The 264,027-nt window shown below is 42.0% G+C and overlaps 4 protein-coding genes across 8 annotated transcripts; 3 read left to right on the top strand and 1 right to left on the bottom strand.

Moving 5' to 3' along the window:
• Positions 1-26,146: 26,146 nt before the first annotated feature.
• Positions 26,147-220,029, top strand: LRP8 (LDL receptor related protein 8; the record flags this gene model as incomplete). Its single annotated transcript, XM_082311520.1, has 19 exons — positions 26,147-26,216; positions 27,041-27,160; positions 144,002-144,124; positions 176,250-176,378; positions 193,730-194,092; positions 200,593-200,715; positions 201,068-201,190; positions 204,123-204,242; positions 204,372-204,497; positions 206,206-206,377; positions 209,153-209,380; positions 209,951-210,069; positions 211,581-211,720; positions 214,184-214,325; positions 214,767-214,919; positions 215,590-215,820; positions 217,876-217,944; positions 218,166-218,338; positions 219,991-220,029. The coding sequence occupies 19 exons, from the start codon at positions 26,147-26,149 to the stop codon at positions 220,027-220,029; spliced, it is 2,763 nt and encodes a 920-aa protein (XP_082167646.1).
• Positions 220,030-242,221: 22,192 nt separating this feature from the next.
• On the top strand, positions 242,222-244,132 carry MAGOH (mago homolog, exon junction complex subunit). Of its 3 annotated transcripts, none has more exons than XM_082312117.1 (5): positions 242,222-242,352; positions 242,500-242,558; positions 242,774-242,884; positions 243,189-243,271; positions 243,870-244,132. In XM_082312117.1, the coding sequence occupies exons 1-5, from the start codon at positions 242,265-242,267 to the stop codon at positions 243,967-243,969; spliced, it is 441 nt and encodes a 146-aa protein (XP_082168243.1). In that variant the 5' UTR covers positions 242,222-242,264; the 3' UTR covers positions 243,970-244,132. The 3 variants fall into 3 exon arrangements, with proteins under 3 accessions (XP_082168243.1, XP_082168244.1, XP_082168242.1); XM_082312118.1 differs by lacking the exon at positions 243,870-244,132 and adding an exon at positions 243,371-243,846; XM_082312116.1 differs by lacking the exon at positions 243,870-244,132 and adding an exon at positions 243,376-243,846.
• Positions 244,133-245,087: 955 nt separating this feature from the next.
• On the top strand, positions 245,088-252,479 carry CZIB (CXXC motif containing zinc binding protein). Of its 2 annotated transcripts, none has more exons than XM_082314703.1 (8): positions 245,088-245,340; positions 245,432-245,515; positions 246,129-246,185; positions 246,959-247,040; positions 247,537-247,568; positions 248,018-248,095; positions 250,920-250,985; positions 251,813-252,479. In XM_082314703.1, the coding sequence occupies exons 1-8, from the start codon at positions 245,335-245,337 to the stop codon at positions 251,888-251,890; spliced, it is 483 nt and encodes a 160-aa protein (XP_082170829.1). In that variant the 5' UTR covers positions 245,088-245,334; the 3' UTR covers positions 251,891-252,479. The 2 variants fall into 2 exon arrangements, with proteins under 2 accessions (XP_082170829.1, XP_082170830.1); XM_082314704.1 differs by lacking the exon at positions 251,813-252,479 and adding an exon at positions 251,100-251,438.
• Positions 252,480-253,908: 1,429 nt separating this feature from the next.
• CPT2 (carnitine palmitoyltransferase 2) lies at positions 253,909-262,894 on the bottom strand (the record flags this gene model as incomplete). Of its 2 annotated transcripts, XM_082313210.1 has the most annotated exons (5): positions 253,909-254,891; positions 255,822-257,126; positions 261,506-261,612; positions 261,726-261,806; positions 262,764-262,894. In XM_082313210.1, 5 exons carry the CDS (start codon positions 262,892-262,894, stop codon positions 254,560-254,562), a joined length of 1,956 nt encoding a protein of 651 aa, XP_082169336.1. In that variant the 3' UTR covers positions 253,909-254,559. The 2 variants fall into 2 exon arrangements, with proteins under 2 accessions (XP_082169336.1, XP_082169337.1); XM_082313211.1 differs by lacking the exon at positions 261,506-261,612 and having other exon boundaries at positions 262,764-262,787.
• Between the last annotated feature and the right edge of the window lie 1,133 nt (positions 262,895-264,027).

Genomic DNA, 264,027 nt, shown 5'->3' on the forward strand with positions numbered 1-264,027 from the left:
GCAGCTGCTTCTGTGGCTGGCTACAGCAAGACTGCTGTGGCCCCACTGCAGCAGCATGTGGTGCTGAGCTGAGGGAAGTGTGGCAAACCGAACCTTACTGCCCTTTACTTAAGCCAAAAAAGGAACATGTATAATTTTTATATATGTTTGATAAATAACCTGTGCCGTACGACATGTGGTGGTGGGCATGATCCAACCAGTCCTGTGTGCAACTCAGCAGTCATTTCCAGCTCCCTCCTCCCTCATTTGGACTGAAGGAATTTTTTGTATTTTAGTTTTCCTTGGGAGAAAACTCCTTCAGAACTGAAATCTTGGAATATACTGTTTTGCAATCAATACAAATGTGCTTATCAGTAGCTTTGGGCTTGAGAGGCACACAGACTGCGGCAGTACCTATCTATTGACTCTAATATATTAGCTGACTAAAGTACTTTCCAAGAAAATAGCAGCGGCAGTTTGACCTCTAAGTAATGCTGCACTTCCATGTGTCCTGTGAACTAGGCATCTTCATTCCTGTTGCTCAGAGATGCAGATGCTGGAGCATGCAAAAGCAGGGAGATGAGAATTTCACCCTGCTGGTTCAGCTATCAACATTTTCCCTTGTCTCTCCAGCCCCATCTCAGCCTGATATACATCTTCAGCGTAACTGATAAACAGAATTGGAAATCGTTGAAAATAACAGGGTTGTTAAAGTAGGAAAGCCTTTTCCTGTTTAGTTGAGGTGTAAGAACTGCAGCCCTTGCTTCCTGAAGAGCTTTTATCTGGGGAAAGCCACAGTGGCAATAAATTCTAGTCTGAGCTTCAGTCTAAAGGTGGCTAGAATGCCAAATCTCCTGCAAAAGGTGGTCATGGGGCCAGCTGCTCTGAATGACCCCAGACTGCTTCTGGTTGAGGGATAGAAGCAAAAAAAACATCAGGAATATTTTTGGTTTGTTCTTTGAGGTTCAGATAATGGTTCCCTGTGGTTCTTTGGGCCTGAATTGTATTTGAAGCTATTTATTTTCTAGGAATCTGTGTAGCAAACAGTGACCTGTATTATTATTGCATCATAAAAGCTATCAATTGACAGTGGGGCTATAACGTGGGTCCTACCATACTGATAGTTGGTGGCTAGGTTAAGCATCAGTGACACTTTAAAGCAATCCTTAGCTTTCAAAAAGCTTGGATGTCCATGGGATTTAAACTTTTAATGAAGATAGAAGGGAATGGCAGAACCATTTAAACAAACTGGATAATAACATAAAGGTGAATTGAGCAGGGTAAGGATGTCAGGCCATGGCACTGGATGAAACAGTGGCATTAAAACCTTTCAGTTCTTATACTGGCAAATATAACTGACCTCTTGGTTCTGTATCTTAGAAGCTGGGGTCCTTCTAGTGCTGCTATATTAATTTTCTGGAATGAATATAGAGGTCTTTTTCTGAGCATAAAGAATCTTTCTTTTGAAGCCCTTCCTTGCCTGGGGGAGAAGGGCATTTGTTTATGCTTATGAAGCCAGATTTTACCCTGCGCACTACAGAAGAAGTCCCACTGAAATCAATTAAAGAATATATGTCATAAGTGACCATTCAGTATGAGTAAGGATGGCAAAATCTGGTCTTTAGATAAACCACATGAGGAGAAAAATCTGTCTTAATACTTTATTTTTATAAATCCTGAAGAAAACACAAGACAGATTGGTACAAACATGTTAGAGAAATTGAGGTGAGCAGGATTTCTTCTAAATAGCCTGATAGCTGGGTTGCACCCTACAAGATTAATCTGGCAATGAATACAGAAATAAACTAATTAGCAGCATTTTCTGTGAGAAACTAATATCCTGCTGTATTTGCCCAAAGTACTGGGAACCAAAGAAAAAAGAGACAGATGAAAGGATGGAGAATAAAGGCCTTTAAAGGAAAAGACAAAAGGAAAAAAAAAAACATTTCTGCTCTGAACAGATTCCGAATGGATGATTGACATAAAGGATCCTGGTATTGTCTCCCATCTTCTGTTACGGCTGTCTTATGACTTGAACTGAGGAAATCTTAATTTTCTTGACTGGTGTAAAAGGAAAAGCATCTTGAATTCCCTGGCCTGATGCCCTACTGAAGCATCAATTCATATGCCATTTCAGAATGGGCCTGGCTAACAAGTGCTTCTGTTTGAATCCTGAAAAGCTTTCAAGGATATGCAGTGGCTGTTGCCTGGCAAACAGAGAGGAGCTGTCTGTTGAAACCCATAGGTGGTGTGCATCTGAAGAGCTGGACCAACTGAAAATCATACCTGCTCTACTTAGATGTATGAAGAGATCAGCAGGTTGGTGTGGAAGGACGGAATACTAAGACAGAATTCATGTAGTGTATGTAATTATGGTTAGTAACAGCAAGACTGACAAAGGGATGTGTTAATTTCTCAGGTAACAGCTAAAGCCAGAAAAATGTAACTAATTTATTTCTGATTTAAATTTCTTAAAAATTACTGCTGTGATTATTGTACATCTGGATGACTTTTAAACAAAAGTACATATTTGTAATTAAAATTATTATATTTAAAAGAACAGCTGTTCTTTTAAGAATATTCAAATAAAACTAGAAAACGCACATGCCACACTAGGAAGAGAAACAAAGGAGATAAGAAGAAGAAGAAGAAGAAGAAGAAGAAGGAGAAAGAGAAGGAGAAGGAGAAGGAGAAGGATCATAGAATCATTAAGGTTGGAAAAGACCCTTAAGATCATCAAGTCCAACTGTTAACCTGTCACTGCTAAGTCCACCACTAAACCATGTCCTCAAGCACCATGTCTACCTGTCTTTTTAACACCTCCAGGGATGGAGACTGAGCCACTTCCCTGGGCAGCCTGTTCCAATGCCTGATTACCCTTTCGGTGAAAAAGTTTTTCCTAATATCCAACCTAAACCTCCCCTGGCGCAGCTTGAGGCCGTTTGCTCTCATCCTATCGCTTGTTACTAGGGAGAAGAGACCAACCCCCACCTCACTACAACCTCCTTTCAGGTAGTTGTAGAGAGCAAGAAGGTCTCCCCTCAGCATCCTCTGCTCCAGACTAAACCACCCCAGTTCCCCCAGCCGCTCCTCATAAGACTTGTGCTCCAGACCCTTCACCAGCTTCGTTGCTCTTCTTTGGACGCGCTCCAGCACCTCAATGTCCTTCTTGTAGTGAGGGGCCCAAAACTGAACACAGTACTCGAGGTGCGGCCTCACCAGTGCTGAGTCCAGGGGCACTGTCACCTCCCTGGTCCTGCTGGCCACACTATTCCTGATACAAGCCAGGATGCCATTGGCCCTCTTGGCCACCTGGGCACACTGCTGGCTCATGTTCAGGCGGCTGTCAACCAACACCCCCAGGTCCTTTTCCGCCAGGCAGCTCTCCAGCCACTCCTCCCCCAGCCTGTAGCGTTGCATGGGGTTGTTGTGACCCAAGTGCAGGACTCAGCACTTGGCCTTGTTGAACCTCATACAGTTGGCCCCGGCCCATCGGTCCAGCCTGTCCAGGTCCCTCTGTAAGGCCTTCCTATCCTCCAGCAGATCAACACTTCCACCCAACTTGGTGTCATCTGCAAACTTACTGAGGGTGCACTCGATCCCCTCATCCAGATCATCAATGAAGATGTTGAACAGGACCGGCCCCAACACTGAGCCCTGGGGAACACCACTCGTGACCGGCCACCAACTGGATTTGGCTCCATTCACCACCTCTCTCTGGGCTCGGCCGTCCAGCCGGTTTTTAACCCAGCACAGAGTGCACTTATCCAAGCCGTGAGCAGCCAGCTTCTCCAGGAGAATGCTGTGGGAGACAGTGTCAAAGGCCTTACTAAAGTCCAAGTAGACAACATCCACAGCCTTCCCCTCATCCACTAAGCGGGTCACCTTGTCATACAAGGAGACCAGGTGAGTGAAGCAGGACCTCCCTTTCATAAACCCATGCTGGCTGGGCCTGACCCCCTGGTTGTCCCACACGTGCCGCGTACTGGCACTCAAGATGATCTGCTCCATGACCTTCCCTGGCACTGAGGTAAGGAGAAGGAGAAGGAGAAGGAGAAGGAGAAGGAGAAGGAGAAGGAGAAAGAAGGAGAAGGAGAAGGAGAAGGAGAAGGAGAAGGAGAAGGAGAAGAAGGAGAAGGAGAAGGAGAAGGAGAAGGAGAAGGAGAAGGAGAAGGAGAAGAAGAAGAAGAAGAAGAAGAAGATATAGGCTAAATGTAATGAACTGCTAGTAATGCTTTGTTCTAATGACAATGCCTTTCATATTCAAAGGATCTTTTTTCCAAGAATTTTGAAGTATTTCAAATTAATCAAGGGCAACCTTAAAACCGTGCAGTTTTCTGTGATGCTACATGCAGCCTTCCGTGCCTCCCATGTTGAAGCCATCTCTGGTTGCTCACTGATGATTCCCTCAGATTTTATTAACTGGACCATGGCAGAGAACAATTCTCTAGCTGCTTTCCTGTATATGCCACTTGAAAACTTCAGGCTGCTCTCAGCTCCTGCAACCACACTGGTAGATGACCGGGGCAAGGAAGCTAGTAGTTCTGAATGGAAAAATGAGTTCTCCCCTTTATTCAGGGAAGTGGTGGGGAGGAAAGGGAGGAGGAGAGGGAGGAGAAGGGATAAATTTCCAATTTACTGGACTCACAGATGCAGTAATTTCTTTGTAGTTTGTCAGCTTTTCTGAGATGTCTTTCTATAAATTCATAGGAAATAGACTGCAGCAGTTATTTGCATGATTGATAACAGTGCATACTTCATCCAGTTTTAAACTCTACAACCTTATGTCCTGAGTAGTTTTTCCATATCACTTTTCATAGGACAGATAAAAATTATCTTGAAGTCTCCTTTGTGTGTTTTATTAGCATTATTAATATATTTTGTTTTCAGTTCAGTCCCATTAAAGTCAGAACTTCAAGCATATTCACTTCTGAATATCTCATCAGAGAGCACTGTATATTTATAAGCCCTGCTAAGAGCTTGCCAGTCATACAGCCTCATGCTTTTCCTTCTTCAGAATAATTTCATTTTTCAGTTTATCAATAGCTCTGACAGTAGAAGCAATGGGTGCTCTATTCTGGACTGTTTGCTTTTACATTATTGCTCCTTAATGTGTTATGCGGTAGTTTCATCTTTCTATCTCCTCCATTCCTTTGCTTATGGCATCACTGTAAATTTATGTTCTATAACCTCCTGTCTTGTACAAGTCTGGATAAAACATGAGCAATAAAAGGCCCATTCTCTCCTCTTCAGGGGGACATGCAGGCAAACTGTAGTGGTTATTAGTACAGAGGACAAAAAGAGATTTTAAATCTAAGTAGCTGGGTGAAAAGAATGGATACTTCATTATTCCATAAGGTAATTTGCGTGATAGTCACATTGCTTTATCATCCCACTCCTTTATCACTTCTATTAATAATCATGTTTATTTTCTATTAAATTGTTCCTGGAACTTAAATCCCTGGAGCCATAAATTGTGCTGAAATATGTTGAGATTGTGTACTTGTTTATGCAATTTTTCTAAAGCCAAATTGGATAACAATGGCTGAAAGTGATGCTCAGGGTTTAATTCCATTGAATACTTTATCAAAAACCTGAAATAATAGTAATTAAATGGTGCAAGCAACTGATTAATGCTTTGTGAAGCTGCACATGTAGTCTGCCCTATTGCTGCTGTTTTCAAACAAAGGGCTATGACAGTCACTCTATGCTTCATTGACTTGTGTGAAAAAAATAAAACTTGTTGTACAGCAAGGCCACTTGCATGGTCATTTCACTGCCGACATCTTGATACAAACCCCTTAGGGGTCTAACAGAGATCAGTTTATCAGTACAGTAATAACCTCATTAAGTGCCAGGGAAATCATAAAGCATTAATGCTATAATGCGTTCGGATTTTGGTCATTATTATGTTAGGAAAATGTTATTAATAATACTTTATGCCTGTTTATAGGAATTCTTATGAGCAATTTGAAATACTAAATGGCAGGTGGGCTGGTCATGCTCTCTTTAGCCAGTGAGCTTTTGGATGAAAAGACAGGGACTCTTAACTTCCACTCTCCTATTACTGTAGACCTCCTGTGCAGCAGGGGACTAGTGACCCGAGCCAGGGCAGCGGCACTGACACTGCCTTACCTCACAAGTCTCTTCATACACATATTGAGCATTCCTATCTGTCCAAGACAATATTAAGAACTTCAGCTTTAGTCCTTTAAATATAACTGTTAAAGACACCCATAGCTGAACAGTATTGTCTTGTGATTCACGCATAGCTAAATTCCGCCACAGGAAAGGTGACTCATCCAAGTTTTCATAGATAAGGTCCTCCTCAATTTCCATAATTGTTTTAATTCCCTCTAAAGCACTGTGACAGGTGAGCTAAGTCTAATGCCAGGTATCTTAGCTGCAAGTATGAGGGGCAGCTGTGTGCTTACATCCCCTCAGGAGTTGTTATAGCTGGTATTGCTACCTATGGCTTTAGTTAACATCTGATGACAGCTGGCACCTAGGGAAATGGTGATCAGTATCAGTTTCTTCAACTCTTCAGGAAAATAGCATATTATTTTATGGGCAGTGGCTCTTTTCGCAATGTTCCTGAGTGACGGTGATTTGTTCCTAAAAGGCACTGGAATATGTTGCTAATTCTATGGAAGGTACTTTCTGGAGATTAACAATGTCATGTCATTTTACTAATGAAACTATAAAGCACACCAAAGGCATTTCCAACTCTCCTCTGTGGTATAACATTAGGAAATGTTAGAACCATGGGTACTGGCATACTAAACTTTACCTGGACTCCTGACACCCAACAAGGCTTTGTGTTTTAAGTCACACAAATGCATATGATACTCGGAGGTTTAAAGTTAGATGCTCAGGTACCCAGGATCTAGTCACATCATCAAAGATGCTTTTTAGGACAGAATGTAAATTCTGCTCTTTAATCTGCTTTTGGCTTTTATTTTGTTCATTTGTTTCTTGTTTCCTTTCCTTTTTTTTTTTTTTAATAAAGTGGCTTGGTGTGCAAGGAGGAGAGAAGCAGACTCTTCTCAGTGGTCCCCACTGACAGGGAAAGAGACAATGAGCACAAACTGAAACGTGGGAAATTCCCTATGAATATCAGAACTTTTTTTATTATTAATTGGTTGAACACTGGAACAAGTTACCCAGAGAGGTCTGGATGTCTCCATCCTTTGAGATACTCAGAACCTGACTGAACACAGTGCAGGGCAACCTGCTTTAGCTGACTCTGCTCTGAGCAGGGAGTTGGATTAGATGATCTCCAGAGGTTCCTTCCCATGTCAACTATTCTCAGATTCCTCAGGGAACGAAAATTTGGTGCAGATTATGTAATGTTGTGGAAAGAAGGAAATATTAAATACAGCCATGGGAATACACAACAGAAGATAGACTCTACAAAAGGTATAGCAAAGAGAATTTACACACTTATTACCACAGCTGATGTATGTTAGCTACTGGAGAGAATGTAGAGCTTACTATCACCTCTGAGATGAAGGCCAGGATGGGAGCTAATACTCAAGTCAGTGCTTAATTAACCAAGGAAAAAATATCAATAGAGGTGCATCTGAATGTCACAGATAATATGGAAATACAGTTTCTAATTTAATGCAGTAAAGTCTCTAGACATGCCTACCGCACATAAATGAGATCTAGGCCATTATTAAATAGAAAGGATGATAAAGCAGGGAAAGAAAGGCTAATCTAAACCAGCTTTCTGCAACTTTATCAGAGATGTACTGATAGGGATCATCTGTGTTTCTGAACAACCATACATTTCATAAATAATTGTTTTGATTCATTGGCCATTCAGACTTTTGGTTACAAGTCAGTGCTCCACCATGGTTCAAACAAATAAACAAATCTACCATTGTTTTTTAACCTGAAGCCATTGGATTGGTAATATAGTGTTGCTTGCAGAGTAGGAGAATCTTTTTCAGAGCTGCAGCAAGGCTTGCCTGCCAAACCTCAGCTAGAGAGGGTGCCCAGACCCTGCCTGGTATCTGCAGTATCTGAGACAAAACAATCCCTCGCCTTTTCACTGCAGATCCTGTGCTGCTCCATTCCTGAGAGTGGTGCTGGCATACGGATTTGGTCATATGCATTTACTTTGTGTTACTGGAGCATCTGGAAGTAATGTACCTGGAAGCAGAGAAAGGTGTTTTCTCTGCCATGGTATTGGGAAATCCAATGTGGCAGATAGATAGCTGACATTGTCATCCGCAAGAGTACCTGCTAACTGTTGAATCATTCAAACTGAGCTAAATCTTGATGTGTGCAATACAGAGCTTTGTCGCCTTGAACCGAAATAACTCCAATAAATTGTGTACTGCTGTTTCTTAGTAGGTCTGTAACAGCAGGTTATTTCGAAGTCAGATATGCTTCAGTGGCATGGATTTACACTGAATTTCTGGGATGTCAACACTACAGTCTGAAAGGAAATGGTTCTAAAGTAATATCCAAGATGTTATGTTTTCCTTTTCTCCTGCTGCCTAAATAATCTATCCTACTTTAGTTGTGTCCTTATTTTCCTGCACTTGAGCTCTAAGATTTGCATAGCAGCCACAATGCTTTCTGCACAGCATATCAAATGGGTTGTGTAGTCCATAGCAACATCATCAGTTTCAGTTCTTGCTATAAGCCTCCTGCGTTCACCCAACTTCATCCTTCACTGTGAGTTTTGGGGACTTTTATGACAACAAAACAGTAAATCTTCTTTGATTTGATAAATCTCTCTGTAAGCATGTGTTCTGTTCATGAATGGTACTGGGTAGTCCTGGAAACTGTACATCCTTTCCTTATCAAACAAAGATAGTGTGGACAGTGATGATGGATATTCTTCTCAACCTCTTGCACAGTGGTCCAGAGCCTTCCAAAAATAATGTTAATACCAACTATAGTTTCTACAGTTTGGGTACTTTTCTAGTGGGAACATCCAATCCCGCCATACAAGGCCTTGCTATTATTTAACACCGCATAAATTAACAGTTGTCCTTAAAAGTAAACCCACTGGTGGTAGTAATTATAATGGTCTAGAGAAAACCTGTAGACCAGGAATCCCCTAAAGTACTGTTTCTCAGAAGCCTGCGTCAGAAAAGGATCGCACAGGATGTAGTCTTTTCCCAAGCATCTGCTGCTGACCACTGCTGGCAGGAGGATACTGTGCTATGCGGATTCTTGCCTGGCCCAGTGCAGAAGTGATGTCCTCAAATCAGCTGCCTGCTGAGGGTAACTTCTTGTTTCAAGTGATCTAAATTAATTTGAGACAGCAATTTAATTTTTAAATGCTTCTTGCTCCATGACTGTAACACATAGTTGTCTGTTTGTGTTAATGATGACTGTATTCAGTTAGGTCAAAACAGTAAAAAGAGTAGCAAAAGGAAATACCCATGGAGAGTGCAGGAAGTGTGGAAAAAATCAATATTTGTCAGCGAGAAAGCACCAGTATTATAGAAAAAAATGTGATTTTTCAGACCCACTAATAAGAAATACAATAACACAGAGAAGATTTTGCTCTCTTTTGTGAAAAGAGAGGAAATATATAGATGGCTGAATCCATTCAGTTAGGAGACTAAGTAAGGATCATTGAGTACCTCTGTCTTTCACAGCATGTAATTGATTTTAAACTAATTCTACACCTAGAGAAACTAATCCTTGTGTGAAAAAAATAATTGGATTTTTCCATTAGTTCCTATTTGAACAAGGAGGTCAACATCTGTGCAACCAAATATTGTCCCAGGGAAGCATATACTGTAATATCACTCTGGACAGGTATGTTAGTCTCTGCAGTGTTTTGAATAAGGAGTCTGATTGTGCACCTCCACTGAAATCATTACAATTTTGTAGTGAGCTCAGTCCAAACAAAATCACAGGCACATTGCACGCATCCTAGGAGAAGCATGAGCAGCAGTTTAAGGATGCCCAGACCCAGACGTTGCTTTTTACGCTGCAGTACTTCAAATTCCCTTGTCTGAAGATGTTGCAAAGGTTTCTCTTGGCCACAATGGGCTCTGTGTTGTCCAGTCACTGGTTCTGTTTGCCCTCACTCTCCAGGCAGAGCACCGTGAGCAGGCTTTCTGGCTCTCATGTTGTCCTCTGCACACCCACTCCTCTGATCTTGAGCCACAACGCCAACCTGCCTAATAAGGTGCCCTGCTGTGTGCTCCCTTTTTGTGCTTCATGCCAGCTACCGGCCAGGAATACTGCATCACTGCACGTAATGTTTCCATTAATATAAGTGTGATTTCCTGGTGGTCCGTATCCCTTTATCTTGTGCTCATATGCACAACAGCCTCTATCTGTGCTGTGCAGAAGGATGCATCCAGAAGTCATTTTCCCTCTCCTGTAATATGAAAGGTATTTCTGAGAGAGTAACTAGTGAAGTGATGAGAATCCTCCAGGCTTTGAAGTCTAAGCTTTGCTGGTGTGATTAGTTTAAATGACTCATTTGCCATATAGGGAAGTGGTATTGATCAGTTTAGGTTTCTTCACCCCCCTGTTCTGTTTTGAAATTTGATATCTCCCAACAAGTGCTATTTGGAGCAAGCTCAAAGCTGCTGCTGTGTTTCCCAACAGAAGCCCTCCAATATATGGGCAAAGAGGAAATTATCTGGCATTTCTGAGCTGGTTCTTTTGGTTGCCCATGCGCTACTTTACAATGAAGGTGTTTGAGAAGATGGTGGTGGGTGTATAACACAAGCTTAGTTGGAATCTTTCCTCTCCAGAAGCCTAGGGCACTTCTCAAGATACATGTTTCTGACTCACAGAGTTAGACAATTGCAAATGCTTACATGAGCAGATGCAAGCTGTCTATGCACGCAGCTGGACCTTTTCTGTAACAGTTATTCAGCTCCTCAGACAGTCTCCCACAATAAGGATTTATCTTGGTGTCTGTTAGCTCAGTCTCATCTCCTCCTCATTAAAATGAGCTCTCAGCCAGCATAACCAAGACACATCTGCCATTTATGCGGTTCCCTGTGGCTGGATATTAAGATGGACTGTATGACGAGAAAACTCACTTATGCTGAAGACTGACTTGATTTATGAACATGCAAAACAATCAACCCTAGAACTCATCATAAAAAACATTTTAGTCTCTCAAACCCTCTTGTTACCCAACTACTCTTTTCTTGCTTTCAGCCCAGGAACAGAGCGGACAGTAGGATCCAGAGATAGCCGTAAGCTATAGAGGCATTGAGGGACCAGCATATTTCCGTCATCATTTAAAGTCTGTTGGGAGTGTTACTTTTATGTGTTTGAATCTTCCTGTGGATAGTCATCTGCATGCTGACAGCCCAACAGCCACGTGGATTGGGTCCAATAAGGCTTGCCAGAGCATCACTGTTGAAACCTATGACTCTGTGCAGTGAGCATGGTCTGCTCTAGCTGAGCAGGGTTTAATCATGGGATACTTTAAATCAGGCTGGGCACTCATCCTCCCTCTTCTTCTTACAGCCCAACAACTGCAAAAGCAAGCTGTCTGACTGAGAGTCTGAGGAGATAACAGCTGGGTCTATGGTGTGTGCATAAAAAGAGCACAGACTTTACATACATATATATAGAAAACCTATGACAAAGGAGTGTTAAAATGACAAACTTAAGTTCAGAGAAGTTGAGCTTTCCTATGTTTCCTATGCAACCTTAATTTACCTATTTTACACACTTTAATTTTGTTAATCTGTAATTATGGGATTGCACACTTTTTTTTTTTTTTTTTTTTTTTTGCTTGGGACCTTTGCTTGATTTAAAAATTAACACAATTAAGTGTGCTCCGGAGATAAAGCAATAGTCTGTAGTGAATGAGCACCAAAGCCTTTCATGTGGCAGAAAGTGAAGGGCACATAGCCAGTAATGCCAGGATCTGCAGAAGGAAAAATGATGGTTTTGTAATGGCTTTCTCTTGTGGCAAGTGAATAGCAGAGAAATGCGCCACAGAACTCTTATCTAATTCTGAGCATCCTTCTTGCATCAAATGAAACTTTGCAAGGCTGTTTTCTACTTGTGAGCTTGTCTTTTTCTGTGGTACACAGCTAAGATCCCAGGTTGTAAACTGGGTAACTGTTGAGCAATCACAGTTCCAGCTGAAGCCACTGGAATCTGAATCTTGAATATATGAAGTACTGTGTAATAGTCTGAAAACACAAGTTTTAGACAGCTTATGTTAAGTACAGAAGTTTAGCTGATATTTCTTACTCAGTTCATGTTCCATAAAAATGGCAAAAACTGTAACCTTAACATCCCAGAAAGTTTATAAAAATGAATGCATTGACATCTGAAGCATTCATACTATTCTGATAAGCACCACAGAAAAGCCTATGAAGAAATGAATAATTCTGTTTTCAAAGCAGAATCTGAATAGTGTGCAATAAATAATGCCTGGTGAGAGTGAATAATGAAGGGAAAATAAACTATTGAAAGCTACAGATTAGTTGAACGTTGTTCATTCTGCGCACTGAATGAGGTAAGGGTCTTATGGAAAAGAGCGTATGTGACAGTGTCATTTACAGCGCTATCATGGTGCCTGTGCATGAAGCACATGAATTACTGTTTCACAGGCAACCACAACATTTTATGTGCTTGCTTACCAGCTTTATAATGTAAGCATAGCATAGTTTCTGTGTGCAATAAATAAGTTACATGGTTTTTAACTCATTTGAAGTCCCTACTTCAAGATCTGAAGGCTCTGAAGCCTTTTAAATTAAATGGTACTAGGTTTATTCTATTCTTTCATGTGGGGGAACAATATATTCTCCCTGCTTTAGTTCTCTGAAATATGTGAACTATTTTGTCTGAAACTAAGAAAGAAAATAAAAGAGTCAGCCTGGTGCAGGTATCTCACATAATGGATTTTATTAATATTATAAGTGAAAACAGAATTTGATCATGGAAAGTACTGGGCAGGGGCTAAGACATCCATCGGTGACTTCAGTGTTTCCTGTTGTACCACTGTTATTTAGGAACATGGTGGTAGTTCATGCACCTCATAACAGTACTGACTGGAGATGCCAGACTAGTCTTTTCCTTGGCGGAGTCACCAGTCTTGTTTATATTTATGTCCTATGCTGCTGTTACTCACAGAAAGAAAAATATGTGTAATTATCCACCTTCAAGGATAGAGGGGAAGTTTGGTCAGCCTCCAGGTGGTGAGGCTGAATCGCCTGGTTTCATAAGTGGGTGTTGTAAACAAATACTGGTTAACACTGATGATAGGATTTTAAGGAGACTCTACACAGAAGACAGCAATGCAGTATATAGAGATCTGAGCTAGATGGAAGTGAATTGTGAGGTGTTCAGGTTGCTCACAAGGTTGTTGTGAGATGGATTAATATCAAGTTCACTGCCGCCTAGATAAATATTAGTGCTGATGAAACAGGAAGATGTCAGAAGATGGTGGTCAGTCTGACTTCCCATATGGCAAAAGACAGAGAATTTGGGATTTGCTGAAAGCCATGAACAGCCTCAGGGTCATTAAGTAACAAGCTCCTCTGCCCACAGCAATAGTTAATGAAAGGCTACCATTCAACTTAAATTTTACTTGTCAGCCTTTTTTAGGGGTACTCTTCAGTTTTTCTCCACCAACAAATTCCCATTCTGCTGTGCAGGACTCGGACACTGGCTTATTTCAAGATAAATTCTCTTAAGTACTGGTATCTTTTTCATCTGAATCTTTGTGCACTTGGTTGGAAAAAAAAAAAGCAAACCACCATGTTACACTACGTTCATTGCTTACTCTTGTATTTAATCACAGGAACGCTGTCTTGCCTTTTGAGTTTCCTTTGAAGATGGATGAATTCCCAGAGATGTCTAAAGCAAACGAGGGGGCTTTAACTTAACACAAGAACAATGACAATTTAAAAATTTTATAGGGGCGCCAACCATGCCAGTTTAATTTTTGATAAGGGATGATACTATATTTCTGCATTTTTAATAAAGAGACTGACAAAAGAGTCGTTTAAGCTACATAGAGAGACAAACTTTTACAGCAGGACTTTAAGCAATTCAAATGTTAATGGTAAAGATACCAGGACATTCTGTCTTAAAAGACTGTCATGAAATGCTCACTAATGTTGCTGCATAAAAGTCAAAAGATTACTTTTGATTTGCAGACACATTATACAATACTTTAGATTCTTAAAAATGATTTGGAAATCATTTTGATATTGTGAAAAACTGACGTAATAAAATCCATGAAAATACCACCCCACACTGCAAGTAAAACCAGAGAGAGCTTAACTCTATTGGATTTCTGTTTGTTAAGGGAAGACTTTGATTTTATATTACCAGAATTTTTTATGTGTTTCAGAAAGATAAGTAATTTCAGGTTACTAAACTGTTAAGAATATAATGTACAAGAAAGGATTACTGCTGCCATTGGTACAAATTTCATTTCCAAGTGCGTATGTGTTATGATCAATAGATCGTAACACAAGCATATAAGGCACAGTAATTTTTTTTTTTTATTTGCACAGTCTAGCATTACAGATTATCCTTGTGTAAGAAGAGTGATGTTTATCCATGAAACATTTATACTGTGAGCACCACTGCAAGACACATGAGTGGACACTTTTGCTCAAGGTGAGATTTGTGGACTTTGGCTATTTTTGGGGGGAGTTGAGTCGTGAATTGAGACCTATCATCATCCATGCATCAGATATGCTAGATGGGTTGAATGGTAAATAGAGGGACTCAGTTGATCGAGAACAGCGCTTTTGATAGGGCTTCAGTGCATGCAGGGCCCTACTACCTGGTACATTCCCTGATTGCAAGGCAATGCCATGGCCTATGTACCAACTATGTCTTCTCTGCAGCGGATCACAGAGCAGCCTGACCATCTGCATCCTGCATATGTGACCACAGATGGGGAGAGAGAGGTCACAGTGCAGAGCTGTACATGTATTTGATGTGAGCCTCACTGTGGGGAGTGTGCAACAGGAGAGAACTACATTGCTCTCAGCTCTGTGAGTAAGATGTAGAATAGAATAGAATAGAATAGAATAGAATAGAATAGAACAGAACAGAACAGAACAGAACAGAATATTTTAGTTGGAAGGGACCTGATCATCTAGTCCAACTCTCTACTTGTACAAGGCTGTCGGTTGCTTTTCGTGGGCCTGTTCAGCCCTGTCTCATTTTCCTTCCCTCTCTAAAATGGGTCCTGCATAAATTTTCCTGGCCTGGCAAATTTTTGAGAGGCCAGTAATGCTGTTAGACCCTAGATGAACATGAATAATAGCCTGTTTGCACAGCTGATAACTGAGCTGTAAAAACGAATCTGCTCCCAGATGAAACTTGACATGCAAAATTTAAGCTTGGGGAGCAATTCTTTGTACGTATTCTGGAAAAAAAAATGGCTTGGACTGCTTAATTTTTATTCAGCCTTCAAATAAAAACTCTACAGGAGGGTCAGCAGAGAAAGCTTCTGTGTTTTGACATAGCACTCGAAATTAGCTTTAAACATAAAATACAGCAAATGTTTAATCTGTAATAAAGTTGAATCTGCTCATTTTGGAGAAGAACAATGGCCGAGGGTCGAAGCTTTGGGTTCTGCAGTTGCCAGATGGGATCATTTCCAAAAGGGAATTTGGATGGTAATCAGTGTCCGCTGGGATCCATGCCCACTGCTCCGAGTCCGCGTGCCACAAAGGAGAGATTAGGGGCAGAATGAGAATGTGCAGGGCTGGCACGAATCAAAGGGACTCCCTGTAAAACCTATTACATCTGCTCTCTAAAAAATGCATAGAGAAACTGACAGTCAGGAAAATGCAGTTTTGATTGTGCTTTGATGGCTGGGAAGCTAAAATTGTGTGGGTGGGTGGCTAAGTGTAACTCCATGTCCATGCCAGCTTTATTTGACTGAGACAGCCAGAGTCAGGCCAGTTTTCATTGTCTTTTCAGGACTTTCAGAGCAGCAGGATAAATAAAGGAATGAAATGGGGAAATGAATTTATAGACTTTGGTTGTCAAATGATTAACAAAAGGCCCAAACCTTAGTGTTTTGTTCTATTGATTTTGTTTTGGCAAGGCAAAGATAAGATTGCAAGCCTGCCTTTGTGAATGGCTGGGTGATTTGCTGAATTGAAGTTTCACTTTCGGACTGAAAGCAGGTGTTACTCTACACTGAATTATGAGCTACAAACGCTATGTCATGTTTTTGGGACCCACAGAGTTGGCTAGTATTAAATCAAACCAGACCCCAAACATTTGGGTAGGAATATCTGAATTTCCCCAATGTCTGCTTTGTAATGGTAAGAGAAACAATCCATTTTCCAAATCAAGTTTCAGGTGACATACAAGGACTTGTCATGATCTTTGGGAGCCCATGTTAGTCCTTGGGGCCTGTGCCACCTCTAAGCGTGGCCATAGTTTGGGTCCTAGCCCTCTAAACCAGACGAAGAACATGAGCTGCTTTAACCTGATCTGGGCACAGGATGTATCATTTTCCAGGGCAAGGGAACACCTGTGCAGGGCTGTGAGGTTGGCTGCAGCCCTTCAGTGCTCTCCTCCAGCACTTTGTGTTGGCCTGGTGTTGCCCTTCTGTCCTCCTAGGGATCATGGGCCTCCTTAGCAAGTACCAAGACCAGCCTTTGACGACTAGTGGACTACAAATATCTGGCAATCCTACCGTGTGGGACAGGTTATATTGAAATAGAAAAGTTATTTAAAACAATAGTAACTCTTGAGATTAGCTTGGACATGTTTAAGCTTTCTAAAGAGTGAATGAAAGGGAGACGGAGTCTTTCTGAGACAATAGCAGGAGTGTCATGAGTGAAAATTAAAGTGCTTTAACCAAATGCTGTGGGAAGTGCTTGTGAAAGTTCAAACTGTGTGAGTCTGACAAGATCTGTGCAGACATACAAATGCATAAATACTGTGCTTTATCAGAGCCATAGGAGAACCCAGGGCTGAAGCACAGGGGAGCAGCAAATCAAGGACCAGCTGAATAAATAGGAGCTGCTTTAGGTTGGTTTAGACTACAAGTATCTATCTGCTTATATTCTTTGAGGCTTGATCCATCTTGGTTAGAACTTGACATCTGTGGAACTGAGAGACACTTTTGCTTTTGAAGGAAGAATTGGGGATGGGGAAATATTTTGAAGGGTGTACTAGTAAGGATAGAAGAGCTGTTTTGTGCTTCTGTGTCTCCAGGACATGTTATTCTGAAGTGCATCTATCACTTGATGCTTTATGTGATATGACAAAATGCCACAGGGATTGATCCATCAACTGCTGTTGTTGCAACATGGTATAATAGGCAGGAAATCTGAAAGGACATGTTTTCTGAAACTATTTAAAAGAACTGTAGCTCTGGGAGTGCACATACACATGTCTATCACTCATATAAGCATGGATTCTACACATGGCGTCAGCTCTGTCCTAACATTTGTGAGAAAAGGTTTCTCAGCTTCAAAGGAACAAGTTTTTCACAACTCAGTTACATTGATAACTCTTCTCAAACGTATGGACAAATGTAATCAAAGCTGCATTTGTGTGTCTCTCATGTATCTCTAATGAAGCTGTGCATAGAGACACCCAGAAGAATTTTATTCTTGACTAAGCAAAATATCATGCAAAGTGAAGAGATATTTGAACATCAGGCCTCCATTTGCAAGATGATAATTGGATTCTTTTTCTCTCCTGGAAAAAAGATCTCCCAGTGTCTCCTTTATCTTCCCCTCCCCCCATTTCTATTTTGAGGGGATTTTAAAAAAATAGTTTGATTTTTGTCCACTTTGAAAAACAAATAATTCCACTCTGACCAAGCTCAAATGTTTTGGTTATGCACAAGACTCCATTCATTGTCTTGTTATTTAGGAACTGAAAGTGAGGAGATGGCAATATCTAATGGGATAGCATTAAAGACAAGCTAGCAAATCAAAAGAGAAAGCAAGAAAAAAAACATTCAGATTCCAACCTTGAAAAATATGCTGTTAATGAGATCTCATTTTAAAAAGGAAAACAAATTTTGAGTTCATATTCCTTCATATAGAAAGACAGCTTTGTCTAGCAGCTATAAGAATTTACAAATTAGACAACTTAGACTCTGCCCACTGCTTAGCATGAAGGCAAAGATTCAGCACTAGCTTGAAAGCAAGATGGGTTTTAAAGTGTTCTGCTGTCATACAAAATCCATACAAACATAATGAGAAACATTCCATGCAGACATCATCCTAAATTCCCATTTGGGTATTATTTTCTCATTGATGTTGTAATTAATGCTAAAATAATTTGTCTGTGAGCCTTCAAGATGCTTAGAGCTTTCCAGAGGGCTGCTAGGAGCTGAGGGAATTTTGCACCTCACAGAACCAGACCTTGTCTCTGCTTCCACCATCCACGCACAATACACCACTTCTTTGCAGCACTGGGGCCTAAACAAATAAGGTGTGGGGGAAAAATGGAGCGAGTGTCTAGCTTGCAGAATTTTTAAAAGAGCAAAAAAAATATCCAGGCTTGGTGCTGCTACTAGGTTTCACTGCTTGTGCCTAAGCCCTTTGGGAGCCACAGAGCAAACAGCAGCCTGTGGTACTAATCTGCTGCTTTACAGCATTGGTATATGGTCACTGTAGAGTTACACGAGACACTGTCAACTTCAGTTTTGCTCCAATTCATGATTCCTTTGTTAGTAGTAATAGGATAAATAGTTTGAAGTGAAACATCTTGAAAAAATCCCACTGTACTTGTTACTAACTATGGCCTCAAGTCTGCATTTCTGTTAGCTTTCACGGTGATTAGTCACTGTATGACAGCAAAGAGCAGATCAGTCTATAGCAGTGCTCCTCTAGCATGCAAAAGATCTTGCCAGACACCTAATCCTCACTTTTTTTCTTCTCGGTCCCTTCATTCTTATGCTCATTAAAATTAATGGGAAGGGTCCCTATTGTGACTCTAGGTTTGGTTGCATTCAAAGATCCATTGTCTAGGGATACTGCTACGGCAGGGTGTTCAGCCTTGGGATAGGAACGAAGGGCAGAAGCCTTTGGTGTTAACTCCTCTCTAGCTGAATAAAAAAATTCACCAATGGACTGCAAAACATCTCTTATCTTCCCCCTACTCCCTTGACAGAGCTGCTATAGAGAGGCAGGAGCGAGAGCATGAAGTGGAAGATGGATTTGAAGCCATACTGGAAAAGTACTGTGAGTAACTCTCCAGGAAGCCACATTCCCAGGGAGCTGCTCTTCCCAGCTACTTTGGGAACCTTACATGGCCAGAGTACTGCTGAATGGCACTGGGTAATATTTCAGTTGATTTGCTAAGGAAAACCAGGAAGGAGGTGGTAGTCAAAGTGGACAAACTTGGGTTTGCAGTTATATATATATATATATATATATATGTGAAAGTTTGAGAGAGTGGTTGTAAGTCAGAATTGCTCTGAGGACAAGAATCCATGAGTGTGAGATACGGACTGATATCTATGCCTGTGTATATGCAGTTAGTGAATGTGTGATGCAGGGTGCTATACATTTAAGTGGAAGCTTTGGTCACTAAATGTTGCAGTCTCATACCTGGACAATAAGTACCACTGAGATTTTGTTTGGCCAGCAGTGTGGCAGTGTTACATCATACTGCTACTTATGCTTGAATAAAGGAGAACTGACTGACAGTTTTAGGACAAGGAAGAGTTATGGCTATAGAAGTGAGAGATTCTGGCTTGTAGGAGAGACAATTCTTGGATGATAAACTGATGGGGTTTGTAGTTTGATTTAAATCTGATTGTGTCATGTCCTCCTTTCTTTACTAGGCCATGAGCTAACTAAAAATAAGGATGTCATTAGAAGACTCTGAGTGTGCTAAGGGGCTAAAATTGACCTTTTAGGCATGAAACAAGCAAAAGGAAAGTCCCAGTGGCTGTGAAAGGTCCCTAGAATGAGAAAGGGGAAGATGGATCCAACAGACAAAGTAGTGCAGAGCATGGATTTAAATAAGAAATATGAAAAGGGGAACAGCAAACAGCTGACTTAGGGGATTGGAGTCCTCTGGAAAGAAGCTGAAGTTGAAAGAGAATAGAATTAAGCTAAGAAACAAAAGAGATTATAGAAGATATCGAACAAAGCATTTTAAAACAATAAAAGTTGCAAAAATAAGAGCATAAAAAAGGATCAATGTATGGTCCATTTAGTCAGATTCAAATAAAAATATGAATTGGAAAAAAACCCTAAAGAATTCAAGTACTAACTTGGTTTCACACATGCAAAAGAGGATTTGTGCAAATGAAAAGTATTATCTCCTGTCATTAGAAGTGCGCTTACAAAGAGACAGACAGGGATGGCCACAATGAGGTAATGGGGCTGGAGAGTAAAATGTTAGTGGACACCAATGCTACAGTAACAGTGGTCAGATGCCTGAATTAGGGGAAATTCCTATAGCCACATGGACAAGAGTGGAAGAATTTAAGGAAGTTAGCAGGGGAAAACTTTTAATTGAGAACTCTTAGAAATCATTCTAGGGAAAACTATGAAAAGAGAGGAAGTAGAAGAAACTTTGCTCTGAGAAGGACTTGGGGGAGTTAGTTGATGAGAAACTAAACATGACCCGTCAACGTGCACTTGCAGCCCAGAAAGCCAACTGTATCCTGGGCTGCATCCAAAGAAGCACAGCCAGCAGGTCGAAGGAGGTGATTCTCCCCCTCTACTCTGCTCTCGTGAGACCCCACCTGGAGTACTGTGTTCAGCTCTGGGGCCCCCAGCATAAAAAGGACATGGACCAGCTGGATTGAGTCCAGAGGAGGGCCATGAAGATGATCAGAGGGCTGAAGCATCTCTCCTGTGTGGACAGGCTGAGAGAGTTGGGGTTGTTCAGCCTGGAGAAGAGAAGGCTCTGGGGAGACCTTACAGCAGCCTTCCAGTACCCGAAAGGGGCCTACAAGAAAGCTGGTGATGGACTTTTTACAAGGGAGCATAGTGATAGGACAAGGGGTAATGGCTTTAAACTGAAAGAGGGTAGATTTAGATTAGATATAAGGAAGAAATTCTTTACCATGAGGGTGGTGAGGGACTGGAGCATGTTGCCCAGAGAAGTTGTGGATGCCTCATCCCTGGAAGTGTTCAACGCCAGGTTGGATGGGGCTTTGAGCAACCTGGTCTAGTGGAAGGTGTCTCTGCCCATGGCAGGGGGGGTTGGAACCAGATGACCTTTAAGGTCCCTTCCAACCCAAACCATTCTTATGATTCTATGAAACTTTTCTATGCAGTTTAAAATGGGCAGATTTTGAAGAAATTAATCAAAAGCAAAAGACTAAGGTATCTTAACAGATAAAAACAGTAAGCAGAACATTTTAAAACAGAGTATTAAACAAAGTGCAAGCAAACGTAGGTTTAGTAATCCCAAAAGTAGGAAGGAAGCTTGTAAAAAGCATTAGTAATTTTGAGCACAGGAGGTTAAAAAACAGGAGCTATGTCAGAGTCTTAGGGACAAGTCCTGATCAGAAGTGAACCTGTATTTATACTCCACTGGGTTGGTGGCTTGTTTTATGCCTCACATAGTAGAAGCAGCAGAAAATGAATTTTAGTTTTAAATGTAATATACAATACTATGTATAGCTGAAAACTCACAGTAGTTTTGGCAAGAGAATTTCATTTAAAAATGTAAATAATATTGCAGGTACTAACATATTATTTGGCAGTTTAAGAGATGTAGCTGCTAGTGCACTGGTTCAACTAACTTTAATTACAAGGTTTAATTTAAATATCTGTTTGCAAAACATATTACATTAGCATATCTAAAAGCCATGAGGGGATTGAAGGAATTAGATTTGTCTAGTTGAAAGACAAGCCTGAAAAAGGAAAAAGTCAGCCTAATGGACAGGGGATATTTTCAAAGGTTATTATACATATAGAGGAGGACAGGTTTTTAAACGTCCATTTGAAAGGAAAAAAAAAAGATTGTAGAAGGACATTAATTTGGGGGGGGGGGAGGGAGAATGAGGCGGGGAGGCATGTCATAGCTTAAGAAACTTGGTCTCCACGGCTTGAAGAGTTTCAGCAGATAGACTGGAGACTTCCCAGTGGAAGTATATGTACACTAGCCCTGTTCTTTCTCTGCCCTGACAGTCTGTCTTTTTTTTTTTTACACTTAGCGAAGATATTATTGACAAAAAAATGAAGAACCTTCCATTCTTCGATACTTGAGAGAGCTCTCTTTGGCTGGGGCTGTCTCTCTGACAGTGGTGACAGGGCAGGGGAGGTCCATGGCTTGTTGACATTCTTGATTGTGAATGGCAGTAAATAAGCCAGACTAAGTCTGATACTGCTCTAACTTGGCACCATCATGCCCAGGTTATCGGTGTTAAACTAGATGGAATCTGTTGCCCATTTCTAATCGGTGTGGATGGTGGTGGTCACCTCATCTTGCACAGCTAGTCTGTGGCCTCTTGAGCTGCAATGTGGTGAACACTAAAATGCTCCTGTGTATTGTACATCAGGTGGAAGTGCTTGTAGCATGTTGCTCAGGATGGACTTTTGGTCTGAACCTGCATAGTATTGTGCAAAACAAGGGAAAGTGTACGTACAGTGGACAAAAGCTGGAAACACCAGATGAACTTGCATTAAAATAAGTTCGGTGCATCGCTTTTTACATGCTTCTAAATGGCTTTTCCAATTAAAATAAAATCTGTGGTTGGGAGGGTGTGTATATGCACACCTGTGTGAGTAAACAACAAAAGAATCTGGTATACTAATATAAGCCTGCAGAAAATCCAGTGTGCAGAAAAACAGTTATTCATCATGACACTGAAGAAACTTCTCTGATGTATAAGCTGTAGCTATCATGAGATACCTATGGATCTAAGTGACCAACTGTTGCAAAATGTATGGAAAAAGATCTGAGTTCTGTGTTAGGAAAAAAAATTAATCTATCTATAAAAATCAGTTTGTGAAATAGATCAAAGAAATGGTGTGGATGATGAAAGACACAGAACTAGTTGATGGGAAGCTCCATCTGGATGGAGCTCTATAGAAATAGCATTTCACTGTTTTGATGTACCTCCTTGCACTGTTAGTGGCAGGCTGATTTGTGCTAGTTTGTGCTGTTTAATGTGCAGCGGTGTGTGACCAGAAGTGGAGGCAAATTAGCAAATTACACATACAGCAGGTCATTGAACTGTCCCTTCCTTCACAGCACTTTGAGGTGGTCTGAGAGCCTCCAGCTCTCATCTTCTTTGTGCCCTGGGGCTGCCCCATTGCTGGTCGGTCTGCCCGAATCTTTAGGATGACTTCGAATGTTTAGTTAGCAGATAGAGGTAGAACATACCAGTCACACAGATGGAAAGAAAAAGGAGTTGACACAGCAGCCTGAGCCTAATTCCTAATAAAAACTATACATAACAGCCAGCAGAGAAACAGTCTGCTACAGCAGGAGCCCTGTATTAGCTTGAGAAATGTTGAATAAAGCTGAGTCACCCTTTTGCTACAGATCAACCAAAAATAAGGAACATGTAGTTCAACTCTGTGCTGGACTTCTAAAAATCATTAGGATGGCACTGTGTTCCTAAGCTTACTTACGTTACTTTTAAGCTGAAATAATTCCATGCATGGCAAGAGCACACATTCTGTGCTATACACCTGGAGCCAGTAAGGACCAAGCAGGGGCAGAGCAACGTGAAGCAGAGGTACTTCACACAACATGTAGAGCTGGGGAACTCCTTGCTTCAGGATGTGATGCCTGCTAAAGCTTTTACTTAGGCTACGTTTGAAAAGGAACCGATATTCATGAAAAATTATTCAGGACTATTTGAATACAAAGACACTACCACTGTCTCAGGAAGTCCTCAAGCCACTAATGGCTGGAAGATAGGAAACTCTTCTGGGCATGCATTGCTGTGTGCTGGCTTTGGTCTTACATTGGCTCTCAGGCATCTGCTATCAGCTGCAGTGTGGCTCAGAATGAGCTCGAGAGACCCTTGGTCTCACCTACCATAACCAGTCTTGAGATTAGGAGACAGACTGGTTTGTGTGTGTCAAATCTATAAGCAAAATCAGTTGCCAACTAGCAAATGCAGTATATTAGAATGTGTTTTGTATACGATGGTTACTAAATGTTGCATATTAGCTGTTGGAGACTTAGTGTTTAGCCAAATATGCCTGTGCTGTTGCTTTACAGATTTCCATACAGTCTGGATAAAAGAAGTGCGAGTTCCTGTTCCAGTTTCTGACTCAAGAGGTGAGCTCCTGGAAGAGACGCACCTTGGGAGGTAAATTAACAGTCTTAATTAACTATTGGAACATAATGGATAAAACTAGATTTAATTTCTCTTACATACCAAATGGTTTCCCTTGCCCAATTTACTCCCCCTTTAGCACCTCTAGTTTCCTTCTTGCCTCTGCAATTCCTTGGAGACACATATGTCCACAAGATGGTACTAGGCTACAAGTAGCCCCTACAATGGCTGGTCAGTGAAGGCTGTTGAAATTGCTGTTGGTCAGGTGTCAGCAGAGCAATTTACTCAAAAAAAACCTTATTGTTCATTTCTGTGAGAGCCATTCAGGCCAAAATACCTGTTCGTTTTTTTTTAATAAAACAAAATTCTGATAGGAATCATAGCAAATCATTGCTGTGACTGATGCTCTGCACACTCGCACCTGTTTCATACCAGATAGCTTCATTATTGCCTTTGGAGCCACTTCCAATTTAAACTAGTTTAGGAAAGAGAAGAATGAGGCCAGGAATTATAGTAGCTTTATGAATCTGTGTTTTGGCACATTTTAAAAAAGAGAAATTTGATTTAATGTATTATAAATACCTCATTTGCTTTAAGCAATTATTGTAATCTATCACATTGATCCAGCCAACGCAAACATGCGCTACATTTTGCATGCTAAAAAATTGTTCAAAAAGGCTTGAATTAACCCTCTATAAGCTGCTAGTGAAATAGCTCAATGATCAGCTCTTCTCCTCTTCACATGGTTCAAACACATTAGTGACACTACAGAGTAATGACTCGCAAAATTTTTGTTAAAGGCACGGGTGCGTTTGTAAATGGAGGACCAGTTCTGAAGTCAATGGCATTTCAGGATTTGAAACTGAAAAGTTTTATCACATCAGTTTATGTAAAATTACTGCTTTTTTTTTTAAATAACACTCCACATATAATCATGTTTATCCTGTTGTGATGTTAGATTCAAGTTACTCCTGAAAAATACCTTTTCATAATAAGATTACTGAAATAACTCTTAATCCTGAGTGTATGAACAACGTTGCAGTGTTAATTAAAACAGCGAACCGCTTTCTCATCAGCACTACCTAAATGGACCGATGAACACGGCCCCGATAGCTTGTAAAACATTTCCCTTGTAGTTACTGACCGAACCGCAGGTGCTTAGGCAGCAGCAAGGGCGAGCCCTGCCTCCTTTAGCGTGCTTCCTACTCGCTGCCCTAACCGAACACGGTGAAGCGGAGATGACCACATCAGCATGGTCAGAATGAAATCCCTCAGGGGGAGATCTGAGGTAACGAGGAGCGCACACAACTTGTGACGCAAGGCCATTTAAATGAGTCCACGCGTTTACTGTAACTGGGCCCACCGAGGGAGGCCCATGACCGGAGGGCCCGACCCTGCGGGCGCGGCGGGGCGCGGCGCAGGCCGGCCTGTCCCACCGAGAGCTCCCGGGCTACGGCAGCGGGGCCCGGGCCCGCCCCGCTCCCCCGGCGCCCAGTCGCTGCCGTCTGCCAGCAGGTGCCGTCACCTCCCGCAGCCGTGGCGGGACCTCGCCACTCGCGAAGCGGCAGCAGGTGAGCCCGGCCGCTGCCAGCCCGGCCCGCGGCGCCGCGAAGGCCACCGGCCACCGCAGACAGGCCCGGAAACGCGTGCCGGAGCGCGGCGCGTGCCATCTGCGGGGCCTTCGGTGGCCGTCGCTGCACGGCCGCGCCGAGGGGGGTGTCCCGCAGGTGTCCCTCCGGGGGCGGCCCCCTCGGGGCTCGTCCCGGCGGCGGCGCCAGGCGGGGGGGGAGCGGGGGCCGCTCTCTCCGGGGGCAGCGGCAGGCGGCGGCCGGGGCCGTGCCGCGCGGCGGCGCGCGGGGCCCGCCCAGCGGGGCGCGTCACGGCGCGGCGGCGGCGCGCGGCGGGGCGGGGGCGGCGCCGGCCGCAGTCGGCACGGGGCAGCGAGCGGCGCGCCGGCTGCGCGCACCCTGCACACGGCGCGCTGCCACGGAGGGAGCGAGCACCATGTGCCGGCCAGCGCTCGCCCGCCTGCTGCTCCTCCAGCTGCTGCTGCTGAAGCTGCACCTCGGCAAAGGTGGGTCCGGCGCGGCCCGGCGTGCGGCAAGTGCGCGCCTCGCTCGCCTCGGCGCTCCCGGGGAGGAGGCGAGCGTCCTGCCTGCCCGGGCACCCGGGGGCGTGCGGCCGCGGGCAGCCGGTCGCCGCGGTGCCCCGCGCGAGGGCCGGGCACACTCGGGGGTTGCGACCTGCGGGGGCCGGGCACGCTCTTTAGCGGGCGAATGCAACCCGGCCGCTGGTGACAGGAGCTGCCACCTTTAATCCCTTTCTGAGGAGATTTGTGCCTCATGAAAGCAGGGCTGCACCGTGTCTGCAAAGCAGATTTGCTCCGTACCCCTCCCTTCCCCCCCGCCGCCCTCAACTTCAGTTGGGTCAGTTCCCTTTTCCTGGGACGGCGCCGGTGCCGGTGCCTGTTACCCTCCGTGCCCCCGGGTATCTGTGCGTTTTGCCCCGGTAACGGACGCGCAGGAGGTCCCAGCATCGGTGTGCTTTATAATTTTTCTTTGTCTTTCGCATTTGGGGTTTAAGCATCTTCTGTTCCCAGGCTCCTTTCCCCCCGCCTTTAAAACAATGCGGGGAAGCACGGGAATGGTCCCTTTTATCCCTGCACAAAGCAACTTCGGGATCCCCGCCGCCCTCCCGCGGAGGCGCATCTCCCCCAGCCCGCACGGAGCCCCTCAGCTCTGCCCTGGCGAGCCCAGCCCCAGCCCCCACCCTCGGCCGGCGGCTCCCGGCGCCCTGCCCGGCCTGTGCGCGGCCCGGGCCGGGCGGAGAGGCGGCCCCGGGATGCCCCCGCCGGGGGAGCGCGCCCCGCTGACCCAGGCGCGGCCCCGTGTCTCGCAGGCGCCGTCAAAGAGTGCGAGGCGGACCAGTTCCAGTGCCGAAACGAGCGATGCATCCCCGCCATCTGGAAATGCGACGAGGACGACGACTGCTCGGATAACAGCGACGAGGCGGATTGCCGTGAGTGTCCGTCCCCGGGCACGGCGGGGCGGGAGCCGGGGACGGGGGCCTCCCCGCGCCCAGCCTGCAAGGGCGCGCTTCCCAGCTGCGCTGCGCCTCTTTTTTATGAATGAATGAATGAAGTCGCGCCGTCCGCGGCTCCGGCGCCGATTGGCTGCCGAGAGCAGCAGATCCGTGACGCGGCGGCCGGGCCCGCCGCGGGCTGCGCTCCGCGCCGTGGGGTACAGGCTCCTCGCTGCCGGCCGCGGCCGGGCTGAGTCGGCCGGGGGCGTCCGGAGGGTGATGCGGAACCGCGAGTCTGGCGGAAGCGCTCACCTGGCGGCTCCCTGCCCTCTCCCTGCCCTCTCCCTGCCTGCCGTCAGGTTCCGCCCTCGCCTCCAGCAACGTTTCTGCTCAGAGCGTCTCAAGGGAACGGCGCAGTTTCTGTGCTCAGGGGAGCTGAGAGAGATGTTTCACCCCGGGGGAGTCTGTGCTTAGGGCCAGTGACAGGTGCTCATGTGAAATGCTGCCTACTTCTAAGCGTCCTATAAGGAGTGGGATTGGTGTGAGTTTTGTCTTTAAATATAAGTTTGCAATCATGGTGAGGAGAAGGGAGATGAGCAATTAGCACTGCTTGGCAAGTGTCAGCCACATAACACTGACTGATTGCCTGGTAGTGTAAGGGAAGAGAGAGCAAGGAGATCTATATTTTGAATCCTGAGAAGACGACAGTCTTGCTTTCTCCTGTGGTGTGGCCCTGGTGCATGTGAGTGGCACGCAGTAAACTTTGGGTAGTTTGTAGGGTTGTGCTATTATTACCTCTCTGTTATTTTGCTTAGAGCTTCTGACAGCCTAGGAGAATTTGTCTCAACCATAGAGTGTCAGAAGCATCTGTAAAAGAAATTATGGAGCCTAAGTCTGGAAGAGAAGTATCTTTAATTTGGAGTTTTAAGTTGCAAACGTTGTAGCAAGTACCACGTCTCTTGAATTATCTCTGTAGGATAATAGACATCAAATGTGCATCAGGTTATAATTCACTGAATGAACTCTTGAAAGTTCATAGACCCGGGGATGTATCAAGAAAAGAAGAGTCACTGATTATGTGATTTTCAGTGTGCAACTATCTTGTTAACAGCTTCACCGGTAAATCTATGTCAGGTGATACTCAGAGCGAAGTCTAAGTAGACTAGTTTAAGGAGAGCAGGGATTCCCAAACTCTTGTTCATGGGAAACATTTTGATGTTATAACATGAAACATAACATTTATTTCTGGAGCTTTTGTATTCAGAGTACTTGATAGGCTTTATATATGCCTAAGTTTATGGTCTGGGGAGTTAGCAGCATTACTACTTGATAGGCTTTATATATGCCTAAGTTTATGGTCTGGGGAGTTAGCAGCATTACTAAATTCAGATATAGAAATGGTTTATGCAGGAATTATATTGGCACCGATTAGAGGCAACTTAGATTTGGAATGTTTCAAATTACAAAAGACTCAGGGAAGCCATGGCTGACTGAGAACTAGCTTGGACTCGTGTGTAGTCATAACTGGGCAAGTTTTCTCAGAAGTGTACGAGTTTCCAGAGAGGGACACTAACCTGTGGAAGCACTGGCAATCTCTGAGCAGGCTGATAATGATATTCTTGAAGCCTTCTATTTAAAAGTCCCTCTGTGCACTGTTGTACAAAGGCTTGGTGAGCTGCAGGTGACTTACGGGCTGCGCTTTGGGAACTGCTGTTTCAGAGGTGGGGATTGTGGCTGGAGTAGCATCTTGAAGAACAGATTCTACACCCTGCACTCCACATTGAAGAGTAGGTTGGTGGCCTACCAGGGTTTTGACAGTTGTTGGGTTTGGGGGTGGTAAAAATATGATGGCTAGATTGTGGTAGAATGGTGGCTTTTGAGATGTTAGGAAAAAAAATTTGGATGTGGAGACATCAGGAAGAGTTCTTTGCTTTAATCTGAACTTGGCATTTATTATTGATTGGGGAGCATACCACAGAAATTACTCATGGACTGTCATTTTAGTTCATATATACATAGTGACTTTGCAGTTGCTTCTCCAAGCAGTCTGAAAGACATTTAAATTGCATTTTTCACACACATTTTTCTCACTTATATTGTTCTGAACACTGTTTTCTTTAAAAAATGCATACTGCTTTTCAGCATATGTAATGTTTAGAGTTATACTCACTGGGTGAAAGAATATGTTCCATGTGTTTTTGCTTCTAGATATCACCTCTGTTATCACTGCTGTAATAAACAGATAGTTATTTAAAAACTATTTTATGAACATATGTGATGGAAGAAACTGTTCCAGAAAACTCAGCATGCTGGAGCGGTGATGGAGAGGGAAAAGAATATGCAGGTAGCCTGCTGGTAATGAGTACTGATACGGACCCTAATAACCCCTGTAATTACTTGCTGATGCTTTTTTCCAGAGTTGATAACATATTTGTAATAGCTCATTGCTGCTTGTATATATCCTCCCTTGTTGAAGAGACAGGATGGTCTTCATCTGTGTTAAGAACTGGTTTATGAAACAAGCTTGTCCTTGTGGTAGACTATCTATATACACTGGAAGATTTTGTAACTAAGAGTATCTTAAGTAGTTCTGGAAGGAGATAATTTTTCTGGCAGTACTCCATGTGCTTCCTACTAGAAGCCATCTTTGCCTAAGAGTGACACTGTTGGGGTTTTTTGGCTTTTTTTCACCCCTCCTCTAGAGCTTTGCTGGTATAACATTGCCTTTTTTAAAGGAGTTTTAGACTCTAAGGAGAACGTCTCAGTAATCATCCCCTATCGTCTCCTTGGAATTTGCTTTCTGTTCACTAGTTCTTTTTTGTTGTGGTTAGTACATGGTAGTTCAAGTTATCTGCCATAGGATAGATGTGTGAGTTAATATGGCAAACATAGGAACAGAAGTATGAAAAAGTAATGATCTCCACTCTTACACAAACCAGATTACTCAGTACTGGTTTGTAAGGTGTTCTAAGTTTATCCTAGGCTGCTCAATAACTTTCTTCTTATATATCCTAGGGCCAGATTCTTTCTTGGTGTGTGGTAGTTGACTTTAGAGGTTCTACTTGCGAGAAATGAATGAAATGAAAGGAATCCAGTTCAGTTTTCTTCTTTAAGAAAAAAAAAAGGGGGGAAAAAAAGCTGTTTAACACATGTTCCTAACTTTAACTGATGTTGCTGTTGAAGGCAGAATTTATGAGCTCTCTGGCTACATGGTTCATTTGTGATAGCAGGCAGTAGAGACTAGGTGCATGTTAGAGAAATGGGATTTGTTGCTCACACTATTTGGATTATCGTGCACTGGTTGTTTTTGGAAGATACTCACTGCAATACAGACTGGACTGTGTATATCACTTTGGTTCAATTTAAATTATCTTTACAATTTTAGCATACTCCAAGAAGCATCTTTAGAGTTGAAACTTCATCCTCTTTGGTCTTCCTCATTTGAGCAAGTATCAGTTCTGCATATGGTGCGTATTTCCTATCACATCTTTCAACGTTATCAAGTCCTTTTAGTAATGTTGATGATTTAAAACAGTCAAAGGGCCACCAGAAAAAATAGATGACTCTCGCAGTATGAAGACAAAGTGCAGAGGATTTAGGGAAGAGCAGGAAAACAGGGGTTGCAGAAAGTGCCTCGCCTGTTGGGGAAAGGTAAAAAAGGAACCAAATACATGTAGGTAGCAACTAAGTATGAATATAGTTACTGCCTTACAAAAATTAAAAGGAAACAAATCCTGGTAGCAAAAGAACTGTAGCAAAGGAGACTACCAGGAAGAAAGGAGACGGTGCTCATTTGTGTATAGGCATGTGGCTTGTGAAGCATTAACAAGAGAGAAGGAGCGAGATACTGACTGTGTGCATGGTGGAAATACGTAAAGCTGTATACAGGTTGCTTAAATACGAAGATGCCTTTTTCCTGTCATGTTTTCAGAAAGTTATAGCATTTTATGGGAAAGAAAAGAAAAAGGGAGTAGAGGAGTTCCTTAAAATGTTCCCGTGTATCTACTAAAAGGAAACTAAAGTCCCAAGAGAAAAATAGTGACAGTTACAGTGTTTGGACTGCTGGGGAAATCAAGTCTTAAGCTCTGGAATTAGAAATCTTGGGTAGCTATTACAGAGTTTAAATCTGTATAAAACTATTGACTCTGCTCTATGCAAAATTATTTGCTTGAGCTCAATCCAGTCTGCATAGGCCTCACAAGACAAAAAGCCAGTTGCAATTTACAACTTGCATTGTCATGATCTGCACTATATGTGATCCACAATGAGGACAAGGCTCCAGAGCAGTTTTGAACATGATTTTTTAGATGCATTTTACTCCTTCCCTGTACAAGCAAGTGATGCTTTTTCCTCTCAGGAAACTCTGGACAGTCGAGACTGAATTTTATAACCTATTTCAGAGTATGTTTGTAGATACACAGTCACCGAGACTTTTCCTTAACGGTATAGCAGCAACATTGTAAAACACTAAAGCTATTTTTAAGTGGGAAAAATGTCCATTTTCTGAAGCACAGTGTTTTGGCAAAGGATCACTCCTTGCTGAGATACTCAGAATGTGGGATACTGGGTTTTGTTCTATGTCTCCCTCAGGACAGGTGGATGCTGCAGGGCCAGGTCGGCCTCGGTCCCTGCAAGCTGTGTGCCCAGGGTGCCTGCTGCTGTGTGACACGTTGCCCAGAATGGAAAATCCTAGAGAGCTGCTTTGATGGGGGAGTGGCTCTTGGAGACTTTTTGCCCAGTTTTGCAAGTTTCTTCTTGCTTGCTGCTGCAGCCAGCAGAAAACAAGGAAGAACTTGCGAATTGCAGCCAGACACATCTTAGTTTGATGGTTGTGTTTGATAGGATTTTATTTTTCTGCTCCACATAGGGTTCACATTATCTTAACTCAGACTTGAGAGTGGGTAAAAGAGACTGGAAGACCTCTGCTTAAATGTTTTGCTGTTGATTAATCCTTAAATGTGGCAAAGAGTATAGCTGCAATAAGCAAGCAGTAGCTTAATCAGTTTCCTAAAATGAAACACAAGCTGCAAGGCCACTTTGCCTTTGTAATGCCTGCCTGCAGGGGGACGCAGACAAATGCAGAATTACTGTTTCTCTTTTAAAGCTCCATTTTCCATCTTTGTATTGAGAACCTTTCTGTGGTGTTGCTTTCTGGTGAGTACTGTTCATAGGGATATTTTATAGTGGATAGGATTGAGGCTGCCCCAGGTATGAGATGCAGTCTGAAGGTAGTTACTGTTTTGAAGACTGTTCCTACATGTCCAGAATTCAGGGTAAACACATAGCACCAGCAAATTTGCCCCTCTCTCAGCCTTTACCCTGCCTTGGGGCCACAGTATATGACCGTATAGCTGAGACACGCTTCCCTTGCTATCTGGAGTAAGAAAGACTCCTCCTGCTGGCTTTGTGCATAGAGAATCTGCAGAGAGTTTGACTCCTGCTGCCTATGCGGAAGCCCAGGAGGCAGCCTGATATTCTCCTTGCTTTTCAGTTCAAATTTCACTAGAGCTGGAATTTGGGAATAAAAATATATCAAAAGCCTATTTGAGAACTAAAATCTGGATCCTGTGAAGAGTTAAATATGGCCTGAGTGGCTTTGAAATGCAGGGGTGTAATGGTGTGCCATGCTTGCAGGTTTGGGGACATGACAAAGTGAGACAGCAGGCAGGAACAATTGCCACATATATTCTATGACTTTTTTTGTCCTCTGTTATCTGTTGCTCCAATTTTTCTTCATGTTCAATGTTGGGACAGTGTTCTTGGTGCTGAGTAATAGCTGTATGTTACTCTTGGAGATGCCTGTGTGTCTTCGCTGTGTGCACATCACCACATGGAGCGTTTTTGGTTTCCTTGACATATGCATGGTCGTATGCTCTTGATTACGTCAGTGATAGTTTAACTGAGTTGCATGGCCAGCTTGCATACTTATCCCCAAACTGGAAGCACTGGGAAGAGTGGTGCAGAGACGCAGGGCTCGTTTGCTTGCCTGTGTGCCTGTTACCTGCCTGTCCTGGTCTGTACTGTGTTGATATGCAAGCTAGGCTCAAAACCAGTTTACTGATCTCTTGTGTTCCACAGTGAATGTTGTTATTAGCTTGTCTTCCTTTTTTCATTATATTCTTGTTGTCTGTTCTGAGAAAACTAACTTGTGTATTTTTGGGGTTTTGGTTATCTTCCCTATTCTGCATCCTTTATGTAGAAAATCAAGCATTAAGTACATGTGGGAAACATGCCCTTTTCCATTTTCCCATTGCCTGGCAGATTCACTTGAGGAGTGTTATTATCTCTAGATAACAAACTGCTTTCCAGGAGGTAATGTTTTTCTATCACTCCTGCTCCTGGTCTGGGAAAGAAAGAGAGAGAGAATGCGAATAGGACTACTGAAAAGACAGAAGAGGGAACTCGGGTGCAATGGGATAGCCACTGGGGGCATTACGGCTACAGAGGGAAAAGAACTTGATTTTGTGGAGTGCTGCTGTGCTATAGCAAGAAAGCACATGGGTTGCTCTAGATACAGTCACAGGAACAAGCTGTGATCTGAAAAGCTTTCCTGAGGTCAAGGAGAATGGGAAGATTGAAAATAATGATTAAGTTCAAGAAGGAAATGATGAAAGTGCAGTCAAAACTGACAGTCACTTGGTTTGTTTATCAAGGAACTCAGAGCTCTCATTTCAGAGGATATAAAAATATTCTGCATTTTGAGCCAAGGTGAGCAAGCTTCATCCAGAGCATTTCAATGTATAAAAAGAAAAAAAAAAAAAAGTCAATATGTAGACCAGTTCTTTTTGTCTGCAGTGGTATAAACCCAGGATTAGCACAGGTTTGAGGTGTGATTTCTTACTGGTTGATGTTAGAGTGGAAGATACTTAGGATAATTTAATACTAATCAGAAAATGTTTAGAGATGAATTCAAACGAACAAATCACAATTATGAGACTGGAGGAACCAAGTGTAATGTGTTGGTGAACACATTTATCTGACACACCTAGACTAAGAGATTGCCAGCACTAGAAATAATGAGTTTTCTTGACTCCATTGTCCACCTAAAGGGCCATTAAACATTCTGTAAGGCCTGAAAATGTCTGACAATTATTGATTCTCCTAGCTGCTTCTAATAGAGCAGACACACAGCTTTTGTTTCTGCTAGCTTTTTTTAATGACACCAGCTTTTTTAATTCCCTGGCAAATTTACCATGTCTTTGGTGTGCCTCAGAGACTGTGATGTTGTATTAGAGATGCATTTGTGGTAGATTTGATTTGGTGTGAAGTTCTCCTGGTCCTTGCACTGTTGCTTCTCTGATGGCTTTTTCCTCTCTACAACTTTTCCATTTACTTGTAGCTTTTCCCTGGTAATTCCAAAGATGTTCCCAAAGCATGTTACTGCTCAGCTCTGCTTTTCTGTGTCATTACATGCCTTATAAAATGCCATAAGACGTCAATTTTTCTTTCTTTGCTTTGCCCGAGAAAACAAATTGGTAAGCTGAGTTTGAGTGATGGGGATGAAGATTTGTGTTGCTGCTTGTTTTCTTATGCAGTGGCATGTCCTAGGTAGAAAAGCAGACTGCCTGCTCCAGCGTGCTCTGCTTCCAGTGCAGACAGCTGGTTCTAGCCAAAGGGAAGCCTGTGCTATTTTATGGTGCGTGTGTGGGAAGTGTTGAAAATGCCGAGTGTAGTTTTTCTAACTCTCTATTTCCTGTTAAAATTATTAATATTTAGATAGCCACAAGAGAAGGGGGTAAAAGGCCCTGTCATAAAATTAATGCAGATTTTCTGCTCTGTGAAAAATTCTGGCAGAAATACAAGAGATAACAAACTGATTAGTCTTTAAAAGTTATAATAATGCTGTAAGTTAGTTGAAAAATAAAACTAAACCCATCCAAACTGAAATATTTTCAAAAGCCAGATTTTAACCTGGGGGAAACCAGAAGATTTTTAAAGCGGGGATGTGAGCTTCATCTCTGATGGTCTCTCAGGGTGAGTACACTCTGTGTCTTGCCCTAATAATGATGCCCTGATAGATGGTGGTTCTGTTCCTGGTAAGGACTGTGACTTTTTCCCCAGAGCTGAGGCTGATCTGGCAGCCCTATGCCTTGCTCCTCATGAAGAGGTGAATAAACAGTGTTACAGCTCTTCTGCAGGTGGGAGCCGGCCCTGAGTGGCTCACAGTTGTACAAGTAGTCAGCAGCAGAGCCAAGAACAGAAATGAGGTCTCCTACCTACCAGTCCAGTGCTCATTACGCACAACCGTATTGCTTACTGCAGAGGTACCTGTCAGACTAGTAGAAGTGTTTCAATTTTCTCTCCAGGTTTCCTGGCTTTTTTTAGTCTAAGCTAAGGCCTGGCAGTCAGTTTAACCTGACAGCTAATGCCAGCAGCAAGTGTTAGAAACTAGGAGAGAAAAGGATTTATAGTTGGCTTAGAGTAAGGCTAGTAGCCTTTGGGCTGCAGTCATGTAAAATGAGCTTTATTGCCCCCCCCCCCCTTTTTTTTAGATGTTCTGTTTCTGGTACATCAATATTATTTTTGCATTATTAATATTTTTCACATCCTTGAGAGCATGTGTGGCACTGTACCAGGACCAGAGCAGTCAGGGACTCAGTTTCCATGGCAGCAGGAGCACAGTCCTGTACTTGCAGAACGAGAAGGGCTCTTTCTGGCAACTGCTCTCTGTGCTGTGATTACTTTTTCTTTTTAAAGATAGATATATAATTTAATATGTAATTCATTAGTGCTGCAGAATCTTGTCCATCCTGGGTGAGAATTTTGCCTGCTGTAAGTTTCTTTATCTCTTCTGGCGTTCTGGCTTGGTTTCTGTAGCTTCTGTGGGTGTGATTTCTTTTACTTGCAAAACACTGAAAGAGCAGAAAAAGAGTGTGTTTAAAATCCATTGAAATAGATGGGAATTTCCTCTAGATTTTGGTTAAATTTGAAATGTTACGCTGTTGTAGACTTCTCTCCCTTTCCAAGTAGCCTATAACATAGTTTTATCAATTAAAAAAAATTAATTGTTGAAGGAGCTAGTGTGTACAACTGACAGTAAACTCTGAACTGTACTTTTTTCCTCATTTAGATAACTGCTCTGATTCCAGGTTTTAACTTTGTTTTGTATTTTAACTGGCCTTGTTTCATACTTTTTTCATGCTTCCTTCCTAGAGACGTAATGTGTAGTATGATGTACATTGAGGTGACATTTTTCTTCATTTCAAAGGGTGAATTAAAATTTTCTTTTGATCCCAAGTCTTTGTTCAGCTGTGCATTATGCGGTAGAAGTTTCTGTCCATCTCTGCTTTCCATGTATAAAGTTAATGCGATTAATTTCTTTGGTGGCTTTTCAGGCTTTTTCTATTTTTGTTGATCTAGATGAGTAAGGTTGTAGGTATCTTTCCAAATGTGTTGCATGGGTCTCCTACGATACCAGCTGCTTGGCTTGCTGATTTAGCAGTGATTGTATATCAGTAAATCTTGCTGGATTTGCTGGACCTGTTCCGTCCAGATATGATGCCACTCTGTGTGATCCAGGGGGTAGTTCAGAGCATAAAAATCAGCAATAGCAGGAGTAGTGAGTATACTTGCACTGAGAATAAGAATTTCAGATGTAAACTTACAACTGTTCCTGTAGGCTTCTCATCCTGAATCACAATTGCATCTATGCAACTACTTGCAAACAGAGAGAAATGCCCCATTTTTTTGATAACAAATGTCAGTGTTGACTAATGTAGGCCAAGAAATACACCTCCTGTCTCTGTAACTGAGTGGTTCTATTCTTGTTAGTGTAGTTGTGTTATGCTGATTACACATTTTTCGTCCAGTGGCTGGTTAGCAGTTCAGCTTTCTATAAATCTTCACCACACGAGTGGACTAAATATTATCTTATGGATGTGAAAACTGATGCTTAGAGAAGTTATCCTTTGCCCAAGGCTGTAGAGTGATTCAGCAACTCATTGTGGACATTAGTGACTCATGAAGAATGTTCCCAATTTCTTGTTTTCTGGTTCATTATCTCATTTTTTTACACAGATAATCATGTTCCTTGGATGAAATGACTGCTCAAGGGCTTAGCCTTTGCCTTTGTCATCTACAGTTTGCAAAATATTAAGAAAAATCCTAGTGTTGAGATAACTCCCTGTTTCAAAATGTTAGTGTTGCATCAAGTGCAAGAAATATTTCAAATAGATCACTTCTTGTACTTAGTATTAAAGACACACAGAATACAGGCATTTGAGGGGGAACATGGTATTTGTTTTTCTTTTCAAAATGGACTTACTTATTTTTGTACATTTTAACATATCCTAAAGAAAAATAGAGCACAGCCTGTGTACGGTCAGTCATCACTGCAGCCACCTCTTCAGCTGGCCAAAAGTCCGGCTTTTGAGACCGCACACAACAGGTTTTTTCATTGCTAAAGAGGCTCTTTCCATTTCATGTGGGGACACTGTCTCTCCAGTCCTCCTTTACCTCCGTGGCCGCATCTTGCTGTTCTCTGAGCACTAACTGTTGAAGTAATTTATCACTGGTGCGCCCTTGCCTCAGTAAATTATTTGTACCATATCCTTGACTGGCAAGAACCAAGATGACTGGGGAAGCTTAATTTGCTATTATATATTTTATTGCTGCCTCTTTTCCTTCTTCCTTTCCTGTGTAAAACAATAAAGATAAAATTCAGATTGCACAACTCTTAAGTTTGCGCAACAATATTCATTTCTGCTAGCTTGATAAGTAGGGCTGTGTCCTTACCTTGGTGGCAATAACAGGTAGCATTTAAATTAGCTGGGTACTACTGGGTGATCCCGTTGGGCTTGTTATACAATTTAGAAGGGGTAACCTGTATGGGCACAGTTCTTTGGTGGATGATAAACAATGAGTTTCAAAGGGAAGCTCTGGAACAATCTCTGCCAGGATCACATTGGTGTATTGAAATTGCATATGTCGTGGTTTAACCCCAGCCAGCAACTAAGCACCACGCAGCCGCTCGCTCACTCCCCCCCAGTGGGATGGGGAGAGAATCGGAAGGGTAAAAGGGAGGAAACTCGTGGGTTGAGATAAGAACAGTTTAATAATTGAAGTAAAATAAATTAGAACAGTTAAATAGGCAAAGCAAAAACCATGCACGCAAACAAAACAAAACAAGGAATTCATTCACTACTTCCCATCGGCAGGCAGGTGTTCAGCCATCTCCAGGAAAGCAGGGCTCCATCACGCGTAATGGTTACTTGGGAGGACAAACACCATCATACCCAATGTCCCCCCCTTCCTTCTTCTTCCCCCGGCTTATATACTGAGCATGATGTCATATGGTATGGAATAGCCCTTGGGCCAGTCTGGGCCAGCACTCCCCCTGGCTGTGCCCCCTCCCAGCTTCTTGTGCACCCGGCAGAGCAGGGGAAGCTGAAAAGTCCTTGACCAGTGTGAGCGCCACTTAGCACCTATTCAGAGACAGCTTAGCACTACTTAGCAAGAACCAAAGCATCAGTGTATCATCGACATTGTTCTCATCCTAAACCCAAAACACAGCCCCATACCAGCTACCAAGACGAAAATTAACTCTATCCCAGCTGAAACCAGGACAGCATACTTCAAGGAATTGCTCTTTGCTGGGTGATTTCTGTTCCCCTTTACACAAAAGCTCTTTAACACAGAATTTTGTCCTATTTTTCTATAAAATAATGTGTTATGTATGTTTGCCCAAGGTGCCAGTGCATGTTTATCCCTGAAGTTAAATAAGGATTAAGGAGCTGCGTTGACAGGTGCTGAAAAGAATCGCATCCGTCCAGTTCTTGACTGGAGGGACTCTGATCATGGCATGGCACTTCAAAGAGTGTGAGTGCAGAGCAGGGGAGAAATCCTGGGGCCTGCGGTATAAATCCAGGCACCCCCTTCTAGAGCAAAAAGATAAATAACGTAGTTAATTTTTCTTCATGATTGTGGATAAGCATGTGCCTGAACAATGTGGAGTCTTTCCCAGGCTTGCATGCAGCATCTCATTGCCTTGCTAGAATCCTTTTCCTTCAAGTCCTTCCACATGAATTTAGCCGTTAATTCTCATGGCCCTGTTTCACAGAGTGCCTGTCCTCAACAGCAATGCACAAAGCCTTTGTTAACACCTTTTCTCGCTCAGGCATTGAAGGAGACTCTGCAAAGCTTGGCTGAGAGCAGCAGGCATTTCTCCACATTTCATTATGCACACAATCATGTGAATGCTGCCAGCCTTATTTTGTGCAAATACTTGTTAGAAAGGTTTAATAGCTCCTGCACAAATGCTGTACTTCAGCTGGCTAGAAGCTGCTGAGTTCACCCTGCCAGGATCTCTTTAGTTCATTTACATTATTTTTAAACTTTGAGACTGAAATCCAGGTTGAGGCTGTTAGGGTGATAGTGCTGGAGAGACCAGAGCTGACGTGGAGCTTCACACCTGCCCCCTGTTGACTCCAATTCAGTTCAGGGCAGTTGTGCACCAAATTGTTGGGCATACTGTGAAGCGTATTGGCAAAGGATAACCCAGAAGATGCATGTTCACGGAACAAAAGCCATCACCTGTCACTGAGCAGTTCTGATCCTCCAGCTTTCAAGGTCAGGACTGAGATACTCAGCACCATGGGAAATGTTGTATTCCTGCAGCAAGAGTCAGATGTGTGCTGGGGCTTACAGGGTCCTCGGCTTACAGGGCTGTTGCCCTGGCAGCTTCATCTCTGCCTGCTCAGCACACTGTAGGAGCGTTTCAAGAAAACTTGAAACCAGAATATCCTTTTAAGAGACTGTTTTCTTTCCTTCCTTCTCCATGCAAGCTGGATAGCTGTCAGTGGGTTGTCCATAATAGTAAAGGTTGAGCAGTGATCTTTGTTACTAACAGGTTCCTTTTCTGTACTGTGTTGTACAGGCTTCATTATCATATCACAGGGTTAATTTTAGAGTGCAAAAAAGATGCTTCTCTGCCAGTGAAAACCACAGAGGGGGAGGAAGGCAGCCAAGTATAGGACCTAATTTGCCCCCTTCCCACAAGAATTTTTTTTTTTTCTTTCTGTGGGGGAGTGTGAGTTTGAATGTGGCATTAGAAACATATTCAATGACTGGTTTAGGGCAGAATCTTGCTGTATCGGTTTTGAATAGGGTTTTCTCCCTGCTAGTTGTTTTTACTGAAGTCTTGTGGGATTAGGTTTCTTGAGGGAAAGAACAAACCTGATGAGACCTAGAACAACAAACCGAAATTCCCTAAAGCTTTTCTTTAAAAATTATGACCATTTTTTGTGACTGTGGTACACCTGAAAGCTGGTGTCATTTCTCCTTGAGCTGGTTGGGGGTGAATTTCCTGTAGATGAAGCTTTTTGATGCATCAGCTTGACCTTTAACAGAGAAAAAGGGCATGTGTAAATGTCATTTTTCTACAGTAATCAGTTGGGATTATCTGTTACTGTGTTGGGGGTTTTTTTCTCTTCTTTTATAACAACAGAGATTTTTACAACACTTTGACATATAAGAATGATGCAGGTTTCACTGTCTTACATTGGATACATTCTTGTCAATAGATGGGAAGGAGAAGATTCATACCTCTTAGTGCTGTGTGTGTGACAGAGAGAGAATTATATTTCTCATTGGATATGAATTGGAAGATGGAGGATCTCATTTCATTCTGAAGTGTTAGAAATCAAAATATCAAACAATGAGTATCTTGGGATTTGGGGAAGATATTTGCTATGTGTTCTGCTCTAATTAATTGTGGCGTTTGGTGGGGTTTCCTTATTACTTTAATCTATGGACAGCACCATTCCCTGATGTTGAAATTTGAAGAAAGAAAACATCTTGTCTGCGTGATGGCTCAGCCTGGTCTTGCTGCTGCAGAAGCCTCTGAGGAAATGCTGATCTGTTGTTTCAGATTGCTGACTAACAACTTGGCCCTGTAGCTTCGTAGCACAGGCCTGACCTTCTCCCTGCTGGTGTAGCTCTGTTGAGACTGACGTCTCTTAGCTGGAAAAACTGCTGCTGTGGGCCCAGAAAGGCTGAAGAGAGATGGGTTTGTGTGGTCCGTGAGGTTCTACTGAGAGAAGAGCTGTGGTCAGCCTCGCTGCGCCTGCGGAGCTGTACCCATGTAGCCATGCTGGCAGGGGCTCCTCCAGTGTACACAGGGCCACCGTCTCCTGTCCAGGCAGAGTTTCACCTTGGGTACGTTATACTTCCTGAGGTGAGCCTTGTGAAATAACGGTGAGGGGAGCAATGTTGTCAGGGGAATACGCTGGATAAAACATCACATTTTTAAGTGATGTTTCAAGGGATCTTTTGTCCTCCACAGTTATAAACAGTCACAGCTGACAGTGAAGAACCTTTCCAAACTCAATAGTCAATGGTTTCAGTCCTGTTTTGTTCACAAAAATGTTTTCTGCAGCAGTTTTCACTAGGGTATTACCTTGTTTTCTTTTAGCCTCCAGAAGTGCATGGACCACCATTGTGGATCTACAAAAAAATCAAGGTCCAATCCTGGTCCATGATGCGTGCTTTGTGATGGTACAGATTGAAGTGGTTTCTGCAGTACTGCAGACAGGAATAGTGGTGTGCAGGAAGAACAGCAGGCTTGCTGAGGAGATACCATGTTTGACGAGTACTCCTTGATCACAGTCAAGTTGTCAGTTCCCACCTAGTTACATGCAGAGTAGACTTGATGAGCAGGGCAGCGATTTCTGGGCTTGGACCACTGTTTTATTCCAAGTGAGGATTAACTCCTCTGTAATTCTGTCTTGGAAAAGAAAGTATAGTTTCGTTCCATTCTTGATCTCATGCATCCCTCAGCTACATCGTTGTGTGAGGACTTGCCATGAAAATAGAAGCCATCCGTATTTTATTGACTGTTCATTCAGTTTGTATCCAGTACTTCTTTTGCCTGTGTTCTCCAGTGTCCTGCTGAAGGAAAGATCTATCACAGGCATATTTTAGTTTGTGATGTCCCTAGTTGAAGAATGATCTTGCTTCCAGTTTGGAGATTGTAAAATTGCCCCCTCACTTGCTGGTAGGCTGCTTAGTCTGCATTTACAGCTCTGCTCTTTTGTGGAAGGGGCCAAGCTCACTCCAGCAGATGGTCTGTTATTCCTACAGCTAAAGCAGGTTCTTTGTGTGCTAAACTTCAGGTCTCTCTGCTTTTTGGAGCAGAAAGACCCAGAGTTCTCAGTGTGGTATGGGTGTAGTGCGTAGGTCTGAACTTTAACACAGGAAGGCTAAAAGAGCAGGAAATCACAAGAATTGGCGTAATATTCAAATTGTATTGAGAGCCGGTTTATGGCAGCAAAATCCTTACAGTTGCTTTGACTTGCCAGTGCCTCTGGTATTCACCCTGCCCTAGACAATGAACATCGCAGCAGCTAAGGTTTCTCCAGGCTTGGCCCACAGTTTGCAGCCTTATCTATCACAGCAGGGATGGACCCGAGGGAAATGAGCAGCATTTCTCAGTCCCACAAAGTGGTGGGCAGGCTTTGCTCCTGCCCCCACTTGGGTTGAGTATCTCCAGTTGAAGCTCCTTGTCCTGCCTGACAATCTTGTATCCTGGCCTGAATATGGCTTGGAAAGCCTCAATATTATTGCTTTAATCCACTTACTTATGAAAAAACTTTAAGTTCATGTTCTGTTTTAGATATTGTGCAATATATTCAACTGACAAAAAAAAAAAAAACACAACCCTGAACCGTTTGGAGAGGCAGTTTCTTCTGCTAAGCTGCAGGCTATTAGATTGCACAGCAGAACTCTTGGTGAGTTCAAAGCAAGTTTATTGTTGCTGTGTGAGTATTTAGTGAGTCACTGTAAACCTCTCTAATTCTGTTACGTCAGTATTGTAACTTACATCCTGCTTTTTCAGTACCCATTCCTCAGCTAATATTAATAGGATTTTCCTGTAAAATATAGATACTAAAACACTTCCAGAGTATTAGATTTTTAGTTTGACTGCAGAAAATGGCCAGGAAGAATTACCAAATGTGAGTAGGCACTGTACATTTCTATCCATGATGTGCACTTGTTTATAAGTGTATGAACTTGATGGAGATTTGTTTTGACGAGTTTTTGCCAGGTTGGACTTTTGTTCAAACAGCATTATGTCTGAATAAGTGAGTCAAATAAACTGCCTTTGCATTTTCCAGCATGCTGTCTCTCCTCTGGATGAAGGGCAGGTAACTGTGGTTCAGTCCTGCCAGAGGTATTGTATTACAGTTTTTCTAGGAAGGTGGCTATAGAGTAAAATTGTACTGTTCTTGCAAGGATCCTTGCTCATGAAGGCTTCATGCAGCCTCTCCGGGGTCAGCATTCAGGGTTATGTTCTGGGGGAACATGCAGCTGAGAGCCAGGCCTGCTGAAGGGTGATTTGGGTGCTTTGGACAGTTATGTCTGCAGTTCTCCACTGGAAAGATGCCTCCCTGTGCAGAGAGCTTGTAATGTAAGCTTGCCTGATTGGGCTCAGACACTGAAAGATAAGGGAAATCTAAAGAAAAACAAAATTTCACCAGGGCTGAGAATGAAACCCCTGTGCAAGGTCTCATGAGCCAGCCAGAAACTCAGCCATGCCTGAACTTTGTGGGTTTAATAAATGGAGCTTGTGTGATGCCTGTTGAGAAAATATGTCCAATGTGGAGAACCCATAAAGGGCAGAAAGAGGATGTGATGGGAAAGGCAGGCTGAAAGCTTGACAAAACATGTCCCTGTTTCAACAGGCTCTGTGGCAGGCTCTCCCCTCCTCACCAAAGAAACTGTGTAAACTTAACCTCAAATGTCATCAGAGGAAGTCCTCATCTGGAAATAAAGAGCTGTTTGTGCTCAGGCCTGTTTGTTCCTTAGCTTCAGATTACTGACAGTAATTGGGATGGTGTGTTCACATAGACCTTACCAGTTCTTTGGGAGTGGATAACTCCCTTCTAGCATCAGATGATGCTAGTTTGATCCCAGCTGTCATGCTGTAAAGGTGAGTGGCTTTCCCCATCTCATGACCAAGTCTGATGGGATGACAGCACAGTTACTGAAACTTGCCAAGCAGCAGATACACAACAGGAAAACAGGAGACCTTTGCATTGATTTATTGTTGCTATTTCCTGTGGAACTGGCTTTGCGTACCGAAAACTGTCGCTGTCAATGCAGAGAACTGGAAGGGCGCAGCTGCATGTCAGTAAGGTGTTTTTCTGCTGCAATAAGTAGCAGTAGGAAAATAAAAATGCCTACCTCACCCGTTTGACTATTAGTGGGGCAGATAGGCCCCAAGAGTAATATTTAGGTTATTCAGGAAATGCTCTATTTTTTAAAATGAAAACAAGAAGTCTCACTGTAGCCATCAAGAGTACTTAGCTGTATTAAAATGTGGGCTATTTATTCAGGCAGGGGCAGGGACTTGGTATAAAATACCTTTTTATTTTATATTGGTGCCTTTCTAAGTTTGTATTGACAAGCCCCTTCAGCTCTCATTTTCCCAATTTACCTACTTGTGAGATGGGGAACTGGTTCGTCTTTATTTCTGTAAAATAGTGCAGTTGATATATGCTCAAAAGAGTGGAATAGGAGCTTGGTATTGCTATTTAGTTAAATGTGTGTGCTTGCAAACAAAATCAGCAAATTGGCATTTGGTCAAGAGAAGCAGCTTTCAAGTTTAGGGGGACGGACTTCTGAATCCAGTAAGAATATTGAATGCAACCCAGATGGCATCCTGGAGGGAAGTTTTGTGGCATCAATTAGCTCATAGGTGACCATGCTTCTAGCCAACTGTGAGTTATTTGGCAGCTTGCCACTTGACTGTTAGTGAAAATTCAAGAGCAATGATGAGATGAAATAGAGTTCCTGATAGACAAAGAGAAATATGTCTTCACTTGAGAAAAGAGATTTGTGGATTCTGTTTCTTAAATGATTTAAGCTGTCTGTTCTTGTACAGCCACATATCTTAGCCTCATTTATATACATTTCTTTGCCACATTTGTATAAATAAACCCATTTAAAACTTCTCTCAAATTTCACATGTAATTTGTTCTCAGGAAGGAATCTGCAAATAAAAGGGTTACCAATGGACCAGTGCCCTTGTAGCTATTAGAAGGTGAGCTTAATTTAACATTTCCTTCTGGAAATTATGTTCTTATCTAGATTTTAGGACTTGGGTATTTCTACTGCAGGTTAAGGCTAAATGAAGTTGTGCTCTGGACTCAAAAGGAGCTGCCAAATCCCTGAAAAACCGGCTGCTTTGTAGTACATTGTAGTACCACAGTTTCATGTCATCCCGCTGAGAACTGAGTCTGAAGAGCAGTAAGAGTGAACACCCATTATGGGACAGCTGTGGGAATGTGACTTATCCGATATTAGAATGAACTGGGATCAGTTTCTGTTGACTTACAGAGGGTGCATCAGCTTACAGAAATATTTCTGCATGGCTTTCCTCTTTTTTTTAAAATCCATTTTAAAGGGACTTAAAATCATCTCTATGTCTGAAGTGCTAGCATTTCAAATGGCTTTTGCATCAGTGCGGTGAGGGATAATTAGGTTTGTAGAGCAGATGTTCTGGAAGCCTGCACTGCAGTATGCCTGGCTGTTTCTGGCTACAAAGATTTACTCCTGGGTGTACTTGATTTCTTTTTATGTAGGAGAACGGCAAATTCCCAAACAGTCTTTTGTATCCAGTAAGGACTTCAAGATCTCATACCAGATTTAATCAGTAAATGTTTCACCAAGCGCTTTAGAAAGGAACAGTTTTGCTTCCAACAATTTATTTCAGCTGCTTAGTACTGAGTTTTTACTCTGCACTGAAATGCGTTGTGGCTTTTTCAAAATGAGCAGAAGTGTTTGCAAAGAAGTAGCGATGGTGAGATTTTTCACTCCGTTCTCCTGAGGCATAACAATTAAAACAAAAAAGAAAAGCCCCAGGGAAAGTAGAATTATACCATTATCCCAGAATTGCATTCTGTTGTGTACTACCTTGTGCTATGCTGCCGGTTGGAGGAAGAAATGGGATTTTGTAAATAGCCAGATAGGAACAAGGATATGAATTGTGAACATGAATGTATGCTAAGAGTGACCTAGGACTAGCTTTATAAAATACAAGATGTTCTTCATGGCACTTTTTGGTCTGGAGATGTGGTTTTGCTCAGTTTATCACATCACACAAGGCTGCATGCTCCTCCCAGTGTAGCTGTTATGAAAAAGGCAGTGTTTTGCTTTTGAAAAGCATTAAGTGCAAAAAACTACTACATGGAGGTAGCCTTTTTTTATCAAAAAGTTACACCTGACTTTTTACTGAACAGATAATATTATATGCAGATGTGCTTTTCCTCATCATTTTGTCAGGTATGCCTGTCTTTCGTAGACAAAGGCTTAGGCAGCTGATCTTCTGCCTTTCAAAGGCCACCAATTCCAGAGGGGACAGGTCTCTCTCAAAAATGACTTTGCTAGGTCATTCCTACTGGCATTAGTCCAGTACAGCACACACGTTTGTTTATACAACTTCAAGAAGATGTGGTGTGAGAAACAATAATAGCTTCAAGGAAGGACCTGGAGACACAACACTAAAAAAATAAAAGCTTTCCAAGCTTAACAGGAGAGCATGTATGGGGAAAAAATGCTACACGTTCAAAGCAATACAGTGGGAACTATTTTGGGGCGTCTGCTTTCAACTGAGAATCAGAAATGGACACTAGTTTCTTGTTTCCATCTTACTGCTACTGAGTTGGGGTCAGTTACATTGCAATTCTGAGCAAACTCATCTCTAGTTTGAAATAATGGAAATTGCAGGGATTCTTTGATCTAGTTCTTGTGTTTTCTAGTGACTACTGAAGAAACTAACACGGGCATGCACTCTCAGGCATTTTACAGGTAAAGCCAAAGCATAAAGTTATTTTTAGATCTGATTTTTTAAAATGCTTTCTGAAAGAGCTTTCTCTCTCTGCTTTGCATAAGAATGAACCTGGCAATCAGATCTTTATGTAAATAAAACTTGCAGTTCGTTCAATCAATATTTTGTTCTTTTCTTGGCACATATAGAATAAAATCACAGAAAAGTAGTTAATTTTCACAATTGATGCTAATCTTGTAACAGCAGTCACAATTTGAAGAGTCACCTGAAATCTAAGTCTCTGCAAAATCCTGGTCAGAGAATTTTTTTCTTTCTCCAGAAGTCACATTGTCACGGCACTCTTCTGTTCTGAGGATTTTAATTTTCATATCACTTTTGGCAGAATCACGTTTGAGAGCTGCACGTTTCTCCTCCTTAAATACTGCAATAATTAGGAAGACATCTGACAACTGAGTCATCTGAGTGACTTTCCTCTCATCCTCAATACAGGATGAATCCTCCTCGTGCCTGATGCAGAGGAAGGTTCAATTCCTTCCTCTCAATTACTTCCAGTAGTTTATGCAGTGATCTATCAGCTGCTGCGAGAGAGAGAGGAAACAATAAATATGGCAGAGGGTTGCTATGCATATACAATTTCTGTTGCTGGCAAAGTTCAAAGTCTGTTTCAATTTTCCCTTGATTCTTTCCAAAGAATCCCTCCAGAATGTTCTAATATCTTGTCGAGGCTGTGCTCCAAGGATGCTGGATGAACTGTCAAAAACCAAAGTGCTACAGTGCTTCCCGTATGCAACAGCAGCTGCTGCAAGGAGGAGAGGGAACAGCGCACTGTTCCCTTCTGCTAGCAACAGCAGGAAGATCTTGTAAGGGGCACTGTAATATTTTAGTACCTGCTGGGACAGTTTATTTTCTTTTTATCTCTGAGGCAGAAAAGTCTTACCAAGCTGTAAGGCATTTACAATTTGGAAACTCACCTGATGATCATCAGCACTGAGAGCTGAACTTTAAATCTGATGCAGCCAAAGGTGTCCGAGACTAACACAGTGATTTTGAAGGCATTGGTATGTTTCCAGATAGAAGATCGTTAATCATCAGAGTAGACAAGACCTTGATTTAACCTCTGGGCCCTCTATGGTATCTGCTGTTGCGTTGGTGTGTTATTGGTCAGCATAAGAAGTCCAATTTAATCCTCAGTCAGAATTTGAACTTATGTGGCTTTCACATTTTGAAGTCAGCACTGCTACTCCTGTGGGATCAGCTGGTGTGGAGCTGTGAGGACATTAGTTTTTCCGTTAACATGTGGCAAATGCTTGTGCTCTTCTTTCTCTCTCCCCAAGGTTTTTGGCATGGTACTGCATTCCTATCAAGTCATTGCCCTTAGGCTCATGACTTTCCTATACTCATGGGACATTTTAAATTTAGTTTTTCCATTTCATCATGGTGGGTGCTACTTGGTGGTTTTGTTGAATGCCTGATCTGTTGTTTTGTTGTTTTTTTTTTTAAATCCTTTTCATATTTTGTAGAAATGACAAAGGGAGGACTTGCCTCTTACCCTCTGGGCTAGTGGTGACCTGGCAACCTAGCAGGCTTACACACCTGCCAGGAATTCAGGTCAAGTGGCCCAGTGTGATTTGTGCTGGTAGTCCCAGGTGTAGACAGACCAGAAAAGATAACATATGTCCTGAAGAAGTACAGCTGTGTTCTTGTTCTCTGCTTAATTCTTTTGTGTAGCATTGTCTGGCTTTTGTACCATCTTCACCTCTACGTCTGCAAACAGAGTGGTGACAAAATCTTGTCTACAGACTTGCTTTGGCAACACCAAAACCAGAGGAAAAATGTGGTTTGTTTTCTTTGCCTTTAAAATCCTCCTGCAGAAAGGGTGCAAGCATGGTGGTGGAACTTAGGAAATAAACAGCTGTTGGGTGAATTCAGATTCTGACCTCTTCCCTCCCAAATAGGAATAATATTTTTTGGTCTTACGTTGACTTGAGATGAAGCAGGGTTTTAAGTGCGAAATATTTCACAGGCAGTTACCGAACCAGAGCTATCCAGCTATCCCTTTTGGGTGTTTTCTTAAGTCTTCAGTAGCATCCCCATCTTTCCAGTCCAAGTCATATCACTCACAGCAAAGTTGCTTTTAGGGTTTCTAATGGCTTTCTCTTCAATTTGATTCTGTATTTTTGCAATAAATTGTACAAACCTTTGGTCTAGTGCTTCATCTGATTACCCCCCGTTCAGTGTTTTTCTGAGATGAGTACCTGAAAAGCACAACCAATCCATGACGCTAATGCCACTAATGACAGCTAATGAGTGTTTTTTTTAAAGCATACTTACAAGCAAATCCAAACCCAGCCTAGAAATGTTTCAGGCTACTGCTTGTTTTTTATTGCTTTTTATATTTTTATTAAGTTTTAAAATTTAATGTTTCAGAGTTTGTCCATAGACAATTGTCGGCTTTTCTTTAGGTCTCTGAGCACCCTGGCCCTGGCTGGAACCATAAAGTCTTTATGTCACACATCAACACAGAGTGAATCTTTTCCATTTCACAAGATTAAAAAAGAAATTGTCTGTTTGAGTTTCTGCTCTCATTGTAGGTTTGAAATTCAGTCCTGAATCTTCCATACTCAGTTTATAAGTCTGTCCCTGTTTTTGCTTGGTTTGTTTGGTTTGGTCATATATTCTGTTAGCTCATAGTTGTCAAGATCAGTGAGATTAGAGTTTTTCTTAATCAGGAGGCATTTATCAAAGAAAATTGCAGTTAGAGATATAGAACAAGACCTTCCATAAGCACTCAGCTTAACAAAATCTGAGCCACATACTTTTGTCCTATGTGTCTTACCTGAATTTTCACCTTCCTAGCCCCCAGCAATCAGCCTGATTTCTGCATCCTGCTCTCAAGAGAGCAGAAAAAGCCAGGTACTCTGTGTGAAGCTATGGATACTCTGATTGGGCTGTCAGTGCATCGCTGGCTGCCACCAAACAGGATGTGTGCACAGGCTGAGATTTGCTTTCCTTCAGTGAGCATGCTAATTCAGAGCTTTCTCACACAGGTCATCATTTTCTGAATCTTAATTTAAAGTTTCTATAAAATAATACTCTGTGAGACCTATACTGTGTTTTCAGACTTTATTGAAATTAATCAGCTGGTTTGATTAGTGGATATTAACAAGAATTGTAACAGACAGAAAAACAGCATGATCACATAATCATTGTGTCTTTAAGATGCCAGTCTGCAAACAGACTAGGCTTCTACTTAACTAGAGTTCCAGCTTTGTCTCTGCCAGTACCAGGGGTAACTTAGAGATACATAACACAGACATCTAGTGGCTGAATACCATACTGCGAATAGAGGTGCCACTGGCAGATCCTGGCTCCGTGTGGATGCCATACAGGAAAGATACTTCCAAAATATGAGACCTATCAATGCTCACAGCTCTAGAATAATGAAAAATTGGATCTGCTTCATAGGTGCAGTTGGTTGCGCTCCGCAGAGTGGGAATCAATGCAGAAATCCCCTGTAATACCCATGAAGCTGGTAGATTGCCAATGGGAGCAGATTTATTGCTTACATTGCTGGTCTTTGTTACAGAGAAGCAGACGGGTAAGTTCAGGGCTTAAGGTTGCTGTAAGAAATACAGTTCAGATTCAGAGGGAGGCGATCAGTTTTTGGCATGGGATATTAATTGGTTTACATGGTGCTGCAGATGCCCCTTTATTTTTTATCTTTCTGCAAAAAAGACATTTTTCTTCCTCTGATTTGATTTCATATTCTATTTTCATAATAGATATCTTTAATGTACATTTGGATGAAATTTTGCTTATCCCTGAAGTGCCCTTGTTCCATATTGGCTCAAGGGACACTTGTCAGACTGCTGTGAGGTGATCCAGACTTGACTTTGTTCAAGTTTGGGTAGAGCAGCTTTTAGGCAGTTTCTGGCCTTAATCCTGGAACATTTGCCTCGAGGCTCAGACTTGGTGTCCGTGATGCCTCTCTGGCAGTGGAGGCTTTGCCCCGGCCATGAAATTGGTACCATTTCATTGGTACCAAGTCTCAGGCTTGTGACTGTTCCCTTGAACTACCTTGTTCCACTGTAAAGATCGAATTTATTTTCTTTTCTTTGATTCTGTTAATCTGGATTTCCTCACGGCAATCTGATTTCTTCAGCTGTTTTTCTTTCTCTTTACTGTGCAAAAGAGTCAACATCTGGTCTCCCCTGTGTTCAGTTTGGTGTGTGCTTGCTAGAGGCCTTGCTAGCCTACCTTGATTGTGAAGACTGGCTTCCACAGCCCTGCGTGCCTTCAGAAGTGCAGCCTTAGATAATGGGGCCACAGTGTTGGCTATGATGCGTAAGCTGTAGGTAGAGAGGATCTCCATGTTTTATATTTTTTTGGTCCTGATTGTGTAAATTGCCGAACACTTTCATGTTGGGCTGATGGATCTCTTAATTTCAAATGACTAAACTCCAGCCCTTGGGCACAAGCCCTTGCATTTTAATCTGTTTTAGCTGTTTAGTTTGGACTGGAACAGTTGTGTGATATCTTGTAGCAGGAATTAAAGCTGCAAATGGTAATTCCAAGGATGAGACTGACTGAAGAGTCAAGTGTATTCTTGGAGTTTTTTGTTATTGACCTGCAGATTCAGTCTGATGTTCAAGAAATATTAGAGGTTGGTATTTATTAGAAGTGTTTATTTATGTGCCTTCCTTTTTTTTTTTTTGTTGTTAATTTAAGTAGGTAAGGTAGTCGACAATTACTGCAGAAAATGATAGAAGGCTGTAGTGTGATGACAGTGATGAAAAATGCACTTTGGTATGTGAATAATGGTGTCATAGGAGAGACATGCAAGGTAACCTTTACACTAGTGGAGCTTCTTTCCAAGGAAGTACTTTGAGACTAGTACTGAAAATTCAAATTTTTGATAAAGGAGATTTAGATTAGATGTCTAAAGGGTGGTAACAGTGAAGCTGTGGTATGAGCTATTTAGGGGGTATGTCTGTCACTGGAAATTTTTAAGAACAAACAAACTTCTGTCAGAAGTGATTCAGGGCATTTGATCCTGCCTTGGGACAAGAGTTCGAGGTGGAGGACATTTCAAGATGCCTTCTGCCCTCCTTCATGTATTTCCCTTTGCTGGGAAGGGAGGTGTGGCTGCCTAATTTTCCTGCTGTTTCCTCTTTGTGCCCAAATTCAGAGGGGATGAATTGTTTTGCTCTTGGTTGAGCAATTGTTCATATAAAAAAAGCAGTCACAAAACTGGTCATCTCAGTGTGGGAAGGAGATGCTCTCCTAAAATAATGAGAGTTGTTATTCTTTGGAGAGTGCAGGTTATTCTGTGACAGCTGCCTAATAAGCTTGCTTACTTATCGTAAGTGCAACTCTTCTTCACATGCTGCAATTACTCTGTTTTCATGAGTTTTGCAATTGTCAGATCCACACACAGAAAAACACACCAAATCTTAGAGATCCATAAAATACACATTGTTTTCAATTGACATTTATTGCTGCTGTATTTCAGTTAAAAAAAACAATTAAATAGTACAATAAATATGGGATATTTTTCTCTTCCCAAGGTTCAGAGATCCCAGCTGTGAGAACATAATCATAGAATCATACAATGGTTTGGCTTGGAAGGAACCTTTAAATATCATCTAGTCCAACCCCTCTGCTGTGGGGAGACGCATCTTCCACTAGACCAGGTTGCTCAAAGCCCCATCCAACCTAACCTTGAACACTTCCAGGGATGAGGCATCCGTAACTTCTCTGGGCAACCTGTTCCAGTGTCTCACCACCCTCATAGTAAATAATTTCTTCCTTATACCTAATCTAAATTTACCCTCTTCTAGTTTAAAACCATTACCCATTGTCCTATCACTACAGGCCCTGATAAAAAGTCTCTCTCCATCTTTCTTATAATCCCCTTTATATATTGAAAGGCCACAATAAAGTCTCTCAGGAGCCTTCTGTTCTCCAGGAATCTGCAGGATGAGTCTGTGTCTCCTGCAGAAAAAGCGATTCAGGGGTATGGGGTGTTTTGATAGATTCTGTGATATGGATGTGTTAGGAATACCTACTCAGCAAGGCAAAGGAGAGAAAAATGCAAGGATGGTAAAATTTCAGTAGTCTCAGAAAATAAGCATGCATGGGACTCTGATTTCACTGCTGGAGCAGTAAGAATGTAAAAGTCCAGTCTGCTCGTTGAACAGAAAATCTAGTTGTATTTGAATCTGAGATGGAGGCCCTGGCAATTAAAGGCTGTAGGTCCTAATTTAGTTTTGAAAAAAGGCCAGATTGGTAGTGGTGTTCGATAGCTTGGGTCCAGGCTGTGCCTGCCTGCTGCTAGGCTCCATCTAAGGGGGCTGTTAACTCCATGCTGGGATTTTCTGGTGTCTGTCAGTGCTGAAATGTGTTCATTAAAGGAGATGGTGCTGGTGTCAGACGTCCACATGCAGGGTTGTCACAGTCTGGTTATTCTGCAAAGATTAGTTCTTTTATTGACTTTTTGCTGAAGATTGGCATGCATTTCCTAAAGAAAATCTGGACACCCAGCCCTAAAAATAGCCAAAGACAACTGGCTTCTGAGGAGTTTGCAGCCAGTCTGTGGCCTTAGAGGAAACAAATCTGTTCATGAGCTTCTGGTGAGCCAATCCAATATGTGACTCTGTCCAGTCTTTTACTTGTTCTCTTAGCCCGAAGCTTCAACTAGTTCACAAAATCACCCAAAGTGCAACATCTCTCATAAACTCGGGTAGGATTTAGGAGGTCAGTGTGGCACTGTACCCTTGTGCTGGATATGGCTGCTCCAGGTAAATCCCACAGTGGGATCTAGGATATGCAACCTGTAGTACCCCATGGCTTGGACTGAGCTGTCAGCCCAGTCCAGCAGAGCTTCAACTGCTTGTGTTCACGAAATGGCGATGTGTCCATGTAATCAATGAGAAAAATCAACAGGACTCAGCATGTGTACACAAGTGGATAAGACTGATGGTTGTATAACTCACTGTCCTGTTACAGGTCTGCATACCAGGGAAAGGTAATAAGTAGCAGTATGTACAGTGAAACATAGAGCTGTAAATCATTTGCACTGTTTGTATCTACTAGCTTTTGGAAGAAGTGGGACTTCAACTGAGTGGGAACGGCTGTGATGGCAGAACTTTCAGTGAATTGAGGCAAGGTGTTTGTGCTTTGCTGCTTTTCCAAAATCTGTCCTTGGCTTCAGCTGCATTTTTATGTGACATTGGACAAATCACTTAACCTCTCTGGGCATTATTGCTTAAAATGGAAATGTCAATATTCTTGCCAACCTTTGTGAGCTATCACTGAATTAATGGATAAAAATTGCCATATAAAGTGTAAGCATCATTTACGATGTATTTTTATCTTGTTTACTTGCAAAACAGCTGGGCTACCTGGAAGTGTCACAACTGCCAAAAGTGTAAGAGGGTACCTACCATGTTTGCCTCAGTCAAGATAGCCACAAAACTAAGATTACCTATAAATTTTTGAGATTGGTTTAGAAACATATTTTAAATAGGTTTTATTTAGTGTTTGATGTAGTGCAGAACTTTTCTGTAATGGACTCTCTGAGCTCCATGCTTTCAAAAATTGTTTAGGAAGATGACAGCATAGACCCTGACAACCATAACCGTTACGAGCAAACCTGGGTAGGCAGAGGAAGAGAAAATACATTGTTGTACTTCCAGATAACCCATCTTCTGCTTTATTTGCTTAATTCCTTGGATCTTTGTCTTTAGCCTCTGATTTTTGAGCAAACTCTTCCTGTGCATTTTCATTATAATTACAATATTTAGAATTACAGTAAGTATAATGCCTAACTACTTTTTAGCTGCCTTTACTGACTAAAAGAGCCTTAATATGAAAAGTGGCAAATTGTCGCAAAGAAAGGAAAAGTGTTTTAAAGGAAAGGTAATTCAGATTACTCCGCATAGGAGGAGCAGCATACACATGGACAGGTACTGAAGATCAGTTGATGTGCTAGCATTTCCCTGTGATAAGGTGTTTCTTCCTCCTCACTTCCAACATGCAAATTTAAGACAATGTTTAGATTTAGATCTGTAAGAATTGGGGGGAGAGGGCGGGAGTCATCTTGGATCCTGTTCAGGATGACATCTTTCTTTATGCATACGTGTGCTTAGAATCAGCAGTCCACACTGAACCCTGTCCATCGGACTTGCTTGTTTCTGAGGGTGCCCCGTACCCTGTTTTTCTGGTATGTAACTCTGTCCTCTTGCTTTGCTGTTGTGGAATCATCGCCCGGTCCTCCTGCTTACAGCTGCGCTGCTTCCATCCCTGAGCTGATGTTCAGCCCTTGGACACTTCTTGGAAGTGGTAAGTTTTGCTGCCAGGTTGTTTCATGTCTACAGAATTTGTACTGAAATGGTTGTTTGCTGTGCTGTTCAGACACATCCTCCCATATCAGACAGTCACTATTTCAGAGTGACTTGAAAATCTTGCAGCACTGTTCTGGGGCACAGTTACACTGGAAAAATGCATGGCCTGCGATTCTCAGCTGTTCTCAGCCAAAACAGCCCATGGAAATAAGGAGCCAGTGGGGGAGAATAGCATGAGTCCGGGCAACACATCTGAGAAATCTGGCTCGTACGGTACCACTTGGCAGTTCTGCATGGGACCAGGGCACCATGATGTTGGGCACTTCACAAACGCGTAGCAAAGACCTGGCTCTGAGGTTTTTAATTCTCTGCTAGATGCAGATAGCTGAGAAGTGAGAAGCAGCATGAAGATACAGTGTCTTGTAATAGTAGGGTACAATAAGGACAGAACAAATGTCTTTGAGTCTCAGTCCGTCTTCTTGTCTGCATGACCCTTTGCTATTTCTTCTTCAAGCCTCTTGGATGTACTGATAGAACCGTGTTTTCTCACTGCTGGAAGAACTTAGTGTGGCAAATGTGACGCAAGCTGTGATTGGCAACGACTGTCTGAGATTGTCCCTCAACAGCTTGTTGAGGTTTGCCTAGGACTCAGATAAGAACAACAGGGAAGAGTTGGCAGGAAAGAATCAGTAGCCGGCAGTGTCGTCTTAAGCCAAGCACTGTCATCGCAAAACCTTTGCGCTAAGCTAGGAGGAAGATGTTGGGGTGTTCATTTTGATTCCTTAAGCCACAATGGCTCTCTGCTTTTGTTAGCAGGCTTTCCTGTTATCCCATAATCCCTTCAGACACTTGAATTTGTCTGCTTTTCTGCCTAGATGGTAGGGGGTGTTGGGAGGCTTCTTGTTTCAGAGACAGTTGTGGTCTTTGAATGCAACTTTTTACCCTAATGTGACAAAAAGGAGGCACAAAGCCAGAAATAGCATGCTGTGCTGTTTATTGCTTGATTTATTTGTGGCCATGTCTGTCACACAGATGCCAACATGTTTTATCTTCATTTACAATAGCCCAAAATGTTTCACCTGGACTGATACACAGTCCTAGGCCAGACAGGGAGGTTCCGCAGGGAGATTTTTCTTAGCATGTAGCTTGTTGCCGTGATTTTTTTTTTTTTAACCCCTACTTCCCTCTCCAACCTTAAGTTTGCTTGTAAAGCTGTGCATGTTTTCAGTGCACAGTTCGGATAATTAAAAATAGCTGCTTGCGGTGCTTGGCTTCTGTGCAGTCTTTTATCAATAGTGCCTCTGAGAATACCTTGTGTTTGGATGAATGGTTTTAAATAGAGTGGTGAGAACTGCATGGAAGACAAATCAAACAGGCCTCTTTCACAGGAATCTTTTTTGCTTTCCAATGCCTAGAAATGATTTTAAAACTGAAAACAGAACATACCAGTATTTGAAATTTAATGTATCCTCGTTAATCTTGTTTCCTAATTTTTTTTTTCCCCCTTACTGGTGGAGAAGTTGTGCTCACAGAAATTAGTCATCAGTGGGTCATTCTAGGAGTGGTGCAGGACATGCAGGACCTGTCACAGTGAGTCTGCCACAGGGGCCCATCCTCATTATTCTGTGCTGTGAAGAACCCAGTATGGTGGGTTTAAAGGGATGGTGCCAGAAGCCAGTTAGTTTTCTATCAGTGAAAGTTGCTACCTAATCTCCTTCAGTGATTATCTTAGGCTCTGAAACTGAAGACATTATATCCCATTAAAACTAGAATTCCCATTAAAAAAAAATATGAATGTACTTACGGTCAAAATAATAATCTAATTTCTTTTCTCCCTTTTCACAGAAACCTCCTCCTTCCTCTCACCCCAAATCTTGGGGATATGTGGTCATGATTTCGGCTGGAAATCCATATGATGTTTAAAATCTTTCAGTGATTTATTTGTGGCTCTTCAGCTTCATAGTCTGCCATGATCCATCCATTGTAAGAGCCCTCAGAGTTCCTAATTTCCTTTTTTTTTTTTTTTTTGGTGGCATTTACTTTATTAAAATACTTTCCCATGCTTTCTCTTCTTCATCTCTTCCCTACATTAAACAGCAGTTAAACTTTTTACTCAGAAGTAAAGAACAGTGCTAAGTGTGTGTGTGCCTTTGTATGACAGGTAATTAAGTTATGTGTTACTGCAATATCGATTTTTCATCATTGACAGACTTGGTAAAGTCTGAGCCGTTGATATTTTGAGTCCTGGAGTTATAGATGGGTCACATGATAGGTTTGATACAGTCCTAAGTCATCATGAGAATGCTTTAATTTTACCTCCAGTGAATTTCTGATGCTGACTTTGCTGACTTACACTTTGAGGGAGAAAAGTAATGTATGTGGACTGAAGAGTGTTTGTAGAGTACCTGTGAAAGCATTGCTAGGAAAGCATGAAAGGGAAAAAAATAATGACGCCATAGTGTCTTGGTGACATATTTGCTCCATTTTTCTTCCTTGTCCTCTATTTTGTAGTTGTACTACAGAGAAGTGAAATGAGAATTTGGTTATGGGTGAACAGCTGCAGAAATAAATTCTCAGGGAGGGCAAAGTGTTCGTGTGTGTACAAATACATGTGAGAATGTGGACCAGCCTATCTCCGAAAGTTTGCTTCCTAGAGAAAAGCTCACTGAAGTATATACATACTTACTGATGGTAGGGCTTCCTTTTAGAAATACCAGTTTCCCATTATTGCTTACATTCAAGGCCAAACAGTAGAGTTTCAGGTTGCCTCTGCATTGACTCTTATTCTTGTGTTAATTAGCAGATAGCCGTCAGTCTGGTGTGTATGTGGTTTTCAGTGTCTGTCTTTCTGGCTTCACTGTTTATCTTGAATTTAAATAGGAATTCAATATATAATCAAGACCTAAAACCTGCTAAGTGCTGACATAGCAGCAATGCCCAGCTCTTCTCCTGATCTGAACAGCAGCGTGTAAGAAGCTAAATGAATATTAATGCATTCCTGTCGACTAGCAGCTTGGTTTACTTGTCTCTTTCATCTTCTGCAATGAAGTATGAGCTTTCTGGCTGGGTCATTAATAAAACAGCTAGTGGGTGATTTATTTCACCCAAAGTACTAGTTGGCCATTGTGTCTCCAATGTCAGCAGTGAATGGCTTTTCTGCTGTTGTCATGGTCTCCCCCTTAGTAATCACAAGGATTCAGGAGAATGCAAAGGACTAGTATTGTGGGGAACTTGTTTACCACACGTCTTGCTCCTGTTGTTCTCATTGTGCAGTTTTCAACTGAACGTGAATCCTCTTTTCCTGGGAGACACCAAGACCTCCTAGGCCTCTCGGTAAGAATGCAGGGACCTTGTCACATCCCCCATGGTTCAGGGCAGATTATATTTTTTTTTTTTCCAGACTGCTGAAGATAGATGGTGTCTGTCCTTCTTCCTGGTCTGGTAGCTGTCTTACCAACCATCTCTGCATGTGTGATGTCTTCATGGCTCCTTTGTTTGGGCTGCCATGGAAAAAAGTGCTGATTACCTGTCAGTCTTAGGAAAATATATTATTTAGAGTAACAAGGTTGCTCTATAGTCTCATTTAACCGTAAACCAAACAATTTTGATGCAGTGAACAGAAGAACTTGATCACCTACTCTGAGTGAATATAAGATCTATTAAGGAGAGGGATCTTCCTCTACAGAGTGTCAGAAATGGGCTTAAGTTAATTGTTCCGGATTTGGACCACTGTTCAGTTCAGCTGGCAGACTTCAGTTAGGAGAAGAATTTGGTTCAAAGCTAAATAGTTCAGCAGTGAATTATGATGTGGCAAAAAGTGTCCTGGCATATCTCAACACATAAACTTTGGAAACAGATCTGAAGACTGTAACGTATGTATGGCTTAGAACAGCAGATTTTATTAGAAAAATGAATGGGCTCTCTTCCCCTGGTAATTTTGGTATATAATAATCTCTACCACTTGTTTGCAGCCATTAAAAAAATCTGGAACAAGTCCTGGTTCTAGGGCATTCATTCCCTCTCCTACGGTTTTAGTGGAAGCTGCACATTCATATGCTGGTGACTGCTGAACTAGCCAAAACAGTTGTGCAAATCCTTACTCATGGATACACTCTTGGAAGCAGGTGATTACAGGTCTAAAGAGGCAAGTATATACTCTCAAAGGTATCTGTACAATGTGCATTTCTATGTATGCAGATGATTTTTTCTGTTTTCTCCTTTTTCTTTCTCCTCTCCTGATTTTTTTTTTTCCCCCAAGCACATTTTTGGCATCTGCTGTCAAAAAAATTGCCCCTTCATTAAGACACCAACTTTAAAAGACACTGAAAAGCTCAAATAATCATTTCAGCTGGCATAACCAATTACAGATATTTCCGGACAGCAAAATGACAACCTTAGTGAAGCTTGGACAATTGCTACATAGATGTTAATCAAGAGGGACACAGGCAGATTCCTGAATTATTAAAAATGCAATAATGTTTCTGAAGCCTTGATATGCCCTGATGAACCATGCTTAGGGAACAGCACTATGCCCATCCTAAGTTCTCTTATCTGCTACAGCAGAGTAAGAACTGAGCAGCCTCCTCTCATTGCCTTTCATCAGTTGGAACATCTTTTCAGCTTTGAATTTCCGAGGCTGTTTCATTGCTTGTGCTGCCATTCCCCCTCCCACCCTTCTGCTTTGTTTGCTTGACAAGAAGAAAAGGCAGAAAGTGAAGCACGCAGCCACATTTTCATAAGCCTAGACAAACTATTTCTTTCTTTTTCTTTCTACCCCAGACAGGGTGCTTATAATTAGTCATCCCTGCTGTGGTTGAAGTGGAGTTTTTAGAAGAAAGCTTTGATGGTTTCTTACCAGCAAGAGTGAAAAATAAAATGAATGCAGTTCATCATTGATTTGAGTCATACTTGTTAGCCTCATAATCCAGGCAAATAATTTTCTTCAGCCATGTTTGTTAGAAATACTGGAGCAGAGACCTAGTGGTACTTTTCCTGTCATGCTGAGATCACACAGTGCTGGTAGCATTTGGTGTCTTGAAGCTGAATGCAGAATTAAAAGCTTAAAAAAGCAGGCTATTAAAGTGGCACTAAGAAAACTCGTTACGCTGCTTAATGGTTGGGTGGGATAATCTGAGCGTCTGCTTTTAATTAAAAGTGGACCCACGTTGCAGAATGCAGGCCTGGGTTGAGAGAGAGTTTTGTGTGTGTATTTTAAGTCCTCCTGAAACTGGCAGTATTGAGCTCTTGGGTTTTGGCCAATGAGCAGTTTTAGTGTTTAAACAGAGAAGAAAGAGAACTGGTGAAATCAAACTTAGAGGAAATTTTACTTCCTACTAGGGAAGTCTACAGTGTAAATGGTATTGCAGACTCTTCCTGGTAAGAATTTTAAAGCAACTGTTTGGTGGTAAGATGTGAAATACATGATTATTAGACTAAAAGGTTACGCGATCAAGAGAAGTTATTTCTGTCACTGTTCTTAATACTTGCTGTGTCATTATCCTGTCTTGTAAGGAGCTAAGATGTGATCTAGCCTTCTCTAACCCTGCAAAGCTTATTCTCTCATGCTTTTTTAGTAGAAAAGGGAAGAAAAAATATACTGAAAAATATATACATAGACCCTGGCTATGAAAGTCATGTGTGGGAGCAGCTAAAGGGACAAGTCCTTGTAAGTAATGCACAAAATTTCCCTTTGATTTCATTTAGACAGTTGGGTGTACAAAGCTTGTTGGTGTACAAAGTTGAGTGTACAAAGCTGAGCTCCAAATACAGCTCAGATGTAGTGTGAATTCAGGACTTGTTTGCACATTGCAGCAACGACTAGCATATTATAACGTAATCTATTTGTGCAAAAATTGGGCCCTCACTGCTATTTTTGCCATGCAATAGATTCTTAGAACTATTGATTCCCATTTAATAGACGTAATATGAACACCATTTCATTAAATCTGTCTTATTTCTCCTTTTTTGGTAACCAGAGATAAGTTTGGTTATTTCCTGCTGTAAACATGAAATTGCATTTCTAAGTTCTATTTAATTATTCTGGAAAACCAGTTCTTTCTGGAAACTTATGCCACTGTTGAACTGAGAAATCGTTCAGAATTGCTTGGTCATTCTGGGGGGAGGAACAAGGATATAAAAAAGCATTTGACTTGCTTAAGCAGTAGAGATTCAAAATTTGGAAAGGTAACCAGTGCTATGCCCAGCATTACTTAGTTTTTATTGAAGTAACTGAAATTCTCTTTTAAAGTCAGTCCACTACACAACAGATTTAGCACTTAACTGAGTTTTAATTGACCCTTTTATTATTATAATGATGGGAATAATGCTCTGGTAAAAGTATTTTCCAGTTGCTGATTTTGGTAATAAAAAACAGCCTTAGATTGCAAAACACAGAGAAACTCAGTTTCATGGAAATATGCCGCCCTTCCATTTTAGAGATAACACGGTCTTCTTTTAACCTTGGATTGCACTCCCTAACTTGTTTCCTGTCTTTTCTTCATTATGTTGGCTCCTTGCCTTGAAGAGGAGATGGCTTTTTAATACAGCCACTAAATTCCACCAACTCAGAATCTTTCAATCCAATTACTATGGTAGATTAGTTCTTGACTCTCTCCCTCTCCAACTATAGCACTTGTGAATCAAGTGTTTGTTTTTCATTGCAAGCTTTTTGCTAGAATCAAAAGATTTTCTTTTTTTCTTATGACTTAGCTTGCATTGTTAGTACGGCTCTCAAATGTTAATGATAACGGTTTTACATAAAGCATCAGCTAGGCACTGGCTGCTGTGCTTTCTAAGATAAAGCTTGTTGTAAAGTTGTGCTTGGAAACAAAGCAAAGGTTCACATCCTGGAGCTGTGAACATGGCTGGAAGAGGGGTAATCCTAGCTGGTGTTTAGTGCTGTCCAAGAGAACAACCTCTCCACTTCCCCTACAGGAATAGTAGTATTAGTAGAGTACAAGATTTTGTAGCATATTCACCAGTTTGAGGACAAAGCATAGAATGAGAAACATAACAATTGTTAACCTTAGGTGTAATCTAGGGAATATGCCATAAATTCTGAGGAAAATAATCTTCTTGTCTGGAAAGGATAACAATCCTTTATTTTAGAAATGCCAGTTTAAAATAGTTGAGCTTGGGCTGACATAGCTCATTGATGAGAAAAAGATACTTCTTAGAAATTACCGTGGGATTTGTTTTTGAATTCTAACCTCTCAGTGTATTCCACTGAGTGCCTCTGGCACAGGGTGCGGAAGTTGGGTTTGACTTACAGCACTTGTTCAGGCTCTGGGAAGGGAGCGTTTAGACTTTATGTTACACTGATCCTCAAGTGGTGCCAGAGCCTGGCTGGCTCCTGGCATACCTTTAGGTGAGGGCTGCTCTGCTCTGTGCCATCTAGAAAAGTCAGTCTGCTGGCCAGAAATCACTGTAGTGCTATCTAATGTCATCCTCGCACATCTGTGGTGTACTTGGTCTTCTCCTTTCCTTCCTCAGCTGATCCCCTGCTCCTGATGGGACTCCACAGCCATTGCCATAGTACACATCAGCCCCAAAATTATTGAGCTGTGCTTGGGCATGACCAGTTTCGAGATGCAATACTTACTTTCTGTGACTCCTTCCAGTTTAATCTGTAAAGTTTGGCAGAGAAAACTGTCGCTGTAAAAAAATGTTTACCTACCTAGATATATCTTTTAGTGCAGAACATGGTTTGTGTTTAAGGGGACAGATTTTTGCCTCCAAAGTACCTTGCTTTATGCTAGCTTCCAAACGGGAACTTGATTTCTAAGCCAGTTTCTGCTGCAGTTTATACTGAAAAGTCTCAGAAGTAGCTGGGGCTGGATGCACTGCGAATACATTAAAGCAAATCCTGTATTTGTGCTCTATTCCCTGGTATAGGAATTGAGCATCTGTTTTGACTGGCAAGTGTCCCTCAGCTGTATTCACGCTTATAACATGGGAGTTTGCGGACAAAAGGGATGCATACAGACAGGATCTCTTGTACATTCAGAAATGTGCAAAGGTGTTTACTGCTGGTAACAGAAAGAAATGAACAAAATATGCTAAAAGATACAGAATAAATTCCAGGTATGATGGCATTTTTAGCATAAGCAATATATCAAATTTATGGCCTGCTGATGATAAGATGAAAGTTTTGAACACCTCTTTTGTTATGTAAGTTTTAATGAGGATTAAATACTAAATGAAAGGTAAGTAATTTGAATGCAGGCAAAACAGAGCTGGGGTGGTTACCTGGTAGTGCTACACGCAGTTAATGTAATTTAGCCAAGGATGTTGAGACAGTTTATAGATACCCCTACTTAAACTTTACCTCTCCACCCCTGTGAAGTTGTGTGATTCATCATTTATAGGCAGATGATTCCCATCTGGGTACGCAGGTATCTATTGCTGTGCTTCTGCAGGTGGCCTGCTACAATGAAAGCTATCAGAGAGGACTTGGGTTCAGAGTAATGGGCTGTTGTGTGCACTGAGGGCAGCCAGTAACCGCTCGATGTCTCCAAGGCCTCACACAACAGCAGTGCTTATCAGCGCTGCTGAACTACTAGAGACTTCATGTTCTTCAAAGTGGAGTTCTGAAATACATCATGGATTCTGCAGTGGATTACACCATTAAAAAATGTAATGGGAATAAACACTCTTAATCCTTCAAACCAGTAATATGTGTTTGAATCACTAAGCATCAAATAAATATTAAAAACGTCTAGAAGCATATTTGCAAAAATTGTATAAAGTTGATGCTTATGTTGTAAATGTACTGCAGTAGTTTCAGGAAAATATTTTAAAGTGAAGAACTAATTTAAAACTAAAGTTTAAAAAAAGATTGTATTTAACAAAATAAATCTTAAACTTTGAATATAACAAAATGCAAATTTGAAGGAACTCAACAATGTTATTCCAAGACCTTATGTATAATTTAATTTCCAGTCTTTACACACATTGAATGGATGTAGTATAGTCAGAGTTTTATACACTTGTAGTATTCACTGTTTTTAAGGGGTATGCTGCTGCTTTGTTGGATGAACTAAAGCACACTTTCTGTTAGCTCACTTCTTACAAGCAACCAGCCCAAGCAGGCCTCCCTGAGTTTCCTCTGAGGCAGATTACAACTTTGTACTGTCTTTTACTCCATGTCGGCATCACAGCTTCAGAAAAATGTGATTTTTTTTTTTGTAGTCTTTTTTTTTTTTTTTAATGCAACAAGGCATGATTCATTTTTATAGGGAGGCAAGCTTTATGTATACACTCAATTAATATAGCTCATGGGAAGACCAAGCCCCTTCAAATTTTACAGTGAAACGTGTCATCTGTATACCGTCTTGCCTTGCAAGGAAAAAATATTCCAACCATCTCACCTTTACTTCAGACTTTTTGTTTTATTTATGGTGTGGATTGAATTCCCATTTAAGCTTTCTGTGTTCCACTATTTTACTAAAATTAAAAGGTTGTATCACACACTTCAAATACTGATATCAAACTCTGTTCTCCTTTTAGAAGGGAGAAGACTATCCATATATGTATACATACACGTGCACATACACATACACTAATTACCTAATCAGTCTGTTTTGAGAGTGATTTTGAATATGTGCTTTTCATTGTTTTGCTTTCATTTAGTTTGTGTTTTCTTCTGGATATTAATCTTTACTGTTATTTTCATTATTTCGATGTTCCCAAGAGCAGTTATAGAGAGAATGGCAACACCACACTGATAATTGAATTCTTTTTAAAAAGAACTGTGAAAAGAAAGACGAACAAATGAATGTTTGCTTATTAAGTGTGTTTTGCAGATTTTTCCAGCTTTTTAAGACCAGTTCAGCTCCATCAGTTTCTCCTGAATCCAAGAATTTTGATGTACCGCTTGTTTGTATTATACTACTTAATCTTGTTGCTTGATGCTTAAAATATTAAGAGGGAGCTGATACAGTAAGGCTCTCAACATTACTCACATGGAATATTGAACAGTTGTTGACAGCAAAGAAAACATTGCACAGTTTTCCCAGTTTTACTTAAGACCATGAATGGAAGTGTGTTTTAAAATAATGCGAAGCAAAGGCCAATATATGTTGGAGAGAAATCTCTTTAGATAAGACTTTATTACACGCTTTGTGGTAAAGAGAAGATGGAGGGTCTGCAAAATCTCTGAACGAGTGTCTCACCTGGTTCTGTGTCATGCTCAGATTTCTTTACCTTAGGGCATAAGCTGTCAATGCATCATGCAGAGAGAACGTGTTCTCATTTGAAAACATCTAGGAAAGAAAAACTTCTGTGGATGCATCACTATGCAGTTGCCTTTATAATTTATGCATCTCTCTTACTTCATTTCAAGCTGCCTTCAGTTCTGGTGGTGGTGCAGAGCTGAATCCCATTTTGCTCCTCCCGTCTTGTTTGAGGCTCCGCTTTCAGCATGCGGTGATGGGGTGACCTAGATTCCCAGGGGTGTCTTGTGAATGCAGTGTTGATGCACTGCTTTCAAAGTCCTTGGTTAGCAAGTCTTATCCCAGCTAGCCGATGTTATTTTCTTTCCTGCTCATCAGTTCCTGACAGGTGCATCTACCAGTAGTGGTATAATATAGTTAGCGTTAACTAGCAGCATGTGTGCCTGAATATTTGTATGAATACAAATGGAAATAACAGTTGGATGAAGGGGCAGACAGGTGTGTTTAATAAAATAAATCAGTGGGAGGGGGTGGAGAGTGAGGGGAAAAAAGCCCACAGGCATAGGAAGCTCATGGTGGAGCCTGAGAAGCCACGAAGCCAGGTAAGCTGGAGAGGGTTGGAAAAGCTTTTCCCTGGTTATGAGCAAAAGGAAAAGGGAGTGGGAACAGATGGCTCTAAATTGTATAGCCCCCTGATGCTCTGTGCCTTTCTGGGATCAAACTGTGATTGACTTCTTATTTGAAGGTGGAACTGAGGCTTCTACAATTGATATATAGAAAATCAGATCCTTAAAAGGCAAACCTGCAATTTTGGTAACTCCTGAAAAGGAGAAGGAGCTTGTGGGTGTACATCTTTGTTGCAAGAGAGTGGGGTGTGAACAGTCATCAGCCTTTTCTGATGGGTCATCATGTTTAAAAAAACACCAGTCTGTTCATCTTGGATAGTCTTAGTTTGTTGTGCTCTTCTCTTTTGTTCTTTCTTTTTAGCACCAATAAAAGCAAAGTAGGTTGAGGGATTGTTTTCAGCAGCTTTTTCAGGTTAGACACTGTATCTAGGGTTCTTCTTCCAGGAGTCTTTAGTGCTGCCTGTAGGCTCAGTATGTTTAAAGTTTGTTGTTGTTGTTGGGTTGGATTTTTTTGTTTTGTTTGTAAAAATACTTGAATCCTACAACACAGACATGTAATGATGTTACTCATTAACACAGCAGACTAAGGTTATAGCTTACCAGAGGAACGCCATGTGAATGGGGCACTGCAGGGATCCCCAGTGAATCCTGAGATCTCAAAACAGTTTTTGGTTTTTCTTTTCTGTGAAGCAAATTACTGCTTTTAGGAAAGCCCACCCTGAATCATGAGAGGGTGAAGGTGCCTCCCAGTCTGTATCTGGCAAGCAACTAGCAGAGCTAGAAGAATAACTTGTATGAAATCTCTAGTGGCTGAGATCCTGGGAGGAAAGTCCTTTCTTGGACTCTCACACAGTGACAGCGTATCCTATGGTCTGTCTCTTCTGTATGCTGCTTATTTCTGTTAACCGAAAGGACAGCTTTTAGCAACTAGATGGCTTCCTGGCTGTCCATTAGGCAGAAGAACTTTTGCTTAAGTTCCAGGAACATACTGTATGATGCATTGGTCTCTGTAGACACTGCAAAACATGCTCCTGTTTTAAAAAGCTTTTAATATGGGAAGCTACTAGGAAAAATGGATAGCTTGTAGTAAGAGTCTGGAATCCTACTAGATTTTTATACTGCTTCTCAAATATTTTTGCATATTCGGAAGAATGGCTTTTTGGTTTCAGGCTTCCCCCCAGTCTCGGACATACACCCATTCATTTTACTATATGAATTTAGAGGCTGTGTAGGTCTTAGGAGCAGTGTCCATTACTTTAGGATCTCATTGCCTTTTATAAGTGAGTGCTTCAAAACATGCCAGTAACTACTGAATTTGGCTTCAAAAGAATTATTAAAAGGTCCCTGATTTTATTTTTTTATTTATTTTATTTCACTCCATTTTTTTATCATATCTTCTCTGGCCAGACCTTCATACCTACATTGTATATCCCATGCTCCTCTGAAATGTGTTTAATTCAATCGAGTCATTTTTGGTCCGTACTGCCGAGACTATAGTCAAGCCAAGAGTTTTTGTTTGTTGAGGAAAAACAAGCCATGGAGTTTCAAACCCTGCTGGTTTAAATGTACTTGGCTGAAAGGCATGAAAGCCTTATTCCTATGCAAGCAGCCGTGTGTTTGCAGCTGCACAGAAATGTGGGTGTGCAAGTTATGAACTCTCAGGCTGTAAGACTATCCCGTATCTTCAGCCCATGCTAGGATAAGTTGGCATAACTAAACTGTAATGTTGCTTTAGGATGGGCAGAGTTTTATAGTCTGTGTTGCAGACTATGTTTATAGTCTGTTTGCAGGATTGCTGGTCCCTATGAGGTATCCTTTCCCTTGGCTGTCTTACTCTGTTGACCCTTCAGGGAGGGTAAACATACATCTGTCATGATAATTAGAGCCATGAGAAATACTGAGGGAATTTCATGTCCTTGTTCACTACCTCCTGCTTCTGGAGATAGCAGCAGCAGCTTTCTGGGCATCCCTAGGATGCAACTGTTTTGGCTGAGCCTAGTTGATGGGAATGGGATAATGAGAAGAGCAGTTTTGGAAGAGCAGCGTGAGAGGACATAAAGTGCAGCTTGGTGAAAAGTTAAGAGGACACCTTGGTTTCAGTTTGTGGAGTCCATCACATTGGATTGGTGACAGATGGAGTGAATAGAAGTTGGCTGTGTCAGAAGACTGTTTTGGCAACCAGAAAGAAATCTGAAGAGACAGACACAGCAAGACAAGAGCTGGGGAAAGGGCAGAGGATGTTTCATGTTGGAGAGGAGGGGATGGGTAGAGCACTATGGTGTCTGCAGCTTTAGTTATGCATCTTGATGTTCCACCTTCTTATGAAGTTCCTTGAGAATTAGAAAAATTGCCTTTGTGGCACTGTGCATTTGGTACTCTTGACCAAAATGTGAAAAAACACTGGGAAATATCAAGTTAGCTGTTAAAGGCCAAAGGGAGCCTGCTTGCTGTTACTTTTCTGGGACTGAGTTATTGTTTGTTGTCAGATTGCAGCCCAGCCTTAGGATTTACTGGAAGGAGTTTATTCCAGGAAAATTCAAACAAGTGAAGGCAGTAGCAGTGACAGTGTGAAACACCTGATGAGTTTGGATTGCCCAGTGTAGCATGTCTCAAGCTGTGGCCTACAGAGAGCTGTCTGGTACTGAACTGTAAGAGCAAAGGAGAAGCTGTCGTGGCAGCTGGACAAAAAAAGCTACAGAACATTGCAAGTCTGTTGTGGGGAAACCCAGCAGTAGTTCCTCTGTTCTGAATGCCTAATGCTTTTCAACTCAATTTAAAGGATTCCCATGGTTTGTGGGAAGGGTGCTAATGACCTTTCCCTCTTCCTCTGTTTGTGGCAGGCATGTGAAATCTAACAGGAAGAAAGCCTGCAGACCAAGAAAGTTCAACTATAAAATTCTTTTCAGGTTTTGTTGAGATAAAAATTATATTTTTCCTTTTGTCGGGTTGTTTTGTAAGATCAGCAGGATGTTTCTAAAATGCTGGCCTATGTTACTGCCAAAGGAACAAAAACATATGCAAGAATGTCTGTGTGCTTGTGAATACTGCTTGCAATTACATGTTCTTCTATTCTGGGATTGTGTTCTTCAATTATATGATGTGTCTTGATCTGCCCCGTAAAATTTCTGTGTTCACTGGTGAATGTGTTGGACACATAAGAAGGCAGAACTAAGATTGTACAACTCTTGTGTGCTTGATGCTGCAACATAACTATTTTTTTTTTAAAAATATATTGTCTAGATAATGCAGTGTGTGCTATTTATGGCAACACAAATATTTCAAGATTATGCCTGGAGCAATGAGAGCGGGAAGAATTGTAAGAACTCACAGATTGTAGTATGCAAAGGTAGAAGATACAGTCATATCTGTTACACTTAGGGGAAGTCTCAGCACAGAGAGCTGAAAATTATAGGGACAACATAGGGGTGTACCCTGATATCCCTTGAAATTGGCACTTGAAAGCAGTCATGTGCAAAAGGTGAAGGTTACTGCATCCTTGCCAGGAAAGACAAAATGGCAAACTCCTTACTGCCACTGACAGATCTGGAAGATGCTGGTGGATTATGAGGAAGCCTGTGGTCAGGGGTAAGTAACAGGTACAGGTGCTTTATCTTCTAGGTCAGTTCAGTTTTACATGAATTAATAATTAACATCAAGCAACTGTGTCTGTCAATGATGAGGATCTATCACGTACCTTCATTGGTCTAAGAGAAAGCTGTACATGGTTCATTTTTGGAGAACAGTTTGTCTTTCACTGCTGTTCTCTGGCTGGACAGGAGAAGTTCTGTTCTCTCCCTTGGCGTGAAACCTGCATGAAGAAAGCAGAAGGATATGAAGGTGTGAATAGGAATCTTTTTCTCCATCCTCCTCTGCAGGCTTGAGGCAGGGTAAAAGTTACAGCTGGGTAGAAGAAAATGCTGTTGGTTTCCATACTACTGAGTCTTTGGTATGTAGTGTTGAATACTATAAAAATAAACTTGAATAAATATATGCTCTTCTAACTGTCAAAAATCGCAAAAACACGCGCTGGGTTTGATGAGAAGTTGTCTAGGCATTGTAAATATATTCCAAAGAAACTGGGTTTGACAGACAGAGGAGGACATGCAAGCTGCACGATTTCAGCATTTTTGAAATCTCGTTTTCATTTCTGGACTCTCAGTCGTCTTTTGTGTGCACATGCACAAATACCCATGAAGGCAGTGTTCCCATTGCAAACTAGTTTCCAACTTAGATGCTTTAGAAATCTAAAATGTGCTGTTTGCATTTCAAACAATATCAGATGTACTGTAGCATTGGGGGCACACTAAGCAACAATATGCCCAGAGGGATATCTGTTGACTGCTGGCTCTAGAAGAGGCAAGTTTTTGAGGTAACCCAGAGTTAGTCCAGCTAAGGGGCAGGTTGTGGTTTTTTTTAAAAAAAAAAAAAAAAAAAAAAAAATCTATTGCAGTCATTCTTCTGGAATAAGTATTTTGGGAGAGCTGTTCTGGTAAACTCCCAAGTGCAGATTACTTCTGACTATCTTATTTTCCTTCTCCATTGATTGCCTCAGGCTCCTGCTAACAATTGCCCATCCCCTGCATATGGAAGGGCAGTTGAGGGCGGGGGAGGAGGACAGTGCACAGATTTGGTAGGTATTGTAGCCAGCCTGCCTGGCTGCTGTGCCCTGCAGCCTCCCCGCCATGCAGCTCTGCAGAAGGATGGGGAGGGGACTCCACTGGGAAGCTCCATGGGGCACAAGCGGTGCTTTGGTATCCAATTCAGAGGATTAATACCGCTTGCTGTTCCTTGGACACTGCAGCCAGTTGGCCTAGTGTTCATATTCAGTTTGCCCACTTCTTGAGTGCACTTACTTGTGTAAATCTGCTCAAGCGTTTAAGTCTGAAAGAGCAAACAAACAGGGAAATGAACAGACGGCTCTGCTGGCTCTGGAGGGGTCGCATGCTTCTCTTTCCTTGTTTCCATGAATGTGGCCCCTTGCAGTACATACAATGCCGTCTGTCAGCTCTCCTTTCCCAGATGAGGGCTTTGCTGTGAAGTGTAAAGCGCCGTCTGTGCACCCAGCATCTTTGCTCCTTTAGAAATACTCGTTGGAAACTGGACACATACTCATTCCTCTTCCTCAACACTCAGTTCCTCTGCTGCTGCCTATGTGTGCCGTAGTGCCAGGGGCAGGATGGATGAGTGAGCCCTTGGGGGTCTGCCAGGAGGAGCTGCCCCAGTGCATGGTAAGGTTGCCTGTAAACACACACACAGAGAAGCATACACATGGGAAGAGATTGTGTGCTTTATACAAAATGGCATGTGGGGTTATACTGAGGGAGGACGGAGGCCTTTGGCCGTGCATATTCAAACACCGTGGCTTGTCTCATAACTGACGGACCTACTTATTAAGTAGCGTGGTGAGGATTGGCCTGCTTCACGTGCTGGCCATACCACAGAGCTATTAATCATATCAGGTTCATACCGTCTAATAGGTTTTCTCTCACAAAAGTGCCAGTGCTGTTTTATTGTAGGTTATGGCTTGGTTTGATACATGCATACGCTTACTGCTGAAGAAATCTGACCATGTTTGAGATTCTTGAGATTATTTTTCCATTCTTTATTACTTCTGTTAAATTGCTGTGGTTTTGTTAATCCTTTGCTGGTCACCCAGTGAATCTCAATTGTTTTGGATGCTTTGGTCTCCCAGGTTATTGCAGGGGTTCTTAGAAACACCCTTCTTTTGCGGAGATCCTGTGCTAGATTTTAGCATATGCAATATTGCACCTTCTGTGTTTTGGCACGGTGCTTTCTGTATATTACCCTACATGCTTTGTTGTTTCTATCCTCTTAACCTTCATACTTTTCATTGCACTGAATACCTAGCTCCCAATTTGAGTAAGTTAGATAAAGCAAAGTTTCTGACCAAATTCAGGTTAGAGTTTCAGGCTGGATTTCTCATGGGTGATTTAATTTTGCCTATTTTAAATTTCCATGCCACCACCTCACACATGACATTTATTCTGGTCTCTAACTCTTCTATGGTAATGTCTCTACTGGTTTTAAAGGCTGCTGCAGTCCATCCTTGAGTATCTGGTGTTATAAAGGTTAAAGGACTGACTTAGTGCAGAATTGGTCCTGACAGTATATGCTCAATTGAAGGAGAACTGTAATTCTGTCATGGAAATTTTGTGTTCTTGTTGTCAAACAAAGGAATGTCATCAGGCAAAAAGGGAAAAATATCTAAGATCTGCCACATATTTTAATAGCAATTTGTAATTAAGCCTGTTTTACTCAGTTTAGTGCTATATAATGTATTTTGGGCATTTGGTGACAATCTCCCAAGAAGAAGAAGGTTATTGTTCTTTGGTGCCAGCCAGATGTGCTAGGGACCCCAGGCAATGGTGTAAGAGAAGAAATCGGGCAGGTTCTGGACACTTCTGTATCTAGGGTCTGCTTCCTCTGTCTGTGCTGGTCCTGTAAGTATCTCGTTTGGTGTGCCATCCGTTTCAACATATGCTTCCCTAAGCTGGCTGGGTTCACTGAAAATCCAATGCTTTGTTGGGAAGCCAGTTCTCCAGGCTTTTTGCAGTGAATTACACTTCAAAAGTTGATGGATTTTGCTTTTTTAATTGAGCTGTGATATTAGTTTTTTCAGTGGAAGGTTTGTACAAAAGTGACTCTTGAACTTCTCTGCTTGCGTCCCCACTTTCTGTTGCGAACTCTTCTACTGCAGTTGAATTTCGTCCGACTTGTGATCCCACCTGGGATTCTTGCCCCTGTTTGGGGACCTACTTGCCTAGACACTCATAAAAGTGTATTGCTTTCTGCAGGCTCCAGCAGGAGCTGCTGCTGCTCAAATCCTGAAAGGCATTCTTTTGGTGATACTTATTCTTGCTTTAGGTGCAGAACGTTGGGCCAAAATCATTCCTGGTATATCTGCATCAAAAGCAGGGACTTATTTGCTACACTGCTGCTGATTTTAGTGTTATTACAGAGTGTTTGGCTTTAGTTTAAAATGTCAACCCTAATCAAACACACATGTTCCCTGTTGATTAAGGTTTCCTACAAGAGGAGTTTGTTTATAAATAATATTTGCAATTCCTATTGAAGTCCGGTGTGAACTCTAGTGAAGATACCACACCACTGATTCTCTTTACCTCCCCTTTCACCAAACAAAGATGTTTTCTATGGTTTTTTAAAAGTACTGTCAGACTCATCCCTCCATCCAGGCAATGTGCCCTGCTGCTTTGCATTCATCCAGGTTTCTATCCATTGCTATTAAACAGATGTTTAAAATGTTACAGAACTCACCAGCCTGCCTTTTGCACAGTTCATTTATGATTATTTATGTGCCTCCTGGTGATGACCTGCTGCAAGACTGGAGAGGAAGGGAGGCGGGTGAATTGCATGAGACCTAAGGTCACCTCCCAGATGGAAGGTCACTAGCACAGTAAGAGCATTGAAAGAGTCTTACTGGTGGGAGCTGCTGGAGAACCCTGCTAGTGTGAAGGCTTGTCTGCAGTTCTCTCTGTGAAGGGGAAGACTGTCCCTTGAGGCAGACTGACCCCAAGGACAGAGGCCTGTCCTGTGAAGATTCACCATGGGTGAGATGCCTCATCCAGGCAGAGGCATGTGTTGTGGGACACCAGGGAACCTTGTCACAGAAGCTTTAATGGGACAGAATAGGAGGAGAAAGAAGGTGGAAGACTTCAGGAACTACCAGTGTGGTGATGGTTCTGTGCTACAAGAAGTATTCTTCTTAAGCCCTTGTAGCTCTCCAGGGATAACCAGAGCGCAGGGTCCTGGGACAGAGAGACTGATGGTTCATTCCAGTCTGACCCTTTATCTCTTCTTGGTTGTCATTGCTGTGTGAAGTCCGGTGACTGATTGTACTTGTAATACCTCCTGTTCCAGATCAGGGAATTCCCTTGTGCTAATACACTGCTTGACTCACAAGTCATGTTCTCTTTTTCTCTGTTTCAGAGTAGAATTTTACATCCCCATTAAACGGGTTGCCAAATCCAAACTTTGAGTAAACTGAAGCTGGCTTTCTTTGGCTAAATTTTGCCATCGGTCTTGGCTTGCAGTATCCTAATTCCAGACTAGGCACTGGGCTCAGTGTGCCGCAGAAGTGCCCTAGATTGCCTCTCCTGCTCGTCTTTGAGATATCTGGACCTACATCATTGCTTAACTGGCCCTGAACTGTGTCTTTGGGAGATCTGCCAAGGCCCCCTGTAGAGAGATCTCTGTACCCCTTCTTTGACATTTAAGCAGATCTCTTGATCACGTGTATGGATCTTGGATCTTACTTGTGTTGAAAAGTCCATGTCCTTTTGAGTTGGGATGCTTTGGACAAAAGTAAAAAGATGGCAGCATTAAGGCAGCTCATTTCATTTGCATTTCATCCTGCCTCAAATTCAGGCTTCTTTCCATCAGAGGAAGACTGATTCATTACCCTAGTGCAACTCTCTGCACCTTTGTCCACCTCTTACTTTTTTTTTTTTTTTTCCTAGGCTGCTCTGAAACAGTAATCAAATGTGTGATCCTCCAGTAGCAAGCCTGCACTCTTGGATCCTTTTTAGTTCTAGTCAGGGTGGGTGGGAAGCGAGATGCAGAGCCAATTCCTGGGAGCCCTTAGGAAAAAAACTATTGTGCCTTGTAAAAACGAGTGATTTTACTTATTGCAATTGAGGAGTCAATTAGCTGGCTAATTAAAGCAATTTCTCATTACATAATTGAATTCTGGTTCATCACCATTTCTACTCTGCAAGACTGCCCCAGAGAGCAGAGCCATTTCCGAGTGCTCTGTATCACAAACAGAAGAACTAGTCATTCTCTCAGCATTCAGATGTTGCACAGAGCTACTCATGAGTCTGGGAAAGGGAGAGATGGTTGGGTGAAAACTCCCTTGATTGCTTGTGGAAATAAACAAAGGGATGTCATCCAGATGGTTAAGGAAAAGGCAGTTTTCCCAGACATGTTTCTAGTGCCAAAGATAAATGAAGAAAGGAGGTGACAAATACTGGAGACCCAGCTGTTAGCACAGAAAACATGAAGTTTATGATGCCCAGGGTTGTGGGACTCAAGGTTACACTCTATAATAGGCAGAATGTCTCAAGCTCAAAGCATTATGCTGGGTTTGGACATGCCAATGCTCATCAAATATACTCTTAAATTGGCTGAGAGGAAAGAGAGCTTTTAAATTCTGGCAGCTTCCTCCTGTACAGAAAGATAGACTGAAGATGAGTTATTTTTTAATGAAAGATGAATTAGAAAAGTGTCGATGTACTGAAATGTTGTATAGTAATGGAAGGTATATGGAAAAAATTAAAAGAATTTGAAATACTTTAAAATCTACAATATGAGATTTTAGTGGGCATCGTTAAAACCAAGCATGGTGTCAAGCCATGCCGTCTGAAGGAGAAGAGAAGGGAAGACCAGGTTAATGACATTTGTTGCTGGTAAGCCGTGATGTGACAATGAGGGATTGTGGCAGAGGTATTTTTGAAGTTAGGATGTAAGTACTTCAAAGCCCAGAAGAAATGGCAGCTGATGTGGACTTTGAAGACTGAATGAGACACAATTAAAAGAGCTGCATTTTAATGTGTTCAGCTTCCCTCAGTAGCGTGATAACCAGTGACTCTGAATGTCCCGATCATGTTGTACCTTGGAGATAGGACTCAGGTGGAGCAGAAACCACTTCTCACTGAAGGAGGAAACTAGTTAAAATTAGTGAATGTTGTGGATTTAGTTAGAATTCAGGTATTTTAACTGATGTCTCATTAGTGAACACAAAGTGCTTGAGAGAAAATTACCCTGTGATTTTTTTTTTTTTGTTGTTGTTTTTTTGGGGTTGTTTTGTTTGTTTTAAACATTCTTTTCAGACTACAGACCTGGGCTCCTGCCTGTGTGCGAGACACTGATGAGGTACCTTGTTCCCTGAGCCCCAGTTCCTCATTCAGAAACTGAATGCGTTGCCTCTATGTCACAGGAGTGCTTTGGGGCACAGGTGCTAGTGTTTGTGAATCCCTTGTACCTTGTTGATAATGACCTCTAATAAAAATAACTAGGCTTCTAAAACTCAATGGGGAATTATTTCATGCTTAAAACAGAAAAGATACTATATTTTGAGAACTGCAAAATTTACTGGATAGGGAAGAGTGAGAGCAGAAGGGGGGGGGGGAATTGGGGCCTATTAGTAATATTCAGCATCTCCAGAGTATGATGAAGAGAGAAAGGAGAAGGGGGTAATGATGCCTTTGCACAGTGGAGTATTTGTTTCCTGTACTTGGATTTTCAGTCAAAGTACAGAATGGAAGAAAGGGAAGCAATAGAGGCAGATTGCAATATGAAAGCTGGGGGAAGGAAGAGGAAGGTTAGGAGGAATAGGAAATGCCTGTGTTAACGTATGTTGTGAGGAGGGAAGGAGTGGGTATAGTGCTGTGAAAGACTACTCCATAAGTGGGGAAAGATTGTTGATGACCAAGTTCTATTTAATAAATATATTGCCAAGAAGAAAAAGAACAGAAGTTGGGAAATAAAATCTATGAGAACAGCATACTTTAAAAATATTCAGACAGAAGCTGGAGCATTGTAGGGGCTGCCTAGTACTGGTGGAAATAGATCACCTGTAGAAACAAATCTTTTGTGGGCTCAGTTTAGATGGACTTTGCTGTGGGTTGAGTGTGATGGGGTTTGGTTTTGTTTTGTGAGTTGGGGTTTTTTTGTTTGTTTGTTTTCCCTGTGGCTGGAGTATGGTAGGAAGAGAAAATCCAGGCAGCTTTTTTTTTTTTTTTTTTTTTCTTTTCTTTTAAATACATAATATTTCACTTCTGACTACCAGTGCTTGGTATCATGACCCTGGTGCAGCTCAGTTCCCACCCTTGACCAGCAGCATCAGCCTCCATATTTTCCTTATATCGTGGGTGAAATGGACATTCCTGATTTTGCGCAGTCTGACAGATGCTGGTTATTACAGTGGCAGTCTTTTCTTCTCTTGATCAAGTTATTAGTGTTGTCATGAAGCACTCAACATCTTTCAGCCCTTAGGGAAGAGGAGCCCAGTTTGGAACGGAAACCTGTGCATCCTGACAGTGCACATTGAAGCACTGTGGAGTTAAAATGTACTCATGTTTGTTGTCCCTTAGGAAGCACTCTAATTCCCAGGCTGGCACTTCTGACATAACTCAATTATGGAATCATAAAGAAACAATTGACATAGGCCAGGGAACTTCAAAGCAATGAGTACAGTCATAATAGGCTCTAGCTTGATAAATAAACCATGCTGATACAGTCTGTTCTTAAATTTTTTTTTTTTCTTCTGTCTTAGATCAAAGCTTCTTCCTTGAACTGCAGCCTGGCAACTCTCCCTAAACCCTTTCCTTCCCCCACATCCCCTGCTGATCTCGTGGTACAAGCATCATGGTTTCTTTGCAAGGTGTACTCCATCTCCTAATTAATTGGATCCTGATACACACTTGCATGCGAAGTAGTTCTTAGGGAATGATTCTTGGCCAGCATCTGTTTTTTTGATTGAATTAACACACGTAGCCTGGCTTCTTAGGTAATGAGGATGACTTTTACGTTGGTCATAACAGTTACATCCATGTTGTGTGCTCTTTTAGTTGCCTGCGTTGCAGCTTTGTACCCACATAGTGGGGTTTTGTTCCCAACAAGACCAGGACATGGCGAGGTGGTGGCTGAGATGCATTGATGCGTCTCACCTTCACTGAGCCCAAGAGTCTCTCATCCTCCGTTACCAGACTGAAAACATTATGGGACCATCTGAATGTCCTGTGGATCAGTGGCAAACCTTGTGATAAGCTGCTCTGGGTTCAACACCCTATTTTTGTGCTGCCCTTTTTCTTTGGGTGTTGTCTGTGTTAATAGCAAGCTGACCACAGGAAGGTATGGAGGGGAGCAGGTGCCTACCATGCTGCCTCTGCCTGCACTCTGCGGCCTTTGCAGGGAACACATGGTATGTAAAAATGTCCAGTTTAAAATACAGTGAGTCATATGTCTGAATTTGTAGTTCCAACTTAATTTGTGAAGTGTGAACCCAATCAGTGAATATATTGCTAACGGCTTTTTCCCATTCATCCCCAGCAGTGGCACAAGACTGGCTCCAAGGAAAAGGTGCCTTTTGTGTCTGTGTCGCAGCGCCGAATCTGGCACTGCCTCTGGGATGGCGAGGGGGCAAAGGGGAGAGGGGAAAGCAGCAGGCACAAGCAGGCTCCTGCTGTGAACATTTAAATTCTGACATGTCAGGAGCTGGGAAATTGTGTGATAGACAGTTTTCCTGTGACCTGGATCCTGAGAGCTTAAGGAGGTCTGAAACTTTTTTTTAACAAGTTGATGTATTATTAACAAGCCTACTGTGTATGTGTGTGTATGAGGGTGGCAGGTTTTTGCATGAGAAGATCTGAGAAATCCCACGTAACGCCCAGGTGTCGATGCACAAGACCACATAGTACTTTGCTGCCTCCTGTCCAGAGGAGGAAGTTGCCAGAATTTTCTAAGAAACCAAACAAAAACCCCATCGTAGCTCCAAGCAGGGAAGGAGAAGCCACTGATGATGTTAGCTTTCTAACACCTGCGTTTACAATGAATCCTGTCAGTGAGGGTAAATAAATCCCTAGTTTTGGATTAACAAAAATAGCCTAATCTACGAGGAGCTGATCTTTTCAAATGTACCAAGAGCTGCCTGGCCTGCCACAAGAGACCTGTGTCAAAATAGTGCAGAGCCTGTGCCTGGGTCTTTGGCCCAAAATTGCTTGATAAATATTTTAGTGTTTTGCACATCTTATTGCCAAAAATTCAGAGTCTAAAACAGTCTTCCAGGGAAAGGGATTTTTATGCATGCTCATGTTTGATTCAAGCACTTGTTCTTACTGTGTGTGGTGCAAAAAGGCAAGCTTTAAAATCAATTCTCTACTCCATTAGCATCCTCAAAGGATGTCTCTGGTCACATCAGAGGCAATCTGCTCTCTCTGTCTTCATTGTTATTTGCTTTGTTTAAAACTTCATCGTCTATGAAATCATCTGTCACCCTCTGCAGAGACCTGTCAGGGCACTGTCTGTGTATCTGCCTCTGCCTAGGAATAACAAAGAAGTTTCTCAGTTGCAGGCTGCCTGTCTGCCTCCCCCTCAACTGGGGGAGAATTGGTTTGCTGAATTTTCGTGGCCCATTTGGTCCTTGGCCTCTTTGCTCGTGCTGCTGTTAAGGATGCCAGTTAATGTTAATCTGAAGGTATATGTTCTCTATTAGATCCTGCAGTATGCCATCAGGTAGTCTCTCATGGGTCACCAAGCAGCTGTCAAGCAATAATGTTTATTGCATTTTTACTTCATATCCTTTTACTTCATGATTGATCACTGTGGCTTATATAAAACTAATAAAATTGACAAAATTTTAAACTATTTTGAAAGCCAGTAAGTGAAATGTGAGCATAAGAGCAGAGAGTTTCTAGCCAGCAGCTTTTGTACAGTTGTTGAGAATACAGAGGAAGGAGAGACAGTGAAATTAAGTGCAAATAAGGGTGTGTTTTGTTTAGATTTCAAATGGGAACCTTGGAAATTTTCCTTGTCACGTAAGGATGTGATGTCCAGTAGCACGCTTTTAATTCGTGTATTTTACCTTGTCCTTAATGATGCTGTATTTTCTGTCTGCCCTTGCACACTCGCCTCTGGGTAGGAACAGCTCTCAGGATGATATTTGACAGCCTAGGGAACAGTAAGATACAGTGTCATGTTTATGCTGATCCTCATGGGGTTTATATTTGTTTAACCAGTGAGCTGGACAATTTGGACCCGGTGCTAGTTAATTGCTCCCGTATCATAAGTAACATTACCTTATTCATCCTACAATACTTTTGATTATACTAAGTTCCTTGTACTAAGAAACTGGATAAAGTGAAAGCAGGATTAGCGTGGTCGACAACGGATCTCTGCTGCGGCAGTGATGGCCTCTTGGAGCACACCAGGGCTCACTAGCAAATCTCTGCAGCATGTGCCTGGCCGTAAGTGGGGGTATGGCCCTGACAGAGCCCATGGAGCCTGCCGTGCTTAAAATGAAGTGCTCTGTTGGACTTGATCCACAGGCCTCATTTTGATTGTTTACAATTGAGTAAATCGGGCCTGTCCCCATGGAAGTTAATGGGATCAGTCCTGGTGTGACAGCAGAGTGAAACCTTGCATGCTTGAATCTTGCATGCTTAATATAGTCCAATTTTTTTTTTTCTGTTTCGGGTCCTTTACTCTTTCTCACATGTCTTGCTTCACGAATGCATTCCTTTAAATGCATCATGGATCAAAACTGTAAAATACCATCTGTCAGCATGGGTGAAATCTGTAATCCCTGTGCTGTTCAGGTAACCAGCAAATTGACATTCATTTATTTGGAAGTGGGGCACTTAGCCATGCTACTAATGTTATGGATTTGTTCTCCCCCCCCCCCCCCCCCCCCGATTATTACTTACATAATGTATGGACTAATAGTTGCTGTCTGGTTTACATGTAAGTTGCTTTCTAGAAGCCATGTGTAGGCAGGGAGCTCAAGATGACATAATGTAGGATTAAGTAATTGTAATATTATGTTGCAGTGCAAAAAAGGGGGGTGATTGCAGTATGTAAATGATGCTATCCAGTTAAACTGCATCCAGGCAGAACAGGCAGGAGTGGTACAGGGTACAGATGGATGGGTCCTCCTTGACTCGTGTTCTTTGCAACTAAAATTCTTCCTGCTGTCCCTTGGATAGGTTTGGGAGGGCAGAGCTTTCCTAGTGATGCCACTGTAAATTGAGGCTGAATTTATCCCAGTGTCGCTGAGCTCTGAGCCTGGCTCATTGTACTGCTCTTTATTAGTGCCTTGTGATTGTGCCTAACTTAGTTTGGTATCCCCCATCAGTAAATTTTGCTAATATTTCACAAATTTAAAATGTTTTGACTCTATTTTCTCCCTAGTCAGTACCAGGTTTTTAGATCAATGGTTTGTAGATGTAAATAAGCATCCGAGATCTTGTTGTTGGCTTGCTTTGTTTGTTTTAATTCTGCTTTGGAACTGTTTGTACCTAAACTCCCTGTGACTCAGTGGGGGGTCTCGCTGCCTTCCCTCAGAAATGCACGTTTGCTGAACTCGGCTGGAAAAGATTTTTGTTAGTGGAGAGTGGAAAGGTGAAGAGAGGTGCTGGAAAAATTCAGTTAACACTTCACTGCAGTGCTTATAGCCCAGCTATTAGCATGTCTTAGGAATGTGAAAATGAGTGTGGAGTATAAACAACACAATTTTGTAATATCTAGGATAAAGCAAAAAGAAGCAAAAAAACATAAAATGTGGGCAGGTAAGTTACAACCTAAAATCACTTCCCTTACAGATACCCAGAAGTTCCTAATAAACACAACAAAGAATGGTTTTTCCTCAAGAAATACTTTATTTATTTAGCTAGAGAAACCCTTAAAGAATGGTGCTATGACTTGTTTTTTCCATAAGGGCTGCAAGTTTCTGCTATGAGAACTAGGAAAACTCAAGCCCAAGCCTCAATACAAATCTGCAAAAAAAAATACAGGAGCAGAGACACAGGTGTGCCTTGTCTCTACAAGTGTCTGCAGGCTCTCCCCGTGCTCCAGGACAGTCTCCTGTCATTGTGTGCCATGAGGTAATATGTTCGCTATCAAACTAAAGCGGTTGGAGTGGCAGAGCCTTTGGGCTCATTATCCTTTGCGGACAATGCAGTGTGACAGTGAAAGGGCTGATGAAATCTAATGCTGTCTTTTCAGTTAAAAGGCAGTGTGATGATTACAGCCATTCATTTCCTGACGGCAGCTGAGTAGCAGGGATTAACGAGAGCGAGGCAACTGTACTACATCTAATGACCAAAGGTTGTACTGCAGTGTGGAGCCGACTTACCTCCTGAGTCAGCCGGACCAGCTCCGGCCTGAGCCCACAGGGTTTGTGGTGGCCAATGTGTTGCTGTGATCGGTTGAGGCCTGACATGAATTCAAAGGAAAAATAGTTAATGTATGCAGAAAGCAATTAGGTTAACAGTGCAGGATGATGTGTAAATGAATGTGTGTGTGGTCAGTGTAATTGTTTAGTCAGGCTGGGTACTGCCTTGTGAGCTTCTACGCATGGGGGAGTGGTGAAGTTTCCCTGAGCCTTTGCTTGTGGTGTTCTGCAACCCACAAAGGAGCGTTGCACTTGTATGGTTTGTGGCTACTGTTTCTTATGTGGAAGTGCCTTTTGTCTTTTCTTGGGAACCAGAAGGGTTAGTTATAAACATTAGTGGCCATTAGAATTCTGAAGACCAGCTGAAGGTCTGCAGGAGAGTCTAGCCCTTGGTGCCGAGGTTGTGCTGACGTGGGTGGGGGCATGCTTAATAAGGTGCATCTGGAGGCAAGATTGAATTTTTTTTCTGCATTTGGTTGCAGACATGTACCTGTGCTACTGGAGGCCATTGTTGGAGAGGGTAGATAAATTATATCAGCCTAAGTCATGTTCTTTCCTCAGTGCAGATTTTCCTATGCATTGATTAATCTCCTTTAGAATGTATTGCCAAACTGCAAATGGCACTGTCTATAGAAGTGATTAGAACTGGACACTGCACTGGAAACAGGTATATGAAGCTTTAGTTAGCTAAGATCCTGAGGTACGGCTTCTCAGGCTTACTGTTGAGCATCCTCTGCTGAGGCCCAGTGGGTATTCCCTGGGATCTGGCGTTGTCACTGGTTCTTTGCAAGATAGTTACAGGCAGTGTCTCTTACATTTAGAGCGATTCAGTCTTTGGTGATTTTTAAGGATAATTATGCAGTCCAGTGGAGAAGCATATTAACTCCCCATCCAGCCCTACCAGGGTGTCTTCTGATGAGCCAGTCCTGACATCTCCAAACAGCTGAGCATTTGCCTAACTCCTGTAGTCACCTGGTTCTGCCATGCTGTCAGTCAAGGGGGTGCCAATTGCTGAAATAAGCGCTGTCCATCTAATTAGTATGTGTAGCAGCAGCAGGTTTTAATTATATGGTTAAATACACAGAAATATAGGATTGTCATATGGGATCAGTCTGTTGGCCCTTTGTGGCTGACATCCTGCCTCCAGCAGTAGCCAGTGCTGGATATATTAGTGCATAACATATTTCTTTTTACCCTCAGAGTAATATGCACAGGCCGTTACAGAAAAATTCCCTCTCTTGCTTTGTTGAAGCCAGTTTGCATCCAGAAGAGGAATTTCTCCTCTGTGAACCCTTTCGCTCTGCTGTGGTTCAGGCTAACCCAGGGACTTTATATTTTCTAGGCAAAGTATGTAAGATGAATGAGCTCTTTTATTTTTTCCCTGGCTTTAAGAGGAGACTTGGTCTCTGCAGAATTTCCTGAAGTTTGTGGTTTCTCCAGATCTTTCAGTGCTTTCTTGTGCCTAGTGGAAATTCATCCCATAGGTGACCTAGTGGTGAGCTTCCAGAGTATTTATACTCCTGTTACTCTTTCCTTTTCACCTTTTTTTGTGAATATTTCTCATGCAAATGAATCTTGCAACTTTTGTTAATAATTTTAGGTTGGTTTAGGTTGTTAGGTTTTTTCTTTATTATTTTCACTTTCTATTTAATTAGGCATTGACTGCTGGCAGCTAATTATACAGTTCTGATTTAGAGATGCACAAAATGGTAAACTAAAATTGTATTTTGGTTCACATGGGATGTGCTGTGTGGTCTCTCTGTTTGAGCAGGTGAGTATGAAAAGGATGAAGAGAGCAAAGCATTCTTCCTGGTGGCAGAATCCATACAGGGGATGCTCCCCTATGTGGATGGTGTGTGGTGGGGAGAGTTGCTGTTCCTTTAGCATTGTGAATATTGTACTGTTCCTGTTGTACAGGAAGAAAGATGTGAAGCAGCTGTTGCCATGTGATGTTGGAGGATCCCAGCCCACTGAATTTTGATTTTCTCCAAGTCTGTCTCCTGCCGTATGGAACGCTTGCTCATTCAGCGATATTGGTGTTAGCAATAATGGTAAACTCCCTCACTGAGAGTCAAAAGGTCTCAAAATTTCATTCACAGAGGTCACTGAGCGTGTGAATACCAGTCTGCATAACAAATTTTAATCTGTGGCCATCTGGGAGCCTCAGACCGGGGCTCTGTGGCATTAGAATGAGTCATCAGCTGAGCCCGGGCAACCTTTGGTACAGATGCAGCTCTTGTCAGCAAAGGAGTATTGCTTCTGCGATGGTTTCTGATACTTCTCCACGAGAAATCAGTGACACTCGCAAAAGCTACAGTCTTATGCGAGTTTAAGTGGCACAAGGGTTCTTCCAGAATACAAATATTATCATAAAGCCCCCGTGGCCCTGGCAGTTTGTGTTTCTCAAGTTATAGACCAATAACACGTTTGTCTTGAAGTGGGGGGGGGGGTGTGTCGTACACCAGCGGTTGAAATGCAGATTATAAAAAGGGCCACTGAAGGTCTCTGGAAACTGTGAGATGTTGTTGCTCCTTTGGATACTTGCACACAAATTTCAGCAGGGTACAGGAAGATTCCTGGGAAACTGGGTTCCTGCAAGACGTAAATTCCAGTTGCTCAGTGAACGTGTATCACAGTATGTCATAATCTGGGCTGAAAAAGTGTGGGTGTTGTCTTATTTTTCATTGTGAATGCTGATAAAGGATTTAGCGATCCCACTGGACTGAGAGATAAGCCTAACAGGAATTTTTCTGATTACTTGTTACTCTTTTGACACTTAACTAAATTGGAAGGGGGAGGGTGGAAAGACATGGCTCTACTGATTTTAGATTTGATTGGTTTAGATGTGGTTGTGGTGGTTCATTTCCCCTAATTTGGGAGATGTTGTTTAGGACTTGAGGTAATGGATATTCTCCATGTGTGAAATACACTGGAGGCTAGTTGATTTATGGGCAAATTAAATGTTACATTTTCACAAGTAGAAAAAATTGCCTTCAGAAGTTCCTGTCCTCCCAGGTTCCCACCTACTGTGCTAACCCCGCACCTTGGTCCGGAGCACCCTCCCTTGGGCTGCTGCAGTTACTCTGGGGCAGTGTTATAACTGGATCATCATAATGCCTGTGTGTTTTGGGGTTGTGTGTGGTGTGTTTTGTTTTCTTTTTTTTTTTCTTTTTAAAGAAACAGCACTGGAGAAAATGTAATAATGCAAGACCGTACCCTTTGCTGCATGAGTTTATGTGTGATCTCTGATAACAGTATTTGGAGGACTGTATGTTGTGTAAATGAAGTGATCATCCAATACTGCAAAGAACATCTTGATTTAATAGGTTAAGACAAGTGGAGAGGTAGTATTTAGGAGTCATAGTTTGCGGTCTGAGAATAAAGGAGTACAAGCATTTGTTATATTGATACATTTCTTTCTTCCCAGGGATAGTGACTTTTCCTAGTGGTGCATGCTGTGCATATAGGTATTGTCTATCTAGTTATCTTGCTGGATATTTACAGAAGCTCAAGAAATACACAGCTGCCTGTATAAGTTCGAGGTTTTATATGCAGGCTGCGTACAGCTCTCCTCGCATGCCCTCACAGGAAGGGAATGATGAGATTGAGAGTGTAATGAAGGTAGCTGGATACTCTATTCTTATTCACAGCATTTTGCAGCTGTAACTCACAAAAGGTGTAGGAACTGTTTACCTCTCAATTTATTCTTTCTTTTCTCGTAGATTGTTTAACAAAGACATACATTCCCCTTCCCTTCTGTAGGGTTTGGCTTGGAGACTGTGTATCACTGCCACAGGAGCTGTATTGCCATAAAATGGATCTAGCAGAAGCCCTGGTTGTAATGAACACTTCAAAACTTCCCTTTTTAAAACCCTGCTTTCAGTTGTCCCAGTTTAGCTATCTAGACCCAAATATACACTTCATCTGCCTCAGACAGGTTTTGTTGTTAAAGCAAACAATGAGCTATTTATCGGAGAGACTTAAGGAAAGTAGTCTTGCTTATGTGGTGTGTTTGGTCTTCACTGAAGAACTTGAGTCATTAAGGGCTTGAAATCTGTCATGGCTTTGCCTTTGTGTTGAGGATGTGCTTTTAATAGCCCCATTAAAATTTGGCTGGGCCTGAACCTTTGTGCAAATCTCTGTAGATGCATGTTTAGCTTCCATCCTGGAATTGTAATTTTTCTGTCTGATTTCTTTCTTTTCTTTCCAAAACCTGAGAATAATCTTCAAGGATTTCTATTAAAAGAACATTGAAGGCATAGACAAGCACTTAAAAATTAGATATTGTCAGAATTGACAATAGGAGCTGGTTTTTGCAACCTCGAATACTATTTTAATCTAACTCTTTATCTGTGCATTAAGTATCTTACATGTGATCTGAACCTGGAGACCAAGTTCCACAATTTCTGCCTCCTTAAAAGGAATTGTACTTTGCTAGAATAAAGTATGACACATGATTTAGGGGGAAAAATAGATTTTTTTTTTTTTTTTTTTTTTTGTGACATTTACTTTAAAAACTGCACTGTAAAAAGAAATGTACCTCTAGCTTGTGGTAGCACATGTTGGGAACAAGCAAGCAGCTTATGCTTCTGGCCTGGTAACGAGATGAGCTCAGAGTCCAAAATCTTGTGAGTGGATCCAAGTTGTAAAGAAACTTCAGCAATTCAGTAAACGTCTCTGCTTTTTAAATAATAGATGATGTTATTTAAAACCTCAAGTAGAGAACACATTGAACATCACCTTCATATAATATTGACTGACTTCTTTTGGAGAAGCGCTGAGACAGCTATTCATAAGATTTTCTGCAGCATCTTCTAGAGGGTATCGTTTACTACCGACAGAAGCGATTGTTTGCTGTACCTCCCATTGTAAGTGTAGGGACTGCCACAAATCTTGAAGCAAAATAAGACAGAGCAGCACAGCAGATGTTATTGCCCATTGATTCACAGGTAGTACAAGCCTGATTCTGTTATTAACGCTTTTTTTTTTTCTTGCAGTGTGATTACTCTGATTCCACGGTAACTTTTTATATGACTGTAGTTGAGAAGAAAATTAGGCCCCCTGTGTTTACTGATGAAATAATGATTCCAGAATACAGCTTTTTAGTTCTCTGCGGTATCCCCACAGTTATCCATATTCCAATTGTTTAGGAATTCCCATTGCTTTAGCACGTGTTTCTGTGCATCCCCTGTTGTTGTCGTACTAGGGGACTGGACCGCACCAAAATCCACTTCACGGTTGCATCGGCCTCAGGAGCTGCTGAACGTGTCTGTCACACGATGAAGATTTCTCATCTGTGCTCATATTAAAAGAGCAACTCTAGCTGTGCATGATGCATGCTTAAATGTCAAATCTGGCTGCCAGCAGCAATGGGCTTTGTCTTTTTTTAGTTCTAATGTCAGTAACAGGTTAATTTGTATATCTTATCTACTATTACTATTTTGTTCCACACTATATTTAATTTCCACATGGGATACTAGAAGTAATAAATCTTGCTAGGAGAAGCATTTCCACGGCAGGAGAGCTGAAGCAGTAAGATGGACTCAGACTACAGAGGCATTTTTGTAGCACTTAGATTGTCTAGAAATTCTGCTGTGTTCCGAAGTAGCAAGGGAGAAATTTCCTTCAGCAAACGATGCCTGGTAACAGAACTTGATTTTTAAGGTGGATTGTGTTTGTGTTCTGTGGCATGCTTGGTCAGATGATTTGGATTTGGGTTTGGGAAAGCAGCTTAAGTGCTGACTTGAATTGTGAGTCACGGATCACATGTCTGTGGGGCTGGTGTGCGTCTGAGCCGCTGCAAGTGCGTGGTATGGGAAGGATTCGGGTGAACTTGAGGAGGGGAGAATGCAGTTTATGCAAGTGGAAGTGAGCATCTCTGTCAGTGCAGGAACAGCCAAGGAAATGTTGACAGGAACAGAGTAAATACAGGTTGTGTAACCCAAATTTAGTATTATCAAATATAACGCTTTGGAAGGTGAGGAGAAGAGAAGGGGTTGAGATTTTTGCATGTCCCCATCGAGCAGGATTGTAGAGGGCTAGAGAGCTGGGGTGGAGCAATAAGAAAGACAGGGATGTGGGGTGAAATTGGATCACTGTGATTTGCAGGAAGGTAGAGGGCTATGTTGTGGACATCGAGGGGCTTTGTGAAAGAGCAGAAAGAAAAAAAAACTTGAAAAGGAATGGTAATCTCTTGAACACTGAGTTTAATCTGAAACCAGCCTTCCAGACTTTGAGGCTCACTTTTTATGATCCCTTGGCTTTAGACTGAATATAACTAATCCTCTTTGCCTCAGAGAAACCGCCAGGTTTTGTATTGTGTCATGGAAAGCTGGCCCCTGTGCCCACTGCAGAGTCCCAGCATTATTTGGGCTGTAATGTCTAATCAGTCAGCTTATTAGCTGGATGCTTCGGAGGGTCTCCTGCGATGTTATGTCTCCCTTACACTGTCCTGCAGGTTTCTCTGCTGGTCCTTGCTTTTGCTGCTTTGCACTCTCTTTTGGGAGGCTGGAAAGAAAAGGGAGAGTGATTTTTCTTGCTTGGCTCTTGAGACAGCATTATCCTGTTTTATTACCTTTGTTTGTTATATGGAGAATAAAGCAGGTGATTCCTGCTTTCCTTTCCTTGCCTCTTGGAGCAGAGGACAGCTGGACTTGCCTTTCCTCAGTAGCTGGGCTTTGAAATGTGCACCTTTCACACTACTTTAAGTGATTTGATGACAACAAATCCCAGGTACCACAATGAAGGATGTGAGCATCCCTCCTCAAAGCAGAGACTGATGTGGCTGCATTGCAGTTCCTGTTGCTGTTTTAGGTGCCCTCCAGACTTCATGAAATCATGTTATGGGAGTGTTTATAAGGTAGAAATTGTCAGCTTGCTGTGAAGTTTTACTGAAAGTGGAAATAACAGGGTAAAAATGTATTATTAATACTGAGATTCCTGATTACAAATGGAAACCATTTGACAGATTTCAAGTGTGCTATGACTTTCAGGTAGAGGAAAAGAGCAGAAAACTGCCAGGGAGGGAAATGGGGGGAGACATACGAATCAAGGAGACATCAGAGGTTGTGGTGGTTACTGTGAGACAGAATTAAAGACGTGCTCTTTGCTTCGGGTGACAATGTGGAAGATTTGTGTTAATGTATTAACAGGCTCTTGTGCCACGGGCAGTGACACCTTCTTCCTCCCAACTGCCCCCCTTCCTGCCAAGGAAGTGGCAGCAAAATGCACCCAGCAGCCTGACCCCACTGAAGGGGATGCAGCAGATCTGCAGGCGAGTGAGATGGAAGGGCAGCACTGCAACATACGCACTGGGAGAAGAGGATGTGAGCTTACTAAAGATAATAGCAGGCCTCCATATAAAGAACAAATCAAGACTGTGCCATAAAGTGTTGGTTGCCTCCCCAGCACCCTCCATTTGGGAATCCGTCCTTTGGTGATGCCCATGAGATATATAAATGACTAGCTATTACCAATGCTGTGTGCAGAAAGGAGGGCGGTGGTTTTAACCAGGGAGGTGAATACAGTCATTGTCCCATAGAACCAGCAGCAAGTACCCACCACCCAAGCTAGTAAAGCCCTGCCTCATAGATCTATCTTTCTCTTTCATTGTTGTGGCAACTCTTTACCCTTTTCATGTCTTTAAGACTCCACTAAAAGTGCAAAGATCCCAGTGAAGGCTTATTGCTGTGTTCCTGGTAAGTGAAAGTTTATTGCTGTGTTCCTGGTGTGCTAATGGCTCTTGTGAGGTCCCCTTCACCCAGTTCACATGCTCTGGTCTTAGCTTTTGCTTTAATGTGGATCAAGGTTGTGTGGTTGTTTTTGCTGTAAATTTTGACCTGATAATATCCAATATGAATGGAAGACCAACCTCTTGGATGGATGAGTTGAGTTTTCATTGTAACATTTGAGTTGGCACTAGTGAATGCTGAGTATCCTTAGAAACTGAGAGCTGGATTTCTCTTTCGTTGGGGTATCGCTGTTGTTTTCAGTGGAGCTTGTTCTTGATTTACCCTGCAGCAAGTGAGAACGGCCCCCAGCCTGGGAAAGCAAGCTGAGCGAAAACTACAGCAAGAGAAAGAAACCCTGAGAGAAAAATGCTAATTATATATTTTGACCTTGTTGCATTAGAGATGGCATCACCCACATTAGCCACTATTCATGATCGTTCCCCAGGGCCTGAATTGCTTCTGGACAAGGAGAGAAGTCTGGGGCTTTTATTGTGGCTGCCTAGTTAAGTTACAGAATGAAATATATACCATGTAATGCTTTTGAACAAATTCAGTGGTTCTTAGCTGCTTTTGCTTGCCATTTGTCTTCTGTAGCAGTAAGTAACTTCTGTAGCAGACAAAAATTACCAGACCAAAATAAAATCCTGGGCAGAGGATGGGAGTGAGCTGCCCAAAGAGGGCAGGGGTGGAGCACAGCGTCCTCTTTGTGGAGGAAGAGGGAAGTTGGTCAGTAAATTCACAAAGAAACTTGTTCTACTCATTTGCTTTAAATGTTGGCAGGTGGCTTGGTTGTCTGTGTGCATGACTGGGAGCCAGAACTTGTGTTGTAATGTTGTCCTGCTCAGTGATCCTTTTTAAAAATGTTCTTGAGTCCCAAGCTCTTACTCCTTGGTACCTCATACAAGGCAAGATCTCTCCCAAATGAGAGTGGATAACAGATCGAATTCAATCTGCTTGTGCTCTAAGGGTAGGAAGGGAGTAGGCAGAGGCAAGTGGGAAAAGAGGCACTCTGAAGAAAGGCAAGAACAAGTTGTTTTCTGTAAACCTTCTTAGATTAAATCAGTGCTGTATTCGAGAGGTGTAGAACAACTTAGGGCCTAGACGTGAACACGACTGGCATCCTCTGATTGACTCAATATACGCTACAGCTTCCCTTCTTGGGAGAAGTGGTCTGTCTACTATGAATCTGGTTAGAATTAGGTTCAGTGTGTCACAAGGTGTGTTCAGCTGCCTAACCTCGTTTTCCTGAAAAAACAAGACTTGCATACACTCGCTCTTGGCATATAGGTATCTGGCTTCTTTTATTTGTAGACTGTTTTTAATGGCATTTGAATGCAGGATGGAGGTCTCAAAGCTGTAAGGAAGTAGGCCTTCTGCCTCCATCTTTTGAGTTTCTTGGTTTTTTTAGGGGTTGGAGAATGGGTCTTATGTATCTGTATAAGACATGACAGAATCTGCACAGAGGAGTCCTGTTCTGGTCTCAAAAAATGCTTCATTCATCTCTTGAAAATCTTGTACACCAAATCTATCGAAAACTGAGCTTCAAGAAGTGCAGGAAACGAATTTGCTTTCCACGACTGAAACGAAAGTTCTTGTTCCTGAGCAATGATCCATGTCCCAGTAGTGAGCAGTCAGCTTTATTCCAGTCAGACACCAGCTTATTTTGCAGTAAGGAATGACAAGATTCACTGTGGTGGTCAGTCCTACAGCTCTGCTTCCACAAATTTCAAACTGAATGAGCAAAACAGGTAGTAACACACAGGATGGGATGCTGGGCTTCCTTCTTTGGGATTGCCCATTTTGAGCTTCCCAGACTTTGGAAAAGAACCACATATGCAATATAAGTTTTAATTTAAAGTAAAACTGTAGCTGTATGGATTAGATTTGCCTTTATCTTCTAGGTGTTACCCTTCCCTGTGAGAAGCCTGTTTAATTTTCATGTGTTAAGCGCGTATTGTCTATCTTGGCATCACTGGTGCCATGGTCTGGTCTTTTGTAAAGGTCCTGATGCTGTCTTTCCTGTGTGTAGAACAAGCTGCCTCACAGAGTGTGCCCTCATCTAATTTGTCATCAGCTCATCTTATTTTTCTAAAACTATATTTTATATTGTGCTGTTTTCAAACCTGGACAAAGCACAGACACAGTCTAAGCTAATGCCTCATTTTTATTTATTTAAGTCCCATGCTGCCAACTTGACCCATTTTTTCCATTCTACCGACTGTTCAGATCTCTCAGATTAATTAGTCAAGGAAGGCACAGCTGATCCTGGAGCGAAATCCATACCCACACATTCTGTCTCTCTGTGATCCAACCGTCTTGGTTTTTTCCCCATTCTGGGATGTAGGCTGTCAGTATTACACTGTGCTGTAATAGACCTGACTAGCCATTATCATTAGCAGTGGGTACCAGCTTAAAAACCCAGTCATCAAAGAACAAAAATGCTGGCAGCTAAATTGAGAAATCCAGCCAGGAGGAAAACAACCCAGAGCATCAGCCAGACGGCTGCTACTCCCTGTACAGAAGAGGAGGACCATGCAAGACAAGTCAGCTAAATGTTGTCTGACATTTAAAAACAACTGTTCTGTTGTAGTTGAGAATGTTGTTAAGAAACCCTAGCCCAATGCAAATTGCTGTCAGCATGCCTCAAAATGACCACAAACAGGCTGAATCCCCCTTTCCTCTGTGTGTCTGCGTGTGTGCCATGTCCCTTATTTATTAGAGCTTTAGGATGTCTTTAAGCTTGCTTTCTCAAACCTTGGCAAATCCTGTTACACCTGAGAGCCATTGTGCTTGCCATTTGTGTTCACATACTACTGAATTTAGTTTTTTCTCTTCCCCCCCCCCCCCCTTTTTTTTTTTAAATTCAAAAATGTTATTAACTAGAGCATTAAATGCTTGGCCTCCAGCAGGGCCTCTCCATATGTTTACAACAAATGTTTCCTCCATAGAGGGAGGATGTATGTGTGTAAGAGAGCATGCAGATATAATGGGGCAGCTCCCCGATCCAGTCTCGCTGGGAGGCGAAACTCGGGCACTTGAAAATGCTTATCAGTTCAAGTAATTCAGACGGAAACAGATTGTAACATTTCCCAATGCACCTTTCACCCCTGGCAAGGAGAGGACTGTAAGCACGACAACCAGATTTTTCTCCCTTGTGATGCGTGAAGATTGGCCTATCTCCTGGGGGAGTGCAGACCGTTATTTGGTGTGGCAGAAACTGCTTTATCAGGCAGGTCAGACTTCAAAGCCAGTTGGACTGACTTGTCCCTCTCCACTCTTCTTTCAGTCCAAGTTCTGTGCATAAAACATGTTTCTTTACCAAGCCACAACATGCTCCCCCTTGTCAGCAGCTGGGAGGATGTAGAGCATCTGCCTGCGGTGTTCCTGAACACCTTTCTTTGCTGCTGGCTGGGCAGCATGGAGGGCTCTGAGGTTACATGGCTGCTGCTAGCCCTGAGCTGCAGCGTTCCCAGAAAATATCCCTTTCGTGTAGGAGGCAGGGTTAGAGAAGCTGTTGAACGTGACTCTTGTGATGCAATTCCCATGGTTACCAGTTGGAACTGGGCATCACTGTGTTGTTCCCTAGTGTCAGTACTTTGTAGCTTAACTGTTCAGGTAATAGCAAAGGCAGAGTTAATTGCAGCTGTTTTGAACTGAAAATAGCAAATAATATTCATCAGTCATATCCCCCTCTTGGCTTGTAAATAATTCATAAGCTGACCCTTATTTTATACAAATGTGTGGTGTTCACAATAATGTACTTTGAGGGACGTATTTTTATTTAGTGTATGCTCATCAGCTCCTTCACCTTCACAATTTGTTCTACTGTGGCTGTTGCCCAACGGTGAAGGTCTTGTTTCTGCTTCCTGCTTAGCAATTGAAATTTAAATGGGGAGAATCAAATAGAGTTACAAATAATATGCTTTGGTACACATTTTCATGAGGAATAATTGTTTGAACTAAAAGCTTTCAGGATTCATTAACTACTGGGCATTTGTGGAAGTGCTATCAGAGCATTTATGAATAATGGAACATGAGTGACTATTGCATAGTGAACTCTGCCCTTTTAGATTATGCAAATATTTGTGACACAATTGTATATATTGTATCAGTTCCTCACTATTGCAAGGAGAGGAGTGGAAGCAAGAAAATCTGTTTTTCCTCATTAGTTGGTTTATAAGTAGTTGTAAAACCACAGAAAACAGCTGTTAAAATTGAATGTGAGATGTTAAAAGTAATTTTTTTTTTTTTTTTTTAAATTGGGAGAACCACACTTCCTCTGACTTTACAGACTGGTATAGCTTAGATCTGTGGTGTCTAACTTCAAGGTGGGGGAATAAAATCTGCAGCCTGTGCTATAGACCATACGTAGGACACTTCAGTTGAAACTGTTTGTTAGCAAAGTTGGAAGTGATGGAAAGTCCAGACCATAATACACAGGCTGCATGTGATGAAACATCAAGGTTTTATCAACATACCTTTGGGAAAGCTACAATAGTTAATACATTAGCCATAAGTTATGTAGGCCATTTCAAACAAGTTCAAGTAAAAATAACTCTATACTGTAAGATACCCACTTGTGTTCACAAGTTTTTATATATGTTACAGAGAAACTGCCTTAATGTTCCAAACACATTGAAAGATGAGGAAAAATGTAACCCAAAGCTAGCAGAGCTTCAAACATGCCTTTGGCTGTATTTCTGTTTACCTGGGCACTATTGATACCTATAGGTAGTTTTATGTCATCTTTCCCCAGAAATTCTTCAGGGTTACCTGGTTAGTAGTTTACAAAGGCTGACTGGTCTCTATTCTGGAGCCATGTGGCCTGGTTCTGCCAAAAAACCCATACCTGGTGCATAGGCAAATGTTCTGGAGGGATTCAAGTAGTTTGAAGCTGAAAGAGGAGCAGTGGAGCAGTTTAGAGGTGGTAGAGAGATAGACGTTTTGCTTGTGTCCAACCTAAAGACATGCTCGCTGTAGTCTTTGTAAGTAGGCAGAAGTAACGTAATACCGATAGTGATTCCAAGCCTTTCCCCGCTGAAAATAGCAAATGGCAAATATTCAGTGGAAGCAAAAATGGGCCAGTTCTTTGGAAACTTGTGGTCTTTAAGGGTAATTTGGAAAGTGTAACTAAGCTAATTGCATCATCTCTTGAATTACTGTCAGATGTTAACAAGTAAATATTTTCTTTATATTAACAGCATCGTATATTTGTTTTCCCAAAATGGTCTTGGCCCCCTCTCCCTCAGCATGTCACTCTTGCTGTGTTGCTCCCTTTGTATTGGCCTGCAAGTATCTTAAGAGATTTCATTTAATTCAGGATGCAGTGCTTTTTGAGCCTGATTCACTCAGTTGGTTTTATGGTTTATGGTCTGCTGCGGGGGGCTTTCTGTCTTCTGCCCAGCCTAGCATAACACCAGCTCTCTTGCTTCTGCATTTCTAAACATCATCGAGTTACATTATCAAGCAGAGCAGCACTGCTTGATAATATTTGATGGAAAGTACTGCAGTTAACAACTGTTGTGTGCAATGCCCATGGAGATGCGTTTTCACCTATTTATTTTCTAGCTTATGTTTCCTGGGCATTTTGATGCAATAGACAGTGACTTTTGCTTGATTAGGCTAGCCGGTCATCGCTTTGTGTAATCAGGGCCTGGGCTGAACAGTTGGTTAGTTTATTTTCCAGTGATCATTTCATGACTACTTTGATAGCTACCTTGTCACATCTCAGTATTTAATGGCTTATGATGCACGTGAAATTTTGTAATAACTTCAATATTTTCATAATATCAATTTGCAGTAACTAGATAACTATTCATTTTCACTTTATGGCTTTAATAATTGTTCTAGAAGGTTAATACCAGTTGTCTGGCAGCACTAGTGGTGCGTTAGTGTCTGTTTCTCATTGAAGCGCATGTCCTTCTGTCTCGGGGGGCCTGTCCTTGCCCTGAGTCAGGGCGTGAGCTGCCTACAGAGGAAGCACATGTGGAAATAAAAATCTTTCTTGAACATTTATTCTTATGTTTTAAAATGGATTTGGGCACAGGTGAGAGCAGAGCTATCACCTGTGTGATTGCCTGGGATTTGCTCTTTGCTTCGTGGACAGGTAATTCCCCTTTTTCTTGTTCCTTTCATCTCTTCAAAAATCCGAACTTCATTTAACAGCTTATTGCTGCAGAAATGGCAGTGGACTCTGCAACACTGTTCTGAGATTTATTAGCTCCTAAAATGATGTTATACTTCCAGTCTGAATTTACCTTCAACCTAAAGTCACTGGAGCACAGTAGACTTGCCTGCTAGGCTAAATGAACCTTCTAATACCCTGTTTTTGTTTGCCAGGTAGGTGCTCCTAGTCAGTAATCAAATTGCTCTTCAGATCTGCTTTGATAAGCTACAAAAACTGTCATTTCTGTAAAGCTCATAGCCCACTAAGAAAAACAACTGGTTAATTTGACAGGATCTTGTTTTATAAACTTGTGTTGATTGTCTTAAAATTAAAGACGAATGTAATTCACTTCCTTAGATTAGCTAGAACTGATATCGGGTTGACAGGTCGATAAGCACTCATTCATTGTATTTAAATTCTGACATAACTTTCTTTGAGTCTCCTGGAATGACATGAGCATTCTAAGATTTAGTGAAAATAAACAGTATTTCTTATTGCCTCCCCTTAGCCAGCTCTTTTAAACTCTTGAGTGTAGGTTACCTGCCTTAAAATCTCTGAATTTAATAACTGCTGTTTAACAGCCTTGTGTTACTTGTTAAAATTGAAATATTTTGTTATCTTCTGCTGTGGAATGGAAACTATTTTTGAGCACTTTCTACATTATTACTGTCACTTTTAGCATATTTTAAAATGTCTTTAGTCTCTAATTCTGCTGCCTGGAGAATTATTCTTTTATCATCTTGTTTGAATGTTGCTTTCAAGAGTTCCTGCCCTGTATTTATTGCTATCAATTTGCTTTTTGGTTTTCCTCTCTTCTGTATAGGTTGGGGTTTTTCTTTAAAAATTTAGTCTGCATTTTTATTGACGATGGAATGAACATCAGATAAAATGTTCTAGCCTTTAAGTGTGAGGCAAAGATTTCTGTTCATCTTTTGGTTTCTGAGTAGTTTCCAAGCAAAGTGCAGTGTGTATTCTGAAGCAAGTTAATACGCATTTACTGACTTACCTGGCACAGGGCTAAGGAGCACTTTATTATCAAAAACATGCTGAGGATGGCATATGTGTCCAAGGGATGTTAATAACTATTTCATTACTATTAATTTTTCCAGTGAAGTGATTTAGTAACGGACCTTTACCACAAAGATAATTTTGCTGCTAAATTATATCTGAATTACATGTGCACTTCCACTCTGTACACAGCCTATTAGCACTTCTGTTGAAAACAGATAAAGTTGGAACACATTTTGTAAAGGAAAGCACATTAGAGAATAGAAATTAGTTTAGTTCTGCTTGTGATTGGGGGGGGGAACCCACCAACCTCTTGAATATTTTATGTGTTTCATTTTCATTATCTGACTGTATGCGTCTTCCCCCTCCCCACATCACCTGAACTATAGGGCTGTTGCTGGTTCATCTCTTCTTCGTGGGAAGGTTTCTTTGTGTAATCCATGGGTTATTGATTAAGAGCTTTCAGTGCATTACTGATGGGGCAACATCGCTGAATACTTAGCAACAAGCTTTTACTCTCAAGTGTTTTTAATGAAACAGAAGTTTTCTGTTGCTATCTAATAGGTTTAAATACTATTAAAAAGAAATGCCCTCCATTTCAGTTAATCAGATTTTTTTTTTTTTGCTACCCATGATAACATAAGCTTGCTAGTTCTGACATGTTCAGAGGGAGATGAGACCTGAATGTTTAATTTTAAAAAGAAAGGCAGAAAAAAATGTGTTCTGTGCAAGATCTTCCTTTGCAGTTCATAAAACCAAGAAGGAGAAAAAGGGTGTAGTAATAAATTTTCTTACTTTTATAGTTCATTTTAAAGCAGAATACATGAAAAATACTTGCAAATTTACACACTGTAATGCAATCATATTTTCAAAACAGTATAGTTTTGCTTCAAAATTTATTACAGGTTTGGTTTTGTTTTTTTTTTAAGATCTATAGCAAGAATATTGTTTGCCGAACACTAGGTTTTTTAAACTACTTCCCTAAAGAGCAGCTTGGTAACTCTCCAAGGATTACCATACTGCTGAATTCAGACAAAAAAAAATAGAAAGCCCAGAAATTTATTTGCAACCCAGGCAGTAAGAGAAGAATGAATCCCAAGTGATTGTGGGAACTGCTGACACTGTATTGCCTGGAAACAACATGTTGTTTGGTGCATTTTGGGATTCGGCTGTTGTGCGACACCGAGAGCCTCTTGGGTTTGAGGGTAGAGTGAGAGTCCCTTAGCATCTTTGGTGGGCAGGGGGGCACAGCCATCTCAGCCAGGCAAGGGGTGCCCAGGAGGCATCTGCAGCAAAAGCTGAAATTGTCTCTGCCTTGCATGATTAATAGCTCAAGTCTCACAGGTCGTAATTTTTTAAAATTACACATAGTTGGTAGTAGTTTTATAGCAAGGACTTCTGACACTTCCAATTTATATGACGAGCTTTCCTGTGTTTTAACACTTGCCAAACTGTGACCTTTTAGTCTGACCTTTTCTGTGTGCAGCTGATGTGTTTTTCAAGCATTTTGTCATTTATTTATTACATATACATTTTGGGCTAAAATGAGTTAGTCTGTTGGGAGAGCACTATAAAATGTCGCAAAGGAATTGCTAGGTTTGCAATCAGTGGAGAGGCTGGATAATATTTACTGAAGATTGAATAACCAGTTAGAATTAAAGTGGTGAAGAGAAATATTCAGTAACTCTGTGCTCTGTAAATGGGGCACAGGTGGTAGGGAAAGAAAATAGCCCAGGAATGTATAAGTCTGTGTTATACTGTAAATACACAAGGGAGCTCAATTAAGGTTGTTCAGGAACTCTTGCTTGACAGTTTGCTTTGAATGTGTGATTTTTTATAAACTTAATGCTCTTTTAGAACAGTAGTTTCTAAACCACTGTGTGTTTTCTAAAGAAATGTATAATATACTTGCTTCAGGGGGAACCTGCAAGCAAGAATTGTGAGATACATTCAGCTCACATGAAGACTGCTCTCGCAAGATGCTGATCTTGCTAATGGAGAAGTCTGAGTTGTGCTGGCAGCCAGTATGTCCAAAGCCAACACTGATGTATGTAGGTCTGTGGCTGTTGGGAGAGGACCTGTTGTGTGCTCCTTGATCGTACCTGGTTCCTGCTGAGCAGAGAAATCTCAACACTGAATTCATTCAGGCAGGTCGTTGTCCTTACAAGCCTGTGTTTTGTAGGCAGTATTGGGAGTGGTAAGTTGATTTGAAAGGGACTTGCTGTGTAGACCTTTGGTGGTAACAGCAATCAGGTGGTTATTGCAGTCCAGCCACTGCTGTTTCTACTGCTGTTCCATCCAGGTGATGTTTAAAAACCTTGTGTGGATGAAAGATGGTCTGGATCGTCCCTACCTGCACAAAGACAGCAGTTTAAGGCACTCTTAATGTCGCAGCTTTGGCAAGACGTGGCTGGGCAGAGCCCAGAGGATCCGTACGTATGGCAGTTGGCTCCAGCTCCCCGGTAGGAGTGTCTCCAGACAGCGAACAAGGACTCTGGCTGGTTTGTTTTCCAAGGCTCTGCAGTGGCAGGTATGTTGGGCTATGTCTGTGATAGTTGCAACTGTGTGGGTTGTTTTAAAGGCGACCCTGTCCTCCCTTTATGGGTTTCTTTCACCTGTTAGCTGGAAAGGGTAGTGAGAGGTGATACCCTTCAAATTGTTAATAACACATGTTCTGTTATCGTAGAATAATATAGAATACAAAAAAAGTATTGCACCACCAAGTATTGTGCTATTGTGTCTTTTGGACACAGGATTAGTGAATTGTCCAGACTTCTGACTTTTGTACTCAGTCCCTGAGGTCACATAGGTCTTGGCCATGAAGGGGAAGTACATACGCATGCTTACGTTTATACATGTGTGTTTTGGAAAAGTAGGTGGTTGCTTCCCTTAACTATAGTAGAGTTTTTCTCCTCTCATATTCCTGTAGAGAAAAGTAATTTGCTTGTGATCCAGTCATGTGCAATGTAGTCTTTCAAATGGTTGATTTCTTTAGTCTTACTTCTGTTTGTTTTTTAAACTGGCGTTTTGAAACTGGGTGCCAGTTGGCATTCTGCATAGGGGAACAGAATCATCTGCTTTGTCAATATTTTACCCTGATGTATCTTGTTCAGTGTAAGTTGAAATTAATTGCCTTTTTCTTTCCTCCACAAAACCAATTACAATTCTGTCATCTATTTAGGATTAATACTACTAAATGTATCCTTTTTCCAGATAAATATTCTACTTAGTACGCAGGTACACTAGGCTTATGCATAGGCAGAAGTTACATCAATTTCAATTAAATCCCTCTAGCCAATTGTTATAGAATTTTGTGTTTATGTCCTTAATTTTAGTTAAACGTGGCTCATATCGATGGAGTTTAAATAATTTCCTGACTGAACATAATTAAAATACTGCAAAATCAAGAATACAAATGTCCAGTCGAGTGGGTTTTTTCCCTCCTCAGCTTTATACTGAGATATTGATACTAGATTCATTTAAACTTTTTAAATGTGTTAAGACAGTGAAAGAGTGAGAACCTTTGGTGAAACTGAAGATGATGGGGATGGGGGGAGGAGGGATCAGGAATCTACTTATGAAAAGAAATGTGCTCCTACCTGGGTTTTGAATACCAGGTACTATTTGAATACTTCAGGTATTTCGAGTGGACTGACTTTACTGATGGTGGGAAGGACAGGTTGACTATACTTTCTCCCCCTTACCCACCATCCCAACTTTGTGCTCGGTTATATTTTAGGGTAAAATTTTGGGAGGAATGGGGTGATAAGAAAGTAAAGCTAAGTAATGGCCGTTGAAACCAGACACGGATTTCAAATGTTGCTCAAGTCTGAGGATGCCTGGCTCTTCTTAATAATATGAGATATATATGCAAGTCCCAGGATCTATCACTTCCAGAGTTATCACAACTTGTCAGAACTGCCACTAATTATCGTCCTCTTGTACCACTGCCTGCTGTACTGTCTCACCCCAGGACCTCTTCTGGCCCTGAGAGACACATGGAGCGCTAAGCAGGAATTTGTCCTGATTATGCAGTATTGATTCATGCAAGCAGGTAAAAAGGAAAATGCTGAAGGCTTTTGCAAGGACTCACGTCTGTCAAACTGTGTGGGGTTCTGGGATTCATTCTGTTTTCATTTTGACTGAGTTTAACTCCTTGATAGGTTACCTTTTTGTTTCGAGTTCACTAAGTACAAGATTTAGCCCTCAGCCCTGAGTGCTCTCCATTCAAGTGGAGTGTGGTTTTTAGAAGGCTGTGATGTGAACTCCCCAGTAATTGGTCTCGGTTACCAATATGGAAGATTCCACCCCAGCCCCTCATGCTATGGAATGTCAACCCTGCAGATTTTCCTTTTGTTTTTAGTGTGGTAAAGTTTACGTGAAAATAGCCATACATAAATTAGCCATCTGCTCCTGAAGTGATAAAAAGTGGTCTAAATACTGCTGTGGAAAAAAAAAAGTATTCTCTAATCTGCGTATACATTGGAGAATACTTATGTTTGGCTTAGGAAAGCACTCAGCATGAACTCTATCCTACCCAAATACTCCAAGAGCTGGTTTTACGCTGAACCATTCATGTGGCAAATTAAAAAGTCTGGTGGACGGATGATATGGTTCTGAGAACTCAATAAAACTTATTACCTACGAGACTGATCTTTCTATTCCAGTGACACATGTGCTGGTAGTTTTGCAACAGCAGGAATAATTAAGAAAAAAAAATACAGTTTTAGTATTTTGAGGCTTCATTTTCATGGAGCAAAAGAACTAATTTCTGCCTCAGTATATGCAGGATTAAGTGGAAATCTTGCCTCCACTGCCTTCCCAAAAAGATGAGAGCTTCCTAATGGAAGTCATACTTGTTAAGCTAAAATGGTGATGGAGGTGTGAATGTATTAAGGTAACATCTTGAGAGGGCTGAAGTAAACAGGAGTGATTTGACTTGCATCATCAGGGATATGAATTTATCTGTTGGATCTGGAAAACAGCCTCATTTCATTTAGATGTAATGGCAGCTGAGAAACACACAGTTGGTCTTCCCTGTGAATTAGCTGATCTTATAAAAATTCTCTATAAGGTGATTTAAAAACAGAGCAAGTGCTATCATGCATCTTTTGTCTGTGAACTGGTTGGTGTTTGCTAGTGATTCTCCAGGATAGGAAACAATAAAGAAAACCTTCAAATCCCAGAAGCCAAAGTAAGGCAGATCCCTGTATATGAGTTGTTTTGAACATTGAGGTAAGTATTATGAGCAGCAACATAGTAAATTGCAATTATTCTTTAAGAGCACTTGTCTGCCTCTTCTGCCAACCAGTCTTCCATGTGGCCCAGAGGTACCAGTGAGAGCTGAAGAGGTGATGCTCTTTCTCTTCCTTCTTGAGGGGTGTATTTGGAAGTTCAGTCTGGAATGGGAGCACTGACTTAAGCACTAAAAACAAACTAGGGTGCCTGCTTGGTCAGCCACTGTCTGAGCAGTAAGAAGTGTCTGTAAGGTTGGTAACTGAAACCACTACATGTCTTTCTATGCTTTTTTCACAGGTGTATGTCAGATAACTCCTTGAAGTTGAACTTGTAGGCTGTCTGTAGTGGAAACCTGCAGAGGCCAGCTGGCAGCCTTACAAATACTATAAGCATCCTCCTGTTTCTGGGATAGTATCAAATCATTTTAGCTCCATCTTTTTGTAAGGGGGGTGGGGGGGTGGGGGCAGGACAGATCATCAGTGCTCTGAACCAAAAATCTTATTGGATAGTCCTATGATTGTGTATGGGAATTACAGTATACTTTTAGATCCTAGAAAAAAAGCTATTTTTTGTCACATTAATATAGGTTTAGGCCTATGCTGGAGCATATGCTTCTGCACAAGTCAATTTAAAACAATTGCCATTATTCGGTATAGGCCTTAAAATCAGTAGGTAATACAAACTCTAGGCAGAATTCTTTTTATTTCCATTTTCACATGCGGCAGTCTTGAGTATGCCAAGAGAAATTCTCATTATACGTTACTTCTCTTTCAGCATTTTGATACCGGCAGCATGACTGTGTGTGTCCTTGATCATCTTTTTCTTCCCTCTGAGCCAAGTAACTTCAAGAAACGTTTTGAGCTAATGATGACCATGCAGTAATAGTGACTCTGCTCTCAATTATACATGTGAAGTCACAAAGTGGACTGTAACAAGTATTGTGGGATGTCCCTTTTGTTTTGTTCCCTTAGCTTTCTCCCCTCATTTGCTTATATGGTTTTTGGAAGGATGCATTTCCTTCATTTGACTAGCAGGGAGGGCCTTCATTGCCGAGTGCAGTTCTTTTTATAGTCAATTCTGCTCTTCAACAGAATTTGCAGATAGAATAATTGCCGTGCACGTGGCACCAACTTCCTTTGTCACTGCCCTGACAGGTTGCTTTTTGGTTGACTTGCCTTTGAAGTTCTGAGTTCTCATTTCTAAGAAATTTGTTGTGGTTTTTGGCATTATTTCTTGTATGTTTACGAAGCTTTCCATTCATATTCACTTCTTGTCACCGCCTTTGCACTGGCGGTTACGAGAGAGATTTGGAGTATTATAAATAATAAAACAGAACGAGACAGATCTATTCCTTGTTCAGTTCAGCAAAGCTCTTGGGAAGCAGCATTCTTATTAATTCTCATCTTTCTGCCCGTGACACGAGAGGGGGGATGGACATGAATGGTTAAGGGGATGGCATTGTTGTGTTTTCCTCGGTTTTGTCTCAGTGTGTGTTTGTGTTGGGCAGAGATTGGCGTGAGTTTCCAGCTCTTACACAGGTTCATTGTGGAAGCAGTTCATGTCTGTTAGTTGTGAACAGATGGTAATGCATTATTTTTGGCATGGGGAGGGAAAAGGAGAGCTCACATTGCATATGAATAGATATCTCTGGGGATTGTCCTACCAAAATGAGCTTGCAAAAGTAAAAGCAGAATGAAGCTTACCTGGGGTTTCATGCCTCACTTGCATGGGACTTCAGTCAATCCTGGCTTTATCTGTTGCCTCCGGAAGTTCTTTGAACTCATGGTGCATGCAAACATAGTAGTGCTGATGAGCATGTTTATTTTAGCTAGTCAAAAAGATATTACTTGCAATTTTGGAGTAGTATTAGAAATGGGCCACCGAGTTGGGTGAGAGACATAAGTACTAGCTTGGCTATAGTAACATAATTTGTCATTTGGGTTTTTATTATTAGTGTGGTTGGGACCATGTTCTATTTGCTGTCATGTTACTGCAGAACAAAAAGACCATTTCTGAAGCCCACACATGGGGAAGCATAAGGAGATGCTACTGTGCTGAGTTCAGTGTAATAACTGCTAGAAAGAACACATTACAAACTTACCTGTATTTAGTTTTTCTTAAGTGATGTAGCAAGCGGCATCTTCAGGGAAGTATTTGAAAGCAGTAATATGATTCCTTGTGATCATAGCAGCTCCTGTGAAACATTAGTAACCATGTGAGGGAAGGCAAAAAAAAAAGACTGCTTTGAAAATAGGCTGGAGAAAAGGTGAAAGTTTTTTGTCCCTTGCTGCAATATGAGAGGAGTGTGAGTTCATCGGTGGAGGGATGCACAGAGAGGGCTGATGTGCCAAAATGCTGGTCAGTTTTTCTTGTCGTTTGTACCAGTCCGTGGCTGGAGGTGGATAGACAAAAAGGAAGTCTGCATCTATTCAAGAACAGAGAAGAGGATCCTGCAATGACTGGGACTGATGAGACTCCAGACAAGACCTGTACCTGTCTGGGCAGAGAGGAGCCCAGGGTGGGCAAGGTGCTGTTAGCATGGGGAAAAATAGAAAAAGGTATCAGTTGAAAAATGAGGCATGGACTACATGTGAGTAGTATAATGTAAGGGTATTTGCTGACTGACTGAGAAATGAGGTTGCAGGGAGTTTGGAGTAAAGATCAGTGGTTTGTTTTAGACATATAGACTCTATGGTGAAAACCCAAACATCTGCAAGGAGCAACCGAGAAGTAAGCTGATTCTTCAGCACAGGAAGCTTTGCGATTCCTCCATCCCCACACATGTGCCTGCCTTGCTCCATTTCCCATCCTATTCACTCACTGTTCAGCATTCGGTCTAGCTCTCAGGCTGCATGAGAAGGACTGTAATACAGCTGCCTAATTACCTCCAAAATAAACTGCACAAAGCTCTATAGCAGCGAGCAAACCTAGGGAGTGAAAGAACAAGACCAGGGGATTTGGGCTTGTTGAGCATTTAGGATGAGTGCTCAAAGGGACACTTAGGAGGTGAGTGCAGTCAGCAGATGGGAGGAAAATCGGAGGAGGTGGGGAACTTCAAGAGATAATATGTCCTGGGTGAGATGTGGCACTGTGGGTTCATGCCATCCAAAATGGGACTCTGAGTACAAGGTACTGAATTCTGCTGATATCTGTGTGAGCTGGTTTTGGCTGGGGTAGAGTTAGTTTTCTTCATAACAGCTAGTATGGGGGCTATGTTTTGGATTTGTGCTGAAAACTGTTGATAATACAGGGATGTTTTTGTTACTGCTGAGCAGTGCTTACACAGAGTCAAGGCCTTTTCTGCTTCTCACACCACCCCACTCCACCAGTGAGTAGGCTGAGGGTGCACAAGAAATTGGGAGGGGATGCAGCTGGGACGAGGGAGTGATCGTCCCCCTGCACTTGGCACTGGTGAGGCTGCACCTCGAATACTGTGTTCAGTTTTGGGCCCCTCACTACATGAAGGATGTTGAGGTGCTGGAGAGTGTCCAAAGGGCAATGAAGCTGGTGAAAGGTCTAGAGCACAAGTCTTATGAGGAGCAGCTGAGGGAACTGGGGTTGTTTTAGCCTGGAGAAAAGGAGGCTGAGGGGAGACTTTATTGTTCTCTACAACTACCTGAAAGGAGGCTGTAGCAAGGTGGGGGTCAGTCTCTTCTCCCAAGTAACAAGGACAAGAGTAAATGGCCTCAAGTTGCACCAGGGGAGGTTTAGATTGGGTATTAGGAACAATTTCTTCACCGAAAGGGTTGTCAAGCATTGGAGCAGGCTGCCCAGGGAAGTGGTTGAGTCCCCATCCCTGGAGGTATTTGAAAGACAGGTAGACATGGCGCTTAGGGACATGGTTTAGTGGTGGACTTGGCAGTGCTAGGTTAACAGTTGGACTTGATAATCTTAAGGGTCTTTTCCAACCTAAACGACTGTATGATATTCCATACCATATGACATCATGCTCAGTATATAAAGCTGGGGGAGGAAGAAGGAAGGGGGGGACATGCAGAGTGATGGTGTTTGTCTTCCCAAGTAACCGTTATGCGTGATGGAGCCCTGCTTTCCTGGAGATGGCTGAACACCTGCCTGCTGATGGGAAGTAGCAAATGAATTGTTGTGCTTGAATGCGCAGCTTTTGCATTACCTATTAAACGGCCTTTATCTCAATCCACAAGTTTTATCACTTTTACCCTTCCAATTCTCTCCCCCATCCCACCAGGGTGGACTGAGCAAGCGGCTGTGTGGGGCTTAGTTGCCAGCTGGGGTTAAACCACGACACTGTGGAAGCAAAATATGAACTAAGACAGAAAGCCAAGTGTTAGAAAAATTTGTTTTCTTTGTGTTTAATAACTTGCATTTGGCTTCAAATGCCAATCATTTAAGCTCCCAACAGCATTCTCTCAGATTGAGGAATTAAGGATTCATAGGGGAAGTGGAAAGCTCTTTGTATTCTCATGGAGAGTCCAGTCCCAGCATTCAGGCCTGAGTGATTGCTCTCCAGCACAAAGCCTTGGAGATTCTGAGATGCGTGTGGTGCCTGGTTCCCTGTAGTTTCTTAGTTGTCTGGCTTCTAGTTTGTTTAAATAAAACTTGACTTGCAGCATGAGAAAATTGATTCTTGGATGCATTTTTAATGAGCTCTTCTACGGTTGGTGGGACCCAGAGGTAGTTCAGTGTCTTCTGCTCAGTGCTGCTAATCCTTGTCAGAGGTGAATATTTGACAACACTTAGTGATTTTAAAAAACATTGAAACACTGATTATATCTTTTAATTTTAATTCTGTTTTATAGTGGTAGGTTGGGTTTGTTTTGAGTCCCTGCCACTTTGGCTTTGTGCTGCGCATTCCTTCACAGAGCTGATGTGATAGCAAATGTTTTCAGGTCAGATCAGACTAATTAAATGCTAAGACACAATTGTACGTGAGTGTCTGAGAAGGTCAGCTCTGAGGCTTGCCTTTAGCCTTTTCCTGAGAGTGTAATTATATCGTATCTCACTCTTCGGGCTAAAGGGTGCTGCTCTGTTACCAAGCCTGGTCAAGTTAATCATGCTGCTCTGAGCAGACATGTAAACAAGGGTTGTACTGTGTGTAAAGATTTGGCTCTTCTTGTGAAGACCACTTAAATATAACAGCACTTAGTACGTGCAGATGTCTATATTAGCTTTTGACACAAGTGTGCTATTGCCTTTTAATTCTCTCGGTCTTAATGTTACTGGATCATTGTAAGGTGTCGGTACGCAGAGATGGTAAAAAGTGATGCCTTTGTATTTTTATTACAGTGTGAGTAATAAAAAGCTATAAACCAATAACTTTTGTTTTCAGTTGTTTTTATAAATTACAAAAATTGCGCACTCTAAAAACAATCAAACTTACAGCGCTGTAAGTTTACAGTGATGAGCGCTAGGCACATGTTTTAACCCTTTGATGCATGCACCTTGCAGTTTAGTTTGGGTCTAAGTGACTTAGAAGTTGAAATAGAGATTTAATTTTTGCTAGATTTCTTTGTAGCAGGTATAACTTGATTTGATCTTAAAGGTAGAGGGGTGGGGGGGAGAGTTCATTTGGAACCACAGGCAAAAATTTTTGCACCAAAAAGACTCATTTGGGATCAAACTGGAGGGCTAGCAGCTGGGGAGGGGGCTGGGGTCGGGAGCTCCAATATCCCCCTGAAAGCTTTCAGTGACAGAGCCTATCCCGAAGCAGGGAAGTCCACACAGGCTGTTCTGGAGGCAGGCAAGGCCCACATGGGCAGCATGCCCTTTTCCCACACCAGGGACGACTGTACTAGATGACCTCTAAAGGTCCCTTCCAACTGAAACCATTCTATGATTTTTATAATATTGGAGGAACTGAGAGAAAAGTTCCCTTTGGTTTCAGAATGTCTTAACTTATGAAGACTGGCTGGCAGTCAGATGGGCTGAAAACCACTGAGCTTTCTAACCTACCATTTAAAGTACTTCTGCACATCCAAATGGGCTTATCTTTAATTACTGGCTGTTGCTTATGGCAAGCTTGTTTCTTCCCTCCCTTCTAAGTAGCGCACAATCAAGAGGGAGGGACTGCATGGTGATAGTTCCCAGTGATTTTAGTGCTCTGTGAGAAATCTGGAAATCTCTGGGATGCTGCAGTGTGCACACTGCGCCTTACATCTCCTTAAAGTTTAAGGGCTCTGTGCCTGCTAATGTGCAGGGTGGATTTACACTGACATATACTGCTTTCTGAAAACACTTAAAGTTTCAAAGCAGTATCACTTCCATGCAGATTTTGTTCACCTATTTTTGGGTCTGTATTTGGCCCAGGTCTGAATTTTGTACAAAATTTGCCTGATACTTTGCCTGTGGTTCATACAGTGTAACTCTCATAATTGTAAGCCAACACAGATGGTTGTCATTACTTCCAGGGGCCACCATATCTAAACTCATCAAAGAGTGGAATGATAAAGCTGGTTCTTGATTTTTGGATCCTAAAGATTGACAGGAGTAATGACTGCATCCAGACCCCCTGTGACAGCAGAGAGCTGCATGGCATTGAAAAATTCTCCTGGATGGATGTGCCTATGACTTTGTGCTTGCATCAGCAGAATTGGGCGCTATTATTTGTTTCGGTAGCAAAAAAAGACATTGAGGTCTTTGTTGTGAAGACCTTGGATTCTAGGAATGCAAAGCAAATGAAATGAAGAAGATAAAAATGATGCAAATATAAACTCATGTGATGGGAATTGGCCTTAAGTGGATCAAAACCCCTTTTTATTCACATGAAAATACAGAGACTAGTCACTGAGAGCATTTGTCATGACTGATGCCATATTTATTTCAGAAGGCGATATGACTTATTGTCATGAGTGCCTCAAGCAAGTATCTGTTGTTGCTGAGTTCGGCTTCAGTGTCAGTAGTTTGCTGATCACGACAAAAACTTGTTTGGAGCAGCCTATACCAGGCTTCTCGTCTGTGCCATGATAGAGCTGGGGCTTTCGGAGAGATCTGAATGGAAGTACTATACGAGGCAGTGACTCAAGGGAGGCTTTCTGGGAATGGGGAAACAACAGAAAATAGTACCCAAGATCCTTGGACTTTTTGGCAGATTGGAGCAGACGAGAGATCAGGAGACTCCAGTAAACAGTCTGATAGGCGAGCATTAAAGGAAGGACAGGAAACTTTTGGTGCAAAAACACAGTGAAAGGATGACGTGGTCAGCAGGACTCGTGTGGAGGCATTGGTGCCTGCATTCAGCGTGGATCAGAGGTGATGGCAGTGTTGGGGGGGCAGAGAGAAGGACGCTGTGCATCACTTGGGGTGAAGTACAACATGACCTGGTGCATTCACTCTAGAGAAAACCTTCCCAAGGAACCAGGAGGTTTTATATTGCCCACAGGGTGATGGCAGTTTCAGCTGCCATCCAGAGGAAATCCCTTGGCAATTACCTCTCCAAAACTGTAAGAAGCAGTTTTGTGTACCTTGCCTGCATGTAGACCAGCTGTGGCTGTGCTGCGGCTTGCAGGGTGGTTTGTTGACCCTGTAGGGATGACTCTGTAGGAGACGTTAAGGAAAAAAGACATGAAGGAATAGTTGTGCTTGGGGTTTGCAGGAAACTTTAAGTTTTTATTGGTCAGAAGTGGCCAACTATATTGCAGAGGTGACTTTCTGAAGGCAGGTGGAGAAACACTGGTCAGTTAGTAGTGGCTGCCCTGGAGCAGATGCAATTCTGTTCTCAGTGATGGTGTCAGCTACAGGTACAAGGATGTGAGGCAACATTTTGCAAAAATCTCTACAGTACATCACTTGGCAGGTTCATGTGCTTCCTCTGAGCAGTTTTGCTCTCACTGAGCGCAGACTGTCAGTTCCAGCTATTATTTTAATGCTGTGCAAATAGTCTGTATTTCAAAGTGGGTTTTAGATTTTTAACAACAGTTCTTTCTGCAAGAGCTGATATTTCTCAGTGTTCTCACAGCGTCCAAAATGTCAAGCCGCTTGGGAAATAGCAAGCCTAATGTACAGTGGTCAGTGCTAATTAAACTGAATATTTCCTCTTGTGGCAGAATGTTGAAAATTCTTTGCTTTTGTTTAACTTGCTTTGTGATTTCCATGCTCTAATTGCCCCCCCCCGTTGCTTAATGTATGCCATAACCAGAATACTTGTTTCTCTGTGTAGAAAACATACTATTTCTGGGGGAGAAATGCAGAACTTGTAACCAAAGTGCTTGCCTCTCCTTAATTATATTTGGTTTTTATTTTAACTATTGTCTCTGCTGATAATTGTCGGGGTCTCAACACTTGCTGCTTAAATAGTGAAGTTTTTTCAGTGGTGTTGGAGAGGGTTGCTTAACACAAACAGAAAAGTAATTCTTTGTAATCCAGTGTTAGCTTTGGAGTCAGTTTGTGCTTGTGGAACTGGCAGACTGACTTAACAGCTTTCTGTTGCTTCTTTTTGGTGTTTTGGCAAAGAATGTGTCTCTGGCACACTGGGCACCCCGTCCTTCCTGTACAGGAGGCTGATCTTCCTGAGAAATAGACCTTTTTCTATTCTTCTCTACAGCTGCTCTCAGCCTGACTTGCTCTTAAACTTGTGGAGACTCTTTCAAAGACCCAGTCACATTATTCAGAGCCAGTGGCGTGGGGGGTAAAGTCATCCTGGGCAGCTGTGAGAGGTAGCCACCTCCATGTCCCTCTGCTTGGGAGTGCTGCTGCTTTTCCACGCCTGGGATTCCCATAAGGGTCTGGGGGACCTACAGGTTTCCTTGTTACCCCATAAGGATGCAAGTACTAGAGCCTAGCCATGTTTGTCTCTCCCTTTGGGGACTTGGAGGATTCAAGGACACAAGTGTGTCCCTGGTATTGCGCATCTGTGTGTCAGTGCTGTGGGATGCTTGCTAGTGTGTGTATACCTACACTGCAACAAACGTGAACTAAAACATTGGCTTAAATGTCAGCGAAGGAGCCCCAAGCACCCACAGTGAATTTTAGTACATTAAGACAGCTGCTGTATCTGATAGCTGGAGCTATATATATGATGGGTAATTTTCACAAGGATCTTTGAATGTTTTTCAACATTTTATGTAGCCCCAAGCAGCCTTTACTGAAGTTGTTTCTTCACCCAACTTTATTTCAAACAAGAGGATGAGTCCTTTTAGGGTGATGGTGGCCAGCACTCATTGGAAACTCCTGCCCTGTTACAGTCTAGGATCATCTTCTGGGCCTTTACATTTTGGTCCTGAGAGGTCTTGTAATATAAGCTGGCCCTGAAGAGAGGGGGCAACAGTGAGGGCAGATGGCTGGTGTAAAGCCTGCCCATCAAAGTGTGAAGGTTGGCAGAAAAGGCACTGAAATAGGAAGCTAGAGAGTGTGTTCATGGAGATCAGGTAGAAGTAATGAAGCTCTTCTAGGATCACAGTGAAACAAGGCAAAGTTACGCTGGCTAAACAGGCTGTTGCTCATCTGATGAGCAGACATGGCATCTCCATGCTAATTCAGCCCATCCAGCCAGGTAGAGAAATGTTCTGGCATAAAATGCAATCATAAGAGCCTGTATCTCAGCTCGTGAGACTGCAGTGTCTCGGCAGTTATCAATATTATTGTTCTTTATTTCTGTCCTTTCAAACCTCTAGAAGGCATGACTGTTAATTTATAGGCTCTCTCTCCCATTTGGTTATGTCTGATGTGTAAACATGTATGTATTTGGAGCAGAAAGGAAAGGGGGAAAGTCCAGGAGGAAAAATGATCCTGAGTTTTGAAATTGGGAAGTTCAGTCTCATGGAGGATGTCTGACCTTCAGCAGCGAGCTCTGTCGTGACCCAGCACAAACAGCAACGGCCTTGTGATGGCTTCTTTAGTACTTTTTGAATTCATCCTCAAAACTCTTGAATCTATGATTGCTAAATGAAAATTTTCTGGGCCCTTTATGCACGTCACTTAATCTCCATCTGTTTCAGTTCAAAAGTATGGAAATCCATTCCAAATACACAAATGGTATGGGGGCCTACAAAATCTTTTTAGGGAAAGGGATATATTTGAGTGTGGAAGCTTAACTGCTCTTTTAAGTCCCTGAATAGCTAGAAAATTTGTCACTGCCACTTTGAGTTGGAAGAGAACAATCTATTTTCTGAGGTTCAGCAAATCCAGAAGATGGGCAGTCTTCCTTCTCTTTATCAGGAAAATGACGCGATATTATTCTAAACAAGATGAGCACTGCAAGCAAAGCATAATCAGGATCCCAGTGAAAGCCAGAGACTAAAATCCTTTTACCTCTCAGGATCTCCTTTATCATCGTATCTTTGCACAGTGCTTATGCCTTTATGCTGAAAGACAGCAAGGAGGAAAACCTCTCTGGTCCGGGACTGAGAGTCTGCAGGCAGCACCACCCTGGTTAGTAGATGTTTCTGTCCTCACGCCTTTCCATCTCACTGTTTTGTATATGACCCTTTGACATTTGCATATGGCAGGAGTCAGAGAAAAGATGGTGAAGGATTTAGCCTGAAGGAAAATAGACTCTGATAAGAAAATGAGACTTTCAACTTGGGATATGTGCATGCAGTCTGAGGGGGGGAGACTGGCTGGCTGTAGTTATTATTCACTGTGGATGTGCATGACACAGAAGTGATGGTTCCTGTCTCGTGGCAGTGACAATGTAGATGGTCCCAGAAAGACTGGGAGATCCCTGGCATAGGAAAGAGCTTGCATAGCAGCAAACTATTCTGTGTGAAAATGGAGCATTTGAGACAGTAAACAGCATAATTCCCATTGCAGTTTGCAGCTGTCATTTCCTAGAAAGTAGGATTTTTTTTTTTTTTTCCCCTCTCCTGCTTCCTTCATAGGATGAGAAGATATCCTGGGTGTTAGACTTGTGCAGATAAAGACTCAGTGCCTCCATACTTCCAGTTTCCAATTGTTTTCTTTCAGGTATTCAGAAAGCATCCCTGCTAGTGTTACTCTGTCAAGGTCCCTTGAGGCTTGCTGAAGTCTCAGGAACAATTTTCTGGGCTCTGAATCAGTAGTGTAGTTCTCTATCTTTTGTTCTTCAGCACTTCCTTCCTAGATTCTATGATTTAGACTTTATTTTAACATTTTCTGCAAGAAAGACTCCATGACATTGCTAGGGTTCACTTAGGTGCAAAATGACACTATATATTAGAGGAAAGAATTGGGAACAGGATTAAAACTAAGAAGAGCTGGCATGTTTGCATTACTTGATCTTTTGTTTTAGTGCTGCCCAGACAAACAGAAGTATCTCCAGTGGCTATGTCTCAGCAAAGAACAAAGTCAAGAAATGGTGGGTCGTGGGGTTTTTTGAGTCTTTCTTTCTGATGTACACACACGCACATGGGATCTAGGAACCTAATAGATTTGTTGATGATTAATAACTGTTAATTTTTATGGAGGAAGCCCCCAAGGGAACTGTCATGAAGAATTAGAACCTCATAGTTCGGGTTGTCGTGCAGGCATGTGATAAGGGTGTTCTTTGTCCCAGAGCTGTGACTGTGCTGGGGTGGAACAGGATGAACAGGGACTGAATGACTCAGGCAAGTGGGGGTGTTGGGGGGCTGGAACAGAAGAGAACAGAGAATGAGAGGTTCACATTAAAACCAAATTCTCTCCTAATCCCTGTGTTTCTATATTGGTATTACAGAGGGCTTGAAAGATAATGCAGACATGGCTAATTTTGAGCCTTTCCATGTAAAGGAGGCAGCAAGGGAGATGAACCCAATGGCTGTTATCCTTGCTTTGAATCCCCAGCTCGATTGTTCCTTCTTATAACCTGTAATGACTTTTCCTTCTAAGATCAGCTCTTCCTCTTCACTTCCAGATTCAGCAATGCGGCTGTTTTTTGAAGCCTTTATGTGCTGCTGTACTGTGCTAATGCAAGGTTTTTCCTCCTCCATAATATCCCTATTACATAATATCACCATCCATCAAAGTGGTGGTGAAAGGAAGCAGAACTGTATTATGTTTCCATGTTTGGTGCAGAAACCTAGTTTAACTTAAATAGATTTAGCCAATATATTTTTTCTTTAAATTGTGTATTACTAGTCAACTTACACAAATATATATACACCAGTCAACCTTATACAAATAATCATTAAAGCAAAACCACAGGATAAACTCTTTGTGTAAGTAAAGAATAGAAAGTATTCCAAACACTTAATAAATTAACCTGTTCAAGGAATAATTTCCAGAACCTTATAGCATATTAGGAAAATCTTTGAAGTGAATAATAGCACTGCGTATTTGAGAATATGTATTTTCCTTGCATCAGGGCTGCATGCCTGATGGGATTTCTTGACATGGATATGAACACAGGACTGCTATAAGGGAGCATAGCTCAGCTTAGATTTGCAGAACTGCACCTGCCACAGTGGATTTGATCCATTACATCTCCACAAATGTGCTTTTCACTTTGTTTCTCACCCAAACCTTTCTTGTGAGTGATATTCAGGGCTCCACCGGGTACCTTGTAATTGTACTAGAAGCATATCTAGTTCTCAAAAGCATTTTTTTTTTAGTGCTGGAAGGGACCCTGGCATCTAGGCTGAAGTTCACTTATATTTGCTTGCTCTTCTGTTCTAAAGAGGAAAGGATTTTTCTTGATATTTCCCTTTCTCTACCAGCCCAAACAGCACTCTCTGGATTAGGGGAGACTCCACAGCAGCAGAAGAGGAGGAATCCCCTCTTCCCTGAGAGAAGAGCTGTGACTTATGTTCTCCTTGCTTCTGAATAGTTTTAGGGATAAAAGAACTGGATCCTAAAATTACAGTATATGCCTAGAGATTTTCTATAGCTCCACTGCACTTTGAGAGTGAGTTAAATCCTTGTTCTGATGCTTGGTACCTTGTCCTAGCCTTAGATGCAGCACTGCCTTGATTGTGCAGGAAAGGTCAAACTGGAGGAGATATTTGGAAGGGGGAAGAATTTGAGCCTTTGTTTCTACTGTCTCCTTTCTCACATATTTCATTTAAACATGAAAAATAGGTTCGTTTTTGCTTTACAGGTCTTCCTGCAAAGCTGTGAGTCCATGAACAAGCTCAAGCACTTTGGCAAATATTTCAGTGAATCTCTCTCAAACTCGAGACAGAGCACGACACCCAGGAACTGGCAGGGAGAGGTGACCAGGCTGGTTATGCATGAAATACGCAGGTAGCTGCCTGTACTTTAGATAGCCGGGAACAGGTGCATTAAAAGAAGCTCTCAAAGTAACACAGTCAAAGTCAGAGGTGGAAATGGCTGTTGTAGTAGAGGAAAAATGCTCGGGGGGGGGAAGGGAAGATCATTAGGGGCAAGAAGACTACTGAAGGAGAATTAACACCCTGTGAGATGTGAGAGCAAGTCAGGTTACTGGGTATGAAGTGGGCTTCTCTGATAAACTTGCCCTGGTGTGACTTCTACCATTGCTGAGCTGTAGGCAGTTTTACAAATATACCTGGTAACAGCACATACAATACACATGCTCATTTTTATAAGCTGGCAAAGTTCACATGCTGCTTTTGTGTGAATGGTGTTGGTTGGTGATTGTATTGGAAGCTTTTATGATGACTGTTTTAAAGCTTGTACAATAATAAACACAAATCCTGCAGTGCTGTATGTTTTAAAATCCCTGTTCTCAAACTGATATGATGTTAAAGGACTGAATCCTTAGCAGCAGTGAATGTAAACAGCTGTGTTGATTTCCGTAAAGCTATGCTGGTTCACGTCAACTAGGGTTGTGGCCTGAAACACTTAGGTATGTTTAGCACAGTGCATTCATCCAAAAATATGATGATGATTCTCTTTGCAGTGCCAAGAAAATTGTCCCACAAGCAGTGGAGCGCACTCAGTACATCATGCCAGTTTGGTCAAGGCTGAATAGCAAATGACAAGCCCCAGAACTGGGTAAATGCCTCTGTAATTTGTCTTCTGACATTGTACTGCTTGCAGCTCTGCCAAGGAAATGGAAAAATGTAGAGAGCGCCCTGAGCAGCCCGTCACAACACAATGAATCCAGTTTCCAAAACTATTGTAACTGGGATGCTGCTCTCCTCACACATGCCAGCAGCTACAACAAATAAAACAAAAGCAACCCCCCTCTTTGAAAGAAAGAAAGAGGAAAAAAAAAAAATCACATTATGTCATATTTTGTGACGGTAGCATAAACTTGGCAGTTTGTGCAGCAGGATTGGGTCAGTGTGTAGAAACAACAGGCAAGCATAGATCCATGTAGCCTCCTTGCTTCAGGCCCCAGCTGTCATATGCCTATGACCAGCAAGAAGTCAAGAAAGCATATAAGATGTTCCTTTTGGTCTTGTTCTGCAACATGTGCTTTATTGTGGCAATACATACTGATGCAGCTTTGATGAAGTGGAACCCGCTTAAGGAGCAAGAATTGCTCATGCTGCAGACAGAAAATCTGTACTGACACCAGTTGGTGAGGTTCTGACTTCACAGGAAAGGTCTGCTACATTATTAACTTAAGTATGAAGTGAGGGGAACTGAGCAATATTCAAACTTTTCTTGAAGCTTAGGACCCTCAGAGTTTTGATGCAATACAGTTGCCTGCTTTGGGTTGTGTTATGGACACGTAGGATCACTCCAGGGATCCCCTAAATCTCCAGGGTGCTTTGGAGAGACAATGCAGCTTTCTGATCCTGCCAATGTTTAATGTCCAGAATCCTTTCCTGTTGTGCCATGTTTCCTCTTCTCTTTTTTTTTTTTTGTAGACATGTTATTAAATACAATACTTCTGATTCATATAAAGTAGATTTTTCTCCAGATAAATACATTCTTCAAACAGGACTCAATGGCAGAAATTTCCTGTACAAAAATAAACCACATCTCTCTGTTGAAGCTGTCCTAGTGACAAAACATAGCCCTTTTCATCTTCAAAGCACTGTGCAAACTTTAAATAATGGAGTTTTAATTTTTATTTTTTTTAATCAGGGCTGTGAAGTGTGTATTAATGTTCCAGATGAAAGATAGGAAACCAAGAAGAGAGGTGAAATGATTCAGTTAAAGTTGTTGGGATCAGAGCCAGCTTAGAGTGGAGACTCTCTGGGCTGCCTGGACCTAGAACATGAGATTCCTGGTTGTCCACACTTCTGCCAGTCTGAGATCTAGATGTAATAAAACTTAGTGAAGTCAGTGGAGATTCACTAGGAAAAAGTTTGTTTAGTTTTATTCGTGTGCTGAGGTGCTGTATCATTGAGCAAATAGTCTTAATTATTCAAGGGTAGGTAATAAAATGAAGCTTTCTACCTATTAGACAGAAGGTAAAACACAGAAGCTTCCTGTGTGCTTCATGCTACAACGTGAGACAATCTGCACGCTCACCCTGACAGACGCAGAATTTCATTGTGGTTTATTTGTTATAGATTCTTGCGGCTGTGTGTTAAACTCAACTGCTCATTGCCATGTACAATATCATAAAGCTCTTGGTGCCTATGTACAAGTGTGTGCTATATGTGCTATGGGCAAGGGAGTAGGGGAGAGAGGTGAGTGGCTCCAAACTTGAGCTAACATGCATCAATAAGGCGAGATCATGGAGGGGTCTGATCTTTTCTGTGAAACACGTTTATTTGCTTGATTTCATTAGGGAATGATTTTTTATTGCTTTGATGTGAGATGTTGTGCTGTCTTTCTCTACAGTAAAGATATGAATGTAGCCTTGGTGCTACATTAATGATCAATTTACGGATTTACAAGTACAGACCAGTGAACATGATATATTGTGTGTGTACAAGAATTCGTAATTTATATTAGTACTTAGTAGAATATGAAAGTCTAAACATCACTCATTTCTGCTAACAGCAGCCATTGCTGGCGATGTGTCCGTCACACTTACTCAGAATATCCTGTGAGTTAGAGGGAGCAGTTCAGTTCAATGAATGTCTTAAAAGTGGAGAACGTTCTTAGGAGTGGAATTAAACCTGTTTGGCTCTGCCATTGGTATTGACTGTAGGAAGTGTTTCCAGGACAATGACATCTCAAGTAATGTTAAGAAATAAAGTGTATTTGGAGTTTTCAGGCTTTGGAGAAACCTCAGCCTGCACCCTTAGGAGTGGATGTGTGATATTGAAGTGTGGTGAGTTTATGATGTCCTGACGGCTGTTAGGGTGACTCAGCGTGTTGTGATGATAAGGTCTATTTATTCCATGATGATAAAGTCTATTTATTCCAAGCACAGTAACATATGCAGCATTGCAACTTAACAGTTTTATTTATTTCATGATTCATTCTTGCATATGTTACAAGGCAAATGAGAAGGAAATATAACATTAGGATAAGATCGGGGATATCTGAAGTGAGAGGTTTTTAGTCCAAAATACTATGCAGATGCCAGGTAACTATGAAAGTATTGGAACCAAATGAAAAAAATGTTGGTTTGTATAAGCGACTGTTGTTTATATACAGGTCACCAAAGGAGCACATTATGGAAATAGGCAATAAATTAAGATGAACTGAAACCAGGAGATGGGTTGAAAGGGTGAGCATACTAGAATAATTCAAGCACAACCCAGTTGAAAGGTCAGATTACTGAGTGGTAGCTACTGTTCCCATGAGATTAGGATAGAGGAAGGCAGACCAGATGCTTCCCAATTCCTCATTGTTGTCAGAAAGACTTTTCCTACTGAGGAGCAGGATTCCTATCTGCAATTTCAAATGGATGAGAGGGTGGTCAAAATGCAGCTCGTGGTCTGAAACCAGCTTCAGATATTACTTGTTTTCATAAAGCGCTGCCTACAGCTACAGCTGGGCTTGGTGGTCCTTGCCCTCGGTGCTGTACTAGTGTACGTCCATTGACGGGAGCGAGGGAGGCGGAAGCACTAACCTCCGGTCTCCCCAAATTCCCTAGATTTCCAGTGTAATCTGATTTCTTTTGTGCTCAAATACCTGCTGCCATTAGCAGTAGGCTGAGGCTTCTGGCAGCTCTTTTAGCAAATAAGTTTTAAAAATGTAACGTGTCACTTGGGTTCATTTGTATTGTTAAAAATCGGGCCGTTCACTGCCTTTGGTGCTGCAGAAGGATGGCCTGCTAGCATGGCTCATAAGACCCCAGCAAAGTTTCTAATGCGGTGTCATGAAGTCTGAATATTCCTACATGCGCAGTCCTGACTTGTTTTGTGTGCGGCTCTTTGAGTGAGTTTTGAAAACTCGGAGGAGCACAGTTTTCCATTCTTCAGAGAGTGATGTTGCCGAAGTGTTTAGGAGGGTGTTCCAAGGTGTGGGAGCCACAGGGTAGCTGGGAGGTTCTCTGCATATCGTATGTGCAGCCTTTGGTCATAAGGTTGCGCTTCTTGTCCACTGATCTTTGAATAAGTAAGCAGTAACAGGCACTTGGGCGTTATGAACAGTGACCATGCACATGTTTATCGGCTCATAAATAAATTGTGTCTGCTGGAAAACAAGGTGATATAACCACGTAAGTAATACTTCTGAGTTTAAGGATGCTTGGAAAGGTGTATTTCTGCTAGACAGGTGACGTAGCAGTTGGAAGAGTTGCGTACTTTCCAAATAGCTGAGGGTGGATAGTTAAGGTCATAACACCTGTGTATGTGTATGAGTATGCGTATGTGTGTGTGTGCAAGCACACGCATGCTAGAAGATTGATTTCCAACAAGAAGGTAAAAACTCTTCAGGATGTTTTCTGCTAATGAGTTGTTCCCCTTTTAGGGTGTAGACAGTGCTGTCACACAAAATGGTGCCCAATGTTGATGCTAAAGTTTGTAGCATTTTGTACCTGTTCGCAGCTGTATAATGCTGTTTGGGTAAGACACTGCCTGAAAAGTTGGTTGTTTGGGGTTTTTTTTTTTTGGTTAAACTCAATATCTGATTTGTCATGCTGCTTTCTGCTGTGTTTTGAATTAAATCTTTCAAACTAATCAGGAATGAACTAGTTACTAATCTTCAAAAGGAGTCTTAAAAAAAAAAAAAAAAAAAGGCTTTAGGAAATACTGTTAAAACATTGTTTGTGTGTCTGTTCTTCTCATCCTTTCCCCTGGGCAAAAATCAATATTCCTTTGTACTGGCAAAAGAGTGTAAAGCTATGTCAGGTGTTGGCTCTCCAATATATACAGCTGGAGGAGGAAAGAGAACTGACAATTTGGGATCAATCATTTCTCAGAGTTTCAGATGGATGCTGTATTATTCCATCTCCATAGACTGTTGGTGCTTTGGCCTCTCATAAATAGATTAGAAGCAGCTGATTTTTTTTGTGCAGGTAGATTGATTTCTTGCTTGCTACTTACAATTCATATGGGAAGATTCCTAGAGCATCTTAATACTTTTGGATATATTCAAATGAGAGATTCCGATGTTAGTTGTATAATGCACACAAATTTAAATGAAAATGGTTATTTTAGAGCTAAATTAGAAATATTAAGACATTACCGTATTTAGCATCTTTCTCTTCTGTGCTTGACTTTGAATTGTTGTCCTTGACACGGAATATATAATAATTCCCTAGCTAGCATGCCCTTGCTGCCCATCCCTGTGGGAGGGCCTGGAGCAAGTGAGTGATTCCAAAAAGGTTTTAATAATGTATGAATAGCATTAAAGTAAATGCAGGTAAAGTTTTGACCTTTTGAATCTAAAATTACAGATGCACACATTCTGGAAGAGGGGTTGTGATTTATAGGTGCCCTGGAGGCAGGTAGGGAGCATTATCACTGTTTTGAATGTGATGTTATGAATGCTTTTGATTTATTATCTTGTCATAATATAGACTGCAAAACACTACAGTGTGGGAATGGCATCTTGCCCTGCTTCTGTCCAGCACCATACAGCATTTGGTTGGGACATGACAGCTGCTGAGTTTGGCTGTAGCTGTTGGCAGAGTGGTCAGCTTGGAGACATCTGGGATGTAGCTGCTCCAGAGGAGGTTTGTCCCTGCAGAGAGCAGATTTTGTAACCAGCAGGTTACATCTGAGTCCTGGCAAGGAAAGGTGTGGGGAGAACGTGGAGACTGGCTTGAGTCCCTTTGTTTTCCACCTCTCCCAGCTTATTTTGGAGCTGGCAACACATTGCTCCAGAAGAGTGGAGGTTGTGGGCTCGTGTGTGTGTGCTCACGTGCTTGTTCCACCTTGTGTTGGGATTTCTTCCTGGGGACACCTGGGGTCATAAGAAGGATGGAAACCATGGGGCAATGCAGCCACAGAATGGGGGTTCGGCCAAATGCGATGCACCTCAGGTGTCATTGATTTAGGACTTTGCTGTGTTCCTTGCAAAGTTAGAGGGAGGTTTTCATTTTTTGTTTCTTTTTCACTTTCATTGTTATAAAATATTTTATTGATTTATAAAAGAAGATCACAAAAATGTAGACTAATAATAAAAGGACTAAGCTACAAACTAAAGCTTCACCCTGGCAGCCTCTTTGCTGCATGAATAAAAAAAAGATTTTGCAGTGTGGGAAGTTTTACAGTAAAATTGCACTGAGAAACAGCAGTGAAAACAAGTAATAAAAACCGACATAAACATGCAGTTTTAAGAATTAATTCAAATAAAGCAGAAAACAATACATACTTTTCAAGGTGGTGATTGGGAAGGGGATGGAAGTATCACTGCAGGCTGTATATTTTCCACAATTTTATGTTTACATAAATCAAATTTAAGTAGTCTTTTACTGCTGACTATGGAAAAATATTTCAAATTGTAATTTTGTTGCTTGTGTTTGTTCTGAATGTTTTTATTAGTTTTTACATAACATTGAATCTCTAAGGACAGGCCTGAAGCTGAAATAATTGCAGATTTTCTATTGCTCTGCTATTTAAAAACTTGTCAACCATTCTGGTCTCAAAGCAGAAAAGCTGGTCCAGAGAAAACTGGACTGTGACTGCAAGGGCAACAGCAGGTGTCTATGGCTTTCCACTTTCCTTCTTGCTTTGCTGCAGCTAAAACACAGAAGACCAGATTTTGTTCTCCATTTGAGTTTATGTAAATTTAGATTAACCTATTAGGAGAGCTCTTCCAGGCTATGTTTGGAAGCACAGCATGACTTGGGGAAGCAGGAGGTTTTTGTCTTCTGACTTGGATTTTGATCAGTAAGGATTTCTTGAGAGGATGTAATTTTGAACAGTGTCCTCGAAGCAGCCAGTAGCCATTATCAGTTATGTTTTATGTATTAGTGACTGGTCTTCCTTGGATGACTTGTGGAGAGGATGATGAGGGTTTGATGTCAATCCTGAGCCTGAGTTTGAATTGAGTTAGCAAAGGACTTTTCACAGAAAACTGGCATGAGCCTGAAGCAACTGTTTATAAATTTGTCTCCAAAATAACTTTGCACCCTTGTACATAGGGCATCTGGCTTTAGGGGAGAGTCAAATTTAGTCTTCAGGAGACTGCCAGCAAACCAGTAAATCTTTGCTGTGCAGGACAGGTCACTATTAGTCCTTAATCTGGATTTGGGTACTTCTGTGTGTTGCAGCCTTAGACCTGTGGCTGGTCCTTGCTCACTATGGAGCAGCCTTGCAGGGACCATGAGAGGCTGCTGTCCTGCATATGCAAGGAGCACAACCCCTGTGGGTGCAGGACCCAGAGGCTGTGATTCTTACAGCCTGAGAGTCCTACAGTGTTTCCAGGCATTATGTGCATTTACCAAGTTTACCCCTTGATAAACAGCCATTCCACTGTTAGCAAACCTTGACTTAGTTGCTTCCATGGGGGGGGGGGGGGGGGGGGGGAATCAGTGTGAGGCAGCTCCATTACATAATGAAGGTTACCTGGAGACACAGATACTCTGAAAGTCCCCTCTGTTCTTTTTCTATTCCCAGGGACAATCAGCTTATTTTCATTTTAACAGCTTACTATCAGTTCTGACCCGTTTAAAATTCACCTGCCAATTGAATTGTATGACAGGACCTAGCTGACCCAGGAACAAAGTGAAAAGTTTGTATCTTCATAATGAACTGCCACAGACCAAGAGCCGAGAAGAAAAAAGGAAAAGAATGGAGCCAGATCTATGAGAAAGAAAACTTTTTTTCACAAGGCAGGGAATAAGAAGCTTTCTTACTAAAATATTGTAAGTGTTTTTGCTTTGCTATCTGTTGGCAGGTTCACATCCTTGAGTCGTTTATTCTTTCATCAGAAAGGAAGTTTGAGTTGGTGTATGTTCATGCATAGGCCCCTTCCCTTCTCTAATAATTATTCCACCAACCCACTCCTCCCTTCCACCTCTCTCCCAACAAAGAGCCGAAGGCAGAGGAGGGAGGATCGGTCAGTCTGTGCTGCCTGCTTCTGGTGGACATGTGAATGACTGTCCATCAGAAGGGAAGTGCCAGCTGGCCAGTGGCTGTGGTTTCAAGGAGCAGGACTGTTAAACATATGGCCATTTGGAGAAATTTCTGCCTTCTAAATTTTCCAGCTGCATTTGGTCCATATTTGATCTTAGTTGCGGTCTGGGTTTTTTGTTAGCTTTTTGAGGGGAGGGATATGTGGTTGTTTTTAGACATCTGTCCTCATTAATAATTCATTTCATGATAAATTGCCACATGCATGTCCAGAGATAACTGTTAGGTGATTGCCTGACCTGGGATTGAGCTGCTATTGACTTGGCAATGGATTTAACTACATATTTATTATTTTGCTTATTTTTTTGCCCATAACAGCTGAAGAAATGTGTGAGAAGTGAAGAGCATCAAAGCCAGTATGCAGTTATTTTCCTCCCATGCAGATGGACCTTTCCCTGTGTTCCTTTCCAGTTCCCTTTCCTTCCCCAGGGGCATCTAGTGGAGAAACGTGCACATAGACTGAAAACTGAGAAGTCACCCACTGATTAATGATATTGGGATTGGACTTCCCAGTGCTGAGTACTGTAGGACAGACTCATTAGAACAAAATTATTTCTAACAATAGTAGCTTGTGGTTCTTGACTTTAGGCTTTCTGAGGGATTTGTTTTTATTTATTCCCATCTTCTGCTTTTGGGAAGACAAGCACTTGGTAATGGAGAGATGAGATGAACCACATCACGCAGCTTCTCCTTAACAGCTGTTCCTTTTAGCTGTCGCATAGTGGGGGATCGTGAAGATCTTTTTATGCCCTTTTTATTTTTATTTTCAGAACGAAGGTTTTAATTGATTCTGTTAAGTCTCGCCTTTATTTGTCAGTTTGCAGGAAACCCTTGGTGCTTTTTTACATCAATTCCAATTGGTACTAAAGTTAGTCACGTTCTTGCTACTGGCTTAAGAGCAGGGCCACGTTCATTTATTACACCATGTCATAGCCCTGTTCAACTCCCAGCGAGTTAGAAGTGTCTTTGGTTTGTGTATGTGAAGGAACAGCATCTTCTTCCCATGGTGCGAAGCAGGATCTCTAGGAAAAATCCTTACCTCTTCCCCCTCAAAACAATCGGAGGGGGCTGCGGCCTTCGGGGAATGGCTGGTGAGCAGGGAAGTAAAGGCTGAGCATAGTGCTCTTTCATCTTCCCACTTAGCTTTCATTATTGTGGTTTTTAAGGCCTGACAGAAATGAGGGACTCCATTGTTTTCATGTACTGACTTGCAGAGGGAGCGTGCAACAGAGGTACCTCCTACCTCCGTCGTGCCTCCAGTCTGAGAATGAAGGACTCGGCACCATAGAGAGAAGAGGTGATTCTTCTGGTTAGGCATCTTCCACATCCATGTATTGCACACCACTGAGCGTTTAATTACTGTGTTCCTGTGACTTCAGTGTCAGCTGCCAGCACACGCTTGACTGCCTGGAATATGATGAGTACTCTGAAAGCAGATTTTATTTTATTCTGACATTCAAGACAATGCTGAAACTATTTTTGTTTGTTTGTTTGTTTGTTTTTTGAGTGCTTCAGTAACTATGAAGGATTCTAGCTAATTATTAAAGGGCAGCATGTTTTCTCCTTAGAACTACAGAGACTTCAGATTTTATGGTCTGAGGCTGTTGAACAGGCAAGTGCAAAAGTGCACAGAACCTCAAACTGTAAATGCCTGTAATTGAGTGAAGGAGCTAAGAAAAACTCGAGGAAACCACAGGTTGTGAATTCAGTAATAATAAACTGCAAGTCTTTAGCAGTTGTTTCTGCATATATGATGGTTGAAGGGATAGCATAGGTAGGGCTATATTTAAGTCCTGCTGTGGTTTTACTGAAGTTGGAGTTGCAGTGGATGTGCATCAGGCTTGAGGAGTCTGGTGGGAATTACTGTTCATCAAACTGTCTTTTCTCTTCTGAGTTGGTCACTGTTCAGTGCTATTGAGCTCCCCTGCTCTTGCCCGCTCATAGCGGCCACTCTAGCAGTAAAGCATTTCTGAATGCAGGTTGATCCTTGGAGTGGTTTCAAGCTGCTTTTCCCATATTCTAGGTGGCCAGAAGGTTTCAGGGAGAGTCTCACTTCACTTGGCTGGCCGGGAACCGCAGCAGGGCACTCAGCTGCATCTGGTTGGGAGTTATGAGCCTTCCATTTAGACTCAGTTCTGCTGTAAAATGTAGTGTCTCATGAAATCAGGCATAAGTGAGATGATCAATGCAAGTGTGAGACATGGCCAGACTGTATTGCTTGGGCTCAAACTTACAACTTGGTTTGAAATGGGAAGGGAGGGAGAAGGAGCAGACAAGTTGTTCATGAGTTTGAAAGACTGAGGGAAGTTCTGAGGTTTATAACCTCAGTGAGCTGCCAGATTGAGTCAAAGATGAAAAAATGGTGAAAGTTATTGGCGGGTTTTGAATATCCCACTGATCTAGATACTGGGCTCCTTGAAAGCCCTGTACGTGGCTCTGGTAGGGATTGTCTACTCAATGGGGAGCTTCTGACAGTGATGAATAGTTGGGAGTGATCTTTTGGGAAATCAGAGTTCTGTATCTCCAGGTTTTTTTATTATTTTTAATTATAATGTTGCCATCAATGAATGGGTGATTGCTCAGCAAATTTGGCCTGAAAGCTCTATTCACCTCTCCTAGCTGTGGTGACCACATGAGATAAGCCACAGACTGAAGTAGCTGCAGGATTTGCAGAGGCAGGCCTGCATGGCACAGCCGGTTCAGCACATTGTCATTAGAACTGATGACTGTCATACTCTGTACTCCTCTTCCCCAGTTGCACTTAACGTCCAAGTAATATTGGGCTTATGTAGCCCCTCATGTAGCCCAGCATGGCTGTTAGATCCCATTTTTGTCTTCTCTTGAGTTGTCACTAAAAATGTAGATTTCCATCAGATCCCCTGTTACTGTCATGATGACCACTGCCTGCTGGCACCACTGCTCTTCCTGGCTCTTCACACAAGCAGCAAAGGCTCTAGAGTTTACAGAATTTGGGGAAATATAGTCTGCTTCTTTTACTGTCAAGTTGAGCGTCAAATGAGTTGGATTTTAACAGAAAACTGATTTTTCAGTCTCTGTGACATCTCTTTGACCCAAAACATCAGAGGTTTTCTGATGACTGTGTGCCATGCCCCCTTGCAGTCCTCTCTGATTAGCATACTTCGGCATTTTTAGGCCAGCCAGCAATATATGTGGTAGGCTCTACAAAATATTTTTCTGAATGTTCATATACTATAAAACATGAGGGTTTTTTAATGCACAGACATGAAGAGAGTTCTCTTGATTTTTGAAATAAACTCTTCTGGGATTTAATCAGTTGCTCCCAGCTGGGCAAGGAAAGGCCTAATAACAAGAGGTCGTATCCCATGTCTTCTATGGAATGATAAACGTCTCAAGTGATTGTAGCTGCACAGAGGGTCCCACCAGGCAAACTGTCATATTCTTAACAGAGGCTCCTGCCTGGTCATACGGACTGTCCGACAGTAATTTAACCTGCCATGAGAATGAGAGTTTTTACTTAAAAGCTGCACTTTATTAATCTGGTAGAAAGGACTTCCCCTTAGCAAAAGGAAAGGTGGAATAAGAGCAGTCAGACTCACATTGCCTTGCTTTTGGGTCTCTACAGTTGAGCTGCTTGCACTTGATACTTTAATCAGTAAATCCTCTTGTAGCCAAGCACTTGATAAAGTGTCACTGTAAGAAGAAAAATAAAGGCGTGTGAACACTTCAACACCCAAGCAGCTATGTGAGCTGTGGACAGCAGGACTTCTGAGCTGGCTTTCATTTGTGTGTGGGATCTGCAAAGCTGCTCTGGGGTCTAGACCTCCTGTCAGGAATATTTCAAGAGTCTTACTGGAGGAATATGGAGCCTAATAATAAACCTTATTTATTCCATATATCTAACATAACAAGTAACAACTTAAATGGCTGTTGATGCTCTGGTAGCCGAGTGGTTTATTTCACTTATCTTTCTACCTTTCTCATGCTTATTGCCCCGCTGTTTGCTATTGAGGGATCCAGTTTAGGATGCGCCCACCAAAATGCAGGGCTTCGGGTTTTTTGTTGTTGTGGGGTTGGTTTTGTTTTGGTTTGTTTGGTGGTCTTGGGTGGTTTTTTTTTTTGGTGGTTTTGTTTTGTTACAGTCTGTGTGAAGAAGGGACAGCAGGGTGAGGAAGGAGTTTGGCCAGAACTCTCTTGGCTCTTGCCGGTCATGAGAAGCTTCAGGTGAAGTTACCTCCTCATGGAAGCCTAAAATTGAGGGCACCACCAGTCTCCTGAAAATCTGGCTCTAACTCTTCTGGTTGTAAAATGTTTGGAACTTTCCAGTGAAAAATGTTCTGACAAGGTAAAAAAAATTACTGTATGTTACTCAGCTTTAATGAGGAGTGCAGCTTTCAGTGTTTCCCATCCCTTCCTCGTTCTCAGATTTCAGTCTCTGAGTTTGTCATGCATCTTAAAATTCTTAGTTATGTTGTCTAAGTCCTTACAGTTACACTTGCTGAAGCTATTTACTGACTTAATTTTTCAGGCCGATAATGTAACTACTGCTCTGCTTGGTTTATCAGCATTTTTGCAGAACAGTTTGTGCATCCAGAGCATTTCTTTAACGCTCTGAGTTTTAAGATTGCCTCGCACATCAGTGCCAAAGGCAAAAGAAGGTGTCTTGTCCTTTTTTTCCTTCTTCCTTTTTTTGCAGTTGTCGGAAATAAAACAATTGAAATGCATGGCTCCAGGGTTGTTTATAATCGGGCATCTCTTGGCACCCAAAGCTGCCTGGCTTTCTTACATGTAAAGTTTTGCCCCAACATCAGGACTTATTTATAGCTGATATCTGGGACAAGAAGAAGTCAAAGAAAAAGTGATGTTTCCTAGGGAATGAGAAGCCCTCGCCTGGCACTCATGAATTACAAGGCTGAACTTTTTTATGTGTGTGTCTCCTCCTCCTTTTGCGCTCTTTTGTTGCTGCCTCCAGTAACATTTTTCCTGACTATAGTACCATTGACTCCTGTGATAGTTTAATTGTTTCTGCTGTTTACACAGTTGTCATTTAAATTGTTGTGATTTAAATTTGCATGCGGAGTTGGTAAGTGCTGGAGTTTACCGTGGTACCCCAAAGGTAATTTGTATTCTGGTTGCTGGGGTTGTCTTGGTAACACTTAGGTGACTGGAAACCATTTGCAGAGGGGAAGTTTAATTCTGATATTGCTCACCGGTCCCTATTCTGGTGGTGACAGGTTGGACGGTGTTTAGTAGTTATGAAACCTTTTAAACTTTACCTTGTAGGTATGGTCTTCATATAGGGTCTTACTTGTGCTGCTTTTCAGAGAAGAGTTTGGAGGAACATATGACAATGGTTCCTCTGCTTGTTCCTTAATTTCTGACATGCTGAATTTGCGGATGCTGTCCTTCCTGCTGGAGGCAGAATTCTCACCCGTGAATCTCACTCTTTTGGTTCTGATGCCACTTTTTAATTTCTAGAGGGTACCGATTAGCTGGGGGCTACAGATCATTTGCTATACTACAGTGGTAGCCACGCAGTGTTGCCAGTATATGTGATATAACAGACTTAAAAGATAACTTTAAAAAAAAAACCAAACCCTGTTGAATTAAAATTGTACATGTAGGTTAATGTTCTTAGTGTACGTTAATGCTGGGGACCCAGAAAATTAGTGAAGTACTGTAAGTTTAGGACTCCATACTCAAATGGCTAGGCTTTTACAAACTCGTCTTTTGAACAGTCTAAAAAGATATTGCTGACTTTCTTGCTAAAAAGCGTCTGGCATTTCATTCTGGCTGCCCTGGATAGAAAGTATTGATACTTTATCACCTACAGGGACCCAGTACAGAATGGTCAATGCTGGAAAAGAGAGAAAACATAATAAAACAGTCATCTCGGAGACATTTTTGTGGTCACTTGATCTCCTATAAATCCATTCATAGTTGTTTTTCTGAAAATCACAGTGACAAAAGACTTCATCAGGAGCCAAATATTGGTACAAACTCCTGTGTTTCTGGGCTGGTAGTGAAAAATACCTCTTCTGTAGTACATTAAAATCTGGGCTTAAATAATGTCAGTGCACTATTGCAATACATCTTGGTGAAAGAGGCTTTTAGAGCTAATCTGAATTGGAGTAGCTACAGTGACTTCAGAGCAGATAAGCCATTTCTCACACCAGCTGAGGGCATGGTGCGGGCAGGTTGGGTATGTGGAATTACAGACTGAAATCTGCAGAACTCCTTCTGCATCGTGCAAGAAATGCTTTCTCTGCTTTTTGCTTTCTTTCCTATTGTGAACGAACCACAGGAGAATAAGGCCAAAATCCACTTTTTGTATTGCTGGAAGAAAGCTATTAGGCTTTGATAGTGGCTTATTTTCAGAGTTTTCTCCTTTTTGTGTCTCATTAAAGATGGTTTCCATAGGTTTTACATAGGTAAGTCACTGGCCTCATGAAAAAAAACTGAGAAACGCATAGAAGAAAAAAAAGTAATCATCATTGGGAGGATTATGTATGTGGATATCTTGGGCTTGTAGTACTTGATCTTTCAGCAGTGTTCATGTGGGAGTCCTTAAGCAGCAAAAAGTTCACGGTTCCGTAGAACTTTATTTTCTCTTTATTCTCATAAAAAGCTTTTGGAAATCGGTTCAAAGACACAGTAGACTTTGTTATGCTTGTCAGTCATACCTTCTAATGTATGTTTTAAAATGCTTTTTTCTTACAAAGTCAAGGGAATTGCTGATGAGCGTGACTACTTAATAATGGAGTAAAAAAAGAAAAACTCTTTCTGAAAGTAGAGAAGATCTGTCTGCAGCTGATGCTGCTTTATGAGTAACATGGGGATTCCTTATTAAGTAAATTAAACTATACATCCTCCGGGTTTGCTTTTGGCTGTGAATCACCTCATTACTGATGTTTTGCCACAAAGCACTAACGGATGGACTGCTGCATAGGACCGAAGGCAGGATGCTCCATCCATTTGGGCTCGTTCCATTTGGTTGGAAGGGGCTTGGTTTTCTAAACCAGGGGAAAACTCTATTCATCAACATCTTGCACAAAGGGGGAGGGTTGTTTGTGTTTAGAGGCAGCAGGCAAATTGGTTTCTCTTTGTCTTGGCTTTCCTGCGCTATTGCCTTGCAACTCCTCCATCTCCAGCGAGAGACTCGCAGTTCCTTTGTTGCCTCCTGCTCATTTCCATGGCAGCCGATCGTGCCGTGGCAGGCCCAGGCCGAACGGCACCGCGTGGACAAGCCGCGGGGAAGGAAAAGGCTGAGTGTGGGAGCAGAGGAGAGCAAGAACAAGAATGGAGCCTGTCGCTAGGACTGACTGTACATAATTGCATAAATTCCATCAAGTGCATCCCATGGTTTCAAGCCCCTGGAAGCTGTAAATAACGTGTTTTAATTAATGGGTTGCCAGGAGCTTTAAAGGAAATGGATTGGACCGAGGGCTGTAGAATTCGGCAGCTGCAGTGACTGGAGCGTACGTGCAGTTTGAGTAACTGCTGGTTGTTCATTTTATTTTAATTAAATGACTTGCAGAGCTGAAAGCTCCTGCCATCCTCACCTGGGTACCATTGAAATCCATGAGGTACAGAGCTGGAGAATTGGGCAGAACTGGTTGACAGTAACAGCAGAGGAGACTTTGTCTGAAGGCTGTGTGTAGGGCTGTTACTTCAAAGTCATACGAATCATAGCATTTCCTGTATTGTATTTTTTTTGTGCAATCCTTGTGGTTTGGGTTTTACGTTTTCTGCGCATCCACTGCAATTGGTGGTGAACAAGAAGCCTTTCATTCCTGTCCTGTGTTAGCCGACCTTTAGGGCTGCCAGGTGAGAAGCATCAGAGGAGCAGTTACTCTCTGCAAATCTATAAAGTACTTTGGAGTGATGTGTCCTGTAGCTGTGCTGTACGGGTGGTAAGTTGGTACTTCATTTGGCTGCAGAAATGAGCAAAATGAGTAGTGTAAGGGACACAGAAGCTGTGTTCTTTTTAATGCCTTTCCCTGTCAGCATCTCCCAGCACAACCAGAGTTAGAGACTGTTTGTCTCTCTTTGCCTCAGTTTCCCTCCGTGTGCAGTGAGGTTAATGGTGCTACCCTGTGGCATGGGGATGTGGTGGAGAGGAGGTGTCTGAAAGATGGGAGCTGTGACAGTAGAGGTGGGAGTACATGGGTACCTCAGACAGGTAGATAAAAGGGTAATGTTCATCCCTGGTGTGGTCCAGCTTATCAACAATCTGCCTGCTGCTCCCCTATGACCTCAGTTCACAGCAACTCGAGAGTAAGGGGAAATGCGCCCACTAAAAATGTTGACATGGTTCCACCATCTGCTTCTACTGTATTAACTTTCCTGACTAATTGGATGTGTGATGCTGTGCCACGTGGTAGCTTTGTTCTTTACATAAAAAGACAAAGCCTTTTTGTGGTTCCTATGGACCTTTGAACCACACTTGCCACTGAAGGCCCTGTCAGTGTGATACAGTAGCTGCTGATGTCTTCTTGCCTTGATGATTAGAGAGCTCAGAGTAAGTAAGCTTGGTCATACTTGTTAATAGGTTAAAGGGTATTGTTGCATGCATCATAATTTCTATGTTGTGTCTATTCATTTCCTATCCCCAGGGTACTAGTATTTAATATTGCAATGCACAAAAGCATTTGACAACACACGATGATGGGTGAAGAGGTCTGTGCTTGAATGGAGGAACTGCATGACGATGCCTAACTCTCAACCTGACCGCTTCTCTTAATGTAATGCAAGAGCCCATCCGCTCGTGCTTCCTGGCAGAATATTAATAGACGTTTGTTTGGCACTGTTCCGCCGTAACAGACTTGGATCAGAGGATGAACCTGCTGTTCAGTCTGAAACGATGCTGGCTTTGGAGATGTTTTTGAACATGCTTTTGTGTGCGATCCCTTACAATTCCCAGAGCTCTGATTCAGTGGTCGTAAAAAGAGAGATTCCTGGCAAATTAGTCATTGGATGCAATTCATGTCGTCTTTACAGAGCAGCTAACAGAGCTGTAGAAAAGATATCTTCACAGGTACATACATAAGGACATCTGTGGCACTGGTCTGTCTAAAGATCGTTAAGAACCAGGGTCTAAATTTTTTTAGCATTTTGAATGTTCCTGATGTGTTGCTACCTGGTTAATTCAATTCAGGTTCCTATACCATACATATTGGTATGACATAATAATGCTTTTCAATAGTGTATATAATGGCACAGGGCTCTTCTGTCTGTATTTTTTTTCTTCTGTGGCATACTGATTATTTCTTTCCATTTATCATTTCTATTTTTGGTGTCTGAGGCAGTTAAAGAATTCAGGACAAGGAATGCGTGGTCAAAAAGGGGAACTTTTTTTCTAATAATCCTAGAAATAAATTTTTACTCCAAAAAAATGCCACAATTTTGCTAAAAAACAAAGCAAATGGAAAAAGAGGATAAAGCTGAAAACACTGGATTAAGTCATTAGAAAAATCCCCACTCCTTTAATTGCTATTGACTCTTCATTCTTCCAAGACACTGCAATGAGCATTTTAATCATTGTATTTTAGCCTCCCATAAACCATGGCATATGGGTTTTTTTAACCATATAGAGCATTTCTTGCATTTTTCACCCTGCAACTTATTGATTAAATTAGGAATAGGAGACAAAGAGCAAACATTGATCCAATATTAAGCAACTGGACTGCATACAGAAGTGACATTAAATGTGGTGTTGCTTCTAATTAAAAAATAATGCAGCAGAACCAAGCAAAGTAGCAGCTTCATTTCCCCTGCTGTTAGCTGCAAACCAGAATGCTCAGGTGTGTTACTACACATGTAATGCCCCAGTCAGAAGCATAAACCCAAATTCCTTTCCCTACTGGCCACCCGCATGGATTTGTGCCCAGAACCAGCAATACTTTCTCAGTCATCCCAGATCTGTTACGCCTCTCTTGTCCCCTCTCCCTGTTTCCTACCAACAGAAGACATCCTTTTGCCGCTGAGAAGATTGAGTCTTCAATCCTCTTTTAGTCAGGCACTGGAACAGGCTGCCCAGGGAAGTGGTTGAGTCTCCATCCCTGGAGGTATTTAAAAGACAGGTAGATGTGGGGCTTGAGGACATGGTTTAGTGGTGGACTTGGCAGTGATAGGTTGACGGTTGGACTCGGTGATCTTAAGGGTCTTTTCCAACCTTAATGATTCTATGATTCAAGTATGTGATTTAGGTCATTGATCCTGACTCCTGAAGAGCTTTTGCTTTTTTCCTTTTTTTTCTTTTATTTGGGTTGTTAGGGATGGTGAGTTTTGCATGGAGTTCTGCTGAGTTCCCGGTGTGTCGTTAGATTTGGGTAATTTATATTACAGGTCAGAGATACCTGGGCTGTTAGCAACTAACACATTTTTGGGAACGTATAATGCTTGTTCATAGGAATGTCCTGTGTGTTTTACCGCGCTTGCAGGTGTAAATACCAGGTTACTGTTTTTCCACACAGTTGTAGTAACAGTATGCAGCCTGGACCCATGCCAAGTTCTGCAAAACAGGGCTTAAATGGTATATATTTCTCTTCTGGCTGTTCTAAGGCTGAGTTGTAGAGGAAGTGACTTTGCCTGCAATTTTTGGGGCTCCCAGTGTGTAATCACACTGCTCTGCTTTTGGTGGTAAAGGTGACTGGTGAAATTGCTGCTGCTTCCTGGCAGATGTTTTATGCTCTCGTAACCCATGTCAACTGAGTGACCTGGGCTGCAAAACGCATACACAGTTGTGCAAGAGCAGACTCTAGCAGTGAAGCGGCAAACGGGCAGCCAGGGGTTGAGGATTGCCAGAAATGCCTCACGCTGATTTTAACCCCAGTGACGGTGTATATCACAGAGCTGCAGCCAGAGCATGACAGGAGCTTCATCGTAACTGGGTATGTACAGAGTTTGGGACTCCTGGATTTACCTCCTGCAGGCCAACAAGATTTTTAGCAAACTTGACATGAAATTCTGCTGAAGATGCCATGTTTTGCTTTGGTGTGCTTTAACCTCATGGTATGTATACTAAATTCAGGCAATGAGAACTTAATGTTGTGTCCAAGCTGTGAAAGGCAACTTCAGCAACATGGTGTCTCCCCTATAAACTCCAGTGTTGTAATGTTTCGATGCCACAGCATAACCCAGGCAAGAAATAGCAGCCTTCAGGCTTTGGGGATGTTCTTTGCCATCCTCTCCGCTGGTCTTGAAGATTTTGTCACCACCACCTATGAAAAAGGAATAATCCTTAAAAACGTCAAATACAGCAGAAATTTCAACTATGTAAGAAGGCCCTCCTTTTCCTGATATCCCTTCTCAGTATCACGTAGTGAAAGGATCTGCATTCATGTGTCCTTAGTCTCTTTCTCATTTTCTGAATAACTGAAGGCAAATTCAGCCTGAAAGTATGGCTGTTCCGTTTCCCTGGTGCCTATCTGATGAGCTATAGGCATGTTTGTAGGTGGGAACCAAAATCGCTCCGTGAACAATTTCTTTTATTAATGAATTGCTTCATTAACAAGTTCTGCTTTTCTGCCTTAATATATTTGCTAGCAGAAATGGCCTTCAGTATGTTTTGTCCTCAGGAAGCCTGGCTTTTTTCAACAGGGGGTCGATTGTTTAACCTCTCTGTGGAGAGTGATAGCCACTAATAATTTGGGAATATCAAGAGTTTTCAAGCCCCAGGGACTGCAGCATAGTATCAGCCTGGCTGAAGAGTCCGATGTTTGTGATCCACTCCCAAGTTGCCGAGTCTAGGGAGTTTTTCACTGTTTTCACGTTTCTGTCCAGGAACAGTTTCATATCTCTGTGACCATCCTGTTGAACAGCAGTATTTGTAGGTGCTTCCTTGAGGCATGTAACTCTGACTTAGGCGAGCGTTATAAAACCTCTATGGAAAGCAGACATCACGCAGGGTGTCATAAAAACATCTGCGTCCAGTTTTGCACAGAGACCACTGAGGACAATAGTTATTCATGGGCTTTGGTGATGTTTCATCAGGGTAGAACATGGCCCCTAGTGTTTAATTCCCAGAAACAGAAAGACAGAATAATGTCAAGTGCCTCCTGAGGAATTTGCAGATGTCCTTCATTGTGAAATAACATACATGTAGGTGCCACCCAAGAGCTTGTGTCTTGCAACAATGTCTTGCTGCTTGTTAAAAGAAAGCAAAACAAAACCCAGAGCAGACAAACAAAGCTGGCAATTCTGTCAGCAAAAATCAGTGTAGATGAGCTTTAGTCAAAGAAATGTTTAGAAACAAACTGGAAACTCAGAACATAATAAATCCTTTGAAGAGGTTGTGACTGCAGCAATATGGAGTTCTGGAAACATGTTCAACTTCCACCACAGAGTGATGGCTGCTCTTTTCCATAAAGAGGAAATCTTGACTTGGGCTTAAGATACCACACAAGCAGATGGGGCTGAAAGATGTGGGTCATATCCTTGGCTATGCCACAGCTTTGTTGCATGACTTTTGGTATGTCATTTAATGTCTCTGTGTCCATGTACCTGTAACTGAGGACATGCGTTACTTGTACATTTCAAGTTCTCAGGTCTCTTAAGTAAGAGGAGCAAGCTTTCTGATAATCCTTTTGTACATTGCTACCTTGCATAATCTTTGTTGTAATAAAAATTGCATTTTCTGAAACCTGCCCTTGTCTGTACACCTGCCAGCCTCATTGTTGCTGTTGCTGCTGTATGAGGATGGGCGTCAATGAGATTTTGTCGATGGGCATGTTTTGACACTGAATGGCAGGTATTTTTTCACACCTGCCAACTTGCCACATTGCTGCGAGGTTGATCGGTAGCATCCAGAGGTGACTGCAGGCTGGACAGGGTTGTCAGCCTATTTCTGAGCAAAGCTGGGAGTGTATTTAAGATGCTGGTAGGAAAATCTGTCCCTTCCTCCCCCTTCCTCTGCAGAAGGACATGATTTTCCAATTTACAAGTAGGATGGGGGGGGACGTTGGTTGGTTTTCTTGTGGGTTTGTTGTTTGTTTTTTTTTAAACTACAGAGACTTAAACACTGAGGTGATGTGGGTTCCTGGAGAATAGCAATGAGAAAATTTTCACAAAACCTGGTTTTGTACAGCTTAAAAGATCACTGATGCTTTACAAGTGGACCTTGAAAAAACTGAGAAAGCTGAAGGAAAAATGAAGGGAGCAGATGTTGGAGGGAGCCTTGCCCGAAGGAGTGTGGAGCACGTTCCTCTGAAGCAAGGCAGCGCTTGAGCTCTCTGCCCGGGCTGTTCCCATCTGCGAAGCTCCCCAAGCAAGACAAAGCCCTAGAGCTCTGCCAAAGCCTTCAAACTCCAAAGGAGACCTTGTCTTGAATTACCCAAGCAGTATGTTTTACAGACCTCTAATGCCCTTGAAGGAGCACGCCAGTCCAAGTGGTCATTTTGGCCTTTAATTCTCTTCTGGGATTCCTGCTTTTCCTACTGGTAAAGCATGGTTTGTAGGGACAAATGCTGCATTCGTTAGACCAACTTGTATATTTGGCAAAAAACAGACCACCTTTTGAGTGTACAGCTCCTTCTTGAAGTCTGAAATGGCAGCAGCAACCTGAGGACAGGTTGGGGAAAAATTTTGTTCCATTTTGCCTTGATTACATGAGTAAATTTAGCGATGAAGACGTATTTGTTAGTTGAAGTCACTTGAATTTCATACATGAGAACAAAATGCTATTTCAGCATTCTATGTTTTTCCACAGCTTTGCATAGCTTGCAATTAGGTGCTGCCATTTTCCTCATGTTAAAGTCAGTGTTAAACATGAAAATGTATTTAAATAATTCTAAATAGGAGGCTTACACATATTACCATTTAAAATGCACAGAGGTACTAATGAAAAATCACAGGTGACATCTCTTTTCCTCCTTTTAATTTAATTGATTTGATTTGATTGATCAGAGGGGCTAGTTTAGGCTCAGCAGCTGCATGTTTTGGTTACTATAATAGCAGCTTCAAGCAGTCACAAATCCTCTGACTAGGCTTCTGTCAATCGGGTGTTGTTTTCTGGGGCTGGTTCAGAGGATCTTGGGGAGAAGTTTCTTTAAAATGTATTTCTGGTGGAATATCAAAGGGACTGCGGTCTGTGTGTGAGCACTGGCCATTTGAGGTGATCTGATTAATCTTGCTTTATAAATGTAATTGCCTGCTGAGATGGCAGCATCAAAAAAAGTGGCCAGATTCAGAGAGTGGTTAAATATTCCCTTTCATTACTTCAAGGTGTCCTTAGTTGTTTGAAAATTAGAAGAACTCAACAGTCCACATCCACTAGGATTTCCTGACATTTCAACTCTCAGATCTTATCTGTTGCCATTTTGTAGCTGCAAAACAACATGTTCTTGGGATTTCCTATGCCAAGGATTTGGCCGCGAGGGGCTGACTGCAGCTGACCCCATAGCCCTGACAGAGGTGCTGCTGGTGGGATCGGGCTCCCAACATGCGGTGTTCGGGTGCCTAAAGCAGGGGTGGCTGGGCATGGCCAGGGATGGAGCGCTGTTTGCCCACCTGCTGTGACCAGGAAACCACACCGGGGTGGATTGTCCTACGCTCCCTGTTACGCTTCCTCCTTTGCATAATCGATACCACCTTAGTCCACAGCAGGAATTGAGAGTACTCGGGCTGCAGTATTGTCAGGTGAAGGTCAGGGTTTCCAAATCTCCTTAAGAGGACTAACACATCCTTTGGGTATATAACCTGGCCAAAGGATTTGCGATCAATGCACAGACTTTTTTTTGAAGGGCAGAGATGCTGATGAAGTGCGTGGTTAGGGCTCAATCTCCTGCTCCAAGAGTTTTCTGTGCTTGGGAGTATATATCAAGTTTGCACTGAACATAGCTTCAAATTTAGTAAAAATCAAAAACCAATTTGCTTTCTCGTATTGCTGGGAAATTTTGTTTGGGGGGGGGCATCTGCAATGTCATGTTGGCTGTGTTTGCGATCAGGAGTTGACTGAGGTTATAAACTGAAGATACTTACTTGCTGTCAAGTTTTGCATAGCCCAGAATCTCTCTCAAGAGCTGAATAGTGAGCCCAGCCCCCACCTTTTCTCTTGGTAAACAGAAAGCCTCATTGCGCCAAGCAAATGGTTCAACTAGGGTGAATTTTGCTCGCTGTGAGACTGGATTAATTGAGGTCCTTAAGAAGTGCAGAGTGAGCCATAATAATGATATATTTTGTTCTGGGAAAAGCTAGGTTGTGGCCAGTGTTACACTTCAAGCTGCCGTTGGTACCTCTTGGGGCTGAGCGATGGCGACGGTCTGTGTTAAGCTCCTGAACTCATGTGATGCTACTTTTCTTCTTCTCGTATGGAGTCTTGTCAGTGGCTCTGATAAGCCACTGATCAAAGTCACCATTGAAGTCTCCCAGCATGAAATGAAACTGTGTTTTATGAATTTCAATTTCTCTTTCTGGCCTACCATCATCTTCCCATTCTCACGTCCTACAGGATTGTGCTATTTTACAGCTGAAGAAGGATCACAGCAAAACTTTCATTATATGGCCTTTTACTTTATTTAATTTTATTTCTACAGTGACTTGAAACTAGTTTCCACAAGAAGGCTGAATACTCACTGCAAATGAGAACAGATATACAGTTTGACGGGAGGTCTGGTGTTGATTCAGAAGTTAAAATAGGAGCAGGATCTGTGTAAAGGAATGAGAGTACTGTAACAAATGAAACCAAAGTTTTTAATGGTTTTAGTGTCTGGGGTTTTTGGTCTTTTGCTTTTTTTTTTTTTTTTTTTTTTTTAAAATCCCTAATTGCTTTCTTCCTTCTGCAATAAACCTATCTTGGGTATGAGATGCAGAAGCTGCGCAGACCCAGATGGCTGGCAGGACGTGCCACAGACTGGCCCAGTGGCTACTTTTTGCCCTCATCTCCCTCTGCGGAGCTGTAATTTTGATTGTTCTCTGTTCAGCTACTGATTTTATGAAACTTGTAGGAGTACGCTTATTTTTCACATCATTCTCCCCTTTCAGAATTGGTGGAGATTGGCCAGCAGTTACTGGTGGGGGGAAAATGGGAAGAGAGCACAGTCTGTGGGGTCTTTGTGGGTTAACGCTCGAGGATGCTCTCATCAGTCTGGTTTTCTGTTTGGATGTACAACCCAGAGATTGAACAAAACCCTTAAAAATCCCGTGTTTAGAGTCTGTTATTACTACATAGGGGTTCGGGGTGGTGGGGGGGAATCTTTGTATTACCTGTCCTTGACAGGCAAGTTATAGTTGGAAAATGTGCTTTTCTATGTGCTTTTATATCACCGCTGCTGTTGAACAACTACAGCTTTGCTCACAGAACTGTTGATGATAAGAGAGGAAAGAAGTTCAGTCTGCACTTCAGCTGTGTTGGTTTGGAAAAATTAGGAGTAGCAAAATATGAAACTATTGTAGTGTGATGTATTGCTTAGTATTGCAGATGTGCAAAATAGGAATAAGCAAGAGGCATGAACTGGAAATTTGATCACAGAGGGCCTGATATCTCATAAGGAGTAACTGTAAAGATGTTCCTGTCCTATAAAGCCCCCAGAACTGAAGCAAAAGTTAAGTGAGGTTAAATGAAGTGACTAAGGGCTTGTGCGGGTGATAGGAGGATGTTGGGTTTTATTAGAAAGAGGAAGAAAGAATAAATCCTTGACCCTTCAGTTAGGTTATAATACCTCTTTGGCTTTAGGGTCAGGGATTTGACCTTTCAGGGAGAGGTATTTTTGGAAGTTAGACATCACATTTAGATCATCCAGTCCCTGCTCCTAGCCAGTACAAGATTCGTTCCTTTCAGTATATATTTATTTCCTCCAGTCTAATTATACATATCCCTAGTGATTGCTTTTTTATGAATTCCCTCTATAAATGTTCATATTCTAAACCAGTCTTCCTGCGTTCTCTGCTTCTAATCTGCTGCAGGGATGAACGCTGAATCCTTACTTGCAATTCAGGATACGAGATGTGAGTAATAGAAAGGAAAAGGACGTTTTGCAAAATGAAGGTCCATGTTGGTTTGATACAGTTTAGTTTAAAATTCAGTGTGTTAAGGTATTTTTCTGTCATGGCTGGATAAAGTTGAAACCTTCATTTCCCCCCTTACCTTTCTTCCTGGGAGAAGAGAGGCAGGAATGACTTCCTTTGACCAAGCCTTCCTTTGGAATGTTGCCCAAACCAGAGCTCATTGCCCATGGGAGCTGAGCCCCATGGTCGCACAGGCACTGACTTCCACCCTGGAGTTTCTGACATATCTGTCCAGCTGCAGATGTGAGAAAGGAAAAGCAGGTACCAAAGGCAAATCAAGCAAGAGTCAAAAGAAAGGCAGTCCCTTTGGTGTCACTCTGCATCCAAGCGGGGGAAAAGATGAAAGGCTCTGTGTACGCCTCAGTAGCCTTCTCTTTTCTTGTTCCAGGTATCAGTTTGCCCCCCAAGGAGCAGAGGCACAGGGATGCTGTGACTACTTACTCTTGTTTGTTTATGTTCATTTTGAAGACACATGTGAGCGGAGCTGCTTGGGCTGCTTACGGCGAAGGAAATGGATCTCAGGGGAACAATTAATTTTGCTTGGCTATTTCTGAGCCATGTGAAACCATAAAATGAAGCTGTGTCCTCGCCATTGTCTAAAAGGGATGTATTTATTTATTTTACATTTTAATGCACCACTGACAATTTATGGTGTGAGCCTCAATGAATTTTTAATAGAGAATTGATAGAAGAAAGGTGTATAACATGGGAGATTAATAGAGAAGGTTATCGGACTTGAAAAAGAAAAAGGAAGAAAAAGACAGAGAGCTGATATTTTAATTAACTGCTCCCTGCCTGTGTTGTGATCCCAGAGAAATGACGATTGAGTGCCAGAAGGTGAATCTGGTTGGAAATAAAGTGATTCTAGTCTTGCATTAGAGGTGAGAAATGAGACAGTGCTTTAGTATTCTTACAGTTTGAATAATCTGGGTTGCTGTTTGCAACACAAAGCAGAGTTTATTGGTATTAAGACGGTCTGCAGAGCCATGACCCAATGTGTTAGAAAGTACTAGTAGTAAAAAATAATCATAAATAAAATATAGTATATAAAATAGAAATATTAAAAAGCAGAAACAGTAGAAGAAAAAATAGTAAATATAATAATCATATGAAGGTTTGAGCTCCCCCTCCCTTAATCCTACTCCTTTAAGAGATTAGACAGCTTAGATTCAAACAAAGGACCAAATGCATTTGTATTCTGCTGATTTATCTGGCACGGGATTGTTGGACCTTCGGGTGGGCATGTTGCACCTTCGGGGTGACGCTTTTTGGTTACGCCACTGCTGATGAGCGGTTGTGCCCAACTTCATTTTGCGAAGAGGGGCTGCGCTCGGGGAGCACATTAACACCTTCCAAATGATGCCCCGGGACTGTCAGTAATGCTTTTCTCCCCCTTTTGTGAATCCTGGCAATCTATTAATTGCATTGCAGAAGAGCAGCGTCAGGGGAACAAAGCAATCGGTGCCACCATCTGCTGTGAGCAGGTTGGCCATGTTGAAGGGAATGCCTGTTACGCTCCTTTCTGTGGCGGACCCCCTCACTCGTGCTTGCGTCCACATGTCCCGGAAATGACAGCGATCTGAGTGTTAGACTGACGGAAAAAGGAGAGGTTTATTTTGAGGTGGAAAAGTAGTTGTGTTGCTGTCTGGATCTCTAGAAAATGAGTCAAAGGACAGTTTTCATATGGAAAGCAAGACATTAGGACATTGAGAGAGTTAGTATAAAACTAAATACACTTTAAAAATTAAGTTTCTTATGTCTCCAGTATTATACTAGTCTCTGCTTTCTGGATGAAGACGTGATTGTTTCGTTTGTAGATGCCATAACCTTCCCCTAACAGCAGATACCAAGATTTTACCTAGTCAGCTTCATAGCGAGCAGGGGAATGCTTCAACTTCGCTTATGCTTGTATATCCCATCTGTATCTGGTCAGAGTTTCTGACCATTAAATACATCAGATTAATTAAATCAAACTTTTATTAAATGAATGAAGTGACGCTCGATAGCCAATTTCACACGTTTTGGTTTTCTAACCAGAGATGTTCAGGAGAAGGTCTGTTCGCTCTGATAACGGGTGTGATTCTTAGTATGACTGGTCTCTTGTAAAACTCTTGGCCTATGTGGGGTGGGGTTTTTTTTCCTGTATTAGTTCATAATATCTGGTTCTGAATGACTGAAGAGAAAATTGTCCTTTTCAGAATCTGGCTCATTAAGCAACAGAAGGGGAATAAATGTACGCTCTCTTTATAAAGTGTGTCCTGAGAGATTGTACAGCTGCTTAGTGATGCTTTGCAGTGTTTTCCTGCTGGATGCCTGTTCAGGGAAGCTGCACGGTTTGTGTATTAGAACATGAGTACTTGGTTTCGGCCATGTAGACCTCTCCAGCACCTCACACAGTAATGCTCCTTGTTTCCTGTGTGGGCACATGACTGATATTTAACATGGTTCCCTCCCTGACAGCAGCTCACATAAGAAAAAAAGAAAGGGGGTAAAAAAAAAATTCAAACCCTGGAAGCTTATTTGTTGTATTTAATGCTTTGAAAATGTTTGCTGGAAGAAATATTGATGTAGCAATGTGTGCACGTGACTTATATCAGGGAATAGCTATCAAGCTCAAACCTCATTGTGAGGGCAGCTAAGCAGTGGAACAGATTGCCTAGGGAGGCTGCACTGTCCCCATCTTGAGAGTTTTTAAGACCAGACTGGATAAAACCTAGAGTAACCTAGTCTGACCTCAGAGCTGACCCTGTCTTGGGCAGGAGGTTGGATTTGATGACCTCTGAGGCCCTTTACTACCTGAATTTTCCTGTGATCCTATTAGGTTGTGAGCAGCTTTGCAGAGGGAAGAAACAAATCTCTCCACCACCACTATGTAAATTGATCGCTAACAAAGGTAGATACTAGTTAGCCACAGAGTCTTGCACTTCAAGGGTGGTAACACTGAGACTGAGCCATTGCTCATGACTCTCGCGGTGTGGCTGTTCAGTCCAATTCCTAGCAGAAAAGCTGCTAAAGTCACCATCGCAAAAGCAGTGAATGACTGGTGATCACATTGACACTGAGGCCAAAGACCAAAGGGGCCAGGTATCTATAGATTACTTTCTGCTGCAGTGGGAAGATGCTGATTTGTATTACAGGGCACTGGTTGTGCTGTGCCACTGGCACAGAGGAACAGACCAATTAATTGCTTGAGTTCATGTCTTGCATCTCTTTCAAGCCCTAGATTAATGCAAGCAAAGCAAAGAGCACGGAGTGGTTGACATTTAATGAAATTATTTTTAGTGTTTGGAGGGGTGCTTTATGATCATCTACTATAGTGACAGATGTACTAAAAAGCCATGAATAGATTGCATAGATAAAAGCATTATTACTCAGATTATAGTACTGGAAAGGTGAGACTTGTTTGTCTTACCTGTCTTTAAATCATGTGGCACACTTTCAGTTCCATGTAGGCAGCAGCTTTTTGTAGTAAAAGCATTAGAAAATTATTTTGAAAAAGAGTGAATCCATGTTAAATAATGGAGGGATAATCGGTATCATCCTTAGTGGGACTGGATGCAATGGAGGTCTTCTGCACTGCTTATATTCATGCTGAGTACTTTTTTTTTTTTTTTTTTTTCCCCTTGCAGCAAAGAAAACTTGTGCTGAGTCAGATTTCACTTGTGACAACGGCCACTGCATCCCAGCAAGGTGGAAGTGTGATGGTGAAGAAGAATGTCCTGATGGGTCAGATGAATCAGAAGCAGCATGCAGTGAGTAGCACAAAAAAGTGGTGTTTCTCAGACATGTTGTTTTATCAATGCATAGAGAAACTGGAGGTGTTATTCCCAGCACTTGCAGGATGTTCTGTCAACTTTTGCTTCTGTTAGAGCAGAAAGTAAAGACACAAAAGATTCAGGTCATTCAAATCAGCTGGTTTTCAAACTTTCAAATGTACTATTTTTCCAGACTATGATACAGGCAGCACTATCTAGTGTGTATTTCTGTCTGTAATGGAATTGAAAACATCTATAGCTCTGTTACGGTTTATCTGGTTGTAGGGCTCATGATCAGCAGCAGTGCACAAAGACTCATACTCACCTAGGATCAGGCCTTTTGGAAACTCAGATTTGCAGCATTTTGCATGGTAGCATATTGGGATTTATCGTCACTGCAGATGGCACTTCTGTTATTACAGAGGAACTTTGCAATGTTAGAGTATTGCTCAATTTTTTTTTTTTTCTTTGCCTTCGAGAACAAATGGAGAAAAAGGTAGCAGATGAAAGATGAGCAATGTAAAATAACTAAAGCTGAGAGTAAGTATGACAGATGTTAACTGCAGGTAACACCTTTTAAAAACCCATTGATTCAGTAAGTAAAAGGACATGCTTGATTTTCACATAGCACATTTTATCTTGTTCTTTTGACTCTCTGAGGAGGTCCATTCATGCTCCATTGTTCTAGAACTGTGAAGGGTTGTCTGATGTTGAGTTGAAGGGAATCCCAGGGATGTTTTTATGATAACACTATAATATGTAGACTTCTATTTGTGTGCTTGCTTATGTCTGCAGATTTGTTCTTGGACAGACCAGGGAAACTAGTACAAGCCGTTCTATTGAATTTCCAGTTATGTACTTCACAAATATGTTCCCATGAGTCAGAAGCAGTGTTGGAGGAAGTATTTTATCAGATTTCACCAGAATGGGGCACATAGAGGACTTCAAAATTAACCATACTTTTATTTTTAAGCCCACTACCAGTCCTACTTTCTCCCTAATTAAGAAAGATGAATGCGCTTCTCTTGCATGAAATGAATGGAATCATTTTTGCAGCCATATACAGGGTACAGAAAAAATTACTTCAGTAACTACATTAGCATATTTATGTACGGTATGTGTTGGTCTTTCACCCTGCATCCTCCTTAGTCAAAAGTGATCTTATTAATGCTACTTCCACTGCCTGATTGCCTGGAGGGGGGCTGAATAACTAAGCAGCTCCATTCCCTTCAGTCTCTGTCTGTAAATCTCTTGCCAGAGGCCATAGCATGGACTGTGTATAGGCCATGCAGCACTAAGATCCCTGATGATTTCTCTTAATCATCTTCCATTCCTTTTCTATCCATTTCACCTTCCATTTTTCCCCCCCACTTATTTCATCCTCTGGGGAAATCAGCCTTAAAACTAAAGTATCACAAAAGAGACTTGATCTGAGCCTCTGATTTGTTACAGTACGGGACTGCCATCCTGAAAGGAAAGTAATTTGTTCAGGTTTGTGTGATTCTCACCCCCACACCCCCCCGCTTGAAACCTTCTAAGAGACGGAAGTCTGCATTGCTGTGGTGGTTCTTCTGTTCGGAAGAATCGATGGCCCTTGAAACGTCTCCCTGCTGCTAATGGGAGTGGGCCAGTGTCACTTTGACACAGGAAGAAGTTTGTTCCCATTCTGTAGTATATGCCTAACAGATGAATCAGGAATTCCTAGTGAAAGTAGCAACACCTGTATGGACCAATTCTTAATTTGTTTTTGTGGTGGTTTGTTTTTTTTTTTTTTTAAATACAAGGGCTTTGAAAACAGCTCAGAGACTGTGGCCTATAACTTTGTCATATTTTGTTTATAGCTGTCTCGAGCAAATTTACTATGCTTTGCTTCAGCATAAGATATTTAGGTTTTGTTATGAGTTTTAGCCAAAATACATCAATTTTTGTGTGGTGGATGCATGAACTTGTGTCTCAATGTTCACAGGATACTTGATACAAGCCTATGTCTGACTTGTGGCTATCTTACAAGAGAAGCTAATTTTTCTGTCTGTACCAATTAAAAGCTTGCCTTTAAATCTTAAAAATGTGTGCAACTAGAATTTTGGAACTTTACTTGTTTTATAGGATTATTCAGATCTGAAGTTCACACTTAATCAGATGAAGATCAAGTAGTTTTAATCTTATGCTTGTTGATAGCTATAGGCTTGAATTGGCATGGTAAGGCCATTCTTTCCAGAGGTTTTGTATCCTTGTCAAAGTCTACGTCATCTCAAAGGCTGATCTGATCTGCTCTGTGAGGAAACAGAATCAACCTGTTAATGCATAAGCTCAGTGCTGGTTGTGGGGTTAATTCACATATGTTTGCAGGTCTTCCTACCACCACTGGTCAAGACAGGAGTGAGCTGTAAACCTGGTGGACTATTAAAAAAGAAACTGGAGTGTTAGGCTTTGCTTTTAATTTGTACGCTTAACGTAAAAGGCACAGCTCTGTGTGTGTATAAATGTTATTTAAGGGCAAAGAAGAGGCTGTAATGACAGACAGAAAACATAGTGAGAGGCAAAATGTATAGCTGGACATTCTTGTGTGGTCCCTCCCTCCAGTCCCATCTTCTTTTTCTCTAATGAAAACAAGGCTGAACTTTCTCCCTGTGGCTGAGGAATGACTGCAGGCCCCTATGACTGTCTCATTTTCCTGTTTAGAAATGCAGCAGAGCCCTTTGGAGGAGCGTGCACTGTGAAGTTTCCCTAGGGAAGGGGCAAGTTGGGAAATGGAGATTTCTCACCTCTGGCAAGATCGAACTGCTTTACAAAAGCAATTGCTTTCAGACAGGCCACATAATTGCCAGCACCTCTAGCAGGATCTAGGGTTATTCCTCAGTTAATGCAACATTGGGACACTGTCCATAGTCCATTCAAGCTAGGGAGGTTAAGAGCATTGATAATGCTGACTGTTGCATTTTAGGAGTATTTCCAGCTTAGAAAATGATGAAAACAAGGCCGTTTCTCTCAGCATCTTGCTGTCTGCTAAATGGCTTTTTATTTTCTGAATTTTTTTTGTGGCGTGGTTTTAAATATATATTGTGCTCTCTTATTGGTAGTTAGGGATGTTGTGTCCTCATCTCTAATGCTTGGCTAATGGTAACAGTTTGTGGTCTCTCTCTCTTTTCTTTTTTTTTTTTTTTTTTTTTTTTTTTTTTTTAAGATAATGCTGCTGCAAAACTGAAACAGTACTTCACTTTTTCTGTTTGCCAGATCACTGAAGTTGCTCAGCTTTGTACTTAACAATATCCTCTCTAGGGATATGTTACCCATCCCCGGGTGTTCAGGACAGCATGACCTGTGTCCTGTCAGATAGGTAAGACAGCATCACAGCTGGCCTGACTTCTGTTGGCCCTGTGATGTCTGGGGTCTTTTCTGCTATTCATGCAATTTTTTTTATTTTTTTTTTAAACTGTGTTTTCTTCAAGCTGCTGAATGTGGCTGGCAGTGGTAGCTGTAGGGGTATCTTTCGAGTCCCATTGAATTCTCAACTGATGAGATCTATAGGACTTCTCCCTGTTGTGGGTTTTGGTGCTAGTTGAAGGTTGATTTCTAGCATGGGCTGCTTTTGGAGAAGATAGTTGTCCAGGGTTTTGGTTTTAAATGGGTCATTACGAATAAGAAACTGGTTATATTTCTTCGTTTTTCTTCAACCCAGATCCTTAACCTGAACATGCTCTCACATCCATAGGTTTGTCCAAGTGAATTATTCATGTAACATGTGAGTGTCACCACTAAACCTCAGTATTCTGCCATATGTCAGTTTTTGAGTACTATTATCTGGCTGCTGAATTTTTTTTGTCTCATTTAATTTATATTAAGGTTTCAAAGAAATGTGTCCCCCTTTTCTGTGAGCTGATCTGTTCAGTGGCGTCTTGTGAGCTGGATCTGTTCTCTCTGAAGGCATCATCAGAAATACTGTCACTTTGGGGGGGCAGGTGTGCTTTATTATATTTGTTTCTGTGTGGAAGCAGAATGAGCCCCTAAATCAACAGAAGCAAAACCATGTGAACTCAGAAATTAGTGCTATCCACAAGGGGCAGAAGGGACCAAATTCACAATTTAAGAAGTTGGGTTGATTGAAGCTGGGGGAGGCAGAAGAGGGAGGAGGAATTTAATATTGAAGAGAAGAAACTTATTTTGAGAAACATAGTTAATAAATGAAAAGAAATGGGATGGTGGGTGAGAGGCAACAAAGAAACACCATTTAGCTGTGCTGCAGCAGTGCTCCTGGTGGGGAAGGGGAAGTTAGTACTTGCTCATGCCAACTTCCAGGCTCACCTTCCTTGACAAAGCCTTTTTAGATTCAGCAATGGCCTGAACAAGGTTGGCTGCTTGTACGTAAAGCAGATGAACCACTTTGATCTTGCAGGATACATGCCAAGAAAATAGCTGGGGGAGAGAGGAGGCTTGTCCTCTTGTTTGACATCAGCCATTGCTGCTTCTCCCTGCCTGCCGTGAGGGAGAGCCTAGAGTGGGTGCAAAACTGCTGTTGCTGGAAGGTGCTCTGAAATGATAATGGATTTCATCGTCATCATGCCAGCTTGTTAGTATGCAAGGAGCTCCTCACAAATCATTAAAAAGGATAGCAAAGTATCTGGAAGTAGTGGGAGTAGAGTTAGTGCCTCTATCAGCCTGATGCCTGCAACTCCCACGTACCTAACCAGCAGCTGTTTTGAGATGCAGAAAATATTTTTGACCTCAGAAGTAGGCTCAAAAGCTGAGGATTTTACAATTGTTCACTGCAAGGTTATACAGCAGCATGCTTCTGCCAGCTGCAGGAGATCTTCGGTAGTCTATATGTGCTGTCCCACTGGAGAGCCCACCATGGCCAGAGCCCCAGACTTATTTTTCATTGCTCTCACTAAAAGCAACCCAGTGTGGCTTGGTGATCACCCTAGAGCTGTGGTGCAGCTGCTGCTGATATACACGGGCTTTGCTTATGCATATGAAAAGATTCGTCACAATTTTCCTATCCACTTTCTTGAAGCTGAGAGAGGGGGAAGGGAAGTTGTTTTTCTTACTGAGCTAACAGAGACCTCTAGCAAAATGAATGTTATCCACCTAATGCTGTTCCAGTGCAGGTACTGAATTATTCTCCTATTTTACAAGAAGGAAATTTTAAGTTTCCCTCTGAAGTATTTTGATTATTTAACCAGTGACTTAAACAAAAAATCTCTAGAGAAAAATAAAAACAAATGCTAGCAAACAGTAACAGCACTGATGGGAACACAAATTAAAGGGATAGAGCAAGTGAAAATCTAAGCTGGCAAACTCTTGCCTTAGGACACTGTATATATAATGAGATCGAGGAATGCAGGCAGCATAAACTCACCACTTATTTCTTTATCAGATATGTGACATTCTCCTAGTTAAGAGCAAAAATTATTATACAGAAAGGTATGTAGGGTGTTATAAGGAAGAAAAAGAGAAAGGGAAACCTGAATTCATATTGCATTTAATAGGGGAATGATTTAATAGGGCAGGTTTAATAAGCAGCAGTCCTGGAAATAGATTTTTAAATGGAAATGGAATATAAAATCAAACCCTGAATGTTGGTTTGAAATACAGTACCAGTTCATGCAGTCCTTTTTATTTTGAAGTACATGTCATGAGTTGTTCAGGGAGATTTATACAAACTTGACAGTTATATTTTTAATGGGTATTTTCCATGGTCCTAGGCACTTTGTGTGCTGCTGCTGTGTATGCTGATCTGTCACAGTGGTGGTGAGTTCTGTCCTCATTTTCTATTAAGTTGCCCAAATGCAAAATTCTATAACTGTTGGTAGCGTTGATGGTATTGCTCACCCCCCCAATGCACAGTCCTCTCCTAGCTCTCCATTCACCCCAAAGGATATTACATCTCTATTATTCTTCTTTGATACAAATCTCCTGCATGACTGAGTGAGTTTGGTGACATTACTGCGCTTTTGTGGAAAGTGACTTAATAAACTGTTCCCTGGCCTTGGGAAATTTATCCTGGAGAAGGGTGGACTGTCTCATTCAGGGCATCACATACACTGGGACATTGAACTTCAAGTAGCAAAAGAAAAAACTAGGCTAAATCAGCGATGCACAGCCAGATACCAGGTTTTAGGACCTAGGGCAGTAACAGAGAGGGTTGTTTGGGTTTTTTCTCAATTTTTTCCCCCCAACATTAAGAGCAGATCTGTTTGTATATATATGATAAGATGGTGGGGGATTGTAAATGCAGTGGAACATGTAAATTAAAGACCATTCTGTTGGATTAATTTGTTACAGATCATTCAGGGAATTGAGTAAGGTGATGTTAATGTCAGATATACGGGTGTGCATTTTAACAACTCTCCCACTACACTAACTGGCTATTATAAAAGCATAAAATAGAGCAGTTTCGCTAGTCTTGTCATTGGCCCCCTGCAATTGTCCCCCTGTCACTGTCCCTGGTGGGCCGTTGGGAGTACTGCTGGATTACAGCCACTGAGGACCGCATCTGTAAAACAAATATGGGACAAGGTACAGTATGTGGAAACATTTCTAGAGCTACAGGATCCTCCCAGTGACAAGGCACAAAAGAGGCAATCTCATTTTCCAGATGCCCAGACTGGTTTGTAGAGCTAATGATGAAAGCTTTGATTTGTCAATATGATCAAATTTATTGAGACAGAATAAAATGAATACAGCCCATGATCATCCCTCTGTGAAGTCATGGAATAATTTAAGATAGAAGGGACCTCTGCGGGTCATCTAGTCCAATCCCCTGCTCAAAGTGGACCCTGTCCTCATGTTTGACCACCCTTATTAGTGAAAAAAACCCCTCTATCTTGCCAGACTTTTCTTTGTTGCAGCATGTCTGTCACCCCCCGTCCTGGCACTGTGGACCTCTGAGAACACTCTGGCTCCATCTTCTCTCATCCCTCCCATTTTGTAATTGAAGGCAGCAATAAAATCTTCCTTTAGCCTTCTCTTCTGATGGCTGAAGAAGTGCTGTTCCCTCAACCTCTCCTTGTATGTAGTCTCTCATTTCCAATTATTTTGTCAGATGATTGGAAATGACACAATTCTACAACCAAGATACTTTTTTTTTTTTTTTTTTTCATTGTTCACTCACCTCTGTCAAACCTTTACCACATGCAAAATATAAGGTTGGACATTAGGAAAAGGTTCTTCACCCAAAGGGTAGTGGAGCATTGGAACAAGCTCCCCCCAGAGGTAGTCACGGTGCCGAGCCTGACAACATTCAAGAAGCAATTGGACAACACCCTCAGAGATATGGTATGATTTTTGGGGTTGTGCTATGCAGGGACAGGAGTTGGACTCAATGATCCTTGTGGGTCCCTTCCAACTCAGGATATTCTATTATTCTGTAACTTAAGAATTGATTCATTTTTGTGTCTTTAGTATGCTACTTAGCTTCCAGGTCTACTCAGCAGAGGGTTCCAGACTCTTGAAAACTCCTTTCCATGGAAGTGTTTTAACAGTACACTAGAGATGGACAAGACTTGTTGAGGCCTGTTAGCAGACTAGTAGTTCCCTATGGATCATGGCTTATAGTCCAGTGCAGATTTTTAAAAGTCCTTTTTAGCCTAAGTGTATATAACTCTTCAAATTCTCACAAATGTACCTTTACTCCTGATCTAATAATCCTATCTCAGCCAGTGTATACTTGCTTCCCAAGTGCCTCTGGTTCCTTAACCACTGTAATGGCTTTGAATGCCCCAGGTGTCCTTGTTGAGCAACGCCAAATTGACCTCAGTATCCCAAAGGACACAAAACTGTAGGGACTAACGCAAGAAGTTTTTGACAGGGTAAGGAACCAAATCCAGGTTTTCCTGCATCCTGTTCCTTTTCTTGAAGTGTGAAATTATCCTTTTACATCAAAGGAAATTCGGGGAACTAAAAGCCAATTTGTTTATCCCTAGTAGTGGGATAACTTTATCTGTGGCTCACGGGCAGTGAATTACATCTCGTTTTTGACGATTACATGGCTGTGGTGGTCTCAGCATTTTACTTACCTAGAGATGTAAATGAATTTAGGGTATGTAATGATTGTGCTACAATTCTACCAGTGCTAAAAAGTTTTAAGTAATACCTGTTCAAAACAAAATGTGGTTTTGCTTTAAGGGAAGGTGGTTAGAGCTTATATCTCAGAAGTGACCTTTTCAGACAGCTGAGTCCAATAGGAAAACCAACAGAAAATACCAGTCAGGTCTCTTCTGATGCTTTTATTATTCTTTTCTTAAGTAATGTTACCTTGCAAGAAAGTCACTTTTTCATGTACCATTGCAAGCTCTGACATTTGCAGTGTTCCTGTACCTCAGATCAACTTTGAGCTTTTGCTAGTTGACTGCTACAAAGATTTAAACGCTGGCATTTAAATATTTTTCCTATTGGTCTAATGTGTTCATGCAGTTCATAAACAGGAATGGTCATAAAATGCTGCTTTTTTTATGGCTATAATTAATCTCGCAGTTATTTCAATAGGAGAGAATAGCAGGAAAATTAAAGTTGAGCATGTGAAGATCTTGTATGTCTAATTATTTAACAGGCCATAAATACTGAACTAGTAAAAACTTCAGAGGTTTTCAGAAATACTCAAGCAACTCTTCATTGCCTAGTGCTTTTGTTTTTGTTTTTTTCTGTTCTCTTGCTGCTTGCTTTGTGAAATTCAGATTATCTGATTTTTATATTTATACTTTTGCTTGTTTATTGGGGGGGAAGGGGGATGACGGTTGGTTTACTTATGGCTGATATGGAAAAGAAATAATTTCTGGGAATCAAAGGCAAAACATAATTTGAAAATTGAAATGTTTTGCTAACTGAATGAAGCAATATTGCACTGCAAGAGCACAGAAAGCAAACCATTTCACCCATTTGAGAAAGGTAAATTACGGTGTGAGGAAAATAAGTGAATATCAAATGACATTATTTTAACATTTTTCACATTTAAATAGCTTCTGTGTTTTAGTATCATAATTAATTATATGTTGAAGCTGTGATTCCTAGTTCCACCACCTTTTCCTTGATAGGTATTTTTCCTCTTTCTCTGTTTCTGCAGTTGTAGGATCGTGTTTTCGTTCAGGACAAACTCCCACTGAAATCATTTGCAGTTTTAATAAGGGTCTCGTGATACTCTGTCCTGCTTCCTTGAGATTAGGATCGTGATTAAGACTGGTTTAATATGCAGTGTCTGCATGCTTTGGTAGATAATTTATGTAATTTAAACCTTGCACTGGGGATTTTTAATTCTCTGAAATGCTTTCCGTCAGGTTGTGCTCTGGGGTGAGGCATAGTCACTGATGGCGCTGCCTGCACGTGTGGGGGTAGTGTGGATCTTCGCTCTGTGTATTTGTGGGATGCAATGAGCTTCCATAGGTGCTGAGAGCCTTAATCAGGGCTTTGCTTTAGCAATAGCTTCTAGTCTCCTTCCTAGGGATGCTGTATTCAGTAGCTGTATTCAGAGTGACAGATTTCAGCTCACCCTTTCTGTCTTGTATTTTAACATATTAAAAGATGTTAAGAATCCTTTGCATTAAAATATAGAGGACTTAGCTCAGTAGCTTTGTTAGACTGCACATGCTTACACGTTCCCATATGAATGGACACATGCCAGTTATTGCACCATTTTTCTGGCTTATGCTGCTAGGGTAGTCATCTTACCATGTCATTTGAGTTCTCTAAGTGTACTGTTGTACAAGAATCAAGTTATTGTATGAAGACTCTGAATTCTCTGTTTTGGCATAGAGGTTGCAAACAGTAGTCATTTTAGCACAAACATAACTATGCTTCTCCCTCTTTTTTGTACAGGGAGAAGCATGTCTAGCATGTTTGACAGCAATTTCATTTCTAGTCATTGTGTGTACATCTATATGGGTAAAATTATACATGTGTATTTAGAAATGCACATATGCACAGACACAAAAAAATAATGGTATGCTGTTCAAGCATTTCAGCAGGTGTATTGGCCCTGTATGGAATGTGAATAAGCAATAGCAATTAACATACTGAATGCTGCTAGAATTTATATGCTTCTGCTTCAATTCCTGCCTCTAGACATGTTGCAAGTGTCAAACTTGGAGCTGAGTTGCGTGAACCAGCAGGGATATTTGTAATGAAGTAAAGGTGTAGGTGGTAGGGGAAAGCCTTTTCTTCTCAGGCACAGGTCTACATGCTACTATTCTTGTGCAACAGCCTGAACACATTCAATTAAAATTGCCATCTAAGCTGCCTGTTCCATCCTCTGAAAAAGAAAACAGGTGGGGGTTTCTTTGTATGTATATAAAAGATGAAATGTTCACTCCAAGATAAGAAACCCAATTATTTAATAGCAGCAGAACCTTTTCAGACTGTTGCACATATAAAAGTGAGGACATATTAAAAATTATTCAGTCTGTGTTCATTTGCTGAATCCTTTTTTTGCCCTGGGTTCTTCATGTTCTGTTGGTCCCTTTGAGTAGGAATTCGTTTGTTAATACCTTTCATACCTCAAAAGAGTTGTCACTTTAGTGTGAAAAAGCAGCATCTTCACTTGGTGTGAGCTCGGATCCTGATGAAGCCATTACCTCTTTGTGGCCATGCAGATGTTACCAGCAATGGTGCAGGATGGCTTCCTTTCGGCTGCTGTGGGTGCTGGAGATGGCGTAACATGGAGTGTGACACTGCGCTCAATTTTTCCTCTCCAGTATGAATTTTTAAGAAGTCCTGGATGGTGTTTGGTATACTCGATCCTTTGACAGAACAGAGGGGAGATACCATAATGGCAGATACAAGGTGAAATACCAATGTTGCAGCATACTTAGGCAAGCTTTTCATTTGGATTAAAAAAAGGTGCATACTTCAGGTAGCACGAAAAAGTGTTTTACGATTAATTCTGGCCGTTTCCTAGAGACCTGTATAATTTTTCTTTCTATAATTTTTATCACTCACCTTGGCAGGTTTCACTATACTTGCTCATCTAGGGACCTTTTGTGGCTTTATTTTCCTTATCGATAAGAAGCACTTTTGCAACCATAATCTCTTTTACAAATGGGTAGGATCTTGGTGCTACTCAACTTCTTTATCCTTTGTATAATTTTGTCCCCCTAGCATTCTGTGGGGCTTTTTCCTCTCTGTTCCGATTAGAATCAGAGTAATCTCTGTGAACGAGAGGAAGAAAATGAGCCTGGTAAGAGGAAAAATGAAAGAGCAGCTGCTGATACAGAGGCTTGGAGAGCCCCATGGGTGTGTGCTGGACTCTCAGCCACAGTTCAGGGACTTCTGAAGAGGCTGTGTTTTCATCGCTGTTTGTAACCAGCAGGCTCTCAATGGAGCCTAGCGTGTGGTCTGTGAGTGTTCCTTCTTCCCAGCGCCTGGGGCACAGAATTGCTTCCAATTAGCCAGGTAAAGAAAGGGAAGGAGCCAGCATGCACACGTGTGCTTGTACATAGAAGCCCCCCAGTCTCATTTATATTCTTGAGTATCTGCAGAAGTGGTGCTGCCTCCACTGGACCTGATCTCCTTTGAAATATTGGTATGTACGTGGCTGTCCTGGGCTGGCATCAACTGCAGAGCACCTGCTCTGCTGACACAAAACCCAGGTGTTGGGGGAAAAGGTGGTGACTATTCAGTTAGTAGCCTGATGTGGTAGGTTAACTCCGGTTATGGACTCCTCCCTGTAATTGACCTCTTTGACCATGTGTTTAATGATAGTCCAGCTTTTCAGAGCAGGAACTGAAAAGTTGCTCTGCTGCTGAGGTACCTATAAGTGCAACTGCTTATGTTTCACTTCTAAAAGTATTTGATTGCTGTCATGGTTGGAAACAGCATGTTAGTCAAACAAGTTCCTTCAGCTGAAAATGACTGGTAGGAAATAAAGATAAAAAGCTATTGGTAAATTTTTCTAATCGTCAAGCTTTCTTATAGTTTATGTAAAAATAAAAAAAAAAAATCACCCTGTAAGAATAATTTAATTAAAATTAATCTGTGAGGAAAAATTAAAGTGAGCTTTGGGAAGGAGTAATTCAATTCTCTCAAGCCTTCAGATACAATGTTTTGTTTTTTCACAAAGGGAAAACATGTCTAAGTTTCTAGTAGGGCTTTGGATTATTTTAATCAATGATTTCTTCCCAGCTTGCACAATATGTTCATTTATAAGAAACAGCAATGCTGTGGAAGATCACAATAGAACAATCTATGGGGTTTTTTTATAATTAAAGTTCCATTCTCTTTCCCTAATTACCTAACTGCTTATCTGATGTGAAACTCGGAGAAACAGTTCCTGATCCATTCTGTTCAAGCCAGACAGCAAAATAAACTGCTTTAAAGGGATGAAAGAAAAATTGTCAACTTTAAAAGCACACTTTAAAATCCTTTCTGCACTTAACTACTTTACTACAAACCCCTTCTATATTGTAGTTCTATCCAATAACCACCAGGTACTTTACAAACCATGATTAAACTCAGTGGTTACTTCAGCACCAAGAGGTGCATGAGGGTGCTTCAGAAAAGCAGGTCAAACGTGGGTCCTGTAATAGCATTTGGTATTTCCTTTATCATTAAGTAATTGTGTTTGCAACAGAGCATTGCTGAAGCCAAGGGGGTTCTCCCCAGGGTTGTGCAGCTGCCTTCTACCACAGACCTTACAGCCATGGTGAAGTAACTTACATGGGGGCTTGCAGGGTGGGTTTTATATGAGAACAGACTCGAGTAAAGCAAGAAGACTAATGAAACAGAGGAATAGCAGAAGGAGTGAAACAAAGATTACAGTAATAAGGTCAAAGGGTCCCTCATCTGAGGCCAAGCATGGCTTGACTGTTACCTTTATATGTGTATATAGGTATATAGTAGATACGTAGATACATAATTCTGTTAAAAACATTATTACAAATTTTGCAAAAGTAGCCTGCGAGGGCGAATTTGAGGGAGAGAGCATACACAAGAAGTATGAGAGGATGTTCTGTGCAAAGGGCAGGGCGAGCAGCAGTTAAGGTAGGAGGGTGAAAGGAAAGGGTGGGATAAACAGGAGTCTGGTGCCAGTGGTGGAGCACAGCTTTCTGCATTGAGGCAGTGGTAGGAAATTAAGATATCGATATGTGTTTCTCAGGGGACTTGCATGACATTGCTCAGGAAAGTTGCTGAGATTCAAGTCTGGCAGTCAAGAAACCTGGGTTTGAGGTTTTGGCTCTACTGTTGCCTCGCGGTGGGACCATAGGTGAGTGAAGTGGTTCGAAGTGTCACCATCTGCAAAAACAGTGGTGTAATTTTGTCAAAGCTGCTCACAGTGGTGCCACTATATCTTACTAGGTGGTTGGAGTAAGTCTGTTGACTATATTCATCTTTAGGCACCAGTTAACAATAGGGCTATGAACTGTGATTCTATTTTACCATGGGGTTAAAAGCTCTTAACTTCAGTACTCTTCTTGGTCTAGTTTCTTGCCATTTTTTTCTATTAACTGAGTAAAAGTTGAGAACACAGCGGCATTTTAAGTTGAACATTGCTCTTTCGCAATCCCTTACTTACATTTTCTTCACACCTCTTTAGTAAGGTATTTTCTTGATTTCACTTCTTAGAATATAAATTAAGGAGTAAAGCGTAAACTTTCAGAAGTGCACAAGGAAAATATGTAGGCTCTGAGCTGAGACCTTTGAAAAAGATTACCGATTTTTAATGCACCTTTTTTGGATGCTTCAGTGTAGGCAGCTGCTTCTAAGCTGAATGCCCTAAATTAGTGGTTTTTAGGAAGCAATTTCTTTTGCAGACTTTAGTTCTGTAGTGCTAGTGGAAAGGAGGGCATCTGGCCATGTCCATGCTTTAATATCATGTGTACATGCATCAGTAGTTTAGTGAGGGCAGCGAGATGCACAGGCTCTGACAAAAACTGAGCTTAAGCAACTACTTCAAAACCATCCGTGTGAAAGTTGTGTTTGGTTTGTGGTTTTGTGTTTGGGTTTTTTGTTTGTTGGGGGTTTTTTGGTTTTGTTTTTTAATTTTTTTGAATCTGTGTAGCCTCCAGGGCACATACTATCCCTTCCATGTGTGCTCTCAGATTTTGTATCTTGCTGTTCTAATGCATGCTGTAGCTGGACTTTATTGTCCTGAAATTTAAAGGCCACTATTGCTACTTCCAGCTGCTGTTGGACTGGGAGCATGGATTTTTGGGTTGTCTAGGAATCAGCACATCATTGCAGAATAGCAGTATGACATTGTCTCAGTACCAGTCACGCTTCATTGTTCATTGTGTTTTGAACTTTTTCTTGTTATTTTTCATGAGTCAGAAATCTTGATTGTGAAGGTTTAAGGAGAAATGTTTAAGCAGTATTGTATATCAGGATTATGGAGAAAAAGCAGAATTTTGATTATTGTTCTTTTTCCTTCCTTTCATTGCCAGACTATGTCGGTGTAAACATTACACCCTTGTTTTTTCTGAAATGCAGAATTATCCTTTTAAAGGATACTTGCAATGAAAAACAGAAAAAGTAACAGATCTAAACTGTTGGTGGCCTCAGGTCACCGGTGGCCTGAATTCTGAGCACAGGTTGAGTCCAATGTACAAGATTTTGTGTTTATCTAGTAGTGGCCATTGCATTGTGCTTATGTATGCCAACTTCTATATGCACGTGTGTCTAAGTTCTGCGTTACAGTTTCTTTCCACAGACTAGTAGTGAGCAAGGAGTTTCCATGTGTGTGACTGTTTTCTTTGAGATGGGAGCCCATGATATTTTCTTCATATGGTATAAAATATTTATTACTGTTTTTAAAGGTTGGCTTTAGGACACAGTCTGTGATGTGACTGCATTTAGTAACATAAATCAAAGTCCTTTTCTTTTTGCATATATTTAAGAAGCTATGAGGAATTAGTCATGGTGATTTCTAAATACCAGGGAGACGACCACTGTGAAAACATTTCAAAGGGAAATATCTTGAAGCTATAGAACGATGTTTAGAAAAGGCCAATTTAAACTAAATAAAAAAATAATCCCTGTTATACATAATAAATGGAGGAGAGAACTCTAAAATTGTGCAAAAAAATTAAAAAAAAAAAAAAAAAAGTCTGGGATTCAGGTTCCTGAGAAAAGTGTGTTCAATGATTATGCAAAATCAGGATCTTCACACTTGTGGGATCAGTTTCTTACTTTTCATAGCCTAACAACAATTTTGCATATTCTTCTTCTTAACTTGGGTTTTTTCATTCATCTCCTATGGTCCTGGCTTGGAAGAAGTGTTTTTTTCCAAAGAGTGTAAAGCAGCTGCCACTGGAAGCTGCTGTGTAACGTATATCCCAGAAGGAGTGAATACATCCCTATCTGCTCATCAAATATTATGAGAACTAGGGCTGATGTTTCTGGCTTTCAAGACACATTTTTCTCTCCTACTGAGCCAAAGGAAAAATTTTGGTAGTTCAAACTCGCACATGTGCTGACTTACTTCCTCTGTACTGTAATTACTTAACCACTTTCCCAAACCCCAGGGATCTGTAGAGATCAAAACTGACTGGATGGAGAGAATGGAGAGGTTTGAGAGGAGGAGGAGGAACAGTGACATGTGGTCCTTGAATGTGATGATTCAATGCACAGTTACAGCAGCCATGGATGACACATGCCAATACACACAATACATAGATGCAAGAATCTGTCTTTTAAAAAATATTTGCTATGCCTGGAGCTCCTGCACATCGTGTGGCGTGTAGGTGTTGTCAGCTAAAACCATATTACGAACTGGGTCTAGACAGCAGAGAGAGTGGACAGAAAAAGTCAGGTTGTTCTGTTGATTGAAAGTCAACAAGAGCATGTTATATCCTCTTCTTGAATACGCTCACAAAATTTGCATTTGATTTTCTGTATACCCTGGTTCATAGAGACTAGGCGCTATTTCAAAATAGTGCTGGAATCTGGATGCTGTGGCAACTTGTAGGCTGGTTTTATTCTTTTGTGTGGCCTCACGGTGTTATTACCTTTATTGGAAAGACTGATGTAGTCAATTAATACACTTCAACATTGTTATGAGCACACTTCTCCAGGCAGAGTCAATCAGGATATTGGGGTTATTTCAAACACTAAGAAATAGATACTTGATTTTGCTGATTTCACATAGCTACTCTGGTTTGGTTTGTTTTGTGTGGTGGTTTTTTGTTTTTATTTTTTTAACCCAACAGAATGAAGAATTCTTTGGGTATTCAGACAGTTTTTATACTTTCAGTTGTTTTTTAGGGGGAATGTAAGAGACTATTTCCTTTACATTTTGAAGGTTATACTGGTTCAGCTCAGCCTTTGTTATTAACTCCAGCCTGGGATCATTAGAAGCGTGTGGTGCTGCAGGACTAGACTGTAATCGTGACACAGATCAAAATCTCTGCCAGGGTATCCTTTCCCTCTTCTAAAAACAGATTAGCAGACTGGCATCTGTTTTCTTCGGGGAAGATGGCACAGATGCCCCTACTGCAGAGGAGCTGACTCACAGTGGTACAGCTGACCTTTCTGCAAGGCATAGGATGATTAATGGAAAGCGTGCACGTGCTTGCCAGTCATCCCATGTCCCTGATGTTAGCAGACTGGGATGGTGGCTTCTTGCTGCTCTCGTCTTCCGTGTGAAGCAGGGCTGGGCAGGTGCTTCGAGTCTTGCAGCAAAGCTCTTACAGTCTGCTAGACCCTTTCCCCTTGAGCCCTGTGTGTCTTCTCTCCTGCAGTTGGCAGGTGGAAAAACCTACATAAAGACAATTCTGTCTTGTTGTCAGAGAAGGTTTTGGAAAGGTTAGGCGCTGTGAGAGCAGCAAGTTATTTAAAGTTCTGACATCACACTCCCTCGAGTCTTAGGTGGCTGCATAGGAAATTATAGCTGACCTGCATAGGAAATGAGGTGTACTTTCAACTTGAAAGTCATAAAAATTACTTTATCTAGACCAAATGCAATCTTATCTACTATACGGGCAACAGAACTTTTTTCTCGGAGATCTATTCTACCTCTTTTAGTTAAGCTAGGGTGGAAAGAACGTCTTCCTGCTGAAAAAGTTAAAAAAACATGTACCAGCCCTTAAGAACCAGCACATTATACTATATTTCTGTGGGCTTTTTCCTCCCCTTGCTATGTGTATCAGATTCTTGCAAATAAAGATAATTCAGTCACTGGGTTAGCAAAAAAACTTCAGGAGCACCAGAACTAGGGAAGTTTGATTTTTCTCCCACCCCCCTCCCTGTTCATTAATGTCCTGGGCTTGATTGACTTTTTGGTGCATAAGAGGGTAAGAATTCCAGTTAAAAGTTTTCCCCAGTTTCCCAAGTTTCCTCCTGCATGGATTCTGTGTCTTCCAATATAGGTTGAGCTTACATGGCAGCCTTTTGTCCTGTCAGAGCATTCTGCCCACTCATGTATTTTCACTGACCTTATAGGACCTCTCCCTTGAGACCTCTTATCTTTTTGTTATTTTCTTTGATTTGACCAATGCATTCAGAATTTATGAAGGCATAGAAATAGATTCTTGGGGGGTTTTTTTAATTGTTTATGGAAACAGTAAGTTAATAAAAGCTGGTATTTTCATGGTAGTTTAAAAGGTTAAACAGAGCACGGTACAGAACCTGCTGTAGAAGGTCTGCAGTCCAAGACTTGAGTTCCTAACTGCTACAACAATACACAATTCAGCTCTAAGAGCTGTATGTGCTGATCATGCTGCTGTTAGTTTTGGACAAAACCACAGAAAGGCTGATAATGGAATATAATACCTCAAGAGTTTAAAAAAAAAAAATCTGTCAACATGTGAGGGAAAACAGGAGTTGCTTCACTTTTCAGTTACTTGATTGAATCATGAGCTTGTTAATAAGATACTGTGTGTGTTAATAAGTTACTATGTGTATTTTGTGATATGTGATTTCACTTAAGCATAAAGGTTATAAAAATGTAGTTTACAAAATAATTAGAGGCCATGTTAAATTGAAGAACAAGTGACTGAGAGGTGGTAGAAGGCATGGGTAGCTGCTATAAAGGGGAAAGGTTATTAGACAAGGGGTTGTGAACAATCTTACAAGGCTCATGTGATTATAGAGTTGGAAAATGTGCCTTATTAGAAGGGTATTTGATTTATTGAAGAAAGGGTCGAGAGTTGCCTTTATCAATTTACACCTGTCTCCTCAGAGAAGAGGTTTCATCACAGTTGTTTCTTTAGCTTAGCAAGAAACAGCATAATTTGATCCAGTGAACAGAAGCTGAAACTAGATAAGAGAACTAGAGATAAGGACTAGAACTAGAGATAAGATACAGCTCTTAACAGTAGTGGTAAAAAAACAAGTAAAGTCACTTGTGCAGAAATCTTTACCAACTGAAGTCTTTAAATCAAAGTAGATACTTGTCCTGTAGCTTTTAAATGTGGGAAGTTCTCTCAGCTGGTGCAAACAGATGTTGGTGAAGCTGCACCGTTTGTAGGTAAAGATGTTTGGCCCAGCTGCTGCAAGCTGCAGTAGGCTCTGACACCAGCAGGTACTTTATCTGGGAATTAGTTGGGCATCCAGATCACTGGGAAGGAATTCCTCCTCCCCAGCCATGGATCATGATTTGTAGATCTCTAAAGGCAGTCATAGGTATCAAGAAACCTTTTTTCTGTTCTGTGATCCTTAGAGATCTGTCTTTCCTCAACAAATGGAAACCAAGAGAAACCTCTGAGAGGGGATATGTCATGTGGATGGAAAATGTAATTGGTGAGATTTTGCACGGTGTATTAGCTTACTGCCTGATAGGCGGATTGATGGCAGAGTTTTCATGGAGTTAACTTCTACTCAGTGAAGAATAATTATCTAATATATATATCTATGTATATTATCTTATATATACTATCTATATCTAATATATCTATGTATACTTCTTTTCATCTCTGATCTGCACAGAATATCCCCAGAGATAAAGAGAGACTATGTTTTAGATAGAGGAAAGTGCTTTCTGCTGTTGGCAGGTTTTGTTGCTGTGACCTGCTTGAAGTAGCTGACAGTCACAGTTAAAGCAGGCTTCGTTGTCTGAACAAACTCTGGCTTGTTTTCTTCTGATCAAAAGTGCTTGGTGAAAGGTGCAGCTTGGTTTCTTTAAAGCATCTCATTATAGGTTATATTTAGAAGTGGGAAGAATATACTATTAATTACAAGGATGCTCTAAAGCACAGAAGCTGTTTAATCCATGCCCTTGATGAACAGAAAAGTTACTGTACTGAAGGAAGGTTATGCAATTAACAGTATATTCATCAGGAGTTCATCAGATATCAAACTATGCTTATCTTCAGAATAGTAGTAGAATATCTGACAATTTCCTAGTTATTGCTTAAGTGATAAGAGTGAGAGACAGGAACTGCCACAGGAAAATTTATATAATACAGTTTACATATCTGTTATCTGCCACTTTATATATATATATGTAATTTTACATCTCGACTTATAGGCTAAGTCTTCTGTTGCCTTGGTGGAAGTGGGGTTTTCTGGGAAGAACTGGAGTTGGAAGTTGGCCCCACATGTGTCTTGGCTTATGTGGTTGCTAAATGGGCACAGTGTATAGCCATTTACTGTGAGGATCACTACAGGGTTTTTTGTATCTTTTGTTCCCACAACACGCTTTTACCGAGGTAGCTTGTCAGTGGGTTCATCCCAGTGTCGTTCTGGATGTTTGCTTTGATCTGTTTGGTACTCTTAACTCCAGTCTGTGTACTGACCCCGTAAAACAGAGCCACCTTTGCAGAGGCATTTCTCTGACTTAAGTGATTTTTGTAATTACTTTCAGTACTTGGAAAATATGATATTTCTTCTGTCTTCAAGTTCAGACTGACATCTGGTAACTGATTTTTGTTAATTGCCTGATATAGTCTGGTGAACGGTTTTTTAAATTGTGCTTAAAAACCTAATTTTGAGTTGAGCATTAATTTGCTTCAAAAGAAGTGGAGAAGTCAAGAGCTTAAATGTGCCAGAATGTGTATGAAGTAAGCTGCCTTCTGGAATTTGTTTCTGGATTTGCTGTAATAGGAATGGAGTGCTCTGGTATGCATATTATGGGGAATTCTAGAAATTAATACATGGGAAGAGAAATAGATAAATCGGTCCTGGTGCTGTGCTCAGCTGCTTGTGTAAGAATTTGACAAGTGACCAAGGTGATTGTGGCTGGTAGGCTTGTACTAAGTGAGATTACTGCTAGTGAAAAGAATGAATTCTTTCTAGGAAACTAGTTTTTAACAGTTCAGGGTTACAGTGCCACAGATTTGAAGAGAGTCTAGAAAATTCTCCATCATTTGTAAACAAAAAAAAAAATCAAATAACGTTTGATTCAATAAAAAGTAAATGTGTCTCTTGTCTAAAAGTATCTGTGCAGAAATTGTTCCAAGATGCTTTCAAACTGCTGAGTTACAAATCACACGGGGAGGTATGATTGATTCTATTGTGTGCTGCAATGTGGAGTACTTTATCACTGAATCTGTAGTGAAGAAGGTTGATGTTAATAAAGCTGCAATGTATTTAGACCAAAAGCCTAGGAATAGAGAAAGAAGTGCTACTGCATTACTATAGATCAGGAGAATATAGTTATTGCCTGCATTTCTGTAGAGAATAGCTCTTCTGTCAGTCTCTGCTAAGTCAGGCCATGAGGGATAGGTTTCGTAAGTCAAGGCTACGTTGTTGGGTCTGGTGTGCCCATGGGACGCCCAGGTAATGGGAATTAGGCTGTGCTACTTAGGCACACGGCTGACACAGCCAGGCTGATACCTGAATAGATGACAAGAGACTTGTAATAAGTCACGCTTCAGTGGAGGAAGGCTAAGGCAGTTGTTCCCTAGCTGTGCACCTTTGCTTAGCAAGGCCGTCATAGGCCCCAAGAGCTGTATTCAGCACCTAAATGCATCAATTTGTCAACTGTGTGGCTGCGTGAGAAAGTTTGAAAGTTGTTAAAAAAAAAAAAAAAAAAAAAATCTATTTGCCCACAGGGCTTCAGAATTACTGATCTAGGGCAGTGAACAAGTTTTCTTTTCGAAAGTTGCATTTCTCAGGGTTAATTAGCTGACTTACATTCATGCCTAGCTTGTACCACCTTAACCTCCTGACTCTGATTTTTTTTTTCCTTGACACTTCTTTCTTCCTGTAGCATGTCTGTGTTTGAACTTCGCTGATTCCCAGCTACGTTGCTACCAGTCTGTGCTGGGTCAGCTGTTACCTTTGAGTGTTTTATTCTCCAAAGGCTTGCCTGAATCAGAATTGCCTTGAAAGCATCATGCATTGCTAATTATGGGGGAACATAGTGGATCATGATAGATTTTTAAAGGATGCCTGCAGCCAGAGTTAGGTTTTCATGGTAGGCATCCCTGGATATAAGCAGAGGTAGGGGATCTGTGTTGAGCAAGAGAGCTCTGCTCTCAACCATGCGAAAGACTGGAGTTCAGTTTGATTTCTGGGCTATAGGAAAGGCAAATTCCTTCTTCTTCTTTTTTTTTTTTTTTTTTTTTTTTTTTTTTGTTGGTTGGTTGTGTTTTTCCCTGACCTCACCCATTACTGTTAATGCAAAAAGGAGGGGAAGCTGAACTGCATTACAACTGGCAATGTGTGCACAGACTGACAGGGTAATTATTGATGTAGACAGTGGTGGGATGGGAGGTTTGACAGGACAATGTTGTACATCTTTCACTCTCAAACTAGCTCTAAAAACAAGAGAGTTTAAAGAAGATGTTATGTTCAGGATAGAAAGAAGGGCAGTATTTTAACTGACCTTCTTAAAGTCATTTCTTTGTTGGATTTTTTTTTTTTTTAATCTTTGCTTTTGATTGAGCTTGAAAAATGCCTCTCTCAAAAGGGAATACTTAATAGCTTTGCTATTAGAAAACCATCTCTAAAGAAAATTGAGTCCTGGGTTTTGCTAACAGGCCTGTGTATTTGGTAACTAACAAAGTCAACTGTCAGTTTATTAAATTATTAAACTTCTTGAGATCAGCAGTGCACGTTGCTGCTTTAGGTACACCAAGAACAGGTTCTTCAGTTGTTCTTGTTTCTTACTTTGATGTCGTAAGTTTTTCCCCTGTGTTTATTACTAATATCTTCTCTCCTCTGTGCCAAGCTAAGGGCATGACTAGCTGATCCATGAGCAGAGATGCTCATCAGTGAAGGGAAAATAAAATTTTAAGTAGTGCAAAATGATCTGAAGAACTCTAATATGGAAGCTCAGGTTTTCAGTAGCCAGAATAATGTCTTACTGTCACAGCTCCTCTTGAAGACAAGTTCTGCCCTGGCTTAGAGGTGGAGCAGAGAGAAGGGCAAGAAGGTTTCGTGGTTTCACAGGGACAGACCGTGTTAGGGTTTCAGTGGGGTGGGGTGAAGCATCCAGCCACTCTGACTCCATGCCCATTCCTCCTGCTTGGCTACATGATGGGCTTCAGCGGCATTTGTAGCACCAGCCTGTTTGAAGTTTCAACATTGCACGTTTTTACTCATAAATACCAGCAGAGGCTACTTTTGTGCTGATTTAAATGAGTGCCTTGAACTCTTCCTGTAAGCAGAAATAAGTTAAGGTTTTATCCTGCTTGAGGTTTAAAAGGGCTAGTCTGCCTTATGACTGCTGCTGATAAAAGTACAAAACGAAATCTTCTGTATAGCTATTCTCCTCTTAAAAATCACTGTAGCAGTAATATCCTTTTGTGACTTAATATAAGGAAGTAAATGCCACAATTGGCAAGGATATATTTTGACTGGTTTCCATATTAATGTTGGCCTACAGGATACTAGCTGGGATGGAGCAGTCACTGGACCCATTTTGGCAAATTCTCAACATGATCTGTGACTTGATTCCCTATTCAGCTGAAGTCAGCAGCAAATTTCTTGCACCAGGATTTTTCTGTGTGTGCTTGAACATTTCTCCATTTTAAGTCCAGGATAAATCATGGATTTGTCTTACCCACAGGGAAGACATGCAAAGGGCCAAAGTTGGTAGAAGTAGGGAGAAAAGTTGGCAGATGGCCTCAGACTTCAGTTTGTCAAAATCCTCTTCTTGTTCCGCTAAACAATGAGGGCTGTGCTTCATAGTGATTAAGCTAGGCACTTGCCTGTCATTACAGGGCTGTATTAATTTATTCTCTGGATTAATTTGAGTAAACATTTCCAGTGACCATATGGCTGTGGTGTCAGGAAAAACTCTGTCGCGTTTAGAGGTGGCAGGAGGTTTGTGGTATCTCACATGGCTACACACACTACAACAATGTTTTACTCAGATGGAGTTGGGCTACACCAACCTTGTTTCTGTTGTACACCTCTTCTGCCTTGCCGCGTGGAGTCTTACCCTTCACGCTCAGCTCTGCAACAGGATCAACGCGTTCTAGCACCGTCATGCCACAAGTAGGTGGTGGTCGTAGTTGTTTTGTATTTTACTGTTGTCCAGAATTTATATAAAATGGTAGTAAGGATTGGAATCCCTGGGCTATGTTACGTCTCATTCAGGTTTATTAAAGGATTCATGCATCTCTGACCAAATCAATTCTTAGAGACATTTAACTAACTAAGAGACATCTAAATACTATTGATCATAAGAAGCTGGGCTGAATAAGCTAGGTGGAGTACAAAGGCCAAGACAGTCCAAGGACTAACCTCGCTGAGGAATTGCTAACCCTCTGTGTGGACATGTTAAGTGTCCCCTGGGAAGGGAACTTCTTTGTAACCAGTTGCTTGGGCATAAAAGCTGCTGTAGGGAATGAGCCTTTACAATATGTTCTTGAATTCTCATGTGTGTAATGGCTGATAATTAAATGCAGTTTGTTTGGGAGCAGAAAATCCTTATTGTATCATGTAGATCTTCCTCATACTTAACCTGTTGTGATCTCTTAGAAACTGTTCTCTCTGTGCTCAGCCAGACTTCACAGCGGGGGAAGGTCACTGTATTGCACAGACACCGCTAAAACACTGTCATTAATGAGGCTCAACAACCTATATCCTGACTGTTGTTAAACACCTGATCTTAGTTTGTAAATTCTGAAACTTTAGAAAGTATGACCATGAGGACAGGTTAGAAACAATTTAAAAGCTTCCTGACTCCTACTGAAAGTATCGCAAGTTTCCTATAGTTTGAAGCCAGGGAGGATCGTGATGTCATCCAGTTTGACCTCCTGTTTACCATGGGCCATTAACATTGACTTGGATTTACCTGAAATGAGCCAAGTGAGTTGAGTTAAAGGACTTTAGTTCTCAGCAGCAGGGTCTCTTAGGCATATCAGGTAGAGAACAGAAGTGCCATCAAAACAATATCTTGCAAAGCTATGAAATTAATCAGGTGAGACATGCTCAGATGATTGCAGCAAGTGAGCATTTGCTATGTTTACAGAAAGACAACATCAGCTGAAGTCCTGCCAGTCTGGCTGAGGAAGGGAAATGCTTTTCTTATCCAAGTTTGATGGTAGTTTTGATTTTTAAAATGGGTGAGTAAGGTATAGCAATTAGGAATCTAAGAAAGATGATGTGCTGGAAGCCCAAGAGTACTAGTCCTTTCTGTCCAGCATGCTATCTTGACCTGTGCCAATATTCAGTATTCTGGGAAAGGTTTAAAAACAAACCATAACTGTGCCAGGATAGCTCTGAACTTGGGTAAAGAATCCCTTCCTGACCCATGGCTTAAGTTGTGGGACATGAAGCTTAGTTATTCGTTGCTATAAAACCTGATGCCATTTGTCTTTTCAGCCTACTATAGAAATATCTTACCTCTTTACACTGTGCTCAAATACAGTTTATATTACCTATTAAAAATATTGGCACTACCCCTGAGAATCATTTTTTTTTTCATTGAGGTTGTTTGTAGTGTCTGTGTTTGAAAAATGCTTTTCCCGTAAAAGCTCCCTCACTTTTATTCTGACAGTGAGTCTGTATTTCAGTAATTAGGATTAATCCTGGGATTTTGAATTCCTGATTGTTTCACTGTGATATCAGTGGTGATAATCACCAATGTGATAATCTGTACAAAAGCAAGGTACATGCTGTCTATTTTAGACGTGCTGAACTCTTTGCATGCCAAGCTTATTTTATCCCTCCAGTTTCTAGGTAGAGAAGGAGTTGGAGACTCATCGAAGACTCCTAACCCATGCTGTTGTAAAGAAGCCTTTCTTACAAGCACATAGGAATGGACTTAAGGACTGTACTATGCAGTGTAATGAAGTTAAATCTGTGTAAATCCTTTTCCATTCCTCTGGGAACTTCTGAACATAAGTCACCATCAAACAAATCACACTGCAGAATCTAACATTTTATCAGATGTATCAATTGTTAATGCTGTTTATGATATGATTTCTTGACCTTTATAGTATAGTTTCTTAGTAACCTTTCGTAATCTGTCATTTGAGTTGCTTACAGTAATTTATGTTCAAAGTTTAAACGTAACATCTGTAAGTTAATTATCTTTTTGTGCAGAAAGCATAACGTTTTCACTGTTTCTCTGCCTTTGCACGTTTCCACAAAAGTTATTGCACAGAAGTGTGTTCTTACATACTCAAAAATGTAGAGTCAGGTAGCAGCAGTCCTGGGAATCAGTGTTGTCAGCATGCCCCAATTCTGACCTGAACAGACCATCCTGTGCTAGCAGATGGATGGGTCGGCCTCCTCTGCCTGCTCTGTCAACAAAGGCATCAATTGTGGTGGTGGTTTGGTCTCATTCCAAGTCTCCCAGTGCTGTAATCTTAACTCACTTAAGCCACTAATCATGACATTAGTTTTGGCCTGGGCTGGTTTCAGCTGAAAATGTAAAGTTGCCTTATTTTCTCAGTGATCTCAAGAGTATGTATAATACAGATATGGTGAACAAATAATACATATATGGTGAGCAAACCACATACTGCTACTGGATGCAGTTGCACTGGCTTTAGAAGTTGCAAGTTTACGTAAAGCTTGCCGTCTCAGCAGGCTGATACTCATAGCACATTGCTTTACATGACAGAAGGGAAAGTTCACTGCAGAATCCTAACCTTTGTGGAAACAATTCTTTGATTAAGATTCCCCGTAACGCTTTCTGTCTTTGTGTATTGCTAACACACAGATCCAAACACAGGCACCCAGCAAAGCTGTGGGTTCAGAGGAATTCCTGTGTAGTGACAGTGTGTGTGCTCTGTACATCAATGCCAAAGAAATTCCTGAGACGCATCCACCATGGCTGTTGCTGATCCCATGCAAACACTTCTTGCTGTCAGTGAGACTCTTGTTTGAAATTGTTTGGTTTGGGCTCGGCTTGGCACAAGGAGGAGATAAAGGAGATTAACTAAATATAACAAATATGATTATATAACACTCTTTAGCAGAAAATCTGATGTGCCTTGCAGGGTTAAGTGAACTAAGGCAACAGCAACCTGTCCTGAGCTATGGAGTGAACTAGTGGGTGAATAGGGTAGAAGCCAGTGTTCCTAGCACCCACGCTGAGGTGGGAGAAGAGGCAAGGCAAGGAAAATACCAGTGCAGATGCATCTTCAGCTGTATTAGTAATTTAAGTCACAAGATGGATTTTGAAATGTGTTTCTTATGTACCCTAAATACTTCAATGGGAAAGTATCAGATGTAAGTCAGTAGTGAGTGTAGACTGGGATATACATTCATGTATATATATACACACACGCATACATTAAAAAAAGACTACATATGCAAACATGTGACTGAGATATTTTTCTGAATCGCAAATCTCCAGGAATTGAGAACTCTGAGTTCTGAATTTCCCTAAGCAACCTCCAGCTGTCAGCTCCCTTTCTCTCTTCTGAACAGCTGCTCATTTAACAATTGTGCTTGTTTTGGCTGGAAACGTAGAGGTACTGGTCCCTGTACATGGGCAGGTATGAACATTTATTTTGTTCTTGGTACATCTCTGAGATAGGACTGCCAGCTATGACAAAAGAAGATTTAAGGGCAATATTTGAGGAGGGGAGATCCTTGTTAAAAAACATTCCTTTAAAAAAAAGCCGACAACTAGACTGTTGCTGGAGGAAAGAGGGAGATAGGAATTTTAAGTTCCATAATAAAGTAGTAGTGGAAGTTTTGCAGGAACAATTTATTAGCATGTTAGAAATGAATGAAACCATCTTAGTACGGTATTTTCTCTGTTGCAGAATGAAGTTCTGGGTTGGGATTTTTCTTCTGAAGAACCTGGGTAAAACACAGGGGGCAGTCTGGAGAGGATGGGAAGTTATTTCAGCAGATATAGAGATACTGTTCAAACCTGTAAGATGAAGTATTTCCACAAAGGGCGTTCTTTTCAGTCTGCTGATGAAAAGTCTTGTGGATTTCCCACCAATAGAAGCTGCTTAATTACATTTTGTGTATGCTCTTAGAGTACCTGTTTGGTGAGAACCTGACAAATGGTCTTCTGAAAGTAAATCAATTCTGTTTTCTTGGGCTTTCTTGAATATACATGATGTCCGGAGCCTGAAAAGCACAGCAGTGGCACAAGAGGAAGCAAACAGTGGGGCGCCAGTTAGGCTCTATGGTTCTCTGAAAGACTTTGTAGCCTCCTGTAAAGAAAAAGAAGAATGTGCCATTGGCGGTAGTGAGTAAATGGAACCTTCTTGTCTTCTTTGCTCTTGTCTCCTTATAAATAAACCATTGTTGTCCATCGTTGGCATTTGCAGTTCATTGTGATAAATTGGTCTTGATGTGTCTGACATTTCAACCAAGTTGTTTAATGGTGCTTTTCTGAAAAGGCAGATCTTGCTATAACTAGCATTGGTCCAGAATATATCCAGGGTAAGAGCACTCACCGTCACGTACAGCGCTAACCCTTTCCTTTCTGGGTGGATGAAGACAAAAGTAGGAAGTAAACATTTTGGTCACGTAAGCCCAGAAGGCCTGGATTTGTATAAGCAGCATCCAGAAACAGAAACGTTAAGTCTGGATTGCAGTAGCTAAAAGCCTGTTTCATAGCATGGACAACAGCATTGAGTCCACTTGTGCTGCTGCAGCATCTCCAGCGGTGGGGGGGGGGGGGGGGGGGGAACCGAACTTTCTGAAATAATGCAGAAGTATTTTCATCAAAATTTTTCTTTGAGTTTTATGCACTATCTCCTATCTGTTACCTGCCAGCGCTTACAAGTTGTTGGCTTCCATGCAATGATTGCTTGGGTGCAGAAACCACTGCAACGCAGAGATTTGATGAACTGTGACCAACAGCAGCTTCTGTTGCTGCATCCCTGCAAGTTCAAGCTTTGATTTACATTTTTTAAATGTCTTTAATAACTCTGTCACAGAGATTGCTTTCCATAAATAGGAGTCTTCTGTCCATACCTTTCTGAACCTTCGGCTTCCCAAAGCTATTAAGCATCTGCCCACAGCAACCAAGCAAAAGGAATGTCCATACTTAAACAGCGACCAATAAATAAGCTTTTTGCTCGTTAATGATCCCAGTGTGTTATGATACCATTTTATAATTATATTTCGCCTTCTTCAAAATCAGGTGTGTGGAAAGTGTTCTCGCCTATCTTGACCCACTTAGTTCTCAATGGAGATTACTACAAGGATGAAAAAGCTGGTCCTACTTAGCAACAAAACAAATTTTCGTTTCCATCACTGTAGCAAGAACTAGAACAATTTTTTGGGATGTGGAACAATAACCTGATTAACAAATGTCTTCATAACTTTCTTTGGTCTCCTAGTTTTCCCAGTATGCCAGTCCAATGGAAACCTTGTTCTTGAACGCACTGCACAAATGCAGACAGGAAACAAACTTTCAAAGTGCAAAAGCATGAAATTCCATTTGGAGTAATAAATCTAGCAAAGAAAGTTATTTTTATCTCATGTATTCTAAGCATGTGTTTGCTTATGGTAAAAACTTGTTCTAGAGCATGGGGTGGCCTAGAAGCAAACCTTGTCACAGGGCCCAACCTTGAATTGAATGGGGGAAGAAGAGGGGCTCCGTAGGGTGCGAGTGCTCTGCCTTGTGCAGCTGTGTGCAGGGTGGGGGAGCTGTGACCTCCTTGCCCCAGCAGCAAACTCCCATCTGCCTAGCCCTCCAAAGCAGCTCCTCAGCAGCCAGGGTTTGGGGGTGAAGACATTTGGGAGGGCAGAGATGGGTTTCGGTGGCCGTGGAGCTGCACACCTCAGAGTTGAGCGGCTTTGGAGGCAGTGATGGAGGAATGCAAAGCCCAGGTAGCTGCTGGAGACCCCAGTCACGTCATCCCTTTGTATGGTATTTGTGGCAAAAAGCCCTGGTTTCATGGATGCTGCTTGGCAGGTCCCTCAGAAGACAAGGCAGCCCTGCTGTTGGGGTTGGGGTCCCTTCCCTGCAGCCAGGCGTTGTGCCTCTCTCTCACATCCCCAGGCCTCCTGTGCTGCCTCATACACGTGGCCTGTGGCCATCCCTGTCCCTTTCCCAGAAGTTGCTGTCTTCTCTTCAGAGTTGCCACCTTTCTCCTCAGAGGGGCCGATGGCAGTGAGGGGAGGCCTCTGGCGCCTTCCTTCCCTGGCCCCTGCAGGCTCCTCCTGCGAGAGTGCAGTCTGTAATCCTTGCGTGGCTCTGTACAGAGATTTAAAAAAAAAAAAAATTTTAGTGACTTGGCTGCACATTTATTTTTCCATGCAGCATTCCCCAGACTCACACCTGTGCATGAGAGGGCTGGGTAAGGCTGGCAGAAGCAGTATTTTTGGGGTGTGAGCCCTCTGTGCTGAGGGGCTGTGGTGCTTCTAGGCCAAATGGACCATTTTAGCTCCATTTTTTCTTGTTTGAGGGGGCTGCTGGTTGCCAATCAGCTGCCACAGAATTTGTTTTTCCTTCTGTATCCACGAATTACTTAGGCATGTTTAAGGATGGTGCACCTCAGCATACAGCTCTGGGGATGGTGTCCAGAGCAGCTCAGCCACAGCGAGGCATGCCAGCTTCCTCAAGGGTGAGGGCAAGCACCTCCTTTTACACCATTTTGCATAGTTGGCAAGTGACCTGGTTTTCAGACGTGCTGTCTGACTTCTGCGGAAGGACGCGAGTGCTCAGCGCCACCGAGCGTCCCTGCGGTCGTGCATTATAAACCTGCAGTTTAGAAGGACCAGGGCCAAGGGGAAAATGCGGGACATGGCTCCTGGCCTGTGGCAGGGCACAGATCTGAGCTGGCAGACATGTTGATCCTGGTGGGGTGGTGTTGTGGAGCCTTTCCAATGTCAGGTGACTTTTATTAGTGACCTGCTGGTAAAATAATCAAAAAGCCTAAGTAAGGATCCTTCCCACCCACCCCACCCCCCCACCCTGTAGATCATGCAACATTCATAAATGTTATTTAGGTATGCAGTGAGCAAATTTCAACAAAAATGCTGTCTTGCCTCAGAGTTATAAAACTTCACTACATCTATTATTAACTATCTGTGGCAGGACCTAATTTTTCTTGATATATTGGTTGCCCACAGCTTTTAGAAACTGCTTCTTATAGCACTTCAAGGTGCTAAGACAGAGAAATCCTGGGATTAAATGACATTGCTTTCTAAGTGGTTGATTGATGCTTTGGGGCTGTAAGATGCCCCTCTACAGACATCTTGTGCAGGTGGAAAGGGAGAGGTATAATTTTCATCCTCTTTTGCTCAGCACTTGGGAAGCTGATTCACTTTGCATAAATACCTTTACCAGGGCAGGGTAATGTGAAAGTTTTAATTCAGAATTTAGGTTCCTCCCTTTTCAGTTGATCTGCAGCCATATGTAGCATTATCATTATTAATACCAATGGAAGAACTATTTGAAAACATGTAATTTTTTAGAGAGAAATTGGTCTGTTTAATAAGTAAATCCTGCCAAACTGGATGAGGATTCCAGAATACTAAACAATTGTTTAAACTGTGGAACATTATGCATTCGAGCAGCCTTGTCACAATAAATGTAGATCTGTTGCTCTTTACACTAGTATAAAAAAAAAAAAAAGGAATTTTGGCAACGCAAAATAGTTGTAAGAGAACAAGCTTCACAGCTTACTTGGTTCCAGATAAATTTGGCAGATTTTTTTTCATAGTTGTATTCTTGCATGTACTGGGGGTTTTGCTTCTGCGGGTCTTCACGTCTCCATGTCTTAGATCACAGTCACCTTTAATTTAGGTAGTTACAGTTAAGTTTGTTTAATATGTGTGACTTCATGCTTGTGCTTGCCACTTTTTCCCCAGGTTTACTGACCATAATCTGCCTAGGTCATTAAATTTAGAAATTGCTTTGCAATACCAAAGATAGAAGTAAACCCTTATACTAAAATTAGGCAATTTGTTTTTCCTGACTTAATTTGAGGTAGTATTTTCACAGTAGTCTGTCTAGAACTACTGCTGCTGTGTGCAGGGTACTAGTGTTTTAATAGCAAAAGCAGAGTGTATTGGGGGTTTGAGGCAGTCACAAACTGGCAGTGCTGTTGCTGTATTGAGCATTACTCCCACCGAGTATGCCAGTCCTTCTGCCAGTCCTTCAACCAGCCGAGGTTCAGTTGAAATCCCTGTTGATCTATTGAAGCAACTTGGTCATTTTGGTTGAGTTAAGCTTGAAAATAAGAGTGAGGGGTGGTATTTGTTTTATTTGCATGTTCCTGTACAGTTACCTTCCTGGAAGGTATTGGCTGGGTCAGGCACAGGCTGGAAGGACAGGAAGGTCCTTGTTTCTGGGGGAGCCTGTGCAAGGAGACTTGATTCAAGAGGCAGCAGCATGTTGGAGAGAGGAGAGTCGCAGCACAAAGCTGGGCGCTTCTAGCGCATGCACAGACTGAGATGGCAAAGACAAGGTGGGAACGGGCCACCAGGCCCCAAGAGTGCGTAAAGAGCCACAGGGCCTATGCCCAGTTTGTTACAACTCTGCATCATTGGGATGACCAGAAGCAAGAGCCTACCTGCAAGGAAATGCTAGGTAGGAGAAGTTGCATACAAATCTGACTGCTGTTCTTCTCCCCTAATCCCTTTGAGTTTAAAGTTAAGTTTCTGGGATTTTATTGAAATAAACAGTGGTGCGCTTTTTTCCCTTTTTTTCCCCGTGTAAAAGTATTGTGATCTCTTTTGGGAAACACATGCGGGACATGTCAGCAGCCACACCTCAAAATCAGTGTTGACTTGGGATTTCATTACAATATGTGTCAGGATTGAGCCATGCAAAATAACAGTAACTTTAAAAGTGTAAACAAAGTTAGCAATGTCTAGAATTATGTTTAACTTATTTTGTTGTTTTTTTTTTTTTTTTTTCTTTATTTTATTCTTCCAGCCAAGCAAGTATGTCCAGATGAAAAAATTAGCTGTGGAGACTTAAGCAACAAATGCATACCATCGTCCTGGAGATGTGATGGGCAGAAGGATTGTGAAAGTGGTATTGATGAGGCTGGTTGTACTCCTGGTGAGTTAGAGTAATACTTTAATATGTATGCAACATCTCCCTTTAGGACCATAAAAGTCCTAGAGTGACTGTTATAAATTGCATGTGAAGGGATGACTTTTCCTGCCAACAAACTCATTCGCTCTACCTTTGCAGTGCTTAGTGAATTTTAGAAAAAGAGAGGAAAGAAGGATTTTCCCGTTGGAGCTAGCTGGAGAATATAAAGTGAACTCTATGGAGAATTAAGTATTCTTTTACTACTGTAGCAGAATATAGTTAGTCAGTTTGGAACATGATTACCAGGGTTAATACCCAAATGATGCGATACGGACTTAAATAACAATGTTCAAACCTTTTTCTGTGGTAGCTCAGCAGCTTACCGCTATGTCCTTCCTCCTGCAGAGCGTAGCCCTATAGACTAAGGCTAGCTTCTGCTGGGATATAATAGATAGGCCTGGACATTTCTTTATTAATAGCTTGTTAGTTTCACTGGACAGAGAGAGAATGATACACTATTTACTGTAACTGTTTTAAATTCAGTCCCTAAATGCCCATTGCCTTTTATTAGCCCTTTCTCTGCTGAATGAAAGAGCTCTTTAACAGTGTTTTCCCTCTGTGAAAACTCCTACACTGTGTAATCAAGCCATTTCTCAAACTGTCTTTTTGATAGACTAAACATATTTAGTTCTTTATGCTGCTTGTTGTCAAATATTTTCTTTTGAATGAATGCTTGACTCGTTTTTTTGTGGCTCCCTTTGGTATCCCAGCTGATTTTCCAACTTTCTTTTTATACAGACCACCAGAACTTAGGGAATATCAGTCTTACCAGTCTGTGCAGAAGTAAAATCGCCTTTCTGATACTGTTCTTATATAACATTGTTTGTCGTTCTTACGTTCTTTGTGTGCAAACAATCCCAGGCTATTAAGAAGCTATCTCATGCTCTGTGTAGCTATTCACCCATCCATCAATATTTCTGGTGTCGCATGTGGTATCAGCAATGTTATTTTTACTTCCAGATTGCTGGTGAAAGGGATGAATGATGACATGCAAACACACATAGATGTTTCTTCATTTGAAAACCGAATTTTGGGCTCTAATACCTAGCCATTTCATAATCCACATTGTATCTTTTCATTGAAGATGTGTAATGAAATATGTTTTTTGTGAACATTTTGTCGTTCTGAGTAAAACATGGATAAATTTATTTCTTTGCAGTCAGCTTTATCAAACAAAATCTTACCAAAGATTTTGCTGTCTGAGCAACCTGTTCCAGTGTTTAGCTACTCATTGTAAAAATATTTTTTCTTTGTCCTTTCTTTTTTCTTTGGCACAACTTGTGCCCATTGCCTCCTCACCTTTTGCTGTGCACTTCTGAAAAGAGTTGGCCTCCAGCTTTGCTGTATCACCCCTTTAGATATTGGAAAATTGCAATAAGATCTCCCTCTAACCTTCTCCAGGTTAACCAAAACCATTTCCCTCAGCCCCTCCTTGTATATCATGTACTCCAGCACCATAACCATCTTGCTGGACTTCCACTGGACGCTCTCCAGGTTGCGAATGCCTTTCCTATATGGTCAGAGTGACACAACACTGGACAGTGTTTCAGATACGACCTAACAACTATCAGCTAGAGGAGAATAACCACCTCCCTCAACCTGCTGGCCTCACTCTTGCTAATGAAACCCAGTGTGCAGTTTGTTATGTATGAAGCTCAGTATGAAGGTTTGATGTGACTCACTAATTCAATTAACTACAGATTCAACACAAAGTTTTTCAAAGCATCTTCATTCCATATTGCACATGACTCAGAGGTCATGGGGTAACAGTAAGAGGTTACTGTGCTTGCGAGGAGCCTGTGCGTCATAGTTCCAGTTGGGTTGGCTCGCAAGGAAATAGCGTAGGTTGCCTTACGTTGCCTCCTATTTCACGTGGAATTAAGTGCGTGTGCATGGACAGTTGCTAAGTAATAAATTATTATGATGTGGTAAGTTGGTGATGTGCTTAGGCCCCTGGTTCTGTGTCCTTTAAGCTAATGATATTTTGGCAGTTTTCAAAAGTCTTCTATTTGTTTTCTGTATGAAACCCTTAGTGTTCTCTCTATAGCATATGCTTTTTTTTTCCTTTGAATGGGAGGCTTGAATTAGAGACAAGTTCAGAAAATAATTATAACTGCTATTGAAAAAATTATTCTTTTCCCAATATGAGTTAGTGAAATTAGAAAAATTTTTACACTGGTGGCTGCCTCCGCTAATTTAATGGTGCTGCTGCTTACACCAGTAGGAATTGTCTCATGCAGTCTTTTATTTATAATAAAAATCTACTTGAAATTGCATTGAACTTCTTTTTTTTTCAAGGCTCTAGGTAACCCCCAAAATGAATATAAATATGTTCTGAGTGCCACATAATTTCAGCATAATTACGCTATTAATGGATTTAGAAATAGCTGAGTGTTTCTCTTCTGAATGTTTCAGCATCTCTAGTCTTGCTTATCTTCCCTGTTTTTAGTGCACATGCAGGTTCTTAAAGTGGAAATTTAATGCAAGGACAAATTACCATCTTCTGATTGTTGTTGAGTAACTCATGTGAAATGAATTAGCGACTTTCATCTAGTTCCTTATGACTGAGTGTTGTCCCCACATAGGCTGCCACCTCGGTGGGCGCACATTGGCAATCTCTGCCAAGGGGTCGCTGCTGAGTCTGAATGTGGGATGCGCCGTTCTCTGGCCAGAGGACCAGGCAGAAGGGCACTGACAAGCAGACTTGGAGCTTCCTGGGTGGGTGCAAACAGCAGCAGCTTTCCGTCCTAGGATCTGTCAACTCAGCACCTTTCAGAGGCATTAAACTCACTTTGAGAAGGAAACAGGAGGTACTGCTGAATGGCTGTTGTGGGAGCATTTTCAGTGAGGTTGCTTGTCAAATTAAGGTGTTTTTCTCATGGATGAGAACAAATGTGCTAGTCATTTAAACTCTGAGAGCTTGTGGAGGATTGATAGCTATCCTCTCTTTTATCCAAATCTGATAAACCTCACTAAGCCTATCCACGGATACTCTGTTAACATTCCTATTTCTTCCCTGTTTAGAATCCTCCTTTATCCATTTTCTCTTATCTCAGCAGCACACAGTATCCTGATAAAAAAAAAAAAAAAAAAGTCTGTTCTTCGGTTCAGACCTTTCTTTTTTGTTTGTTTGTTTTTTTTAAACCTCTGCACCCATGTTTTTGTTCTCATTTTAAAAGAAGATTCATCACTGACTGTCACCTGCAGCCCCTTGGAGCAGAGTACCCTGTCATAGCTAAGGCTGCACCTATCACAGAGCTGACCAACTTGTCTATAAATAACACATCTTTCTGGATAAATGTTTGGAAGGGAGTTTATTTGTGCTCAGGATAATTTCTATGGTGAGAGCCTGAAGATATTGTGAGTGAGGGCATCCAGAAGAAAAACTCTAAGCTCTTTCTAAATCTATGTTAATAAAGCTATTACTTCAAGCTAATGTGACACTTTAAACGTTTTAGCTATGGATACTCCTATTTCTTGATAGGAATAACTGGCTCTTAGTATTGAAATTCTTCTAAAGAACTTAATATGGAGTTTATGAACATTACTTGATCCTCCATTTCTGCATATGTAATTGGTATCACTAACAATATTGCCTTGGTATCCAAATACAGGAGCAGGGCTTGGTTGTGCTGAGGCTGTCCAAGCACCTGTCCCTATGTCAAAATGTTCACAGTCCAAGTTAAGGGAGGATCTACTTCAGGAGAGTGCAGGAGAGGAAAACAATGATTATGGTAGGAGAATCATCCAAAACTGTAAGAACAGTGGAAGTGTATTATGGTTCTTCCTCCTATGTCTGCTTCTGGCCTCCCAACAACTTGCTTTTCAGATACTCTTCTGGGTTTGATAATTCTTGCTGGATTTTCTCAGAATTATGTAATTGCTGTTTGAATCAATGTGAAATTTATCCAGCATAGTCAGTGTAGGCACTGGCATGACCAGCTGGAGGGAGAAAGCTGCTGTTCAAAAATTCAGGGACAAAAGTACAGAATATGAATAAGAGAATCTTCTGTTTGTGTTGGGTTCTCCTTTGTGCTTTTTATCAGCCACATCCTTGGTGCATCATCTTGCACGAATGGAAACAAACTGGTGCTTTACATTCCTGTCCTTTGCTTTTTGTCACTGTTGAAGACTTGCTGTTTCAATCAGCACCCTGTGTGATCTGAAAAAGGTTTGTCACAGCAGTGCTCAGAATGTCTTTCCTTCAGGGAAGGAGAGAATTTGCAGTCTTGTATGCTGTCTTCGTGTAACCTTCTTTAGACAAAGGGTTCAGCTGCAGTTAGCAAGCTCTGGACTTACCTAAGTGCAGGTATGCTGAAAAAAAATGCATATCAAACAATGGATAAGTCAAATATTTCCTTTGAGTTCCTCATCTCTCCCTGTACAATCTAGCCCTATAAAAAGCTAGCCTTAGTAGTAAGCAAAGCAGACTGTATTCATCTGAAATAAGGGTACTGTTTGCCATGTCTGGAGTGAGAAACAACAATTTGATAGGTGAAATCCATTAAAATCAGAACTTCCACAGAGATGTGTAAAACAGCCTTTGCTGGCCTGTTAGGCCTGGTCTGGTACCAGTATTAGGAAAGCAGTTTTTCTCATAAGCAGTCCAGGCACTGACCCCATCATACCGCATGGAAGCCATTATCAGTGGATGGTAAGGCAGTTTGTTGTTGTTGTTCACCCATAAACAAGGAGGAAAAATGGTGCTATTTTAACTCTGTGGAATAACTTCCCGAGGAAGCAATGGAAGCTGTGAATTATTTAACCTGCAGTGGATAAAGCACCAGCGATTAGGGATCCAGATTTGTGTCTGCACAGGCTGTAATTGCACCAGGGATTAATTGCGGGTATTAATCCATGCATGTAGGTAGCTAAGTGCCTGTCTGCCTAAATAATTTACTTCCAGCAGGTAGGCGTTAAGTCCACTGCTAACTTCCAGTGCACAAACAATTTTTGAAAATGCAAACACTGCCTTTATAAAATAAAAGAGCATATCAAAAGAAAATAAACTTATTGTTCGGGTCTTTGGAGCACTTATTTTTCAGTTCTTTGGAGCAGAAGTAATTTGTGTCTTTACAATACTAAGTGTGTTGTAGTCATAGGTCAGGTTTAGTCCTCTAAAATAGACATCGACAGTTAATAATGTAAGAGCAGTCTTGAATTTGCTGGCTTGGAGGTGCTGGCTTCCTCTCTCTTGTCTCCCTGCTTGAGGTTTTCTGCTCCCAGTGTACCTAACCTTTGTCACAATTGATTGGACAAGCTTAGGAATGCATTTACTGAGACTAAAAAGAGAAATTAAATATTATGGGAGACTGTAATTGAAGCATCACAACTCAGGGTCAGTCTGGACTTTACTAACTACTGCAGAACTTGTTAAATCTCTGCTAAGGGAGACACTAACCAGTGTTTTGTCAGCCTCTCAGGAATGCACAGAGCATTTCACCATGGCTTTAGAACAGAAGAGCTACCATCCTGTAACAGCTGAAATGGGCATGGCACCCATTTAATGCACACATCACTTGTTCCTCCTGACAGGACTCTGGGATGGTCAACAGAGAAAGCAAGGCTCTGGCCTCATCTCTTCTGATTGTGTTACTGGTTCTCACCTGGACCACTTCTTGCACCCAGTATGGAAATTATGTCTTGCAGATGAGGAGTTGGAAGTGTACAATTTTCCCCTTTCCCAATAGTCAGATACAGTGAAATGAGGTATTCATTGATATAGTGATAGCATAATAAGATATTTTCCCATACCATGATTTATTCTGCTTAACTATAGTACAGAGACAGCGATACTTGGAAATTTTGCAGGTAACAGACATACTTATACTGATTTCATAAAGTTGTCCAAGAGTGAGAGCCAGTAATTCCTGCAGGAGTCTTATGACGGTGACAGCCTTATTACTGAGAACATCTTCTTTTGGACCCTGGTCTTCCAGCTTTTCATTGCTGACCATATATCTCAGAACTAGTTCTAGGTTTTCAGCCCTATGATACAATATGCTGGATTGAAAGTGAACAAACTGGGTAAAGTTTTCTAAATTAATAAGGGAAACAACAGTAAGCACAGTCTTGCTCAGCTGTAAGCCACAGGTCCCTGCTGTGGTAGCTCACAGCCTTCACATTTCCATGCTATATATATCACTTACAAGATCCTCTGGGCAGGAGCTTTTCACTTACTCTTTCCTGGCAAAGCTCCAGGCACATGTGTGATTCTCCATGAAAAGCAGCAGTGCCTACCAGTGAGGGATCCTTTTCTTGGAAGGTCCAAGTGCAGAAAGCTTTCAGGGTCAACTCTTTCCAATGCCCTGCTCAGTAACCCTCCCAACACCTGAGAACCATTGGCAGAAGGCAGAATTTAAAGCAGACTAAAGCTGGTCTGATCCTTCAGCAGATCCACCTGGTGATGAGCCAGCTGAAGTGGGGAAATTACAAAGCTGATTTAAAGCCACCTTCCTCCACACTGCACCTGCGCTCACATGAAGTGACCTTTCTGTTGACAGTTAAATTGTTTTATCATCTTTTATCATTGTCCTGTAGCAATAAGGAGCATCATGTTGTCTCAGCATCATTTTCTTCTTCACGCAGTAAAAGGTACCTCTGTTTTGCATCTGAGTCACACTTCCAGTGCTACCTGTGGGGATTTGACCATACTAATTCTGTTCATTCCAAATCTCCACAAATCCTACTGAGAGCTTTTTACTTGGTGATAATGTAGCACTAATTTTATCTTCCTGTGCAGCCTGATTAATAGGTGCTTTCGTCAAAGTTACGAATTCTGTTCCTTACCTTCATTAACAGGCTAGGTGCACAGTGATGTACTGTTCCTCAGTCAGCTCAGAGGGAAATCAAACCCAAAGGATCAGATTTTGCCATATATTCTCCTTGAGAAGCCCACCAATTTTAATGGGGTTAAAGCCCATAGTATTGCATTCGTGCCTGCCCGTGGAGGAAATATTTATCTGTTATCACTATTCATTATTATTTCAGCATGTAATGAAAAGAGACATGGCTAGCCTGAAATTCCTGTAATTTTATAGAAGATAGCTGTAACTTGAGTACACTTGCCATGGTGGAGGAATCTACAATCATTTCCAAGAATGGAAAGAAAATTACTATAGATTTAACAAATGAAAGTCCTTCATAAATAAGATAAGGTAGCACAGCAATGATATCCTCTGGGCTTTACATGATGTTTAATTACTGGACAGCTGGAGGGATTAATGCTTGTGCATTATGCCCTGGCTCTCAGAAATTAAACATGTACAGCTGCCACTTTATCACTGCTTAAAGTATTAGAGCTCCTTCGAAAGCAGTAGTAATTGCAGAAAAATCCCCATTGTTATTTAGGAAAAATCTCAGCCTGTAATCATATTTGTCCTGAGTTCCTTCAGAACAAAACAGCAAGAAAAATGAGATTGGTAGTTATCTTTAATTGCACTCTTCCAGGAAAAATTAAGGTAGTTGTATTTTTAATATATTGGATGCTTGTTGTAATTAAATGTAAAATACTGCATGAACTCAGGTTAGAGGTAGGACAGTCATTGCGTGAGTCAAGAATTAAACCCTAAAGCTGTGGCCTAAGCTGTGCCAGGGCTCTACCTGCAGAAGGTTAGGGCAAAATGGCTTTGTTTTCCCTACTGCTGTCTCTTGAGCTTAGGTTTAAAAAAAGAACAGACATGTGTAATGTTCTGGAAATGGAGTTTCCCAGTACTGAGTGGTGACTTGCTCATGATAGCAGGCTTTGGTTGTGGCCTCTGCACACTTGGTCTGTGCTGATCCCTCGGTTACAGATAAATTGTCCGTATCAGTATGTTCCATGAATAATTTATTCTTTAAAGCATAATAGATGAAAACACAGCATGAAAACAAGACAATTTAGAATTTGGTACTTTTACAATGTTTCCCTGAAGGTACACTAGGAAAAAAGAGTAGATGCTAAGAACACACTGCAGGCACATGCTCACGTGCACACAGACACACCAATCCTACACACCCCAAATGATAATTTTTCACAGAGTTGTGGAAGTGTGGTAGGAAAGAACTGGTTTTATACAAAGATTTGTGGATAATTAAAATGAAAGGCTAATGCTGCTGGACTGCATGTTACCTGTGCGCACACACAAAAGCTTTGTCCTGCTGCTCTTTCGGTACTTTAGCTGGAGAAGTTGTCTCTGATTCTTCTTTCCAGTCTCACATGTCATACTGTCAGAGGAGCAAAAATTCGCCTGTAGTTATGTTTATCTTCTGGGCAGTCTGTCTTTCAACGGTTAGAGCTCTTGGAGTTGAAATAGCCAAGAAATAGTATCTCTTATTGCTAAATATGATTGTATTTCATGTCCCTGAAGTGCTTTCTTCATAAGAATGGAGCTATAATTCTGAGCTTGTTTATTCAAAAAGCAAGAATCTGTTTAGTTTTATTAAGGGAAATCTTCTTTAGCTGTCAGTGCCAATGATCATGTTACGATGGCAGATATGTGGGTAGGAGTTCCATCCTTCGGTGGCCACGGGTACATAGGCGTTATGCTAATTAACGAGTTCTTAACAGTTATGCTTCCTGAGCATATGATCTGAAGACTGAATCAAAATCAGTTAGCTTGAACTCAGTACAGTCCTACGCAGGAGATGGCCATGTAATGTTTGATGCAAAACCAAAAAAAAAGCTGTTTTATGAGTCATGTTAATGGATAAAACAACATCTGAAAGTTTTCTTAGTGGCTGAAATACACTATTTTCATACAGAGGAAGATATAATGGTTGGATTAACTTTGCTTATATTTTGCAAAGAAATTTGTTTATTTGATAAAATATGACTGGGAAGGCTTAGCTCACAATAAAATACACTTCAGTACACTTCTTTTTTCCAAGAAGTTTAAAATAATTACTCGTGTTATACGATTGATTCTTCTTCTCAGCTCAAATCCAGGAAAGCACTGCCTCCTATTTCAAAGCCGTAGAAACTGAAGGGCAAATCCTAATGCCATAGAAATCTCACTACTATTAAAGTGAATGTAGCTAGCACATGAGCCTTACACTTTTAATTGCAGTGAGCGTCACTCAGCGCTTGAATTTTCCATTTGAGTAGAAAATCTAAGACATTTTTTTCTAAAAAAGATTACCGTTCTTTTGTGGAATTGTGGATACATGATGTGGGTATGTTGTTTACATCAACTAATAGCTGTGCCCCTTAATACCACATAACTGAAAATAATTAGGGGCTGGTTGTTTCCTGAAAAGTCTGTCAATCTCTCCCCCTCCCAAAACCACCACAGTGGTCTTGTTTTCATAGACTTGGTCAATACAGTATGTGCTTGTATTCATAACCTTGAATCTGGCTACACTGAATTCTGCCAATTGTCTCATTGTATCCTTGATGCTTCTTTTTTAAGGTACTCTTCCCTTCACATCAGTTGCCTTGCAAACTGTTTTATTTCAAAAGTATCTTTTTAATTATTATTGAGCCTTTGTTCAAACTCACTTTGGATCGCTGTTCCTAGAGAAATGTGAGAGACAGTTGAGTAAACTTGGGGGGTGAGATGTGACAACTCCCAGCGTTTCCGTGTTTTGTTTGTGCTCCGGAAGAGTTAATAGTGCCATGTTCTAAATGCAATATTTAAGTCTAATAGTGAACCAAACTGCAATAAGAAGAAATATCTTCTCTTACAGAGAATTCCCATCAAGCAAAGTAAATTAGCGGAAGTGGAGATTTTATGGCGCAGTGACCTCATTGCTTGCAATGTGAGCACTGCTTTGTCCTTCATTACTTAGCGGAGTTAAAACTCATGAACCCTCCATTGCTGTAGCTACCAGATTATCAGGCTGAATTCAGGTTTTTCTGTTTGCCTTACCTGTTTGGCCCATTGGTTCAGAAATGTATCCTGAGGGTGGCCAGTGTGGCTTTCCTTTGCTCTGTTTTCCCCAGTTAGGCCTCTGTGGCAATTCCATCAATGAAGAATTCTACCTAAGAATTCAGATTTTTTTCTTTATCTTCAACTGCTTTCAAGGTGTGCACAGTTTTCATGACGTGAGAGTAGCTGCATAGGCTTTAGCAGTGCATGTAGGTTTGTGGTGTCAATTGCTGCTCCCTTGTTCCTTGTCTGCATTCAATAAAGATAAGTATTGTAGGTCATTACAAATCTCCGGTATTCCCTTCTTAGTTATGGCAGTGTAAAAGACTTGATTGATTCTGGTGGAACGGGTTCAGTTTTCCAACTGGTTAAACTGGTGCCATCCCTGTGCTTGGGAAGTGGCAGGCCAGCAACATAGCTGTGGACCAACAGACATGGGTTTGAATTCTTTGCCTTTCCTAGTCAGAAAGAAAAAAGAGCTTGCATGTTTTCTGAGAATAAAACAAATTGTGCCGTCATTTGCCACTGTGACTGAAGTGTTGCTTTTAAGATTCTGATGAAGTCTCTCTCCTGAGCTGGACATAAGAAACCAGAAAGCCATGGAGAAAACAGACAGGTGTAGTAAGGCAGTCTGTGTCCCTGTATTAGCAGATGAGCACAGAGTGGAAGTCTGCCCAATGGCTGGACATTGAGATCTATGGTGTAGGCTTTTCCTGGCAAAGTGTCTGTGATTTAAACTCTGCAATGGCTAAATTAACTCCTGCTCATGCAGAAAGTTCTGTGCAGGCAATCCTCATAACCACAGGGATTCCTGCTGAATCCAGGAGGTCTACATATGCAGTAATGTGGTTTTTATGTGTACTGTCACAGGATCAAGGCCCTGTTCTGGTTGCTGGAAAAACGTTTATATATTCCTCAGAAATACAGAATTTTGTGTGATAATATTAGAGCAGCTGTTAGTTTCATGGTTATTATCAGATGTTTCTGAGGGATTTGCCAAATTGGTGTAATCTGTAAAATTGCTGTTTTAATAAGCGAGTCATATCTGATGGAATAGGAGTGAGCTTGCCCCGTACAGGTGCCAATTTTCAAAGTCAGAAAAGAAACCCACTAAGCACATCCCAGCAGATTTTTTTTCCATTTAAATTTTGGCTAGTACCAAACATCTCCAATCTGATTCAGCTGATTATATTCCAATCAGAATATAAAAGAGTAACAATAATGTCTTTATTAAAGCAGCACAGTATCAACCTTAGGCATTCTGACCATCTTTTTTTTTTTTTCTCCCAAGCTGCTTTATTTTATCACTAAACTCTCTACACTGGACTCGCTTGTTCTTATTTTGAGGTCATTTTCAGTCATTTAACCAGAAGAACCTGTAATAAACTTCTCAACACTTTTCCTGGTATGAAGTAAAATTGAGGAGACTGCAAGTATGAGTTAGCAGCATTATTGCACATAAGTAAGATTAAAGAAAGGGAAGAAATTCAGAGTGTGCATACCTTTTGTACATAAGCTGCTTCTCTCCGTAAATTGTGGGGTCATAATTAATTCTATTTTCAGAAAATTAAACCACTTTGAATGAATATATGATTCTCAGGAAATATGTTCTAAATCGGTAGATACATTTTTGAACCAACTATTATTTATCAGCAGGAGCTTTGGCATCTGGTTGCTCCATTATAATTAACTAATACTATGCAAATACTGCTGCAGAGAATAGAAAAAGAACTCATTTGTGTTTGAGGGGAGCAGTGTGGCAAAGGCAGTGAGTGCATGCAAATATTATTTTGCAAGAGTGTGTGAGGTGGCTCCTTAGCTACATTAGTGATTTGAACAATATCAGGAATTACTATTCCTTCTGCAGTCTTCATCTATATGGGCTTTTCGGTATCAATCACCATAGCAACAACCACTGTTAGTAGTGAGACTGCAATTCAGCTGCATTATTCCCTCTATGGGAGGCCTGTCATTTTTTCAGAGCAATGCGCTTCAAGGTCATCTTCATTTACCTCCATCTCTTTTGCTGTCCTTCCTGGAGGGCAGCTTTCCGTGGGAAATTTGTCCTTCTAGGCATGAATCTGTGCTTTAAAGACTGGCATTTGACTGAAGATCTGTATGAAATATTCAGATATTTGGTAAGCACACCAATTGTCTGCAGACAAAACAAATAATTTAGATACAATTAAGCTTGAAAATAAATACTAATGAAATAAAACTAATATGATGACAGCATCGGTAGCTGGCCTGGGAGTTCCAGCTTAATTTAGCCTGTCTGGACTCTGTGGCCTCCTTATCCGTGGTCCAGCTCAGAGGTGAATTTATGTGGGCTGCGTGTGGTAGCTGGGTTTGCACTCTGCGCAGAATACCTGGGCAGGTGGAGCTCAGGCATTCCCCTCCTGCAGCCATGTGGAGCTCAGATCCTAAACCTTACAGCTTAGGAGAGTTTCTGAAGTCCACCAGCCTCTCCTGCCAGTGTTGAAGCAGTGATGAATCAACAGCAGATCTCTCCCTCCCCAGTGCAAATGTTAGTGTGCACAAATCATCCTTTGCCTTCTTTAGAAGATCTATTATCAGATTTAAGCAAACAAGAAATTTTGAGCCACACTTTTTTCAAGCTGCTTTGGGGAGGGTGTCAGAAAAATGCAGTATAATAATTCATCTTATTTTCTTGTCTTCAGCATCTGTAATTGCTGTTATCCACTTCACCACAAATTTTACCAAATAATCATCTTTCTTTAAGCCATTCATGTAATTTCAAGTGGAACTGACTTTTTTGGAGGAGAGAGATGAATTAATTATCTGACTTTCACTGAAAAGCTAGAAAATCTTTAATTAAAGATTAGCAGAGGCAGCAGTTACAGTCCATTGTACGTAGTTCCAAGCTCCTATTAATGATAGATATCCTGTTTATTTCTTATTTTGAGTTTCATCCAGATTTGAGGATTCATGCTTGGTAGAGATGTCCATTGTAGAAATGTTGTTACGTACAAATATATATTTTTTGAAATTACAGTTCTCAAAGAGTGCCCTGTGTCTTTAGAGCATTCTCCTTTTCTCTATAAGCACTTAAAAAACATGTGGTAGAATTATCTTAATTTTTTGGTACAGCACCTGAGCTAAGATTGTTCATGCCGCACCAGACCACTCACTAAAGCCTCTGATTAAATCCTGGCTCCAGGCAAAAGAGAACCAGACAGTACTAAAACACTAACTCTACAACTACAGTCTCTTCTCTTTTGTTTTCAAACTTCCTCTATCCAAAGACTGCTTCTGCTCCACTCTTCTCAAGAGATGTGACAAGACTGCAGCTGAAGGCTGTGAGGCGAAACCTGTGATAGTTGTGCTCTCTCTGTTGGTATATAGTACAAGGCAGAAATTAATGCAGAACACCTCTGGTATATATTGTCTATAGGCCAAAGCACACGTACGCTATCATTTAGATGTGATATTTTACTTCCTAAAACTGTGAAGAACCTTAACGTATTACAGTACTGTACAAAACTGTTTTTGTAATTATGCTTGTTTACTGCTTTGAAGCCTGTTGGTTAAACACTTCTTCTTTACAAACATTTCCAAGATTTGTACTGGGATGACTCCATATTTGAAGTAGATTTTGCATCTTAGAGTACGACATTTATTAATTTCTTTGGCACTAAGGAAAGCAAGTTAATATTTGTTTTCTTCGCTTTGCATGAATAAGCTTATAATAGGACAGGTGGCAAAATCAGAGAATGCAAGCAAATTGCTCAAGTCAAGGAAAAAATACTCCAGTGATCATTTAATTACTATCTGCACATTTTCTATTTAAATGCTCTGGAGGCAGTGAAATGCTGTAGTGATGGGACTACCTAGGTACCCTGACAGATTTATGAAAGGAGGTGTGAAGTAAACTGTCCCTAGGACTTTACTTCCCCATCCTCATCTCCCCAGGTGCTATTAAGATAATTTGTAGTGCTGCTTTTTATTGGGTTCTTCAAACTAGCACCAAACCATGCAGCAGGGACCCCAAAGAGCATGAGCATGCTGGCTCTTGCCTAGGTACAGAGGGATTATAAGCAGCTTTTCTCCTCTGTTGCCTGTTTGTGCCAGAGCAAGTCCCCGAGTGGCTGGAAGCTGCAGACTTTGCTTTATCCTGGCATGCCCTGCGGATTTTAGCTGTCAGAGAGGATAACGGAAGGGTGAGAGGAATTGGGACGTTGTCTGCCTTCCCATGGCCAGCAGGAGAGCCAGCTGCACAGGGAGACGGAGGTCTCTGCTGGAGGCATGTGTGACACAGAAGGAACTGTCCTATTTGAGCTAGCCTGAAGATGGTCATTAGATCTGTAAATGAAGAAAAGGGCATTTTTATTTCTTGAGTTCACCAGGAGGTGCCTAGAGCAGCCTTCTGTAGTAAGGGACCATGTGCTCCCATTTGGCACTGCCACTGGCTGCTAGTGCATGCACTGCAGTGGCCCCTGCGGCAGCTCTGGTGGCTGTCCAGCGGCCTCCTTGTCGTGGTGCAGGGGTAGCAGCCCATCAGTCTTACTGGTTGTCCCAGCAGCGTATGGCTACTGTAATTGCAGACAGGAAGAGCTGAGCACAAAGAGCTGCTCTTCTGCCTCCTAGGCCTTGTCCCAGTGCAGGTGATGCCCTGTCAGTGCTGGTGCCGCTGCCCCTGGCTTTAGCTGCATGAGTTAGTTGCAGAGATTGATCCCCACTGAAGGACTGCGGTGGTGGGAAGGGGGAGTTAGCACCAGCCACGCTGCTGTGCTTGTTCAGTGGAGGGAGAACTTGTAGTCTCTAGTGCTGTCTTCACACTAAATTTAATTTTTAAAAAGAAATAAAATAATCATGACCATGCAATTTTTCCGGCTAGTAATTCACAAGCTTCACTGAGAAAGTCCTCATGAGATGTTACAAAAGCTGAACTGCTTCTATTTTCTGGCTGCGATTATCAGTAATTTTATATCTGTAATGGGATTTGTAGGTGCAGAGGAGGAGCTTTTGTGCAAACTTCCATTGTCTGTATCCCACACATATGTTTATCAGTCTCTAATTTGCCAATGCAGCAGATTTCTGAAGGGAAATGCATACAGCCAGAAGGAGGGGTGGAGGTGGGACCAGGAAAACAATGAGGGAAAAAAGATGGGCTCATTACAGTTGGGAGAAAGGAAATTAATGCACATTTGGAGTGTGCAAATCATTACAGCCTTGCCCAAAAATTAGGGATCAAAGGACTATGAAAAATTTTGCTCACTGATCTGTTTCTGAGATTCATCAAAATAATGCTAGAAAAGCAATTTTTTCTTCTCAGCATTGATCTGTTGCAGAAACTGTACATAGCCCTAGAAATATTCCTGTTTCTCACTTCCTTTTTCAAATAGATTGGTAAGATTATAACTGTTACCTTAAATTTCCACTTGGCAGTTCCATATTATGTATCATCTGAAGAGAGTGTTAAGTTATACAGCAGCATACTGATTGGTAGGGTTAATAGATTATTTTATTTCTAGTTACGGGATAAGGATAGAAAAGTATGCTCAATGAAGAAAAAGAGCAGAATGTGGGTGAAAAATGGAGCATTTTAATGGTCTCAATTCTGCCATGCAAAAGAGGGGTTTTTTTTTAGATGCTTCTCCACCAGACTGTGCACATATGTCAGGTCCTAATTCATCTCCTAATATTACTTGTCTGATCTCAGTTCCCTCTGTTTGGAGAGGAGAAATATTAGCCCCTCCAAGGGACAGTTCTTATCCCAAGGTAGGTGGCAGGATTTGCCTGTTGAGGGCATCTGTCTATATCAAAAATATTTTACCGAGTACAGAAGGGAGCCTGAACAACCCGCCTGGACCAGATGATACTTTGGTGTCTAACACTAGGTGCTCCTTTGGTGACCACACTCTATTGCATTTAATTATTGATGTCAAGTTGGGCACACAGCAGTGTGCAGCTGAGATTCTCTTTAACATTTATCCCTGTTGGAGGGAGCTTGTGTTGTAGCCAGTGCATGGTAGTATTGCACCAAGGAAGACAAACCTCTTTTTCTTCTAATTAGGCAGATTGCTACTCTGGTAGACACAGTAACATCTGGAAAACCTGGGACTAAATGGGACAGAGCACAGGGCAGGAGGGGAGAAGTATATGTATTGTCACGCTCTCATGTAAATCTAGAGCCTGCTTATGTTAACAGTCAGAGCCCAGCAAGTTTGCAAGCTAGAATGTAAATAAGTATCCCTGTACAAGTGAACATGTTCTTAATTGCTAGGTAAATAGAGTTTCATTCCCAGGTATAAAACAAACATAATATTTCAGTAGAATACCACCGGGTTCCTGTCGCTGGCTGAAAGCTGGAATATGACAACTCTTTTACAGAGATTCTGCTGCCTTCCAGATGCACTTGCCATTGCAGCGATCGGTAGCATCTGAACTGTGTGGTTTATCACAGGGGCTCTGCAGATACGACAGTAAATAGTTCTGCTTCTGAAGACAAAAAGACTCCCAAGTGCAATGTAAAAAAAAAAAGTTTATTGTAATTTATTTGTATATATTTATTGTACTTGTAGTTTATCAAAGCCATAACTTTCCTGTAGATGACTGAAACTGCAGAAGCAGAATTCTTTTTTAAGTAACTACCTAAAAGCACTTATGGAGAATTTCTTCCAGGGTTTTGGTTCCCCCGCACCTTGATGAAACAAAGTGACTGTGAACTGCACATTGCTGGAGTACCTGAAAGTTTAACTGGAGCAGGCTTCTCTGGTTCAGCTGTCCATTAGGCTTGCAGAGGAGAGTACTCCACTCAGCTTCCTATCTGACAAACGCCTCATTTGTATGTTAATGTTGAGTTGTGATTTCCAGGGAAGGCATTCAGTGTGTTGTAAAGGGCCTTACTGGCAGATTGCAGCTAAATTGATGCTCGACTCACTAAATATTTACCCTACACATCCCACTTAATATGTCCAAAACCAGGCACACTGTGAAATCCTGAAACCTGATTTTGTGCTTGTGAAAGTCAGGAAGCTGGTAATGTCAGCACGGAGCAAAGCGAAGCGCTGTGCGAGTCCACCAGCACATGCCAGCACACCTCCGGCCCACCCCGCAACCTCCCCACTCTTTCCGTGCTGTCACCCCATACACCGGGGCTTGCCTGGCTGCTCTTGCCTCAACACCAGGGCAGCGCTGCAGCTGGCCCCCCACTTTTCCTACCTGCAGTTCTCACAGCCCAGCTGCCCCTTCTTCTACAGGGCTGCCCATGGCCAATAGAGGATACATCCTATGGCACAGCTGGGGAGATGACCACTGTGTCTTCACCTGATCTTTGCCACGTAGTTTACCATTGGGAAAAATGTTTTGGGTTAGGACAGCCAAGGTGGTGCTTTTGTGCCCTTGTCCAGCCCTGTCTCAGATATTCCTAATGTGCTAAAGCTGGCACAGTGATGAGGGGTAGGTTGGAGACCTCATAGCTCACTGTTTGTTTTTATTCCCAAGCCTGTTCTCCCAATGAGTTCCAGTGCAGTAACAAGTCGTGCATCTCCATCATCTTCGTGTGTGATGGTGACAATAACTGCGGGGATGGCAGTGATGAAAGAAAATGCTCCCCTCTGACCTGCAACCCCAATGAGTTCCAGTGCAACAACAGCGTGTGCATCCCAGAGCTGTGGGTCTGTGATAACCAGATGGACTGTGAGGATCAGTCGGACGAGTCCGTAGAGAAGTGTGGCTACGATGCCAAGGCCCTGAACACCTGCGCGGCCCATGAGTTCCAGTGCGGCAATGGTGAATGCATCCACCTGAACTGGAAATGCGACGGGGACGAAGACTGCAAGGACAAGTCTGATGAGCAGGATTGCCGTGAGTGCCTGCAGGGGTAGGGCAGGGCTGAGGGCACTCCTTTGTGGGGGAGAGGGGCCGGAAGGCTGCTGTGGGCTGTGTTGTAAGGCAAGTCTTTGATGTCTGTGCAGCAACTGTGTGCCTGACAAGGAGCGTTTGTCTCCCAGATGGTGTGGCTGGGTGCCCAACCCAGCAGGGTCAGGTATATTGCAGACTCCTTTTATGCTTTTTCCTTCAGGATTCAGAGAGGAGGTGCCAGAGCTGTTGGATGGTACCGTGCCTCAGAAGGTATCTGTTTCACTAGAAAGACAAGGAGTGGAAAATGGGAAAAATGTTCAAAGCCTCAGGCTGCATGGTGGGGTCACGGCCTGGAGGTTAGAAGCCACAATGCTAAAGGGAATATATGATCAGGAGAAAAAAAAATAATTAATTTTCTGCCTCTGAAGTTAGAGTATACTGAACAAGGCAGTCAAGAGCAGCACCTCTGAAGAATCCAGTTTGAAATGCACTTTGAGCTTGGCTTGATAAAGGCACAGAGCTAATAAATAATGGATTTCTTTTCAGCTGGCTTTATGCATTTAACATGGTGGTGTTGGTGTGCGTGGTATTTTGAATGTTTCATCTATTTTTAGCCACTAAACTGTTCAAGCTGGTCACTTACCTGAGGAGGGAGGGAGAGAGACACAAGAAAATAAGAGCAAAATGTTTTGCTAAAATATTCATCATCACAAGATTGAAATAAAATAAAATACTTACATAGCTGTATATATTTAGCAGCTCTGACATTGGGCCACCTCTGGGGAGGAAGGCAGCAACCAGCTGCAGAAACCAGACATTTTTGCAAAGGTACCTAAGAAAATTTACCACTTTTGCCAGTGCCATCTTTTCATACCCATGACAACACTGAGTCCAGGCGGGTGAGCTCAGAGCAGCTGTGTGGGAGAGCCCTTCAAGGAGTGGGGGATCACTCTGCCACGCAGAAAGAGGCAGGTGTAAATTCAGTGGCTTCTTTAGCAAGAGGAGGAGGATGTACTAAGTCCTGGACACCACTGTTTACGCTGCAGGAGAGCTGGGGAATGAGCCACAGGTAATCCTGGAGCTGCTGTGCCTTTCAAGGAGCCAAGGACTCTTTTAAAAGAGAGATGAGAGCAAAGTAGGAGAAGCCAAATATGTTTTGATAGGAAGAGAGCAGCTTTGACTGCTGGGTACAAGGATATCATTGCTGTCAACCCCCTTCCAAGTAGGGATGGATTAGGTAGGATGTCTTTTCCTTCATCTCCAAGAAGGGGATACAGGAGCTGACAGAGCTCTTGGGCAGCAGGTACCCAGGCAGTACTTCCAGGGTCTGAAGCGTCACAGGGACAGTGGAGTCAAGAGACAAAGTTGCTTCCTGGCATCCATTTCAGCATGAAGTGACTGTAAGCCAGCCAAGCAGGAGCATGTCCAGTGGAGATGTGCACTGCTAGCTGGGACAGTCTGTGTTGTTTGGTGCCTGTTTTTATTCTGGGATCTCCTGCAGACAATCCTGTACTCATATCCCCTCCGAATCAGGAGGCAGTGGCTAGGCCCACATCGCAAACACAGGTGAAGAACTGGTGTCTGGCGCAGGGTACTCCCAGCAGAACTAATCTCTGTCCCACTCTGTCACTGCATTCCCTGCAGTGACAGCAGCCTGGCAGGATGGCTGAGTTTAGACAACTCGGGAGAGGTAAAGGTGAGCTCCCTTCTATTTCCAAGTGGTGAAAGAGGGGAGCAGCTTACACATGGCACTTTCTGATGAAATGTCTCTAAAATTTCAATCTCTGTCATTTAGCTTGAAAGGAATTTTTTTAAGTCTTTTACAGGCCCTGTTTACTTTGCTCTCTGCTGCGTGAGTGGAGTGGGACTGTGCCCATGTACCTTGCTGAGGCAGAGGGAGCACTCTGTTTCCCAGCTTCTTCCCTTGATATGACAGACACCAGCAATATCCAGCTGAGCTTAAACTGCTGAGATGTGAGGCCCAAAAGGAGCATGGCTCTGACAGCATCCCTCAGCTACAGAGCAGCTTCACCAAGTAGCACCTCCAGATACACCAAGGGCAGCCTCCCTAAGGCAGAGGACACAGCTGGACACTGCTGCAGCATAGCACGGTGCTGACAACCAGTGGAGGAAGGAGGAAATGTGGCAGAAGTGACTTGAGATTACTATATCTCTCACTAGTGGAGATTTAGCACTCAAGGTTTTTTTCCAGTAAGTCTCAGTGCAGCACAATGTGCAGCTTATCTACCCAGGAGAAATGAGCATGTGAGCTGCTTCTGCTGCTTTCAGTCCTGTGGGCCAGGAAACAGTGGGATTCAAAGCCCCATGTTTTAGCTACTGCAGTGCTCCTCTATACAGACTGCCTGGTTCTGCCCTTTATGCCCACAGAAACTAGGAGTCACCCCAGTGCCACAGAGGTGCACAAGCCTGCTGCTGTTGACACCACGGGGAGGCGAATCTCTAAGGTAGTAGCCAGGAGAGGACTTGCAGCACTGAGTGCTTGTGTAGCTGATGGGTCAACTGGGTCAGAGTCAAAACTAATGTTGCTTCCCCCATCCTAAATGCAGCTGTTGCTTGGGTACACGTGCCTGCAGTAAGAAAGTGACATTTGAGAGCTCTGGAAACGCAGCGTGACTGTTTGTCTGTTGGACTGAAGAGTTTAGGGAATGACCTTTTTTTTTTTTTTTCCCCTCTCTCCAGAAATTCTCTTTTTGAGATCAGTATCATGTGGCACGCAGGGAGTTACAGATGCGTGACACTGCTCCATCCCCTTAGCAACAGGGATGGCACAAGTACCGCTAGGTTTGACTTGATTAAAACTGCAGATACCAGCACTACGTCTTCTCTTGCAAATGGGAATCGTACGGGGTTTGCATTGTATAAAATAGAGGGATGGGAGCTAATGCTTTAAAAAAAAAAAAGTCATGAGGCCATCACCAGTCATTTGTTATAATCATTTTGGGGTGTTAAACGAGTAGAGCAGAAATGAAGTGTGACAATTGGTGAACAGGTTTTGGCAGCGAGACAGCAAATAAATAGGAGGGAATGAGTCATTTCAGGAAAGCCTGTGAGAACATTGAGTGGTTAGGTTTTTTCCCTAGCATATATATTCAAATATGTATATATATTTATAAAATGAACATTAGGCTAGATTTATTAGTCTCCAAATCTGGAATGGTTAGATTTTAAAATGTCCTTTGCAACTTACATTAGGGCATCCAGGAGGGAGAATAAATAATAAATAATAAATAAAAACTGACAGCTAGAAAGCAGATCCCTTGAGGCCTGACCTCACACTTTTTGTGCCTCTGTCTCCCCATCTATAAAATGGGATTGATGCATTTTGCAAATGCTGGGGTTTTCTTGAGATTAAGTTCATTGGGGGGGGGGAGCAGAAGACAGAAGAAACACAGGCTCACACTTGGAATCTGGAATATATCTGCTGAATTTGAGCAATACAGCTTTGTGCCCAGTATTTGCAAATGGGAAGTGTGTCTGAGTGTGCCTGTTACTTTAGCAGGGCTTTGGTAAATTGTTTCATATTTGATTTGCAGAGCAGAGGAGATGGCTATAAAACTGCTGAGATTTCACTGGTTTAAACCCTCCGATAGCACAGCAATTTTCTGGACATCTTGTACAAATAAATAGCACAGCTCTTCCCTCTTCTTGGGATATTGCTCTGCTTTGGGAATGGCCCTGATGGCAACCTGCTGTCAGCTCTGCCAGTGGTACTGAGATGGGTTTGTGTCCCAGCTTCAGGATAACAAAGTTCATGGCCCTCTTCCCTCGAACTTACACTTTCCAGGCCAGGTATAAACATAGCATTCTCTCTTCTCCTACTGAAAACCACACTGAAAATAGAAATGCTGTATATGCATTTTAATATCTTTGTGATCAGTAAGAGTTGTTACTGTATCTGCTCTTTTTAGATGTCTGTTAAGAGGCTCAGGGGCCATTCCTCAAAGGTCTGAACTTCCACAGCTCTGCTGGAGTGAGAAGTGAGCCAGGAAACCAAGCTTGGTCTCCAAACTTCTGTGCCTTCTTCTTGAAGCAAAAGCTTTGTGCCATGATGTTGTACAATCCTACATCTGTGTTTTGCAGTCCCTGTAGCAACCAAGCTAAGAGCTGTGCTGTCATTTTTCTCTCAGTCTTGTGGTACTTGTGCAACATTCTCTTTGCAGTTCCTGCAAAATTCTCCTTCATTTTAATTTGTTTTAGGATTAGAAACCTTTCTATTCTTAGCATTTAGCTATAACTGCTTTTCAGAAGAGCTTTGAAGATTACAGTTGAAGACAATTAGTAGGTTTTATAACGTCTGCCTTCCAAATCTGTAGCTGTTGTCATGCAGATTTACTTGATAAACTGGAGACCTGTTCCTGCTCCAGGAAAGACAAGACCCCCATTGGCTTTGATTACATATTGCGCTTCTGTGGGGGGTTAATACTTATAGTCAGAAACGGAGGACCATCCTTTCCTTTTTCCACATATAGAAGTTGCTACAGAAAAGGTGAAGTAAACTGGTTTTCATGTTGGGGGTGAAGACAAGAAATAATTGTGGCAAGGGAATTTTCAGCTAGACAGTAGGAAAAGCTTTGCAGTGGCCAAGGTTTAGCTTGGAAGAGGTTGGGATTGCCTTGGGGGAAGGTTGTCTTTCCATCGTCAGGGATTCTCCAGGCAGGTGGTTGTACATGGCAGGAACGGTTCAGGCAGAAGTGCCTCTGCCTCCCTGCAGGAGCTCTCAGTGCCGCTTCCAGATCTGTGGTCTGTGATTCTCCCAGACCACAGCTTTGTTTCTTTCTCTCCTTCATTTTTCTCCATTTAGAGCAGCAGTTCCCACATGCTTAGTTTGGAGCTGCTGTCCCAGATGTCCCACGGAGGTTTCCCATTTCTGTGCCTGGGTTTATTAGCTGAAATGTGGCGACACAGCTGGACCCATAACTATGCTTATTGCTTGGGATTTTTTCTCGCTTTGCAGCTTTTTATGAATATAGTGCATATGGCTTTCCTCTTCAAGGAGCAGTGCTATTTCCAAACTTTTCTCATGTGAATACTGTGTATTTCTAAAGGCAGGATTTCTTCCTTCCCCAACCAGCCCTGCAGTTGTGGCTTTCTGTCTCTTATGCCCTTCACCGGCTGAAGATGCGCTAGAGCTAAGTACAGTGAAGCAGTCATGAATCTGGATCCTGCATCCTGTTGGATGCAAGAACCGTGCTGAGCCTGTGTGCAACTAATACATTATGGTATCGATGCTAGCTCACTTCATGTCTGTGGCTCTTCCTGGGTTATCTAAAAGTAGTAATTTTTGTATTAGAACCAGTTTGTCAAATTGTCAAGGAAGGTCTGCCACGTAGCTCTCACCTCCTAGGTAGTAACATCAGTGCTGACCTCCTCTAGCTATTCAGAGGCAGTGATTTTCTGTCATATATTATCAGGACGCAATCAGCAAGATGGAAAGGCTAGAATCAAGAGCTCTCCAGGGTACGCTGCCTTAATAGGATTTTAAGAAAACATCTGTAAGACGGTCCCCTCAGAAGTAAGCTGCATAACATGTTCCAGGAATGAGGAGCCTGTATTGCCAGTGAACTACAAGCTGCAGCCTTTTGGGGGCTAGTGAGTGCCTGTACGCTTTGTCTGGTCCCAGCTAGGGAGGTCTCTCACTTAGTGTAACCTTGGGGAGGGAAACATAACTGCTTTTAGTATGGTCAGTGCAGCTGTCTGTTTTATTTTTTTCCCCAATTTTGCTGTTCATCAGATCTGTTTTGAGTCTGTAATAATCTGACCTGGGCAAATGAGCTTCAGGCTTGAAACCTGGCCTGACATTGTGGAGCTGTTTTTGGCCCGTAACCCCAAGAAACACCAAGCCGCAGTGCAATGGAGCTCTTCTGCCTTCCAGTGGTCTGTTAGCTCATGGGCATTTAGTAACCCAAATGATCATGTCTGGGTTGCTAGCTTCATCCCTAGTGTGACCATGTTTGCTTTGGCAGAGAGAGTCAATACATGTCTCTTGCCCATGCCCTGAGCCTGAACATGTTTTGAAATATATCTTAAATATCATTTTTTCTGAAGGAAGGAGAGCTGAGGAGCCTTTGCCTACCCAGTGCCACTCCGCACTCCTAGTTGGAAAGCAGCCTGGCCTCCTACATAGACTGAAGACCCCAGAAGGGCTCCACTGCTGATAGTTTTGCTGCCTGCTTGCTTTCTTGTGTCTCACCTGAGAAGCTTCACTGCCTGTGCTGATTCTGTTTTGACTAGATCTGCTCATACAGGCTTTGGGGCTCTTTTCCCAAGGACGTAGAGGGTGATCTGGGATGGCAGAGGGGCACAGGAGGACAGTGGCTGAGGCAGCCACTGCCTCTCTTGCTTTGGTGGAAGCAGCCGATGCTCTGTGACATTTGCTGACAGAGGGTGCAAAACTCCAGCAGTGTCAGAGGTACATGGCTAAAAGGTACCACGTGAAAGATTCAAGTCCTGTGTGGCTAATGCTTGAATGTGTTGTCTTAAAGCTCTGGTGACCTGCCAGCCGGATGAATTCCAGTGTGGCGATGGGACCTGTATCCACGGAGCAAAGCAGTGTGACAAGGTGCACGACTGTCCTGACAACAGCGATGAGGCAGGCTGTGTCCAAGGTAGGTAGAGACAGCTCTGCACTCCTCATGCTCCATGGTGTAAGCCTGCAAGAGCTGCATGGCCACTGGAAAGGGAAGAGGCCTGTGCTGCTCCTCTGGGCCATGGCAGGCTGATGCCTGTAGAGAGTTTTAAGCCGTTCTGGCAGTGGGGTTGCTTGGGAGAGATGATTGTGCTGAGCAGGCAGACTGCATGACTTGAAAAGTTCCTTGCATGATACTCAGGCTTAATGTTCATTTGCTTAATCGCATCCCATTTCTGCTAATGACACCCTCTTGAAGCTTTATGTCAGGCTTTTTGTTGTCATGAGCCTCGTCTAACTTAGTTGCTTTCCTCTCTTGCCCGACATGACAGAGTCAGCATGTGAAAGTCCCAGCAAGTTTCAGTGTAAGAGTGGAGAGTGCATTGACGGAGGCAAAGTGTGCGATTCACATAGAGACTGCAGGGACTGGTCTGACGAGCCTCTGAAAGAATGTGGTACAGTACTTGCCTTCTACGTGTTGCTCCTGTTGTAACTGCTTCCCCTCTCCTCCATCTGGTGCTCACAGCTTTGAGTGTAACCACATGTAGCTGCTAATGCTATTTCTCACTCTGCTCCTCTTTCCTTGCCTTTATTCTCTCATCACCCTTCATATGAATATAATTAGTAGCCTAGTCTGATCATCTGTAAGTTTGAACTGTGCCCTTCGCAGCTCAGCTTTTATTCTTGGAGGGATGTATGAACTGAGCACGGGACTAGGAACCAGGAATTCCCCCTCTCCCCAGATACTAGTGTCCTCCATGGCACAGACCAGTTTACTTAGCCTCATTGCCTAAATTATCTTTGAATTGTAAGGTGATGATAACATCCTAAAAATTTAGCATTGGGAACTTGCTTTGAAGATGAAAAGACAGAGTGGCAGCAATCACTGAAAGATTACTTCAGTCATTTCTGGGTTTTACATGTTGTTGTTGCTGCTTCCCTTAGAAATGGCAGCAGGTTGTTCTCTGCAGCGTCCTGCCAGCTCTGATCTAGTGAGAATGCACAAGCCATGAGAGCCAGGTCTGCAGTGGGGCTGTCAGACTCAGCAGAACAGAAAGCCCAGGCCAGAGAGCTGTGCTGCTCTCCCTAGGGCAGCCCCTCTCTCACCTTTCCCACTGGGCATTGAGGGCACCAGCTCCAATCTGGAGCATTACTCAGACACATTTGTGTTTTTCCCCAGCGCAGAATGTCTCAGACAGGCATCCCTTTCCATGACATTGTGGAGCACCAGTAGCATGGAGCTCAGTGCCTGCCTCTTAAATAACTCACATACAGGAAGAACTGTCAGTCTCTCTTCTGTACCAGACAAGAAGTGTGAGTGCATGCCTAGTGAGGATGCTCTTACCTTGTGCTTTCGGTATGCCCTTGCTTTCTTCCACACTAATCCACATCTCCCTGTCTTTCTGAGTGGGTGTTGCAACTTGTCTGTCTGTGGAGGTCTCCCAACAAAGCCAGCAGCCCAGTTTGTCTTAGGAGACTGGGCAGTGGCACAGCACAGCTGGGCTTGGTGCTCAGCCTTACAGTGGTGCCATGGCTGACTTGGTGCAGTCCCAGGCTGGCAGTGAAGTGTCATTTGAGTTAGGAAGCTGAGCAGAGGATAGCCCCCAAAGGAAACATTTCTTTAAGAGTGCAGAATGATGTGGATTGCTGTGAATGTAATGCCCACACACAAGTAATCCATGCAGAAGGCAGGAGGTGCAGGACATGCTCCTCATCTTGGTGTGTCTTGTCTAGCTGTGTGCTAGAGACTGCAGTGCCCTCCGAGATTCCCCAAAAAAGCATGGCAGAAGACAGAACATCACTTATTTTAGGCAGGCAGTGAATATACTGCTGAAGTTTGGGTAATGGGCAGCAGCTGCCCAGCAGAAAGAGAACAGGCTAATGTCTCTGCCTGGCTCCTCCTCAGCTCCTATTGAGAAGTGCAGCAAGAGAACCAGCACTTGATTTACAGTCTCTAAATCCATTCCACAAAGCACCTCTGAAACCATGGGAATCATCTGAGTGAGGGTTTACTTGTTAGTCGAAACAGCCTTTGTAGTATTTTACAGAGAGCAGTTGTGCATGTTTATGACCCAATTTGCTGGAGGCCTTATGCAAGTGTAGGAATAGGTGATATCCATTAATAAACATCATTGAACAGTGACAACACATTATGTGACTCTGTGGACACCTTGGAGCCTAGTGAACTTGCTCTGTTAATAAGGTATTGATATCTATATGCGTGTGTCTTTGATAGGAAGGTGAAAGCATCCCAGAGCTGAGATGGGGTTCCTTCTGGCATGGTATTTTCCTAGTCTTACTGACTTAATTGGTTTGTGGTTGTTTTCACTTTCTTCCAAGAGCACTGGTTTAATGGCACTGCTGTACTGCTCACTGCAGTGTGCAAGGAAGCAAGAAGTAAAAGATAAATGACAAATTTGCCTTTAAATTGCATTATAGATAGAAGCAAATCAGTTTTGCTTGTTCTAGTGAGCCCACTATCCCTGAAATCCCACAGGCTTCTCTTCAGCAGTCTTACTTAAGGAGAGGGCTTTCTCTTCACCTTGCATAGGTTAATTACAACAACAAGAAATGTTATTTCTGACAGGAAACCAGCTTTCCTCAACCTTTCATTCAATTCTAGTTACAAGGATCCATTTAGTCTGTTTTTCATTTCAGCACTTGAAAGTAGGATCAGCGAGGTGGCCTTGCATTAGACAGGGACCCAGGAGAGGATGGGGGCTGTTGCTTCATAAATTGCACACTTGGGCTGATGCAGGCTGCCAGCAGAGACTGTCATGTGGGAGGTGTTTGTGGGAGGACTGTATCTTAGTGCTAATGGAGTATCTCTGACAGACTGTACTTTGGTGTTTTCTGGAATTTTCGCATAGATCATTCCTTGGAGCTAGATGGGAAAATAGTACAGTATTTCAAAATAGCTGGCCCCTGGGAGATCAGACTCCCCCAGCATGAATTATTAAAGCTCAGAGAGACTGTTCAGAAAAGTCAACATGAACTAGCGCATGGGGAAGAAGGAGTCTCCTGGAGAAAGCCCTCAGGTCCCTTGGAAGTTTCTCACATGTGGCAGAACATGCTCAAAGCAGCAGCTCTCTGATGGGATGAGATGCAGAGATTCACATACGCTGTATCCCCAGGGCTCCCTGTTCGTTTAGCCACTAGCTTTCAGTCCAAATGATCTTACAGTGTTGGTTTGGAATAATAAAGAACAAGAAAGTGATATGGTGGTGGCTTCCTATCTGTGAAGTCACTCATATGCTCTGTGGGACCAGCTCCTGGCTCCCAAAAGCTGATAGATAGGGGAAAATTTCTGAGGGCCTCTCTTAATTTTATTCAATCCTACAACTAAAAGCCCTCCTTTGTCATAGATAATCTGTACATCCCTTCCAGGTATTAATGAATGCTCTATGAACAACGGTGGTTGCTCACACATATGCAAAGACTTGAAGATTGGTTATGAATGTGAATGCCCGCTCGGATACAAGCTTCTGGATAAAAAAACGTGTGGAGGTAATTTACATGCAAACAGCAGTCCCTTGTGTTTCACCATACAGAGACATGATTATATTCACTTCAGCATTGCTCCATCACAGATGGTTTGATTTCAAGTTATTGATGGGTTTCAAACACTCCTTTCAGACATAGATGAATGTGAGAATCCAGACGCTTGTAGCCAGATCTGCATTAATTACAAGGGGGACTACAAATGCGAGTGCTACGAGGGATACGAGATGGACACCCTGTCCAAGAACTGCAAAGCTGTAGGTAAGACAACGCCACAGGCACTTAAACTCTGCTTGCTCAACATCACAACTCCAATAAGAAAACATGCTCGCAGGGCTGAGGCTAGGGGAACAGAAACAAAAGGAAACTAGCAAAGCAAGCAAAGACATTTCATTTCAAGCAGCACAGAACTGCTGCAGTGATAGCAGATGCGTCTCTAGGCAAGAACTACTGATCATGCAGATCAGAATATTTTAACAGTGTACAGAGCAAGATTACAGTCACTAGTTGGCTGTTTGAAGCTGAAACTGGAAAAGAAAGTCTCTTGACAGGTGTTATTGAAAACAGTGCAGTAAAAACATTTAGTGGTAGTAGGAAGGAAGGAAGCATCCCAATTAAAGCACAGTAGGTTAGCCACCTCTCTGCCCCCCCCAGCCTCTTAGGCAAATACCAACATGAACACCAGCAGTTTGCTCAACGTTATTGCAAAAATGAATGTTAATGTCAGAGGGATAGAAAGTTGAATTGTGCAAGACTGAGCATTAGCCATGCTGGGGGTTTCTTTAATGGAAATAGTGGGTCTCCTGGAGAAGGGTGAGTTACCTGCAATACAGAATTGCTTCTCTAGTGTTATCCTGCACATCCGTGTGGCCTCTTTCTTCCTAGGTTCTATATGGTATGCAGAGTGTCCTGCTGTCCTCATAAAGTTTGTTAGTCTCACACCTGCAGTGAGTTAGGACTGACCCAAATCCTGGGATACTGATCTGCTTGTTGGTTAGAAAATTCTGTTGTGCCTGAGAGTCTGTGCTGGGAGCCCTGCAGCATGACGTATTCCAGAGCTAGAACCTTGTCCCAGCTCTTCCCTTTCACTATCATGTTCCTCAATCCCCTTTTGTCCTTCCCAGTGGAAAGATGCTCTTCGCTAGGGTCTCCTACTGGCTGCTGTTGGAGGCAAACCAGTCTAACCCACTAAAGCTTGTTCTGAGCCTCCCATCCTGTCCCTACCTCAAACAGGGAAGTGCACAAAGAGCTAACTAAAGCCTTAGCTGTTTGACTCACAGCTTATTTTAGTGACACTTAAGAACACAGAGAATCACGTGCTCCGCTGCTCACAGAGGGCAAGAATGTGTCTGAGCCTAGAGACATACGTGTCTGCCCCCTACAGTAGGAAACTGGCCTCTGTGGGGCCCGCTGTGAATAACCGTGGAGGCCAAGGTCCTGGCTGTGGTCTTCTAAGGAAAATAACTGTTGGATTTCTATGTGTCCTGCTCTCGTGTCTTTTGGAAAATTCATCTCAGTTTTATGCTTTTTGAGAGGCTCTGGCCTGAGATCACGACTACAGTAGCAGTATCACCAGCAATGTGGCTCTATCATGCCTCAAGTCTGGCTGCCTCCCTTCCCTCCAGGCAGCCCGGAGGGCTGTCTCTTCCTTGTCCTGGCCATGAGTCCCCAGAATCTGCCCCATGTATTTTGTATCTAAAATGTGTAATTGAAGGTGAGGACATTCTCCAGAGTTTTGCTTGGGCAGACCAATAGCCAGCATGCATCTCGTGACCACGGAGGGCCTGCGGTCCTTCACGTCTGCGTGTGATAGCTCTGCCTCTGGAAGCCATTTACACTTGCTTCAAAACTTCCTTACAAAGCAGAATTATCAGTGACTGACAGTTCTGTTGTTATTTGAGAAATGAAAGCTGAATCCAGCCCTTGGGTCAGCTGCTAAAATGACAAATGCACTTATTTTCTGTGGTAGGCAAGAGCCCGTACCTGATCTTCACCAATCGCCATGAGGTCCGTAAGATAGACCTGGTGAAAAGGGACTACTCCCGCATCATTCCCATGCTGAAGAATGTCGTGGCGCTGGACGTGGAGGTGTCAACAAACAGAATATATTGGTGTGATTTGTTCTACCGAAAAATCTACAGGTAAGGGGCAAGAGAGAACACGTGCTTTGGTACCTTTCCAAAGCTATGGTTCAATCTGTACCCCTTAAGGACAATCTGCAGAGAACAATGCAGGGTACAGTGAACCTGAGGGCTTTTCTTCCCTTACTGGATTACCTGTTGTGGCCCAGACTTTGTAAGCTTTTTTAGGAATTGATAAAGAAATCAGGGGCTTGTGCAGTTATCTGGTTTGATAATACAGGAAGGCTTTTCGTCAATAATAGATCCTGCTGCATTTGTGCAATTACACGTCGACTCTTGTTCACTGAATCATAATATTGCTAAGCGATGCTGTGTGCTTGCTGTACGTGAAAGCCCAAAGGACTTAGCATCTGAAAGCACAAAGGAGGCAAATGGTGGAAGCAAGGAGGTAGCAACATAGATGCTAGCTGCCCACTGTAGTCTCTGGTAGACTGGATTTAAATTCACAGCACTTGACCACAGTACACATTCTGTAATTCTCATTCTCCCCCCTCCTTCAGATGTTTTTATGGCATCCATCACAGTATTAGGTACCAGGGCTTGTGAGTGTGCCTAGTCAAAAATGCATTTAATTTATGCGCTGAAAATCCCCCATGTATATTCTGATTTGCATAGCTATTGCACCCTATTGCAGCTTCTACAGTGATTTGTTCTGGATTTTAGCTAATGATCAGGCAAAGGTTGATTGGTTTCAGTGCGTGGGAGCCAAGCCAGGGTTTCTGCAGGCTGTGGTAGCTCCCATGCCATTGGCAGGGAAATTTGCCCAGGCCGTACTGAGTATTAAGCACTCAAGTAGCTAGGCAGGTACCCTGAGCTGGGCCTGTGGGGCTCTGAAAATGGGGACATGGTTCAGAAGAAAGCTGGCTGCTTTCACTGTGTCTGATTCTATAGGCACAGGCAGGCAGGGGTGGGTAAGGGCTTCGTATTCATACACAGAGAATTATTCAAGACACACTGCTCTTTCTGTAGTTCTTGACAGTGAATGCCCTGGGGTGCTGGGGGCCACTGAACAGTGTTCATACCCTGAACATGGCTATACCAAGCCTTTTTCTTTTTCCAAACAGCAGAATTTTTCTCTTTCTTACTCCTACTTGCATTAGCTTTGTTGTAAGTCCCACCTTTTCTGCAGAGCAAGCTGTGCAATTATAACTTCTTAACAATTAATGTTCCTGTTTAAGATACTGCTACTATCACTAATACCAAACACTTCTAAACAAAAGGCCACCATGTCCTTCCAGCAGAGAACAGGACTCCACCTGCAGGAGTCCTCTGGGGAAAAGCAGTCTATAGTTGAGAGGCTACCACAAGGTGGAAACTATGGTGCAGGAGGTAATTGCTGGCAAGAGATCCCATCTTTCTTAATGCTCACCTCACTTGCCTTTCCAGATCCTCTCCTATTCAGATGATGTCCCCCTTTGGGCTGTCAGAAGATCTTTTACAATATTTAGTTACTGGGAGAATTGAAATGTCACCTGTATTTCAGCCTTCCCATTCTGAAAGCCACAGGAGCCTCTCTCGGCTTACCCACCAGCGCAGCGAGTCACACTGAGGGTACAGCGCAGCAGCTCACCGCAGTGGTGGACAGGAAGTATTGAACACGACTATTTCACTAGGGAGGAATTAACTGACCTGGAGTTGTGTAGTTAGAACATGTGGTGCTCGGCAGACTAAAATAACAGAGTCCTGGGAGCACTGTCAGATGCCCTGCAGAACCCCGATGATACTGTTCGTTTGGTGTTGGGTCGGAGAGAAACCAAAACCATTCCTTGTAGTGAAGATGCAGTAGCGTGCTGTTAATCCAGGCAGACTCTGCATAGCCGTTCCAGCCTGGGCCACAGACCATAAAACGGTGTCAAGAATTCCTGAGTTTAGACATTTGTTTCCAAGTCTCTGATACTGGAGAGCTCAGCTGCTGTACGACTTACCTTCTCATTCCATGACCAAAGGCAGGATGAACAGGAGTTGTAAACCATCTTGCAGTTTCGGGGCGGGGGGCAGAAACTTTCTGCTGTATTGTTACTCTTTTAAGATGTACCAAGTTATTCTAAGAGCCAGACTAAGCTCTTAGAAACACTGATGCAAACTCAGAATAACTCCCATTTCAGTTCACTCAGTGCAATTGATATTGGTGCAGGGGCAACAGAGCAGAATCAGCCTGTGCTTGTAGGACCAACAGTGAGTTATTTATGAAACATCCATGTGGAGTTTGCTGCCTTTCATTAGCGTTTTGAAAGATTTGGAGGCTGCCACTGATATTTAGTGAACATTTTCTTTGGATCTAATGAGATCACTTGCCAGATTAGTACAGCTCCATGAATTCCTTTGATGATTCATAATTAGTTACACAGGTCCTAATTCTGCAATACATTTAAGCACATTTATTTGCATGCTAAGTTCAACTCTGTTCAGCAGAGCACTGGAGATTATATTTCTAATGTCTGTAAATTCCATGAATCAAAGTTAACGTGCCTGAAGTCAAATGTTTTGCTGAATGGTGCAGATATAGCAGGAGGCAGGTAGAAAAATGAAATGACAGTTCCATTCTGGAAATGCCTGCCGTCCAGATATAGGGAAGTAAGTTGTAGGAGAAAGCGGAAGGTTGCAGCATGCAGCCATAAGAGTTTCGATGTCAGTCATGCTGCCACATGCGCTTCCTTTCCATGGGGTTGCAGTGGTGCTACCTGGCGTTCAGCTGTCTGAGGTCCAACCCCATGCACATGTGCATGGCCCCCTCTGTGCCACATGCCAGTCCAGTGACCAGTCCTGTCTTTGCAGTGCCTACATAGACAAAGCGAGTGATACAGCTGAGCAGGTGATTTTGATAGACAGCCAGCTGAACTCCCCTGAAGGACTGGCAATAGACTGGGTTCATAAGAATATCTACTGGACGGATTCGGGAAACAAGACCATCTCAGTGGCCACTGCGGATGGAAGCAGGAGGAGGACACTTTTCAACAGGGACCTCAGTGAGCCAAGAGCCATTGCTGTTGATCCCACACGGAGGTAGGTGTAAAGACCACAAACACTCCCTTCACCAAAGACGTTCCAGTCTTCTTTCTGCCTCTCTTACAAACTCATGGGTGGTTCTCATCTCATCAAGACTTCAGATGCCCTTTAAGAGAGCTAGATCCATTGAGCTTAAATGGGACTGCTGAGATGGTTCAACTAACTCTTTGCAAGGCCACTGCTGTTAAAGAAAGTTCTGAAAATAAGGGTCAGGTCATGAGTTCCATGGGCCTGAGCTGGTCCAGGCACTTGGCTTGTGCTGGAAATGAAGTAGTGTGTCTGACACGTATGGGCTACTTGGATGAGTGAAGTCCACATACCTAGCAGATGCACCAGGAGATAGTTTGCATGGGGTTACTAAGGTGAGATTTTGCATTCTGGTGCAAGTTTTGTGGCAGAGTGCCCTGTGGGATGGTATGTGGCTCCACTAGGAGCATATCCGAATTAACTGAAGTGGCTGAGGGGCTTTGCTGTAATAAGGAGAGAACAGGGCACCTCCTACTCTGATTAGTAGTGCAGATTTCTTACACTAGAGTCCAATTTACTGTTTTCTTGCATCTGTCTCAGGTTCATGTACTGGTCTGACTGGGGAGACAAAGCTAAGATCGAGAAAGCTGGCCTGAATGGCGTGGGGCGGCAAGTGCTGGTGACTGACAACATCGAGTGGCCAAATGGCATCACACTTGGTAAGTGCCCAGGTTAGAGCTACAGCATCCACTGTGGCTGACATAAATTTATTTTTATTGTTAAACAGGAAAACAAAATGGTAAATGCACAAAGGCGCCTGCACACAAAAATCCTGGAAATACTCTGTCACTGCTCACCAACACGAGCGATTTTATTTCAGTAGCGAGCGTAGGCAGTAAGTCTTGCCACAGTCAGAACCTCATACTGCAGGAGCTTTGAGTTGCTTTTAGGTGTGCCTTAAGGCAAAGGGGAATGTTAGGGGAGGATGCAGAGCTGCAGCAACCCTTTGGAAGTCCAGGAAGCATCAGAGAGTCCTTGGTGCTGGTGTCTCTGGGCCTGGACCTTTCTCAGCAGCAGTGTCAAGATACTTCATTGGACTGATTAATGCATGGTACATCAAGGAAAGAGACGTAGCCTGCAGCGCCCATTCCCTGTCGACATGCCTTCCCAGCCGCTCTGGGTAGGGGTAGCGAGGTGGAACCCATCTTGGCTCATACCCTGCCCTGCTGGCCCACAGAGGGCTGTGGTCGTTCTCACTGCCACACTGAGTTGCAGGAGTGGAGAGGAGGTTTCCTTCCTTCCTGGGGCAGCAGCAGCAGCAGACACCCTTGTCTGGAGTTACAGCCATTTGTGTTTAACGCCGTGCAGATGTGAGGTTCTCTGCTTGGTTTTATATTTGAAAATTCTGGCCATGACAAGGATGTAGGAGAAAATGCTGCTACCTTTGCATAGTGTTGAAGTGCTACTGCTGTGAACAAATAATGTTATCCTTTAGTAATTAAGAAATTAATTAATGACTTGTTTAATTACAGAACTTGTTTTGTGTTGGCACTCATCCACTTGCATTCTGTTTAGTGAATCTCATCCAAAATGAGTGAATTTGCTCCAGGAAGAGAAAATCAGTGCTTAGCATTCTAAATAACATTGGATCCTTCCCTCCCACTCTTGCCTGCACCCTCCCCAAAACCTGGCTGGTTGTGGTAGGGGTGTCCCCACCACCAGCGTTCCCCCAGCCTGCACCACAAGAAGGGTTTCTGGACCCAGGATTCTTCTTCACTGAAAACGTGTAAAGCGCACGGCTCCTTCAGAGAGGTGTTTCATTTGAATCACAGTAGTTGTTCTCCAGCAAGAGGCCAAGGACTGAATAGCCTTGAGAGGGATGAAGCTTCTTGCTCAGGCACCGATGGAGTGACTCTGGGAAGCCCAAACTGCTGCTGGCCTGCTCCTCCTGGTAACAAAAGAACCTCATTGTACAAAGCTGTCAGTCAGGCATTCCCCCCACGCACACCCCCACCAGAAAGTTCCTCCTTTGTAATCTTTTTTATAGGATCTTATCCCAGCATATCTGGGCACTGATTCAAAATCAGAACCAGTGTTTTTAAAAAAAAAAAAAAAAAGGCCCAGTAATAAAGAGATTAGTCATGCTGCCAGCAGGAAAAACATGCTGGGCAAGAGAAAAAGAGTTGCAGGAGCTGTGTGTAATTTTGCTTCATTGTGTTTCACTTCTCAGATTTGCTGAATCAGCGGCTCTACTGGGTAGACTCCAAATTGCATTCACTGTCCTGCATTGATTTCAATGGCAGCAACAGAAAAGTTCTGATCTCTTCTGTTGACGATCTGAGCCATCCTTTCGGCTTAGCAGTGTTTGAGGTAAGAGTCGAAAACGGATGCAGAACAGACTGAAGACTGCAAGAGGTCTCAAAGCTCTTCTTGATTAAAAGCTCTGCCTTTTGCATAGCACAGAAGGCTCAGCAAGGGCGTTTGCTGCTATAGAAACTGATCAACCTGGTGTGGGTTCAGGGGGGGAAATTGTTTTCTAAAGCCCTTAATCGGGAGCAATGCGTTGTCTCATGCTTTTACCTAATGTAGTACCAGTGCAGCCATGAGCGTAACACCTCCCACTAGAATTGGAAAATGGGTAGTGGGTTTTCCTTGATTTGAGCTGAGCCAACTGTCCCTACAGAGGCCAAAACTATTAGCAAGGGAAGGGAGAAGCTGCTTACTGTGATCAGCAGGTGGGACAACCGTTCACTGAGTGACACTGCAACCTGTCTCTCGTCTTTTGAAAGTCGGACTTGGAGGGGAGGTGCATGGGCTCAGAGCAACCTCTCGGCCTGCAGTGGAGCACTCTGCTGCTCTCAGCACCTTTGTTTCACAACATCTTTGCATACCTGTGTTGCATTTTCTGGTGCCAACAGAACCCTCGGGGAGGACAGCCCCTTAAATTTTGCTGTGTTGGCTACTTGTTTCTGTTGTCCATCCCAGCATCTGCAGAAGTATCCTCAGAAACATTTTTACCTGTCTCAGGTGTCTCAAGGCTTCAGCTGGGAGTATCTGTGCCAGCAAGGCACTCGCCGGGCTCCCCCTGCAGTCACCGTGTGCCAGTGCGTTGCTGAGGCTGGGGACTTGGCATTAAAAAGGTGCTTGTTCACCTAGTTCTGAAAGGGTCAGATAATTCGCTTTCAGGCTGAACTGCTCCAGTTCTGACACACAGACCTTGCCACACATCAGAGAAACTTCCCTGTCCAAAAAAATACAGCTGTGATCCTACAAAGACATAAGCCTATTTTCACAAAGGCTTTAGGTTTCCAACTCCTACTTCAGTATGTTCCACTGAAAACCCTATTAGTCCTGTAGATTCAGTACGCTTGTGCCATTCATTGTCACGCTGTAGCCTTACTAAGAGCAGTGCAGTAATTAATTAAATAGTACAGTTCAGGTCCTCAAATGCCATCAAGGAAGAGCTAAGACCTGCTGAGATCTGCAGAAATTACTACATAAATGGGCATCCACATTTCTGCCATTAGTTTATACGCGGCTACCCAGTGGCAGGGCCCAGGGCTAATGGCTTCCTTGCAGTTTGCATCTCATGCTAAGCATGCATTCGAAACTCTGCGTTCCCCGTCCTATCTCAGGAGTACTCCAGGGGTGTGGAAGACATAATTCAAATCCCTGCTTTGCGTGGGTGGAAGCAGAGAGACAATCCAGCTCTTCCTCCCCTGGTAGAGGATTGCCAAGTATCACTAGCCTCGGGCAGTGAAGTCGTCTCTCTTGTAGCAAAGCTCCTTTCTGTGGTTATTTAAATGATTATGGGAACAAAATCTTCAACTTTGGCACCTCACTCTAGGTAAGCTATAGCAGAGGAAGGTGTCTGGTTGGCTACCTGTCAAGGTGCGTGTCACAGCCTCCTTTCTTTTCTCTTCATTTCACTTAACTAGGTTGGCTTTTGACTCAGCAAACTCCTCTTCCTTAAAATCCTTATTCCTCCCATGCAACATGTGTGGTATCTAGGCATGTAACTTTGGGCACAGGTTTCCCCAAAACATTGCTGCTCTTTAGTATTATCCTCATCAGCAATATTTGGAAGGATCTCTTGCGTAATTTAAGCTCTGTACACCCTTCCTCATCTGAATAGCTGGGTAGAATAACAGACGACCCCTTTGCTTTTGATAATTTGCCCTTGTTCTCCAGCAATGTGGCTTTCCTTACTGAAATATATGTGTGTTTTAGCAGGCAGCAGCATACATCTCTGACCAAGCAACTAAATACTGCTTGATAACTGCAATTCCTTTCTACCTCTTTCACCAGTTATTTTGTATCTTCAATCATAGTATGCCATGCAAAAGATATTAATAAAAAAAGAAAAATAGATACTCATCTTCCAGGTGTGCCGCAGGCACTGCTCTGTTCATAGATACCTGCTTAATGCAGGTCTTATCTTTGGAAAGAAAAAAAAATCAGCAGAGGTAACGAAAGTTTCTGGTATGGCCCTTTGGTTCTGCTCATGATCCACCCTGTCTTTAAAAAAAAAAGGTTCCGAAACAGAATGGATGCAACTCTTCTGTACTTAACCAAATTTCTGGTCCCTTGTCTCAGTCTTACAGCTACTCAGAATTACTAAGCACTTTATAAACAGGTAGGATTGCTGTGCTTTTAAACATTAGAAATGACGGTGTCCAAAAAAAAAGAAAAAAGCTGCAGATAGCAGTAGCATGAACTGAAGGTGCCGCAAGGTAGGAACACAGTGCATTGACTTTGTGACTGCTGGAGTTTCATCCAACTTGAGTTGGATTTGAGCAGGGCAAGGTCAGAAATCCTGTGTGTTTCCTGCAGGACAGAGTCTTCTGGACTGACCTGGAGAATGAAGCAATCTTCAGCGCAAACAGGCTGAATGGCTTGGACATCTCCATTTTGGCAGAAAACCTCAATAATCCTCATGACATCGTGGTATTTCATGAATTAAAGCAGCCCAAAGGTAAGACGTGTCCTCGGGGTATCATGGCCCTAAATCAGGTTTATATAGTTAGCAAATGAAATGCTTCCTGATGGTTCTTGATGAGAGAGAAAGCACAGGTAATAATGTGAAATCAATGCCTAATGTTTGAAGTTCCTGCATAATTAATTCAGGAGCAGCATTTATTAAAAAGTCTGCAATTTGTTAATAGCTGTTTAATTAGCATCTTTGATAACAGTGAGTTACTCTCATCACTGTGATGCTTGCCATTTGTTATATATTTGGGCAGTTTTTCTAGTAGTCTGTAAGGTTTTACTCCAACCTGTAAAGATGAATAAGCAGCCCGATTAATTGAGGTAGGGAGTGGAAGAGAGTCTTCTTAGAGGACCTGATATTTCTTTGCCAAGAACAAGAAATAAATAATTAGAAAAATAACTTGTCTTTTCTTCCATCCTTCAACAGCTCCAGATTCCTGTGAGCTCAGCCCCCAACCAAATGGAGGCTGCGAGTATTTGTGTCTTCCTGCACCTCAGATCTCTCCCCATTCTCCCAAGTATACGTGCGCCTGTCCCGACAATATGTGGCTGGGCCCCGACATGAAAAAATGCTACAAAGGTAAATACAGCCACGTTGCTGTTTTGCTATTCCAACAAAATCATACTTGGAGTGAATATATTTCCTGACGGTGGAACACAAACATTAGCTTTTGTATGCCACGTACTTGCTGCCTTCTGCACACAGCGTTGTGCTGTCCTTTGCTGAAAACTTGCTTATTTTTGAAAGCATAACCAGAAAAAGATACAGCAGGAAGAGGAAAAAAGGGATAAGGCTCAGCACTGAAAGTATGAACGGTCAATAAATCATCAAAATTTGCCACGTTATTGCCCTACAGATTCTGGATCTGGAGAGGCCACAGTCATTGCTGATAATATCCTGAAGAGACGGGTGGTTTCAGTGCGGTTTTCCCTAACATGCAAATAGTTCCTAGTACAAATTCAGTATCTTCTGAGGTACTGAAAAAAACCCTATGTTTTTGAACTTCTTAACTGCCTTCCATCCAGAGTGCTTTATTGCTATTAATAAATAAAGCCTGACTTCAGGAAATCATTTCTGTAGCTTTAGGCAGACAACTATCGATGGTCTGACTACCTGGTAAATAGAATTGGAATTTGGTTTCTGCATCTAATCAGTAAACGTAACAATCCTCCCCAGATTTATATCACCATTTGTGATTTGCTTTGTGTACTTACTTTTACCGAATTTTATGTTTGCTCTTGCTTTTCAGAGCTTCCAACTAATTCAACTACTGTACTGGTTTCTACAACCGCAGCATCCCATACTGCCAGGACCACGACCATCGCAACTGTAATTGGCAGTGCCAGTAACGCCACTGAAGTCGTCCCCAAAGCTGTGCCAGAAGCTACGATTACCACCCCAAGTTTTCATTTACCTTCCACCACATCCATCCTTATCGATTCTGAGATGACCACTGGAAACAGCAATTTATCGCAGCACTGTAAGAGAATAATATTCCTCTTTTCTTTTTCTATATATACCATATCACAAAAACTCAGGCTCTGGTGGGAGACCTGACCTAACACCTGAGTTATAAACAGGTCAGATGCAGGCACATCTGTTGCGTAGCGGGAGAAATCAGGTACTCTTTCTGCAGGCACCTCTGTTACGATGGCTGATGTGATTCCAGTCGCTCGGGGTGTTAAGGAGCTTACGTCGGGTTTTCATCCAACACACGTAAAGCTGACTCTAGAGCTGAGGCCCTGAGAGCTCGTACTAGTCCTTGCCTTGTGCCTAATACTAGTTCATCCCAGTTTCAGTGCTGTTTGTAGTGCTGCGTACCGCAATATGGATGATTCTACAGGCGCTTCACCTATTTTAATGGTTTAATTATTTATGTGATCCAGAACAAGTTGTGGGTGAAAAATGCCTCCTGTCCAGCTTCAGCCCTGCTGGACGTTTGGAATTACTGTAGCCCAAGACAAGCTGCACGTGTTTTGCGTGGCTGTGCGTTGCACGTTAATGTGGCCTGATCCATGACATACGTTTGAAATTTTTCATTACAATATTAGAAAAGTATCCCGATGGAGAGCACTGATGGGGCCTCCTAAAGCTCACCCTACACAATGTGTGCGTAATGAAACACCAGCCTGCCACCTCAGCGCTAGCAGGTCGTCCCTCCAGATGGGGCTGCCAAGGCAGAGCAGAAAAGCTGAACTGCTTTTCCAATTAAAAAAAAAAGTTCTAGTCCAGAGAGAAGACTTTACTCTTCAGGACTGTCATTCAAGACCTCAAGCAGATCTAGACTGCTTTAAAAAGAGTAAAATACCTTTTTCCCTTAAAAAAAAAAAAAAAAGCAGAATAGGCAGTTTCCATTGCATCTGGAAAGCAAAAATAAACCGTCCCTGTTTGACTAGGGCGCCTTTTTGTAGTAATAGTGATGCAGCGCACGCAGCACTGCGTGTGGGAAAGCAGAGTCAGTTTCTAAAATTCATTCTTGTAAGTCCTTTTTGTGCAAATTTCTTTCAAATGCAATAATTAACTTTTTAATAAGCCATGGAAGCAAGGTGCTTTAATTGTCCACATTTGAAATAGTCTGGCTTATTATTAAGTAAATAACTATGTAACAGAACAACCTGCCAGAGGGAAGCATTTAAAAGGATAAATTGCCTTTTAAGTTCCGTGAATTGGTGTTTAAAAAGACAAACTGTACAGTTAGTTCCTCCTCTCTCAGTTCCTGATATTTTAGTAAAAATAGATTTTCTGTGCTGATCCCCTAGTATAAGAGCTTAGAGCAAACATTTTAAAGTATATAACTTGAAAGGTATATTGATTTATTTTTTTTTTATATATTTTTCCCTATAATTGTTTTTTTTCTCTTGTAAGTACAATATCAAGTTTTGGGGTCATTCTTGCGTGCTGAGGCAGACTGCAGCAATGAGTGATACATGTGCTGACTAACTCCTTAGCTGTAAATAAATAAAAAATAATGGAAAAGAAAAGCTGTGCAGATGGCTTTGAACTACATTCTTCTTCTGACAGCTCAATAAATCATTAATTGTGTCAGCACTAGAATGTGTTCCACTGTGGATTTTTAAGAGCACTATTCAGCATCCCCTCATCCACGCGTGGAATTTCCATTAAAAGTCACGTTTTTTTAAAACTGGCCTCCTTTTTTGTGCTTGAAAATTAGAGGCACAAGTGCAGTCACTCATTTCTGGGTAGAGCTTCTCTATCTGACAGCAGTGTACCGAGCGCTTCCCTGAACTGCCACCCTCTCCCGGTGCGCAGTTTGCAGTCCTGCGAGGGCAGTAGCACTTTGTGGCCAGGCTGTTATTGCTCCTACGAAGAAACAGCTCAGCTTAGCCCAGATTTGTGCACATATGCTTTTTATCTTCTCCGTAATAACTTTATTGCAGAACTTTTCATAAACTCTTCGATTACAAAAGCTTTCTGATGGGCAGAACAACATGGTTACTAACATAAAACGTTCTTTAGACGTGGCTTTAAAACCAGCAAACGAGTTAAATGATCAGAACTACTTCTGTAATTACAGATGCAAATAACGACCAAGGCTTTGATTCAACTGTGACAGCTGCTGTGATTGGAATTGTCATTCCTGTCGGTAAGCTGATTTGATTTAACCTTTGAAGGAGATCATACCAAAATGCCAGTGTAAATACACCCTTCTGCCTTTCAGGGTTGGGGTGGGAAAGAGTACAGGAACTGTTGAAATGGGGAAAAGTAGCCCGGCTTCGAGAAAATTGTACGAGGATGGATACCTCGGTGGGGACATCCCGGCAGATTCACGCCTGGCTAACAGCCCTTCCTTTCCCCTCTCCTTAGTGGTCATTGGCTTGCTCTGCATGGGGGGATACCTCATCTGGAGAAACTGGAAACGGAAGAATACTAAAAGCATGAATTTTGATAATCCAGTGTATAGGAAGACAACAGAAGAGGAAGATGAAGATGAAATCCACATTGGACGGACTGCCCAAATTGGACATGTCTACCCAGCAGTAAGTATCTGAGGAAACTGCTGACGGAGAAGATTAATTTTGTTGAGAGTTGAGCTACAGAATTATCTCCAGCCAATTACAGTGTTGGTTATTTGGCATATAATGACAAAAACCAGAACTTCTTTAATAATCCTTGAATAGGCAGAAGCCTAAACTTCTAGGCAGCTCTTGCAGTTGTCTTAGAATATAGCGGTCTATATAATAAGATATTCTGTTTAAATGAAGAATAATTGTCCTAATCGATATACACAGTAAGCTAGCAAGTGTAAAGCTAGCTATCTATCTCAAGAGCTCAATATGTGACAGCTGATTACTTATCCTCTATTGGATTCCATTGTATCTGTGCTTAGACTGCTACCAAGTGTCTAAACTGTCTTAAGGATAACTCGAGCTTCTCTACAAAACAAGTGTCGTGGTTTAACCCCAGCCAGCAACTAAGCACCACGCAGCCGCTCGCTCACTCCCCCACCCGTGGGATGGGGGAGAGAATCGGAAGGGCAAAAAGGGGAAAACTTGCGGGTTGAGATAAGAACAGTTTAATAACAAAAGTAAAATAAAAATAGAACAGCAGTAATAGTAATAATAACAATAATAATAAAAACAAGTAATAATAGTACAATAGTAATACAAAGCCAGTGCTACACTGTACAATTGCTCACCACCCGCCGACTGATGCCCAGCATGTCCCCCAAGCATTGTTGCCCCTCCCCCAGCCAACTCCCCCTGCTCATACACTGAGCATGACCTCATGTGGTACGGAGCAGCCCCTTGGCCAGTCGGGGTCAGCTGCCCTGGCTGTGCCCCCTCCCAGCTTCGTGTGCACCCAGCAGAGCATGGGAAGCTGAAAAGTCCTTGACCAGTGTGAGCGCCACTTAGCAACTACTTAACACTGCTTAGCAAGAACCAAAGCATCAGTGTATCATCGACATTGTTCTCATCCTAAACCCAAAACACAGCCCCATACCGGCTACCAAGATGAAAATTAACTCTATCCCAGCTGAAACCAAGACACCAGGGAGAATATTTTCTGTATAATATAACAGCGTAAAGAAGAGCCAGATTCCTCTGAATGAGGTTCTGTAAGAAGTTATGAAAATTTGCCTTGGCAAGATTAAGCTTTACAAAAAGCAAACACTCATTTTGATAGCAAGTCCTCTGTATGCAGAAGAAAGAGAACCTGTTCTGCATGGCAGTTTGCCTGTAACGGCACCTCCCTTGAAGCAGCAGCCTGGTGAGGTGAAGCATTGGCAGTTGTAACTGCATTGTATTTTTAGAAGAAAGCGTAAAGATCCATAAGTAGTAAGTGAAGGCAATATAGCTTCTATAGGCAGGCAGGCAATGCCCTATATTATCTCAAGATCCTGCTAAAGAGCACACTGGAAGAGGGTGTCATCCCTTAGAAGGAACTTTATCCATGCAATTCACCAGTGAATTAAACTTTCCAACACCTCTTTAGTAACACTTGAGTGAGCGACCCCATTTGGCGAAAAGAATCAGATCAAAAACAGATTTCTGTCACCATTACGCTAGGGATGACAATGAGATTTTTAACAGGAAATACAAGTTAGCAACAGTTTCAGAATTTGGTTCTAATGCGTCAAAATTCACAAGTCCCAAACTTTCTCCTCAAGGGTGTCTTTCTTCCTTCACAGCGTGTAGCATTAAGCTTAGAAGATGACGGGTTGCCATGAGGATGAAGTTGCTGCTCCAGACAACACACTCGGCAAATGTGCGCTGGATCACAGAACCGGCTGCTTCTTTTTAATCGTTATTTATGTTGCAGAAGGGTAACCACAAAGTTATAATGAACTGCAAACATCCAAAGGATGTGAGAGTTTTGTATGTATAATCTTTTATACACATCTTAACTTGTTGCACTACCCATTTGTGATAGTGAATAAGCGACAGCTGAGCTACTAACTCAATGTACATAACCAGCCAGGCTGAAGGTTCAGTAGCTATTGCTTTATTTTAAGACTATATTTATAGATATTTTGTAAATATGTTGAATATGCTTTGTGGCTATCCATCAACATAAGTAAAACAGATTCTGTACAGGCAGTTTAGAAATATTTATTAACAAAATCTGGATTATAAGATCTGTTCTGTAAATATAGTAGAGGGGTGAGAGTATTTATTTTTTGTATGTTTGGCTTGCTGTGCATAGATTATCTGTGTATATATCTATCTATCTAGGCTAGATAGATATACAAGCATATAAATATATACATATATAAAAATATATACATATATTTTAAAACTACTAGCCTACGTTTGCAAAAATTAAGGACAAGTGAATTTTTACAGGATGTTTCAGAAGTTTGCTTTGAAATCTAAAGACCCTGAGTAAGAAAGAGCTGTACTCTAAGACAGCGGACAAATGAAGCGCTCCCGTAACAAACAGAGCTCGTCTTTTCCGGACTGGCTCGTAAGGGTTGCTTCTACATTTTCCAATCCATCCAGCGAGATTCATCTGCAGTGCTTTCAGCTGAAGAGCTATTGCTTACAGCATTTCAGGCAGGAGAAGCTCCTACAGCGCCCAGTTTTTTTTTTTGTTTTGTTTTGTATTGTTGCTTTTTACAGCTGGGTACTAACCTGATTTAGCTTGCTTGTTTGTTTGTTTCTAAGGTGTAAATCTCAATGCTTGTCCCCACTGGGAATCTCGCACCTCTCAAATTAGCTTGGAATTCGTAGAAATAAAGATTTGGCCATATACTTCCATACACCCAAAGTGAGCACTCTCACCGGGCTCATCAGGGAAAAAAAAAAAAAAACACAATAACAAAAGTTAATTCCTTCCCTCCTTGCCCTTTTCCCCTACTCAAGAGTCCCAGTTTGGGAGATGCTATGGGGCAGTGTCTTAGTTCACCATATGCAGGATTCTTTGAAGTGCAGCAGTTATCTTCCGGATTACCGCCAGTGGAACAACCTGCCCCAGGGCAGATCTCTCATACCACAGAGCCCTTAAAGGAGGTGAAAAATTCACAGCTGTATCAATACCTTCGGCTGGGTCAGCCCGCACCTCGCAGAAAAAAAGTTTTTTCTCATCTCATTCTAGAAGATTCCCAGGGAATTCTGTGGGAAGTGCATACACTTACCTACCACTGCATAATGGGCTAGCACCTCCAAAACCCAGAGAAGTCTCCCTGCCGTTCTTCCGTCAGTCCAAGCTTTTGTATTCAAGTGAGTAGAAGGAACTCGGCCTGAATAGGTTTGGGTTTTTTTCCTTTTTTCCTTTTGTTTTTCTTTCTTTTAGAATAAATTCAGTGTGTAATGCAAGCTGGAAGTTCATTCTTGGCTAAGAAAAGGAAGACAGTGTCTAAAGACCTAGTATGCATTACAAACATAATACGTACTCTCAAAATACTTCATGGCCTGCATAGACAATACATAAGCAAGCAAGCATCCTTCTGTTCAAATTTTAGATTTTAAGGCAGTGAAAAAATGATTGAGATATCCAGTCATTGTTTTAAGGTATGAAGCTCTGTTTCTACAAATCCATGCACTGTGTACATGAGGAGAAAGAACCGAGAAAAGGCTGTACGTGATAACACTGTAACTAACAGACGAATGTAAATATATTTGAAAGTTCTACAGTTTTGATACTTTTGTAAGAACACATACACACGGAACAAACCTGTATAAACCATGTATAGAGGGCTGCCATTTTTTTCAAACCATTGTAAATGAACTCAATGCACAGTGTTGATTTCAACCTTTGCAGATTTATAACTACTGAAAAGTCAAACACCAAATTTGTTTTTTAAGAAAGTAATTATTTTAAATAATGGTTCAGATTGTTAGGATGATATTTAACATTGTAATCATTTCTGATCTCTGTCTTGTCATATTGAAGTTCTGTTAAAGTAAGTTCTTGCTTGGTGCCTTTTGTGTTTCAGTTTTTACGTTACGGACAAAAGGCCCTGGGAGGGGCAGGGGAGGGATCTGCTCTGTGTAACACTCGCTGTACTTACATCAATACGGATTACTGAAAACCAAATGAACACATTTGTAAAACAGTGCACTGTTTCTAGAGAAAGATTAAATTTTTTTATCTGGGACTACTGAACTAATTACTTCAGCGTACTTCACATGCTCGCCTAGGCCTGGGATTGTACCGTGTTTTGGTCTGAGTCTTCCTTAAGTCTTAATTGTCCAAAGTGGGGCTTGGGAATGCTGTCGTGTAACTCAGCTGGTCTCTGTACAGTTCCGCTCTGGAGCTGCAGTAGCCGCAGCTTCGCAATAGCAGCACTGCAAGGAGTTCACATTCTGCCTGGAAATGAACAGACCATTTTGTTCTGAATTATCTCTCTCTGCCGCTTTGGTTTTGGTCATCTTCACATCACATGGAAGACAGTACCGGGTTCATTATCTCCCTGAGCTGAACCATTGTATCAGTGATGCAACTAAAATGAGCGAGTAAAACTTCCAGTGGTACACGTACACTAGTCCTTACCCAGTGTGAGAAAACGTTGTCTCAAAAGTGAATGGTGCATACAACAAAACTGGTGCAGTTTTTAACCCAAACTGTTACGTGTTAGGCTGTTCAAGGGCTGGGTGCAAACTACTCAGTTTCTTTGTGTGGCTTTTGGTAAAGCGCATCTAGAAAACTTGTTACTGCCAAAGATGCACTCTTCTGCCATCCTGAAAGAAAAGACAGAAATACTGCTATGGTTGGAATCACAACAGGCAGCCTTAACTTGTTTTTTTTTTTTAAAAAAAAACACACACAGACAATCTCTTCTATGGAAATAAAGCTGAAATGAGACCCACTGTACGAGAAGTACAATGATAGCGTTAGTTAGAGACACAAGTCAGTCAGAAGTAAAGGTGCAGGTGTCTCTTCCCCTTCTCTTGGAAAAATGAAATCCTAGGTAACAACCAAGGATATTGTGAAGGAGGAGGGACGACTGGAGGCGTTTTCTGAAATGGATGGGCACTTCGGGTCCTGTACAGACTTGTGTACGACACTGCCCTGTGCAGAGAGAAGCTCGAGCAGGCAGGCAAAGACTTTCCTCCTTTTAAGTACTGCTGTATGTCTCCTTTGGTCTGTCTTCGTGAGACACCTACTGCATAACTTAACTTGAATGTTAAGTTATTAGCCAGGGGAATAAAGTAGCCATAACTACCAATATCCCTTGGTATGTACCTCTTGAAAACCAAGACAGCCAAACCGCGCATCGAACGGCCGTCCTTCTTCCTGCCCCAGGTAATTTGCAGGATCTACTCAAAGCAGCATTAGAAATCAGAGACCTGAAGACACCACAGCCTTTCACTGCCGTGTGTTGTTATGAAGCCTTTTGAAGCAGTGTAGTTACTGAAAGTAACTTTCAGTCTATTTTTGTCCCTAAAGCTAACACTTTTCAGACACAAATAGCTATTCTCAAACTAATATGGACTTATGTACTGGTAAATATTGGTGGGTTAGTTTTCTATTTAACTGAAAATAGGTTTTTTCTTACTTTAAAGTATTTCTCCATTTCAGTTTTAGCAGAGTAATATGGTAGCAAATAGAAAAACTGACAACAAAAACAGAAAAAAAAGTCTCTCCAGGTCTAAATAGAGAGGAAAGTACAAATGAAAAGTGTACGAGCCTCACACGAGAGTCCCAAACCCATCTGGGGCACTGAGGTATGAGGTATGCCTGCTGAACAACTCTCCCCTCCCCCCCCCATTTTTTCGACTCTATGCTGTATCAGCAATAAAATTCTGGTTTTTTTTTGTTTCACTTTTTTACACATAGCAACTGTACAGTATGCGATAATCCATACTAATAGTGTGATGCCTACTGTCATTAAGATGCTGTATAACTACACCTCTCATATATCCCCTTAGTGTTTGTGTAACTCCGTTACCTTTCTGCCTCCTGCAGGAGTGCGTATGCATCCTTTCCTCACGCTCTGTTTGTTCTCCATCAAATTAGTCCTTTAACTTTGTGAAGCAGTTTTAAATCTTTCTAATTTTCATCCGTGCCTTCAAGAAGGGCGCTACAGCCCTTAGTAAAGTCCCTGCAAGAGAAAAATGAGGGGGGTGACTTTCTTCAGGGTAGTGACAGAGACTGAGCTGGCTATTCCCAACTCCCTGCAATGTGCCTGGCAAATGGTTTACCAAGCTCGCTGCACCTCGATCAGTGGAAACCGAACTGCGCTAGCGCCCCTCGTTTCACTTGGATGGCTGCAAGCACGGACTCCCCAGCCAAGGCACAAGTCTCACAGAATCAAATGTTACGCAGATAAAGATGAACTTGTGGCTTTTGATATCAGAGCAGCAGACACAGTAACACAAAAGATGGGCTTCACAACAGATGACCTCACAACAGCGTCCCCAGAAGTGAGGCCATCTGCCTCAGGACGCTGAACTCAACATTTCTCATACCAGCAGTGGTAGCACCTACCAGAGGAAGCCAACATGCACCCGCTAAGGCTACGTTCTTAGCTCTTACAGAAGGTCAGTAATGCCAACTCATACCTGTACCTATGCATCAACAAGCAGAATGAGAATTAACATGATTTTAAAAATAATAATCTTTTTCAAATCATTTGCAGCATTCAGATGTCACTATGTACCTCATTGGGAGAGCATTTTCTTAAGGGATTAGCTGCAGCTGCCTGCTAAGTTCTCCGCACTATTAAGGAAGCCATTGTAACCTTGTCACTCATGGTAAGGCAGCCATCTTAGCTAAAAGTTGAGCTAGAAGTTACGACAGCATAACAAGCGAGTCTCCCTGATGTTTTGTCAAGCCACCCACGCAGCCAGGCCAAGGCCTACGCAGGATTACAGCAAAGAGAAGGCTGAGCTGACAGCGTGGTTTTTTTGTCTTTGCATCAGATCCCGTCTTCGGTCCTTGCCTGCAGGCTACAAAGGCAGGTGGAAGAGCAGAGGTGGTAACTGCAGTTCTCGGCCAGGTACAGCTGAGGCCAAATAACAAAGACACTTTACGTTACCCTGTTCAGGATTTTATCTGCTGAGTGCCAACCAAGGAATTAACCAGTTCCAACTGCAGTAATTTATTTTCACACGTATGTTCCCCACTTGGCCTTAGCTGACAGCACGTCCACTCATTTAATTGAAGCCATTACACATACAGGATAATGGAAAGCCTTATGACCAAACAGTCAAGAAAAATCCCTGAATCTACATATTTTGCTAATAAGGCACAGAGGTAAATAAGATCTAAGCAAAGAGAACACCTTGTAATAACGCTTAGAAGATAAACAGTACTTGGAAAGTAACGTTTAGGTCTAAGTTTTGATGACAGGAATTTTCTTACAAAGGCTAAGCTGACTTTTAGACTTCCTGCAATAATGAAAAACTGACAAAGTTATTGGAAATTTACATTATTATTATTATTAGCAATATCCAAAATGTGTGCCACATTTAAAAGCCTGACCTCATAAAGTGACTTTGTATTACTTTGACACTAAAGACATCAGCGGCAATAAAAGTAATGAAGAAGTTAATAATCAAAACTTTTTCAAACACATCAGAGGCTGGAAGCCTGGAAAAGAGCGGGTGAGGTTAACAGATCTGTTGCTGTAGACGAAACTCATGGTGAAGGAGCATTTCTAATTTTGCATACAACCTTGATCTTCCCACCTTAAAAAAGCCCAATGCAGCTCGAAAAGACACCGAGAAGGTCAGCAAGGATAACTGAGGAAGATTTTACACTTTTCAAAGCTTCAACTCAGCAAGACACAACTGAGAGGACATCCAATACTTACGTATAAAATCATTAATGGTGGAGAGAAAGCACTAGAGCGTAATTATTTTTTTAAGTATCCATTACTAGCTACTATCAGACAGGAGATGGGGTAAATGGAATGAGTCTGATCCAATATGACAGTCCTGATGATCAGATGAGTAATTTCTCATATTTGCTTTTCTTTCTTTTTTAATCATTGCCTTATTTACTATAGAACATGGATTTTTTTTTTTTTTTTTTTTTTTAGAAAATACAATAACTTAACAGACTTACTGTCCATATGAACAAAGCACGTCACGGACCTCAAAGGCAGCTCTGGTTCCCTGCGGAGCCACACCAGACGATTACACACCTTTCCTTCCTTTATTCCTTAATATTTACAGGAGAAGGAAAACCATTGCAGTTTACCTCTTCCAGGCAACACCTGACGAAAAGCCTTTATCTCTAGGCTGCCATTAAGGTCACAGTAGCACTCCCACACCCGTGCCTGCATTTCTGTTCCTCTCAGTGGCCTCCTGTGGCTCTTTTGGAGCACCTTTCTCCAATAAATACCTAATATCCCTTGTTTAAAAGGCAATATTCAGTAAAGTCGCTTTGATCACATCGTATTGTTCATCCCACCCCTCTGAGCTGAATGAGAAAGATACTCCAGCCGGGATGTTTAACTGCCGCTCTTCCTTTAAGACAGTCCTGTGAAACTGCAAAACTAATTTATGAAGCAACAGCAGTCTTCAAAACAGAAGCATCATCATCCAAAAAGACACACGCAGAGTTGCTCAGGCACTAAAACTGACAGTGCTTAACAAATAAAGAATTTAAAAAAAAAAAAAAAAAATCACTGTTACTAATTTCAAAATAGGTATTTTAGGAGGTTTTGTTGTTCACACGGGCCTTTTTATTACTAATATTAGAATCTTAACAGAGCAAAGAGGAACAGCAAAATTTTAAGGGCAATGGACTTGAGAAAAAAAGAACATCTATTTACTAAAAGGAATAAAAGACAGACACAGTCTGTGCAATCTCAACATTACAAAACATGGTTGAGTATACACAGCAGAGATTTTAAACTGTGTAAAATTATTTTCATTTCCAAAACTGACAGATAAACATGAGCTTCCAAGAGCTGTATCACTGTACCATAAATACAAGCATTGCAAGAACAAGAAATTTGAAATAGTTGAGCTCGCTGAATAAGTTCATTCTGAGAATAAGTTCATTCTCCCAACCGTATGAGATGCCTCGACAGACTGTCACTTATGAGCACCGGTCTTTTTGCAGGAAAGGCCAAATTTCCAATCCTTTTGCCCTTCTGGTGTTAAGCAGATGTGAGCACCATCCCAGTGTGGCGAGGCATGAACTCTCCAAACTACATCTCCCTTTACTTCTTCCTTTTTGTTTTTTTGGGGTTTTTTTTTGTTTGTTGTTTTGGTTTGGTTTTAATTTTGGTGATTTAAGATCTACCCGTTAAGAACTACCAACAGGGACTCCGATCATGAATACCTACTTTGTCTCTTGCAGGTTAAGAGACAAAAACCTAGGGCTTTGCCACACAATCCCAAACGACAGGTAAGGTTTTTCATTTGCCTCAGCTATCGCTCTTTGCCCAGGAGATAACTACAACTGAACACTGATGTCTTAAGCATTATAACTTATATGGACAACCACCAAATACAGAACATCTTGGTTTTTTTCTTCAGTCATGTTATCCGTTTACAGAAGCTCATGTAACTTCAATACATATGGCACCAAAACAATTACATCAGAGAAGGTATGATACTCAAAGTATGATCGCTGGCCTAGATTCAGACTCTGAGTAATACAGATATACACGGATAGGGGTGCACCCCAAGCCTGATTTATACGCAACCTAAGATAAGACACGGGCCCGTCTGTAGACCTAGATGAATGAATTGAGAAGCTGTGACAGAAGCATCTAGTGATGATGCTGCATTTGGCTGTAATACATTCCTCTGGACTTTGAGCTACACTATTCCGGGAATTAGCTACAGTTATGGTCTCCCATAGCAACAAGGTATATGGGACCAATTGCTCAGGAAAAACCAGCTGAACGGGAGCTGTACCTCCCCACAGCAAGCCCACCCAAGCCTGGTTTGCAGAAACTGAACCAAGGCTCCTCCACGTGCACCTGAAATACAGCTTGATTTTAGTCGAAGCATACTCCTGTTCACAGCAGCAGGTGCTTGGCCATGCCCACGCCGTTTCAGACCCTGCAGACAAGCCTGGCCACATCAAGAAACCCACTGAACTCCCACCCAGCTTCCCCCCTCCTCACCAATTGAGGAAGACACGAACACTGGTAAATCTATGTCTCTGCAACAGGGTAAGACAGGCGATTAGCCTTCACAAGCACTTATGTTTTATAATAAAAATGATTATTTATTAATTCTTAAGTGAAACAATGCATTGTTTGAGAACCATACCAGAACAGTCCCAGGTACCTACACCATGGAAGTGCTAGTAGGCTGTAACAAGGGTACATGTCATCAGAGTTACGACCTATCTTAGTATCAACCATTATTTTTCCAAGTAGCAAGCACTGGAACCAAGCAGCCTATACACACACTAATAAGCATTCAAGATTTGTTAGGAATGGTCAAAACTTACCACAAGCAACCCCATAAGAACACATTCTCTTAAACTCCTCACCCCAGCCACAAACAAAGAAACAAATCCAGCCTCGATGGACTTCAGCATTAAATGCTCAGTAAGTTATCAATCACCCAAAACAACTAGCTGACAATTTCTGATTTCCCATTGTGCCTTCAAAGCAAAAAGCTATTAGTGCTACAAAAGCTACAGAATACACTGAGCTTTGATTTAATATCTCCCTTTTAGAGCGCACTCTACCTTCATAACAACAATAAGGCCAAAGAGGAGTAACCTGCAGAGTGGGAGTCTACAGCCATACGTTATTTTGATTAACCTTTTCTCCTTGGAGAAAAATCAACACACAGTGCTATCAGAATATTTATGTCATCAGATCCAATTAACATTAAATAAGATGTCAGATTATATTCATACAGTACAAGCTACTGTCTTTACTTGGGAGACTTAGCAACATGGTTTCCCTTGGTCTGTTGAAGAAGACTCCAGGTATCTCTTGCTCTTCTGGGCTACAGGGCAGCTCTGACCCCAGTAAGCTACCCTTTCTGAACCAAGCAGAAATTTTGCTGGTTGACGCTGATCTTACGCAGTATCAGTTTTGTCTACTTACCCCTACCTCTGCAGCAGCAGGCCTCAAGTATCTCCTCTTCGCTATCAAAATTTTTAAAAAGAAAGGAAATAAACAAAAACTGTCTAAATTATAATCTAAGTGTAAATAAAGTTTGCTTCCAGAGAGGATGAGAGGGACTGATAAAGAAAGAGGGTGAAATGTGAGTGATCTGAGACCAATGGCAATTAGAAAGAAGCAAGGGGCAGCTGGGCTGGAACTCTGGGAGGGGAATGACCCCAGCTGACGCTTATTCAGATGATTTGATAATCTTCTACAGGAGGAATTTTAACCTCCAAGTACATACACACAGGTGCTGCTGACAGAAGAAACGCAAGCAGCTATAAAAAAAATACACAGGATAACTTTTTATATGTGAATTCATGTCAGCCTTTGGCACCTGATCATTAGTACTAGTACTTAGTATAAAGCAAAAATATTTGGCAGTTTGAAAATTGCGCTCACATATAATTATTGTGCTGGCATTCACTATATTCAACAAGAGCATGCAAAGAACTGCATGGTAATTTCTGATAAAAAGACAGGCAACTCCTCAAGCCACTACTTTATGCTACTATGACAACACAGGAAGAACAAAGATGATTGCTTTCTTTTCTGCCACTACCCTAAAATTAAGCCTTTCCCCACTGACACTCATTTGGCTAACACTTCTGATTTGATGAGCATATTGCAGTAAGTCTTTTTTAGTTCCTCTTTAATCATCTCAAAGGCTGCTGGAGTAAAACTGAAGTCAGACAAATGGTCAGTGATCAGCTGGCTGTAAAGAAAATGCTACTTCCTTTGTAGAAGAGTGACATTATAAATTTCACATCAGACATCAGTATTTTTAAACATTTTCATTTGATTTTCTTTCTTACTCCATGCAAAAAAAAATATTGCTTTACTCAAAAGACCAATTGTTTTGTATTTAGCCTTCTTTCTTCCACACTCATTCTTTTTTATAATTCATGTCATAAAATCTCCACCCTAAACCATACGTCTTCACCTCACTAACCTTAGTTTTGGGGTACTTGGCAAAAAAAGCACATGGTTCTTTATTATATGCAAAACCACTATCCCTCTGTAGTCTTTAAAACCACGCAAAACTATGAATTAATGAGTTGCAGTCTAAACCTAAGCATTTCAGGCTTCTGACTAATGTAGAAAATAATGTTCAACAGATGATTTGTTGAGCTCTATTAAGGACAATGCGCTGTTACTACTTACAGGTAGCTTGTGGTTTAATCCTTTCACCCTTAATGACTAAACTGCGCTCTCCAGCCACAAATTTGTCCTCCAGTTTAGCAATACCAGCTCCATATGCTGGTTCTGACAGATTCAGAGAGAGGATGCTTACGGAAGTGTCTAGAAGCACCACACTACATGAATTAAAAAGGACATTATAGTGGGAATCAACATAGAAAAGAAACAAACACTCAAGTCAATAGTTCTAAGAACACGTTGTTCAGGCTAAGACCTTGAAACACCCAGTTAGGTATTACTTTTTTCATTCAGAGGATACACAAGGATGTCCTGTAGTTTTTCTGGCATGAGAGTTAGAAATTTGGTATGCCAGAGAAAAGAAAAAAAAAGGTATCAGTGTATGATTACCAGCAGCATTCTCAAGAGTGAACAAGGATAACACCTACCTTGAATAAAGAATTAATTTTCAAGGACTACATTAACTCTCAGTAAGATGTGTTTGCTGTATATTAACAATGCTAAAAAATGCATTAGAGGTAGCTGCAGAGAAGATAATTGATTCATAACGTTATCTGAAATGGAAGTGGCTATGACAAAGTCAAAATAGGTATAAATACTTTTTATCACTTTAAGAAATCTTTCATGATGGTTAAAAATTGTGAAATGCCCCAGAGTATTAAAATCAAGCATTTCTATTAAAAATTCAAAACCTATATTGTTAAGGCCTGGTGAAATACAGGCTTTTAAAGATATTTCAAATAAATGATTCTCCCTTTCATGAAGCTCTTTAGTGATCTTACAATAGAACTACTATCCAATTTTTTACAACAGACAGTCTTGATCAAAGGTTAGCGGGCATGCTGCATGGGAGGGGTGCCATATATTCGCAGAGTCACAAGCAGAAGACTATATAATATACACACACTTCACTGCTGCTCTGTATCAGTGTCTTGAACAGCTACACACTAGAGGTCTCTCAGCCTGTTGAACTGTGCTGCCCACGGCTGACGGCCCGTTCCAGCAGAGGCTTTGATGGCTTTCTGTTCTAGCAGATTATTCTGATTACCATAAGGGTTTTAAGTTACTCTCATATTGAGCCAGCTGCGCTAACACCTAGTACGCATTTCCTTTCTCCTGCAAAAATATGCCATCTCCTACCTCCTCAAAAGATAACTACCAAGATACAGAGAAAATTAAATGAAAGAAAGGAAGTCTTTATTTTAACTTGCACTGGACATTTTAATTGGTATTACTTTATCAAAGACTTAATTTTCTCTCTTGGTCTGCGAGGCAGATTACAGAGAGATACTCTTACCTCTCTGCAGACCTGCGAAGAAATCAGGTGGAAATGTACATTAAGCTGAGGGGAGGGGGAGGAAGGGGGGGAGAGAAAAGAGAAGAGAGAAAAGGGAAGGGAAGGGAAAAAGGAAGGGAACTGCAGACTGCCAGCTTCAATTCGAGTATGCAAATACTTTTCCTCTAGACTGTTGTGTTGTTTCACCAACTTGTGTACTTTGAACTACACTGAAAACTAAAGAGAACTTGGAATTGTAGTCACTTTGCATTAAGAACAGAAAAAGCCACCCTTCTGGTGAAAAAAGATTTAATGTTTATTCAGTTTGTATATTGCTCAAGTTTGGCATAATGTCTTTATCTGTTTCCATTATCTTTATAGATGCCAGTATTACCCCTCTATGTCAAAAGCAATAAAAAGGCCTCTTAAAACAACAACAAAAAAACCTCTTACAGTACATAAATGCTACATCAAAAAGCTTACCAGTAAGAACTAAAGTGTCATGCCACAGAATATCATTATACTAATAATGGTAATATAGTTTTATTTTGTATTGTGTCTCTGTGACTCCAGGTAGTATTTTCTGAATATACAGAGAAAATATGAAGGTTTGAGGAGACAGAAGGGTCGCAATGTTTTGGGTTGGGGTTTCTAACTTTTTTTGTTTGGTTTTGTTTAACTACTACCAGTCTTGTGAGCCCCCAACTGTTTTCCTCCTCCCAGATGTTTTCAGTCCTGAGATGCCCTCATATTTTCTTAGTTAGATCTCTACTAGAAAATGGGGGTGTGGGGTGTGTGGTATTAAAAAGAGGAAATAGATTGAGTTGTTAGAAAGGCTTTCAGTTCTTGGAGCAGCTTCATGTTGAGAAGTTAGAGGTCAATGAAACAATAAGAATGCCAATACTCGGTCACTGTCTTCTACTGACACTTCATTTTGAGACAGATAATGCAATTCACTCCCCTAAGGAAAGATACTAGAGTGGGAATCTCTTCAAGCTCTTGCACAAAACATGAAAAAAAATCTATGTGAATCTAAATGGTGTATCAGGCTAGCACAGCCAAGACATTCCAGTTTCTATAACCCAAATAAAACAAAAATATAACCATATGCAGGCACCTCTGATATACTAGACTGCATGACAAAGTACCCCATTGGAGCTGGGTTGACTTGGGACAGGTGAAGTTAGGGGAAAAAAAAGAGAAGAGAAAAAAATGTGAGAAAAAAATGCAAGAAAAAAAAAAAAACTTTGGCTTCAGCAGAAATAATGCCATTTTAATGGACCATGGAATATCAGGTACCCACTAAGAAGATGACCTTTTCTCCAGTACTGGAACAACAAAGCCATAGAACACAAACGGTGATAAACCAACTTCAACTTTACAAAATCAATTTATGTGAGAACAAAAGAACAAAAGACACGACCTTTTCTTTACTATTAAATAAACCAAATCCATTCTACTGAAGTCTTTTTGAACATAAGTTATTGCCTGACCTTTCTTACTCCATTGCAGGATGCAAAGTGATTGGGCAAGCATTTAAGCTCTTTTGTTCTTCCTAAATCAGAGTTTTGTGTCACCATAAAGGAGAAAACATGCACACCTTTCCTAACCCCAACACAGGAGCTTCTGTGGGTACCATCAGAGATCTGTAACATCGCCCTCAAAGTTGGGTCAAAGACCACACAGGCCAGCAAGCCACAAAGGCTGGTGCTGAAATAGGAGTGGATATTTGGGCTAGGGGCCCAGGGGCCAAAACCAATGAAGGCTGGGATACGACTGGCCATCCAAACCAGCCCTGTATCTCCTCAGGATCCTACAACACACAAGTATCAGTTCATGGCCTGTACAATGAAGATCATTAAAAGTGAGATATGTTTATGGGATATTATATCTATTATGTCAACATTGAGATTATTATACCTAATACTGATACCATTCTGCATGCTGTTCTCAAAGAACCAGAAGCACAAAATATATTTCCTGAAATTATCCTTTTCTGTGGTATTATGAGGAAATGAGGTCTTGATCATTTATTGGATTCTCTACACAAACTGTTTTATAAACAGCATGAAATCAAAATATAATGTAAACTAATGATAATTACATCATTAATGTAATGATAGTCTAAACATCATTTTACCTGTAATTTTTCTCTTGTGGGGGCAGTGCCCAAGTAATGTTCAACAGATGGATGTTGCTGACGGGAATAACTGCAAAATAGGTTTATTCATTGAAAATAGAAATGTGTTATTACTTCCAATCCTTTTAATCCCAAGAGCCGTCTGCAGGCAAGATATTTTATTTGATGTAGAAAAAAACATATGCATTTGCGTATGTGGCAATATATAAAAATACATACATTAATTCATTAAGCTGCCATCCACCATTCTCTTAAACCATTGTCAGTAAGGTACTGCTTATGCACCATCCCCATGCTTTAACGGGATACACTTATAGTCAGAGTAATCCTGACTGACTAGAAATCAAGAATAATTTTCTGAGAGTCAAATCACTTTATTATGAGATCTACACACAGAGAAGTAATTCCCTCGCTTCTGGAAGGGGATTAGTTTATTACAGTCAGTATCATCATTTTCATCTCGGTTTGGGTTTCCATCCCCCTGTTTTCTATCACTGCAAAATTGCCAGTGACATGAAACAGAACCAATCTGATGGCTCCTAGGGGCAGGAGCGGAGTTATGCACAACAAAATAGACTCTTGGAAAAGATGACCAAGAACTCTTAGAGATCAGGGAAAGTGGACAGGAGAACAGCAGGACAGAATTGTATTGCCTAGCTATAAAGTAACAGTGCTCAAAACCCAGAATCTGAAATTATATGCCCCCATGCAGTATAGAAGGGACAGTCTTCTGCCAAAAAAAAAGTAGAGAAAGCGGAGGGAATAAATACTGGTATACTTACAGATGAAAGATAAAGAGTATCGGTGAGCAAAGATGCACAAGAGGGCCTATGACACTGCTCATTTCAGGGCCCGCCTATCTCTTGCTTCTAACAGCTATGAGACCCCTGAACAAAAGTCACAGGGTACTGTGAAAGGGTACGTTTACTGATAAAGCAGTCTTTTTCTGGATAAAGAAGAAAGGGGTTGCCATGGCAACCCTGAATGAATTCAGCACATCACCTGCACATAAAGTCTATCTGCAAGGGCTGTCTTGAAAGTTGAGGGTTTGTCTGCTGCTTACTAGGGATCCCTAGAAATTATACAAAGGCTTTACAAATGAGGATTGCACAGGAAATGGATGATACTTTTGCATCCACCAGATCAAAGACTGCACAAAGGTACAATTACCTATGTAAAGGGAAAGCAATGTATTTTTCTTGATCTAAGTTTTCAAATGGCTGTAGAGACTGGAAAATCTGATGTGTGCAGGGGACAAGTAAGGCCTGGCAGTTTTCTGTGAGAAGACAGGACGTGCCAGAGGTCTCTACCTTTCTGCTAATGAAGCCTTACGTTTGGATCTCCTGATCTACTAGACGAGTTTCCTTCTTTATAGAATAAGGGAAAAGCAAAGAACTAAATATTGGAATCAAATATGTTGGAAGAACCTAAGTAAGTTGCTTAGAGAAGATGACAAGCATGAGAAAAAAATGAAATGCGAAAACAATTTAAAAGTATGCAGAAACACAAGTTAAAATGTTAGAAAGAAATAAAATTCAATTCAGCTTCTTGTCAAAGTGTAACAGAGAATATGAGGTCCATTCAGAGCAGCATAAGCAAGTCTCCAAAGGTAAAATTTAAAAGTTTCTGTTGTCTATGCACTGCCCCAGGTCTCTCACCTCTGTAAAGTCTGGGAAATTCTGGTGTGTCAACAGGCTCTCTCAGATGGTCAAAACTTGGATTTGGTAAACTACTTCAAATAAAAGAAAAAAAAAATAGCGCAATGTTTATCGAAGACAAAGCAAGGCCACACGGAAGCAAGCAAAAGTTGCTTAGTAGCCCAGGTCTGAAGTATCGTCTTGAGCAGCTCGACAGAACTACGATGTCCTTTCAAGTGACACTGACTGGAACTTGGACATTCCAATTAAAAAGGTAAAATGTTCAGCCCTCCTTTGACTATTTCCACAGACATACAGCCCTTTTGTAGACATAACCTGCCCCTATAGGAAGGTCATGGGCTAAAGGTTAAATAAATACCTTTGCTCCCTGCCCCTTGGGGAACCTTCAAACAGTTTGGCAGAACTGTTTAAACAAAATCAACTTCCACAGAAATACATGAATAGAATACGGCACTTGGCTAATTTCTAAATGAAGAGCTTGAAGCATGCAGCGACGTACGACACCTTCTTTCTTACATAATACCAACATTTTGGGGGAACTATTTAGAGGACAATTCACAAGGCTAACTTCAGTCAAGATCTGCCAGATTCTTTCTGCATTTCAGAAGAAACCACTGGAGACAAGCTTCCCCATGTCAGCCCTCATAAATATCTCTGTAAAATTTTGAAGTGAGAATTAACACACATCTATTTTTAAATAAAAGCAAATAATATTTTGTGTAAGTTGAAGCCACAGGTCTACCATGAAAAAAAAAAAATTAAATAAGTAATATTTATTTTTTTTAAATTATTTGTGGAAATCAACTATAATGAGGTGGATTCATCTGTACCGCACCCCTGTTACTCTTCAAGGCTAGCAGTTCTAATACACCGGACTACGCACCAAGTTCTAGCATTGCCAAACCAAACAGGTTAGAACCAAACAGATTCATATGGGGGCTGACTTTTCAAATGAGAAAGTAAATTACATGATAAACTTGCATTTGCCACAAAAACAATCTACAGAAAAAGTAGAGAATCAAAATCAATCAAAATCAAAAAGCTTCATTAAAATTCATAAAAAGATTCACATGAGAGAGAGCTGATCTTGTCTGAGGACAGGGGGATGAACATGGCAACTCTGACAGTCCCTTTCAGTCCTGTTTTCTATTAATTTCCATTAATCTCTCTCCTTTTCAGACACTCATTTACACATCTGAGTCTATGCTAGGCTTAGGATTTTTTTCTTCTAATACGGATGTCAATACACCGCATTTTTGTTTACTTAGTCATCTTCAGTGAGTATTGTCTCGTAAGGAAGGATGTGCGTTTTCGAAGAATGTCTTTCAGTCAATAGCTGGTAACAGCGGCATAGCACAGCACGGAAAACCTTACCTCAGAGAGTAATAAGGTCATTTTACTTGGCACCAAAACAGTAGATGTTACTTCTTACAGAGCTGTATTTTTAACCAAGTAGATAAAACTTATCCATATCGCAATTTCAAGATACAAAACAGGATGTCTTTTCTAAATAGTATATTACAATGCATAGCTTAGTATTAACATAGAAACCCACAGTCAGTTTGTCTCTAACGGCCACAACGGACTGCCGACTCAGCTATATTTTGATACTAATTATCCTTCACACAATGCAGAGGCATAGAAATTAACATTCTTCGAAACTAGAATATAATTCTCTTCCCAGCAACTAAAGAAGTAACACAGGTATAACAGGGATCTACGTGCAAAGTCAAGATCCACACCATGGAACACATTAAATGCTATCAAATACATTTTAAAGAAACATTTTATGAATTTATTAACTCCTAAAGATTATATCATCTTAATTCAGTCAGTGAAAGCAGTTTCTTTGATAAGGGAATCAATAAGAATTAAAGCCTCTGTAGATACAAGGAAAAGCAATTGCATAAAATTCTGCATGTTTAGAACATAGTTTCACAACTTACAGACATGGAAAATATCAGAAAAGAACCTGACTTACGCGGAATCTGTGAAAAAAATTCTGTCACCCAATTCTCCAAAGTGTTCAACATTTCTAGTGAAGAGAAAAAACAGCAGAAATACAACTACTTCAATGGCATAAGCAGGTTTTCAGAAAAATACAAAAGATTCATAAATCTTGCAACCTTAAAACTAAGTTAAATTAGGGATCCAAAGTAGGTTGATTTATTAGAGCTTTCTGCCAGCTTTTACTGACATGAGAAAAAAAACCAAACAAATAGAAATATTCAGAGGATGTTTACCTGATTTCTCCCATTTTGCCAACTCCCATGGATACCTGCTCCCCATAGGTCAGAAGTGAAAACCATGTAAATTTTGCTCTTCTTAAAACAACGCCTCCCCCCTAAAAACCCTTATAAACCAGTACCAGTATCAAGATTTGATATGCACATTGTTATATTACAGTCCTTCTATCATATCTAAAATAATAATGCTAAAAATGTGTATTTATAGAGATATTTTCTTCAGAAACAGAACAGTTACTGTTTGTATATGCTTTTAAGCAGAATGATAAGAACTACAATCCACACATTTCTGTCTTTCACAAATACAACCTTAAGCCAATGCATTCAAGCGTAGCATGCCTTTTGATTATAAATGTGTCAAGATAACCCAAACAGCACTGTGGTAGCAATACGCTATCTATTGTAATGCCATCAAACATGACATTTATTTTCAGAAGACAAACAACCTAATACACACACAGGAAAAAAATATTTTTATCTCACAAACAGCCTAATACACACACAGCAAAAAAACATTTTTATCTCACCCATAATATGCATGCATCATAAAATATGTTAGAATTAGTATACAGAACTCAAAGACCGTTGACACTTCCCGGATGAATTTAAATGCAGGTTCTCAGGATAACTCATATTCCAGTTTGCCCTTCCTTCCAACACAGTAATTTAAACAACAATGCATTAAGCACTAATAGTCCTGAAAAGGCTTATAAAACAATTCAGACAATTAAAGTAGGGTCATTCTCTCACAAAAAAAAAACCCTCTGAACTTTAAGTCAAACCAGACAGTACTTAAGAAGAACATATAAAGTTTATACTTGGCATTACCTTTAGATTGGACAATGAAGTTCATATAATAAGCAGGGTAATAGTTCTGCCAAAAATCCTTCAGTCTGGTATAAATATGAATGTTACTTTTTTTAGGCTCATGTTTTAATTTCTTTGCACTACCTGTAAATGTTAAGAAAGCAATTGGTTAGCTATTTCTGTATCAGTAGGACTCTTCTACTGAAGAGCCAACTTTTATATTTTATAGAATGGAAATTCATAAAGAATGCAGAATGCAACTGTGAATATTCAAGCCCAAAGATATGAAAAATAATGAATCCTTTTTCACATTTATATAGCTCCTACCAAGAGTCTGCCTAAACCCAGGAAACTATGGCCAAGAAATCAGTAATTTTTAACCACCTATTTTAAACAGCCCTTTGACATTCCAAAAGAACGCTCTTTTCTTGAATGAATAACTCTGGATACTATCTACAGCCAGTTAAATTGTGAGAGGACTGAAGAAAAACTCAAAAATTTTATGAGAAAGGTGCCATGAGTGACGGAATGACAGACAGGTAGGTTTATTGTGATGGGAATGATATGGGGACCTTTGATTCGATAGCCCAAGCCACTAAGCCCAGAAGGACAGGCATGACTTTGTCCCAGTCATTCAGACAGAACTCACCCCAGAAAAACTTTCTCATCAGATGTCCAGGTCTGGCAAGGCTTCCTAGTGGTAGCTCCCATCTGTTTGTATCAGAGGGCTTCGCTAGCTGGTACTCCATTAGTTTTAAAGAATTAGAACTGTATTAAGTGATAATATTCCCAGAAAAGGACAATACTATTTAAACAAAGATTCACACTGTACACGGAGTGGCACTGAAAGTGCTTCTTACTGCACTGATGGAACAGCAATGAACTACATCAACTTCCTACAAGTGCTAGAAGTGGACAGAGAGTAACAGAATAAGGCAATATAACCCCATTAGATCTTTTTTACATGGAAAAACTCAGGAAGAAGAAATGGAATAAAGACATGTAAGTGTTTGATCCTTAAATGCTGTGAGAGACTGCAACTCCCATTTTCCTTTTAACAGGAAAAAAGGACTCCCAACATTTTCTGCAAAACGCTGAGCCTCTTCTTATGCATACACTTAGGAGTAATATGCATAACAGGCTAAGTGCTAACTTTTGTTAATTCACAGAAGTTGAGGTCTCTTTTACCATAACTGCTCTAGTGGGAATACGGCACCCAGAGAGATTGAATGTTAGGAAGCTGTAAACCAGAGGAGTCCATGAGGCTGACAGAAAGTCATTTAATTGGATTAGTGTAACATCAGCCTTCCTTAAACAGGAGTGTAGTATGTGCATATCTTTCACATGTGCCAGTCCATGTGAAGCTAAACTGAAGTAAACTAGACATAAATCCAGGCAAAGTGCATATACTAACTTCCTCATGCAGGCCAGCTTTCCATTACAGTTCTGACTTTGCCTCCTAGCATCTCAGCTGTGAACAGAAAAGACTCATGTATGTTCTGAAGTCAAATATATCTTCCAGTCAAACCAGGACAGATTTATTATTTCCAGTATTCCTAACCATAATGTAAATGCAAGAAGAAAAGGGATTTATTTTAAAATTTACACTCTTGAACCTCTCTTCATCTAGTGAAACTTCAAAAAAAACCCTTTACAGTTTCTTTAGTGAACATCTTTAACCTAACGTTATTTCAGTTCGCCAAACTTCTGTCTTGTTGCATTAACACCTTCTGAGGTGCTTCTGCAGAGTTTGCTTCAAAATGAACCATAATTCTAATTTTCTAACAGAAAAAACTCTGACTTCAAAAGATGTCTTCACTTCTGTAATGGTATCTGGCAGAACGCTGAAGACGTCATTCTATTAACTTATAACTACAGGTAAAGATTAAATTTACTCTGCGTAAGCACAGTACAACATAGCATGTCACATCATACAGAACAATCAAACTACAATACAAATGCAATGAGTACTGCCATATTAGATTTAAGAAGTGCTCTACTTCATCATTTAGCTGAGTTGTACATATTTAGTTTTTAATCTTTATTCATAAATAGATTTCTCCAGACTACTAATCATTGTCCCTCAATACCCTCCAATTCCCTTGGGAAAAGAACATAAGAAAAGCTGTCTAACCTAGGCAGAGGAGAAGGAGCTTGACCTATTACCACACAGTGAATGACACTAGGAGTCCATTATCTGTTCAAGAGCGATCCTTAAATATTTCACCTCCCTCCACCTATCTTTTTATTTTCTTCTCTCATTCTTGATGAGTCTATAATAAATTGTTTTTTGTGTGTGTCCAGTGAATAGTGTCTTTAGGTCCAAGAAAATAGTAATTTAAGTTAAATGAGACAAAGATACAATTTCTTGGCTCCATTATTTTAATCCAATGAAGTCCTAAAATATATCCAAAGTACCTATTTAACCCTAATTTATGAATGCCTAGATTTAAACATTCATGTTTTTCCAAAAAATTACTGTATTGTGTCTCATTCTAAAAATTTATGTTAAAAGAAATCAACCACCAATCCCAACATTTTTTGGTTTTGACTTGGTGAAAGCTTAGAGCTCCTACACAGTCAGAAGAGAAAGCTAGATCACAAAACATACAGGGCTCCTGAAAAACAAACCACAGCCAAATCTGACCTATCAATGGGGGGCTGAGTCAGTTTACATATTAATTATCTCCAGATGTGGACACCTAGGGCTTTCCTCCACACAGAATTAACTGAGATCAAAAGGTTTATTTGATTATTTACACAATACCATACCAAAGACTATGTTATTTCCATGGACTGATTAGATCTCGAAGCAGTTCAGCTATTTTCACTCAGTTCATAATACTAAATATAGCCAGATTTAACCTTGGCGTAACTCTCAAGTAAGCAGAGTGAGCTTCATTAGCCCTGCACTAACTGCCTACACCTGGGATGTGATGCAGCACCACCTACATGAAATCAAGTTCATCAGTGCAAAATCCATCTTCAACAGTACCTCAATAGTACCACAGTACAAAATGTCCTCCCTAATTCAGTGTCCTCAATAAAAATTGTCCCTTCTTGTGATCAGCACAAGAGATACCCTAGTTCTAAATTTTCCTTTCAGAAGGAACTGTTTTACAAAAGGGCATGTCTCTGGCTATTTCCTTTCTCTCAGCAGTTCCCCAAAGAGCAAAAGTTGCAAATATTACTATGAGAAAACAGGTTTGCGTCAGCTGCCCGGGCTCCAGGTACCCCCGGGGGAGCCACCTGCCGAAGGCCCAAGCCTTTGCCCCGGGGAAGGCGGTGGGCGGGGCGGGCGGGTGAGGCGGCGCCCCTCACCTGTTCCGTTCCGTGTCGCTAGGGGACTCGGCGATGTCCGGGCCGCCCCGGCGGAGTTTTGGCTGAGGCCCTGCCCTCCTCCCGCCGCCCCAGAAGAAGCGGGAGCGGAGCCGAGCCGAGCCGAGCCCAGCCCTCCCCTCACGCGCCCGGCTGCAGCCACCGGCGCCCGCCAGGGGGCGGCCGTAACCACCGCCGCCGTTGCTGCTCCGGCGCGCGGCGGTTGGCGCTGCGGGCCAATCGGAGTGGGGAGCACGCTCCGCCCCGCGCGGCGTGACGCGCTTCGCCCGCGCCGCTGCGGTGCATGCCGGGGCGGCGGCGGGACCATGGCGAGCGACTTCTACCTGCGTTACTATGTGGGGCACAAGGGCAAGTTCGGCCACGAGTTCCTCGAGTTCGAGTTCCGGCCCGACGGTGAGGGGCGCGGCGGGACCGGGCGGGAGGGGGGGCGGCGGCGGCGGCACCCGCTCTCTCCGCTCCCGGCAGGATGCGGAGGCGGGCCGGGGTCCGCCGCGGAGCGCTGCCCTGGCGGGGGTTTAACGTCCGTCCTGTCTTCGCCAGGGAAGCTGCGCTACGCCAACAACAGCAACTACAAGAACGACGTCATGATCCGAAAGGAGGTGAGGGAGGGGCGGCCGCCCCTGGGCGCGGGGGGAGCCGGCCGGTTCCTGGGGCCGGGGCCGGGGCCGGGGCGGCGGCCTGCGCCTCGAGCGGGTGCTGCCTCGGCAGCCAGGCGAGCAGGGCGCTCAGGCGGCGGTGTGCGCAGGCGGAGTCCCCGCGGGGCGTGCGGGGTAGCGCCTGGGGTGGTTTTTTCATGTTGGAGTCTTGCTTGTAGGCTTACGTGCATAAGAGCGTGATGGAGGAGCTGAAGAGAATCATCGACGACAGCGAAATCACAAAAGAAGATGATGCTCTGTGGCCTCCTCCCGACAGAGTCGGTCGACAGGTTGGTGTACGGTGTCTTTTCTAATTGCTGCTTTAATTTTTATGTGTTAGCTCATTGGAAACGTAACTGAACTTTTTCTTCAAGTCAGCGTTGTTTCTAGCCAAGAGGGAAACAAACACCATTTTAAAACCTGAGCAGTGCCTAAATGGCAATTTGGTTGTGAGAGTTAATATGATTCACAGACCTGGGGTATTCAATATCTTTGTAATAAAAATGGAAAAGCCATCATCTCAGTACGTAAGCATTTCTGTAACTAATACCGCAAAGCAGTACTTCTGAGTTCCTATAATCTTTTATTTTTCAGGAGCTTGAAATAGTAATCGGTGACGAGCACATCTCCTTTACCACATCCAAAATCGGTTCACTCATTGACGTAAATCAGTCCAAGTACGTACTCTGCTTTCTTACGTTGCTGTTGTTTTTATGTAACAATCTATATTAGAGCTTGCTGATTACTAGGTACTTGTATTTTATATTCTTTCAAAGTACAGACCAGTTCCTGGAGGCGTGAGTGCTCTGTGTTCCAGCATAATGTACCAAATGCTTTTAGACTGCGGCATTACGTGCTGTATTTTCAAACTCGACGAGCAGCTAACCTCGCTGTAGGAATCCGTTAGGCGTATTCAGAGTCTGAACTGAGCCGTCATTGGCCCGTCCACACCAATGTCTCTGGGACAACCAAGGTTTCTCTATTTCAGCTAAGCTGAAAAGACTGGCTATCGCGTTTTTTAAATCCAAAGTGATGTTACTACTATCTTTCATGATAAAAATGCACATTTTGTTAAGACTTAAAACATGCAAACTTGGTGTACAGAATGTTTTATCAATCCATGTAGAATGAAACAAATCTCCTAATGTCTAAGATGACCTCTTAGAAAGTGTCCCTATAGGCTTTGTTGGTTTTTTAATCAGTTAGTTCTATAAACTGCTCTCTTAGAACATCAATCTAACTTTTTTCCCCCCTTCCTTCTGTTGTGCACTGCAGGGATCCAGAAGGCTTGAGAGTGTTCTACTACCTGGTCCAGGACCTTAAGTGTCTAGTCTTCAGCCTTATTGGACTACACTTCAAGATTAAGCCAATTTAAATCAAACAAACTGAAGTTTGTAGTGCAGTATCGGGGAGGGGATGGGGTGGGGAGGAATGCTGTTTCCATTTCTTGGTATTTCTGGCCTGAAGCTTTTATGTATGTTAGAATGTTTTTTTTACAAACTGTCAGTGACTGTCTTAATAAAATGGTGAGATCTGTATTTTTAATTTATAAGTTCTGGTGAGAAACTGACTTCCTAACACTTCTTTTATCATGGTACGTTCGGGCTATGTTACTTCACTAGTATCACACAAAGCTCTATTTCACTTCTCTATCTATGCAGTAGTAGAAAATGGAATTAAGTCTGGCTCTGTGAAATGAAACTTGTGCCAGCTGTCAAGATAAACTTTTGTTACTGTCCCGAGTTGGATACTCTGTTGGTCAGCTCAAATATGCAGAATAACTGAAGCCCTGACTGCTCACAATAACCAGTTACAGCAAAGACACACGTCAGCTTTGTAACAACCTGCTGCTGTGATTACCCGTTTGCCTTCAGAGCAGATGTAGACAACAGCCCACCCGGGAGCCATCCAGGATCTTCACTGGTACTCCCATCCAGCTTTAGAAAAACTGACATTAAAAGCAATGGAGAATGTATTTAGTTAAGTTCTAGACTAGCACGTCTGCTGCGCAGAATTAAGAGGCTTGGAGGACCAAACGTGTCTCAACTTCAAAGCGGTAATTTTTGTAATGCACTGTGGGAGACCCCCACAGGGTCTGAGATTCCCCGTGGGCTCTGAGGGTGTTCCCCAACAGCAGCTCTGCCAAACCGTGCCCTTGCCTTCTCTAGCACCTCTTTCTGTTCTCCCTAAATCAGTAGCCACTGCGATTAAAAAACGATTGTGGTTAAATGACTTTTTTAAAAGGTAAAAACATAACCCGTTACCCATGCCAGCACCTCCTGCTTTCCCTCTTCTTGCCACAGGCACCCTCTGCCTTTCCCGCCAGCACCCTCCTGCGCCCTCCCCCCCTGCCTGCCCCGCTTCCCCACCACCACCGTTCCGTTCCCTCGCCCGAAGCGGCCGCCCCGCTCCCCGGGGCCCGGCCCGCCGCGCCTCCCGCCCGGGGCCGCGCCGGGGGCGGTGACAGGCCGCGCCGCCGGGCGCCATCTTGGCCGAGGGCAGCTTCGGCTTCACGTTGGCTTCACCCCGGCAGAGAGCACGGGGAGGCGGCCGCCAGCTTGGCTGAGGGCACCAACGCAAGAGGGTGGAAAAAAAAAAACCAAACCAACACTAAAACCACGCAGGAGCAGCCTGAAACCCGCAGCTGCTCCCGCGAGAGGCGGGACGGGGCTGACGGGGGCCGTCAGGGCAGTTCCGATAGCGCGGCGGCCCCGCCAGCTGCCGGGCACCCTGCGAGGCCATGGGGGTAGGTAGGAGCCGCGGCCGGGCCGAACCGAAGCGAGCGGCGCTGGGCCGAGCTGCGCTGACGGCCTGTCTCGCTGCCTCTTGCCTTGCAGAGGATCGGGCTGCAGCTGCGCGCCACGCTGGAGAACATCACCCGCCTGCGGGCCGAGGGGGAGGACTTCCGCTGGTACCTCAAGGTGCGGCGGGCCCGGGCGGCCGCGGGGGCTTCGGGGGCGGGAAAGGCCGCCCTCGGCGCCAGGAGCCCGTTGGGCCGTCCAGCGGGGCGGCGGGCGACCGAGGCCTGTGGTGGTGAGCGTCACGTCACTCGGCTTAAAAAGCGATGTGGTTTTTTCCACGCAGCACAAGCAGGCTGCTGCAGGAGCAACGAATGTGATGGTATAAGTATATAGACATCTACACATTAGCACAAGCATGACACTATACATTGGTCTGCAATAATGAAAAGTCTTAAGTGTTGGTCCACACCTCCGTTGGTGAGGTGGTTGGTAATCCAGTATCCATTGGCAGGTAACCCAGGTAGGTGGCGAGATGCGCTGCTATCTTTTGTTTCGTGACCATGATTTGTAACACGTTTTCCATCCAACGCCCCCAAGGGCAGACCCTCTGCGGCGGGCATACCCGCCACGTCGAGTCAGCTCGTGGGCCTGTGGGGACAGACAGCACCTCATGCCTGCCTCCGGCTCCTCTCAGTGGGGTTTGTGAATCTGGGGGCCTCACATCAGCTCCTTCAGCTTTTTAATGCCTGATTATTGACAGCTTTAAATTCTCTGGTTTATGTTTATTTTTCAGCTGAAATGTGGGAACTGCGGTGAAGTTTCTGAAAAATGGCAGTATCTGCGATTGATGGTATGTTTCCGTGTTGTAGCCTGCATCAGAACAAAAACGAGAAAACAAACCTGCCTCTTACATGCAAGGGATATTAGCATCAGGGATGTGACAACTTGCACTTTAGATGAGAATATTTGAATAGCTATATGCATTCAGGAAATGCTGTCATATTCCATATTAAAAAAAAAAATATTTGGAGACTGTTAATTGAAATATGCCATTGGAATGGTGACTGTTGGTGACGAAAGTATTTACATCTGCTTTGAAAAACTGCCTTTCTGTAAAAGTATCATTTGAAAACACATTTTGAAGTGATAGCAGAGTAAGGTTGTGCCGTTAGCATATTTCACTGATGCTGATGGAATCTTTTTGGAGAAGTTTAGGTAATTCAAGGTGAGTTAAGCATGCTAAATTAGCATTTGGAAACTGAAAAAGCAGGATAAAATTTGTCAGGGATAAGAGAAGGTTCTGTTCTTAGGAATAATCATCCCTCTTTTCTGCATACTACTGAGTGGTAAGAATGTGTTTTGAGGAGTTAATGGAACATGCCTATATAGACAAGACATAACTATCCATTATTCTGTATTTTAAGTCTAGAACAGAATTATTCTTTGATAATCACAGCTTTCTGAATTATAGATCTCTCTAGTTTAAAAAAAAAAGCCTTCTCGTTGCAATATTTTTAAAAAGTTAAAGACCATTGTTGTAAAACTACTTGACCTTTGCAGAGGTTTCCAGTGGCTCGGCTAGAGTGCAGTTGAAAATGATGTCTCTGTTGTCACGGTTTTTAGGACAGCGCTCCCCTGAAAGGAGGCAGAGGAAGCGCCACTATGGTGCAGAAATGCAAGCTGTGCTCCAGGGAGAACTCCATTGGTATGTGCTTAGAAATTTAAGAGGCATCATTCATTTTACACTTTTTCTCCTAAGTTTATATTTTAGTCCCCATTTTTGCTTGATGCTGTGTAAAGAGCATTCACCAGGGATTTTTCTCCTTGTACACTGGTGCTTGAGGTCCCAGCAGGTACATATTTGTCGTCATGCTTATGAAGGAGACAGTAAGGCCTCCTGGTGAGTTCAGGTTTCTGCATGAACAAAACTCATATCCGTAATGTCATTTTACAAAAGCATGCAGATTTTTTTTTGCATTGGTAGGGTAACAAAATGGTGTAATGTAAACTCTCAGGAGACGTGAGAAAAATTGAATTCTACCTTTTGAGGACCAACTGCAGGAACTGCTTGGTTACTTTGTTTCTTTTACTCTGTGTAAGGACATTTCTTCAAAAGAAGCAGCTGGTGCTTGGTTTGTGCTGAATAAGACTGAAGGCATAATGTCACTCACTTTTACACTTCTGATTTTTTTTTTTTTTAGATATTTTAAGTCAGACAATCAAACCTTACAATGTAAGTTTGCTTCCTCTTTTATATAACAAGTGAAAGATAAATAAGCATTAATAATATTTTGAGTTTTTGCTTTATCATCACATTCCTCTTTCAAGAACACAAAAAGCCGGCATCCTCCTCTGACAGAAAATTGTCTCTTGTAGGCTCCTGCGCACAGTCTCAAGTGTACAATAATCTGTGATACATTTCATAAGCAAAATACAAAACTTTATCACTCAAATTAGATGCAATTATATAATGCCCATAATGGTTTCCTTTTGAAGGCTTCCTTGTGGCAGATTAAGAAATTTTAGTTAATTACCACCTCTTAAATGAGCCCTAGGATTTTGTTGTCACTAGGGACATCAGAGTTGATAGTACTGCCTTTAAAGCAATTCATTCCTACACTAGTGCTTGTCACTGTCTTTCCCTATTAGATGACAACTACTGGTATTCTGACTCAATTATAGGCTGAAGACAGCGAGAAATTCAAAACAATAGTGGAGTTTGAATGCCGAGGTCTGGAACCAGTTGACTTTCAGCCACAGGTGAGTTCTTATTCGTGATTTGTTTCTCAGTTTTTAAGAGCACTTCTTATAGACTCTAGACTGATAAAATATACACTGTTTGAAATGGTACTGCTCGTCCTGGAATGTCCTAGACCTCCCCAGTTTTACATCCTCCCCACAGTTCTTTTACTTCATTTGACTCCAAAAACAACCCTGCAAGCAGCTAACACTAACGACTCTGGTATTCTTTGTGCCAGTAAAATCTAAAATTAAACACGCCTTGGAGTCGTATTCAAATTGCCTTACAGGTGACTCAGCACTGCTCATTTGAATTCATTTGGAGGATCTTCATTGCTCAGGTTATTGGAAAAGAGAGTCATTCCCAAAGGGGGATTGCGAGAGTGCATAATTAGATAGCCACATTCAGGGGAGTGCCACTTTGCTTCTTGGTATGTTACAGAGAGTAGATGAAGTTCAGGTTACGAACAGTCTTCAGTATATGGCCTCTAAAAAAAATCAAATTTTCTTTGAGATTTGACATCACCAAAGCCATAGGAAATTAATTTTGGCATTTTTCCATTTGAAACTTGATCAGACAAAGACTGAAGATCAACGGCAGTTAAAGACTGTTGCAAAGCACACCTCAAAGTTCAGAGTTAAAGGATTTCTTCAGGGCCAAGCCAGTCTTCAGTGACTCATTTGCTTGTGCATGGTCATGCTGTATGCAAGCTAACTCCCTACTATATTTAACCTATTATTCCAGTCGGATTAGGTGTAAATAGACTGACAAATATAAACCTGTCTTATCCTTCCCTCAGACTGTGACACTATGCTAAGAAACAGACCAAAAAAGCTGATCCTACAAAGAATTTGGTATAAATAAAATCACCACTGCAGTGTGCTGCAGGAGGTCCTCATTTATTTAGTTAGTTAGTTAGTTTAGTTAGTTAGTTAGTTAAGTGAAGCCTATCTTTATGAGGAACAGAATGGTTATTAGATTGATGCTGTTTGAAAGCTTTACAGCCAGCCCTAGGAACTTCCACTTCAAGAAAAATCTATGAGAAGACTACAAAATGTAGGAGATGTTCATAGCTCTGCATCCTAGCTGTCAATTTTATCTGCAGAACAAAGAATTCACAGCTGTAATAAAGCTTTTAATTTAATATTCTCAGAGTTTGGTCTGTGCACTCTATTGGAGAGTACGGTTGAATCCTTGAGCAGATATTTCAGTGAGTTTTTTGATGCCTAAATGAGTAAATATATAGACTTCTGCAGTTCCAGACAATTCTGTAAACTGCTTTATATTTGACATGATCCAAGCCAGCCTGGCTTCTCCACAACCTTAGATCTGTCTTTTGATTAGCACCAAACATAGCATATGGCCATAGCATTAGTGTATTTTCTTTGTATTTTTTGATAGACATAATACAACCATACTTGAAGTCAATTTAGAGTGGCTTAATGCTTGCATGTCTTATTTAAATTATAGTAGTTTTCTCAAAAAATCATTGGAGTCTGAAAGAGGAGAAAGTAAGTTGATTCTGTGATAGAAACACTCTTTTCCCTACCTAGTAGTAGCAACAAATTCGAACTAGGTACTTCTGCGTTCTAACAATGGGCAAGGACAATTTTTCCCCCCCCAATTGCTTATCTTGTTTAATGTGCTTAAGTAGTTACATCTGCTGCAAATCTGATATAGAATATTTGGTTTTACTTGAGAATAGTTCGGCTCCTTTCCTGTCCTTGTCCCTCAAGTGAGCGCTTCAGCTAAAAAATGGAGGTTTCTTGTAAAGTTTCTCTCAAACCTTTTTAAGCTTCTTTGCTTTGTGGCACAACCAATAGTTTCATTGGTAACAAAAGTATGACAATTCACTGTGTTGTAAAGTCAATAGGCATTTTTGCTTCTTTGTTGTGTGTGTGTTTATGCTTTAGCTGTTGGTCCTTCGCCAGTCAGCAAAGGGCAGACAAGTCACTGCATGTCCCAGCTCCTTTCTGCAGAGATTAAACGAGTCTCTGCTCTGACGCCAAAGCTGTAAGAATGCAAGTCCCACTGAGTGTCTGCTACAGAGGCTTGTAATTCCAGTCACATGGCTTCTTTTTCCTTGGAGGGCTGGTGAATATCTCCAGGTGGCAAAAGCAGGGCTTCTTTTATTTTTCTAGTGTTCATTCTGTGCTGCAGCTCTGCATTTTTGTCCCAGGATGCTGATCTTCCTCTCCACCCCTAGCAGTTCCCTTGAGATGGGCTTCTGACAATTATACAAAGGCCATATTCGCACTGTGCCTTGCACATACCTCTCCTGTTGTTATGTCTGACACACTCCATGGTTTATTTAACTCCCAAGTGCTTAACCTTCCATTCGAATCCCAAAATATTTTAAAATCGTGTGGCTTACTTGACACATTCTTAAGCCAAAACTATTAACTCTCTTCCACATTTTCTTTCTATTGTTCTCTTGCAATGTAAGTTTGTTATGAAGCTATTTTATACATAGCGCCTCTATGGATTCTGAACACAAATTAAAGCTATTAGTAGTTGTATGCTGCTACATAAACTTAGAAACTCAGGTTTAACATTATCTAGAATACTTGGAAATACCTTTTTGGCAGGAAAAATAGAGGAGCAGTGTTCCCTCATTTTACTCTGTGGTTGCTCAGATTGATTTTTCCCAATTCACGAAGAGGTTCACCACCTTATACTGACCCTTAACCAGGAAAGAGCTTGACCATTCTTTCTATCGAATTTAAAAGAAATACAATAGAAGTTTGTGATGAGTTACTTTCTTTAGACATGTTTCAATGATAATATTTATTATTTTCTTGGTACAACTTTATTCTTAAAAACTTACTGCAAATGTGTCTGCAGGCAGGGTTTGCCGCTGAAGGTGCAGAATCTGGCACGCCTTTCAATGACATAAACTTGTTAGAAAAGGTATGTTGTCTTAGTTTCATTAGTAAATCTAATTATCTGCCTTTCTTCCCTAAGTGACTAGTGCAAAATACACACCCTGCACGTGCAAGAGACTAGTTTTGCTCTTTCATGTAGGCACAGGAAGGAGCTGGAGAGAGAAACAAAATCAAGTATGAACAACCAGCATTACTAACAGCGTCATTTTAGAAGTACGCATTTGATAGCTTAGCAGCTGACAAAGGTAGAAATGCAACTTTTCTTTTAAGTCACTCATGAATTCCAGAGAGCAAACACCTGGAATACTAAGCGGCTGGGGTTATTCAGAGTGGTGAACTGATTTTTCTAGGAAGATGCCTGCACTTTTTCCTGTGCACAGAGATACTAAAAAGTAATATAAAGACACTGCCCCTCAAAGCTCAGGATAAGGACTCCAGCATTGCAAATCTTCCTTGGCTGTGAGCAAGAATCTCAAGGTCAAATCTGTTCCCTGGTATCCTACTTGGCAGGGATCTGCTTGTCTGCTTACCCACCTGACTAGGGTATTGTAAATGATAGATAATCCTTTCATCTGCCATGGTTGCCATCTTGTCCACTACAGGCTGTGGACAACGTGGAAAAAAAAAAATCATTGTTCAGACACTGAGACTGAAGCCCATTTAATTTGACGTCGGTGTTCTCGCTTCTCTCAGGTATCAGAATTAGCTTAGCAACTGCACAGTGCTTTCCACAGAAATCTAAGACCCAGACTTTGAGTAAGGCTTAGTTTCAGTTTGAATTCCAGTCTGTGTTTTAGACACTATTGCATTCTGTCCTCGGTGACTAATACTGTGAAATCTTATTTCCTATAGGATTGGAATGACTATGATGAAAAAACAAAGGAATCTGTTGGAATCTATGAAGTTACCCATAAATTTATAAAATGCTGAAGTTCATACCCTTAATAAATCTTGACATGCTTATTGATGAAGGAGCTGTAACCATCAGAGATGCAGTTTCCTCGGAGTTACTTTTCACATGGCTGTACTTCAGAAATAGAAACCGAAGTTGTACTTACTGTCCCCAGGATGTCCTAATAAAATATTTTCCACAGAGCACTTCTGAGATGGCCTCAGTACAAACTGAAAATAGTATATATGCTTGACTGAACTGTGCCGTTTTCTTAAGGTTGTCTTTTTTGGGAATATGTATGGCTGCGATGGACTGTAGCTTCACTACTGTATCAACACTAACAACTTAGACAACTTATTGCCTTAAAGTTTTTAATGGCCTATCACCAAAAAGTACCCACATTTTACTCTCTAACGTAAGCAAGTAAGGTCTTTTCACTCACCATTCCTATCATCAGGAAATGGCTATGAGTAAAAGGACTGTGTTAACTGTTCAAGCGAAAAGGTAACGTCTTTAACAGCTTTCTGCCAGCTCAAGTAAAGACACTGAGGCGAGTTCACCGAGAACACAATAAGCTTGACTGCTGCTGACACTTACAGAGAGCTGTTACATCTTCTGAAAATCTGAGTATGTCCTTTAAGTAAACCTCACTCATTTCTAGTTAAAGACAGACTTTCTACTTCTTGGCAAGTGTCCTCACAATCTTGCCAGCTGTTCTTATGTTTAAAAAAAACCAAAACCAAAACCAACCAAAAACACAACCCCCAAAACCTTCTTTAGTGAATTTCATTCAAAGGCTTTTGGTCTGATGGTTTCCTGATACATTATTTCCTTCATCCCCCGAGACGATAACGTTCCTTTCTTTGTTTAAATGAGCAAGAACAATCATCGTAGGTTTTAAAGTAAGTTTTAAAATAATCCTTTTCAACTGAAAAATAGAACAGCGCATTACAGGCTGCAGAGGAAACAGCCCTGACTAGGAAAATTTTATAAGCCATTGGTCTTACATATTTAAAGCATGCCTCTCCCTTTCCTAGCACTTGCAGTTCATAGTTCAAGACATAGTATTGCTTACATTTACTGTGATAAAGAAAAAAAGACACTGGGAGAACCTGGAAGCTAAGATATCCAAAGGAATAGTAAAGGCAAGTAGGTTTCTGAGCCTCTGAACCTCACCTGTCACATGCAACCCCCACGTTCTGCTAATCTATTTGGTTGTCAGGGTCATGGTGGGCTGTGCTGAAAGAAATGACTGCACTAGTTTTACCCATTTGCTGCAGAAGCAAGCACTACTGTGCTATTCAGCTCCAGAGAAGGACTCATCTTCCCAGAAGAAAAACAGAGTGGAAGACGTCAGGGCTTAGAAGGCAGAGGACTTCAAGTTATACATACCATAATGAATTTTGTGCAAAATGGGGTATCTCATGCAAAGCGCATCTGTGTTGTAATCCCAGCAACTCTGAGCACCTTTGACTTCTTGACTGACCTTCTGCTACCACCCACTTTGTAGCTGGCAGAGTCCCAGTTGCGAACAGCACACAAGGAACTGTCCGCATCAGTTTCATCTCGCATTCACAGCATCGCAAGGTTTTTTTGATGTTTATGCTCAAGCTCTCCTGCAATCCCTTCACAGAGTTCTGAGAAGTCTTAGTCCTTAGAACGTCTGCAACAAGCCCCAATGCATTAAAGATGCAGCTCTAGGCACTAAGACTCTGGCAGTTGCTACAATGAATGACGTCAAAAGTTCTAGCTGACAAAACAAGGAGGAAACAGGAAAACGTTCTGTTACTTTTCCACAGTAAGAGGACGTTTGGAAAGAGAGAACCCCAAAAAATAAAGTTCCGTGATTTTTCTTTTCTAAGGCACGAGAGCACGTTTATGTAGTGAAACAAAAGCAGATTATTGGACAGACTTCACGTATGGAAGGGGAGAGCCAACATTGCAGCATGCTTTCAGTAGTATTTCAACCTCTATAAGAAACACAAGCTATTGATAAAGGGACTACCCATACTGTGTAATTTTGATATGGCAATAAAAGAACTTTGTGGTTATTAATAGACAGCTTTATTAAAATACAGTCTTTTCCAGTCAATTTAACAACACGGTGACTGCAGGTTACTTAAAGCCTCCCACTTTTTGTTTCTCTAAAAGCTCTTACAATGGAAAGGCTTCAAGCAGTTGAGGCACAATCAGTTCCAATAGCGATTCAAGTTTAAAGAGAAAAGTAAGTGTGACAAGTTAGTCAGCAAGCTTACTGCAAGAGTGCAAATGTAACCACTCTTTCATATTTAAAATTATTGCATATATTTTTTTAAAATCAAACAGTTTAAGAGTGGTATCACAGTGGTGTTGCCTGTCTGAACACTCATGGAACACTGATGTTCCAAGTTCATAAACTCGGTAACAATGCTTATTTTAAATAATGTGTTTTAAGAACATGTGGATCTGTTGGAACAGATGGATCTGTTCCTTAATTTTGACATTGTGAATGTTTGTATTTCCTGAAACATGCATTCAAGGTCTGTACTTGATTTCTTTAAGATAGATACAAATTTCATAGTGAATCTAACAGTATTGAAGTTCAATGAAGATAAATGAAGCCAATTAAGCTGGGCAGTCTCAGCCATGTTGAACACTGATTAGTATGCCAATTAGACATAGTCTGCATTTTGTACTGCAACTGTAAAGTGTTCCAACATTTTTACGTCTAACTACTGATTTTCTCACCCTTTAAAACATTAAAGATATCTTCTAGTGACTTGTCTATACACTGAAGGAATTCTTTACCATTCCTAGTTGGGTAAGAGGAAACATTACAACCTATCCAATCCTCATGTACATGATATCCTACTCCAAGGCCATCAGACACCACTGGGCCAAACCCTCCTACTTGCACAGCTGGGCTAACCAATGTGCTTGTAGAAATGATGTTGTGATTAAGCCGAGCATAGGCTTGGTCTTGATAGAAATCAGGCAGTGCAATACCTTTGGATAAGGCTAAATAGCGCAAGCCAAAGAGATGTCGGTCAAATCCCTGACCTGTTAAAATAAAATAACAAGTATTAGAGAGATGACTAATTTTTGTGGGAAGTAAACTCACTTATTTTGACATCACATTGTTTTTCAGCCACAGAAGAGGAGGTCTATGGAACTGGGTTTTATTTTCATATTAGCAGGAATCATTTTTCAGAACCCAGACATTCTGCACTTTTAACGCACGTATCCTAGGGACTGAGGGCTTGCTGTTTTACTACTAGCCTCAACCAGGAATCATGATAGCAAGCAAAAGTGCAATGTTAACAGACAGTTTTAATAATACATCACGTTCTTTGGTTAACTATTTATCTGACCATATCCAGGTTGTTTAAAACAGAGAAAGGCTTTCCTAAAATTCATGAATCTAAAGAGGAAGAGGATCCTGCATCAACAAAAGGAGGCAAATTTAGACTCTACGGGGTAATGTTCAACAGTCAATTTTACTGAAAACAAAACAAGTTATGCTTCTTGGAGGGACAATTCAAAATAAAGCATTTCGAAAAATACCAAGAGCAGCACAGCCAAAGAATCGGTTTGACTTGGAAGTTTTTAAAACCTTTATCCCTTGCAGGGATATGATAGTAACTCCTCAGGCATAAAGCCAAAGTTCTTGGTTGCCTTGGGGAGTACAACATGCACTAAGTATTTATCAAATTTTCAAATAGCCCAGCTGCTATAAGGACAAAAACTAAAGTATAAAAAGTTCTCAACACGTTGACGGTGAAGTGGGAAGCACAGAGGCATTCCCCCCCATCAAGAAATGAGTCTTAGAGAATGCATTTTGAACTGCAGCCTTCTACTGTTTTTGTCAAGTTTACATTAACATTAGACCTCCACCAAAATTAAATTATTTAGTTGTGAAGTAAACGTTTACAGCAACCTTAATAGACATTTTAGTGCAAAAGCAGGAGTGTTTGATATATTCCTACTTACCCATAGCAGCTTCTTTTGTCAAACGGCCATGGTATTTTGAGCACTCCACTATCAACTTCTGAAGCTCTTCTGTGCTATGTTTGGACAGTTCCCTGACAAAAGCTTCCGAACATCTCTTTGTATGGATAGAGGCAGGACGTATAGTTTCTGTACGACCATGTTTGAAAGCTGCAGTACTACAAGACTCATATGTAGCAACAGTCTGATTGTATTGTCGAAAGAAAGCCATCTGGAAGGCAAGCTGAGCCACAGCATCTGGACTTACCTTCTTCTGCTTTAGAAGGTTCTTGCCCCCTCCATGGAACTGAAACAGATTAATAGACAGTGCTTCTACACTGGCATCAAATTTCTGTTTGGCTTTGGTAATTCCTGCTTTTAAGGCATCATTCAGCTTAAAGTCAAGTTTCTGTACTGCTCTAGAAGAGTCTACTGAAGCAGGCTGGGACTGGGGGCTGATGGCTGGTGCCTTGGTGCTATCGCTAAAAACCTCATTCAGGAACCTGAGCACAGCCACACCGTCTCCCCAGGAATGTTCAAAATTAATTCCTGCAGTGCCATCCTTAGTTATCATAAGATTAAAGGACTTGTCATACCAGCGGTTAGCACCATCTCCATGCAAGAAAGTGTGGGACAAGTGCACGAAGTCTTTAATGGGAAAATCATCTAAACTTAAACAAAACACCGCAGAGTCTACTTTTTGAAGAGCTTCTTCATTGCCATTATCCAGTAGATTCTTTCTCAGCAATGCCCATGTATCTCGGTTTTCACTGGAGAGGTAGCCAAGAGGGAAAGCCGGGGCTGGACTGTTGTCGCTAAGGATGTATTTCAAGTGTGCTTGTATTTCTGAAGGTTTCAGCATATTTCCGTCTCTATCAATAACATCAAATACATAAAAATTCCCATTTCTCAGTACCAGTAAATGTTTTGCCTTTTCATCTGTGTAAAGCTCATCCCTGTTGAGTTTAGGCAGCCGCGTAGAATTGAAAAGCCTGAAGTACTGAGACATATCTAGGGGGTATGCATTAACCATGTAGGCACCAAACCAAGAAAGTGAAGAAGGCACAAATCGGATAATTTTTTTAAAGATCTGAGTGTCACTTTTTTCTGGATTGAGGTGAAAAACTTCTGGTTCAAGATAACCATCCCTGAAGGTCTTCATAAAACGTAAAGCAGAAACAACCATGTTTGTAGCTCGTATGAGCTGATCGTTATATTCAGATTTTGGATCAGGATTAAAAGACATAAATGGATTAAAATTCAAAACAACAGGTTCACGTGCTTTTAGGTACATGTCAAACCAGGGACCTGAAAATGGAGAGTTGAAAAATAGATCAGAACATAAAAGCAGCTGAGTCAGACCAGAGGTTCATGTAGTCAATATCCTGCCTCCAACAGTGATCATGAATAAACACCTCTTGAAGTACCTACAAACAAGACAAACATTTGCAGTAATTCCACCAAGGATTTTCCCAACCTCCAATTATGAAGAAAGGTACTGTTGGCTAATTGTAAAAATAGTGTATTTGGAGCAATTCATATCAGAAGTGTCAATGTCATCAGCAATGAGGGCCAATTTCCATATTTTCTATATGGCTCAGTGATAAACCATAGCTCTCGCGACATACAATGCAGCACCCCAGCACTACATTTTGCGGCACACCTCACATTTGCAGTGGAACATGCCTTTGCCTACTCTTAAGCTATTAATTTCTGCAACACTGTCACTGAGGGCATGGTTCTCTTTAGAACCACCTTTATTTCTGATCCAGTGTTTCCCTCATTCCTGGCAACATTCCTCCATCTACATTTGCTGTCTTCCATTTCCACCTCCTTCCTCTTTCTATCCACTAAAATGATCAGCACAGGGCAAAACTCTTGGTACCAATGCACTACAATCGGTCTCTCAAGCTGGCAAAAAGACGAGGTTAGAAGGGACCGTATAGTTATTCTTCCAGGCCCAGAACGGACTTTGGAAAGCAGAATTACATTTCATAGAATCCTTAAGGTTGGAAAAGACCCTTAAGATCATCAAGTCCAACTGTTAACCTAGCACTGCCAAGTCCACCACTAAACCATGTCCCTAAGCACCACATCTACATGCCTTTTCAATACCTCCAGGGATGGGGACTCAACCACTTCCCTGGGCAGCCTGTTCCAGTGCCTGACTACCCTTTCGGTGAAGACGTTTTTCCTAATATCCAACCTAAACTTCCCCTGGCGCAGCTTGAGGCCGTTTCCTCTCATCCTATCGCTCGTTACTAGGGAGAAGAGACCAACCCCCACCTCACTACAGCCTCCTTTCAGGTAGTTGTAGAGAGCAAGAAGGTCTCCCCTCAGCATCCTCTGCTCCAGACTAAACAACCCCAGTTCCCTCAGCCGCTCCTCATAAGACTTGTGCTCCAGACCCTTCACCAGCTTTGTTGCCCTTCTCTGGACACGCTCCAGCACCTCCATGTCCTTCTTGTAGTGAGGGGCCCAAAACTGAACACAGTACTCGAGGTGCGGCCTCACCAGTGCCGAGTACAGGGGCACGATCACCTCCCTGGTCCTGCTGGCCACACTATTCCTGATACAAGCCAGGATGCCATTGGCCCTCTTGGGGGGCCTGAGCACACTGCTGGCTCATGTTCAGGCGGCTGTCAACCAACACCCCCAGGTCCTTTTCCGCCAGGCAGCTCTCCAGCCACTCCTCCCCCAGCCTGTAGCGTTGCATGGGGTTGTTGTGACCCAAGTGCAGGACTCGGCACTTGGCCTTGTTGAACCTCATACAGTTGGCCTTGGCCCAACGATCCAGCCTGTCCAGGTCCCTCTGTAAGGCCTTCCTACCCTCCAGCAGATCAACACTTCCACCCAACTTGGTGTCATCTGCAAACTTACTGAGGGCGCACTCGATCCCCTCATCCAGATCATCAATGAAGATGTTGAACAGGACCGGCCCCAACACTGAGCACTGGGGAACACCACTCGTGACCGGCCACCAACTGGATTTGACTCCATTCACCACCCCTCTCTGGGCTCGGCCGTCCAGCCAGTTTTTAACCCAGCACAGAGTGCACTTATCCAAGCCGTGAGCAGCCAGCTTCTCCAGGAGAATGCTGTGGGAGACAGTGTCAAAGGCCTTACTAAAGTCCAAGTAGACAACATCCACAGCCTTCCCCTCATCCACTAAGCGGGTCACCTTGTCATAGAAGGAGACCAGGTGAGTGAAGCAGGACCCCCCTTTCATAAACTCACGCTGGCTGAGCCTGACCCCCGGCTGTCCTGCACGTGCTGCGTAATGGCACTCAAGATGATCTGCTCCATGACCTTTCCCGGCACCGAGGTCAGGCTGACAGGCCTGTAGTTCCCCGGATCCTCCTTCCAACCCTTCTGGTAGAGGGGCGTCACATTTGCTAGCTTGCAGTCATCTGGGACCTCCCCCGTTGACCAGGACTGCTGATAAATGATGGAGAGTGGCTTGGCCAGCTCCTATGCCAGCTCCCTCAGTATCCTCGGGTGGATCCCGTCTGGCCCCATGGACTTATGAGCATTCAGGTGGAGGAGCAGGTCGGTGACTACCACCTCTTCGACAACGGGGTCTTAATTCTGCATCCTATCTCCATCTCCCAGCTCGGGCCTGAAAACCCCGAGGATGACCAGTCTGACTATTAAAGACTGAGGCAAAGAAGGCATTAAGTACCTCAGCCTTCTCCTCATCCTTCGTGGCAATGTTTCCCTCCGCATCCAACAAAGGATGGAGATTCTCCCTGGCCCTCTTTTTGTCGCTGATATAGTTGTAAAAACATTTTTTGTTATCTTTAACGGCGGTGGCCAGTTTAAGTTCTAGCTGGGCCTTCACCTTTCTCATCTTCTCCCTGCATAACCTCACAACATCCTTGTAGTCCCCCTGAGTCACCTGCCCCTTCTTCCAAAGGTGGTAGGCTCTCCTTTTTCTCCTGAGTTCCAGCCAAAGCTCTCTGTTCAGCCAGGCCGGTCTTCTCCCCCGCCTGCTCATCTTACGGCACATGGGGACGGCCTGCTCCTGCGCCTTTGAGACTTTTTGACATCCACAGGTCTTTTAGACAGTGTCAGCATATCAAGAAGCATAAATGTGACCCAAAGATTTTGTGCTTGCCAAAACCAAGGGAATCAATCATAGCTTTAAAAAGTAGTCACACCTTTACACTTGTCTGTGAGTAAATGAAAATCCAGGGGGCATAGGCAGAGAAGGGATTTTTTAAGTAGGTTCTAGTTCATCATCATTAACAACTTCAAACTCAGCAAGCTCTGGTATTGCACAATGACTGGACGCAGACAAAGGAAGCAAGTGCACACCAACTTCATCTCAAGGCAGCTGATATGTTAAAAATTATTATTCCATGCCTGGATCAGTCCCAAGTAGAGCCTTCTAGCTGGGCAGTAAGAAGGGCACTGGGTAACTCAGGGACCCAAGTTACAATTTGAATCCCAGGTCCTCACAGGTGAGTAACTAGCATTCATCTACAGTTTTAAAACCACATCCATCATCATCATGTAGCCTTTTAACCTTGGACTTGAAAGTCCAGGGTGGAGGCAACTATACATACTTTCAGAAACCAATTTCAAGTGGAACAGGTCTTTTATGAGGCCTAAAAAAGTAATAACTAAACAAAAAGGAATACAAACACCCCGCAGTTCACAGACACAAAGCACCGTGCTGGTTAGTGTTGACAAACACTATAAAGCCACCAGTTAAAACCCCAGATGTTGTTCAAAGTGAATGGAAAGTAAAAGACAACAAACTGAACAGCAGCTTTTGTGAAATAATCTGCTATTCTCTACAGAATTTGTGGTAGCTAACACCCTTATGGGTAGCCTCTACAGATAGCAAGGACAGAAGTGCATTCACTGGGCAACATGCAAACTTCTACTTCCATAGGTATTTGAATATTTCCACCTCTGTTGCATAAGGAGACACTTGTATTTGGAAGTCAGTGGAAGCAATAAGGAAGAATCATCAAAAAACTATATGCATACTCTCCCTCTCTTAATTTATTTTTCTTTATTCTCATCTTCCTCTTTCTGTCGCTCCTTTTCTTTGCCCTTCAGAAGAATTTTAAGTAGGTTCTATTTCATCATCATTAACCACTTCAAACTTGGCAAGCTCTGGCATTGCACACTGACTGGATGCAGACAAAGGAAGCAAGTGCACACCAACTTCATCTCAAGGCAGCTGATGTGGGGGGTTTTAAGCCCAGAGCACTGACAACTTCTGCCTCCCAAAGCTTAGTCACATTCTCTGACTCGCCCTCAGTTTTCTTGCTAAATAACTTGGAATTATTTGAAAATGATTGCTTTAATTTCCTTAAGGGAGTTACCAGTTAAGCTCCTCTATTAACCTAAACATAAATAGACAACAATGGGAAAAAAAAAGATAAACCCTGTAAACTCAAATTTAAATGCAGTAACTCATGAAAAAATACCATTTCTCCAATATCCATCTATCCAGAATTCAGGTATATATAAGTTAGATGATGGGTATTCTTTTTTCCACCAGTGACTCAGAATTTGCTCAAATACAGTCACAGGTAGTATTCACAGCATGTTATTCCAAGTTTATGGAGTACAGAACTTAAGCTTCAGCCTATTTTATTTGTAGCATTATGAGCTGTGTTATCAAGCATCATGATCTACAGACTCCTTCTATATCCAGTAGGCCAACATACCTGTGATATAACTAGTATGCTTGTTCTGATTGTCTCGAGCAACCAGTTGCTCGTGCAGCTCTCTTCCAATTCCCTTTTCAAACTGATGAGCAAGTTCTTCAGTTTTCCTACAGCAATCAATAAGAGTCAAAATGCTGTCACAAGTCATATTTTTTATATGTAACACTTGGCTTCGAAGCGGCACATGATACTGCAATACGCATATCTTGCTTGTCCATACCTGAATTGGTCATCATTTAAAAGCGGTTTCTGGGCATTCAGATATCTCCGGATTGTATCTTCTAGTTTGGGAATCGGCAGTCTGAAGGAAGGGGAACAGACATGCACTTTATGTCCAATGGTACGAATGAAGCCTGAGTTTCTTACACAGTAGTCTCTCTTTGCCTCCCCTCTTCCCTATCCTTCCTTATACCCCATATAATCCAAACGGCTCAAAAGTTTCTTGTGGAAGATGAGAAGAAAGGGAATAGATGGACAAACATCATCACAGCATAAGGTTCTTGGTAAACAAGGCAGAAAACCAACCTGACTGTCTTGTTACACAGGTATCGCAGTGAAGGGTCTTAATACCTTACAGGGAATAGAATGGCGTGAACCATTGCAAGGAGAAGCAGCTATATAGAAGGAAGGTTTAGGGTTTAGTTCGGTAGCCACTCCTGCATCGGGACTTCCCCTCGCTGCTGGGTGCAGAACATCTCCTCTTTCCTGCAAATTTCCTAAACAGTACCTTTGTCATCTTCCTCTCAGCCTAAACATGAAAATGCTCTTCTTACTATACAATAATCCCATTACACTCACGGAGGTTATTTTGCGACCTGAAGGGATGTTTCAGTAGTAGGCTTATAGTCATATTTACGCTTTAAAAAATAAAATTCATTCCTCTCCGCTGTGATTTACGAGGAGCACATTCAACAAGAAGCGAGCAGCGCACCCCGAGCGCGGCTATACACAAACGGGACGGAGGGCGGGCATTTTCTCTCCCCTCTCCTCACAGCGGACACCCCGGGGCCGCCGGCCCCACACGGCCGCCTACCGCCGCCGCCACCGACCTCCGCCCGCGTCCCCGGAGCCTGGCCCGCCGGGTGCCCTCGGCAGCCGCCCCGGGGCTGGCAGTGACCCGCGCTCCCCGGAGGACGCTCACTCCAGGCCTCGTCCCGGCCGCCGCCCGGCGGCGCCTCAGGAGGCCGCGGGACGGTCGGTCCCGGAGGGCAGGGGAGGCGGCGGGCGCGCCGGAGAGCGGAGCAGCGGCCCGCCGTACCTGGGCAGGCTCTTCTGGTAGTGCATGGTGGGCACGATGCTGCGGTGCAGGTACTCGGCAGCGCCCGCGCTGCTGTAGCCCCGTCGCCAGGGCGCCGCCGCCGCCCGCCGCAGCAGCTGCCGCGCCGCCATGATGCCCGCGTCGGAGGCCGTGAGGCGCCGCCCGCGCCGCTCCCCTCGCTGCCGCCCCGGGGCCGCAGGGGGCGGCTGCCGCGGCCCCACGCAGCTCCCCGGTCGCGCGGTTGAGCGGCTGCGCTCCTCCCGCCGCTGCGGAGCGCCCGGGCCGGTTCGGGCTGAGCTCCAACGCCCCGCCACGGGGCGGGGGCGGCAGCTCGGGCCCTGGCGGCGGGTTCACACCGGCGCGTCGGAGGAATTGGGCGCTGTTCCCCGAAAGCCGCCCGGGGGGGAGGCGAGCGGGGAGCGGGGGGGCGGTAGCCACATGGCGGCCAGACCCCCGGAACGGAGAGGTTCCCCCGAGCCCTCGCCGGCCTGGGGCGGTGCCGGCGCCTCGGCCCTGCGCCGCCGCCGCGGGTGGAAAGTCCGCGGTGCAGAACTGAGGGTCGCGGCGAGCGCGGGGGCCGGCGAGCTGTCATGAAGCATTTTTTTATTATTATTTCATTCGGAAGGTATATTCGATGCATGCTGCCGAGGTGGCAAAGTTATCTGGTGTCAGAAAACGCCTGGAGTGGCACGGTGCAACGTTAGTTCAGTCCTCTTCTACATACGCATTAATAAAAACTTCTGTGATCCTCTTGTTCTGACAGCGCTCTTGTTCAGCATATAGACTCCACATATTTTTTCTCTTATTTCCTTTTTTTTTTTTGGTGTGTGTCCATATGTCTTACTGACCATACAGCATTCAGGTCCTGCCTCCAAAGGGAACAGTTTAATCTCCCATGAGCTTTTTTACTCGTACGTGAGCATGTAACAACAAATACCGTATTACAGTATAAAATATAATATTGTAAACACACAATTTTGTTGTACTGTATGGAATATTTTCCATAAAAACACTGAATAATCTTAGAATAACCCAGAAACTACAGAAATGTTTCGGTAGGAAAGCATGGCACGGTGGTGTATTTTTATCAGATACTAGCATAAAAATCAGCATTGGGATTGAATGTGGACACGGCAAAGGAAAGGAAAGCAATCCCTGTGGCTTAGTCTGATAATCCTCTGAAAGTAAATTGGCCCTACTCTAATCAACATAGTGGTTGGAGAAAAAGTGAAATCATTTCACTCCCGAGATAATAAATGCCAAA

The sequence above is a fragment of the Platalea leucorodia genome (genome assembly GCF_965183815.1).
Source record: "Platalea leucorodia genome assembly, chromosome: 5".
In the NCBI taxonomy this organism is placed as follows: domain Eukaryota; kingdom Metazoa; phylum Chordata; class Aves; order Pelecaniformes; family Threskiornithidae; genus Platalea; species Platalea leucorodia.

Excerpts from the sequence above, each read along its gene's own strand:
- MAGOH (XM_082312116.1), top strand. The coding sequence starts at position 242,265 with ATGGCGAGCGACTTCTACCTGCGTTACTATGTGGGGCACAAGGGCAAG. Across the intron at positions 242,559-242,773 it reads ACGTCATGATCCGAAAGGAG|GCTTACGTGCATAAGAGCGT; the intron begins GTGAGGGAGGGG and ends TCTTGCTTGTAG. Across the intron at positions 243,272-243,375 it reads ATTGACGTAAATCAGTCCAA|ACCAGTTCCTGGAGGCGTGA; the intron begins GTACGTACTCTG and ends TTCAAAGTACAG.
- CZIB (XM_082314703.1), top strand. Across the intron at positions 245,516-246,128 it reads ACTTCCGCTGGTACCTCAAG|CTGAAATGTGGGAACTGCGG; the intron begins GTGCGGCGGGCC and ends TTTATTTTTCAG. Across the intron at positions 248,096-250,919 it reads CAGTTGACTTTCAGCCACAG|GCAGGGTTTGCCGCTGAAGG; the intron begins GTGAGTTCTTAT and ends ATGTGTCTGCAG.